At 42.8% G+C, this 284,962-nt stretch overlaps 4 protein-coding genes across 4 annotated transcripts; 2 read left to right on the top strand and 2 right to left on the bottom strand.

The window, feature by feature from the left end:
- Nucleotides 1–19,557: 19,557 nt before the first annotated feature.
- Nucleotides 19,558–79,314, bottom strand: LOC106639849 (uncharacterized). Its single transcript, XM_089596447.1, has 10 exons — nt 79,217–79,314; nt 58,979–60,001; nt 58,672–58,928; nt 57,787–58,221; nt 56,847–57,025; nt 55,996–56,385; nt 55,446–55,922; nt 27,049–27,246; nt 22,991–23,165; nt 19,558–19,823 (listed from the first exon to the last, which is right to left on the bottom strand). Exons 2-10 carry the CDS (start codon nt 59,967–59,969, stop codon nt 19,611–19,613), a joined length of 3,315 nt encoding a protein of 1,104 aa, XP_089452573.1. The 5' UTR covers nt 59,970–60,001; nt 79,217–79,314; the 3' UTR covers nt 19,558–19,610.
- Nucleotides 41,349–42,733, bottom strand: LOC106639869 (carbonic anhydrase 2-like). The gene is made up of 6 exons (XM_014353669.2): nt 42,635–42,733; nt 42,342–42,536; nt 42,111–42,252; nt 41,821–41,935; nt 41,531–41,722; nt 41,349–41,447 (listed from the first exon to the last, which is right to left on the bottom strand). The coding sequence occupies exons 1-6, from the start codon at nt 42,690–42,692 to the stop codon at nt 41,349–41,351; spliced, it is 801 nt and encodes a 266-aa protein (XP_014209155.2). The 5' UTR covers nt 42,693–42,733.
- Nucleotides 46,896–48,867, top strand: LOC149373470 (putative cytochrome P450 6a14). Its single transcript, XM_089596550.1, has 6 exons — nt 46,896–47,073; nt 47,188–47,557; nt 47,636–47,973; nt 48,009–48,287; nt 48,370–48,621; nt 48,698–48,867. The coding sequence occupies exons 1-6, from the start codon at nt 46,896–46,898 to the stop codon at nt 48,865–48,867; spliced, it is 1,587 nt and encodes a 528-aa protein (XP_089452676.1).
- Nucleotides 79,315–151,468: 72,154 nt separating the features above from the next.
- Nucleotides 151,469–258,756, top strand: tio (zinc finger domain-containing protein tiptop). The gene is made up of 4 exons (XM_014353749.3): nt 151,469–151,916; nt 198,568–198,722; nt 249,006–249,261; nt 252,137–258,756. The coding sequence occupies exons 2-4, from the start codon at nt 198,656–198,658 to the stop codon at nt 255,801–255,803; spliced, it is 3,990 nt and encodes a 1,329-aa protein (XP_014209235.2). The 5' UTR covers nt 151,469–151,916; nt 198,568–198,655; the 3' UTR covers nt 255,804–258,756.
- Nucleotides 258,757–284,962: the final 26,206 nt, after the last annotated feature.

Raw genomic sequence — 284,962 nt, 5'->3', positions numbered from 1 at the left:
CTCACCGCTCCCTTCCTCATTTTGTCTTCTAATAACGCTCGATTAATACCAATGATATGTATACAAGTAAAATTAAGCACCTGTACCCGAGACACGTGAAAACGTGTATACCTCGGGTTTCACGAAATGTTGAATCGTAAGAGTCCATCGATATTTCACATCTCGCGTGCTTTACCCGCGACCCGTTAATTTATTCGTTTCTTTTATTTCCCTCTCATCCCGGTTCGACCGAATCATCGATTATTTTGGATTCATGCCGACTCTGTGATCATATCCTATACCCTCGAACATTCATCACGACGCTCGACAAATCGGACAAGTATCTTTCCGAAGAAAAAAAGAATTCAACACACCCTCGTATTTATCAATCGCGCTCACACGCGTGGATATTAAAATTATCATCGTTTTGCGTATAAATCAAATCGTACCCACATAGGTGGAAAAGAAAAAAGTATAGGCATACCGAAATAAAAATCACTGGAATATTTCAAATTTTCATAAAAATACGAATGGACAGGAACACAAAGAGACCGAGGGGGAGATCGAGAGGTCCTGGCATCGAAAATGAAGCTAGTCTCCCTTTTCCCTTCCCACGTCCTAGTGGAGGAGGAACAGGTAGATAATGTACCCATACAGAGTTGTCTCGGCGGCGGACGGAGTGACCGCCGCCTCGATAAATACTTCTCGCATCCGATTTCGGCTGCCGGCGTGTGTATGGATCTGGTTCGCGCGCGACGGGCCTCTGATTTACGGCGATCCGAGGAATTTCCAGGACGTCTCGCGAGAGATGCGCTCGCTTGCGCGTGTGTGTGCCATGTATATACATGTGCGTACCTTTGAGCTGTCGGGGCAGGAAGAAAGCGTGCTCGTGGACCGCACGAAATAGATTTACTACGAATTCGAGGTATTTTAATGGAAGCCCGAGGACCAGGAGTCTCTGTTTTGTCATCGCGAGGCGGATCAAAAGTATTTGCGGAGGGAATTTTTTTTTTTTTTTTTTTTTTTTTTTTCGTACGCGCGGATAAGTGTGGAGACGTTTTAATTGTCGGCTTTCTTGCGGCCGAGTTATTTTTTTCCCCCCCTCTCTTTTAACACGTTCGGCCGACGGTTTGCTCGAAAATGCCGGGCGTCGTTGCGATGTTCGGCTAATTTGTTGTTGGGACGATATGCACTTTTGACCGGATAATTTTGGGGGGGCGGTTGAAAAGTAGCGTTACTCGAACGGTTTGAAATGAGATTTTTTTTTTTTCCTTTGAGCGTTAAGGACGTGCCAGTTGTTAACGGTACCCATTGAAAAAATATGTTTTTCAATGCGATCGAAATTTCTGATCGACTCGAGGAAAGAGAGTTTCGTAGTGAGAAGTTTGTATTTTGATGAACACTACATTCTTTAAAAAAGTTCTATTCTTATAAATTGAAGTTGCGTTGTGTCGTCTGCGAAAAAGTGATGATAGAATTGTCGCAATGAAAGTTTTCTGCTGAAATCTTTTATGGTACGAAGCTCTACTACCACCAGACACTATATAAAAAGTAATTTTTATATCCTATTATTGAAGAGTATAATTTATGGATGAAAAATTTTTTTTTTCAATACCTCCAACTTTTGTATGAATAAACACTGTAGCCCTAAAAATTATTCCACAACAGCCATATTTTAACCAAAACATTTCACAAAAATAATCCACAAAGTTGTGCTAATGATTTTACAATGGACGACAAGTATATCAGATCGAGTTATCGGTGCAATACGCAAAAGGTGCGCCGATCATACTCCAAGTACCAGCCAACAGATGGCGCGTAGTGGAGGTATACCACGGGACTTAATTTTTGGGGATTCCCGGGGCTCTCTTTCGACAACCATATATATATATATGAGCCCTTCGAGCCCCCGCAACCCCATGTCCAGTCCGGAGGGGGGGTAGTCCTCTTCTTTTTCGTAATCGCCGGGCACAGCGCGAGGGAAAGAAAAAGATCGGCGCCTAAATCACGGCGGGCGTCGCGAGAGCGCCACGCGATAAAGGCAGCCACGATTAAAGGCAGTCGCGGGTATAAATCTGCCGGCGGCCGGAGAAAAAGGAGGACGGAGGGAGGTGGGCCGCGACTAGAGAAAGCTCTCGAGGCTTATCGGCGCCCGAGCCGAGGACCGCCGGGACGATTCCTCGTCCTGCACGGTGTGTCCTACGGCCGATGGCATAAGTTGTGGAGGAGGCCGAAATTTTACGAGGTGACGCGTTCCACCCTCCCCTACGGGAAGGGTAAGAGGATGAGAGAGGGGGGGGTGGGGGGATCTGTAAGGTGAAGAAGACGCGAGGCTGGAGACCCGATTCGCGCGAGATATCGTCGGCTGGAGGGCGGCATTATCGGGTTCTCGCTGTGAGTTATGAAAAACAAGATAAGCACGCGTGCAGTAGGGGGCCGATGGTTATAGGCGGCCTTGGCACCGCTTGAAGGTTTTATTGAGCGTCTTGACGCATGTGGTGTTGGCGGCACTTTTACGAGATCAATTGCGGGTTATTTGGAGGATCGAAAAAATTGATTAAATAAGTAAACCCGACAAAGGATGTGTGAAACACGTTACTGAGATTACTTTTTTTTTTTTACCGAATATGACATTATTGGTCACTTCGCTGTCAACTCCCTGTATTGTTCTAAACTCACATTTTACGGTTTACGATTTTATCGATAAAGGATTCGAAATTTTTTTTCAAAATCACTTTCATATAGTCTTTCTGATGGCTTCAAGAGTGTGCAGTTCTTCTCTTAAATTATACATGGGCTGCCCGTTTACGTTTCCTTACTCTCACAACGTACAGTGATCACACTTTTACACCCTGTATTCATTTTTGTACTTAAATTCCTAATTATTTATCAAATTGATGATAAATTACAATGGCCTGTGGGACTGTTTAATACCACCGAAGTAAAAGTTTAATTAAATTTACCGAAAAAATTGTTATCCGTATTTTTCAATCCATACATGGCCACGTATACTACTTGGCTCCAACGGTTATACCAATGTACAAATCACCAATAGTTATCAATGACGATTTCATCGCAACTTTACAAAATCCCCACGAATCGTCATGCATATGCAAAATCAACGCCAATTCATGCAAAAAACACTTCCGCATTCACATCGCTCGAGAGGCATCCCTTTACCTCCTAAAACGGGCCCCAGCCAAATGAGTGCGCAAGAGAGAGGAAAACGCTACAATTTACAACACGCATATGGGTACTCTTTGCGAAAGAGAGAAGAAGGAGGAAGGAGACTTATTGTTTACCAAATGAAAAGAATTGTCCTCTCGTCGCTCGATTCTCCCGGTATGGAAAGCTCGGCCGATATACATATATATATATAAACGCTTACACGCACGCGCCCGAGACACATTTTATTTTCTTCTTAGTCGAACAAAAGTATCGACGCTCCGCTGAAAAGTTGGAAAAGAATGCGGCGCGCTGCTATAAGTACTATATAGCAAATGTAGGCGCAGTTCTTTGAGAGAGAGAGAGAGAGAGAGAGAAGACACACAGCGAGGCCGGGGGTGGAGAGGAGGAACACTCTTTGCTGCCGAGAGAACAATGGGGCCTTCTTTTCCCTCCCGTGTACCATTACACATATACATGCGCGCACACCTATCGAGAGGATATTTGTGCGAGGCATGCATGCATGGCAAGTGTAAAGGGTTAAGAGAAGCGAATCCACGGAACGCCGGGCGAGCAAAGTGCGTGAAACGGCTACAAAAAGGTGCGGACTCGCGGTTCGTGGTGTTGCGTGTACACACATATATATATATGGACGTATATACGTATGTACCTGCAGTGCAGTATTTGCACAAGAAATACAAAAAAAGAAAAGACTTACGGTAGCCAGGGAGTCTCAGATTTCTTTGAGGGACGAAGATGGGCAAAGGCACGGTAGCCATTGTTACTTTTGTATACCGAAGCATTCGGGGGGCCGGCTACTTGTATTGGCCGCGCTAATCCATGGTATATGAAGAATTTTACTCCATCCGCGTGTACTGTAATATGTTATTGTTGTTATTGGCAAATGGTATTGTTGTCATTATATTTTGATCGCACTGAAAGTTCAGCGTAAGTACACTTTGCGGGTGACAATCGCTGAACGGGCATCGAGTTGGTGCTTTTTTTTTTTAGAGATTCCGCGCAGTTCAATATAGTTCAAATTATTTTTACGTCGTCTCAGCGAAAAGGACCGACGATTCGTTAGCTACTTGGGGTGGAAAGGAATAATTATCGAAGACCATTGGCCCCTGCCGTGGGACATCTGGAGAACGACGAAAGCAAAAAGAGCGCATCTCTATATACTCGAGTGAGTTTGCTTCTTCCGTAGCCATTGGGAGAAATCGAAGAGAAAGAGAGAGAAAAAAAAAGACTCAAGAAGAGAAGAGAGAACGAAAGAGTGGGCGCTGGGAGAGAAGGAGCGATTTTTGTTGTCCAGTGACATTTATTTGGGGGTTGCGGACAGCTCTCACACCTCCTTAGCATAAGTTGCAGATGCACTATAAAAAAAAAAAAAAAAAAAAAAAGAGTGTACAAAAGAGAGGAGGTGAAGAGATGTGTAGGCTGCCTATACTCTTCGCTCCTTATATACCTGATGGTCTCGCGTGCGCGTCTCTGATCCTATGCTACTCGTGCCACTATCACAACTGCTGCTCGCTCTGCACCTATTCCTTATCCTCTACTCCTCCCTTTTTCGAGATCGCCTGCCTTTCGATGCTTTTGTTCGTATATGCGCGCGAGGGGGAAGGAAATGGGGGGGGGGTAAACTGGGCAGGCCCGTCTCTTTTTTTCCTTCCGGGGCGCGAGTGTGCACGTGCGCCATGGAGGACGAGGCATTATACCACGGAGGGCCTCCTGTTCTGCATATAATGCCTCCGCACTACCGTGCTTGGGAGAATTTCTCCGGTTTTCTTCCCTTAATTCTGCCACACATCGGCGTATCGCTCGTTGGGCCGTTCCCACCCCTTGGATGGATCTCGTCCCATCGCTTTTATCTTCTGTCTTTTTTTTTTCTGGGACCAAGAGTCCCATGCGCACGTTTTGTATGTCAAACCATTACTTCATCGAGCGCACAGTTACGATAATGGCATTTGATTTTGGAAAGATGAAAAAAAGGGATTAACTCCACGCAAGAATTTAATTGCAGGAAAAATAAAGGAAGAAAAAAGGGGGGTAGTCTACGAGTTACTCGGTCCTATTAATAGCCGATTTTTCTGTTATCTCGAGCGGGAATCATAGGAGCTCAATAAAGTACTCGACGGCAAAGCAACAAGACAGAAGAAGAAGGAGAAGAGATGCACACGGGGAGGGAGGGGGGTAGAGGGTATACACATTTATGCTACTCCCTGTTGTGGTGCTGGGAGTGAAAAATACCGCAAAAAGGCATCTAGCAAGAGGAGAAAAGTCTCTTTCTCGGGAGAGGGAATATGTACCTTTAATTAAAAGGAAGGAGCCATGCAGGCAGCGGGGAATAAAGTATACACGTATATATTTATAAGAGAGGCTGCGGGAGAGATGGAGGTGAGAGAGTGGAGAGGAGAGGGAAATCGAGAAATCCGAGTGTTGTCGGGGAGTCCTCTCAAAGATTCCTCCGTCGACGATCGAGCCGACCTTGAACCCACAGCCAAGTAGCCAACGGCTACCAGCCACGGCACCGGGCATATAATACGTACACCCGTGCATGATGTTGCTCTTACATGGGCGTTAATCTCCGACAAGGTCGCGTATATGTTCTCCCTTTCGTTTCGATCTTCTTGTTCTTTGCCTTTTTTTTTTTTTTTTTTTTTATCTTCGCTCATATCCCCGTGCTTTTTCTCAATTCTATTATTATTTTCGCTAAAACTCATCTGTCCGTGATGAAGATATTAATTCGGTTGAATTTGATGTTTAAAACTATTAGTTAACTGCTCACATACTTTAGGGGTTAACTCTTTTCTTTGGGTATAAATGAAATTTAAAACTCATAGTTTCATGAAATAAAATTTAAATAAAAAATCAGCTTGACTTGTAAGTACAAAGGAGGACAACGTAACTATTGAAAAGCAAGTATAATTTAGCTCTCGAACATAATAAATTGAGATGTTTCTCTTGCCCACGAATTGAGTGATTTCCCTTTCACTCAAAAAAGTGATATACTTACCTACCCTTTTTCCATCTACCGCAACGCGTTGGGCCCTTTTGCATTGCAAGTTGCTCCCCATTTTCACTACAAAGCCAAGTCTTATTCTCAAACAGTAACGTACTACATGTAGAAATAAGTACATTCTACTTATACCCACAGAGCCAAACCCTTGCGTGTAATCACACGCGTAAGATAACAGCAGGATTTCGATTAGCTCCAAGTCAGATGTTGCAGCGAAGAACAAAGTACAGAGCATAAGTATAGATTGTGTCCTGCTATTAATATCCTCGTTGACCAAGACCATTTATAGATATCGTACCGTCGTAGGATAACAGGACGCCCTTCTAGCTGTCCTCTTTCTCGCGAGTCATGGGAGGCTGGGCTCCTTATATATTCACACAGAAGTGCAAGTCAAATTCTTCGTTGCAGTTTACTGCATTTTTTTTTTTTCCAACCGAGCAAATTCTTTATTTTCTGCTACTTGATGCGAAAAAAAAAAGAAAAAAAGACTCCGTAAATGTCTATACCATATACACTGTCCTTTAATCGTATAGCTAAGTGGCTCACTTTTTCCCAGGCATAAACTTTTTGAAGGGTATGCGCGCGCGGTGTACCTCGGAGAGCGAGTCTCTCTCCCTTATATATATATAATCGGCTTGAAATGAAGTCAAAAATTCCACGCGGATAATTGAAACGATCTCACGGCCTCGCAAATGGTTCCACGATCATTTGCATTCCCTCTCCCCGGAGGGGGTTGGTGACGCGAGCCGGACAATTACTCCAATCGCCTACTGTTTACAGAAAAAAAAAAAAAAAAAAGATCCCTCTCCGCAGCCATCACCTGATGCGGTAAAGCGTGTCGTGAGCAAAAGCTCGAGGCGCAGACACACACACGTGGAAAATCGAGCCGCTGCAATATCTTGGCTCTCATCTCGCGTAATAAGTTTGCAAGACGAGAGCGGGAGGGAGGGAGGGAGAACACACGCGCAAGCTCGACTTGTGTTGTTCGCAAACGCGAGCCTAATGCCCGTAGGGGGGGGGGAGGGTCGAGGGGAGGCCTGCGACGACAAGAGACAAAGAGAGAACAGATGAGAGGAAGCGCGCCGGTAGCAGCGGCAGAGATCGTATCGAAGGGAGGCCCTTCGAGAGCGCAACAGCAGCGAGAGAGCGCAGCCCAGAGAGTTTTAGGTGTATATACACATATAGAAACCCGCGCTCTCTAACCTTCCCTTTTACCCTCCCGGTATCGCGCTGCGAATCGTCCCTATATGTAATATACCCTGATGCTGCTGCTGCACAACTATACTAATACTGGACGGGTCGTCGCATGCATTACCGCGGGCCATTGGGGGGGTTGGTGGGCACGAAGACGGGGCAGGGCTATAACCACCCGCGGTGGGTTCGCGTTTTCAAACGCCGCGCACAAAGCGCGGCACGACTTTATTGTCTTACCTTCGGTGTTTGCCCTTATCTTTTCTCTCTTTTCGCGACCTTTTCTCTCTCTCTCTGTCTGTATATATATCTATACTTGCGTCGTTGCTGGTGATTTCTATTGCTTCTGTTTGTAACTCGTGTGTGCGTTAATTATTAATCAGATCGCTAGAATCGTGACCTTTTTTTTTTTTTTTTGTTTTTTTTTTCATTTCCAGTTTTAATCGTGATCGTAGGTAAAGGGTGTACACGTGTCCCGAGATTCTCGGAAGGGATCTCTCTTCCATTGGCAATCGTGCTCTCTCTGTTTAATTGCTTTAATGGAGTTTTAAGCCTACGAATGTAACGAATAATGGTTGCTCCTTATCTGTTACGATAGCAGGATTTAAAAACTAAACGGGAACTAATTGGTTCGCAAGCGAGTTTAAATTACATAAGGAAACAGTCCACCAAAAGATTGGAGGATACAACCAATTTAAAAAAAAAAAACAAATTATAAAAATTTTAAAAAATTAAAAAAATTCCATAACCCTGGGGGTAGGTATCGCAGTAATTCAATGTACGTTAAAAAAAGGTTTACCTTCCAAGTGTGAAATATATATATATCTCACTTAATAATTATGGAATTGGATGGACGTTTTCAAATGGATTTCAGCAAAATTTATTTACATTTCATATGAAATCCTCCATGAATGAGCCCTGATTTCACGACGAAGCCCATGTCAAATCACTGAAAAATCTTTCAGGAATTAATATTGATTACACCTTGATTCTACGTATTAAAACTACATGGATATCGACAAAAGGATATAACATATTTACGTATAAAGCACGAAGCAAGGATGTATAATGTATGGTATCCAAAATCACTCGGATATTCCATAATAGGTACACTCTATATATACATCTCTAATAAAACTTATGTCGTTAACGCGTCAAAACCAATCAACCTGTAATAATTTTTCCACATAATTTTTCTTACTCAATAAGATAAACGACAAAATCCATGTCCACGAGTAAAAAGCCGTCCGACGGTGCGCGTTTTTTTATTTTTTTTAATTTTCTTACACCCATGCCAGGTGGAACGATATAATTACACGTATGTTTAATTGCATCATCGCCGGGGCCTTTGAGCGCCATTCCGTCGTTATCAGCGCCCGATGGAAAGGAAATTGCAACCACTGCCACTATATAATATGTATATACATGGACACACTAGAGAAGCACGTACAGGGGACGGGTTCACGTCGTTAGCGACGATCTTCGGGCATCAGATATACATTCGCGCGCCGAGTGAGAGAAACCGGCGGACTTGTATACCCATGCCAGCCGTGGCTGCGTGTACAACTTTGTCTCGATCCATGGGGGCTCCCGATCCTCCGCAGGTACGTATATATATAAGCAAACGACGACGACGACGCTTCTCTCGATCTTCCCGTACCACGATATATATGGGGCCCCATTGAGCGCCTTCGTGGAACTCTCTCGAGCAGAGGAGGAACGCTACCGCGTCCACACGGTCCTCCTCCTCGTTCGTTCGTTGTTGGCCACGATATATACGTCGCGCGCGCAGATGTATCGCGCCGGGGACTACAAATGTGTTTCGACCTGGTGCTCCCTTAGCCCTTCTTTCTTCGTTTGGCTGATACGTTTTAACAGCTTTTCGGAGGCTCCGGCAATTTATTGCTCGGCGATGCTCGCCTCCTCTGTATTGTTCTCTTTTCCTTGCCTCCCCCTCCCGCTGCTTTTTTGTTTTTTTTTTTTCTTCCCCTTTTCGTCCTCTCTCGAGTGTTGCGTATATTGTACGCGTTGTACGGCATTTTGGCTTCTAGTGTTGTTCGAGGCCAAGGAAGATTCAATTGAGCCTTTCCCGAAGCAAAACGAGGGGCTCTTTATTTCATCATCCATCCCTTGCAAGCGTTATTTAAAAAAAAAAAAAACAACGAAGCAAAGGGTACAATCAGAGTATAAGGCCCAAAGCCAACAGGCGTGAAACAAAATCTCGATCCTCCCGGTATGGGAGCCCTCAGCACCTGACGTTTATGGGCCCGATGAGCGCGCAGGTGTTTAGAGGAGCGAGGTTGGCTCGTAAAGTGACCGCAAATCGACTCAACTCCAGCCTAAATGGCACCTGTCGCTCGATTTGCTCAGAGGTTGATCTTTGGTACTTTGTATTTTCTATGGGTCCTGTCACTCTAAATGCATATTTCACCTCATGTATTCAACGATTTGTGTTGATGTACCTCAATCACATTCGATTAAGTTGTACCATAGTTATGCATGACCTCCCACAAAATGGTCCCTTTTACATTAAAGGCCTCGGCTGTTTCCCTTTTAAAAAATATCGACATTGATTATAACGCGTACAGTGAATTAAATCACGTGTTTTCGTACAGATAACACTCTACTGCGAGACCATGCGCACGTGCTTCGTGCAAATGTCAATCGACGACGATCTCAAATCCTCGATAGGCAAACCTCACCGATCGGCCGCCCGATATATCCCGCTCTCTTCCTCTTTCTATCTTCTCGTGTCCCTCAACCTGTGCCCCATACTCCGATGCATATATACCTCGTAGGACGGACGCCTCTAAATCACTCCGGGCCCAAAATTCCCTTTCTCTCCCTTTTCGTCGTCCTCCTCCACCTGTATACTATATACATGTATATTACATCCTCTCCTCGGCAGCGCTCGAACGCGAGGAGGACGGATTTATACTGTAAGACCCCGGCATTTCGGGGATTCCGATCGGCGATCTGCTCCTCCGCGCGAACGCGTAGTTCTCCCTCCCCGTGAGCCCGGCCGCTATTAGTCCGGCACAACCTCCTCCTCCTTTTTCTTTTTGGGCTGTGCACGTATTCGCGCCCGCACCGCCGCTGACGGTCCCCGCCTATAATTATCCCAGCGCCCCGCTCAATCCCATATGGCCGGTCTTTCTCCTCGTCCTCTCTTTTCTTCCCTTCGTATATGTATATACACGCAGAGACACACCGCAGCGATACATGTATATATGTATACACGTATGCCCAGATATCGAGAGGGAGAGAGAGGAGAAGAAATCCATCCGTCTTTTGCACACGTCTCGCGGAGCGCCCGCGCACACGCCGCGGGGAAACCAGAGCGATTTATTTCGCGCCCAACCTCTCCTTCTCCGCGCTCCCTTGTAATAGTATTGTTACGTCTGTCAGAATGCGTTTTTTCTCCCCCTCCCCCTATACCTCGTTCCTTCGCCGATTCCCCGCGTCTTCCGTACATATATACATATACATAACGGATGCACGCGCGGCCATACATCTTTTTACCTCTTTCAGCAGAGGGTCCAGCTCTTCTCTTGCTCTCCTTTCCCTCCCCCCCCCACCCATCTCATTTCTTCGCTTATCTCTTTCGCTTTTGTATACGGGAAGGCCTTGCGTTTTACGCGAGTGGACGCAAAAAAATTGCTCTCTCTTTCTTGCGCACACAAGCCACGGGAGAAGGGTATATATGTATACTATACTACACGTGTTTTGATGGCGGACACTTGACAGTCGGGCGAGCGTTGATAAATTGAGTGCGAAAAACGTTTCAAGGAGCCCCCAACCTGCTCTCTCGACTTAATAAATCGGCTCGCCACGCAGTTTCGTCGCGTGAGGTGTACGCGCGTCCGTTCCGAGGCTATACTGTTGCGTTTGCCCGTGGACATGTATCGTGATGCAAGCCGATTTTTCGCGATTTTATGCTTTTTCCATTTCTGGTGAATCGTCCATTGTCATTGATTAACAAACATTTAATCCCACTTTACTATAAACGTTAACTTTCATCTGTCAAGTATTATATTATTCTAAATAATGGCCTTATTTTGGGTGACGTAAAAACTTAAATGTTCATCAGATATGGCACAGCCCTCTCCCCGTCCCTCTCTTTCCTTCTATTTATTTACGATTTTTCATATCCTCTCACGCGCACGTAACTTCCCTTCCCCCCCCCCACCTTTATAAACGCGAAACAATAAGTCGAGCGTGTAAATATATATACATATAATATACAGTATACATACGCGCATCGTGCACTTGCCCTCGTGTATATATACGGGCGCGGCCTCGCATCACAAACAGGCCGAGAGAGAGTGTAATACTCACGCGTCAAGACTTACGCGCCCAGCACCCCCCGTATAGCACATCTCCGTGGAGGTATACATTGTGTATATATACACCGTCTCTTTCTTTCCCTCTCTCTGACCGAATGAACGTCGTCTTTGGCCGCAAGGGATGCCGAGGCTCGGATACCTCGGCGTCCCCTCCGTGTTCTTTATCGCGCTGCCGGAATGCTTGATAATGTTTGATTTGTTTCAATCGTAAATTTTCGGACCGGAACGACGCGCAATATGCCCCGTCATACGTGAGTATAAATGCGCGGGCGCGCGCGTGTGTATATATGTAACGTGTTGTGTGCCCGGGATCGCTAATACGATACCACCGAGGGGGTATACACACGTGTACGTGAGGGCACGCAGCACCACTTGTATACCCCCCGTGCATATACATATATTATATATACATATACCGTCTGTCTGTCTTTGCTGCCGTGTATGTATCATATGGGAGCATACCGAGTCCGTTATGACCGCGTGTGTAAGGTATATAATATGGGTATGTACTGTGTGCTTGCGGCGTCAGAGTTTTATCATTAAAAAGCATTCGTGTAGGATTTTCCCTGAGAAGAACACGCCTTCTTCGTTCCTTCGTGTGTGCGTCAAAATGTGTTATATCATACACGAATGGAAAAGTTAAGGGGATGTATTGTAATATGCCTGCCGGCACTTGGCCGATTGGAAGTTATGTTGAGCACATTGTGCGGGTTTAATGAAGACCGTATATTTGAGGTCTGTGTATATATAGGTACTCGTATAGATAACATTAGATAGGTGTTGGGGGGTGATTATTTTGCTTGGATATGGCGCACGTGATCGCCAGAGAGAGAGAGTGTTTTTGCTTTATTTGTCGTTTGATGGATTCGTCGGGTGTCCTTTACTCCGCGTATTCTTAATTGGAGAAAAATAAGCAGGAAGTGAAAAAATGTATCGGAAACTCGTTAAACAATTACTTGGCTTATGAATGATGGAAGTAACATTTATCAGAATATTTCTGTATACCTTTGGATATTTTCGAAAAAGTTAAATCGCTTATGAGCTCGACTGTGACGTTAGTAGGGGCGAGGTTCTTGCAATTAACTGAATACTTACAATATCATGGATTAAGATGAATATAGTGTATTTAATAAATACCCGAAAATAAAGAGTAACGACAAATGAATAGAATCATATACATTGACTTTGTTCTTATATGAAAATATTTTGTTTCCTTGCTTTTGTTCACTCACGCATTATCTCTGATGCTCTTTTCCTTTTTATTAAATAATACCATATACGATGCACGCTAAGCACGTGTAGTATATATGCACATGGATATTGTGGGCAGATAGTGTGATTAGTGATTTTATATAATAGACATGGACTCACGTAAAAATTATGCGTCTTTACAATTCTGTTGAAAAAATAAATAAATAAAAAAATCTAGCCGAGTAAATTTATTTTAATAGGCATTCATACATAAGATACATACTGTACATGCTGTTAAACGTGTAAAGTATTAATATTTTCTTAATTAGACATTGCAAACAACAAATAATGCCTTATTACTGATTATTTGTTTATTTTCCCATATAATTTTCTTGTATCCCGTTTGACTGACCAACGACGACTCGCGGTATGGAAAAAAAAAAAAAAAAAAAAAAATGTAAGCGCAATAAAAATAAAAATAGCCCAACAATGTCACTTAACCCAATTGCCTTACTTAAAAAAAAAATCCAGAAGGCCCCCTGGCGATGAGTGCCTCTTCTCGCATTCGAGGCATACTTGAGGGTAATTGAAATCTTTCTAAAGACTCGTTTAATGACCCCAGAAAAAAAAAGGAAGATGAAGAAAGAAAGAAAGAAAGAAAGGACAAAACCTCAGGGGGGATAAAACGACTTATCATGTCCCCCCCTCCCCGTATATAACTAGTCAACAAACATAAATGCTTAAATTACCATTAATTAAAACCACCCGACAATACGTGTTGTTGAGTTTTACCAAAAAGAGGAGAAAAAACGAAAGAAGAAACGAATGCTAATTGAAGGGACCTTTTTGCCCCACCCCCCTCTCTCTCACTCTCGCCAAACTAAAAAAAAAAAAAAAAAGAAAGAAAGAAAAGTTGGCGTACACAGGGTCGAGGAATATAGGTACAGTCGTCGAATAAGAGCGATAAAGAGCATCGTTCGTTCGGGAGCGAGTGAAAGAGATGATCACGAGCAGAGTTACCAATAGAGAGATGGTCGCGCTGGTGTAGGGTATGTGTACACCCCAGCATACGTAACAGTATATATGTATAGGTGAGTTGCGGCGGAAGCAATTGATGGGACAGGTTGGCGCGTTTGTTGAGCTAATTACCGAGTAAGGCGAGGCGCTTAAGCGCGCCGCTACATACAAACGGCATTAAAGCTCCTCACCATCAATCCTCCGCGACACGCTAGCCTGCGCCGCTCTGCTGTATATATGTTGTGTACACGTATACAATATCAGTGCTGTATACACGAGGAACGCGACCTTCGTGTACGTGTGCGCGCGAAGAGCCGATCCTTTCCCACACCGCGAAAGTCCTCCTCCTCGTCGTCTCTTGTACCGAAGGATATGTAATTGGCTGGATATTGGTGGGAGACAATTAATTGGCCAGGACAGTCGGTCCTCGTATCTGCGATACTTTTGCTCTGGAAGTTATTGGACGCGGAGTTTTTCTCCCTTTTTTTCATCGAGGTAATAAAAGCCGTGCGGTAATTTTGACGCGCGCGTCGCGTGACGAATTCCTCGAGCCCATGGCTAATTACACGTGGGAGCCTTTCATCTGCTGGATCCTGCAACTTATTGGATCTTATTATTATTATTATTATTATTTACCTGTAAACAATGCACTGTGGAGTCTCTTGCTACGTAACAACTGGGATGAAACATTGCAAAAATTTCGTCGAAATAACCGAATCAATTAAGCGCAAAGTATGTAATATACATCCACGCGATGCAATGCCAAGCGCGTAAAGCAACAAACCACGGAGAGGGCAGGCTCAGTCGGGGCATACTTCATCGCCTCTTTGGTTTCACCCTCTCCCACCCAAGTAACGCTACAGAGAGAGAGAGAGAGAGAGAGAGAGAGTGGAAAAGGGGGATGCGTGCGAAATCAACCCTCTCGCGGTCGAGTCCGCGTTGGTCTTGTATTTATGGTACCGCAGAGCTCGCGGGGGAGAGGTGGCTTAGCTCGTGTCTCTGTACAAGGCCTCCGCGCGCCCATCCCTTGTCTTCGGGGACAAATTTCACGATGTAATTGGGAGAACGAGATCCGCGGGATTTCGCTGTGTGGCGCAGAGAGGAGAATGGAGTATACGAGCATATTACTCCTACGGCTACCTTAGTTTTCATATAGATCTTTCTTTTTTTTTTTTTTTTTATTTTTTCCCGTTTTTTCACACTATGAGAATCTTATTTACGGTAAAAACAAAAACGAAAAGTTGTAAGCTTGAAAAATCATGAATGACAAATCAGCTAGGGAGTGAAAATCCAATCGTGCCAACTATTGCTTTATTTGACAAGCCATAGGGAAATAGAAATACATCGTGGAAGTCGCCGATCAATCGTTCGGTAAACTCGTTACAGATTCCTTTTTTTCTGGTATAAGAAAAGAAAAAAAAAAAAAAAAAAAAAAGGTATACATCCAACGATGCATAATAATACCGCTTCGTGCGCTTCATGCTACGTTTAGATGAGGTTCGGATGTATGTGAGGAAGTAAGAGGAGCGAGTTGGTTAACGAAGAGACGGGAAAGAGAATACCTACCCAAGACGAGGGTGTGTTGTATCTTCATTAGCTCCCATCTGTGCGTGAGTACGTGCCCAGAGAGAGTCGGTATGTATATGTATATATGGGTGACTTCTGTGGCACCCAATCATCCGTCTCTTTATCGTTTTGGCACCAGCGAGTCTTCCTCGTCGTCGTCGTCGGGGAGGTACGAGCGAGCCTTGTTTTTCGCGTCCCAACGCGTGCGGACGATTTATTTTGTGGTAGTCGAGCCGGTACTTGGCTGTGCACCAGTAATCTCGTGTATTACAAAGTTGCCGCTGCTTAACTGGTTTTCGCGACCGATTCTATTGATCAGTTTTACAGTTTTGTTTCCCCCCCCCCCGCGATTTTACTTTATTAAAATATTCACGAGGAGGTGAGAACTTTCTGAAAGTCCGGGGTAAAAAATACTTTGAGTACACGTGTTATTCGAAGCCATTTGGTGACTTCAAAGTTGGCAAAGGTTAAGAAAAATCATTTCGACTCATCAAAATTATCAACTAACACAAAATTAGTCAAATCAATACAGGTGTGTCTCTGATACTCTACATTAAGACACACAAAAGTGTACAAGTAGAATAACATCCGGAAATAAACAAAACCACGTGTTCCATAAATGGCCAAAAATGGCCCGAGACAACTTTGAGGATAAAAAAAAAAAAAATAAAAAAAAAATAAAAACCCACGGCAATATTCTCAATTCGACGTTAATAAAAAAAAAAGTTAAACTTTGATGTCTTTGTAACATTGTTACTTTGCAAGAATTGAAATTTGTGTACCCCAGGACCATGTCAGTGCGACGATACTGACTCTTCCACTGTTTTCTTTCCGTGTTGTCCACCTACACACGCGAAAAAGTCGACCCCAGTACCCCTCTTGTGCGACCTTTCGTCTCCCCTTTTCTCAAACTCATCGACGAACGCGACTTCCTTACTTAGAGATGCGCTCGCACAGGAGCCCAAAATAAAAGGACGAGCAAGCGAGGGGAAAAATAAGGAGTCCACCTTCGGGAAGGAAAAATTCCTGACCACTGTTCCGCTCGCCGCGAAATTGGGATGGATCATTACGGGAGCAGCACCAGCGAGTATATATATATGTACACAAGTACAAGCGTGGCGCTCTCCGGCTCGTAAATATTCGTACCTCCGTTTCTTCCCGGTGGGTATATGTATATACGGTGCACCGGAGATACTTGTACACGTATCGCCGACGACGAGGCCGGACTACTGGGAAGAAAGTAGCCGTAGCCCGCGTAATGAAGGGCATCCCCGTTAATTAGCCGATAAATTATCCTTCACACTCGACACCCTCCGAAAAAGCCCTCCGCGTCCATCTATCTTTGTTTATCCGTCTATCCGTGGACCCCTTGCCTCTCCTTTTACTGCTTGTTGTTCTTTTTTTTTTCCCCACGTCTAAGCGCCTGTCCGCGCCTGCCGATTTCCCATTCTCTTTCGGGTCGTTTCGCCCCTTTAACCTGCCGATCCCGGCCCCAAGATTTTTTAGCGCGGGCCCTCGTGCAAAGACACCACGCATAGTTTACGACACCCCGTGGCTGATGGCGAAAAAACGGGGAGGGAGAACGAATGGTATATAGGTCCGGTGTTTTTCGGGAATCGGTCGGCCTCGAGGTGACCGGAGAGGGGCTGGGGTACCCTCCGAGGAGTTATTGCTTCTGGCCCTCTCTTTCCTGCCGCTGGTGGACACGGGACGCAAGGGGGGTGTCGTGGGCGTGTGGGAGCTCGATGCCCGGGGAGACGATTTTATCACAGGAGCGGTCTTCTTCTTCTTCTCCTTCTTCTACAAACACACATCTTATACGTATATATAGTCTCTATCTCAAAAGTGGGTGTACATATGGACGCTCGATCGAAAATTTTCCTCGGCGAAAAAGGGCACGAGTCGTCCATACGGCGATCGGGAATAAACACACGGTACCCCAAAAGAAGTACCTCCTATTCTCTCTCAGCTATACTGAAATAAATGTAGAGACAGGGATAAAAGTAACACTTAGACATGGGCAATGACGGCCCAATCATCGCAAATCATCGAGGGCAACGAGCTCGCGGGGTATGTACAGCAGCCACGAGTATATACATGCATGGAGGGATCCCTCGTAAAATTCGTGCGTGTAACTACCTGTAATGCGTGTATGTACTACCTGTACGTGCCTTACAGATAGGAATCTTCAAAAGGGGACATACCCCATGAAAGGTGTATACACACGCACACGTGCTTAGGACCGCGAACGCGTATTCGTGCCGCGTGGTTGTGCATTATTATTATACGTATATGGGCTGATACGTATACACGTGTACACGTAATAGATGTGTAGGGAAGCGCGCGGAAACGGGGGTAATCGGAGAAACGCTTCGCAGTGCAATAAGTATCAGGTCTGTTTCTCATAAAAGAGGCCAAAAGACGGGGGCTGCGTGTGCACTAGGTTATTTACGGGGCGAGGATAGCTGATGGCTCCCTAAGAAGAGGAGGGAGGCTCGTGTGTATACTTAACGTCACGCCGGTCAAGCCGGACTATGTTGTTTAGGGAGAGGCATCGTAAGTTACGGCGACTCGAATTTCCGCGCCCCGAAATATATACATACATACCTATGTAAAGCGACGAGCTTGCGCGGTATTTACGATAATATGCGCACGCTCGAGCCTTCCTATACGTGTATATGCAAAGACGATGGGTGAGATCGTGATTTTCAGGATTTTTGCTTTTTAGGGGAAGATTATCTTTTTTTTTTGTTTGATATCGAAGCGAAAAGTCGAGAGGTCGCGGTACGGGGGTCGTGAATCATAGTGATTTGCGAGCGCGGAAAAATGGTCCGTTTTGAATGTTTAATCGAAGTCTTGTCTATTGGGTGAACTTCTCGAGAATCGTCCCTCCCACCCCTTGTTTTCGAGTAATCCAAGAGGGCTGGTGTTATCGGTTGTACGTATACGCGTATGCACGTGGCCAGAGATAAATGGTAATTTGTTTTTGAGCGAGTTGCCCGCGCGATACTTTGTCTCGAACACTTTTATACATGTGTATGCTCCCCGGAATGCTCCACATGTAATTTCAAAGTAATTTCGCTGCGTCTCGCTGATCGCGTTTATTTATGAAACCCCTGCCTAGTTTTTTTTTTTTTTGTTTCCATTTTCTTATCTCGCCGGAAGTATGCGTGTGCAGCGCAGTAATAAGGATTATATTATTTAAAATGAATATACCCTCGTGCAGTATACTCGCATGGCTCTTTGAGAATGCGGAGTGTTAGATGTATATACCATCGTGATTACGTTTCATTAATTTTTAAGCCCACAATGTTTTCGCAATTTTCCATTGCAGTGGTAATCGGCAATTAAAAGAAGAAGAAAAAAACTTTTAATTGTTCGGTAGCATCTGAAAGAAGAAGGGCATTTATGTTTCATTCGAGTTATTAAAAATATTATACATTTAGTGTACAAGTCTTTGGGTCTTTATTGTCCATAAAATTATATACATATGATGGAAGATTCGCTCAAACCACACGCATCATAGTTGCAAAAAACATGGAAAATAAAAAGTAATCGTTCCACGGTCCAATCGGCTTTTCAAATCACCGTAACAAATTCAAATGGCTCCCAAAGTATCTAGAAATATCCCATTGGAAGCTCTCGGATCACCCTGTAGTATGTTGCTCTGTTATATATACAGGAAGCAGCGAGTGCTTCGATTTTTAAATCTGTCCTCCGCGCCCGTAAGTGCTTCGGTAAAGGATTAGAAAAAGGCAACTGGTTTCGGGACGATTTTTACTCGAATCGCAACGTCAGAAATCAAATACTTCCATTTCGTCGCGCTTATCCGACGTGAATCACCGACCCTTGTGGATATACATACAAGGATCGCTACTTGCGTTACCTCACCTGTGGGTTGTTCTTTCTGCATCTCGAAGACTGGTCTTTTACCTTTTTTTTTTTTTTTTTTTTTTTTTTTTTTTTTTTTTTTTTTTTTTTTTTACCCAAAGGACATAAACATTCAACCGAGAACTTATCGAGCGCGGGAACGAGGCAAGTTGGAATTTTAACCAATGTTTAAACATGAAACTGTAGCCTCGTGCGCTTGTCATACTGATATCATAAAATCAAAGGAACGAGTATAACCTGGTGCATCACAGAGTTGCCGATTGTTGAAAAATATCGTCGACGTATCGTTTGGCCGCGTCAGGGGTTGGGTACTCGTCCGGATGCGACTCCAGCAAGTGGGCGCGCAGCTCCTTCGAGTAGTTGGTCCCGAAAGCCTCGCCGGCTCTACACGACTCGCACTGGTAGATCGTCTTGCCGACGTGGATCTTTGTCGACAGCACGTGCTTACGGAGGTTTTCCTGTGGAAGTAAATCGAAATAGATTAATCATCATCGCAGGATGAGGGGGACCATTTTAGTGTATACATCGAAGGGGATAATGGACCCAGACAAATCAAGTCCTTCCCGAAAGTCTCGTTTTTTATCCTCAAGCTTCTACAACCCCGGATCCCCTCACTCCTCTCAAATCCTTGTGGTCATTCGTGGGTCTAATCTGGCGCTAAATCCAGTCAAGTCCCCTCTGGCACTCTTCGATCCTCCCAGCAGTTTTTATGAGAGGTTGTTGGACCCTCGAAAAAAAAAGGCCCAAACAAAGAGTGCCAAGCGTAAGCCCGTCAATGTCGTGATTCTCCGCGTGCGTCTCGTGCGCAAACCACCGAGCTCTTTAGCACTCGACCCTCTTACCTCCGCCTTTCTCGACTGATTTAATCGTCAGGCGGCTCGTTCGTCTGGCACAAAGAGTCCGTACGAGTCTCTCGAAGAAGAGAATAAAAAAAAAAAAAAAAAAAGAAAAGCGTGGGTTATGAAGACGGTGTTAGGCACGATACGTACAGGAAAATAAAGTAAGTGCACGCGGAGTTGGCAAATCTTCGGCCAGAAGTGACTCGTACGTGGCGGCGGTATATACATCTAGCACGGGTGTATATCCTCACCTGAGGGAGTTCAAAGGGTGTATATAAATGGAGACTCTTGCATAAACAGTATACGCTACGTGGCTACATCTTTGCCGAAAGATACAGCCTTCCCGAGCAATGAAACGGAATAACGTACGCGTATAATCGCGTATAAGCGCGCGTTTAAACGTATGCATCTTGAGGATACTTTCCTCCGGCCGGATTGAGAAGTTTAATGGACCTTAAGTAGCACCGAGTTAGGGCCTCGGCGGAGGTAGTAACGATCGGGAGTTATTCGATTTTTCTCTTCGCCGACTCTTCCGTAGGTGCATCGACAAAATCATTCAATTAAATAGCAGCGATTATACACGGCCACTGACGAAATTTACGATCGAGCTATTAACTGCATGCGCGTCGATTACCCGTGTACACGGTACAGGGGAATAGTTGACAAAATCCTTGATGATGAAAAAAAAAAAAAATAAATAACAACGGAGGCATGCACAAAACACGTTTCCCACCTACAAGCGAATAAAGAGCCGCCGGAATAGCTCACTTATCAGAGCCGCCGAGCCGCGGTAATTAGCGCACCCGCTGATCGTCGCTCCGCATGGGGCTACCGTGTATGGCGCCGCAAACCCCCCCTTTTTTTTATATCCTCTTAACGTTCGAATACCACCCGCGCAACGCCCCGAGAGCCATTGGAAAAGGGCCTCGCGCTATCGGGGCAGCCCCGGGCATTAGCATACCCGTCCGCGCGGAGGAGTCTACGAAGACGCGAAAGCCGGGGTGTGTGTGGGCATCAGGAGCGATCGGTGAGCACAATTAACTCGTTATCTTATCGCGCGGGACCGGCGGCTCTGGTGTCTCTCCTCCGCCCCGAGAGTATCCGAAAAACATCGAGGCATGTGCTCGCGTATGGTGACTTGGTTTGTTCGCAATCGGAGCTCGTCCAACAGGAATCGAAAAACTCACGGGTGACCATTCACAAAAACTGTGCGAGTGCACGGAAATAAACTAGGATGAAAAAAAAAAAACAGAACCGGAGTCAAAGTCGCGTTTGAAGGAGGAAAAAAAAAAGAGAGCTCGTACACGCTAACCCATCGGTGGTCCCCATCCTTCTTATGGTTCTCCTTTCCGTATGTCCCTCTTGGTCGACTGTTTTTCTCTCTCATTCTCATCCTCGTCTCCACTTACGAAAGCGTATGCGTGTACCACGGCTGGGCGTGTAAGCGCGAGCTCGCCGACAGCTTTATGCTGATGAAAGAAACAGGTGTGCGCGGTGTGGACACGCGCGTTTCGGAGTCCCGAGAGCGCGGCTTGCGATAACGCGGCGATCCGCGGAATCCATAATTTCGAGCTTTTTATGTACCCGTCGGGATACTTACAGTACCTCACCCCGCGCTCTCTCTCTCTCTTTCTTCTGTGTAGCCTTGGTTTTTTTTTTTTTTTTTTTTTTTTTTGTCAGGAAAGATGCGAAGCTGGTATCCAAGGGGAGGGCTCGTGTGGTGTCGTTATCGGCCGATCGGATCGTTATACGGTCTTCCGATGCGGTTGACGCTCGTCACTTTGGTCCCTTAATGAATACGTTTGCGGCGGCTCTGGACCGTTTACCTTTTAAAGCTATTGAGATTTTTTTTTTTTTTTTTTTTTTTTGTAAGTCTGGATTTTGGATCGGTTTTTTCCTAAGTGGTATAGCAAATCTTATGTTTCTTGCGTTCGAACGGTACAATGAAAGCTGTACTACGACAACGATGCCCCCGTGTATTTTGACTTTTTTTTCGTTCCCTCAAACTAAGTGCACCCTCAAATTTTATGTCAATTTTTGAAGGTGGCATTGAGAAACCGCAGTTTGGCTTGGCATTTTTCGTATGCAACACAAGAAATTCCTTCAGAAGATACAAGTACAAGTGATTTTACCAAATGAGCGCACATCGCCACTCGATTTTTCTAAACAAAACGCGATCCTTTAATCCTCTTTTGGCCAACAACGCGCGTCTCGTCGTAACAATCAAAGGGAGGAATGAGAAAAAAGAGTAAAGACACTCGCGGGTGAGGTTCCCTCTCTCCTTCACTCGGGGGCTAATCGAGGCAGCCGTGCGGCTACCACTTCGCGGTGGGTCCGGCGACGATTGCTTTCCTTCCTCTGTTTTTCTTCTTCTCTCGAAATGAACGAGAGTAGCTCCGGGAGAGCGTTCCGATAAGGTTAATCAGCGCCCGGATTCGAGATTTATGGGAAGCCGGTCTCTCGCTTGTTTGCTGTACTCTTTTTTTCAAAGACGCGCGCGCATCGGCTCTCTCGAGGTTCCCGGTGTTTTTTTCTTTCTTTCTTTTTTTTTTTTTCTTTTGCGTGAAACGTGTAAGCAGACAACGTCCACAGTCTGGCTGATGTGATTTGGTCTTACATACCTACGCTGGCCCTTTTTCGGTGGGGACCCGACTTTTCCTATATAACTAGACGACTGGGGGAATTGTATTTGGGTAAAATTTTCATCAGGTGGAAAATAGGATGTAAAAACCAACAGTTGGTTTTTTGTTTGATATTCGATTGAAAAGCAAAATTTTCCGCATTACCACGTTGTTGCTCGCGTAGGTGCAGTACCGGCACTTGTAAGGCTTTGTTCCGCTGTGCAGCCGAAAGTGCCGCTTCATGTGCGAGCCGTTGTTAGTTTTGAAGTTGCAGCCTTCGAACGAGCACACGTGACTGTCGGGATTGTCCTCGTTTGGCGTGTCATGGATTTGCCTGTGCCTGTGAAACAAAAAACAAATTTTCTTTTTTTTTTTTTTTAATCTTACTGTTTTCTCGCATGATTAAATGCCAATAACTATATTTTTTTTTCTTTTTCAGTTTGAACTAGATAATATTAAACTCCATTGAGGTGTTGCTGTTACATTTTTGCCACCCGTGCGCACGTACTTTGACTGATTATGGTTTATTACCTGTTATTATAAAAAACATTGACAAAAAAGGAATTAGTTGAAACAAACTTGTATGATCAATTAAAGAAAAAAAAAAAAAAAAAAAAGATCAATCAGGAAAATAGCTTTCGCTACAATACAATGTACTTATGTATGTATAGAAACAGGTAGACAAACAAAGGTGTTAATCATTTTCGATCGCGCGGTACACCATATCCCGATGGTACTCAGGACGCATACAACAGCATTGCTTATACAGAGAAAAGGGAGTTGGGAGGGGGGTGGTGAGGCGATTATCGCCGTGTATGTGCACGGGGGGGGGGAGAAGAGAGGCCAAGTGTCCCCTCCTCCACCCGTGCAAGTTTATGGTAGTCTATGGACCGAAAGCGCAGGCGATTACTGATTATGACTGATGCGATATGCGTGCGCGATATTACCGAGCTTGGGAGCGATCTCTGCGTGGCATGCGCGGCAAAAGAGAGAGGGAAAGCCATTGGGGCGTAAGCGCGGGCCTACACAGATAAACCCGAGGGTGTATCTACATGTAGGTCTTCGAAATGCGCGACACGTTTAATTAAAATCCCCGCGTGATTTACTCCCGCCTGCGAGAGAGAGAGAGAGAGTAGCGCGTATACAGTGATGGTTGTACGCGCTTTGTCCTTTCTGTTTCTGGGCTTTGTTGTCTCGTCGCTGTTATGGGGGCTTGGGGTGATGTGCATTGGATGAACTTTTGAGGAAAGATCCGAAAAACTGCGGAGGGAGCCGTACATTTTGTCACTGTTGAAGGTTGCAAGCAATTCTTTGGGTCAAAGAAAATTTCTTCATCCTCGTTCCCTTCAACTGTTTTCTTTTGATTGACAAACAATTAGTCGATCCAAAAAAATCACTTCGTACAAGCAAATAAGAAATTCGTAATTAAAAATAAAGAATTTTTTAATTAAAAGAAAATATCTAACAGAACGAGGGTCAAGAAATTTTCTGTCATCCAAAGAATTGGGTTGCTCACTGCAGTGATTTTTTACGGTTATTAATTATCACCCCGAGATTTTTATTTCACTAAGTGTGTTTTCATGTATTTATAATCATCAACGATGATAAAGTAATAATATTCACATATGATAAGCTAGAAGCGCGCGACAAGCAATGGCAAGATTATCAGTAAAGAAACTATTTATAAGTAGTGGTACAACCATTGATGGATAAATGATTGATAGTGAGAAATACCCAAATGTGAGTAACGAAATTCCAGGTAATCACAAGTTCATTAAACGATAATTTGTAACGCGTTAACTTGTAACGGATGATAATGAGCGATAGTAAATAATCATTAGAGCCAAGTAGTGATGAGTCATAATGTTGGTATTTAAAGAAGAAAGCGATTATTCGACGACAATCGGTCACGAGTCGATTTATAATGAGAAGTGATAAATAAACACGTAACAAGCAATAACATGCATCGATAAAAAAAAATCAAGCACCGATAAGTCGTAATGGGCACAATAGCTATAATGGAAACAATGATAAGTATAAACTTGTGATAAGCAACTACATTAAGTCAATGATGCGTAAACAGGTCAAAAATTATACGATTAGCAATGATATGTATACAGTTATTAACTCAAAAAAAAAAAGAAAAAGTATTTACATGGGCAACGATAAGCGATGATGAGCAATTACGTAAGCATATGATAACCAATCGTGGAAAACGATAAGGAAAGTTGTGATGAACGATAACGCCCAACATCGAAAGCAATGATATACTTGAGTCATGGACTGGGCACGCGTCACAGCGAAAATATACATTTCAGCATAATTATAAGCTAAACATGACCCACGTTGGCTAAACGATTAGCAATAAAAAACAGTAAACTCGACGATTGCTGATTACTCACTATTCTTAAGTTTAAGCTTGCAACTTGCAAAGTATTCTTATGTTGTTATTATGACAAATGTATAGCGACAATAACGAAACAATGAACTTTAATGGCGATTCGTGTACGTACTTAAAGGCTCTATTAGCAATGAAACATCGGGATCGCTGTCGGCAAACAAGCGTAGCGGTTTGTCAATACACCCACCGAGTGTTTAGCGCGCCATCGCCCATCGTCCCCCTCGGAAACGAACACCCGAGTGTTGCACTACACACATTTCACTGCAGCTTACGGTTGTCCATTTTCTTTTTACTTTTTCACCCTTCCCCTCTCACGCGTCACTTTAACATTCGCGCGTCTTTTTTTTTTTTTTTTTTTTTTTTTTTCTTCGTTATCTCTCTCTGTCTCTTTGTTCGTTCGACCGTGGCCGTATCAGCTCTCTGAGAGGGTGATGGCCACGCAGCGAACAAGAGAGTGGAAAAGTACACAGAGAGCGTAGGGTCACTTAATTGCCGGAAAATTGAAAACGAGGACGCGCGAGAAAAGTTTAAATGTACCTACCCCCGAGCCCGCGGGAGATGAATCTCTTTCGCCCTCCGCTGCTGCACCGCGTGTGTTTTTAGGACCCTTTCCCGATGCGTTATCCACGGCAAAGTGTGAACCTTTTTTTTTTTCTCCCTCCCTCGTACGTTCCTCTCTGCACTGTGTTTCGCGTCTATACGTCCTGGCAGGGCGTTTAGTGGAAATTCAAGTTGGCGACAGTACGACTTTGCGCTTTATTTACTCCGGTCCAAGGGTATAAATTGCGGTGCAGAAATATTTTTCTCTGGGGTGCCATTTTTTAAATACTTATTCACCTAGTTGTTTCAGTACACGTCTAGGTTGATTATGGGTCACTAAACAAATCAGCTGACATTCTTAATGAAAGTGAAAAAAAAGTCCTTTCACTCGCGTAAAAAAAGGACCAGGGGGAGGTAACTATATAGCTGGAGATGAAGCCATCGGGGTTCCGATAGCCAACGCACGCAGCTCGTAACACATCTCGGCTCGTTCGCCGAGGTAATAAATAAGCCCCTCATTTACCCGTCCATTACGCCGAACCGAAAAATGCATATGCATCCCCGGCGATTGTTTTCTCCCCGTCTTTTTCTTTTTTCCCCGACGCGCCCGCGTTCACTCCATGAATTATGAAACGAGTGCCCCGCAAAATCGTGTGTGTGTGTGTGCACGCGCCCGCACATACACGCGCGTGATAAATTAACGGTGGGTGTGTGTGTATAGGGTAGCCGTGTACATACGATGCGTATACCGTATATGCACGCGGTGTACAGTGTAAGAGGACAGGTGCACGTGTCGCCGTTTGTTAGCCAAGAGAAAAAAAAAAAAAAAAAAAAAAAAAAATGTCGCACACGGCCGACAATTATTATCATAATGACGTTGATGAGCAGCTCGAGGTGCGTGACGAGCTCGTGAATTTGAATCGTCATCACTACAGCAATTGTTGCACCTTGAAATTTTACTACTATTAGTTGGCACCACTGCCATCGCTTAGTATCGTAATGAATCCTAACGTTATACTATCGATGACTTACAATGTTTTATCATTATTGATAATATAATCAGTGAGAGATAAAAAAAATCACAAAGATGCTGTTACTTTGGGTTATCGAATTTCATCGGGAAATGGTCCCAGATGTGGAGAGATAACCAAGGTGACTTTTGTTCAATTTTTGTTGGAGTTACGTGTAGATTCGGCGTTTACCAAGCTGGCAACGTCAATGCACCTCGAGGTTTATTAGTCATTTAGTAACATATACGTTAGAAAAACAAAGCAAGACTCACCTGGCAAGCTGGACGTTTGTTTTCGCAGCGTAGGTGCAATCGTTGCATTTAAATGGCCTGATTTCTTTGGTACTCTCGTGCACGAGTTCCCTGTGTCTCCTCAACTCGTTGGCGGTGCGGAGGATGATCGGGCAACCTGGTAACCCACATTTGTACTGTTTACCAGCGTGACGCAGTATGTGCTGCCTGAGTGTGTGCCTGTTTCGTGGGTTAATTTGTCTCTCGTTAGTTAAGGTTTTGCATGTCTCACACATTGTAATCTTTGTGCGCTATACTTTAGTATAGTAAATATTTATGATTAACAGTCACAACATATTATAATATACATGTGAATGTATTAATTTGAGTTATACGTTCAAGGCATTATTTCATTTGGTTTGAAAAAAGTAAACGAAAAAGAAATTTCCAAAAAGCCGAATCGAAACAAAGCCGCGAGATCCACCTGTTAGTACCCCAAGGGTGAGTACTCGAGGGCGCTCCTCGACGCAACCGCGGTTAATAGTAGCCCCCAACGGTAGCGCGCAAATACACCCAGGCAGTGACCGCGTATATACGCGAGAAAGAGTGTATAAGATACGCGCACACACAAAAGGCGAGGGGGCGCACGAAATCGTTATCTTTTTTTTTTTTTTTTTGCCTTCCCCCTGCCCCGGCAACGCGCGGAACCAAAACAGTATATAAGGCAGAAGAAGAAGAAGGAGGAGGAGAAGCTGCGGAGAGGCGAGCGACGATTTATAGTGCACAGCGAAGAATGTTGCGAACAAAAGGGCATCCGATTTTTTTTTTCGATAGCTCCTGCTGGCTACCGAGAAATTCTTGCGCTCGCGCGCGCGGGCCCACATATACACGTATGTATGGCGGAAGCAGCGAGAGAACGAGGAGGTGGGTCGGCTGATACGGTGTAGCCCTTCGCCGCGCTGGAGAAAGAAAGGAGCAGAGGTGGACAGGCGCAGGGAGACACACAGCCTATACACATACACACGAACGCGAGATAAAGAGCATCAGAGCGCGAAGCGAGGAGAAGGAAGAGAGGCCAACGGCGTATGTATATATACATATATACGTCAAAGGGGTGGGGGGGGGTGGAAAACGCGTGTGTGCGAGCAAGCGATATATATGTCCGGGGCCGTCCTCTCGAGCGGGGCTTGGGCCGCAATTGGCCGCGCAAGTGTAACGCCGCGCTTTTACATTGTGTAAAGGACGCCCCCGCCCATGAGAAATCACGACTGTACGGGAAGACGACGACGAGCCCGATATGCCAGGAGCTGCTTCTTCCTTCTGCTGCATGTGCATCCACCCACCCTCCGCTCTGGCTCTTATCTCTTTTGCGTGGTCTTTGGGACGCGTCTGTCTTTGCTCTATGAGCGTTTATGCTTTATGCATCGGCTATTGTACTTATGCATAAGTACCTACGTATACACAATGACGCAGGTGGGAGATCCGCTATTGGTCGACGATGAAATTTTCATTCGCGTGCTCGGGCGTTCGTCATCTCGATAGGGTTGTCGCATTAGTTATCTATTGTGTGGATGCTTTTCGGGCTGTCGCTGGAATCGTTTTTATACTTTACAAAACTCGATTGTTTTGCTACAAGGATTGATTACACGTACCATTTGACAAGTATACTTTCCGAGCACGATTATTTGTCTCGCGTTTACTCATCTAGATTACACGTACCCGACAACGGAGTTCATTAAACAAAAAAAGCCGTGTGATTGGTCAAATGATTGATTTCCATTGTTGTGATGTGAAATAGGTTTTCATACACTTCCAATGTATTGCGTAAGCGAGCTACCGATACTCTGATAACATAATTTCCTCGCGAAGATCGGTAAGGATAATGAGGTAAAAAGAAGCTATATATATATTTATGTGAAGGGCGATTGAGGCCCAATATGCAATATGCTATAGCATATCTATAAGAAATCGGCATTTGGTCACCAACAATTGATATACATAGGTATGAATTAGAGTCAAATTAGACGTAACTTATCGAGGTCACATATCCATGCCCTTGTCTATGGGACTCATGCAAACGATCGTTATTACTAGATCTTATTCATCCAACAAAAAACCAATCAATCGATTACGATTCCCGTGAGAGTGAAAAGTAATATTAAAAAAAAAAAATCAAATCGTAAACAAGAGCTCACGTATATTACGAAGGCAGTTCGACAGGAGAGCCGAAAGTAACGAGCCGCGCGTGTATTCCTTAAATACATTGAGAAGCCGGAGCAAAAAGCGGCATCGCATATAGGGCAGTGCCATCACAGTGCACACGTATACATACATTTATACACAACATAGAATAAAGTGCCCATACATCGTGCGATTTCTGACGTCTCTTGCATCACGTGCGATCGCACATAAAAGTCAGAGCACAGGGGAGATCGCGAAGAACCAGTTCCTTCGTAGCGCCTCTTGTACATATAAATATACCCACGCACTCACACACCCCGAGATGGCGGCTCTTTCTGTGGGTATCCATCTCCATCTCTCTTTTTCTCCATTAACAAAACGCGCCATTATACGCGGGATCAGAAGAGACACAGCCTATATAATGTATATGTATACCGATGCTAAACACGATCGGTGTGATTCATTCGATGCGAGCGAGCATTCGTTCGCATCAGCCAAAGGGGAACGAGCGCACACCTCCTTCGGCGCCGTTTTCTGATGCACCGCTCCGTCTTGTCTCCCTCCCCCCCCCCCACACTCGATTTCTTGGCCTTCCTCCACTGGCTGAATTAGATAAATGGACGATATCAAGGCTGAGAGTGGACCGGAGGGAAAGAGAGATCGGCTGAATTTCGCCTGCCATACAGGATGGATTTTTGACCCGTGTCATTGTGGTACACCAGCAATGTTAATTACGAATCGTTGAGCAAGGACATTTTAGAAAAGTGGCAAAGTTCATACCGTTGCTAGCGAGACAGACATCTCGATTGAAAATGAAAAAAAAAAAAATAAGATGGACATATGAGAAACAATGAGGACAGAAAAATCCTTCAAAGGTACAACAGATGTACACCTACGTACGGATAATAGACGCAAAAGGTATATATCCTGTGAGGGTGAAAAAATGCGCGAAAAGACTCGTAAACTTGACCTACACACTATTTTGTGGGAATTTGTATTTGCTTTTGCCGTCGTTCCGTATTTTTTGTATTCGTCAAAGATGAACAAATGCAGTCTTGGGAAACACGATGATGGAGTGAAAAAAGGGGGGCCACTCATCGGATTAATGAACCGATTCGAAAGCCAATTAAAAGGCGCGGTTAACGCGCACACAAGCCATTAATCACCGACACTCGAACGATCGATTTCGGAACGAGCGCATAAATCTCGTATACACAGCATGGCTATTATACCCGTCGATGCTTTGACTGAAAATAACGTATTCCCAACCTTGGACCCCCCCACCCCTCCAGTCGTTTCATCGCCGGCCGAAACATTGTAATCTCAATAAAACACGTGCACACGTATGGATCCCATATAGACGCGGAGAAGCCATAACTTGGATTAATGTCCGTCAGCCGAGTATTTACAAAAAAAAAAAAAAAAAAATTATAAAAAATCCCGAGTTTCTCGTGACTTGAGGCACTTGCCTCCTTTGCCCCTTCTATCGCTTGGAGCCATTCGTCCTCCACCTCGGAGGTCCACCCGATGTCAACATCAGTGCCGGTCAATAAATATAAATCTTCTTCCTCTCTTGCCGCTCTTACGCGCCACACACGCATCAGATCCATCCGAAAGCTGCAGATAAGGAAGGGGGGGGGAGGCCTAATCAAGGGGAAAGGGGAGCTCGTAAATCCAAGTGACGATTCGTGTAATTAAAATCAAGCCGCGCGCGTGTTTGTTTGGAAAAAAAAAAAAAAAAAAAATAGATGACCCACACGGTGTCCGTCTCTTCTCTCCTGTATCAAGGGAATACAGCCGAGTTGTCTTGCATAAATACATGGTATGACGTTTATAGAAGCTTCGATTTTACAAGTATTAGCTTATAATATTACATATGTGTCTGTATACACGTACGATGGGTGAGCTGCGCGGGCATAGTAATCAACAGCCGGGTGCTTTCACTCTCTGAAACGCTGGACTTGTTTGCGCGTCCACCTCTTTCTTCTTCTTTTTTTTTTTTTTTTTTTTTGTTTCTTTTTTCGGTCCTTCGTCGCTTTTCGATTCAAATTCGCACCAGGTTCGATCGAAGGAGCGACCGGCTGCATGCACGTCCCTCTTCTTTTTTCTATCCTGGCTTGCGGAGCCGTGAACTTTTTTTCTCCAAGGAGGGATGTTCTCGTGAATTTATGGCTTTTGATTTTCGATCGGAGGATTCTAATTGAATGCCGATGCTGCAGGTACGGGCCTCGGGACTAGCGTCAGGTGCACGGGATTGCTTTGATAATACGCGTGCACGTGTAGGTATATATACATATAATACATGTGTGCGCTTTACAGATATGATGTTACCCGGTTGCCGAATTAATGAGGCCCGATGGCCATTATTTGCGCGAATTTTTACTCGTTGGGGAATCAAAGGGGCCCGTGTGGGACGTTGCAGTAACTTTGGGAGTTTATGCCGGGCCGCCCCGGTATTTGGAATAAGTGAGCGAAATTTATTTTTCCTCTTCCTATTTGTCATTCGAGCGAATGATATTTTTAAGCCGGAGATATGTAAAAGGACCTTTTTTTCTTGTTTGTCGTTGATACGGTTGAGGAGTTTGGGGGGAGGGGAGGAATCGATATATTATCGTCGTAGAGATTGGAGATTTCGTCTTAAAATGGCATCGGAGGAGCAGTTGTGCCCCCAAAAAATATCCTTTTTCCCAATTGTCAAAGGACCACGTTGGAAAACAGAGACTTTCAGGATTTGGTTTTATGATGATTAGAGATGGGTACTTGATTTGGTTTGGGAGAGAAAAAGCCGTCTCCCTGCGATTCGATCACAAAACGAAATAGCTCTCCAGATGGAAATTCATTAAAAATTTTCCAAAATTTTTACCGAAGGGATGGAACAATCAATAAAAATAATGTCGATAAGTACGTGGAACTTCCTAGGAATGAGCTGATACCAGCCAGGTTCTTTCAACCCTTGAGGCATCCTTGCACGAAAGTCTCAGTTTAACGTAACAGCGCAGTTATTTCTGAGTGATTTAAACAAATGGTCTCAAAAATGTGATTGTTGCACCCAAATTGAAAGTTCATGAACACCTCGATTATCTACGGTGTACGCGCTTCATTTTAATGACATTCAAATGCAATGACCCTTCGATAACGAACGTAGATTAACATTTTGCTGATTCTGAAACACTTTGAAAGGTCCCCAACCCCTCGATTAACCAGCTAAAGCTCGAAAAAGCCGCATCAGACTCGAACAAATACCACGTGCCTGCAAAGTGTAGGGGTACACTCTCTTTTGAAATAAAAAAAAAAAAAATAGCCGTATGGACATATATACACTGCACAGGTAGGAAAAAAAAGGCCGTCCTGCGCAGCTTCTGCCGGGGCGACGCGCGGCAGTACATAATGTTAAACTCGCTGTTCATAATTTTCCTCCCTCCCATTCGTCCCGCAACACCAGCCTGTATATACATAGTAATTTTTAAGTCCCCACGCTACTCCTGCACTTACACACTTGTACAGGCATACACGCTGCACACAAACGCGATTTTAACGAGTAGCATGGGTCGTGCAGGTTCTAAGCTATACGGAAAGGAGAGAAAATCGTGTGTATACATACGTATAAGCAATGTACACGTCGTGCGTGCGAATGTAACACGCAGAGGGATTACATTACGCTGTTGGTGCTTCTGGTGCCATGGCGATCGGGAATAGCGATGAGACGAATGTATACTTATACACGCGGGACCTGCGTTTTATCGCAGAGCGACGTGTACGCGTATGTATAAGCACACCAATAATAATAATAATAATAATAACAACAACATGCATATATATATATATATATGGGTACGCGGTCGCGGGCACGAGTAAGTAAGTCCCAGGGATGCGCGCGAGTGACTTATGTGCTCGCAGCAGCTCGTGTGTCCCAATACGTGCATCTTATATATACTTGCGCATATATGGGTAGGTATACATAGACGGGGTATAAAGGGGTGAGAGAGGGAAGCAAACGATGATGGAGATGCCGAGATCGTATCGGGCCGGGCTTACGCGGTGTATATGCGCTCGAGCTGCACGCGTAGCTTTTTTCCTCCCTCCCTGCCCCTCTTTCTTTCTGTTTCCACCTCTTGCGAGCGAGGCTGGTTTTTGTGCGAGGGTATATATATATAATATGTTCGGCCCCGTGTAGCGTGTGAATGAATGCGCGGGGAAACGATGAAAAGTGCGCTCGATTTGTCGCGCGTAAGTGGAACGATAAGCGAGATCGGCAAGTGGTTTAGATCGGGGCAGTTAATTCAGCTCGGGGATTGAAAAAGTTATTGGTGACGATCCGCGTGTGCGCTCGTGTGTTTTTGCTCCTTTTCGCTCGTTCCATTTTTTTTTTTTTTTTTTTTTCCCCCAGCAGGTTACACACGTCTTTTGTTCGACGCGACTGTACGCGCAAGTTTGTCACTAAGCCGTGGGTTTTCATATACGTGTACACGTGTACGCTCATCTGTTGCGATTAAATTTTTTTTTCTATAGAATTATCAAATGGCTGCGCCACGCTGGCAACAAGCACGCGTAACTTGGCTCGTGACAAATTGCGGCTTGCGATGATTAAGGCTTTTTGCGCGTTGTCCGACCATTTTTAGTGATTGATGATTTTATATATTTTTTTCTGCTTTTACTTTTATTTTTGTACGGACTTGAACAATTCCGGTTACTAATGTTACAACATTTTGAGAAACATTTTCATTCAAGTTAAAATATCGCATCAGAGGGGACAATCTTTCCTACAGTGCTTTCAATCAGTGAACTGTTGTTGTAGACTTTGAAAACCCTCTTAATTTTAGTGTAGGAAAATTAAACTCACAAAGAAGGGTTGCGAATACTTAAAAATTAATCAATCATAACCTTTTTAATAATTTTGAACCCTCTTAATATAGGAAAATTAAACTCACAAAGAAGGGTTGCGAATACTTAAAAATTAATCAATCATAACCTTTTTAATAATTTTGAACCCTCTTAATATAGGAAAATTAAACTCACAAAGAAGGGTTGCGAATACTTAAAAATTAATCAATCATAACCTTTTTAATAATTTTGAACCCTCTTAATATAGGAAAATTAAACTCATAAAGAAGGGTTGCGAATACTTAAGAATTAATCAATCATAACCTTTTTAATAATTTTGATTGGTAATTTGTCAAATAAATATTTTCACAGGTCACCCTATTATGGATCTCCATAATTGTCTTTTACACTTAGATGATCAGATATTGAATGTCAGTACTTCTTGTACAACTATTGAATAAATGAGGTCTGTTACCAGATAATCTCCATACTTTCAATCTTCGTAGATCGTTTGAAAAGGAACTAAAGTATACTTAATCCATAAAATTTTTTTTTCCGTAAATGTTAAAAAAAGTAACTGATTAACACTTGTATTAACCCAAAGTACATTGATTAATGCAAGGAGTACAAGTAAATATTCGTACGGACCAAAAATAGATGGTACATTTTTTTACCCTACAGATGGAAACCTTGTGGTTCGGAGGAAATAATCTCAAGTCCAGATTTAGATTCTTTGGAAAAAAAATATATATTATAGAGGTAGGGTTATCCGACTCTGTCTTCATAACCAACTTGGAGTTCTCCATATTATTTTGTCCACGTGCATGTGTATATACTATATAAGGCATACTCTGCAAGGTATATACAGGGAAACCTAATTATTGTACGCGATGAATCAAAATTCTATTTGAGAGCACATCATAAAAATGAAGCATGTCCGTGTCATTCATTAAAAACTAAATTAAAAATTAAAATCAGAAACAGCGGTCATTTATATGAATCAAGCAAAAAAAAGAAAAAAGACTAGGGCATAGAGTAGTTAGACGGTAGGCACATATCACGCGAGTGCATTATATCCGTACATACTCGCAAAAGGAGGAGCAAAGACGGGAGTCGAGAGAGAGAGAGAGAGAGAGCAGCGAGTACGAGTGCACCGGGGCATTAATTAAAAAGGTTGCGCATTAAAATGATTTGTTTTAATTGGCTGAAAGCGCTGAGGTATTTACGAGCGGACGCGCGCTTATAATACACACACATATATATATGTACGATCCTCTCTTAATTCTTCCTCTCCCGGCTCGCCTTTCCCTCTCTCCTCTGCGATACACAGCACGGACAGCCGATTCATCGCGACGATCGCGAAAAATCTTCCCTCTGTCTCCTCCCGACCCCCTACGCGTCTCATCAGCATCCCATATATATATATATATATATACCTTTCATGCACACACACACACACACACGCACGCGCGAGCTCACCCTCTTTATTATTAAGAGATCACCTCCCGATCGCGAGGAAATTTTTTGGTACTTTCAACAAACAAGCGTGACTCGTCGATGCTTCATGCATCGTGTAGGTGTCGAAGTCGCGCGTGAGAAAGTTATACCCGCTGACACCGCGAGTACACATATAGGTATACATGTATAACAAGAAACGGTCGAAAGTATATAGGCGCGGGGATGCATTTCTTTTCTCGCCGAACCGGCTCGATGAATTATGGATCGCGCAAAGATTAATAATAACCGGGGCCCCCTCGGTGTATGAGTTACAGATTTAACGGGTCTTATATTTACGAAGCGTATATTTATATATACATAATGTACAGTGTACACGTTGGTACATGCACTCGTATGACAGGGCACTCACGCCGTCGTCTCCTAGCCGATCTTCGTGCATTATTCCGTGGGCTAGTTCGAGATCAAAGCCGTATATGACCTTTTTTTTTTTTTTTTTTTTTTTTTTTTTTTCGCGAAGAGAACGGTATATCAGGTTTACCCCGTGGCTTGTGTATACGATTCGGGGGTGATTAATCGCGTCTTGGTTGGTTATTCATGGGCAATAACCCCCTTCCTCATACCGTGTGGATAGATCGAAAAAAACAAGAGCTTCGTTGTATACATCCAGTCCTCAAATTGCACGCGATTGAGGGTGCCCGTACTCGGAAAATCAAGCCGATTCCGCAAAACTCACCGAATAAGCATCTCTCGGATTGTGCACTCTCCACTCTGCTCCGAAACGAAGGGCAAAAAACGAAGCCGATCTCGGCGCGAGATGCTTATCAAAGAAAAGGGCGATCCCCGTCCCCTAAAACCCGAGAGTTGCCCCCATTGGCTCCTACATATACGTATATGTATGTATGTACATACACCACGAGAAGAGCAGATCACGTATGTATATATATCCATAGCCGAAGGTCAAGGCCTCTCATGTACGCGGCCGGCGCGACTGTCAACCCGACCGCGAGCAATTAACCGAGGAGGCTTGTCCGGATTATTTATCTTTTCGAGGGCGGCGGGGAGATCGGGGAAAAAAAAAGAGAAAAGGGCAGCCGATACTCGCGTAAAACGTATACATATATATATATATATACACACGCGTGCGGCTCCTCCCGCAAGAGAGAGAGAGAGGAAATCAAGCCGGGCTCTAAATGCTCAAAACCCCAGCCGGAGAGAGGGAGGCTGTACGTGCAGGTATCGTTTCAGTGGGTGGAAACCGAGGTGGAAACGAGAGAAGCATAGAGGGAGAAAAGCCGGCGCGATGAGAAAAAAAAAAAAAAAAAAAAAAAAAAGAGGGCGCGTGGTATGTATATCATGTATACCCGTTGGCTCGCGAAACAGAAGAAGGACGAGGAGGACGGACGATGAGCGAGCGAGAGGGAAAAATTAAAAGGAGAGACGCGCGAGACGTATATCTTGAAGGAGGCTCGAGAGAAAAAAATCCTGTGTATATGCGTGTGTACGTATATATATATATATATACACGAATCGGGATCGTTGAATCGGCGAGCCTTGCCTATATACATATACCTGCGATGCATCTCTGGACAATATAGCGATGGCGTTGATGATGCTCGGCGAGAGCGAGCATTTTGGTGTGTACGTTCATTTGTACGTATGTACGTGCACGGGTGTATGGTTGATGGCGGCTCAGAGAGGGAAGAGAGGATAAAAAGAAGTAGAGACGAGAGGGCAGGCCGGGAATGAGCCGAAGGTGATGTATGGCCGACGTCGGACCTTCTTCGCCGGGACAGAGACAGATACGGGGAGAAGAAAAAAAAAAAAAAAAAAGAAAAAAACAATATAGATATATTTATAAGCACGTACACGCGTGTATTGGTACGGAGAATGAGAGAAAAATGTATCCACTGCGCGAGCCATACGTGTATATATAGCTGGGACGGAGAAAGGCGGGAGACGGCCATAGAGGAGGTGGAGAGGATGGCTCTTCTTGGCCCCCCCGGAGCAACTCTGTCATAACTCAATCCCACCTTCTCTCTCTCCGCGTGTCCATTCCCAGATGTTATACGCAAGGGACTCTGCTTGCACCTGCGAGATTCATCTCCCTCTCTCTCTTTCGTTCCCTCCGTTCCACAAAGGGCGTCTCCGCGCTCTAATCACAACTCTCCATTTCCTATACGCGTCACATTATTTTCTCCCTCTCTGATTGTAAAGGGCCCTCTTATACGCTGTACTTTTGTTTGTTACTCCTCTTTTTTTCTTTTTCTTTTTTCAATCTGAAATGTGTACATAGCAGCAGTAGTCACACTTTTGTTACTCTTGGTCCCGCGGTCGGTCGTTCGGGCCTTAATTCACGTGTGTCGCGACGAAAGGGTCGATCGATAGATCGCAAAGATTTTTCGAGCTCGCGTGTGTCCCGAAAGTGCTTGGGAATACATAATACGCAGCGAACAGGTACAGGGAGCAGTGACTTATTTGTTTTGGGCCTCCCCGGCAGAGATATTTATGAAATAGGGGAATCCCCCGGCCGGCTTCGTGTTCCTCGTTCCACTCGCCCCTTTCGTTCCTTCCCTGCCTCTCCTCCCGCTACGGCTTCTTTTTCGACGTGTCCTTCTTTATTGGGGCCTCGCTGGCTGATTGAAAGGATTATTTCGTACAATTTACGAGGCATTGTTATTTCCCGTGTGACTCGGCGTATAGTCATGCACGAGCTTGATTTTTTTTTTTTTTTTTTTTATTCGTCTATTTGAAAGCGCCGATATTTTAAAATACCCTTCGCGTGATTTTTCTTTGGTTCTCGACAAAATAAAGAAGAAGTAACATAAAAAGGGCCTCTGCGATGCTGCTGAGGGCATTAATCACCGGAACACTGAATTTATCGCACGTTCCTTGTCGAGTGGATACGTTTGTAACTGCGAATACAATACAAATGTCAAGGGGAAGGGCTGCAAGATATTTTGGCATCCTAAGAATTTTAATCCCACTCCCGCTCCCTCTTTTTTTTCTCTCTCTCTCTCTCGTCATTATTTGCTTCGCGTCACTAAATTAGCTCGCAAAAATCGAAACTGGACCGTATACGGTGAATCGAGTCCCATTAATTACGTAAGTATATGATCAGGGTGAAGCCACGCAGAATTTTTGCACGGCTATTAAATCATAGCATCCTTTGTCAGCCAATTTTCAACAAAGATAGGCAATGGTTTTTGGATAAAAAAGGTTGTTTTTTTTTTTTTGTTTTCATGACAAAAGATGACGTTAACGATGTATCTGATGTATAAAATAGAAAAAAAAAAAAAAATTATTGTATCTGTGGCGTGGACAAATAAAACAAAAGAATTTTTATGAAGGAAATAGCTTAAAAGAGGAGTCATTTTGGAGTAACCGATGCTGTTCAATAAATGTAATTTCAGGCTAATACGTACAAGCAACCCCTTTTAAAACATTTGCGAGTAAAAACACGATACAATGAAAGTACAAAAAATAACAATGATATTGAACAATATAATACCGTAGCATGGCATTGCTCCTAATCATTTAGTCATGCCGTTCACACAATTCACGTGGCAATGTATACGTAAGCACATTGTTTATATACACATGCACGCACGTTAAATGTTAGGATATAAGAATAAGAGTAAGCCGTACAAAGAATACATACAGAGGCAATTTGAGCACAGCAGGTACACTCGTATATCCTACTATCACACGCGCATTTTAGGCTTCACGTGTCCTTCCTTTCTCCAGACGCTTTTGGGTCACTCCTGATTATTCCCCTCGAGCACGAAAATCATCGGATTGCCATGGCGGGTGACGCTCTTAATCGGTGAGGCAGCAGGCCGGCCCCCCTATATTACATTGCCCCCACACGTACGGGGCTCGCACACGGAGCGACGTATAACTACGTGACCAGCGTCGAACGTTGGGATAAGTTTGCATTAAGCGCTCCCTAATCAAACCTGGCTTTCGTAGCCTCCGAGTTTGAGGACGAGGTGAATGCCGGCTGTATATACGTATACACTCCTCGTATGGTTCGTAGGGGCAGGCCTCACGCGTGAACAATATTACACGTTTTGATGTGGCGTTCTATAGCGTGTGCCGTACATTCGGGCAGTATACCTCTATATGTGTGCTTGGACTTTGCTGAAGCTTGCGCTCTTACGCCATTAGGGCTGTGGTTGTTATTTTGTCAAATGCCACCTCCTGGATTTATAAAACATTCCCCTACATTTAAAAGTATGCATCGTGTCCCAGCGTACGAAGGACTCATAATTTTCAACAAAGGATGCCACGGAAGAAGAACCAAATCAAAAATTAAGTACGTTGTACGCGAAGCTTTGTTGCATCAGAGCACATTGGTGCGCAGGGAAGAAGTGGTGCTTTCGCAAAGTCGTTAACGCCTCGGGAGGAGCTACGTTCGAGGAAACAAGGGTCAAGGGAGGTGGAGGTGAAATCAACAGAGAGAGGGTTCGCATAAACCGGAGCTTGCGAGTCTTGGCGCAACGATCTTTCGACCGCGTCCCTTGTCCCCTTCGGAACCCCGTATCGCCGCTCACGTTGGTCTATGTATCTACATCTATAATATTTTTTTGTCCCCTGGTGCAGTGTCTTCGATGATGCTCGACCTAGCAGATACATCTTGCGGTGTGATCGACATGCAAGATAAACACGCGGTAAAATATAACCAACGTTTCATGATTTTATGCCATAGTATTGGGAAGGTGAAAAAAGGTTTTAAAAAACGCAAAAGTAGGGAAAGTTGTTTTTTTTTGTTTGTTTTTTTTCATTTTTAAGGTGACATTTCTTGGATAATTCAGCTACACGTGCAAGCTCCTAACTCAATTGTGAACCGTTAACAAAATATCGAGCGATAATTGTCGTTGGGGCCAATAATACTACCCGTAGTATAGGCACCGCTATTCCCTTTGTTCGCACGCGCCGAGCTCTCATAATTCCGTCCGTCTCAATTTCCCTCAGAAAACATCGTTAATTCTCCAGTTTCGTTTAATCCCTCCTTCGAGTCCGCGTGCCAGTGTGCACCCCTATACATCTATGCACGCACATACAGCTCGCTCTCGGTTTTCAGACGAGCTTTCACCCCTTCGTTTCTCTCCCTCCCGTTTGGCCGCGTACACCCAACACCACCCTATGAACGCTGTACTAGCGCAGGCTGTTGCTGGGGATTCGTTTGCAATAAACATGTCGCTCGCTAATTTTGTACGGCATAGGAAAAAAAAAAAAAAAAAACAAAACGGAGACGTCTCTTGCATGCGCGGCAGTACCTATATGGTGTCATTGTGGCACGAAAGCTCGTTGCTCATCTGGGAAATTAGGTGGATTCAACGAGGAAGAAAGGGTAGAGAATGAGGTTCCGCGGCTTTCATACGGCTTTCGCAATTGTAAGCTTTTTCTCAGAGTTTCGTCATACTTGCTCCTCTGCTGTTGTGGTTCAGTTTCACTTTTTCACCAATTCACCGAATAAATATTTATTACTCATTTCGTTGAACACTCGATTGTCAGTTAATTTTTGATGATTCGTTAATCCATTGGTAGAATACGTGGTATAAGATTCAAAGCCAGTGCGAATATAATTTTGGTGTTTTAACAAAGTATTGACGTGTGACATTTTTTTCATTGATTACTTCATCATATCGACACTTTTTTTTTTTAAGCTTATCTATGAGCGGCAATGCTTTAAATGTTTCAAAAAAATTAAAAAGTAGTTTATTACATAAGCATAAAATTTATTTAATCAAAGGCATACACAGTCGGAGAAAATTTTTACGAGAACAATCAAGCTGTATTTATGACGTATAGTGATTTTTTAAATATTTTAGCTATGTACATTCTTATTAATTCTAGTTTTTAAAGGAAGTTTATTCATCTTAAATTGTAAAAAGGTAAACTTCACGACCGTTAAGTTTCTGCAAAGGTCGAACATTCGATGAATTACTGTCCTTGGATAGACGCCTCAGAGCTTTAATCTATAAAGTAAAAAATTTAAATAAATAAGGCCATTTTTTAGAATTAAAATTGTAGCAGTTAAAATAGATCACGCAAAACTTACAGTGAGTGGGCTTACTGCAAAGGGGTGACGTGGTACAACCCATAAGACATTTTCGGTGCAAGGAGGTGTGGTTAGTGATCCGCTATAGCTGAATACTGCACTAATTTCGTTAAATTTATTAAAATTAATATTAAATACTCCATAATCGTCTTCAGATGCAGATATGCTGATGAGATGGTTACCTCGATGTTTCTTTAATTATTTAACAATCACAAGTTACAAATGTATGCTTGTCGCATTATTAAAAATTTATAAAATGAACAAATGTGTAGTATGTATGAAATACTTACAGGAATTGTTTTAAGAAGTGCACCTAAAACTAAAAAACCATCCTCGTATTGCAACGCTTCCTCAAAGTCTTTGTAAGCACTATTTATGTGCACTAAATGTAGTTCCGCATCATATCTAAGAAGGAAAAATGGTGCTTTACAGAAAAACGTTACGTAAAAAATTGTTTGACATTAATTATCTCACCTAAGGCTAAATTTGCGAAATTAAATTGTTTTTAGTCGATAAAAAACTAGATGGTATACGGGTAAGTTAATTTTTATCCATCAATGGTAAAATGGCAAAAACAAACCGTCGTCCGTAAAATGCATGTTCAGTACCAGGTTCATGTGATCTTGCCCAATGCAGATGTAAATCAAGAAACTTATAACGTGGTATTGTCTCGGATGCAGAAACAGCTAGGTCTTCGTTTTCCCATTTACTGGTTGAATTAACTGACAACATCATAATGAGTTATTACGAATCTTTTTAGGGAAAATAACGTTTGACACCTAAAATAACTGTCTAATAAAAATTATATTACCTGTGTGGCCATCTTTTCCTATTATAACAGATACTGATGTCAATCGATCATAATTCTCGAATTCGAATGGTAAATAATAAGTGTGTAATATTTGAGCTTCGTTATTCAAATCGATTGGAGATTGTCTTAATCCCGTTCGACAAATGGGGAAATCATCTTTAATTAAATTAGTAACTTTATACAGCTTCATGTATCCTATAGTGATTAAAAAAAAATATTAGACATTACGAAAAATTATAAGGGGATATAAACGACAAAAATTATTTTCTCATATAAATGTTGTTTACACTTACCGTGGCATGGCGAGACCAATGCTACGATGGCTATTGAAAATACTACGTGGCTATACATTAAAAAAAATAATGCGGAGTTTAAAAACGAACAATTACCGAAACAACACTTGATGGCACTATTAACTAAAAAAAACAGCCATTTTACTTCCTTTTATACCTATTTTTTGCAATTTAATGCTATTGATATTGCAGTTATCTAACCGACTCTTATTAAGTAGTAAGATAATACGACTGCGCTTTTTAAGTTTACTGCTTTTAAAAGCATGGATTTCAAAAGAGCAATATTGTTCTTTGTTTTCGTATGATTTTAATTCAGTTGATACCTTAGAAAACGTGGCCTTATACATCTTATCTTATTTTATTTTATTAGATAAGATGTGTTTGCTTCCAGACTTAGGTCAACTGATAACTGATAAGTGTCATTATTAACACACATAATATGAAGATCATGGTAAATATTAGAGTTATTTTTACTTTTATTTCATGATAAGGTAGTTGATCAAGTAGTGACTTGACCCAAAAAAAATTGCGATGTCAATATTGAAATTTATGAAAAATAGTAAATTTTTATTCAATATCTCACCTACATGAGTTTTAAGTAATACAGGTATTAAAATGATGGCAGGGAGCAGGATGAGCTAGTGAAAAAAATTAAACTTTGATTGCAAAAATATACGGTAACACAAACTATAATATAATGATAATAATAATAATAATAATAATAATAATAATAATAATAAAAATGATAATAATAATAATAACAATATAATTTTCTGAGAATAAGCTACTACTTGTTGGTAATGGCTACTGGGTCAACTACTTTCAAGGCTTTTAAAAAAATGATAAAATACCAAATGACCTTGAAGTAATTATTAATCAGCTACGATAATTTTGTGTACATGTCTAGACATATTACGTATATACATGAAGTATTAAGATTATACAAAATTTAATTTCTTGATAAAATACTTACGGAAATTTACTGATAGTGTTCCAGAGTAAATATTACACATTTTTCGTGGAAAGCATTAGCTTTGTGTGAAAATCCATACAAAATGTTTTTATTAAAGAAATCAATACAGCACGAGTAAGTAGTAGAATATCATATAATTTATATTTTACAAAAATTAAAAAAATACAGGAATCTGTGGATAAAAAAAAATTTATTTGAAAAAAGAACTACCTAAATTTCATTGTTGTTCACGAATTTGATTTTTATAAATTTCTAAATAAATAATTTATACCAAATAAAAGTGATTGGTGGAAATGAAAGCGAAACAAATTTTGTAACAGTGAAACTTTTTCAGTAAAATTAAATCTCTTTTTTTTTCAAATTGAATGAAAAATTATTCATCTGATCACCGATATGCATCAATCTCCTACTATAAGTGCACGTAATGTATTCAACTTTTAAGCGCAGTACAAATTTTAAATTGCATTCTTTCTGTTTGAAAAATACCTTTGATTTTTGGTAATCGTTAAAATTGCTCTGTCCAATGAACTGAATAAAAATCCACATTAAAGTACCCATGGCCAGAATTTAATTTACTTTTCGGGCAAAACTTTATTACAACAATAGTTTGTCCACGTGGGGAGGGGGGGGGGCATTAAAAATGTTCATCTAGTTCCTTTGCAGTGAGCAGCTACCCACCTTACAAGCGACAAAGTAGGGCTCTTATTTTGCGGTCACTTCTGCGTGTCCGTGTCCACGCAATAAAAGCTCAAGAACGCCGCGAAAGGCGCGAAAATTCAAACCTTAAATTACGTTTAAAAGGCCAGAGTGGGAAAGGGGTGGGGCGCAATATAAAGCGACGAAGCTCAAGGCTGTCAGGGCTCGTTAAATAACAGCGCAGTAGTCACGGAAAAAGAAGCAGCGGCGGGGCTTTTGTTCGCGTGCGCGAAAAAGACCGAAACCTAGGGGCGCTGGGAATGTATATGCATATGTATACTTTCACGTGCCAAAGGGTAGGGATAACATCCAAAAGTCGGCGGGAGACGTCGACAGCGGCCGCTGCTGTTGCGGTTTGGCGACGTTTTAGGGCCGTACCGGGGTTGACTTCGTTTATCTTTTTCCCCGGCACAGACCCACGAAACTCACCGATGTCCACGTAAGGCGAGAGGCGACAAAGAGACGCGCCTGCGATAGGCCTCGACGACAGGAATTTTTATTGTACGCAGTAAATTTCCCGGCGGATTGTTTTCGAGCAATGATTAAAGTCGGATGAGATTATTTTTTTCCCTCTCTTTTTCTCGTTACTTTATTCTACAGGGCGGGTCCTGTTTCGAAATATTTCCATCCAAAAAAGCAAGACCATTAGAATTTCCCCCGTAAATTACAGATCAAATTATACTCGTTGGTCATATAAATTTTCAACTTCATGGAAACTTCCTTAACCGGAGTAAAAGAAACGGTATATTAAAACACACGATAACGAGAATGCAAAAAAAAAAAAAAAAAAAAAAAAAAATTGATTTAGATTAAACCGAAAGAATTTCCCTCGATTGTTGTACCGAGGTATAATTGAATTTTTCAATTAATGGCTTTTTCAATTTAAATTTAAGATTTTAATTGCAGGAGCAGCTTTAAATGGGAAATAAGTAATTATAACGAACAGAGAGAATTAGAGTACGAGGAAGCTCGAGCGCGAGCGAGAAAAAGGACGTAAAAGGACGAAAATTCGAGAAAGCAGCGTGTATGTGCAGTCGAAAACAGCGGACCGTAAAAAACAAAGGCAAAGACGGGGCGGCGAGAGAAAAAGCCGGCGCGAGAAGCACATGGGGTCAAAGAGAAAGGGTCGAAAAAGCCAGAGGGAGAAAGGGGGCGGGAAAAGAAGAAACATCGAGCTGTGGGCAGTCGAGCCCATGCATATCCGTACCGCATATATGTATGTATGTATGTGAGCGCGTCGCCAACCACAAGCCCGTTTTATTTTATGAATGGCGATAATTCACGCGACAGGGGCTATGTATATACATATATATATGTGGCTGGTGGTGTACGCGTGTACTCCCTGGCTCGCCGCTAAACTGCCCGCGAGTTTTCGCGGCAATTCCGCGCGGTCCTCCAGTCGAGTTGAGCTCAAGGAGGTGAAGGGAAATTAGAGAAAGGGGACTTTTTCCTGTGCCCAGCTCCTGTTTTTATGCTTTCCAATTTCACGTGCGGCGTGTAATGAACGTTTATCTTTTCGCGCGCGACAGAGCGAGCGGTCGGTGCTTAAAGACTGTTGTTATTGCCGTGTGCCTTTTGTTGCTCTCGTATTATGAAAATGAGAAACTTGGGAGGATCGATTGGTTATACAGTAGTTGTTATTTTTCTTGTGAAAAAACTTTTATGACCTTTCAGTTTTTCTACGGTACTAGTTATGTTAGTCGCGTTTCGTGCGATCTACGTGATTGACACTAGTTTTATAATCGAGTAAAAAATTTTGCTTACATTTTTTTTGTTCACTTATTCATTCCTGCGAACGATAGTACTACATTTTACTAAAACATTTTTTATATTGCCATCGACCGTGTAATTTTTCTTAATGAAAATGTATACGGTGTATATTAGGAATTACAGTTAGCACATGAAATTACAGCTACGTATAAGACGGATAATGTAATTCCACATTAGCTTGAAAAGAATTAAGTTTATTTGTTTGTTTCTTTTAAAATTATCATTAAATAACACCAAATAGAATTGTACTAATTGTATAGATGCGTATAGTTATCCAGTGCTTAGGTATAAACATTTCATGCAGGCATAAATAGTTGTAGCACTTGTTGTAAGCGATTACAAAGTGACAGTAGAAAAGCGAGTCTTAAGTTGAGATGAAAAATACATGCTTTGCAAAAAAATAATATATCCACAATGTGTACTTATACGTAATCGGTAGCGCGAAAAAAAGTATTTTCATCATTCATAAAAAAAAAAAAAAAAAAAAAAAAAAATAAATGACACACTGCGATGAACTTTCTGCAATTATAATAAGTGATAACAGTTTGGGTGCGCGTAGAATGTTTGCCAAATACGCTTCGACTTACATTGTGTGTAGTTTTAATTTCGCTATCGAGTCACACACAAATTAACATACTACTATAAGTGGAGATAACGCATTATGTGTCGGTAACACGTTATCCACCGCCTTCGCACACAAACTCCAACAAATCTCGAGATATCAGTTTATTCCAGAACTGCAGCTAGTACATTCGAAAACAGCAAGCGACTAATACTTGAGTTTATAATATTCTTGTCGTGGGTGAAAACACATAATCAGCTATGTTTGAGTTTCTAGATGCAAAATTTTTGCTTTTAAGTGCATTTTTAGGAGCAATTTACTGGTATTTGAAGTTTCGCATTTACTACTTTTGGAAAAAACATAATATCCCTCACGAGAGTCCATCCATACCTTTGGGCAACATTCCAGTTTCATACTTCTTTGCATCGATACCCTTAGGTAAGGTAAGTAAATAATATGTTCAAATATTTTTAATGTATTACATAATTAACAGTTATTCTCTTAAATATTTATACTTATTGAGAAATCTAATCTTTAATTTTGATCTTATAGGAACTCTCCTTGCAAAATCTTATGAAAAATTTTGCCACTATCCATTCCATGGCATATATGTGTTTCATAGACCAGTTGTGGTGATAAACGATCCAGAACTTATTCGAACAGTATTGGTCAAAGAATTCCATAAATTTACTGATCGAGGCTTTCTTATGGACGAACAAGTTGATCGCATGTCTGGAAACTTATTTTTACAACCCTTTCAAAAGTGGAAGATATCGAGGGCCAAATTTACTCCTACCTTCACCCCAGGAAAACTAAAACAAATTCACCATTTGATGGTGGAAGTGAGTAACGTTATGATTAAAATTTGTGATGCTGAGTTGGAAAAATCTGACGTTTTGGAATTAAAGGATATAATGGCAAGGTAGTAGATCAAAATACATGATGTGCAAATTTTTTTTTTTTCTCAATAATAATATTTTAACTTTTACTATGCGGACAGATACATGACGGATATTATATCGTCTACAGTTTATGGTTTCAATTGCAATAGTTTAGAAAATCCAAATTGTGAATTTCGTCGTTTTGGATTAAGAGCATTTGAATTTGGCAGAATAGTTCTAGTATTTTCAATTTTTTTCCCCGAATTGCTACAATTAATCACTGTGCCATTTTACCGATCAGAAGCTACTCAATTTTTCGAAAAAATTTTCAAGGAAATAGTGGAGTACCGTCGCAACAACAAAGTTGTAAGAAAAGATTTTTTAAACCTCTTGATACAGCTGATGGACAATGGTATGGTGGAAGACGATGACAGCTCTTCTAATGAACCAATTAAAGGTATTACATGGAGCAGGATGTTTATTAGAGTTTAGTTTTTAAGAAAAATGAGTGTGGCAACAACGTAAAAAAATTTTTTTCAGATGACGAACACGTTAGCATGAAAGAGGCATCTGCACAAGCTTTTTTATTTTTCCTGGCAGGATTTGAGACGTCATCGTCGACTGCCACTTACTGCTTACTGGAATTGGCCAAGAATCCAGAAGTTCAACAACAGTTACAGCAAGAAATCGATACGATAGTGACAGAAAATCCAGCTGGCTTGACTTACGAATGTATTTCACAAATGAATTATTTAGACATGGTGTTTAAAGGTTAAAATTGTCTCGTAACACTTTAATTTAAAGTTAAAATCCAAACACAAAACGCATAGTTCAATGATTATAATGATCCTAGAAACGTTAAGGAAATATCCATCATTGCCTTATTTGAATCGCATTTGTGGCGAGGATTACAAAATCCCAGGCTCAGGGTTTACTATTCCCAAAGGAATGCGAGTAATTATTTCAGCATTAGGAATACACCACAATCCAGAATATTTTCCGAATCCGAGCAAATTCGATCCAACTCGTTTTACGAAGGAAAATCTGGTTTTGAGAAATCCATATGTTCATTTGGGATTTGGGGAAGGTCCTCGCAACTGCATAGGTAAAATTTTGAAAAAAAAAAAATAGGAAAAGATAAGATAAGAATCGTTGAATTGAAATTTCGTCATTATTTTCAGGAAAGCGATTCGGCATACTACAAGCAAAGCAGGCATTGACAGCACTCTTACATAATTATACTTTTCGCATTTGTGATAAGACTAAACTTCCGATAAAAATTGATACCGAAAATATCGTTCAGACAACTGTAGACGGTATACACTTGTCTGTCGAGAAAAGGCGTAAATAAAGCTTCAAAAGTTTTTTGTCTCAAATCATTGATTCAGTAGAAAATATATGAAGATGGTTTTAAAGTTTGGAGCTGATGTATCTGAATGTATTGTGTATAAACGTCATATTTATTTATGCAATGTTGAAGAAATCACCCAACGATCAAATGCAAAGCATTTAGAATTAATTGATAAACTATTTTGTAACACACTTGTCTGTCGAGAAAAGGCGTACGCAAAGCTTTATTTTCCATCAGTGATGCAGTAGAAAGTATATGAAGATTATTCAAAAGGTCAACGGCATACAAACTTGATAATATCTATTTAGCTAGTAGGTAAGAAATGATTCATTAAAATATATCTAAAAGGTTTAAAATTAATTCGTGTAATATTTTTTTTACTCCCCTATTTTTCGTAAAAAATTAACAAGTTTGATAAAATCGGCGAAAAAGTCAACAACCAATTTCCACGATACTCGGTGCCCATCGCGAGCTTTTATAAGGGCCAGTTTGCCATTATTTTGCGTCCTGCATACAGATAAACGGCTACACGCACACACCCCGTGTAAGTTACTCCTCTTGTGCAGATGTCAGTACGCCATCGCGCACGTGAGTGCAGCCAAGATGGAGTTCATAGTTGCTGAGAAAATTAAGAGAACGAAGGAGGGAGAAGGATAAGAACCAAGGGGCACGACAGGAGGAGAAGGAGAAGATATACCCGTGCAATTCACTTTTGTGGACTAAAAGTATAAAAATAATGCGGGAAAGAGAGGAAAATACAAGAGATAAAAGGGCTGCTTATGGCAGGGTGGTGTGGCTTTCAGCTCGGCCAGTAGTAGCTCTTCCTTCTCTTAGGCTTGTATGTAACGTGTACTATCATGAATATATATGTGCATACATCGCGGCGGGCTCCTGTTCACTTTTGCGGTGTGCCATTCTGTTCGCTCCGTACATGTGAGTATACTTGCTCTTTGGCAATACCAAAGCTCCGTGGTATAGTGAGAAGCGATTCTCTTTGACATCGGTTTGTGGTGGAATCCACGGAATAGAAAGAAATAATAATTGGCATCGATTCAAAAACTCCTAGCATCGTTGAATCAGCATTTTGATTGTTGCTTATCTAGGCTTGCACACAATATACTTGAACCTTTTTTTTTTTTAATTACTCGACGGTGTATCTACTATTCTAGTGCATGTTAGAGAGTAAACTGCTATTTGTTTGGTTTTACAATCACGCATTTCTCGTAAAAGTGAAATTACGGCATCGTTATGCCACCAATGCTACGTATAGTGAGTGGAATAATCAACTTAAGCGGGCGTTAGAACACCCCTTAGCTGAACAAAAATTGTCATTCCTACAACAATAACTTTGACCCTACACCTTCACCCGTACCAGTAGTCATTGGTATACCATAAGTGAAGTCATATGAAATTTTTTTTTCCCTGATGATAAATTTTTAATACTTTTGTAATATATTAGATGAGACTTGGGGGTTGAGAAACTACAAGTTTATCATCCATGAGTTTTTATCATTGCAAAATATTCCATTTATACGTTGTTGTTTGACAATGACTTTAATATTCTAGTTAAAATTTCGTAAATCTAAAATGTAGTCTTGAAATTCAGGAATTTGGAAAGTAGCAAACTAAAAAGTGTTTAATACAGAGATATACATATCCACTCTTATTAAAACAGCCCACACAGATCTTTGTATCATTTAATTAACGGTTAATTGTTGACATTCCTTTACGAAGCTATCGGGAAGAGAAGATTTGATGATTTCGCAATTTTTGGCCCCCAATTTGAAAGTCAGTGTCGAAATAGATACAAGAATTATATGTGAGGTCCCCACCGTGTTCTTGGAATCGCGTGCAGAGAGAGAAAGAATAGCAGTGCGCTCATATACAGAGACCGTGTGCGGGAGCTGCTCCATCCTGTAATTACCTTCCCTCTTTCGTTTCCTCCATGCCGGAGCAACAGTAGTGCAAGTAAACTCGCGAGAGCCAGTCCTCTTTTTTTTTATGTTTCTCTACTTCTCCCTCCGGATGAGAGGACCGATGCTCCAGCCGAGATCCTTTGCATGCATAAGCACTGAACGCAGGTCACCTCCCTTTTTTCTCTCGTTCCCCTGCTAGCTCTCTCTCTCTCTCTCTCTTCTCGTTCTCATTGCTCGTTTCGCATTGATTTTCTTTTTCTCGTCCTCAGTTATTTTTTTTAAATCTTAATTGATGTACTTTTTGCAGCTTTTCTCCCAAGAGAATGTGTTTTTTCCTCGTTCGTTTGTCCTAGTATTTATGTGGCTTGTGTACGCGGTGTCAGTGATACACGCGTGACTTGTGCGGAGAGATAATCAAATGAATTAACAAAAGTCGTGTCTCTTTCTTGTCACCACAGATTTTACTTCTCTAATGGTAGAAAATAATCTGCCGATATAATTTTCCATAGATCCACGTTGGAAATCACGCGATGGGCAAACGAGTCATGCGTCGGATGCTCGGCCATAACGATAATAAGATAAATTGTACTGGTTAGGCTTGGGCGCGCGTAATCTTTTTCGGTGGGAAAATGAGTCCATAACCCGTGATCGTGACGGACTTACCAAACGATATATTTTCGCAAGAAAAAAAAAAAAAAAAAAAAAAAAAAAAAAAAAAAAAAAGAAACCGTGGCGTCCGAGAAAAACACACGAAAGCCAATGCATTCGAAGAGCCTCGCGATCGTTAAAGCTAAGACGGCCTACATTGTAATCGCCAAGAAAATACAACACCACCGCGCCGTGCGAAACAATCCGACGTATCGTAATCCAGCGTACGTGTCCCTATGGTTGTTGAAACAAACGCTTGAGGGGCGCACGGGGTCCAGATTTTCCCGTATTCATTTTGTCCCCAACGAAAAAATGGCCCCTCGCTCCCACCCCAAAAGCTCTCAGTCCGAACGACTTGCCGACCGGGAGATCCACTCCGCTAACGGAATTCCGTGTACGCTGACGCACGTGGCAATCGTGGAGTGCCGAGGACGAGACGAAAATCCAACCAAAAGCGACAATCGAATTTTACGATCCCACCATCGTCACGTCTATACCGCGTGTGCGGACGGCAATATCATATTCGAAAGCCAATGTTGGCTGGTTTTCACGCAACGGAGGAAGATATAGACACGTACAAACGGATCGTGCGGTGGAAAAAGTACTCGGCACCAATGCCCCTGGATAAGACCGCTGCAAGCTCCACTCGCGTCCTGTAATGGCTCATGTGTGTACGCACACTGGTCAGTTCAGCCTATACGTTGGTACAAAGCTCGAGAGATGCCTTCCCTCGTGTTAGTTACAAGCACACGTTACAAGGCCAGTAAAAAAGGACGAAGCTGGGGGGGGGGGTGTCTCTTCCATGGTAGTACAAGGAAGAATCGGCTCAAGATGGGATGGAGAAGTGAAATGGAGGAAGGGGAGTGAATGAGTCCGTGTGCGGCACAAGAGGTGCTCGGTAATGCGATACGAGCTCGTTGAATACGAATCGTTCCAGGCTGGGAAGGAAAGCGGGGTCAGGGGCTAAAAAGCCGCCACTGTGGATCGCGCTATTGTCCGAGAGCCCATGTGAGAGGCGGATGGGCTGGATCGTCCAAGCTTTCAGGAGAGCTGGAGAAATTATGCGATCGTAGGGGAGACGAGGTGGCCTGATCTAAGGTATTTGGCAAAAGGAGTTGCAACGTATGTGTATACAGTTTAACTTGTGTAAAGGTGATAGCAAGGGTGGTGGATACAAGTCAATGATAATAATGTGGGATCACTTTGCAGCTGGGTATTGCTAAAGTGTCAATTCAATCAATACCTCAGTAAGTGAGATATTCTTATGGTACGTTATTGGAGTACGGTAGGTTTGATGATGGTCCGCCTACATGTAACCTAAGCTGATGCATGAAATACACAAAATTTCGCTCCAGCATTTTAGTTGCCGCTATGTATCGGACACGCTAACCAGAGTTGAATTGACTTTATTTTAATCGTAATTATATATTTCTGGAAACTCCATATGATCATTTACTTTTCTGATATAGTAGTAAGTTAATCAGGTGAGAGTACTTTTATGAATACTCACGTGAAGAACCATCATCGCTGTTATCTATCTTGAAACAACCGAACCGCAATTGAGACATCAATTCCAGCGCGAGTGAAAATAGATAATGTATCCATGAAAACATTATCGATCGGTGATGCTCCATACCTAAAATCCAAAAACGATAGAGATACTCACGCCAGAGGAGCAAACGATGATGATGAGAGCCCACGTGCGTAAGCTTGCACGATCGCGTGCATATTCGAAACGGTCGGGGCACAGGGGAAAATAAAAGATAGTGAATCAGCATGAAGCGCCAACCGTCGAGCCAAAGGGCCGAAACATGTATACGTTCACGTGTAAACTACGCCGGCGAAGGTATTAACGCTTGGTTTACAGCCGAGGACCGGCATCGGCGTATAAGACCGGCTCGATGCTTTAATACTTATATGTCGCGCGCTCGGCGTCGCACACGCTATATAATACATCCGAGCTTTACTGGTACACGTATCGCGTGGGTGCACCGCGAAGATCACGTACGTCGCATGGGCGTAAAACGTCACAAATAGGGCTACCTTGGTATTTTCGGCGAGAGGTCCAATAAACCAAGTCCGCACATGGCGAGGCGAGCGTTAAATACTGCAACTGCACTCGGACACGTCGGATGGGAGGTGTTGATACGAGGGCGAGAGCTGTGGTTCTTCCGTGCTTTTGTCAACTTTTCCACTGGATTATTAAACGAGGAATTTTTCTTTTCCGCTGAAGAGACGTTGTTGCCATTCGTTCTCGTCCCTGCACCTTTTGGGATGAAAGGTTTTTTTGTACATACGTCCAGTGGGGGCATGGAATCGATAACAACGAGTCACGTCGAGACCCTCTTAATTATGAAAGGCAACTGTAATCGTTAAATTCTCACCAGAGCGACTCTAGTTGTTGCAGTGGGAAAACAAAGAAAGTTCGAAGCAGTTGTACAACAAAGCCCGACTTTTTCACAATTCATCGCGTTCTACCCGCACTCTTATATATACCCTACTCGAGTCACTTACAATTTTCATCGAGTTTGTTCTTCCTCCCAGCCAAGGCCTGGGTCTTCTTTTCGTTTTATTACTGAAAAATTCGTAGGTACACACAAAACAACTTTCGCCAAGCGCGCCCCATCAAATCCCGCTCTTGCATTTTTTACGCGAAGGCACTTAATTAAAATTGCAACTCGAACAAAAACGCACCCTCCCCAACCCCACCACCACACCTTCCAAGTCGCTAAACTTTCATAAATCGCTTCATTTATGCAAACTGCAAAGTTCCATGCATAACTTGCCAATTTCTCTCTCGGGTGTGGGAGGGCATCGCGCGAAAATTAACAAACACGCCGACTTTTCCTTGTCCGTTTGGATTTTCATGCCCACCTCCACCCCTTGCCAGCGCGCCATCCAAGTTTTTAACCCAACCCGGCTGTATGCATATAGTGTACAGCCGCGCGTCTTGTGTATCTTCGTATTAAAGTGTAACTTCGCTTCCTACCAATTATATTTTCCTCTTTCCCGAAGAGAACGAAAAAAGAAAACAGGTGGTGCGAACAAAAATTTTTTTTTTTTTTTCTTTTTTTTCTATCATCCGCAGGGAGAAAAGCAACGAGTGGGTTTGCCGTTCTTTTTGCGCATATGTATATATTTACTACTCGGGCGTTACGGTGCTTCATTTTATAGTTGTACGCAGAGAGGACACTTTTACTATACGTGGCTGCCGTTGGAGCATATAGGAAGAGGAGAGCGAGGCCAGTAGTTCGCGACCCGCGGACGTTTATTGTCTTTTATACTCCTCCACCTCTACTCCTCTTCTCATTCCCTCCGCGTGTGTGTGAGCGTAGCCCTCCGAGAGAGCTCGTTTGTTTATTTATACGTACGTACACGCGGCGACGCTTGTAATGCCAAGTGCGAACGTGCGAAACAAATTTCCTCTGTTTTATTGCCATTAGTTGTTCCCGCTCGTGCCCACGCGATGCCGGATATAGGGAGTCGCATTAAAATTTGCCGGCCGATTATTTCCCCGCCCCCCTCCCTGCCTGGCTCAGCTTGGCTCGATTGAGCACGTGTATGTGTACACGCGTCTCTCGGCTCTTGCCTCGTATTTTTATTTTTAATTATTCACGAGCTGCTCTCACACTGCTCTTTCTCCTGTTTATGGTATTTTTTGTAAGATGTTACTACATCCAACGTGCCTTTCAACATTTATTTTTCACTCTGGCTTACAAATAAATATATTTCGTGCTTTAAAAAATACAACTTCAATATCTAGGCCATGGCCGTCCGCACGTGTAAATTATGTATTTTGCACGCTAAATTTTTACGCAAATTTAGAGAATCAGGCCTTCAAATTTTGTAAATTCTATGTACTTTTTTTTTTTTTTTTTTTTTTTAAATTTTTTGGTGATAAACTATTAAAATGACGTTTCAAAAGAAGGGGGCTTACACTAGATTAGCCCAAAATACATATATACGTGACTCTAAAAACTATTTTGCGTAATGATTGAGAGGAGTACAACTTACTTGGTGTAGAATCCATCTCCACATTCGTGACATACGTATTTCCGTTCCCTCGCGTCCTTGGTAGCTTCTACACCAGCAGAATCGGAGCACTTGTTGCAATGGCCAGCCATGTCACACCTGCGCACGAAAGTGGCTCTGCAATGGGCACAGGAATAAGGCCGTTCCCCGGTATGCACTCTCAAGTGTTCCCTCAAGTTGAACTTGGAAAATAACTTTTGGCACAACGGACAAGGGTACTTTGGTCTGTCGCGCGTCTTCCTCCCGGCTCCGGGTGCAGAGTCAATCTCAACGGGATTCCCGTGCAACACTTGGTGGAACATAAATTCAGACTCCGACTCCGTATTGAAACAACATTTATCGCACGCGTACGCAGCTGCGGCATCAGCGGTGGTAACGTTGCTTCGTGAGCAGCGATTGTCTCGCGTGTGAGTCGTGACGTCTTGCGGGATGGCAAACTTTTCCCCGCACTTGCCACATCTGTACACAACACGCGGGTAAAGCACACGATTTTCAACCCTATTTTTTCTTCATCAAAATCGTTCAGTCTTACCTGTGACACAGCTCCAAGTGCGCGTCGAACATGTGCCGTTTGAATTCAGCCAAATTGCTTAGCGTCTCCTTGCAGTGTGCACAAACGCGCTGGCAAGACTCCTTTTTCGAACTTTTGACCTTTTCCTTGTGACTGGAAGTGCGCCTGTGGCCGACGGCTTTTCTCTTGGTTTTGAAATTCGTCGAGCAAAACGAGCAAAAGTACGGATTGAGGTCATTGGGGAGGGTCTCGGTCTTGTGCTGGTTGAGCTGGTGTCGTTGCAGCGCGAGCTTGGAACGGGCCACGTGCTCGCAATGGCTGCACTTCATGATGCATTGGTACTCGTCGGAGGCGCTCTCGTCGACCTCGTGACCGGTTTCCCTAGCGTGTACGCGAAGCTGAACGTTGTACCTTTTTGGGGACAAATTATACGCTTTTTCTTTTCAATTATCATTAACTGGTAGTTTTTTTTTTTTTTTTTATCACGATTAATTTTGGCTTGATTACTAGATAATGAAAAATTTGCTCAGGTAAAAAATGCACAATGATGTACCGAATGTCGTTAAAATCAAGAGGTTGTCTCGATTGAGCTGTTACGTTCGTATGTAGGTGCTCGACCGAGGTTGAATTAATAATAACACTCGTTTGGATACACGGCAAGAGCCGCGTGCCTTTTTAACTCGATCGCGGACAAGAGGAGAGATGAAGAGAAGGGCAGAAGAAAAAAAAAAAAAAAAAAAAAAACCAAGGAAAATAAGAATTCAAAAGGGGTACGAGTATACGTGTACGCGATACGGACGCGCTGCACAAGCAAACAATGGGGTAAGGATTTATATATATATATATATATATATATATATACGCGCACTCACCTGAATGGCTTGCAACAGGCGGAGCACGCGAGTATCCGCTGGCGACGAATGACCATCGGCACGGAGCCATTAATCATTGAAACGGCATCCCGATGACCTTGTTCCATTATGTGCACCTCCACGCTCTCGTTATCTTTGCACCAGAAATCGCAAAGGGCGCACACGAAGCTCCCGCCGATCTGTGTGACAAACCATACAACGTTTCCCGATATGAACAACAACAAAAATAGTACATGCCACGGATTATAGTGCCGGCCGATAGATTGGGGCACTCGCGTATACATTTCATCAATATGTCGGGTATAAATAATAAGCAGCGAGCTTCAATGGATTATCGGGAATTCGTTCCGAGAAGCGATACGTTTCAGGCGACGAGATAAATTAAGAGCCAGTGACATTTAACGGGTGTCACTTTGCAGTGGGTCCGTGTATGGCATTGTCAATTGGAAAAATTAATAATATTATGACTTATTGTCACATTGTCGGGTTTACATGGAAATCCATGTCCGCGATGCATATATTATGGTAAAGCCAATAGGTAAGTATATTATGTACCATCAACACTTACAGTTATTATTTAAAGATTCATTGTATTATATTAAGAAAAATAGTAGTGCCATCGTCCGTAATACCAAATTAATGGCCCTTGTATACTCGAACCGAAAATTTACAACTTTAACAACTCTATTGTACCTTAATCACGTAGATTCGATTCTTAAAAATGGAAAACAAAGAGAGTATGAAAAAAAAAAAAAAAAAAAAACCCCTCATGCATTGATCATTGTTATCGTAATTAAAAATTACGTCTACGAACGGGACGTTATCAATCTTGCAGCACCTGTTGCACCAAACAACAAAAGAAGACTCCACACACACCCACACACACGATAAATACATGACACAGGAAGAAGATCAACAGAGAAGGAGAGAGCTCTTATACCTTGGAAACCACGTGCCTGTGGTCTTGGGAGCGCCAGTGCCTAAGGAACGTGTCCTCGGTGTTGCAATAAAAGCGACAAGGGGCACACTGGAAGGGACACTGGCGCACGATGTTGGCCATGTTCTCGAGCAGGAAGCGCTGGTGCTGTTGTTGCTCGCGTTGCGTGTCATTGTCGTCCACCTCGTGGCTCCGTGTAGTAGTTGTTGTGGCGGCGGCAATGGCACCTGCTACGCGACAGTGATAGTGCGAGAGTAGATGCTTGCCCAGTTGGGCGCGGCGCACGCGAGCACGGCACATCTCGCACGTGAGTACCTCCTTCTCGCGCCTACGGCGCCGGGGATTTTGCGACGAATGCCTTTGCTCTTCTGATACTGTACTCGATGAGGATGGCGCGGATACTGAATCCGCCAATGACGACGTCGTGCTCGTTTTCTTCTGGTGGCATATCGTCGTAACTTTGACATTTTTTTTCATCCTCTCAATACACCCGTAAGATTTCCGAGAAACTTCCAACTTGGAGGCCTCGATCATGACAATTGCCACAATTTTAAAGATCTCCAATTCATGACTCGAGAAAAGTCCAAAGTCTCGTATTCTTTTAATGATTTTCAAACCATCGAGTCATTAAAAAAATTAACCAATAACTCTCTCAATTACCAAATATCTTTCTTTTAACGATTTAGGAATCCATGGATAAGTTGAAATGGTTGAGTTCAAAAATTTTACAAGACTTTCGCGATCGTTATAGACTTTTACAAAATTGTGGGCCTCTCGGGAATTTCATTGAATAATTATCGTAAAAAAACCACTGCAATTAATCGAGATGATCGTGTACCTATTGTCGCGTAGGGAACAAAATAAACCGGGGAGGAAAGAAGGACTTACGGAAGCCAATAGCCTCTGCCGGCGGCTGAGAGCCCTGGGCGGCACGAGACCGTCGATTTCCTGGATGCTCCTGCGGGCGTGCAACTCGGAGGCGAGGTGTCGCTTGTAAACCAGCTGTGAGGCCAACTTTCGACCGCAAGGACTGCACCAATATCCCGTGGCCACGTCGGCCCGCGCACCCGGAACCCACTTGCCGCGGGTGTGGTCGGGCGGTGGTTGCTGCAACTGACGCCTCGTTTGACTGCACTCCGAGTTATCTTGCTTCTATCATCATTAAGTTGTAAGATTAATATAACCACTGTACAACGACAAGTCAACTCGACCCCTTCAAACTTTACCGTGAACACCCGAACAGCGGTCGAGTCGGCTGGATTCCACTTGCCACCGGTGTAGCTGGGATGCGGATGATTGTCGTGGTGATGCTCGGCCACGTCCGTGTCGAGCTCGTCGTCGTGCATGTCCTCATGAACCATGCCAGGGGGTCGCCACTTACCCCCCGTATGAGTCCCAGGTGGATACCTGTAATCCACGTGGTCCTGGTCGTCCGAATCTGTGTACGAGTCGTCGTCGAGCGTGACATCCTGATCGGTGCTGTCCTCCATGTCGTCCTCCTGCTCGTAATCTGACTCGGCGGCGTACCTGTCCAGGTGGTGCATCTCCTCGCTATATACAGACTCCTCGAGCCAGCCCGAGTGTGGATACTCGCCCCTCCTGCCCTGGCTGCTGTCATCGTGCTTGGCCTCCTGTTTGTGGGGCACGTTGGTCTTGGAGCTGCCAGTCCTGCCGTCGTCGACGGCCTTGTCCATAGACACAGCGGTGGAAGGAACGGGGCTCATGGTTTGGGTGGGATTGGCGGAAGTGGTGGCCTCGGCGGGACCGAGCTCGGGGAATACCAGGGAAGCCAGGTCGTCGATGTCGTCGACGGCCGGCAGGAGGTGCGGTATTTTGTCCTTGGGCTCGTTTTTCATGCCATCCGGGCTCTTGATATCCCTGCGCGGTCTCTTTCGCCGCTCCTCGGGACGGCACGGTTGCTTCGGACGCACGTCCAGCAAGTCGGCCGCTCGAGGTGGTTGTGGCTTGGTGCTGCTCTGCAGCTCCAGAGAACTGAAGAAGTCGTCCGCGTTCAGGCATTCGGGGTAGGAGACGCTGCTCGGCGGTGGGCAGTCGTACACGCTCTTGTTTTCCGTGGTTGTGCGGCATCCGGACTGCCGATGCCTGACGTAGTTGTCCAGCCCAGTGACGGTCAAGTGGCACTTGTTGCAGTAGTGCGTGTCGTCGTCTTCCTCGTAGCCTTCCATTTAGGCAAATGCTGGAAGGAAACGCGTGGTCTCTGAAAAAGTGTTTACAGTTTTTGGTTTCTTCCAACAACCATTTTCTCTCGTTAATAATTCGAGATTGCTTGGTTCTACTCGATCATAAAAATTCCTAAAGAACGCGACGATGTCATTTATTATTAATATAAATGCTTTTTACCTGGTCAAGTTGTGATATTATCAAATGTTTCTTTTTTTTCAACGATTTGTTTCAAACTTGGAAATTAAAATTTAATACAAATAATTGTTGTTTTCGACAAAATTTATACCAAGAATTATGATGTTCTTGTACACTTTTAAATGGGAAAGGTGAGTGAAAAGTAATGAAAAATGAGTTTGCAATAAATCGAAACGACCACACAACGGTCATTGCGTCGATTTTGAGTTAGGAGTAAAAATTCAAGTACAGAATGAAGCGGCTTGCAGTGCACAGGAACCCCGTAAAGTGCGACCGGCCGTTACCGATAAGTAACTGCCGATTCGACAAGCAAATTGAATTCGCAAAGACACAAAAATTCGTTCCTTATTATTTTCGGCCCATAAGTTCCCGACCCAATCGACGAAACATCTTATCACCGAAACACTATTCCTCTTTCCCCCCCAAAAACTTATTCCTACAAAAAAAAAGAAGGCCACCCGATTGACCAAGCGAAATTAAGATTACTCGAATCGTTCGATGACTCACGTATCAAAGGAAAAGGGGAAAAAAAAAAAAAAAAATCCCGACACCAGATCCCGCGACGCGACTTATCTCGATCTTACACACGTACGGCAGCATCTCGAGTTTCTCCGGTGTCGCGTGATAAAAGTAAAAACGAAGCGTCCGAAAGATGGAAAATAAATCGACTCGTACCCATACACACACACACGGACAAAGGCACGCCGGCCCGAGATGCAAGGACGAGGCGAGCGGGGCGAAATTATACAAGAATCGGGCGCGCGCATTCGGCGTGGGCAGCTAATTGCGTACAAAACTGTCCTTCGTGCGGGCGCGTAAAAATAAATTTGTCGGCGAGTAGATAAGGGGCCTCCGTCTTCGTCCGCGGCACCGGGGCTCACGGGGAACACGCGAATTCAATTAGAGAGACGGAGACTCGTATTTCCATTCGGTTGCAGGCGCGGAGAGTTTTTGGGGCGAAAACGAGGCAATATGGGTACACGTACGCGTGCGTGTGGCGCGGGTACCGCAGTCTTTGGGAATAAATAATTAATCGAAGAAAACGGGGAGGCTGACGAGGAGTGGGGCGGCAAAAAACACGGGTACTTACTAATGATGCAGAATTTTAAATTGAATAACGCGTTGGCACGCGAGGATGCACGGGAGACTGGCTGACTTTACTGCCGAGGCGTGGGGTAGGATGATGCTGATGCTCGTTTTCGTCAAGTTCGTCTTATTTTCTATTAAAATACATCAATGGTCTTATTTTGCGTTACATTACTTACATTTAACCGTAATTTATCGTGATTTTATGCGTGACAGAATTAGGTGTAACAGTAAGGAGGGGTACAATAGAATGTACGATTTCGCTCTATTTCGTCTGTCTTTATTTGACAGGCCAATGGGAGCCAATGAACATACAAGCTGATAAACACATACACCTTTGACGAGCAAAAAGGGTGTACCTATTAAATTATCTATTGAAAAAAAAAAAGAGTTGAATTTTATTAAAAGAATCACCTTCCGAGACAAGACTTATGTCTAATTAAATATTTGAATCAATACAGACACGTCTGCTACATTCAGAATAAATGGAAAAATTTACGAAAATAATTTTTTATGAAACGACAGAGCATATTCGTGGAATCACTACTTTTTGGAATATTGTAAGTGGTAAATGTCATTAAAACGCGACGGTCCAGATGTTTAAATTTTAAAAGGCAGACGTTTTGCACGGTTCTTTTGTAACGGTGTTGGGTCTCGGGTGTAAGCTCATTCCTACCCGAGCATTGGACATTGTTGACGATTGGTCGCTTTGTCTCAACAAATAAAGTATACTTGAGCAAACTCCGTTATCGGTTAACCTTTTGCTAAACTTATCCACCCCAACATCAAAGAAGTTTGACTAATCGTTGTCCAAACTTTCGAGATTCCAGACACATTCCATCGAAGTTTAAGTTGCACCCCCTTTATAATTCGCCATTAATTGTTTTAGTACGAGACTGGCAACGCAAGCTGCATGCGATGTGGCTGGGTTCGTACTCATGACTCCATCATGTACGAACACAATCGATGGTTAAAAAATGAAAAAAAATCCCAATGGAGAGAGACGGAAGTCATAGTTGAGAAAGCTCGATCCCCAGACGCTAAAACTCTCAAACGCACAGCCGGCACGAGCGAAGAAAGGGCGCAGAGTACACCCTGTATGGAAGAGGGAGAGAGAGAGAGAGTCGTATTTTAACAATAATCTCGGGGATTGTTCGTTTGGCTGGTACGTGTACATATACATATCTCCGTGTGATATTCAAACGATACACCCAAGGATGGCAGAAGTGCAGGTGTAGCGTGCAGCGATCCCCTTATCTCGCGAAATTAAAGGCAGGCTCTATCTCGTCTCGGTTTTAAGTACCCCGCGCTAAAGTGACTTCTGCTCTGCTCGTCCTAGCTCTCTACACTCTTCCCTCACGTCACGTCTGGTGTTCCCGGAAAACCGGCGCGTGTACATGTATATATAGATTACACCACCACGACAAAGATACCGCGCGATACAGATACACAGGTTGCAGAGGTAATACGGACAAGGGGGATGAAGTGGGGGGTGGGGTGGGGTGGCTCGACAACACACCAGCCGAATCGCGGAAATGTACGGTATATAGGTGAATACATACGGACGAGGAGAAAGACACGCGTTGGGACGATTCGCTGGGGGACCATTGCCTTTGGGCTGTAGACGCACGAATGGTTGGCTGGCTGATTATCGGCGAGTTCGAGCTTTTGACGTCGAGCTTCCCAAAGAACCATACCACCCCCCCACACGTAGCTCGGCGGAGTTGGCAAATTGAACTCGATATATATTCGCGAGTACACCTATATACATATTTGTGGATGCGCGAGGGACGAGCTTTGGGTTTCACGTGCGCGTATGGAACACGGACGGGAGGGTGGCCGGCTCGGTAGATCGGTCGATGCCGCTCGGCCGTTATTCGGACGACGACACTTTGCCTCTCTTCTTCTCCTTCTTCTGCCTCCATGTATACATATATATGTATATACTCCCACCGAATGTCTCTCTGTGTGTGTGTACGTGCACCGCTGCGCGTGTGCGCGTGTTTAGCATCACCTTCCCCTTCGGACCGTGTCTTTTCCTTCCACCCCCGCGTCAACCCCTAGACGGTATATACCCACGCGTACTTGCTCCCTCTCGCGCTTTCTCTTTGCGCTTAGTCTTCGTCTCTCGCCTCTATCGTTCCCCTTTCGCTCCGACGGGGGATTGTATCGCAGCGTGGTGAGAAGAGGGAGGATAGTGGGAGTTTTACCCCCCCCCCTTTTACCTACATGGTACAAGGGAGTACCACTGGAAATTATTGGGTGATACTCTTTCATTGGAGAAAAAATAATTGTTCATGCAAATTATCATCAGATTGTTCTTGACATCAATGTACACCTTGATCGTGACATTTATAGTTTTCATTTCGCACTGCATAAATAAATAAGATTATCAATCGTGTACATAAGAATTATCAATGTGTATTTTGGTGCATTAAAATTACTTAACGATTCCAAAAGGTGTGTGCCTTACCTTTACCTACTCTGGTCGAAGACACAGTACATCGACAACTCAAACAAGGCCATTAAGGGCAAAATCGCGGGTCACCATCATAGTACATCATCTCTTCTATTTAACATCAATGACCCACGAGGCCTTTCTGTTACATGAATATCACGTTTCGCTTTTTAGAAGAATAGTTGTACCATAAAAACCAAACAATGACTTTATCTACCCATTGTCCCGTGGAAATAACGGAATTAGTTTTCGATTCTATCAATCACTCGCATGACAGATAAAAAAAACCTTCGAAATTGCACCTCGTACTAAGATCGATCGGGTTATTGGAGATTAGAAACAATTAATCCCTCACCAATGAGAACACGATTCAGGAAATGCTGCTCGTCACGATCAATACGCACTGATTTTCTTCTCTCGTCCCTCTGATGTAACTCGTTTTGAATTCTGTTACAATAGATATTACCGTGTCACCTCTTTTACGAAACGTATCGATATTTTATTTGACCATTACTGTTGCCTTTTTTAATTAAGACCGTATATTTACAAAGGAAAGGAAAAAAATAGAACATACTACCGATTCACACAAACGTCCTCCTCGTATCAGGTAGTCCATCTCCTTTAATCAAAAATCTTGAGCAATTGTCAACACATCGATACCGTCGCAAATGAATCGAGTATAGAAATTTATGGATAGAAATGATATAGAGGCACACTGATGACAAAATAGAAAGGTCAATCTCGTCGTTTGTCCTTTAACATAGATTTTGTAAACAGTACAGGTATGCAGACAACGTACCTGCTCTGTTGAAAAAAATCACCTGATGTTTCAAATACCCCCTGGTAATTTTCAAAATATCTACAAACCTAGTATTAAAAAAAATTTGTCACCGAATGGTTGAAGAGCACGTGTGTAAAGACATGATCCTTCGTGTTAGGGAATAAGACTCCCGTGAAAGTGAGAAATCCAGGATGTAGGGGGGGGGGGATATTAGGACAAAAATTGTCGTTTAGTACGGAAAAATCACCGCTCGTCAGGACGTATTTCTACCTTCTTGGAGAGGAAAAAAAAGGCTCATTCGACAAAAGTCCCAAGCTATCGTTGTGGTGGATCTTCGTTGTCCTGCAAGATAGCTGCTGCCTATCCATCATTTTGCACCGCGGCTGATCGGGACTTGAAAAGATTAGCAGATCTTGGATCCCGGATAACCGATCGGATTCCACATTAGGGTGGTTCGTTAACCGATCGGTACTATTGAACTTCACGCATCCAGACAACAAATGATTTGTTAAAACTTTGAAGTGTATCATTACACGATTCACATCACAAGTTACACTCGGATCGTGTACAGCGAGTGAGTGGTCGTACAAAAAGACAAAGCTTCATAAATATTCTGCGACCACGTACGTACTAGTACAGCATCGATATTGGACATGACCGTGCGTTAGTTCAGATTCGGTCAACCTGTTCTAACAACCCCCTCTGTCCTCCTCTCTCCACCTTCATCTGGTCCTCGAACTATTGCATCGCTCTTCTCAAGAGAAGGGGCTACAGAGCTCCAAAGTTATGGACGAAAAGTGGGGGGCGGGGGCAGGATAAAGAGAGGACGTGGTCAGTGTATACCATATACGTGCCGTGCACGTAGAGAAAGCAACAGCAGAGGGTTAGCGTGGAGGGTCGCACGCGAGAGAGAGAGAGAGAGAAAGGCAATGTCCAGACTAGCGGTAAGGAGGAGGAGGAGAACCGAAGGTCCGGGGAATATTGAGCCGGTCCGTTAATGTTTATAACGACGTTAGACGAGCAGGGGCAAGCACCCTTGGGTGGTGGCGGGTAGGGTTCCCGTCCCGGCCAGTATTAAGGTACATCCGCATTGTATTATACACACGTATATATACGTACGAAGGGTGAAAACTCGTAGCTGGCCACTATGGCCTCAGGACAGAAACTGACATAAGCTCGTACCAACGTGCATGTAGAGCACGTCCCTCCCTCCCTCACGTGCATCTTCGACTGTATGGATGCGTGGGTGGGAGTGATTGTTCTGTATGTATAAACACAGAAGCTGCACGGAGGCTGAGAAAGGAGGCAAAGCGACAGCAGGAAGAAAAGGGTAGCCGCTGTCGTGGGGGTGTTGGTGGGCAGATAGGTATATGTATACATGTATACGCATTCTCTGGCGAGCAAGCATCTAGCTGTGCACGTATACATGTGTAGGGGGACCCAAGGAAGGAAGGAAGGGGTGGAAGGAGAGCAGTAGCGCCGGCTCTGTGTCTAATCGATGCCGTGGCGGTGTGCGCTCCCGAGCCGCTGGCTATTACGCACCTTAATGTCCTTCTCTCCTCCCCCCCCCATCGGCCACCTCTTATCGACTCTCGCGCTCGCTCCGGCTGCCGCTATGGCCCGGCAAGCTCTCCCGCCGAGGAGGTGCCAGAGAGAGAGAGAAGGAGACTCGTCGGCCATGACACGTGTCAATCTACCGCAGACGCCCGCGATCGATACGCGAGACGGACCCCCTCGGTACAACAAGCAGCCCCTGCTCCACCCCTCTCCCTCGCGAGTATCGCTCCTTTCTTCTTCCTCCTCCTCCCCGCTTCCTCCCTCCCTCTCTCTCTCTGGACATTACTTTTTATGGGTCTAGCAAAGTCTGGCTCGCTTTCCCGCTCGCTGTACACCAGCCACCTCCTTTTTCCCTGCAGACGTGCGTATATACCCTGTACATGTACGTATACCCGTTTCGTCACCCTTCAGCCCTTCGCTATTTTCTCTTCTCTGCTGGGCACTGAATACGTTTTGCGAGTCCCTCTTTGTCCCAACAAGAAACAAACATAATTATAATCGAGCGGCTTTTTTTTTTCATTTATTTCATACTTGGTTGCGTCACTCAAAAGTTGTGTAGAAAACCTGAGATCGTTAACAACGTGCATGGTTTATTTAATAAATACAAAAAGGCCTTTTTACTTTTATTGGGACTGAACAAGCAAGCTTGCATCATCTGGCTGTACCGAGAATCTGAGTGTATATTATAAGCTCAAGCTCGAAATTCGGTGTTCTACACAAGCAGTACCTTATAGTATAGCTCAAGTTTAAGTAACAAGAACAACCCCTATATACAAGCGATTTACGAGTATAGGTCACTGAGGCTCGAGAGAGTCCAAAGCTTGTGATCATCGCCCGAGCAAGAGTCGCGCTGCCCCTTTGAAAGCTCAAGTCGGGCGCGACCGGATGGCTGTGGCTGCGAGAGTCGCGCAACGCACTGCGGAGATACTTTTCTCCCGGAGAATAGACCGCACTGCGGCATTTCGACCTACCGAGGTAGTGAGCGTTTGTCTTTTCCCCCTCCCCCCTCTTTTTCGCGATGCAAACGTTCACGTGTCGTCTCTATCATTCGATTTTTAGGCGGTGCCGAGCTGATGGATAGCTCGACTTTTTCCTGGACGGCCCTTTGGTACGTAAAATATGAGCCGAGAGCGCGTTGCATCGCGGTAAATCAGGAATTTTTTTTCGCTGAGAAAGCACCGACTTATCACCCGCCCAATGAGTATTTATGGCCCAATGAGATCTGCGTCGCTTGATCGATCGGAGCTGGTGTTGGTGGAGGACTTTACGAGAGCTGGACCGACCAATACTGAAAAAAAAAAATGTTGTATTGATCTCCTGAAATATTGAAAAAATAAACCTTGGCTTAGTCTTGACACAAAAATTTCTTGTGGTGTTTCGTATCGTCTTGGTTTTGTCTCGTTACTTGGGCAAAATTTTTTATTGAAACAATGATCTTTAGGTATACATTTTGATGAAGCTTGTGGATTTGTCCTTTCTATTTTAAAAAATAAAACAGTATATGAAAGAAAAAGAAAGAAAAAAACGTTGGGTCCAGATTACTAAAGTCATGTATAAGATAAAAATAATTGAATTGAATTGTAAAAAAGAAAAATGGATCAAACTTGTGGTTTGCATCTGACAAGTTGAGGACAAGTTTCGTCAGTCCTCGTTATTACCTTAAACAGCACTAACAATGGCAAGTACAAGAACATCATTGAAAAATAAAACTATGAAAGCTTTGGATTGTGTAAGTTAAGGATCAGATACAGAAAATCAAGAATTATTGTATAAATGATGAAAATAACAACCTGTACATTGTTTAAGACACATGTCAAAATTACTCTTGACTCTTCTGAACCCCTATGTGTTGGTACTTAAGAAAAAAATTTTTTGTCTGATGTACGAGCGATTTGTTTAAGCGACTGTACATGCAAATTATTCTTAAACCATCACAAAATAATGCAACGCGAAAAAAAGGGTGCTAGTCGAGCATATTCACTGACACGTATTCAACAAAAATGATGTTCGTCCAGTATCCACGTATAGGTAGCGTATCGGTCCAAAAGTCTACGAAAAAAAAAAGAAAAAAAAAAAAAAAAAAAAAAAAGAAACAACGCTTCCTCGCATCCCTCTAGCTCCAGCTGGACTCGTTCCTTTTTCCATTTCCCCCGGCCTGTATTTATTCCGCTCCCTTTCCCACTATTGTCCTTTCTTGTTTTCCCCTTCCGCCCTATTCTCATCCTTGCTGCTGTTCCTTGTTTACCTTCCTCTCTCTCTCACCGCCGCCAATCGGCCCGTAAAACTTTTATTCGACCTAACGAGCGCATTACGTTTAATTTATACGGGCAGAAACAAGAGAAAGGGAAGATCGGGGGTTTTCGCGTTTCCTCCGTGCTCTGCATGTACACTATGTACAGTATCCAGAGGATGGAATAGGAGAGCGCGCGTATGCAAGTATACGGCGTGCAAAGACGACGGGGACGATTATACGTGTATGTATATATATATATATATATATATATATATGTATGTAAATGGATGCGGGACACTACTGTAGCCCCGATGTAGCAAGCAGAGTAGCTCGGTCGAGGTCAAGGCACGGGTCCCTCCCTGTGGAGGAGAGGAGGGAGCTCCCATTGCCCGGGAATGCAAAAGTGCTACTCATTACGGACATTGAATATTTATTGCGAAAAGTTTTCTTCTTCGAGAACTCCAGGACCCGCTGCGCTACCGCTTGTTTGATGTAACGCGATAAGATGATGCACGATTATGCGCTGGCGATAAAACACGTTGTAACGAATATTCGTTACTCTACGCTCCTTACCCTATACTCTACCCCTCTGCCCACACCTTTTTTGTTGTTTTTGTTTTACATACTTTTATTTGTTACCTCGTTCTCTTTCTCCTCGGGTTTGTGGTTCTATACCTATGTGCGTGACTTGTTATTGTTGGGTGACTGGCTACTGCGTGAGTCATCGGTCAACCGATGTCCCCGGTCAGTGCGTATGCGTGTAATATTTAAGGTACTTACTTTCGTAATTGGAGAATTTTTTAAATCCAATTCGTCTTAACTCGATATGGAGGGCTTTTAATTTTTGAGAAAATCTGGGATTAGGAAGCTTTGCTAAATTTGTCAAATCGGGGCTTCAAAAGAGACAATTCGTCGAATTGGGGCTCATTCGTTTCAGATCATCGATAAGCGTTATTTGCTTGTCAATGTGTCGATGGATTGGTGGTGGTTGTCTACTATTTCTTTCATATGAACACATGGTTTTGCTTATCCACGTATATAATTCTATTTGTACACTTGTATGTGTCTTGATGTAGAGCTTATCAACAAATAGTATATATACAAATAGTTTATTTTAGACGTTTGTCTTTTTTATTACAACGTCCATTCGAACAACTTGCACGATGATGCGTAAGTGCATTTATTTTGATGTATTTATTACTTTGTAACAAAACAGCACAAGCTTCTTAATCACATAATATGTATATTTTGTTGCACAATTTCGTTGAATGTTATTTTTTCTGATAAGAAATTAATTTAAAAAATTCAATGGGGCATGGCGTTTTAATGACTCGGGAGTTATTTACTTATATTTTTTTTACTTAATTTGGAAGCACTCAATTGACTCAAAAATAATAATTACATTCAATCGGAGCAAGTGATTTTTATTTTGCAAATAAAATATTAGACACAACATTATAAGGGCTCTCTTGTCTCACATTTGTAGAAATTAAGCTTAAGCAATTTGCGGTAAGTATTTCATTGAATTAAAAAACAAAAATAAATAAATAAATAAGCAACAATGGTAGAGTGTCAATAAATCCCTTAATCAGATACAAGCCACCAACTGTACTGCTAACGAAATACCTGCAGAGATATTTCCGTACTCCTATACCGAAACACGTCAGCGATAAATCAATTACACCGAAATTAAAACACAGCAACGATCTCACATCGCCCGTAAGACGGAATACAGATGGGGGTTCGAGTATTTTTTCGCAAAAAGTGATATGGCATACATTTTTTCAACCAAAAAATCCTCGTTCACTCGAACAGGAGTTGGTCCGGACGAAGGGCTACGAAGAAGGGGACATGTCGGCCATAAGGGGAAAATTATTTTCTCGAGGATTGGAAAAGCTCAAGCGCAACATGTATGCCACATGCATGTACACACGTTCACGAGTATTGAACGCGGGCGAGAGTGTATATACACATATATATATATACATGTATAGGTACAAGTCCCCTCGAGCAGGCAAGTGAGCCTTGTATCAGCGGTATCGATCTCGGGGCGAGTTCGAGGAGCGCATGTAAGTCTCGAGTTAAACGAATTAATCCGGCATTGATTTGTTTAAGTTTCAGCGTCATAATTTACAGGTTCGCGGTGCACGTACGCAAAGGTATACGGTCGAGCAGTGCGCTCGTGCACGTATGGTACACATGTACAGGTGCACGTGATGTGGGAACCCGCGAGAGTTTCTCTCGATATCCATTATATGGCTTCAGAAACATTGTGTGTGTGTGTGTATATATACCGAGAAAGCGCGGGAGAGGGCAAGGAATATATATTGCAGGCGCGACTCGCTCGAAGGGGGAGAATATTTAGCGCGATAAATTTACAGATTGACGCGATATAACGCATTCTGCCATAATAAAATTATGTACTTCGCTCATATATATTATATTCCTCCCCTTCTTTGGTGCGAGCATATATTTTATCGACCCCCCCCCACCCTCAACAGTTCTCGTTGTGTAGCTCGTGCTCTCCGTCTCTTTGCGCGACTGTTTGTACATACGTTTGCCTACAAGCATCTTTACATTCCGTTCCTTTTTCTGATTTATAAGTAGGTATGTGCGCGGGGACTTTGGCAAGGGTTTTTTTTAAAACAAATTTCCGATTCATCGGGCGAAGAAGCTTATTAAATAATTCTCTTTGTGAATCGTGATGACGTTAACTGGTGCATCGTCAACAAGTTTTTTATCACAAGATATATTTGTGCAATATCTATCTTGTGTTATATCAGCTCCTGTTTCAAAACTCAGTTTGTTGAAATTCAGTAATTTTGTCATAGTGAAGAGGCTTGACGATTTTTAAATAGAATTTTATAAGGGTGTTTTTATGTTTGTCTGTAATACTAAAAATTTTTTGATCAAATAAAAATTATAAAAAATTGGTGTTATAACAAACTGCTGTTTTTTTCTAAATTTCATACTAAAACAATCCATACAATTAAAATATTCAATAATGTGTTGATTTGATACAAGACTTATACTCAAGCCATGGCTTATTTTCTTTGGGTGTCAAAAATTTGACAACTAATCTTATTTTAAAGCAATGTCTTAACATTTTAAAAATACGGTAAAAAAACATATTCCCGTGTATCCGTAATTATGTTATCAGTAATATATAAAAACCCTGATCTTGCATACTGGAAATGAAAATTTTATTTTTGATATTTTAAAGACGTAGAATTCCGTATTATTTTGTGATTTATAAGGTCACAATATTTCATAAAAAAAAAGAAATAAAAAAATAAATTAAAAAATTAAAACACATCGAACATAGCTCGCTATATGCACGCTTGTAAAAATGAGTATTTTACCTACGTATATAGGCCGAGCAATCGCAAACGTTCTTTCAACAATTTCTATTACTACGCGCATCTATTTTAGTGCTCTGTACTATACACAGTTTTTTTTAAGAGAGTATAAGTAGGTATAACTGCACCCAGAATGGCATATCAACGCATCATGCCAACTAATCCGTGTACTATTTGAAGCAACAACATGCCAAACAACTGCGTATACACGATCGCTCTAAACCTTGGATCCTGCAGCGCATCAACACCCTTTTACACATAAGGTCCATTGAAGCAACGCTACACCTCCACTATTAGCTTTTACAGCCCAGAGTAGAGCTCGACCGGCGTTTTCCTCTTTCTTTGCCTTATCTCGCAACATCTTTGGCGCGCATTTCTTATACCCACACTCGCGCGCTCATACATATACGCGACGTACAAAAATAAGCTGTACAGAAATCGCAAGCCGGCATATACAGAACGCAAAGTCTCATACGGGCCCGTTCGCGCATATATCGTGTCGCGTCAATCTCGCGTAATTTATCGGGCCCGGCAACGAGATGCCGCGCTATACCCACGTATATACACGTACACGTGATAGTTGCTGCTGCCACTGAACAAAACCCCACGTGTACAAGACACACGCGTAGTCGGGCGATTTATGCGATTCACCCAATTACAAAGTACTGACGTCCACACACGCACGCCTCCTCCTTAAACTCCTTACGGCTCCCTATATAAATATATACGTGTATATATGTACATAATATATACACGCACTGCGTACATAAGTACATGATACTGTACGCGCGCGGCTCCCGCATGAGCTCATGCGCGGACCGCATGCCGATGCGGACGACGATCGTGCAATTTGTTTCCAAACGCCCTTCTTGCACACAACACATAGAGGCTGCTTGTACCTATATACTTACGTCTTTTCTTTTTATTATTTTTCATCGTCGTCTTGGTCTCTCTCTCTCTCTCTGCTGAGCCGATTTTTAACACTTTTTTTTATCCACTTGCAGGTACATACGCGTCGCCGGACGACGAGTCGCGATCGGATAATATTCCGAGAATGCGAGGGAGAACGCGATCGCTTGACGACCCCGCGAGCCCACTTCCCGCCGAGAGATAAGTCGCCGTGTCTATACACGTATACGTACGTATATGTATATATATAGCACGGGAGAGGAGTCGCGTGCGCGTGTGGGTAGAAAAATAATCTCGCGCTTCCACCTATACCGGCACGGGATGCGCGTGTGCGGGGAGATTAGTTGTAAGGATCTGTGGGTGCAAGTATACGGAAGGTGAGTCGGATTGCCGAGTGTTTGGGACGAGGAGCTGGTAATTGTACATCTGCGATCTGATGGATGGGAGCTTGTAATCGATGTTCTTCCTCGGCTTTGCATCTTCGGTGTAGCAGAGGTAGCGCGTAGAGATGCGGATTTCATCGGTGCTTCTATAAATACGCTATTGCTTGTTGGAAAAATGTAACGTTACGCTGTAGCCCCAGTGTAGCTGTGTGAGTATTTCAGTGAGGGTAAAAAGAAAGAAAGAAAGAAAGGTAAGAAGGCGGACCGGCGGAGAAAGTCTCTTTGTCGTTGGGTGACCTTGTCGCGACTCGCCCCGTCAGACATCCATCTTTTTTCACGCTGTTCGTTCCTCGTACATATAGCAGAGCCGGGGTGACTTGTACTTTGGAAAAATGCAACGAACATTTTTGGGTCGTCGTAAATGCGGGAGGTACGAGGATGAGAGATGTGGAGGGAAAAAAAATGTTCTGGCTATATAGGGTAGCGCGTGGTATGGTTGCGTAACGGGATCCTTGGACCTTTGCTCTTGAGATATTCATCTAAATTTGACTGTCTCCACTGTACGTCCTTTGTCGCCCTGAGCACAGCTTCTTTGTTTCGTTTTTTTTTTTTTTTTTTTTTTTTTTAACGGAAGAGAGTCTCTCGATTTATAGTTTAGGTGTCCAGGATAAAAGGGACGGCGTGTTGTCGGTACGGTCAAACGATTTTTTTTGTTCATTCACTTTTTTACAAATAAAAAAAAAAAAAAAGCGGTGGTATAAAGAGGAAAGACTGTCTTTCCAATTTGTATGAAAATTTTGTTAAATCTACTTTGGATCATTACAACTGTAAGAGAATGTACGGGACTATAATTTTATACGAAGGTAGTGGAGGTTATCTCCAAAAGCCCTTAACTGATAAATGTGAAAAAAATTAATTCAAATAAAAAAAAAAAAAAGTGATAAAAGTTACTCAATATTTCCAACATAAAAATGTTTTATTATTGAACATCAGTTAAATTAACAAGAAAAAGTAGTTGGTTTAATGAATAAATATGTCACAAAGATACCTAGAGATCAGGAGTCGAAGTAATTAATTTGGACTTATAATATTTAACTTACTCCTACAAAAAACTTACTCAAATATATTAATTAAGTGTAAATTTTACCATATTGATGGTACCTATTTTGTTCATCAATTTTTTTGCCCAGTGATAATAAGGAAGCTAGAACAACTCAAATCACTAGACTATATAGTTCACTGTCTACATTGAAATTTCAGTCTATATAATACGAAGGTATAATCTTACGTTCAAATTTGTACTAACATGTAGATGCCATTTGAAAGTAAAAACCACAAAACCTAACGAAAAAAAAATTTCTAAAGAAACAAACTATCATTGCCTAAAATTGACCCCATGATGTCATTTAACAAAAAAAAAGGCACCTATCTTGACGTAAAATTTTTCTCTCTTTCTGAAATCAGGGTCAAAGTCAAGTGTCCCTATTTAAGAAATCTAACGTGGCCTTGAATTTACATCAAGGGTAAAGTTAATGGTCGAATTAATCGTTACCATCAGATAACCCCCTCCAAGCTCTCAATAATGTTCGTTGAAGTTTCTTTTTTTCTGAAGAGCTTTCTTGGTAAGATTTTTAGGTGAATAGATTAAAACGGCCCCACCATTGAAGTAGATAATTTTTTTTTCTTTCATCGCATTGTCATTCCGTAAACACATTTCCAGCCCCAAACCAACAACCACGCAGCCACCACAAGCAAACACACGCGTGCAGCAACAACAGCAGTCATTCTCCTATTTTCTCGGCGCTTGGCTTTATTCCTCCTAAACTATTTTCTCCTCCTCATTCCAAGAGATAACAAGAGCAGTGGCGTTGCCAATGCCCGGGTCGCCCGCTTCCTTCGGACTGTACGTCGCGACGACGGAAACTATGACGACGTCGTCGCCGACGATCCTCGTAAAGGATCTCTCTCTTTTTCCCCCCCCACCCCCTTTCTTCTGCCTGCACTCATTCTGAAGTACGAATCTGTCGTTCGTTGGGACGACGACGCGAAAACTCCCAGGCTACACTATCCACGGGGAAAAAAGAGAGAACGCTGCTGACGACGAAAACATCCCGGCCGAGCAGTAGCGTCTCTCGCAAATCAGCGGCTTTTTTTCTCCCGCTCGGCGATCTACGCTTCCTCCCTTCCCCCCTACCCCCAATCCCTTCCCAACGCTTCTCTGTACTGCTGAACGTGACTTTCTTTTATATTTGCTACTGCTGCTGCGCTGCGGAATACGCTGCGGCCAATGGCTTATGTTGGCTGTGTGTGTATATATATATCTATGGGTACACACGCAGGGTGGTTGCGTCGAAAGTGTACCGAGCGCTTGTTCTGAGCTGTTTATGTAAATTGCGCGTATATACGCCCTGCGATAAGAGTCGCCTGGATTTTTCTCTCTGCGATGCTCTTCACTTTTTTTTTCTTTCTTTCCCTCTATATGACTCTACCCACTGCTCCCTTGTTGTTTTGGCTGCGTTTTTGTGTTTCGGGGATAAATTGGGATCTCTATGCGTTTATGAATTTTTGAACTTTTTCAAGCTTTTTTTTTTTTTTGTATACCTACTCGGATAAAATGTTTTGAGCGCAGGGATATACTTTGCGGATACATTTTTTTGTTGTTGTTGTATTTTTAGGTGTCAATACTTTAAAGGGATGGTGATTATCAAGTATCAATTATAATATATCTTAAAAGGGGTTGTTGAGACAGGTTGAAACCAATGGTGAAATCTAGCAGTAATTCGACACTATGCCTAGTCAACAAAGGCTTATAACACTTGAGCCTTCGTACTATTAAATCAAAAATTTGTTTTCAAGTTCACCACTGGAAAAAAAAAAAAAAAAAAAAAAAACAAGCACATCATACAAATTTTCCAAAATTCGTTGCTACATTAATAAAAAAAAAATACTATTCAATTCACGTACGGTCAACATATTGGTGGAATTTGGAAGGCACAGCTTATACATCGGCAACGTGGTTCCTTTATGCTTTCAATGTTTGGCGAATTTTCGATATTCACCCTACACGCATCAAAAAGAAGCATAACTCGCTTATGGACAAAAAAAATCCGAGTCTCGGTCACATTCCCACTAATATGTCCCCCTTTTGCTCTTCTTCATTCATATGGTACACCATTCATGGGTATATACACAACGTAGCAGCCGGGGATCCAAAAGTGCGCAGCATCTATATATACACCCAGTAATACATGGGTATGTTATTACGTATATAGTATAGAAGCGGGAGGATGAGAGGGTGGCAGGAGAGATTCTCACGCCCGCAGGCTCGGGTGCAGATAATTGAGAGCGGGTGTCAACAGAGAGAGAGCCAGTCGATGCTCATACATACGTCCATATATATATATACCTGCGAGCTGTACATTAAACGCCCCGTATATATAGGTGTGTGAGTGTGCGATCGGTAAGAGGCTCAGGTGGAACGGGCACAGGGTATACGTGTGCGTCGGTCTCTCCTCGTTCTTTTTCGCTTCATTTTTTTGCCTCTCGTCGGCCCCCGAACCCCGAACCCGTACATACATGCACACGAAGGAAGGATGGTCACTCGGCTGTTGAGGGGGTGGGCCGGTGCGAGCACGCGCATGCACTTTTAATTGACAGGAATGTTTAGCGGTAATGAACGCCCCGACATGAGAAGAAGACACGAGGCTGCCTCGTAGGGAAAAGGAGAGCTCGGGGAAGGAAAAAAAATAGGGGAGAGGGGGATGAGAAAAATCGTCGTCGTCGTTGAGTGCACGGGAGTTGGCGTACGAAAAAAAGGGGGGGAGACGAGAGAACGAAAGAGGTAAGTATATGGGAGGCGAATTAAGTGGGCCTTGGAACTGTGGTGTACACAATGCTATGTGGGAAAGATGAAAATTGTTGGGCTTCGATGCCTCTTTTTTTCTGGTCTTTGCCTTTTTTTTTTTTTTTTTTTTGTTTGCTTTTTTATTTCATTTCTAGTTGCCTTTGAAAGACAAAGGGTATCTGCATAATAATGTTCGATCCTCGTCCTGAGTTATGCGGTGTTCTCATGTATACAACTGATGACTATAACGCGGTGTTTATCATTGGGTTACCCAATTAATTTATCGAGTGCTGCAGAGATATTTAGATAACTAATAGGAAGGTACGTGTTTAATACATGATAATTAGTGACTCGTATGTGATATGAATATGAATAAGCTTTTTTAATTAAAAAAAAGTTTTTTTACAAACTATAAATAAGAACTTTTTAAATTATGACTGCAATTTAAATAAAGTTTATTTATTGCAAATCTTTATTTTAAACCTTTACGTTAATATTTTGAAGCTGTTTATACAACCCATACAAACTTGAATACATGATTTATGATGAAAATCATTAAAAAAGGAAGTTTGGAAATTGAGTTTACAGCATACCATACCTTCTTATGCACAAATGGTACAAATGGTACGTTTTTCATGTTCTTTGTAAAAAAAGATGTAAAAATGCTCTTATGAAGAATGTTAAAATCAAATCTAAGAAGCCTTAAATGATTCTGAACAAAGTCGCATTTCGTAAAATGTAGGTAAATAAACTTATTAAATTATGATTATGAAATATAGAAGCAAATTAATAACATCAGCACACTGCCTTATTCCTAATGCGTGGCAAAAACTATTTATAAGAGACTTTTTTTCGATGAAAGTAATCTCTTTTTTGTAGGACACAATTTTTTCTGTATCAACACAAATGACATTAGGAAGCAACCACACAAGGAAACAACCCAAATCCACCATTTTCAAAAATCTGTTGGTATTACGTTGTGGACACAAAAAAAAGAGATAAGTAAACCTTTGAGGGGTGAAAATCACCCTTAAAGTTTATTTAACTTTTTTTTTATCTCGAGTTCCTATAGATACATGTTTTGAAATAAAACAAACATGAAAATATTTTTAATTTTAAGAACAATGAATTTTATCTAGGATTATCCATCAAGGGTTGCAACCCTTAAACTTGAGAAGGTAAAATTTAAAAAAAATTTATAAAAACTATGAATATAGACAACTTTATATCACTAACATTTCCACGTTTGTTTCGGTTAAAAGTATGTGGTGGAATTCGAAATACAAGAAAAGGTTTTCAGGGGTAAACTTCAGGTGTAGTTATCACCCCTTAAAAGTACATGTCAACACTAAAAAAAAAAAAAAAAATACTTACCTCTTATTTTTGGGGGGTACTACAAAATACCAAAAATCTTGGAAATTGGTGAGTTGGGGTTGGGATGGTTAGTGCAAATATTGTTGTTACAATAATAAAATACAATGCAAGTGTTATTTCCAAGAAATGGAATAAGTAATTGATGATTATCTCAAGTTCTGCTAAAAACAAAGGATGATTATTATTATTTATACAAGTGCGAAAGATGGAAATAAAAAATAGTATTGAACTACCGCGGTATCGATAAAGCAGCCCGCAAGACACTCGAGTGGACGAACGTAAAACCCATATCAACCCCCGTATAGGTATAGGTATATAAGCAGCATCAGCAACAGAAGTGGCGAGTGAGAAAACGCAAGAACGACAACCAACGACACGGGAATGAGAGGAGGCGATGATGCAAGCAAAGCATGACGCTGCAGTCAAATATATACATGCTTTCTCGATAGCCGGCACCGGTATACATGTACACATGAAAGCGGGCGTGGTCTGACGGGGCAGTCGCGCGATCTCAGAGGCTCGACTACTGGGGTAGGGATAGTCTACGACGCTATAGATCACCGGGAGCTCCACCTACCAGCACCAGGTGGGGCGGGGCTTGATCGACGAGCTCGGCTTGTAGCGCCCCGCTGCGGACGCTTGTTGCGGCGTGGCCAAAGCACGGCTACCGTACTATAGTAATATTCTGGCCACTGGTACTGCTGCGTCATAAATTGGCGATGGCTTTTCCGTGGTTTTCCACGTTCGTGCGTATACATTTGGGGGTTGGGGTTATTGGGTTATTGGTGCAGAGTTCGCACGTTCGCAGTAGAGCACGAGCAGTATGGGGATTTAAATGTTTTTGCATGCTTTGTCGCGTAAGGTTTATTTTCGTTTATTTTACGATTATGGCAGGGACGATAAGGGCACACCTGAGCTAGTAAAAATGACCCAAAATCGTCCTGCATTGATTTTAAGCCAAACCTGAGTCAAACAACGATACAAACAAGAAAAATAGCCCTCCCCAGTCCCCCACGTGTTAAAATACAATTTTGAGGTTATATTTTAAATTCACTCGTATCTTGACTTACCTCGGGTTTCTCCAGTGCTGCCTCCACTCGTACCAAGTGACCTACTTTCCTTTTCCTAGGATCCACATCTGTTGACAGCACGGGTGACCTCTGAATACGTAAATCCAAGGATCCAAGGGAGAGACTCACAGACCGAAAAAGCGTGCGACCGTAAACTCTACACATATAGCGTCGTCGTCGTCACGCGTGGTGTATAGAGGGGCTGCTGCAGCGCAGCCAGCGGAGCACGCGGTGTACTTTGACGCGGGGCGGGCAATAAAGCATATGCCCAGCCAAAAGAGAGAGACAGAGAGAGGGAAGAGGACAGACTGCTCTGCCCCCAGAAGTAAGCACGTAACTATAGGCTGCATGGGTATACATATATGGGTAGCCAAGAGAGAGAGCAGATCCCCCTCAGGTTGTTCCGTGCGCGCGTTCTGGGCCCCGCCTTCCGCCGTGGACGATATGCTTCGGCGCGCCATGTGGACGTTTGGGGCCTGAGCGATTTTTATGGGTATTTCAAGGTCGTGTTTTCCAAGATACAACTTCACTGTTTTCAAAATTTTGTTGACCTATTTCTTTCAACATTATAGAATACATTGGTAAATTGATATTTTTTACAATAAGGTGGTAAAAGCGAGGGCTACAGAGTAAATTATTAGAGGTATTTAGTATTCATAAAATTATCAAAAAAAAAAATTTGATAATCTTTATCCAAAAACATTAATGTTTGTTTAATGCAACTAGATATTAGTTGGACTCTTAAATAATTAAAAAAAAAAAAAAATATGTTTCAAAACAAAATAATTAAAAAATATAGCGGAATTATATTATAATCTCCACTCCAGCCAATGATTACACACGGTGTCGTTATATTGTTACGTCATAGCCAAATAACTGATTTTATTGATGAGCAATACTTTTTATTCCAACTTGAATGATGAAAATAAAACAATCTGCGACAAGGCTGTCCAAGTAGGTATACATATGACTAGCCTACCTGCATGCTACTGACGAACCCTCATCGCCGCACCTTACAAGTAAAGAACGGCCTTCGTACTGAAAAACTCGACCCTCCTTGACCTTCATTTTTCTCGACAACGTGCTCGTCTCTTGTTGCAAACTCTCCCGACCTCTCTTGTTTATCTCGCATGCAACCGAAGAATGCACGTGCAGCGATCTTACATCCCAGAGGGGGTTCGGTTGGGGCAAATTGTTTGCTACTATCTGTAAAAAATCAACAGAGGGAGGGGGATGGGGTGAACTAACTACATGTACAATGTACAGAAGCAGAAAATAAGCCGAGGCATGCTAGAAAGAGCACGAGGATGGGGGGTGGGGGCAAGACGCGCAAGGCGGTGGTGGCGGCCCTCCTCTTCTCCTCGTGGCATGTGCAGCATATATAGCAGTACACACTGAAAGTAGAGGGAGGGAGGCGCGATATCCGCGCCACCGTCGCGACGGCACTCTTGCCGCCGTAGCCACCACCGCTAAGCAGTAGTCAGTCAGCGCTGGACCGCCGCCCGCTCTGTATCAACGCATCTCTGATACGGTGTCGCGTTGTCGTTGACGCGTGTCACGGTGACTACTTCCGGGTATTGTGGTTTTTCTCTCTCGTCTCTACCTTCCCCCACTCCCTTTATATCGCTACCCCCACCACCATCGGCCAAATTTGGTGGATCCTCCTCTTCTCACGTTCACTCGGGGAACTGTCAAGAGTTTTTAATTTTCGACTATACCCTGCTGTCTCGTTTTATTCGTGAGACGTGTGCTTATTATCTATTGTTGAGAAAAAGTGAAAGAACAGGAAATACTAGTGCCAACGTGGGGTACGAGTTAAGAGAATGCAAGCCCTCATCAAGTGCATACAATTGTTTTTGATTCTGCATAGCTGTCATCGTTACATCAACAGTGTGTCACAACAAAAATCATTTCCAGTGTGAATCCATTTAAGTAGTGCGACGGACGAATGTTGTCAGCATTTCTTTTTTTTTTTTCAAAGCAAAACTCGAGAAGTGCGGTTTAACGCTCGTGCACCCGATGTAATATACAATACCTTGGCTGTGATATAAGTAGAATTCATAGTTCTGAGAACGGAGCAAGCTGTTGATTCGTTGAATGGAAACCTAACTGTGCACGTGTCGTAGTCGTGGAGTGTGCGCGCATCAATTTTACCGCAAACGACTCGCTGATTACAGTGGCAACCCGCGTTAAATGTGACCTTTGTGCTCTCTGTGCAACTTTGCACGAATGTACCAGTAGTAAAGTGTCGAGTGATCGAAGAACCGAGTGTGAAAAGAAGAAGAAAAAAGAGCGAGATGTGGACGATCGTATCCAGGTAGTTAATTCCGTCAACGCTTGTGCAAGCTCCGACAAGTAGCGAGAAGTTTCAAGGAACCAGCTGTACGTTCGAGGAAGCTGCCGCAGAAAGAGCAGCTCTAAGAGATAAATTATTGTAGTGCTCGCAGGACGCAGATGACCCGTAGGAAACAGCAAGCACCGCAACGCATGAAATGTGAGTGGGGCTCTTTACTATTGGTGTGAGCTTTATTTTCGTGTGTATTATTTTTATTTTGTTTCAAAGTTTTGTGTGGTGCTTGAATGGAAAATCAGAGTTCTTAAGTTTATCAAGAAAATCCAAAATCACGTGTAGCCTGCGTTGGGGTTGGAAAATCACACTGCAGGTCTATGGTGGTGATGGCGCCTTTGAGAAAGATTCCTCGATGATAATACATATACTTGAAACACATTATATTCTGAACAAAGTGATTATCGTACGCATACAATACATTTCAATAAGAAAATTAAGTTTTTGACGTATCAAACCTCTCAATTACTAAAAAATCACCTGAAATCATGAAACCATTATTGCAACTCGAAAAACATCTTTGATGTTTCCGTAACTATTTGATCGCACAATATTAAAGGAAAAAAAAAAAAAAAAAAAAATTGCTGGAAAAGAAAGCATACATAATACACGCCACTAAAGTGACAGTTAAGACCGTTAACACATCTACATTGGTAGGCACCGAAAATATCTTATCCGCAATTTTACGAGGGGCCATCAATTACATAAATCAAGCAATAAAAGTTCGTTACCGATTCTCAAAGAGCATCAGTAAGCCATAAAACACGAGAGCCTCTCCGTGCTCACCGCTCGCATCCATCTCTCTTCGTTTTCACGAATATATACGTGCGTACACCGACGTACCAACTATAAAACTGTTGGCAGACATAAAAATCACCCGATAGGGAAAAAAATGGCTCAGCAGCGGCGTCCATCGTTTGATGCGTGTACGCACGTGTACATACACGCGCAAAACACAAAACGCAATTCATCATGAATGTGATTTGTGCTGCCGGAGCGGAAGCTGTGATCGCCATGCGCGGCTTTCCCCACGTGGGATGCCACTCGCTTCGTTCTTCTCACTTGTGTACACAGATGTACGTATATATATATATAGCTTAGAACCGTGCCATAAACAGGCTCCCTCTATTTTTTACTCTGTTTCTTTCTTCTTTGGGAAACAACGTCTTTTTAGAATTCAAGTTTTTCCTCTCGTCGTTCAAGGGTAGGCGAGCGAAAGTTAAAGAAGAACTTGGTTGGAAGTGTGAAAGCAGTTACGATTCACTGTACTATTACGTGTCGAGTACATATGTGTGGATGCCACATTGTTACGCGAGTTGTGCCGTTGGTTATAAGTAGTCATTCCATTCCGAAAAAGTCCGAGGCCGTCGGTAAATCAGGCCGAAGCGAGCGCGAATAAATCCGTCCGTTTACCCATCCCCTCATGCTGCACGCCACCCCTTCCGACTTCCTCCCACGCTTCCTCCGTTCTACTCGCCGCTGACTTTTTCTTTTCTCGCGTATTACTTTTGCCCCAGATGGATTTCCCTGTTTTTTATGCTCATAACTTCCCCGTGTGCTTTATAGTTACACACTTTGCGTGTTTTGTTGTAATACAGATGCTTAAAGTGAAACACGATTAGGGTGATTTAATACATTAGATTGTTTGCTTCAATTATTAACTGTAGGTTACGGTTTTTTGTTTTTTTTCTCTTTATTTTTTTGGAGGGAGTACTGTTGGTTATGCTTATTTTCACGATTTTATCCTTTTCTTAGGGACCAAATGAAGCTTTACTAGTTTCAGTATGCAAAAAATTACGTCCTTGAACAAGAATAAACATCCAGTTGATGCGTAAAAATTGTCATTAGCCTGATGATAAGGAAAATCTTCAAAATCGTTAATAATTATTTTGTTGACGGTTCAAATAATTATTACTACTCTTCTGTGTCTTTTTCATTTTTGTTTCAACAAATTTATTTTCACGGTACTGAATAACTCGAGTTATTACAAATATCCTTTTTATTGCATATATCTTAAAAAAAAATACTTTTGCAAGATCATTGTGACTACACCATAACGCCAGAGGTAGCAGAGAACCTGGTGGAACCTACTTGGGGAACTTGGACGTAAAAAGGACATTTTCGTAAAACTTTTTTACATCTTTTGACAACTATGTTTTCAAGTCGTTTATTAATTTATTCAAAATATTACCTAAACCTAACAATACACTGACTGTTCATTTATCGTCTTTCATAACAATCGCTCGGTTCATTTAACAATTTCAGTAGTAGAGTGTAAATTGAAATAAGATTATCATTTTAGGGTCACGGTAGCTCAGTAGTTCTGGCTGCGGTTCTTGTAGCTCGAGGGTTTGATAACACATATGGCTTGCACCTTTGGAAAACTAATGTGTGTACCTATTTCCAACCGTAGTTCGATCGTTCGTCTGAACCTGTTCTATTGTCTCTGTGTAATGCTCCATCATAATCCTGGTTTTCAAAAGAGATAAAAAATAGGCACCGCCATCGAAACCGTATATTTTTGGTAACATTAAATAAATGTTTCAATCAATTTGTTCAAACGAGATTCGAGCAGCATTAAAAAAAAAAAAAAAAAAAATTCAGAAAGAAAAAAAGAGCACCACAGAAATTTTCATCCAAAAATAACTCGACAAATGTGTTTCCAACCTCTTTCCCTTTTCATTGAAAATAAAACAAATAAATCCTGAAAAGAAGGGGGGAGGGGGAAAGAATCGTTCGTTAAGTACTTCTTTCGAAGCAAATAAATAAAACTGTCGAATAAACATTGCAAAACGAAAGTAAGCCTCTCGCGCGCGCGTATTTCTTTTTCGTGCGCCGTACTAACGAGAGCGAACCTATTGTTCTCCACGAGCGTTTCGCGTATATCGTCGATCTCCCCCGTACTCTCCCTCCCCCATGGCGTCCAGGTCGAGCTCCTCTCATCCCACTATATTTATTTATCCCTCCCCCCACCCTACACTTTTTCCTCGCGTCTTATTATGCGCGCGACATGTATAGCCCTGCTCTCCCCGCGTGTATGTACCATACGTGGCACTCTTTAAAGACGAGATTTCACGTCCGAAGGACATTCGTCGCTTGCATGCGTACTCTGTGCATACATCGGACGTTTATTCAAAATTGGCGCTGCCAATGTCATTGAGACTCGGAGGGGGGAACTAAAAAATGCGAAAAAAGAGCGAGTCGAAAAAAAAAAAAAAAAAAAAAAAGGCGCAAGAACCGCGTGTGCGCGTACATTATATGCTCGAGCGCGCCGATCGAGTTTTGTAAGTAATACGCGGACGCGTACGTGTGCACACGTATACGACACACGCGAGGCCGAGAAAACGATCGCGTCACGATCCGAAAGAGGAAATTCGACGTGCCCGCGGTATAATATAACGATATATACGCTCCGACATGCATTCCTCCCTCCTTCTTTCTTTCTGACGACGATGTCGTTGCAGCAGAGACTTTTTATTTATTTTTTTTTTTTTTTCGCTGCAACTCTTCCCTCTTACGCAGCCCCGCGCCCGTCATTACTCGAAATTCCTCCGTATACCACTTTCCATTATATTATTCGCATATTATTTCTCTTTATGTGTTTTCACGTGCGCGCAGTGTACGTACCACCACCACGTCTATCGACTCGATACGCGGCGATAAATCAAGCGCTCCGCAGGAATTCGAATGGAATTAACGTCCGCGCGCGTTGTTCGATTTTAATTTTGTTTCCCTTCATCGAGCCCCTTGAAAATTTATGCCTTCTACGGAAGATAACCCGCGAGTGTAGTCATAATAATAACAATGATAATAATAATAATAATAATAACAACGATAATAATGATACACAAAAGTACGAAGCTCGGCCTGATGGTGGAGGAATTTCAATTTTCTGCCGGATTTTCGTGAATAAGTGCCGTGCCATTGTACTCTGCTTTGGCCTCTGTGTCTGCAGTGTGTCGAATGTGTGTACCTTTGCCTTTCTCATCAACTTTATCATTTCGCTGGTGGATTTTTTCAACTATGGTTGCTTCTACTTGGAAAATCCATTTAGCCTTTTCTTCCTTATGTATGGCAGATAAATTAACACCCCTTCACGAAAAAAAAAAAAAAAAACGTTTTCATCATTCCCGTAAAGTAACAGAATACTCAATGACTTGGAGTGACTTATGAAACTATTTAAATTACTTCATTCAATGACTTTACCGAAAAGTCTTTGACTTTATACAAGTTTTGTAAACAAAGTTTAAACTTTTTTAACTGTAGTTTGCTTGTGAGGATAAAAATCAAACGTATTGAAAATGATTCGAAAAAGTTTTAGTCGTAAAAATGACAGTGAATGTAGCTTAGAGGTCGAGGCATCGGACTCTTTGATATTCTTGGTGGGTTTGTTTACTAAGACGTACCAAATTCAATTTCTAGCCGGTGACTTTAGGATTACCACCTCATTTTAATCTTTTTTACATGTGCTTAATTCAATCGTAGTCCGATGGCTCAGAAGATATGTAAAATATATCGGAAAGTGATTGATTCGCAATAAATCTCAGGCTGTTTTTTTATTTAGTCAATGACGACAGCATATAATTGCATACTAATTGTAGAGCTTGGTATACAGACAAGAATCTCGAAACGGCTGTAAAAAAAACACTGTAAAGATAAAAAAAAATTATTCAAAGATTTTACAGTCGATAGTTCGGTGATGATAAAGGTGTAGAAAATATGGTAAAGCTTCATTCAAATCTCCATCACCGATAAAATTACGAAACTATACGAGAATACTTGCTTCTCTCGATTATCAATAGTTATAATTGGAATATAATCAAAGTTGCAAAAAAGTAAGTAAGAAAAAATAAAGCTTTTTCAAAGACAGATTTACTTTTGATGTCTCTATAAATGGCTTCAATTAGTCGGCAAACAAGCACATCCCATATCATATTTACGAGTATACTCTTTACCAATTAAGCGTCCCAAAAAAAAATGTATCGTTTTATCGGTTCGACAGCAAAGAAAAATTCCGCACCCAAATGAAAGCGCCTCAAAAACGAGCGAAATCCGTTACAACTTCGAAAATACAGACGTCAAACGTTATTATTTCTTCACCATCGCATAAAAAAAAGGGGGCATCTACCAAATTTTACTGCAGTGCGTCAACCGTTTCGGTGTTTTGTACACTTATATCTCCGAAAGACATTCACTTGACTCTGACGCAAGCCGCCATTTACTCGCTGGTAAAGCGGGAGACCGGTCCTTCACTTGGAACCGGTACTTGGGAATTCGGCGTGCCGGGTAATAACAATTGGGATAAGTACACATCAACCGAAAAATATGGGAGAGGGTCTCTTTACTTCCTCCTATACTTATGTTTGGTTGGGGCTGTAAATGCAAATAATTGTTGCGGTACGTAAAAAATAAACAGTTTGAAAAAGTCATCACGGGCAAGAAACGTTTAAATGCATATGCTTTTGAAAGACGTGAAGGTGAAACCCGATCAAACTTTCTTTCTCGGGTGAGACGATTTTTTTTTTTTTTTGTCCAGTATTGCATATATAGCTATAGGTACATGACGTGCACAGATGGCATCTTGTATGGTGGTTCTTACTCGAGAGTCAACGAGACGTGAAACTTGCTTGCTTCTGTTACGGCCAAAGTGGATGACTCGTGGAGAAGTGTTGAAAAAAAATGATAAAACAAGTACGAATTTCTTGGACATTTGTACAAATTTGCACTGAGCAAGTTGTAAGTTTAAATATAATTGCGATTATTTTCATACCATGCCAAATAGGTACACTATACACAACAAGTATAAAATCAAATGGTGTGGTATTTTAATACTTACAACGGGGCAACAGCAACCGGTTCGAGTGTATATACATATATGAATGCTTGCAAAGTCGAGTGTTTAAACTCGCAATGAAATGTGTACGCGTGTACGTGTAAATAATTATTATTTCCTCCGTTTTACAATCCGAGATAAATCTCGACCGGCGCGTGTAGTGCGCAACGCGTGATGTATTGCTGATTGAAAATTTTCGTTTCGGAACCACAGTTACCAAATGAAAAGAATTACAATAACAATGATATAATCGAAAGCGAAAGAATTTTCTCGCAACGTCGTAAATCAGGCGCACCGTTTTTCCAACTTGTCGATAAATACACGCGACGTCACCTATTTGTCATTGACACACTAATTACTTTGTGCTCTTTTCGTAAATCTGAATAATTGTCTTTTCGTGGGGTGTATTGTGAAAGTGTGTGTTGTATTGAAATTCAGGTGTCACCCGTAAATCGCACGAAATTAGTTCACGTCCGTAAGTAGATCGGAAACGACCGCTACACTTGCATCATTGCCGATCTTAAACTTCGAAATCGGTATTGCCGTAGGCGAAGACACACCGATCCCTCCCAACTTATAGCTGTATAATATCGGACAGATCGACTCATCGGTATTGTTCACGATAAAAAACAGTAACGCACGAGGCAACGGTGACCTTGAACCATAGATAACGATCAACCCAAACTGTTGGATAAGCGCGAGAGCGACGATGGGTCCCCCGAAGCACCTATAAACCGATAGCAAAGAAATGCGTCTAATTAGCTTTTTCAAACCAACCCGAGAACTCGATAGTCGCGTTGAAAAAAGGAAAAATAAGATAGATATCCTCCATTTATGGCGCCATTACGATCGCTCCTCCCACTCTGGTTTTTCTCTTCGCACGCACGTGCTTTGCAGCGCAGGTATACACATATACACGTGTAGGTATACCGCCTTGTGCGTCGCGTGGAGAGTGAGTGCACTGCCGCGGGAACGCGTCGACCTAGAATGTGACTGTGTTGCCGCCGCTGCTGTCACGGTCACACTGTAGGTACTCCCATTGTCAAACTGTTCTGTTTGTTGATTCCGTGTATTCTCTCGAGGGATTTATCGCCGAGTCGACGTGGGCAGATGATGAATTTCGTTTTGATCCGTGTTTTATTTGGTGTACCTTGATTCGGTGAGGGACGAATTTCGGGAAATACAAAGACACGGATGCATCGTTTGTTTACGAGAAAGACATTAAACGATTGGAATCTGCGACCTCCTTGGCGATAAGGGCTTCGTGACTGCCCAATTTCAATGAGATGGTTACTTTCTTTCTTTTTCTTTGGATTTCAACTTCCAAATGTTAAAAAAAATTTTTACATTGGATGGTTTCTCGCGCTATGGGCCAGAAGAGCGAATAGTCTCTCGGTTTAGCCTACGGTAAACAGGGTAGAGGAGAGCTACGGGTTATTTTCAGATGGATTTCCAAGTGCCGATGGAAGAGCCCGTGCACACAAAAGAAGGGAAAGACAATCGAGGTGCAACAAAACAATACAAAGGAGAGGCCCTGAAATATTGGTCGCGTGAGCAACGACGAGCAGCGGGCCTGTATGATTGATTCGTCGAAAGATGCGCCTAATTTGCGCGATTGCCGTGGAGAACTGCTGCTGATGCTCTTGGTTATATTTATAAAGTTGGATTCTTCTTTGGCGCCCAATCTATCACTCTCGTCGCGCTCGAGTTGCGTTATGTGTTTGCGGCTCTTCTTGGGGGCAGCTGTCAGTCTTTTTATGTCCCCCCTCAGGTGTATCTGAAAAGGAGTTTATCAACTATACTGCGTTTTGCGATTTTTTTTCAACAAAGTGTGCATTTGTAAGTGAAAAAATTTTATTTATCAGTAGGCAGGGTAATAGGCCCATCTCAAACCAGTTTGGATCTTCATTGGATTGAAATAAATGACAGATTTGGCCTGGGTGAAATTCTGAAAATCGAACGCTTCAAGAACCTTCAGCTCATACATCAATGTTAATGAATAATCAAAACAAACAATGAGTTTTTGCAGTGTACCTCCCACTGGCTGTACTTTCGAGCTTCGGGAAAAAAAAAATTTCATTACCAGCAACATGAACAGTAGTCCTTCCCTTTGTTGAGGATGAAAATCGAGACACGTATCCCAATATGTCACCCCTAATCGACTGCCCAAAGCTGGGCTAAAAAATCCCTTGGAAAACAACTCGGCTGTCCCACACCTATCGTGCACCAAAACATGCGCTCCGAAACGCACGAATCTCGCTTGATTTATTCTCGTCTCCGTATCTTTGGAAAATCGGGTCTCGCGCGGGGATCGCGAACGAGGGAGAAACACGCCGAGGGAAAGTGGAAATTCCGTGTGGGACCAGTTGCAGAGTGTGCGTTATACACGGGACGGTATGTAGTATGGTCGCGGGGAGAAAAGCGTCCGTTGCGTCGTCGACGGGGCTGTTGCAGGGACGAGGGAGAGGAGAAGCACGTCAGTTTTTGCCCTCCGCTTGAAGGATTTATAGGCGGACGCTCGGCGTATGAGTCGTCTAGGGCCGCTCCTCTCCCGGACTGGCAGTTACTCAAATACCGGGAAGAAGATCTCTTTCTCTCTTCCCACAAAAGCTTTTCTCGTCTCTCACTTCTGTGCAGCGGCTTCTAAAGCTCATCTGTGCGCGTGTGTGCATAAAAAGTGCCGGGTACATCTCCACGGGCTACGGCGCGGTGAAAGTTTTGCGCAATGGGCGCCGGGTGGCACGTGTTTTCACGGATGGATTTCCCCCTTTCCGCTTCTTTTTTTCTTCCCTCCTCCTCGGCGTTTACGTTTATACACACACTGTCGGGAGCGCCCTTGTTTTTCATATTCCGTTTCTCTTTCTTTGCGGGGCTTGATTTTTTTGGGGGAGGGGGAGAATTTTTCGGAGCAGGTATTCTCTCGGGGCGCTCGAAAGTTCGGGCTGTACGTGCAGGGGTTGTGCGGGCTATTATTGCGTCGTGTCATTGTTATACATTTTGAGGAAGGAGAGAGTTTTTTTTTTTTTTTTTTTTTTTTTTGACGTAATATGGACAGAGGACCTTTGGACGAGCACATAAATTACAAGCGAGAAGGTAGGTATGCCGAAATGAGGGACAAACAACGTTTTTCTTTTTCCCTTTTTTGGGGCAACTTTTTCCGTGGCATGCAAAGGTTCCAGTTGTATAATTTTTCGTGCTTTCTTATACCTTGCACTGATGCGTACACTCCACGATTTTCCACTCGGAGAAACTACTCTGAATCGACAGAGTAAAATATCAAACTCAATATTTGGTAAAAGCATCACTTATCCATACCATACCCAACTAATTGAGCATTTATCCGAAAATATGAAAATAATATCCGTCACTTGGCATGAATTCAGATCAATCCAAACTGATATAAACAAAAAAAGTTCACCCCTACAAATTCTGTCATCCACGAAAGAAAAAGATAGTCAAACGTCCAGAGAAAAAAAAAAAAAAAAAAAAAGAAGTTCACCTTTGTTGTTGGTGGTGGTGCAGAGAAGAGTATGTATATAAGGTGCACAACTACCATTTCATTCATTCACACGTCGCGATTCGCAAGCGGACACGCATGCCTGCCGTGCCTCAAAGCGCCCTCCCGTTACCATTGCCCCACATTTTCCGAAAGCTCGGCAACAAATCCTCGAAACTCGCGCGTTGTTCGTCAACGCTCGTACACAGAAGAAGAAGAAGAAGAAGAAGCCGCGAGTGCACCGAGCAGACATAACGAGGAGTAACGAACCAACGACAGCAGAGAAAGAGAGAATCGCGGATACGTGATAACTGCCCGTCTCCCTAAGTCTTTTCCACGTATACGTATATGAAATACACGCGAGCTATGATAAATTTGCCGAGGCGAAAAAGACGGCCGATTCCCGTGTACTTGCGGAGGCGCACATCAAAGACCCCAACCCGAACCCATCCCTCCTTTCCCCCCCCCTCATCCTATATTGTTGCGCTGCTCTCCTTTTTGGCTGTTTTTTAATTGATGCATCCCCCTTTTTTCCTTGGCTTTGGGAAGCTACGCTTCATTGGCTGCCTCTATTTTGGCATAATATAGCACTCTTTCGAGCAGAGAGAGGAGGGAACCCGTGTGTCTGATGTTTGCATCTGTCGGGCGGCTTTCCATTTGACTATATATACATACTCGGTTGCCGTACTGTGTAGGTATACATATGTATACTGTCGAAGACGCGACAAAAAGCAGCATTGCAGAGGAGAGCGAGAGGGAGAGCCTCTGACGGATTACTTCCGATGACGGGGAAGTCGGCCGGTCGACTCGGCGTTGTGGCCTTTATTTTCAGAGACGGTCGAGAATTTATTATATGCGCCTCGTGGTGGCACACAGCGCGCCCGACCATCAGACGATCCGAGAGGACGAGTACACTGTACGCGTGATGGTGATGATGAGAGGACAGTGCGGCAGAATGTATTTTTGTGTCACCCGCTCGAGTAATATCCCGCTTGATTGTTTTATTGGTGGACAGAGTGCGTTTGATGTTTTGGTGCCATATAGGGGGGGGGTCTTTTTTAGGCCTATATTAGAGTGCGTGTAATGTATTCGTATGTTGTGCAGCCTAGCAAAAAATATTAACAATGGACATATTTTGCTATCGTTAATTTTTTCAAATATCTTGTCAGCTCCGTACTAAAAGTTACCTAAGGAAAATACGCAAACTCGTCAATTTTTTTTTTTTTTCTTCTTTTTAATGTGAAAATACAAATAATTAAAATCCAAGACAACAACTGAGCTACTTTGTACGACGAGTAAAGTCAAACAAATTAAAAACTCTAGTAAAAACGATTACGGTAGAGTTCGAAAAAAAGTACTAAATTTAAAATGAAAACGTCACGATGACATTGAATTACTGAAAATTTATTGCACTGAACAAAAAAAAATTACTTGTCTGTTAGTTTTTTTGTGCACACAAATTCTTATTTTAGATAAAAAAAAAAAAAAAAATTGCAAAAATTATCTAAAAATATTTGTAAAACGAAAAAATAAAAAAAAAATTGTGTTCACGTCACGTCCAATATGTAACAGGGGCGTTATAGTTCACAAGTAAAGAGGAAATAGAGATACGCGTATGCCCACACAGACCAAGATACACATATGTATACCGTGTAAGGCGGATTGTTGTGTAGGCTGGATGGAATGTGAGTCTCGTGTAAGTGGGCGAGAGAAAGAGATATTAATAAATTCGTAAAATAATATTTTCTTACATCAACGCGTAGGCAACCCAAAGGAAGAGAGAGAGGGTCATTCAGGGTCAGGGACTCAGGGCGCAGGTAGAGGTGTGGAAATAACGCTATGGTGATTTAGTGATTTGCGAAGTAATTATTTCATAAACAATTGTAAAATCGTAATTAGCTGTTGTCAAAAAAAGAGAATTTTTTTATCGTCACGCATCATTATTTTTTAATAAAAAAAAAAATTTGTTGGATAAAAAAAATGTCGATTAGACCAAGTTTGGACACAGTTGCAGCCAATAAGATGCACCAAGTGCAGAAAGTCTTGAGAAACGGAATAAAAATCAATGTCCATTATTGATCGGAGCATCGATCACTAAAGCACACGCTGTTGCTGCTGCTCGGGACGACCATCACTTTAAACAACCGAGCGAGGTCGAGCAATAAAAAAATAATCTATCAAGCATTCCCGAGCTCTCTCCGGCTCGGAGAATTTATCGTGACGCCGCGGACACACGCGCGGCGAGAGCAGGATCCCCCCCCACCCCCTCTCTTTTTCTTTTCTCGCCGTGCACTGCATAAACCATTAAAGGAACAAGCTCGCGCGCCAGCATCTCACATGGGTATGTATATAGGTACACACAAGCTCACAAGAGCCCCTACGAGCTGCAAGCGGGAGGAAAAGAGAGAGAGAGAGAGACTGACTTTGCGGCCTCGTGACTATTCTCTAATGCAGCGCCGATTTTTCGATCGACGTCTCGCGCTCGCGCAACCCGAGAAGAACAAACGAAGGGAAACATACGTACGGGGAAGTGAGTGTACCTACACTTCTGCTCGACCGTTCTAAATCACGTGGCTATATACGTGCATTTGTGTACCTATATGCGCACGTGATCGGAAAAAGCTCGATCGATAATCCGATATACACACACACGCACGCGCTGGACCCACGCTCCATTTCGCTTAATATATGCCGAGGCGCCTATTAGGCGATGGGTCCATGCTCTTCGGTGCCTAGTTTTTCTTTTTCTCCCCGCAGAGGGGTGCCAAATGGGGACTCAAGCATGGTTGTAGAGACGTGGCGCGCTGCTGAGGTCTTAAGTGACTTTTGGTGTTTGGATGGCCAAGTGTGCAGATGCAAGCACTGGCTGGACAGTTTTGCCTTGCTTTTACTCCAGTGAGACTGTTAAGTACGAGGTGGGTTGTTAGGGGTTGTTGCTGTGCCTTTGGTGCTCGGTGCTTGCGTGTTGTGGATACAAAAGGAATCCCTGGGCTGTCCATCACAAATGGTGAATGTGAAAAAAATTTTCGATCTGTTCGACATGCATCGCACATCTTTCTTTTGACATTTTAAGCATCATTTTGTCCAATTTGTCTTCAATTCCGCTTCAATCACCAACAATGAACTTCACCTCCTGTGTGGTGAGAAAGTCTTATAGGTCTACTTCGTGTTGCTATCAATTTTGAGATGTACCGCAACATTACACTATGGAATCGATAGAAAATCACAATAAATTTCGTGGGTAGATACTCAATGAGAACGTAAACTGCATGCGAATGTTTTTTTGTGCGTGGTGGGACACGTAAAATAAAGAGAGTAAATTGTATTTCACAATGTGAGGTGCATTTCCTTATTTAAACTTCTCTCCTTTTTTTTTTTTTTTTTCATTTGGAAATAAGCTTAAGAACATAGAAATAAAACAAAATGATGATCCCTCGATACAAGCTGCCACATGTGTATGCGAGCAACGATGGAACATCCAAGCGTGTAATCGATCCAAGTCACGAAAGTAAGAATAAAAATAAATCGCCAGCCACGAGGAATCGGGTCAACAAAGTAACTCACCCGAAAATCCGTCAAAAAACAAACATCCCGTGGGCTATAAAACAAAATTTATTCAAACTCGGGGAAGGAGAAAACGTAAGCGCGTGTAGTATATACATGTATACGCTATTATGCCGCGCTCTCGGACATAAAAATGTCAGTCCGAGTGATATGTGTAGCTTGAGCACATAGCGGCGGGAGCCACGGCCGGCGAGCCGACCCCGTCGAATCTTTCCGAGTTCGTCAAAAGGAGGAAGGGAGAGAGCCCTTTTAACTGGGGGCAGGGGGGGGGAGGCGTAGGCTCGCTGTGGTGCAATAAAAATAGATTATCTCGGATGCTGGAAAATTCTGGCTGTATGGTCGGCGATCGGGCGATGGGCGACTCCTTGGGCAGGAAAAATCGGTACGCGTTGCTTGTGAAAGAAAAGGAGGAGGAGGAGAGAGGGCTGCGAGCCAGATGTTTTATTGGACGTTGTTGCCGCGGTGCTGTTTGTTGAGGAAAAAACGGCTCGTTTGTCGGCCAGTGGTTTTTTCGTACCTGTATTGATGCTTCGTTTTTTTTTTTTTTTTTTTTTTTTTTTTAACTAATGTTTTCATCAACTGTACCTACGAAAGTGAGATCGGTACTTGGCAAGTATTGGTTTTTTTAGGTTCTCCTCGCACGTCTTTGGTGTATTATCATTGTTGTTATTATTTGTTTTATAGATTTTTTAACTTTGGATGGATACGTCACAAAACTTTGTTCAAATATTTATTCCTAATACTCCGCGTGGAAAATATTTGTGTATTCTAAATGTATACAGATCAATATGATTTTTTTTAATTTTTACTTACCTGATTTTTTTGCGAGAGGACAGACTCAATTGCGTTGCATCATTGTAATGATCGTATCCATGTTTAGAAAATCTTGTTTTTCCCACCACAAGCAAAGTCTGCGATCAATGAAAAGCTTGACACCCAATCTTCAAATGAACGGATCTGGACAAATATATAAATATTTACATTTGATGAAAGTCCAATTTATTTGAGTCAAAAAAATTATTCCATACCAATGAATTAAAAAAAAAAAAAATACCAATGATTCAACAACCATATGATGCACTCAATCACTTGTACGATTTACAAATCGATTCGCTCTCTTGTTCGCCCTAGTTTTGGCGGTACTTCAGCCACAATATTAAACACGATCTCTTTCTCTTTCTCGCAAACATAAATTACCATTCGGCGCAACAAATCGCTCAAAACTTTGAAAAATCGAGCCCGATTTCTCGTACCTTCGCCTATACTGCCAAAGTATGAGCTGAAAGAAAACTCGAGGGTAAGAAAAATAAGAAAAAAAAAAAAAAAAAAAAAAAAAAAAAAAAAAAAAAAAGAAGTCATACACAAAGCCAGTTTACAGACAATGTAGCCCCCAAAATCGAGTAAGATGCATAAAAGTCGAGGGGCATCAGCCAAAGCGAACGAGATACGGATCATAGCAGTTCGAAGAATAGGTGTACAGGCCCAACAGTAGTATAGATACACCTCCTCCCCGTCCAGACGTACATCCGCGATTTCCTCGCTCGCCTCCCCCATTACCCTCGTGCGTACACAGGTTACACCGATAAGGGAGAGAAAAGGTGGACCGGTATGGGTGAACAAGGGGAGGCAAAGTACTTTCTTCCAACGTCCTCCCGCGCGTACCCTTTACAATTCAACCCAGAGCAGCAGATCTCACTCTCTCTCTCTCTCTCTCCCACCCTATACTTTTTTCCTCTCTCGCTACAAAAGCAGCAGAGGTAGTTTCACCCGGTATACCAGCGCGCAACCCCCTCCTCCTCCTGTGCCCGTTTTCTCCTTCCGTCCGTCCGGCGCGTCCGTCTCGACTCGTCTTGCGTGACGGCCTCGTCAGCCGTCAAGAGAAAACGCTCCGCTGTATCCCTCCCTCCCCCCCCCTCGGCCCCTTCTACACGTTCTTGGATCGATAACCTGCTGCCACTGGCATCACCCTCCTTTCAAAGCCACCCACCCATCGAACCGAGTATACGTACGGCCGTTTTCTCTCCCTCCTTCCGATGACCACCCTCACCTCCTCGTCCTCTTTCCACCCCCTCCTCGCTCTCTAGTGCTTCACTGTTGAAAAGTAATGCACCTACATACCGCACCCCTTCCCTTGTCCCTCGAAAATGACTGCTCCTCGTCCTTGCCGGTCTTTCGTTCCTCCTCCTCCCTGTGCCCCCAGTGTTATCGTCCCCCTTTGCCACCCCCTACTACTACTACTACTTCTCTACCAGTACTATGTTGCTTTACCGGTGAAAGGGGTATACGTGTGTGTATCCGGCAACAGCGGTGGTGGCGGCCGGGTCAGAAGACGTCTGCTGCTGCTGCCTCTCCGATGCCCGGGCGAGCGACAGCTACCCCCCACCCCTTTATTTTCACGCGTCTCTTTCTCTCTCTCTCTCCGTTCGACGCTAGCCAGCCGGTTCACCCCTTTACCACCTCCTCCTCCTCCCCTCGGTTCTCCTCCTTTGCCTCCTTCTATGGTCAGTCGTCCACACGCTAAGTACTCCCGCCACCACCGCCTACGTTGCTGCTGCTGCTTTGCTAGTTTTCCTTGTGTATGTACCTACCCCCGTGCAGGTCTCTACTCTTTTTCCTCCCTCTGATGCTTTTTTTTTTCATCCACGGTTCAGCGGTATTTTTGTTCTTGCGGCCTTCCACCTTTTTTTTTTTTTTTTTTTTTTTTTTTCGTGCTCTTGTTGCAAGCCTCGTGGATTTGTTTCTCGGTCTTTTCCTCTTTAGTTTCCCTCATTTCACCATGTTCTCGAGGCAGGGTTGCGTAACTTTATTTGGGTTAACCATCGGGGTTTCAAAAAAAAAAAAAAAAAAAAATCGTGTTTATTTTACTTTGGCGCGCATGTTTCTCTACTCTCTTTAGAGTAAAGGGTTACCAGATTCCTCCTCTCAAGCGGTCCGTTAAAGCGTAGAGAAGAAAAAGAGAGAGAGAGAGAGGTAAGCTTGTCAACATGCGCCTCGTTGGTAGAGCGCTGGCGGGCGTCACAGTGTCACACCGTTCTATCGAAGGGAGGAGCAGGCGGTGAAACGATGATTCGGTACGCTTTCAAGCGTAAGGTGCTCTCTCTCTCTCTCTATTTCTGAGTTTCACTTATTGTCCACCTTATTTTGCGAGTAATTGAGTTGTGTTTGAAACAAGAGTTTCCTTAATAATGTTGGCCCAAGTGCTGAATTAAAGACAAAAAAGTAGGCATTGAACATTTCGCAACATCTCATCGATAATCTATTTCAGAGCATAGGTTTGGAAAAGGGGGAAAATAACCAAGTCTATTCCATTAGTAATGAATCGAGACTGACAAGGGTCGTCATAATAATAAGTTACTTTTCCCCTTTTTGAAGGCTTACGAATTTCAGGTGAATAGGTAGACTACACGAATAAAGTGATAGCTCACCTTTAATAGTTGCTAAATTAAGTCACAGAATTTTTACTCTTATAGTTTGGGGGTTGTATGATTATTTTGATTCCAAGAGACAATGAGACGTTTCCAGCTAGCCAAGGACCACATTTAATTTAAGCACCCGTAACACAAGTGGAAAGAGATGTGAAGTCCTTGTTCTACTTGCAAGCTCGTCGAAGTAGAAATAACAAGTGGTTCCGGATGATGGGATAATTTATAGGGTTAATCGACACTAATGCAATTGATAATAATAATAATAATAATATAAACTTTGTCAAACAAACAATATAAATTATCCGTTACCAAATCGAAAATGGAGTTAATTAAAAGAAAGAAGCTCACAGTGAGTACGAGATGAAAGTTGCAAGGTTGATTAAAAATGTGACTTTCGCAAGGTTGTACAGTAATCACTTTTTGATTGATGCGGGAAACGCTAAGCAGGACAATGAAATTTAAACACGCGAATAAGACCAACAAAGGGCCACCAGCAATTCCTTAAAAAAGCGCAACATCAGCAAAGGCAGCAGCATAGCAGCAGCGAACCCAGCCTCGCGAGTAATTACCCCGTTTAATCCTTTGACCCTCGACGCTCTCTTCGGCGCTGATAGAGTCCGAAACACAGCTCCCAGCAGTCTCTGCCTTTCTCCTCCCGCTCCCATCCTCGAGCTGTCTATCCTCGGCGCGCTTAATTAGGCGTTCTCTTGATTGCTCAACGCTCTCGTGTTAACAGTTCTCCCTCTCTCCCTTTTTCTTGCCTCCCTGTACTGGATTTACGTTTTTTCTCTCCTTTCTTTTTCGCGAGCTAGCATTGCTTTTTCCCTCGTCAAACGAATCTCTACGCTCGCAAGCGCCTATTTGATTTTTTTTTTCCTTCCCAAACGAAACGTGAGTAAAGCAGTAACAGCAGCTTGAAGGACCTCTGGATTCATCCTCCGTTTAATTGAGCGGCTCCGAGAGCAAACAAATCCAACGTACGACTGGGCGAGTCTCGGGGTGTCGTTAGCTTTTTTTTTCCCTTCTGCATGTACACTGGGGTAAGAGAGAATGATAATCAAGTGGATACTTCGACCCAGAGGTGTAATGAAAGAGCATCAACGCGTAGGAACAATTCTATTTGATTATTGGACCGTAAGTATATTAAGATAATCAATGACGGTTGAAATCGTCTCGTTATCCTTGTTTTTTTTTTTTTCGTCATTGGCAAGCTTATTTGTCCTTTGCAGTGCGACTTTTAAAATGTCACGTTCGTTTGTTCTTCAGCACAATGTAATTAAAGTCCCGCGTGCAGTACTCAATACTTGGTTCTTCTACGTATAGAGATGAGCGTAATAACAACCCAAGTAATTTATATTTTAAACGCATCACGTACCACCCCGAGAAATTAAGTTTCAAGCCCACAATATTGACCCACACCAACGCTGATTAAATCGCACTTAATGGAATTTAATTTTGCAGCGACCGGTGCTGCTTTATTTTCGCAAACACCGCCCGACCACTGAATTCTTAAAGAACCCGCGGGATGATCGATTCGTCTGTTCTCCTTCGACGAGAATCGCCTCGAGTTTAGCCCAAACACCCGATCAACTGAAAAAAAAAAAATAATAATAATAAATAAAAATAAAGAACCTGATGTGCCCACCTATATTACTCGTATCGCTCCTCTTATATTCTAAAAAAAAGGCTGAAGGGGTGCGACGCTCGACCAATACGTCTTTCCCTCTCGCGCATCAATATTCATTGATTTCGTCGGCCCTTCGCACACACATCCAGCCACATCCAAAAGGAGCTCTCAATCAATCCTGCAAGGCATCAAGTCGCAACTTTCCCACGAGATCGACGGCTAGTCCATGTAAAGCAACCCACGTCCTTACACATACGTGTACACGTATATCACCACTGGTGGTGTGCTGGTAGGGTACTTTCTCTCTTGCCCATCGCGCGTTGGCTGTGTATACACACGGCAGACCAACCGCGCAAAGTGACCCATTGGTGACGAGCGGCCAATCGATATACTCTTATACCTTCCCTTCCCTCCCTGCATGTATACACCTTATACCCGGCCGTCGACCGCCTTTTGCCGATGTCGTCGTCACACTGACAAGTGCATACACACCAGCACCTTGCGACCCGCGTCAGCGTTGGAAGGGGGTAGTTCTGCTGAGAAATTGCGCGTCGTGCGGCCGGTGAAACGTATTTCAGCCGCCCCACGGGAGAGTTGGACCCGGGAGTTGTGCAGGGCGGGGGGCAATGGACTGATTACGCTGACGCGTGTGTACGGCCACGCCGATGAAACGTTTCAATTTTGAAGGATCGGTAATTGAAATGTGCTTCAAAGTTCCCTTGCTTTGGCGAGCAACTTTTCGTGAAACATACAGTGCTGGGCAAAATTGTTGCAGTACACGTTTCTCGATGGCAAAAATCAAGTGGGGGGGCGTTATTTTTTTAATCGATACCTGAATTTTGTACCTGTAGAAAGTGTGGGCTTTGTGTATATACACGAGGTATACATTTATCATTGGAAGGTGCTGAGAAACGTCGACACCTGGAAAACTGTCTTAATTTATGTTGTAATGGTATAACTCGCTGCTTATTATACGTGGACACAAACTTGTTTTTTCCCCAACTGGTATTATTCCGTGCAACGCTCAAAAAACGTGTTTAACGATTTAGACTCGAAAGTACTTTTAAGGAGAAAAATAATCGATTTCTGTAAAAAAGCACAACGAGTGGACGAAACATTTGAATCCACGTAACGGGGTCATCCTTGGCTCCTCTGTTTGTCCGAAAACCAGCAAGTTCATTTGTCAAAAGCTCCACTTTGGTGGAAGTTTCACTCGGTAGGTAAGTGGACCATCAATTGAAAGATAATCAGAGTCCATTAGTACTACTTACTTTTTTTCTCCAAACGAAAATCCCTAGAAAAAAATTGATCCGACAGAGGAGACGAAAAACAAAAAAAAAAAAGACAGGGTACATAGGGTCCATTAATTGTCGATGTAATGGTAAATTGGTGGCTAGTAGTATCAGATTGATAGTGACGAAAAGGGACGTCTTGTGGCTTTTTCACTTGGACGTCACACTTTTTCCACGTGCCAGTGACGACGAACGTCTCTTTCTTGCTTCCAATCAATCAGCTCGTTACACAAGCCGGCTCTCACCGAGCGTCTATATATATATACATATAATACGTACGTAGACGGGCTTTTCTTCACGTTCTCTGTGATTAGTCATCGGCTTGTTACCTGATTTTAACAAATCGGTTTGCCCTCTCCCCCGATTTTTCTTCCATTTTCATACAGTAACGAGTAGTATTTATTATGCGGTTGGATGTGGTCTGTTTTTAGAAATACCGTGGTTTCGTGCAACCCCCTAAATGTACGTTATATACGCTCTGAACCACTTGTGATTTTTTTTTTTTTTTTTTTCCAACTGGTAAAATCAGTAGATCCATCCGGATGTTCATACAAACCGGTCAGTGAATAGATTTTCTCTCCAGTACGGTGCACTTTGAAAAAATGGTGGGTTTTTTCCACAATACTGAGCAATAAATAATTACCAGAGGGTGAAATTGATCTTCAACTTATCGGCTTCAGCTATCTAGCTTCAAAGTAAAATTAGAAACAACGAACAGTAAAACGAGGCCTTTGGCTTTTGGTTTATTATACACACAGACGCGTGTGCGTGCACGTACGTATGCTGTATCTCGTCAACTCGTAAATTTTAACTTCAACAAAATGGTGTAATAATAGTCCCTCCGCGTTTCGGCTCGGTAGCGCGCGACACCAATGCTACGCGAGTGGGTACACACGCGAGAGGATATCTTTGACAGTGCGAAATCAATAACATGACGGAACAGCCGTGTTTCGGCCTTCGTTTGCTGAAACGGTGATGTATATACAAGGGACCGAGGATGTATATACGCGCTCATGGTCGTAAAATTTCAACGATGCCGTGTCTTGTGTTGCGTTAATATCTTTTCGGGGTGGCGGAGGGGGAGCGAAAAGGACAGACGCGAAGATTTGTTGCACAAGACACTATACGCGTATGCACGGATGGAGGATGGTTAATGCGTGTTGGGTGTGGTTGTAAAAAGCGAATTGTGCAGATGAACGAGTAAATGGATTAAAAAATATTGAATTGGTTGAGCAAACATAAATGTATACTTGTGTGGACATGATGCTTGTCATTGGCGAATTCCGTGTAAGGAGATGACCGGTTTTTTGGTCAATTTTTAACAAAAGATTATGACTCGCATCACGTTTCAATGGAGGCATTCACGTGGTACCGTTGATTTAGCGATGCCGAAGGGCTCGGACGAAAACAAAATGGAAATCTGAATCGATAAGAATTTACCGTAACGATTACTCCGCTATTCAAAATAAACCGATGACTCGTGCTCCTCACTTTGTCCCTCTGTTTTACTCGGCTTGATCACGATCACGAGCCCACCTCGAGGCTTTCACTCTATACCACCAAAAGCGTCTCGCAGTGGATACAACGTCAGTCCGGTGAAACGGCAATCAAGCCAGTCTCGCTCATAAAGCGCATAAATTGATCCAAACACCGTAGCCGTCACCGGATGATTTACAAATGCGAAGTAAATGGCGTCAAAGGCGCGGAACGTACACTGCAAAAGGGGGAGAAAATTCGAGAAAGAGAGCGACGCGATAAAGCAGCAGCAGAGGGGCGCGGAAAGAATTCGAGAGGCGCCACAAATCACGCGCGAGGGGGTGGTTTGAAGTCATACAGGGAGGAGGCGCGGGGGGTAGAGAGAGAGAGAGAGAGAGAGCAGTCGTAGGAAAAAGGAGGGTTGCGCGCAGCAAAGTCAGACGACGACGCTCGTGTGTATAGCGGAGGTGAAGGAGAGGAGGCTCGCTAGTTCGCCCGCGATAACAGGGGCGAAGGGGGGGGGGGTGTACCCGGGGCACGTGGGAGAGAAGGGAGTATAAGGTACGGCAGCCAGAGCGCGACATGGTTTATGACGTCTGTTCATCACGTCGCCCCAACCTCATAAATTAGAAATCACCCCCTTAGATAGGCCCACGAGAACGGCGGCGGCCTTCTCTCTTCCACGATATGATATCTATATACATCTACAGGGATGCGCGCGTGTGTGTATACCATGTGTATATAATACACGGGCGCGAGTAAAGGGTGCTGGGAAATATGTTTGGAGGAAAAATGTTGGCGCGCAGTCCGAGATTCCGAGGTGGAAAAAAGTGTGCATATATACGGTGTCTGGTATCCCCTTAGCATACAAGTGTGTAGTATATTATACGTCTCGAGAGATCTCGGGGCGCTTAACGAATCCGAGCTTAAGGGAAGAAAAAAATTACGCAACTACCACGTGGCAATTGATTCGTATACACCTACTCAAGATACGCTCATCCTAATTTAATAAATTTCCAAACTTTGTTTACGCGACGACATTTTCCCGATCGAAAAATTGCCGCTCTGTCGCACACGAGGGGGGGGGGGTGGGTAAGGGATCATCCGAGCGTCTGCGCGACGTTTTTATGCGTGGCGCGGTGGTACACAGCCCGGGTCCCCGCGACCCCAGCCATCAAATGATTTATCCCGTCATTCGGAGCCGAGACTGACTTTGGCCCATAAATCAGCGCGCGTTGCCATACCGCTGCGGCTCGATTTTATTTATAAGTCCCACTCCCGCGCTGGCTGATGGGGCTTGATTGACGAATCGCGTTTACGTAAGACTTTTGCGAAACTCTTGCGCCCCCATCCCCTCCCCTTTTTTTCCTCTCTCTCTCTTTCGAGCTGTGTACTCTTTCTCTTTGGCTCTCTTTTCTTTCTTTTTTTTTGCGCTTTCGACGCTCCACAGATGTGGTGGGGCAGGATTTATCGGTACTCGCGGAACTTGATTTTTCGAGGGAAGCAGCGTTTTGAAATCATACATTTTTTCAACCCTATGGATGGCAAACACATTGTAGTCTGTTACTACTACACGGTGCAAAAAAAAAAAAAAAAGAATTTCCTCCGTATATGTGTACCCACACGATTGAGCAATCGATCCATTACATATACTTTTTTTTTTTTTTTCGTTGTTGGTTTCTCTAGAAAAAATCCGCCTCTTGGCTAACTGGTCGCGATGCACTCACCAAATTCCGAAACCGCGAATTAGCGTAAAAATGCGTGTACGAGGAAGGAATGGTTCCGCGACTCGGAAGAAAATTACACACGGGCGCGTGCACCCCTCGATTAAACGAAATAATATCCCAAAAAGCTGGGGGAGGGAGAGAGAGATCGATCAGCCCCTTCGCGGAACCAATTTGCATTCCCCCGAAAGTACAAAACGGAGAAGACGTGGTCTAGGACTCGGGGGGTAAATTTTCATGAGGCAATTTCGGTGGTAATTGCCGAGAGCGATCTCCGGGGATTCTCCGGAAAAAACACGAGTCCCGCTGAAAAAAGGCGGCGCCGGTCTTGGGTCCCGGCGAGCAGAGGACACTCATTACGCACCAGCCGGGCAGAGGAGGATATAATATCATGGTGCGGCGAGCCGCTTCGGCGAACAAGTCGGGCTGATAGGCCGAAAAGAAGGCACCATAGGTAGTACAGATATATACGTATGCGTGGACCGGCAGCAGCAAAAGTGGTTGTATCTTGGGTCTTGGTAACGATCATAGCGAGTACCGGCCGGGCATCGTCTCATCGAGGAGACAGATCGGAAGGAGTCGACGAGGAGGGTGGAAGGTATAGCCGGTAATGCGCTCCGAGAGTCTAGTGTCCGTCTCTGTCTATATCTTTGGGGCTTTGTGAAAAATCGCGTTACAACCCTAATTTAATTTTACGACCGGCATTACGGGACCAAAGGAGGCGATCGCGCACGTGTGTGGACGCGTAGGATAATAATGGAGTGTACATCGAAAAGAAACGGGGGCATGGTGCTGGTCGAGGATAGAGAGAGAGAGAGAGGAGGGGTAGGAGGAGGCGACGCTGCAGAGAAGATAAGGGAAAGGCCGGGTGGAATTTAGGACGTGGTTGGAGGAAGGGGGTGGGTGAGTGCAGCGTGACGAGGGGTCGAGAAAGGGAAAATTATGTGAGCCGGGGAGATGATGCGAGGTACATGGAGAGGAAACGATTTCTAATCGACTCTGGCTTGACGGTCTACAGTTTTAATGCCTGGTTCGTGTGGGGTAGTCCCTGGCGCGAGTGTGCGTTCGTTGTGCCTCGTTGACGGTACTTTTTTTTTCCTTTGGATCGTAAAGATACCCGCGCATTTTTGGACATCAAAAAATACCGATTTTTAGCTCTACAGTGGATTTTCTCTTTCAGGATTTGGATGAGATTTCTTTTATTTTCTTTTGTATCAACTTTTTTTACTATAGATAACATCCTGTTGATATGAGACATAGTAATGTGAAAGTGAAAAGCTGCTTGAAAGGCAATCAAAATCAAACAAAGGCTCGAAAAAGCCATTAGCTCGTAAGTGAGCCCCGCCGGAAGGTACGTAATAAGCCAATAAAACCGAGAGGGCTGAGGGAAAAAAATGGCGCAAGAAATTCGTCAAAAAAAATAAGGTAAACTCCCCGAAAGTACATACGCACGAGCGAGAGAAAGGGTCCCTAGCAATCAGCCGCGTAGGCTCGTAAAACCCAAAAACAAAGAGCGAAATCAAGCCTCGCGCTGAAAAGACGGAACGCTGCAAAAAATCGGGCCGCTTCGGAGACCCGGGAGAGATAGTGGTATTATTATCCTCCAAAAGATGCTGAGAGGAGCGCCGAAAAAAAAAGAAAAAAAAAGAAAGAGCCAAGTTCTCCGGGTATTGCCATCGCGATGCTCACCCGTGCACTGGCAGCAGCGACGAAGGCGATCATTTGGCGGGCGCCGATCGTAAAAGTCGGTCGCCGATAGACCGATGACACACATATCCTCCCAGCCCCTCTCTTGTCCTCTCGAAGCTCCGTGTGTGTCTCTTTACTTCGTTCTCTCTCTCTCTCTTTCTCTCTCATTACCGATCGCGGTGTATAGGCACAGCTGCGCCGATGATGACCCTTGCGAAACGAAGCTCGCTTTGAAATATCGAGATTCCCCTCCTCCTCGGATTGAAATATTCTTGGAAACTGTCGATGATTGTAAATCATTTGCAAGAGAGGGGGAGAGGGGAGCAGCACTGCGTGGCACATATTTATATACGTTTGAAAGGTTTTCCATCTCGCGTAACGACGAATAAATTACCTGCCCTCTCTCTGCCCCGGCTTCTTTTTCTTTCGATTCTATCTTTTTTTTTTTTTTTTTTTTTTTTTTTTGTCTCTGATGCGAGCTGGTGATGGTGGAAACTTGTTTTTTAACGGAGACGATGTGGCTTTGATTTGCGAATGCCGATTTATTGTTTGTTCCATTGGATACGTGACTTGGGTGTGATTTAAGATCTTTTTTTTCTTCTATTTTTATGAGATGAAAATTATGTGTTTTTCGTTGTTGGAAATGATGCAAACTTTTTGAGGTATGGTTCATATGGTCGTGATATTTGTAGCGGGGCTATTTAAATGTTGACACAGTTGACGAAGATTTGAAATACCAGTTACTGTTTCATTTGAGTTTAACTCCTTGCATAATTAAACAAGATGAATTCCTTTCATTGAAGAAAACGTGTCCAGAAATTAAAAAAAAAAAAATTTAGTTACATCGAGACTGTTTGTACATGAAAATTGCGAGAGGCTGCGTATCTAAACGTCTTGATATATAGTTCAAGTCTTTTCAAGACTTTTGCAGTCTTTTAAATACTTGAAAGACTCTAAAGTTATCAATAGTTTTAGCTAACTTTAAAATATTTTGAAGAAAATTCAAATTTTTCGTAAACTTGTACAGACCTTCAAAATCTTGATGTGACTTCAAATAACTTGAAACTTTTGTTTATGTTTTATAAGATACTGAATCAGTGTCCAACGTAAGTATAAAAAGTCTCAGTGAAGCAGTGTTCCCCATCTTTAAGTCTTATCATATTCACTCTCCATCTCAATAACCCACCAAAGTCGAGGCTCGAGTCCAGGTAAACTAGAATCTTTAACGAATATTTTACTCGCCTATTTAAAGGTATATCAAACCAGTCGAAAAGTGAAAAAAAAAAAATAAATAAAATTGAATACAAAGAGATAAAGGCTGCCTTGATCACTCATAAAGTATACACACGAACCGGGTAACAGAGAGACAAAAGTGGAGAGAGGACGAGGAGCAAAGGATAAGAAAAAAAAAATCAACCAACCATCACCAAGCAAACTACGACCGACCTGAAATTGCCTCGCTCAACTCTCCTCGGCAGCGTGCGAATGAATAACAAGCAGCGATGATAAAAAACACCGCGGCGAAATCGAAAAAAGACAGCAGCACGCCCGCCTTTGGCCGTCGACGAGTGCGGGACCCTCGACGGAAATTACTGTAATAACGATCCACCCTCGCGTGTGCACGGAGCTATACGCGCAAGTACACCAGGTGCAGTGAGTACTTACGCTGGGCTGCGTGTATATGTATATAGGTACAACAGCAACTTTGCGTCGCACGTGCGCGCGTCCCCACGTCGTGTTATTACCGATCGCTCGGGCGAGTCCGAAAAAAAGGAAAAAGGGCGGCCAACGTAGGGCGAAATTATCGATAATCGCGGGCGCATCTATAGACGATAGATAGAGAGCCAACAATAGCCCTTCCATAAAGCACGCGCGGTGTGTGTATATATACATAATCATCGGTATTTCTTTCCCGTGAGATCGGCGCCGACGCGTCCTTCCGCCGAGTCTGCTTTTTCCTACGAAAAGTGGGGTACGGGCGATGCTTTTTTTTTCTTTGCCTTCATCCTCCCCCCCCCGCCCCCCTAGCCACCCTTTCCTGGAAGCTGCTGCTGCTGCTGGCTCGCGTCTTTTTTGATGAGAGAGACGGACGGGTCTGATTTTCGTGCCCTCCGGAGAGGAGGGGACTCCCATGGCGGCCGCCATAATTGCGCGGACGAGCGGGAGAAGGAGGGGCGACCTTGAGCCGCGTCGCGCCGATCGCGATCGGAAGATGGACGTCTCTTGGATAGCGCGCGAGGAAGGGGAAGGGGTGTATTTACGATGAGGTTAGGAGCTCTGGACTCTGCGATTTTTTTTTTTTTCTTTCTTTTTATTATTTTGGATGTATCTCGCGCTGGATGTGGTTGTAAAGCGCGCGGGAGATAAAAACGCTCGGGTGACGCTTTTTACGATTCGCCGTGTGTGTGCGCGCACGGGATAATCTGATTTAATTTGGGGAGGAGATTTGAGCTTGCGTTTTTTTTTCCCCGGCTTTTTATAATTTCGAGCCTGGAGGAGTAGTCGGACGGATTTCATTAATTAAGATAGCGCATCTTTTTATTGGGCTAGTCGTTTACGAAAGATTTCGTTTTTTTTTTTTTTCATGTTGATTTGTTTGTTAAGACAATGATTCTTTTTTTTTTCCATGTCTATTGAAAAACGTAGGCGAGTTGCAACTCCCAAAGAGACTGTTTGACTTTTTGGAAAATGGATATTGATAATTGGACTTAACTCACTGTATTGGGTATCAAAGTTACGGAATCTAGATAACAATTGATGCCTTAGGTATACTGAAATTACTGAAGTCATTGTCAGAGATTCGTTTGTCATTTTCATACCTTTTATATCATTGATAGGGAGCACAAGATTCCTAGAGTTATCATTATCTTTCATAAAAATACAACACACAATTATGTTGTTACTTTGTGAAACCCCTCAACATTGATATGCAATAAATAAGTAAGTACCCATATTATTCACGGACTCAAGTGGTAAACTTCGTTCCATTGAAATGAGAAGTTCTACGAGGGCCAGTGATGTCGATGAGTAAAATTTGCCAATAGTCTCAAACTCTTTATCCATCAACAAGTACCACAGAAGCTTGAATTAAAATAAAATGTTCAAAAAAATTCATTCTCGTACTGTCCAATCAAATAATAAGAAAATTAACAGAGAGAAATCAACAGCACTGTTTTAGTAAGCACGACATGGTCAGTTGTCCGTCAATCGTCCAGCTCGACCTGGTGTATGGCGATCGTTTCATTTGAGCTTGGAGCGCTAAACTCGGCCCCTTCACGCGTAACCAACTGCGTATATACAAGCGAAGCGAGAGAGAAACGCATGTATACCCACGAGGGGTCAGCATCAACGGTGCTGTGGCGGCGTCGGTTTCTCTCTCTCTCTCTCTCACGATGTGATGCGGGAAAGAGTGTGTGTTCGGCTGCCGAGCGCCGTAAAAACGTCAATTAAAGTGTTTTATTTGATCCTTCGTTAAAACGTTGAAATGGAATTTTGATTTATGACGGAGCGAAAGAGAGATAGCGAGCGAGTGGGCCCCCTTTTTCTTCCTCCTCCTCCTCCTGATTCTCCTCTTTTGCCTCAATCTCCTTCCTCCTCCTCCTCCTCCTCCTTCAGCTTCTCTCATTCCCACTTCTTCGCGCGTACGTGTACGTGCCTATAATTAGCGGGGCCGCGCCACGGATTTCATACGCGCGTATTATACACACGCCGAACTCTGGCCTTAGACTATCTCTCTTGTGTGTTCTACCCTTCTTCTGAGGAACTTGGAGTCCCCGACAAATTTCTGACTGATGTGCAGCCCTGAGGGGTGGATTTCTCTGCATCTCGTTTTGGTGAATTTTCACGCCAGAGACTGGAAAAGGCGATTTTAATTAATTTGGTATACAATTACACCTCCAGATGCTGTAGTGTTTTGAAATCGTATTGAATATGCGTGACGAATGAAAGATTCCAAATGTGAAAAAGTATATGTGTACAACGACCGAATAGATGAGATTTATTTAAATGAAATTGAAACCTACAATGGTTGATGTGTACTTCGAGATCAGCCATTTATCACCTTTATTAATGTTTGGCTAAATTATCACATTAGTTATGTAATAGTAATTAAATGATTGATAATACAGTTTATATGTATACAAAATCATTACATGAAAACAATTTTTCTGTTTCAGGTAAGTGTCGCACGACGCAGTAACTTTGACAACTTTACTCATATAGATCTGATCCACGTAAGTCTTGAATTCGCTAACTGTGAAATTTGAAATACTACTAGATGTTGAATGAATGGGCTATGATCAAGCTTTGAGATTCGATTTTTAGTAGCTCAATATAAGTAAAAGAAGGTGTCTTTAAAAAGTCGAACAATCTTATTAGTCCTTATACTCGAAAAAATTACCCAACTTCTTCATTTTTAAAGTACACTTGTCTTATGGTTTATGCTTTGAACTTCATAAAAGACGATAATCAAGTGCTTTGGTTTATTTAGGGTATTAACGACTTACTGCAGGACATCAGGATTCAATTGAAATTTATTAAGTATCGATGTAAAATAACTTTTTTTTTAATGTATTTTGGAACACCCGAGAGTTTCAACACAGAATCTCAAATGGGACAAAATTTTTCTTCAATAAAAGCATGTAGCATCAAGTTAAACCAAGGCACTCACTTGACGCATCAAAGCTGTAAGCATAAGCATACCTTCCATGAGGTAGTATCAAAGGTAAAGAGGTACCAAACACACTTGTCATAAATTTCAGCTCTTAATTTTCATAAAGACAATGCACGTAAAAAACACTATACCCTTTAAACATTGGTATTGATGATTTCTGTTTGATGGACGAAGGAAGCACATGCAAAAATACCGAGTCCCACTATATTCGAGTATAAGTATATATATCCCACACAACATCTACTATGTGACGTGTTCAAGTATATCCAACAACCCAAGGCCCATCCGGTGCGTGGGCGCGCGAGGATGAATGAGATCTCGTCAAGCGGACGGGACCTCCCGACGACTCTTAGCTATCTCCTCGTTTCAATAGGACAATGCGTGGACTTGGGAGCGTCAACGCGTATATATACATATATTAAATACACCTATGCACACGTGCCTCGCTGGCCGATATATTGATGAAGCGCGCGGTTACTTTGTACACCGGCTTCCAGTGGGTATAGGTATAGCCCGACAGCGACAAGCTACTTTGCCGTGCGTTGAAACTCGTACGCGTACAGCCGTGCCAGTTGCTACCGTGGGCTCTTGCCTGTTACGGCTTTGGCCGGGGAGTGCAGGAGCTGCCGGATAATGGCCTGCAGGGATCGTATACACGAGAAAGCCGAGCTCGCGTCTGATATGCGCGCGTGTGTGTGCGGCTCGAGTGATTTGTAGGTTGATGCCAAACTGCTCGTGATTGGTGTGCGAAAAGGCGGCAAGTAGCTGCAGTTGGGAGTTAGAATAAAAAGTGGGAACAATGATCGCAAACGAGATCGCAAAGGTATATATAGCGCGTTTCATTGCAGTGCTCGCGGATGGTAGCGCGGACGGGCCAATCGTGTGGAGGAAGTAATCAAATTTCCCAAAGTCCGCGCCCTCCTCCTGGAGAAAAGGGAGAGAGCCAAAGTAATTACGAGGCTAATCTTAATTAAATCGATCTATCATTGCCGATCAGCGCGCCCAGCGCCGAACCTCTATATCTACCTGCATGCCTCTCTGTATCATAAATTTCTAATCGAGTGGCTCGGGAAAAATTTGTGCATACACCCAATATATCCAAGCGAACGAGCTTTCACTCTGTTACGTGGGCCACAACAGAGGCTCAGTGCACACTGTCATCGGCTTTGGAAAGACTGGGCTCACGAGAGTCAGGTACTTATCGCTTATGGTCACTGGTCCAAAGGAAGAAAACCGAAATAATGCCTGCAGGGTGTCGAAAATCATTCGAAATGGCATCCTTTGCTCTTCTCATTATACATGCACCACTGAGAAATCGATCACCCAAAAGTTAGTTAACAGTTAATTACCTTTTGTTGTACGGTGTATTTGTATAGGTACTCGACTCAATGGTATATTTCCCAGCTATCAGATATACAATAGTACAAACATAATAGTACACGGAATACATGTACGTCGAGTCTATATTATTTTACCGGGAGCTGTTGTACATGGCAAATGGTATATTTATATACACATAGTATTTGCCGATTGTATACATTGTACGCGTAACACACGGCGCACCTGCACTTTGGACAGCTGTTATCCGCACTCCATAGCGCCTGTCTTACGTATACACGCTACAGCAATCGGCCCAACCTACCGCCCTATCAATCTCGTTTTTGTTTTACTTTCTAGGAAATTGCTAGTTTCAGCTGGTAACTACATAAATATATACTTGGATAAGGTGATTATTCAAAAAGTCACGGCATTGCAATTTACATTGTATAAGTGTACAATGAGTACGATTGTTGTTATAAATGAACTTTTTAGAGATTAACCTCGCCAAACGAAGATAGGATCACTCGGAAAGCGCGTAATTATGTCGCACTCAATGTTTCCATGGGCCGTCGTTTCCAACTGCTCGTTACTGCTTTTTTCTTTTATTGTTTTTTTACACATGTATACGAACAGACTAGTTCTCAACTTTGCCATTTTGTGTTTCATACCAGAACCGTTTGGTTTTGTACAACTTTTCCCGTGAAATCCTTGCGTCATACTTGATTCCATCAGCGACAGTACCGAGACTCGATATAAACAATATCAATGCACACCAAAATTCAAGCACAATGAACAATAATCAAGTCGAGTGGTGTTTTTTCTTCCTCCGACAGACTAACGTCCCAATATAGCGATACTCGATCAGAGACATCCAAATGGCCAGTCGACAGTGGGTATACGGGAGTATAATACGTGTAGTGAGACGTCCGTGGTCCCGTTAATTTTCTCACCCCCATCGTTTCAATGCAGCGTCTTGCCTCGTCGAGAAGGACAATGGACGCACGTACAAACACATACGTAAAGGCACGCGCAGCCCAAGAGATACAGAGAGAGACGCATACGGACATCGGGCCGTATAATAGCCCAAGTGTCGCGCGGGATGACCACCACACACATATAGGTATATGGCCCGCGGATACGCGTATACACACAGTGCTCGCGGCAACGAGCTGCCAACGTTTCGCGCATTAGCCCGACAGTTAGCTCTGGTTAATCGGGTCCCGTAAATTACCAAATTAATATCCAGCTCGCGCTCCGCCCGGGCCATCCGTCAACTGTCACAAGGTCCGCCGGGTGCTCCCTCCACTTCCTTCAGCCACTTCACATCTCTGCCTGTATGTATGGTGTATTGGAACCTTTGACCTCGCTGTACACTGTCCAGCGCGTTTGTACCGCGTGAGCATACGTATATACGTATATGGCATGCAGGGTTGTTACGACGAAGTGACGGATGTGGAAAGGAAGCGTCTTGTGCCCTGTGCCGTGGCAGTGCCACGCTCGGGGGCCCGTGTAGTTGCACCAACACAGCACCTACATAAGGCTCCAGCCCTAATGGATGGGTTACGCAGGTGGCGCAGGGTTTTGGTTAACACTGTGTACGTGTTCGAGAGGGGGGTTAGAGGGAGCACCTCGTTGTGTATACCTCTTTCGCTTGACGGAGGATTGACAGCTGGTCCCAAGTTTGCATTCATCACTCGGTCACCACGACGGTGATGGCGTAGAAGAAAAAGGATATATACATAGGAGCGAGAGTGGGGGGGAGGGGGGGCTAATTTGTCAGCGTTGGAGACTTTGTTTGACGGGGCTTCGGTCGGGAGAGCGTCGACGGAGGTGCCGGTCTGTATTGGCTTGTTATTAGTTGGCGTGGTGGCTTTGGAGCGTAACGAGCCATCGGTTTGGCAAGTGGGAAGGTTTTACCTCCCGGGAGCTTCTTCTCGGTGTCTTGGGGGAACGAGTTTGAAATATGGGCTTTCAGTGCAGGATTGTGGTTTTACTGATTTGCCATCTGCGGTAGCATGGGGCAACTTGTGAAACTCGTCGGTAGGTCGGCTTAGATTTTTCACCACCGAGCCTACAATGGACCGCTTTGTTCTTACGATTTTACAAGGTTACTTTCATTTTCCAAGAGAAACTCTATATGCATCAGAGGAAAGTCTGGAATTGTTTTCTAAATTTGAGATTTGGAAATAATGCTGGTTCCTAAGTTCTAAAAGTAAGGGAGATGCTGTTGTAAACCAGCCCAATACAGGTACAAAAATCTGAGTTTTTGTCATGTCCTTTCACGAATTATCAATAATAAATTGAATACTTCAAGCCCTCGTTGATTAATAAAATTACAAACGATCATAAAACTAGACTCAGTACTTAATCATTTGTTAACACTGCTGATAGTTTTCCTTCGATCAGGTTTGCCTGAGGAAAAGAAAAACCCTAACACGTTTACTGTACCGCACTCCGTGGAAGAAAAAACATTTTTTCGAGCAGAAAAATCAATCGCAGGTCGGATCGATCCATTATCCCACTCGAGCGAGTGCATCAAGCAGATTGGTGACAAATTCGCGACCACCCGGCCAACAGCGACCAAGGACCATTATTTCTCTTGGCTCCCGAGTATGCGCCTCAAGACTGACTGTACAGACAGCCGCGAATTCGAAGAGCACCGCTGTTTGCTCTTTTTCCTGCAGCTTCTGCGTATGCGCTTCCATCGTCTTGGTACCTGCAGGATAACGCCCAAGGACGAAGAAATTAAAAGAAGGATGTACGTGGTACGGGCACATTTATAAACTCGCACGTATAAGGGTGACGTTAATTAAGAGTCCCGCGGCATACACCAATTGTTCCTACTATTGGTACACCATCCCAACGTAATAAGCATTTCGTCGTATACGTCCCGTATATTTTTTGGCCGTTTCCATCATAAATCATTAGATCCTGCAAAAGGTGTCCAAGAGACACAACATATCCGCGGGTAAACGAGCCCACCACCTTTGTTCAATATCGCAAAGTGACGGTTCACCGGCCGGTGTTAATGCGCGTGAGGAAGACGAACACAAGTCACGCCGGACGACGTGGGAGTATATTACACCCAGAGAGCGAGAAAAGAGGGTAAAAAGAGAAAAAAAAAAGGCACGAGTGGGAGAGTACACATACACACCCGTACGCGCGGTCCTCTCATCCGCTTACGAATTACGCGCCGAGTCGCACGAGTGTATAGGGGTGTGCATATACCCATTCACTCTTTCTCATCTCTTTCAGTATATACATAAGTACACACGGAGGCTATTATACCGTTCGCAACGACACGGCTGCCAATTAGCGAGCTGACATCGAGCTGACTGACCACCGCCAGCAGTCTCTCTCGCTTCTCTTGTCCTCTCCCTCGCTTGTCACTCCACCGTCTTCTTCGCACTGCCCGTGCCCTTTTTTCCTCTCGGGCATCGCTCTCGTTCTGCTCGCACACCTTTTTTGTCTCCTGTCGATGCTTTGCTGTCACATTTACAATTGGCTATCGGGTGATGAGAGCCGATTTTACTCTTTTTTTGGCGAACTCTTCATTCCTCAAATATGGGAAAGAGCGTATCAATTCACTTAAAGATCCGAGCAGGCAGCAAGTGTATTTTGTTATCTTTGACAACGGGATCAGATAAGTAGGGTTCGTGTCCAAACTGATAATCCTGATTGTCTAGCAAACCGATGATAAATTTACGAGCTGCCACTTTTCTTGCCATTACCATTTCTCACGTGACATTTGTGTACTCTACTCCTCACATCCGCAGGATGAGTAGGCGGTTACTTCTTCTCCTTGTCAGGGGGGCAAAGAAACGCAAAGAAGATCCGAGAGCGCGGACCCCCCTCACCCTTTCCTCGCGCGCTGACCTCCCCCATATAACAGTGGGCTTGTGTTTCTCCGCAAGACGGTAGTTAAGTGGGAATGCACGTAACTTATATATCCATACGGACACCGAGGCGGTCCTTAATTTGAAAACGAGCTCACGGCGTCTTCTCCTCCCTTTCGTCCTTAGACCTCGTTCGGCGCTCTTTTGCTCTCCCATGTCGGGGTTTTAATTGTTTTCTGCTTCTTATCTGCGCCTAATTAGGCGCGCAGGCTCCCTCGTCATTGTCCTCTTTCTACGTACTCCTTTTTCCACTGCGTTTGAGTATTGGCCGAGTTTCATGGTCTTTTGATTTGAGGTAACAGGCCATTTTGATTTTTCAAGATCTGTTGACGATGTTAGGAATATTGTTTTAGATGTAAATGTTTTAAATGATATTGATGTAACTATGCCTTCGTAGTATTTATTAACTTCATAAAAGTCCCGGATTATAGTTGCGTAAGGATATTTGTGAATGTTTTGGTTTAAAATTAACAAATATTTTCGATATATATATATTGGAAAACGCGCATTACCAAGGTATTTCCAATACAGTGTAGTCATTCATACATTATCAATATAATGGCGACGTTTCTTCATGGGTAATGTTAAAATTGTTTTTTTTATCCCATTTTTTAAGTTTTCAAGTGATGCACACTGGATAGCAGAGAAAAATAAATCCGAGTAAAACCATACTATTTCAGACTTTTAAAATAGAGTAAGTACATCAGCCGTACTAATAAAGTCCGTACAAACCGATATCTCAATCAAACACACAGCACTTGCGTGGTTTATATGCGTGTACACCCATAAACACGTTATATCGCGTTTCAATGAGATCAAATGACACGTCGACTCAATGCCACACGCTGTTCCGCGCGCGTAAACAAAAAGAAAAAAAAGAAAGAAAAAAAAAAAAACTAACACCCGCGAGCCGACGCGATAAAAACGCGCATCCGTTTTTACAAAAGTGGTTATAAAAGTCCATGGAAGAACGTACACGTGGACGACGACTGATGTTTAATTAAATATTGAGCCGATCATAAATCGACGCACCGCAGAGTGATGCTGCAGAGGCATTGGCAGCTTATAATACGAGGGCACGTTAACGGGCCTCCTCTCCTCGCCTCTCCTCGCGTAACCACACAGCCGCGCGGGCATAATATGCTCTTTCGCCTCCTATGAATATTGATGCCCCACCTTCTTTTTTTTTTTTTTTTCTGCACCACACTCTTCTTCCCTCGCATCCGCTCGCGCACGCATCCATCTATCTCCTTGCATCCTTCGCGTGTGTAAATTTTCTTTTTTTTTTCTCTTCTTTTCCTTGTTTCATTCTACATTCGGCGGAGCTGAAAATGATAATAATAATTGGCTTGGCGTGTCTGTGTACAGCAGTTGTATGCATAATAATATATCCACGCGCGTTCGTGTATTATATACCTATACTGTACGAGCGAGCGTCTCTTACGTGATTGAGGCAAACTTGTCACGAGATACGAGTACATCATGTTTGTACCCACATGTACAACACGATTGTAATTTATGGGCCTTCGCGCGCCGGCGCGTAACGACGCTCGTTCGCGCGACTGCACATGCACGCATGTATACGCATACGTATGCATACATGTATATTCGATGCGTAAAATACATGTACACACGATCGCTGGCTTGGCCTGTCTATAATTAACTTTATATTTGAATCTCGCACAGCTCCTGCCCCCCCTCTCTCTCTCTCCGTTATAGGCTAATCCGTTTGTAACTTATGTGATGTTTCTCGTTACGTGCGTGTGCGAATCCGCGTGCGTTCAGTGAGCTTGTGCGTGTGCGTTGGTTACAAGTGACGTTTCATGGGAACCGTCGTCGTGGACATAATAGGTATATCTTATCACTATATTTATGCGTACGAGAGCGATGGGAAGGCCGATGCAAATCCAGATCTTCTCTACCTTGCTTTGAGATCTGATGAATCATATCCGCGGATGCAATTAGGATTTTTTTTTTTCAAGTTATAGCGATCGCATACCGAAGTAATGAAAAATGGGTGCATTAGCAGAACAGTTGTTTTTTATGTGCATGGTGTTGAATAAGTCGATCTTTATGTGGGGATGTCGCAATCAAGGATCGAATATGAGGTTCGTAACTAATAACGGATCGTTCAAATTTGAAATAAACAAATTTATGATTTCAATCTGCGAGTCGACGAATCAATTTTTTTTTTTTTTTCACTGCAATATCTTGTGTAACGATGAATTCTGTGCCTCAAGTGATAAACCATTGGTAATCGCGAAATTTTATCTTGTTAATTTATTGTATATATATATACGTGCTCGTGTAATTTATGTTACGTTAATGATAATAAATTAGATTACATTCTGATGATTGCGCGTTTGAGTTGTGCAATTCGTCACAGGACAGGTTTCGCTTAAATAAATGTGGGAGTGTGATTGGTAATTCCAGTACTTCGTTATTTATAATTATTTTAAAAAATGCTAGTAACAACTGGAAGAAAAATATTCAAGATCGTTAATATTTTTATTTGTTTGAATCTCAAACTAATTAGAATTGAATCTGAACCACCGTCCCTAAAAAAGTGGTGGATTATTATTATTATTTTTTTTTTTTAAGTTGTGATACATTTTAATTTACTACTATTTTTTTTTACAATTACAATGCGTTTTTTTTTCAAAATGGTAATCAAAAAAAGGAAAAAAAAATAACTAAAGCTACTTGAAATTTTTTATTTCATTAAAAATAAAAAATCAATAGAAATTGTATTCTTAATTTAAAACACATTTATTGATCTTTTATATACTTGTTATCTGTTAGGATTTTTTTAAAAACATCAACTATTATTATTATTACTATTATTATTATTATTATTATTATTATTATTATTATTATTATTATTATTATTATTATTATTACAAAATATTGAATACATGTAAATGAAGCTCGTAAACTTGCTCAGTCAGAGTTTTAAGGAATGGTAATGTGTCAGCCTACGTAAAATTTATTGATGCCAAAAAATTTATTTAACGATAAAAAAAAAAAAAAAAAAAAAAAATTCATCAATCTGCTCAACGTCAAAATATAAAACAGAAAAAATAGAATCTTTATACATGTGCTTGACGTCAGAATAAAAAAATAAAATTTATCGGCCGGTACTGCGAGAAAAATAGAAATCAAAGAATGTTATTTAATGGCTTTAGCATTATTAAGTATGCGATGCTTTTGATAGTATTTGGATTTTCAATCAGTAGGTAAAAGTCTTGGAGTATCTCCTTTGTGCCAAAAAAAGTTAATAGAGCCAAACGAGAATTAGTTATTTCTATCTTCAACTTGTATACGTACTTTATTTTGTATTATTTAATTTGTTTTTTTACTTATTTCACCGGTCGACGTGACGCTTACTCGTGAGTTGCAGAAGCCAATTGACACGAGGATTCTACTCGAAACGGGAACAACACCGCTCGAAATAACGGGAGAATAAAAAGGGGTGGGTACAGTAGTAGTTGTCGCAGTGTTAAGGTAGTGCAGTACAGAACAGAGGGGAGGAACGAGAAGAAAAGAAAAGAACGACAAAGGGCAGGAGGGAAGGGGAGGGGGGTGAGTACGTCACGTTGCATTACGGAATGATATTCGCTAATTGAGCTCGAAGATAAAAACGACGGCTAATAACCGCTGCGTCCGTCCGGAAGTCCCGGGAGGATGGATAATCATACGTTGCTCTTGTACACCTACATGCGTGCACTACAACGCCAGCCAACAACAACAGCAGTGTGTATCGCTCAGGGGATCCTCTTTTCCCAACTCGACGACCAACAACCACTCCCCCCCCCCAGCTGGCCTGTCCTCTAACTATCCGTTGCTTTATCAGTCCGCGTGCCCATCCTCCCCTCCTCCTTTATGAAGCTGACTTCTTCTCCTTCCTCTCTCTCTCTCTCTCTCTCTCTCTCTCTCTCTGTGTTTTTCTACTTTTTTTTGCATGTCGTTGTCGCTTTATTTATATTTCTCCTTTCTGCTTCGTCTATTTTTTTTCTTTTTTTTTCAAGAGAAAAAGAGAGACTTTTCCATTTATTTTCTTCTGCCTGATGGAAGCCCGAAAAAATTCTGCACTCCTCTTGTATTTTGCACACTACACGTGCGCGTAAAAGAGGGTGAGCTAGTCGGGCTTGACCATTATTTGACGTTTACCTTTATTAACTCGTTTGCAGATAAGATTTTTCCGCTGCAACTCGCGGGGGGCATTAGGGGGTGGGGGGAGGACCGAGCGGAGAGACAGGGGAATTTAAATTCATCGCTGCTGTACTGTAAAAATGCTCGGGCTACCGAATCTTTTTTGCCCTAAGAACATGATTTATTGTACCCTTTGTTGACTTTTTTTTTTTTTTTTTTTTTGTTTTTCGTTCTTGCGACAAACGTGTTATTGAGCGTATGATTTATTTTCTTGGTACTTGCACTGCGGACTTGGTGGTTTTTGTCGAATAATGTTGAGAAGAAACCGTTTTGGAACTTTACATTGTCATGAACTTTCGATGAAATTAATTCACTGTATGATACTGAATAATGTCGAGTTAAAACAATATTAGTAGACCTTTACGTTGACTTAAGCTTTCAAATAATTTGTGATACTGTGTCAGGATATCATCAAATCATTAAATATATTTCAAAAATCATCCCCAATCAGATTTATTTATTCTAAGGAGACTACAGATTCTTCAAGTCATTGAAAAACATTGCAAAAGCAAGTCTTTCAAAAATTGCGAAAATTCGAAAATATTTCGAATCTTTAATGGAGACTCTTCAGTGCCAAGTCCCTCTATTAACAATGAGTGAGTTACTAAGAATCAATTGAACAATTAAAAAAGGCTTTTAAGTAGTTTTTTTACATTCTACTGTAGTGTCTCTATTTTGGAAGGTATACATAAAATAAAATAAAAGGAAACATCCTCAATAAAAAAAAAAAAAAAAAAAAAAAAAAAAAAAAAAAAATAGGTTCGAGTAAACAATGCCTAGAGGAGAAGACAAAAAATTTATCGTCGCAAACAAAAGTCGGCACCGTATTGTGTGTGTACAGCGCAAACGTCAGGACGAGAGAGGAAGAGAGAGAGAGAGAGAGAAAAAGACGAGTAGGAAAGTTGACGAAGAGCGAGTAGTAGTCGTCGTCACCGCAATCAAACGCAAGAGCGAGCGAACTCGAGCAACTTGATGGACGAAGCCGGCGCGAGTCTGACGTGCAATAAAAGTGAAAAGTAAGGAAAGGGGCAGGAAGGGGAGGGGTGGGGTACGTACGGCTGGCTCTCGATCTGATGAGCTTGATGGAGACGTCGGCGTCGCAGCTCCAGACAGACGTGCCTCGGACGCCCCGACGTTTGATCGACACCATTTCTCTCTGCCCTCCCCCCCCTTGCTTTCCGTCCTTTCCTTCCCTTTTTTGCATCTCTCTCTCTATATATATATATGTATGCCGTTGCTGCGTTTGCTCCCGCATATCAAAGAGCTTTGAACTTTTCTGCGCTCCCTTCGTCCCACGTCTTGCAATATAACAACTTCTTCTTTTGCCTCTTCATTATGGCTTGTACTCTGTTAGGGCTTCATGTAATTTCGTACTTTTTTACTGTCACTGTGCCTTATTTTTCTTCCCACCGACATAAAAGTACCACGTTACTTTTCAGTATACTATTGCTATTTTTTAAGAATAAAGAATCAGTTTTTTTTAGATAACTAAATAGAGTTTTTTGTGAGTACTCAAACGTTCCATTTTTCTTCATGTACAACATCGCGAGCTAACCCAATTTTTTATAATTCATTGAAGAAAATTAAATGTTTGAATTTACACTAAAATTAGATTTGAGTAAAAAATGGTCTAGCGGTGTGACAGACTTTTCCTTATCTCTCACTACTGTCAAGTCTTAATTTAAGTTTCCAGATTACCATACATTTAGGAAATTTTGGCACGAGTAAACAAGCCATTTACATTAGCTAAGGTTAGTAATAGTTTTCAGAGAGTGGTGGTAGAGGATTTATGGACTTTATTTATAAATTTATCGCACAATGTAGACCTTCATGATGTGGCACTTTAGATGTATCCAATAACATTAACATCCCAGTGGGAAGTTGATACACGACATCTACCAATTGTTAAAGTAAATTGTCAACAAAGTCATTATTATTGACAAATTAACCGTTGATTTTAGTAAAAAACTCACAGATTGTAAACGTATTGTAAAATAGTCTACTCGTCCTTTTTCTCTGAGTCCTTGAAACTCCGAGTTTCATCGAATTGAGGAAAACGAGGATGTCTATATAGATTGCAAAAACAAAAAACAGAGCTCGTTCGTCATAAACACATCAGAAAAGATGACCAATAAGCCACCAAAAAACGGCTTGATCGACCGCCCAATCACATTAAAACAGCGGAGGCGTCGACTCGTCCGATAAATTGTCAGCTTTGGTCGAATAATGACGAAAAAAACGCGCTTTTACATGCCACTACTACTGCCGCAGCAGTAGCAGCGTAGAACCTAGAAATTTTCCTCTCGAGACTCGACATGCACCAAAGAGACTTTATACGCCTGCAAATTCCCAATCACAGATGACAGACGCGATCAATCGCTAACTAATACACACACACCCAAATGGCGGTCGAATGCAGAGCCTGAAAAAAAAAAAAATAAATAAAAAAAAAAAAAAATAAGGCACGCCAAAGAGAGCCTATACGGTTCGTCGTCGTGGTCGTCTGCGCGTTGACGCCGCCTCGACGGAGCCTTTATGGCGGACATAACTTGCCTGATTTCACCGGAGATTATCTCGTTATTTATTGGAAAGCCGCGCCGAGGTATATATATCTGCCTCTGCTCCCGTCGCCCGAAAAACTCTCCCTGTGTCTTCTTCTTTTCATCCTCTCTCTCTTCTTCGTGCAACATAACTTAAAAGCCGTACATATGTATGCTGCCTTTACCTCTCGGATATCTTCCCCCTTATGCGCATCTCTCTCTCTTTCTGCGTCGTCGTAATGGTATGACATTGCTCATATGTAGACACATGCATTACACGCATGTACGAAACGCAGCCACGGGAATTAAGTATCGGCCGAAGAAGAGGAACGTTATGATTTCGCTCGTGTACATATACATGACGGACGAGAGACGCGTTTCGATTTTCAATAAATAACCACTTGGCTCCTTTGTACGTCTTGCGTTTCGCTCCTCTTCTTTTTTTGAGGAGGAGGAGGAGGAGGGGCGACTCGCGGTTGATCGAATTATTTACGATCCCGGTGTCCTCTTTCTCATTCGACTTTTTCTATATTTAGCGATTTGGTCACCTCGCGTGATCCGTCACGTCGCTTCTTTTTCGCGATCGAGAGGTATGTTAATGCGGAAAAAAAAGATACAACTAAATTTATCGCTCGTTAATGTTAATCATGTCGGTTGACCTTTTTTTTTTTTTTCTCAAACTTATTTTTAATGGCTCGTTTTGTTGTTTTCGTTAAAATGTTTTATCTCTGCTGCTTCGATTGGTTACGCTCGTGTTCAATAGTTGAATCATTCGATGATCAAAATAAACGGGCTTGTGAACCTATTGATGCAATAAAAAAACTGGGTGTGATGAAAGTATTATCAATCAAACTCTGCAAGTGTCCCAAAAAAAGTTGTTTAATAAAATTACTGGTGGTAAGTATAAATGTAAATTCTCACTTTCCTCAAAAACATAGTGACAAATGTTGCAAGGCACTTCTCAGACGCTCATCGAATAAAAAAAAAAAAGAAAAATGAAAAAAAAGGTACGCAAGAAGGATAAATATCCTGAAAAATCAATAAAGACAAAGTATACTTTGCACAAAATCTACGAGGTTGAAGGAGAAAGCCAAAGAGATAAAGAGCGGAGAACAGAATCATCAACTGCAGGCGTACAAGTCGCGAGCGAATAAACGTAAAGTATCGGTAAAGGAGGCCGGAGGGGTGGAGAGAGACCGGACGACAATCGATGCAGTTCTCGGAACAGCGTGCAGGACACCAAGAGGAGGAGGAGGAAGACGGACGGACGTTTTCGGGTTATTCCTCTGCATCGACAACCAGCCGCCCACGCGCTCCTCGATCAGTCGCTCGCTCATTCTCTCGTTCTCGCACACGTGTCCATGGGTACGATATATAAATGGCAAACCGAGGGAGAGAGAGAGAGAGCTAAGGCCGGGAGATTGATTGCGCGCTCGGCGCACGGCGAAAGGTTAATTCGAGGGAGGGAAAAACAAACGCACAGGTGGTACTTGAGCGCGCGTTACGCTCTGCGTGTATTGTTTTTTGGACGCGCAAAGGAGCGAATTAGCTCGGGATCGGTGACTTTTTTCGTTTGTGTTTCCGATCGGTGTTCCGTGATGTCTCTTTTCGTGGGAGAAGGATTTTCGTGGATGTCCGAAGTTGAAGGACGCGGGGAGAATAACATTTTTTTTCGTATTTTTGAACGCTGTCTGTCATTTGTTTGTCGTTTTAAGAATTTCAGTGGATAAACCATGGAATCTTACTGAAATTAAACAAAATTATTTTTTCTCAAATACCAGTTACATGTTGGACGCGCTTCTTGCAATTTCAACCATCATAACTCGGTATTTCAGTATAACAGAAGATGATCATTATTACAAGTGATACTCACTACAGATACTTCCCAGATGTTACTATACCTAATTGGCAAGATAATCATACACCTATTTCATGTTTCCTCTGATGGTGTTGATCGGTGTTGATAATTTTAATTTATATTCATGAAACGTGAATCATTTTTCCTTTGAATCGTTAAATGGCAACTAAAACGATATATTTTTCTTAATTTTTTGTTTGAATGAAACTTCATCGATGCAAACTAGGGTAAAACAAATCAACGATGATACAGACCAGAGACGGACCGATCTAATGGCTCATTTTCTTATTACGGAAAAGCAGACTCGCTCGACTCGTCAGCCATCGACTTTGATACCCTCTCCCCCTTGTATATACCTGTCACTCGTACGGCAACAGTGAAAGGCAATTACGGCCAATTTAATGCGACGCGCTCTAGGTATGTTATTCCGCTCTTTTTATTGCCATTGTCGCTGCCCAAGTATATTATCCCGTACCATGTATGGTCTAGATTGCGGAGCAATACGCGCTTTAAAATACATACTGGCGCACCTGTACGTACATACACACATATATTTCACGCTACAAGCTCGCGTGTACACCTTCACTACACGGGGAGTGCTTTATGTCCGTGCAGCGTTGATTGACCAGTCGTGTGTACGTGTCGAACGAGTAACTCTCTTTTTTTTTTTTTTTTTTTTGTTTTTTCGTACCGACAACAGATTTATCGGTACAGTATTTATACGTCCAAGTGCTCCCTTCTGATAAATTAACTGTTGAAGGTATGTAACGTTACAATCCGAGTCTATGGTTGTTAATATTCCGTTAGTTATTTGGTCTCGTATATAGATCCACCAGGGAAGACAGCACAGCGACAAAGCATCGATGCTTTATGCCCGTCGAACAGTAAAACCGATCTTTGGTCATAAATTACAGTATAGCTGAATAAAGCCTCGATGGGCTTTTTACCATAAAAAATAAGCTAACTTATCGCTCTTGGAACTTTCTGTTTCGCTCGTGCGATGTAACATGGGTCGTTGTCACGAAACCGGTGGAGCAATCGAGAGCAATGGTAAAACTTACGTATATCGGTTATGAAGCCAGTACGAAATTAATTTCTTTGGAACTTGCGTGGGAGGAGGAAGAAGGGGGGATCTGAGAAACCATAACACTCAAAAGGGACAGCCCTGAGCACGCGTATGATCCGTATCCAGTCAAAAGTGTGTGGGGTGTTTGTATTTACCGACCCAGAAAGTGAATATTTGAGTGAGCGTTTCGTGTCTGGGCGTCGTTAAAGCAAATTCAAGTGGACGCGGGCTCTTTGTGTGATATTACATCCTATTAGGGATGCGGGACATATAACTGTCGGGTGAAACGCGAGGGATGGCAATCGTCGGTGATTCCCCTTCTTGTTTTAATTTTCCTTTTTGTTTTTTCCAATGACGATCAACGCAAGCTGCTTCTCGATTTTTAGGGTATCGGTGTATTATTACATTAGACACAGCTGCGTTTTTATGTTTGGGAGAATCAATTACATCGTTCGTGAATTTGGTACAGCAATAACTTACAAATTTTAACTTTATTTTGTTACATCCATCTATAAAAGTAATTGTAAATATAAATATTTGTTTTATTCAGTTGTTAGTTTTAGTGATTATTATGACAAAAGTACGATCAAAGCAACTGAATGGATTATTAAAATCACAATTTACTCCCGACAAAAAACGCTTGGATCATAAAAAAAATTATTCTTCTTGCTATACGTACTACGATCGTAAAAGATGGTACTTAAAATAAAATTTTATTTTTTCAATCTTCAATTTCGCAGTCTCCAAACAATCTAAAATTACCGTAAGGCAGAGTGCAAACAAAATTCGATCTCGGAAAACCGAGTTGAAAAAAAAAAAAACAAGCATCTCGAGAGCAGCGCTGAAAAGAAAGGTGTAATTTCTAATACCTTGCGCCAGCGAACGAGCAACAACCGCGGCAGGTAGTGCTTATTTCCACCGTACATTAAGAGTCGGTGCACTCGAGGCGTCGAATCAATCGGCGAACCGTCGATCGTACCCTGATAATCTCGTCCGCCGATGCCCAGCGCACGCATTACTCGTATACATGTACTATATACTCGGCTCCTGCAAAAAGTCGGAATAACACTCGGCTGGAAACCACTAGGCTTCCTCTATTTTCCATCGGTTCTGTAATTCAAAACGTTTTCACTTCAATACGCTCGTACAGCCATCGTACACACGGCCATCAAAACGGGGAAGGGGGATAACAGGTTTCGCAATCGCCATGCGGCAAAAAGTCACCCAGCCACGGCCGATCTCTTAATCGTTGCGTAGGCATATACACAATTTTATTAATCATTTCCGCGCTGGGAGTCCGTTGGCCGATGGGCGCGTTAGTTTTCCGTTTTGTTTAAAATGTAAGGCTCCACGCACGCGCATACCGTATTTCCCGATATTAATGCACTTACTCGGTGCATAATGTCGCTGAGCTTAGCAGTTAACTCCGGTAATTCAATTAGATTTGCGGCTGGAATGATAAATATTTCACAATTAAAACCGTCGACTCGCGTCTCGTTGGTTCAACTTTGCGCTGTTTCTTGTGTAATGGTTGGCGTTTATCACGAGAGCCGATGAGGATTTTTCATCGATACTTCGGGAAGTTCACAGCTGTAATCAGCGAAAAAACTTATCACTGCGAGATGTTGTTTTAAAAACGTGTCTTTTCTCATGATGTTGAAAAGTTCGGCTCAGAAGAATTTTAAAAACCATATCGTCCTAAAGTTTTAAAGTATTGGAAAATATCTCACAAACGGGCAAAAATGTTTACAAGGCTAGCAAAAGTGTAGAAATATTTTTTAAAAATACCAAAATCAATTGATTTAAGTAAAAATGTGGCTCATGTGGTAAAGGATATGTCTAAACGAAATTTGGATGTACCAAGTTGAAAGCATGCAATGATCAATAAATAGTTGCAAGTTTAATAAAAAATTGAAAATTCAAAGGTTTTATAATACAGGCAAAATGTGAGGTGTTTGAGAATTTTTAAACAAATCATAAAAACAAAAGGTCTAGTACATTATCGTTGCAGTTCGATCATCCAGAGTAGATATATAATCGTATGTTAATAACTGCTTTTACGTTTGAACTCAGACATTCAACTTTTCGAGCACAACTGTTTTTTATCTTTTACTGGGCGAGAAAAAAGTGCACCTGAAATTATCAGTATACAAAGTCGCAAAACAACGCAGTTATACATCCAGAAAGTGGGAAACGCGTGGCTCATGAGTTTTCGCGCAATGAGAAGAACGAAACGAAGGCGAAGAAGGTATACCTACAAACACGTTTCATAAGGCGCGCTCTTGTTGTGTATACCATAGACGTACTATCGTCAGGAATATAAGGGAGGGAAAAAAGCGTGTGTATGCGTGAGTATCGCGGGACGAGGGGCCCGAGAGAGAAAGATATCGCAGGTGTACAGCGCAGGAAGAGAAAATTTCGACTATAAATAGCAGTGTATTCCAAACGAGGTACAGAGCGAGAGAGAGCGCCATTGGATCTAAATTATGAATTTCATCAGCGCCAGTCTGCCGTTTCATTCCGCGTTTTTAGCCCCCCACTCCCCGCGTTCTCTCACCTTTTCCGCCCTTGGTCGACGTCCCTCCTTAGTTTTCGCGTGCGGGGGCGGGGGGAGGAGGGGTTACGGTTAACGCGTGGAGAAAAAGCTAGAAGAGATGAAAAGTTCTGGCGAAGACATAAAAACGCGGCGCGCTCTTTCAGCCACCCCCTCCACCCCCAGGCCCGGCACTTCCCCCTTTTAAAATAACGCCTCTTGCTCCTTTTTCAGTTTATTATTATCAAGTTGTGCATAGCAGCTCGGCGACCCTCCTCTGCGCGCCTCTTTTTTTCCCTCCTTCCTCCCTCATTTTCCACCGTGGCTCCATTCGAGGATCCCTCGCGTTATTCCTTACACCTTTTCGTGTCTTTATTCCCCCCCCCCTCCCCGCCTCGTGTCTTTATTTTCCTCGCCTCTTCGCTCTTATCTCTTTAACTTATTCCCTGTGTGTGTGTGTGTTTTTCCCCACATCTGCCCGTCTTATTCTTCGCCTCGTTGCGAGGGAATTCTTTTCTTTCCTCCCCTGGTTGCGTTTGATTTTTCCCGCGGAAATCCGTCGTTTAACCGGTCGGGGATCCTTTGACCTCGGGTTTTCCCTCCCATCACCAGAGTTGGCCATTTCATTTCGGTTTTCTCATGTTTCGTGCACAACCGATGCATGTAAAAATCTTGAGTCGTGTACGTTTTGCAATTGGCTCGTTTTGTTACGAAACGCGTCTCAGTTGGCTCCTGATTCCGTTAAAATCTCGATGATAAATTCACCCGAGGTGACGTCGATACGTATACGTTTCTAATGAACGCCGCTTACGGCGCATTAAAATCATCATACGCCGGTAATTAAAGTGATGACGGAAATAGACTCGCAGCGGTCCATGAAAATTAACGCGCCCCGCGTTAATCCGTGTCTGTTTAATATCAACTCCCAACTCTGCGTATAATATACACTCGTGTGTCGAGCACTCCCAGCTTCCGTCTTTGTCCCGTATGGGCACGTGGTACATGCAAGTGCAGTAAGAGGACATTTACGAATGCTCGCGTTAACTTTGCGAAGTTTCGGTTATGAGAATTAACGCCCCGGTATTTACCGGCTGACCCGTGCCGTTACCGCCCCGGTGTGTCTTCGTTAAGGCCGCCGCAGCCGAAGTGCTTTTAACGCCGACTTCCTCGAGTGTCCAAGAGCGCGTCTCTTTCTGCAGGCAAATGGATGGATACTGATTGCCATCCGAGAGCAGCTCTGAGTTAATCGCCGGGAAAATACTGTCGGTTGTAGCAGATTTCCTGGCTAGAGATTTTCTTTTCGCGACATCTCGAAAAGTGTCTCCGTTTGCAGTTCGTGAAATTGATGATGAGTGGGTTGGTTCGTGGATTTTTCAAGTGCAAACTCACGTAAATACAACACTAATTTTTAAAATTAAATTAAAATCAGAAGGATAATTTATGAGGGTAGCAGGTTGTTTTCTGTTTCTTCGATGTGAATCTTTATTGACCCAATAGAGGGGCCTCTACTCCTGAGTCTCCAATCTTTAACCATATGACCCATTTGATTTTTTTACTCTTGCAGGCGAGAAAATTTGTTGCTCAAACCATGTGCCGTTTCGATAATTTGACATCAGTATAGCCATAACAATTTTAATACAGCTGATAGCTCATTAAATAGCAACAACTGATGGTAGATTTTCTTATCCTGCTCTTAAAATTGCGGTGACGCCAAGTCAGCGATTGTTTTGTTTGAATAAAATAAATGCGTAGTGGAACGGAGTCACAGAGAAAAACAAAGAAAACGATTCGAGCTGGGCTGCAATTTTGAAAGTTTCAAAAATTATCCTACCATAAAATAAAGAATGGTTTTCAGCAGACAGGTACCACCGCAAACATAGCGAATATACTTGAGAAAAGAAATAAGTAGGGGTTCGTTGCACCCCTTGTCCTTGGCATCATCACTCGTTTACGCATCCCTCGCTCCTTTCACTTGTCCGACGAAAGACAGCACATCGCGTACGTCACGTGGAAAACGAAGCGTAAGTGAATCTTGTGTCATCGAAAAGTCGCGATGAAAGAAGATGGAAAAAAAAAGGGGTTGAAGTAGCTGCGGTGCAGGAGAAAGGCTAGAGAAGAGCGGCGAAAGCTTGCCCTGGATACAGCAAAAGAAAGAGATCGGCCGAGCGGATAAGGATCGCGTGTATAATGAAAGTCGTGCAGCGAAAGAGACTTGGTTGAAGGAAGCTTGAGTGACGCGTGTGAGTGTGGAGTAATATGCGCGTCGTCGTAGCAGCTGCGGCCGAAAAGAAAAGACAAAAAAACCTGACCAGCTCTCCGTCCTCTTTCGCGCGCCTGTGCGATATCGCGTAACTTGCCAAACCAGAAGCCTCGAGCGAGATGCGCTGCTACTGCCGTTATACACCTCATTGTTACTGCCGATTTCTTGAGAAAATGACTCGCACCGCGGATAGAAGGCCCATTGTGCATGTATACTCACTCGAAAGTTGCTTCTGTGACCTTTAAACGTGCCGATTCAACGTAAAACATAAATGTTTTACTTGCTAGTCTCATTGTGTTTAAATTATTAATTGGGACAATATATTGTATTACGATTAGGTAATGTGTGTTCAATTATATTGGGCCAAAAGTCAAATTTTATTTGACAATACAAAAAAAACAATTAGGTGGGAAAGTAAAGTTTAAAGTCGATCAATATTCACAAACGATTTATTAACGCAATGTTTTGTCAACCAGTTAAAAATACTTCATCGACTTGTTGCATCAACAATTTATCCAAATTTTGAAAAAGTATTAATCCAAAAGATTACTTACTTGCTGAATCGGCAACATCATCCATCTCGCGAGTGAACAAGAAGACCCCGTTTTTAAAGCTAAACCAAATGACGGGGCGCGCCATGTGTATCTACATGAATATATTATATACGTACACAGTCGGCGATGTAAAAAGTCCAAAGCGTGAGTCGTAAAGGCAGGCCTATTGCGTATGTATTGAAAGATATTCAAGGGGCTTGCTGAATGTATGTATATACATACAAAATATAAAGTGCGAGTAGCAGTGGCAGCGGTAGTAAAAACTTCATTCGAATCAGGTTAGTAATGAGACTGAGAGTGGCTTTAAAAGCATCAAGGTCAGGGTACAACCTTTGTGTGCTCACACAGAGGCACACAAACACTCAGAGGAAGAGTCACGTGCTTGCAAAAGGATATAGGGAATGGGTTACTCAAGGGTGTAAGCGGCGAAGCGCTCTATACCTGCGACTGGTGCTCTCTTCCCTCGCGTACACCGTAGAGATGATGCCAGGATGTGTGTGTGGGGTACAAGCGGTTCTGGCAAGGTATATATATAGAAGAACGCCGAACGGAAGGAAGGTGAGGAAGAGAGAGGGAATGCTCGCTATATCCCGGTTGTAAAATGCTTTACGATATTTTTACGCGCGGTATATTATTTTCTCTACCAACAACCGCGACACTTTCACCCTCACCGCGGCTCACGGCTTACCTTTGGCTAGTTTTTTTTTTTTTTTTTTTTTTTTTTCACGCGTACGTTTCTTGGCTTTGCGGTCGAGGAAGTGTCGATGTGGTGTTGAAAGTATACAGCATGCGAGGAGTCAGCCATGCAAATCGAGTTTATCACTCGTGAGATTTATTCTAGACCTTCTTCAAAATTAATTATCAAATTCTGTATCATTGAATTTTTACGATTGTTTCGTAACTATTGCGGTTAACCTTGACTAATTTTTGTCACAATTTAGTGATTTCTGTGTATATTTTGGACCTCGAAACTGTAACCCTGAACTTTTGAAGCCCTTGAACTATATGCTCTTTGCCGATTTTCTCTGTACCCTACATCCAAGCCACATTTTTTATTAGCATGACACCAATGTTTGTACGTCTCACTACAGCAGACGAATCAACAAGACCCTTCAAGATCACAAATTCCTGAACAACACGAAAAAAACAAAAAACAAAAAAAAAACAGAGAAAGAAACAATCGAAGAAAGGAATCAATTCCGTGGCACCCGGTCTCGGGGTAAAAGCGTCACATCGGCACTTCCATATCATCGGCGCACATGGTGTAGAGTCCCCATACCGTATTCTGCGAGCCATTCTAGATCCAGGACGCAGTAAGAGGGAGCTCCACCCATACCTCCGCTATTAAAAGAGAAAAGCGATAAATCTCTCTCGTTTTCTTGGACCTCCTTGAAGCACACCGTGGCCAGTCCACATGTATATACGCACACTATCCGTGCCATCGGTCTTTCTATGAGCCTCATCCTCTCCCAGTTTGACTGAAACCAAACAAACTTCTCTCACATGCGCTACGAGCAAGTGTGTCACTGCAGCGAGGGAACTGGCTTTTTTTTTTTGTTTTTGTCCTCTTTCGAGGGTCCGCGGTGTTCTTTCAATCGAAAGCTCACTTGTGTAAATAAGGAAAAAAAAAAAAAAAATCAGGACTACTCATTCCCTAATGCCATCCTCTACTACTCTGCACCCCAAGCTCCATTATTTCGGAGTGTTTCCAATACCTTCTCTTTCACTGACATACCTCTTCTCTATACAGACCCTCGTGTGTCCCCAACCGTACATGTATTCGTGCTCTCTGACGACATTACATGCTGCAAACAACTTCTCCAAGAGGCCATCTCACTTGCGGTGTTTGTTTCGATTTCTTACATATGGCGCAGGTTTCACACGCAACGGCACATCGAGCTCCCAGCGTTTTGCCGACTCGGTTGCGCGGACTTGCTTTTAATTTTCTCGAATCCCTCTCTCGTGTTTCGCGTGGGGCGCTCTCACCGCCCACCCATGTTTATAAATAACTATACTGTTCCCTCAGGAGCACCTGTTACGTATATTTCGTCATGCTCGGATGTAAGTCCTTGTTCCTCAAATGGCGTACGTGCCTTGCTGTCTTCCATACTTTCCTGACTCGCCATTTTTCATTCTTATACCTTTTCGTCACGCTTTACATGTCGTTCGTACACGCTATGGGTGCACAAGTACGAAAATGGTTCGACAATCTTTGAGGGGAATGAAGCATTCTTTTGTATCCGATTGATTGTGTAAAATACCCAGTGTACAATATGCAACAGCTACACCATTTTCGTGATCATCAAACAGAAGATAGTTGTTTTCCATCGAAACTATTCACTCCGTAATTTAGATAAAGACGTGATACCTCCTCAAGAGTACCAAAGATTCTTTTGTCCACAACGGGGATGATATGCTACTGAAAATAATCTACATAATCGTCATTGCAACCAATCACCCAGACATTGGATTAATCATGCAGGTACCATTTCCATCGCCGAATGGAGGAAAAGAAAAAACAATCCAGTTTTGCTTTGCACCAAAAAAACAAGTCGAGAGATCATCCACAGCAATAAATTACCAAATTGGGAAAAACTCGCTCCTGAAAAAAGGCACCTTTTCCCCCCTCCCGGTCTTTTCTTCATCCTCCGAGTCCTCGATCGCCAACAGCATCGGTGTATTTAGCATGGAAAATCTTATTTACGAGCGTCGACATAACGGTTAATCGAACGAGCTACGGCGTGGCGCACAAAACGAAAGTCTCGCGCCAATACACGGGGCGCAGTGCCTTAAATCACACCTATATATACATACATATCTGCAGATCTGATGCATTTCATAAGTAAGCGCGCGGCCAAAGATCGAAAACGCCCCCTCCAGTGTATTTATACACGCGGAGTACAGCGTTGCGCGGAGGGGGGCGCGTTTAGACGCGGCAACTATGATAATTCTTTTTCGGGCGGCGCGCGGAGGGTATGCCGGAACTCCGCAATCAACGGGAGCGCAAGTGAATTATACTCCCTGTTCGTAGGTATACGTAGGCACCGAAAAAGTGGAGGGAGGGAGGCGTACACCGCGGCTGGAAAAGGAAAAGTGAGAGATGAAGAGGTTCGGGAGTAGAGGGTATATAATCGCGGCCGCGCATCGGCCAGTGGCCGCGTGATTTATTTTGTTTAATTTCGTATATACTTTTGTTCGCCGATTTATTCCCCCCCTTCCCCTCTCGCTCTCTCTCTCCGTGCGGCTGCAGTTGAATGTACGGTGTATGAATCAAATGTTTATCAATTATTAATTGGCGCCAGTCGGGCAGCTTTGAGAATTGATGAGTACACGTGTACCCGAGGCTGGTCTTGGGTGAAAAAAATCACTAGTTTGCTCGCACACATATACATAATCGTACATATTCACGCGTGTGCGCGATTCTTTAGGAATTTTTATTGTACGCCGATGTCGTAAATCCTAATGTCAATATATAATACACATGGTCGCGCGCGCATCTATTTTCAAAGGAGCTTGAGAAATTCCTCGCCCATAATCTCGTAAAATTAATCTCTGCGGACATCCACAGAGACGGCGATTAAAACACTCGCGTGTAATACGATTAGTGATTGTCACTCGCCTATATACTTGATGTTTTTCACCAAAGAAATACTTCTCGCGCGCAAAAACAGTCCAAAATCGGTTCCTACAACGACAGACGTCCAATAACCCAAAAGTACATGTACCATAAATACTAATCGACAAATAAGGCCACCAGGCGGGGATCGAGTGATTGTGCCCGTTTCACCGCACGGGAGAGCTCACAAACACACGAAGAGTAAACTTTCCCTGCGAAGCTTAGGATTGATTCATCGCCGAGGAATCATCGATCCGCTCGCGCAGTATGTATACGTAGAAGAGAAAGTCGAGTGCCTCCCTCGCGCGCGTCAATCATCGTCCTGTCGCGGCATCAGGTATACATACCCTACTCTGTAATTTGCGAGGTAAATTGACAATAAATCAGAGTCCATGTTTTACTTTTTCGTAACTTTACTTTTTTTTTGTTTTTTGTTTAATCAATCTAAAACACGGTTTTTCATAGAATGTATATAGTATAGAGTCCGTGCAGCGAAAAGCCGCTTCTTCCTCATCACTTATACGTAACTAATAAGAAGCATTGCAAGGCATCTCTGAATTGACCTCGGGAACTTTGGCATTGAATGGACGAGTTGAGTGCCAGAATGTATATCTCACCTTGAAGACGAAGAAGAATAAAAAGTTCTGGCGGTTTTGGTAGCGCATACGAATAATCCTCGCTGTTTCACTCGCACACTAGTTTGATTTATCGTGCGTTTTGTGAAACGCGTCGGCGAACTCATTGTACAGGTTGTCCTCGGGAACGCGAAAACGGAAACGATCGAGCTCGGAGGATCATTAGCGGAAAATGTTTTTCTATCCATCTCGCGAACCTAAACGCGTGTGTAAAATCGTGAGATAAGAATAACCCACGGGTCGTGTAGTAGGGAGAACGGGGTACATGCAACAGCAGTACATTCTCATTAAATCCAGTGGTATTGCGTAAACATTTCCTTCTGAGCTGGTTACACGTACATTACGTATACACGAGAGAGCTGTATCTGCTACCATTCCAACGTGGAAATGGACAACAACCTTGACCGTATAGGGGCATAAGTCAGGGGTCGCTCTTGTACTCACTTGTACCCTCTCCATCTCTCGGAAATGTCTTTTCGGGGACGCTCCTCTCGGCCTTCTTCTTTTTTACCCCGCCGATTTTATCTCCTCTGCGACTTCTCGACGAGAGAGTCCCTACGGCCGCTGCGTACGACGGGTCGCCGTCATTATTAGAGCCCAGGTTGGAACATGACGCGGGGGGGACCGGAGTTACGGCGCTCCGGCTTTTGTTGCGCGCAACTATATACCTTCGCTAGCTTTTACAACTATACTTAGCCAAAGAGATCCTCATCTCCCCTCCTCCCCTACTTACGTGTTCTTCTTCGGTTTCTTCCTTTGTGCCGTTTTTTTTTTCCGCGCGCGTGTGTTACGCACTGGTCCTTCCGTTGTTTGGAAAATTTTTTATTGGGCCATTATGGCACGGCCGTGAAATAACTTGTATTCGCCGCGACGCGTAAGGGTGTGAGCGCGTCGGTGCTATGAGGAATTGAATAATCTGTGACGAAAGGTGGCATGAATGGGCTGTACTCTGTTTGGTTCATTGGTGCCAAACGAGTTCCTCGATATTATTGGTATTCAAGCTCGTCGTAAATACCAGCGAGGGCGATGCTCGAGAATAGAAGATGCGGCAAAAAACAACGGCGTCGTAAAACAGTAAAAATGGGAGAACGGGAGGAGTAGAAAAAAAGTAGTTTTCAAAGAACAGGTTCGTCAAAAAAAAAAAAAAAAATAGTCCATGGCAGCGTTTTCCAGACTCCACGTGTAGCCCCGTTTCTTTCTTTGGCCTTTTTTTCTCACCCCCCCCCCCTCTGGGAAGCTGCAGCAAAGTGAAACATTCGAAGCAACAAAGTATCAATCAACGAAAGACTCGAGTTAGTTGTGTGGAGGGGATGTAGATACATATATAGTGAAGTTTGTTAATTCGGTAAAGGGAGTTTCTTCCTTCCATCGCGCAACCATGGAACGTCTCAGTTGGACCAAGCGGGTGGGCGAGCACGTATATATGTATATGAACGGAGGGACCTGCCACAACTCGAGTCTCGATCACCCCTCACATGCAGACGTCTCTATTCCACATTAAACGCTTGCGTCTCTCGTTTCTCCTCGTGCACCCCGAGTACAGATATACAGAGACACACGCTGCTTAAACACAAAAATTCAAAAAATGAACCGGTCGTATGGTGCGTGCAGTATCTGTTAAGGGTATACGTGCAGCATACCGATCGCATACAACGAGCCGATACGCAGGAGAGGGAGGGGCTCAAAGGAGAGAGAACGCATGCAGAAGAAGAAGACAGACCGGGAGTAGAGAGAGAAGAGCGAGTGATTTATGCCGGAGCCGGTGGATATATGTGCCCCGAAGAGACGGTATATATACATACAGTGGGGCCCACGTGTGGCGGCGGGAGAGCTCGTCGGCCATCTTGCCGAGTGTATACACGGCCTGTGGGCCCGCTGTGCATGAGGTTGTACATACGAACGTGCCCCTCCTCACCCCGTGTATTATATATATATCTACGTGCGGCGTATCGAACGAGTTTTGGTGGTGGGTTGCATATATACACGTGCAAGCGGTGAAGGTGTGTATCGGCTCGGCGATTGGGTGTTTGATTTTCGCGCGACGCGCCGGAATTTCGCGCTACTTTGGAAGCCGATCGCGCCGAGCCGATAATTTCGCCGTGACGCTGTAATTTAGCGACTCTCTCGGGTGCGAGACTCACGGGTATAAATACATACATATACATATACATATATACACGTGCAGCAACAGCAACAACAGCCCATACGGGGTGAAAGTTGTATATATAAGAGATCCGAGAGATTGTACGCGAGCGTGATCCATATGTAATTCGCGGTGGCATTTTTTAACTCAATGATTTATAATTTCATTGATCATTGTAGGATATATGTTGCTACCGGGACCGAAAAAAAAAAAAAACATTAAATATGCCGATATCGCTTTCGAACGCGATAATTATGGTACTTTTCTTGCTCTGTCTTTGGCATGTGCGTTATCGTTCTCGTACTTTCACACTGACAGGTACTGTCAGTGCATGCGTTACGCATGTATATATGTGTGTACATTTATTATTGACTGTGGCCCATCATCGGGTATCCCGATAAATCTTTGGTATGAAAAATGGCACGTCGAAACCTGCGGTTGTCACAATTTCTTTTTTTTTTTTTTTCTGCCTCACCCCTTGAGGCACATCACTCAACCCCCGATGCGTGACTTTCCCGCAATTTGTCACGCAGCCGCGGTACGAAACGTACATGTATTGCTCGATGTACCTGCTTGCCTTGAGTGTACATGGTTTTCACAAATTTATCCTCTACTCGTGCGATCCACGAAATAAAGAAAGGCCAGAAACAAAGCGTGGAAATGAAACGTAACATCTTACCCTTCTCGGGGAGTAAGTCTATACGCAGTCGAGAGAAAGAGCGCGACCAATCTGTCGCCGCGTATATACGCGCAAGCGTCGTGAAAAGAAGAGAGACGAAGGCGGCCGATTTTAAGGAAGGACAAACGCAAAGGAAGAAAAAAAAAAAAAAAACGAGGAGGGCGACGAGGTTCTCGCGTCAGAGGAGAGGAAACAATGTTGACCGGCGCATCCATCGGCAGATTTACGATCGTGAGGGGCCTAGCTGCTCCTCGTCCGGCTGTGTGTGTGTGTGTGTGTGTATACATTGCGAGGGGCCCGGAGGCGAATAGGGAGTGGGGAGAAAGCAACAATGAAAGCGACGCCATTTGTCAAGAAGGCGCTTCTTACTCCTAATAACGCTCTCGCGTCGCGGAATCGTGAGGCGCACCGGCAGAGGAGAGAGAGACGTGCAACCGGCATCCCTCGATCCTGAGAATCGTGATCGAATCGAGCCAGAGAATGGGGGGTGCCCCCGGTCCATCTCTCGCTCTCCGTGTTTCTCGGATTTATTAGCCCGGTGGGTGTACATACGCGCACTTGGCTCCGAAGCTGCGGCGAGCGAAATAAAAAAAAAAAAAAAAAAAAAGAGTCTCTCGTGCACGAGCCGGTGGAGGGAGGGTCAGAGGTCACGAAGAGGTCCAAGGCACGAGCGCCCGCGTATACACCTTATAATATTACCTTTCCGCGATGGGTCTCCTCTGCCCACCCCCCTTTGAGAATATTGTCGTACAAATTGTGTCCTCATTCATCCACGGAGCAGCCGGTGCATGAACACACATTTCTATGTGTATACATATATATATATGTGGTACACGAGCGGTGGCTCCGGCGTGCCTCGCCAATTGAATGTAATGAGGCAGATATTGCCTACTATTCGATGGTGCACCGTATGTGTGTGTGTGTGTATGAAAGGGTGCGCGGTAGATCGTGATGATGCGCCGCTGAACGTACGGAGCCAACAGCTCGGTCGAAGGGGTTATTCGGGCTTTTATTTTGACTGAGAGGGGAGATTAGCATTTTATCTTTGGTGGCGATCGTTTGCTTCTCAAAAGTCGTTCGTCCTCGTATTATACGTCGGGTGTACGGGGTAACAGAGGGTTGGACTCTCTCTACCCATGGTACCGGGGTCATTGGGGTCTCATTGGCCCTATACGTGGCGTGGAATAAATTAATAAGTAAACACAGTTTGGATGCTCTTGGTTGTTTATTTCTGTTCCAGTGGGGGTATACCACTTTCATACTATAAATGTGATATCAAATGATATATAATGTATCAAGTAGTTAGAAAAAAAACTAGAAATACGAAGGTGTAAACGGAAACAAAAGTAGAAAACAAAGAGCCGGACAGGGAAGAAGATTAAAACGCTAGTAGGAGCGACTAGAAGTGGGCTCGACCGAAGCTGGAAGGATTTCCTCTACCTCGACAGCAGCTTTCTCTCTCGGTTCCTTTGAATATCGACGCGTGATAATAAACTTGGACGTGGCGGATTACAAGGGACGCGCGCACAAAGTCTAAACCATAATAGGACGCGCGTAAGCTCATTACTTGCATGGGGGGGTTGGGTCCTCCCTTGGCCGTCCTTTAATAGGATATCCTTCTTTGCTTCTTTGACGAGCGACTGACGGTGACTATTCTGGGTCTGCATAAACGAACCAGTTTTACAAAACCTTCAGATTTTTCCTTAAAACTTTCCGACTGCTTTGATCGATAAATGTACGATTTAAGGGCTATACTGTACTGTAGACACTTTACATTCAATAATCGTTTAAACATGAGCTCTTTAAACTCATGAAACAACTCGTCACTTGTACTCTTTGACTATGGTTTACCTCTCGGGATACTTGGACACTATAGGTGACTCTGTGACCAAATTGGCCTTTAAGGGGTAAAAATAAGTGGCTCACGAATAGTGTGGAGAAACATACAACCCCTTTCAGTTGTGTGCTTTAGGATCCACGTGGCTCGACCCATATTTCACCATTAACAATTTCAGCGATGTTCAATCTTATACTTAACTGTAAAAAAAAAGTAAAAGTAAACGTATAGAGACTTTTCACGAATAAACGTTCCCAATGCAACTTCCCCGAAACACATGTAGAACGAACACGTACGACAAATATATAAATAATGCCAATGTAACAGGGCACGAACAGGATCAAGTCAATAGCGAACGGGACGGCATAAATCTCGTTCGCCCGCATGCGAGCGTCCAATAAAAATTTTCCTTTAACAAATCCATCAGAAGTTCGAGAGGCTCGCTCGCGGTGTTCACGCAACATTTGCAAGCATAAATCAACGGGGGCCTTTTAAAAACGCGCCCGTGCGACCATTCGTCCCCCTCCACGAAAGAGGAACAGTCACGCGTGTGTGTCCCTATATGTATACCTCGGATGTGCATGCACATATCAGGCGCACGTATAGTATAGCGTACAGCAAGGACTCGATGGCCATAACACTTAAAAATAACACGGCTCATAAAGATAAAAAATAAAGAGAGGGAAGAAAAAAAATGTTTTTCGACAACACGTATATGCATATTATGTATATGCGCACACGCGCGTCAATGTATATATGCGCCATCGAAGTCAAAGTGTATACATATATGCAATGTAGCGAGGGCGGGTGCGGGAGAATAGGACAGCAGTCCAGGGGCCATTCGAGCATCAAATGATGCATGTATATGTATACACGTCCATCGTGCTGTACATGTATACGTACTTATGTCAGTGTGGACTGACTCTCTCGGTTGCCGGTGCAGGTATATATAATATTATGGTCGTGGTGGAGGAAAAAAAGAGAGAGAGAGAGAGACGTGGCAGCAGTGGTGGCAGGTTTGGCCTGAAGGAAATTTTGAGTCGTGGGAAGGGGGCGGCAAAGCGCAAAGGGGAGGTCGGCTTGGCCGTTCTCTCTCTTCTTTTACCCCCGCCTTCTTTTTCTCTTTCTCTCTCTCTCTCTCTCTCTCTCTCTGTTGGATCGTTCTCTGATGCAGTGTCTTGACGTATGACCGAGAGAGACGGGAGGAACGAGCACACACACACACACACACGTAAGAACGAAACGGACGGGTCGCTTATTTATGGCGACCATACTTCAGATATATGAACTGCTTCGCGTCGAAAGTTCGAGAGATGCGTCTTATGCCAGTTTGAAATGTATAGAGAGGAAGAGAAGAAGAGGAGGTGTCTGTCCTCTTTCTTCTTTTTCTACTCCTCCTCCTCCTTCTTCTTCTTCTTCTCCTGTTGGATCGTAGCGGAGCGCAGAAAGATTTGCAAGGGTCACTGATGCTGTGCGCCTGCCTCTCTCTCTCTCTCTCTCAGTGATGTTAAATGAGCTTCATTTTTTTTCGCGGCTTCAGGCTCGAGCTGTCCAACTCTCTTTTTCTGTTTCTCTATGGAGTGCCGCGCGCCTTTATATCGGCGAATGGCGATGGATGTGTACACGTTGGTGGGTATGTGTCTTTTTTTTTTTTTTTTTTTTTTTTCATTTCGAGTGCGGGGATACGGGTGGGAGGTGTGGGTTATTTTTTGATAAAGGGACATGCATGGAGGGCGCACGTGACCCGATGCAAGGGACTTTATTATTTTGAGCAAGTGTGCGGTAAAACTTCATCCTTTGTTGCGCGTTTGTTTCGAGGGGTTGTGAAATATGGGGGGAAAAAACGTTTTGGCAAGTGATTTAAATTACTTTTTTTATAGGTGTACTAAATTTAACTTACAAATCTAATAATATCATTGATACGCACAAAGTGTTGTATGCCAGCTTATGATTATTACAAGGGTTTTATAAATTACAACCCAACATCTTAATTATGAAATTAACTGTGCTTTGTTTGACTTTCAATTATTTATCGTTATTATAACAATATTGTCAAGTTTGCGAGTTTCATCAAGTATAACAAATAGGGCAGAAAAAATCTAGAGATTCAACATATACCGGGCGTACAAAAAAAACAAACAAGTGTGAAGGACGGCATTCCCACAAATGAGGGTAGAGTTTTTTTGGATGTTTTGAAACAACTTTAAATGAATGAAAGTGTACAGCCTTTAAAAATACAGACCGATTACCATAATGTTATAAGGAACCATCGCTTAGATGTGATGCTGCAACGCTGTTTTGATAGAGACAGAAACTGTTACAAAAAGATGCACCTTTAAAGAACAGTTGTCCATTGGAATCTCTCAAACCATCGGACAGGAAAAAATGTGCACCTGATATTACCAAAAAGTGACGTAATTCCAAGGAAAGTTTATAATTTTTCTTTTAAAAAAATATCAATCTCGTGAACGAGTCCTGTTTTGACGAAGGCACAAGTTGTTCCAAAAAGATGAATGTTTACAAGAATGGCTATGCTTGGTAATTGTGTCCATTGATTAAAGTCACCCAAACCAACAAAAAAAAAAAAAAGAAATACCATGTCCCTCAAATATCACAGGAGAAGGTGCGATTGAAAACCTTTTTTTACGAGAGTAGCAGTACAGTGTTTCACAGAAGTGACGAAAATCACGTTTCAAAGAACGGCCAGTGAAGACGCCGAGAGCCAATTAAAGAAGGAGTCCACAAAATGGGGGGGGGGGGGGCAAAAAAAAAGAAAAGAAAGGTTTTCGGGAAGAAAGAAGAAATCTCCACAGGAAGTCGTAAAAACGTCCATCCAGCGGTGATCCCTCTCCCGAAAAAGGTCACCGGCGTCGTTGGCTCCTCTCAATGATCCTAATTACGGTAGTTCGATAATCATCACCCACATCCGCGCTCACTCGGAAATACCTTTAAGCTAATAACTACCGTTTTCGTCCGACCAATACCAAACGCCACGTCGTATAGTCCAGCCCCGCATTAGATACGCGCGCAAATAGTGCTCGACCTCTCTCTCTCTCTCTCTCTCTCTCTCTCTCTCTCTCTCTCTCTCTCTCTCTCTCTCTCGTGTACCAAAGACTTGACATCCCACAAAAGGATCCGATGCTGCTGCTGCTGCTGCGATGAGGCTTAATTTATACTTATCCTGCCGACTTTCGCTTATAATTCGGCCGTAAAAGGGCGGACGACGACGAGGAACGTAGGGAAGAAGAGAGAGAGAGAGAGCCTCGACGAGTTTGGACTGTTTCTCTCTTCTCACATAGGGCGAAGAAGGAAGGAAGAAAGGAGCAGCACACGCGCTCGAAAGAATAAAAGAGAGGCGGGCATGGAGGAGAGTGTGTGGCGCGGGAAGGTGGCGCGAGTGAGAGAGAGAGAGAGAGAGAAAGGGGGAGGGGGAAGAGCGATGGAGTAGATAAATAGATGGATGGGCAATATTATAACTCACTGGCTGTCATCCTGTACGGCCGAGTCAGGCTGCTAATCAGACCCTGCTCGCCTCGTCCCCCCTCCCCATATATACCCTGCCCTCCCTTAACACCCCCCTCCATTACCCTCTCCTCTTGCTCCTTCCTCGGCTATACACGCTGCTGTTGGCTTGGCTGACTGGCTTCGACCCTTCACGAAAAATGGATTTATTGCCGTACGCCTTGACTTCGGCACGCTATCGAGCTCCCTGATCCGTAGAATGTAACCAGCCCCGTTTCCCTCCTCCCCCCCCCTCTCTCTCTAACACTCAAAGCTATTCGCGCCAGTTTCTCTCTCTCGTCTTCAGCGAGTCTTCAGCCCTTCGTCTCTCTTTCACTACATACTTTTCTTTTTTTTCTTCCTTTCTCGCTAAGAGTTTTTTTTTTCCCTCCCCAACATTACGGCCACTATGCACTTTGCTTCCCTTTTTTCCCTTTGTCTTTTTCCGTGTCTCCTTTACAGCTGGCTCGGTTTTTTTCCTTCCTTCCTCCCGTAATCGCGCACACATCGACCTAGTGCGTGACCGTGCATCCCCTACCTCGGAGGGACAGGACACTCGGGTTTACCATGAAAATGCGAGGACGTGTCCATTCCGACGATACCCTTTGGACGTCCAACGGTGCCCATGGTTGGAAATATCACTTGCGTCTTATGGATCTCGGCGTAGTAAACACCGCGAACTGTATCGACTAGAACTGCCCGCTAAATCGTACCTCTGGCGGGTTGTGTAATATATTTGGTGAAACTCCTTCGGCGTATCCTGTGTTCACGGTCCTTTTTTTTTTTCGTCCTTGTGAACCAATCAACATATATGTTGTATGCTCGACAGCTGTTGTTGTAAAAGCTGAATTTCCCTCAAAAATGGAATAAAATACGGCCAAGTGTATTTCTGACTCGCGGGACATCGCGTATCAGCGTCGCCCTGTACATTATGCTTCTCGGGTACATAAATTTCCCGAATTCGTTAATCCAGCGGCGGCGCCGGAGAAGCCAGCTGCCACGCTCCTCCGGTTGTATATAAAACACCGAGGGCCGGCCGATCGCTTTTTTTTTTTTTTTTTTTTTTTTCGTACAAGCACAAAAATAAATTGGTAAAGCCTACGCTACGCGCCGGAGACGTATAACTCAGCGTTTCTTCATTTCTCTCTCTTCCCGTGTATATATATATATGTATACATTAGCCGGAAAAAAAAATCGTCCCAATGGCCAGGCGCGTATCCCACGGGAGTAGTGATTTACGGTCCAAGAGAGGGTCTCTTTCGAAATGATCGTCGATCGGCACGTACATCCACGACGACACACATCCCCGCCACTTGCGCAATTAGCTTTTTCCACCGAGCCAAAAGTAAAAGGACGAATCGAAAAATCAAATTGCGAAAGGCGCACATGCGGTGGAAAATTCATATGCACCTTCCAGCCGTTTGTTCGTTGTACCGATGTATGTACGGGGCCTCCCTGTTTGCGCAAAAAATTAGCATTCCTCGCTCGGGCGGTGCAACGCAACGGCGATTTGCATGTAATAACCGGCTAAGCAGAAAAAGAGAGATAGAGAGAGACAGTGTTACGCAGCTCGTAATATGCATCTTTATCGGGCATCAGATCTCGGCGCCATTCATCTTCGTCTCTTCACAGCGATGCGAATACCCTGCCAGTGGTAACTCTTCGGGTGGAGGATCAACGAAAATTGAAATTCATAAGGGAGGGAAAATAAAGAGCCGGCACAACTTATACCCGCGTGCTATACAACTGTCATAACAGGCCAGGCTGCGGGAACGGCAAAGTGTACAGGTGTTGACTTTCTTCTGCGCGCAATATATATATATATATACCTAGACCTGTACTGCAACATCGTAGGTGTATATACCGGAAGCAGCGACTCTGCTCCTAAATTTCGCTTTCGGTCGATCTGTCCCGCGAGTACGTGGAATCGCTCCGCCTATTTAGCCGCGATAAATCAGCTCGCAACGTTATTACGCGCGTTGGGCATCAGGGGGGCTCTTTGGGATGTTAAAATAGACCTCGAAATAGACGAGTTTGAGGATCTGACGGTAAAAAAAAAAAAAAGCAAGAAAATAAAGAGTACTGGCAACGAGGACGAGACGCCAGGGAGAAGGAGTGATTTGCTTCTCCGAAGCGCTGCCCAGCGTATGGTATTAATTTATCGATATTATTTTTGGTTGGGGACCCACTCTCTCTCTCTCGGATTATTAAATTGCGTCAGAGTGATATTTAACGCCAGACGACGACAAAATTTTTGGCCCCTGCGCTGCTATCGGAGATAGGGGTAATAGCGGCGTTGGTATATTTTGGGCGTCACCAATAGCGCGAGAGCGCATCGGGAGAGGTCGCGATTTATGCCTATCATGATGATTATGCCCCGATGCTATACCCGCGAGCTTCGAATCGGATCCTTATGGTTTATGAAGCGAATCACTATAAACATGTCAATCCGCGCAGGGGAGAGGGTTCGTATTAGGTGTTTTCGCGCGAGGGCTTTGGTCGTACGGGCAAATTATAAATGATTAATCAGAGTACGACGTCCGGTAATTTGGGCAGGCCTCGCCTTTGAGCTGCAACCTGCTGTTGAATTTAGAAAAGTACACAGTTTGTTAATACTAAAGTAAGATAATGTTATGTATCTCGAGCCAGTTGCAACAACTGTAAAATTGCACAAATTGCACTTTAAGTCTGTATCCTCCAGATTTAGTCCTCGTTTGTTTTATTAATATAATTATTACGCGTTGGTTAATCTCGAAAAGAATCACGCAAGGAAGAGATACTTACAGCTCCAATGAAGAGGTGATTGTTGAAACTACAGTGTATTCTGAAGAGTTATTGTTGGGAATCATTGCCATAAAAATAATCTTGAAAGAGATCCTTCATAAATAACGCCAAGTTTCACCTAAAAACTTTTTTTCTCTTTATGAGCGATCCTACAAATATATCAAGTCGAGTATCAAGTGAATGTGTCAATAATATTGTAACGTCACACTTGCAGTACTACTTAATAAAGAATTAATTGACATTACTTTTAGACTATCGGCCTATTTGAGTCTCACTAATTGACAATGCATCGATTGTATCTTGTTCATCACAGCAATTCGTAAATCTGCATTTAATATTTTACACCCTTCGAGCCGTAATTTTATACGTTTAACTCGGAGTTTCAGTTATAGACACGCGTGGCAAAGATCTCTTCTGTTCTCTAATTATAAAACAATAGGGACACTTTCGAGTGATTTCAAGATTAATCCAGAATAAACGGCAATACAAATAATATACTTCCAAAATTAGAAGTGTGACATTTAGCACTCTGATCTCAATTAATTTATGAAAATTTATCGATTATATTAGAGTTGAACGGTATTCAATTGATTCTGAGTTTTAAATAATCTATGAAGTTCCATCACAATACCCTACGGATACCAACAAGTCATAAAACTATACTTTACAAAAATGATGTCCTAGTCAAAATAAAAGCGAATCAAAGTTGTGGGAAAAACCAACCAATCCGTTGATATTCCTCGAAATAATAAACGAAAAAAAAAAAAAAAAAAAAAAAAAAGAACTGGTCATCCAAATGAAATATTAATGTCGTATCCAAATAAGGAGCCATCTTTTTCGGCGTTTAATCACTCGGGCCGTCTTTGATGCTCGGAGATAACATCGGATTCGAGACGTCGACGCGAACGGACGAATTAACCACAGCTAATAAAGCTGACAAGAGCAGTTGAGCAGTCAGTCGCGTCAGAGGGAATAAGAGAGAGGGAGAATACGTATATATGTATATATGTATCCATACATACACGAGGAGGCGAGCAAGAGAAGATCAGGTGAGTACATACGTATACCAATGCATCAAGCAATCCGTGACACGCTCGGCGCATCTCTCGCGCGAGGCATAGATCACGTCGACCTCGTTCGCGATCCCTATACGTGTATGTATGCACTGCTCCGCGAAGGGGCCAGAGAGTGTCCGCGTACCAAAAGACGAAGACAGGGTAACCCGATACATACACGCATGCACCTATACGTATAGAGAACTGCTGAGGGAACCGAGAGGCGGCCCAGCGTAGACACACACGCGAGGATGAGGGATTGGCACGACTAGAGCTGAATAAGAGGTCCACGCCGGGATATTAATCGACCCCCACCCCCCGGAGCTACCTGAAAATATATATATTATCACAGAAGCAGCAGTGGGCATCCCCTGGCTATCCTGATTGCATACTCGATTTTTCTGTGGATCTCTGACAACGAGCTCATCACTTATTTGCAACTATAGTTCATTGTTAATCAAAATTTTGCGTGTTTTGCCATCCAGGACAAATTTAATCATCCTCGCGTGAAGACTCCGGAACACCATAGGAGAGCCGGCTCGTCGAAATAAATTAATCAGCCGCAATGTTCTCCCGCGGTCTCGTTTGTAGCTTCTACTTCTACGCGTATATGTATGTATATATATACGTAAAATATAAACAGACGCCCCCGCAGCTGCGCCGAAAAGTCGGAAATTCTTCGAGAGCGGCTCGACTAATCGGAGTATAAATGTATATAAATATACGCGAGAGGCGAAGCAAAGAGTGTAAGTGTAATTCGTGCACGAGACGTCCGAGAGGAGGAGAGGGTGTAAGAAAGGAAGGAGGCGCACGCGATGGACGCGCATATGTAGCGAGGAGGAGAGCTCCGTGAGACGTGTGCGAGTCGAACAAGACAGACGTAAGAGAGCGAGCTGGGCGCACTCGCTTGAAGGGTACAGGAACGAGAGGGAGAGAGGAAAGGAAAGAAGTCTCGCATGTGTGTTTTTTCACCGAGATTTATTACCAAACTCCTAAGGCTCCGAGCGGTGCAGGGGAGGAGGAGGAGGAGGAGGGCTCCTTTTGCTCTCCCTTTACGTGTATATAATACATACGTATACGCAGCCGTGCAGTTTCTCGCATTGAAGAGACGAGTGTGCTGCTGTTCTCCTTCTCTCTCTCTCTCTCTTGCGCTGAGGGCTCACGTCGTCGTCGGACTTGCCTGCCTCCTCGTCGTCCTGCACGGCGCAGGCCGCACTATATCAGGTGCAGGAACTCGCCTTCCTACGCCATTTCATTTCGACCTTCTCCTCGCGCGCGCCAGATTCGCGTGACAGAGCGCTGAATGAGTTACTGCTCGACTTTATCAACAATACACCTCTCTCTCTCTCTCTCTCTTTGCCTTTTTATTCTGATTCTTCTTCTTCTTCTTCACCTAACGCGCAATAAATCCTTAAACAAATTTACTCTACGCACATATCCCTGGAAATAACTTCATCCGGACAGATCGGACTGTTTATGTGTGTGTGCGAGTATAAATATGGGCGTGCGGTGAATGGCAGAGAACACTCGCGTATACAAACAATATTCTTAATGTGATGTATACGGACAAGCTCTTAATTGCTCTATAAATATCGTTTATCCGATTTTCTGTTTCTGAGCTACTTTTATCTCCCCCTGCGAGGTGGCCTGTCTGTTTTGCGTTTTTCCATTCCATACATTATAGGGACATCGGAGCTCATAGTGTCCGATTTATAATTAACGCAAAATAAAAAGTTTCATGCGTAAAAATAATTTCTTGTGACGGCAACATCGCTTTAACATGGTCGAATCAGGCAAGCGTATAACAAGCGAGAAATTATTAAATTTCGTGCCAACGGGTGCCAATTTCACTAAATGGCACTTTCCAAAATATTAATTATATATCCTGGTTGGTTGTAATATGATCCAGTTTAGCAATTGTCAAACATTAGTTCAAGTAATACCACAGAAAAACGCCTTTGGTAATACAATCGACATTTAATATTTATGTTTATCAGTCTTCGCTTTTTGAACTGGATTTAAAATTATTAAATAGATGCGCAATAGTGGTATATGACACGTTACATAAGGAATGGATAAATAATGAACATATTGAATGAGCAAATAAATAAACAACTACACAAATATCAAAGAAAATCCACATACAGTGCCATCTCGACTCACCATCCCACTAATTAATTCAAACAAGCAAGGTGTTAGGTAGAGCGTTCTAACTCGGGTCGTAACTGCGGATCCGTGTGGGAGAAACTATTCATAACCAGCTTTTTGGAATAATCTTATGCAAAATGGTTTCTTAATAACTAATCTATATGTTGTTAGGTCTTAATTTTTGGCTGAATATTTTACTAGTGTCAAAACGTAAATAAAATGTTAATAAGTCTTGAATGAATAATATTGTTTGACAGCGAAGCAGCTGTTTTGATTAATCCCACACTAAAATTCCACGGTATCTCATGTACTATCTCGAGCATCCAATCTAATGATAAAAAAGCCAAATAGACACACGTAGTCTTACAAATATTTGTACTCTTATTTTAATATATGATCTCAGTGAGGCTGTAGAAATCATTCCTGGTACATGTGACATATACCCGTCAAGAGTTTATGAAGCCATGGTTAAAAAATCTTGATTTGGATGTCGTCTTCTACTTCTAGGATTTCATTTGAGCTTTTCTCAACACTTTTTATAATTGCCTCGATAATTGTATCAGCTGAAGTGAAGTCCAGTATTGGGTCTTCCTTCATGTTGCATTATAAAAAAATATACTTAAGTTTTATTTGAATCTGTGACTTACATGTCTAATAAATCATACGTTTTTATCTATAAAATACTAGTTTTCTATATGATACATAATTTATGAATTTTTTTTTCGTTCAATACACTTATACTTGCGATTTAGATGAAAATATGAATAAATAAAAAAACACCACTCAGTAATCTGTCTGTTTTTTTTGTTTCAGGTAAGTTACAGAGATGTCATCACAGTAATCCGTACAGTATAGGTATGAAATATGAAAAAGCTCAACACTTTCAGTTTTCATTGTAATAATTGATGTCAAATTTAACTCTGTGCACGTAACTTTTTCTCAGCATGATTATAAGTGTGTTATGTCCCGTGAGAAAAGCTTACAATTTAAAAAAAAGCTGTAAGCCTCGTATCGATCGAAAAAACAACAGAGAACCCCTTCTTCCTTCTCAAAATAATCCAATCATCCCATACGCCCACAGACGCGCTATTATACTCGGTGCATGTATGTACACGAGACTCGATTGAAGACTTGCTCGCCTCGACGAAGACGGACAGGAGTACGCGAAAGCCACGACAGGTAGGGGAGGGGCGACGCGGAGGAGGGGATCTAGAAACCAGAGGAAGGACAGGCGGGAGGAAGAAGAGACAGGTCAGACAGACGAGACTGCAGAAAGAAGCGAAATAGCCCCACAGAAATCCTCCCGGGGGTGCAGAAGGAACGAAAGAGACACAGCGTGACTCTTGGACATGCATGCAAGTATATAGAGACAGAGAGCGAGAGAGAGGGAGAGAGTGGGGGGAGGGAGGGGGAATGAGGGAGAAAGAGAGATAATCAGGGCGCACTGGGCAATCAGCTGCGAGCGAGAGAACATTTGCAGGGGGCGGGGGGAGGAGGAGAGAAGACGGGGGACTTGAAAACTCGTAAAGTGGGATAGAGGGGCGTGGGTGGAATGGGCGCCTCTCTCCGTTGCTCCCGTCCAGCAGCTTCATGGTGCGTCGAGAAAGGAGAGCGACTGGAGGGGCAGTACACAGCCGGCATCGGCAATAGAGCAAGAGAGACAGATAAAGCACTCCACCCCGGTAGTGGGGAGAGCGACAGGTCCAAGGGAGGGGTGCACTTCCCCTCTCTGTCTCTCTTTCTGTCTATTGGGAAGGTGTGTATAGCAAGCCAGTGGAAGAGAAAGACAGAAGTAGTCAGAGCAGGGGAAGGGGCAGTGTGAGGGGAAGAGAGAACGTGCGGGCACTGCTGTGTTGATGCCGGACGAGCGGTCTGTCGTCGTCGGGGAAGGGCGCCTCTTAGCGAGTAAGGGAGACAGACGGAGGGGAGGGGGCGGTACGCTGGAGGGGGGTGCGACAAGAGCCGCCGAGCCGTCAGTGCGCCACGTGCTGCCGTCGCGGAAGGGTGTATCGAACGCTCGTTCGCTCCGCATAGGCTCGTAAATAAACCGCGACTTTGTTTTTTCGCGCACCGTTGATTGATCTTTATTGAAATTAATTTTTGCTACCCTAGTTTGTTAAATTAACATTATTGTCTACTTAATAACAAACCAATAAGAAAAAAAAAACACTGGCTAAAAAAATCTATTATCAGTGTAGTTACAGAGAGCGAGTGTGCTCGATGTCTGTGAACGGCTCTTCTTATCTCTCCAGCAATAGTGGCGTTATCGCCACACATGTGCGACCCCAAAACGACGAAACAACACACCTGGTGTGTCGTCGTCGTCGCTGCTGTGTACACATGATTCATCCGCTAGTTTATACACACGAGGGAGCGTGTAAATATATGTGGAGGCGCGCTTGTATCCGGTTAATGTGACTCGCACGTTATGTGCGCGCTTTTTATATTTGCCGTGTCTTCGTGTCGACGAGTGGCCGGTACTCTTGTACCGATGACGCCGAGTGCGCGTCTCGACAGCGAGTGACGAATGATATCCGGTCAGCTCGGCTGGGGCCTCAAGCGAGGGCCCATCCTCCTACTTTACGTCGAGTTTCAGTGAGCCCAGCCGACATGAGACCAAAGTGATCGGCGACTAGTGAGCAGACGCACTGGGTTTTCTCGTTCAGTGCTCCGATTGTTTTTGATCCATTTATTGTGTAATCAACTCTGTTGTTACCGATCGTTTTGAAAGCTTGATTAAAAAGAAAAGTGAGTGGAAGGATAATGAGAAGAAAAATAAGTACAGCAGTGCGGTGATATGGTGAGACATGCAGCGAGAGCGTACCGAGTGCCGGAGAGCCGATGCTGCCGGCGTCCGCGATCGCTCGGCAGCCTCGACGATTTAGTCGCCATCCTCGCCAGGAACCACTACTTGCACGGTGTGTATCCACGTTATTATTTCCATCTCCGTATACGAGATGTGTTGTGAAGTTTGCTAATCGGCAATTGTTGCCATTGCCGTCTCGACAAGCGTGTTGCGTGCTATTGGTTGTTGCTTATTCTCTAACTCAGAGTTATTCGGGCGATCGGTATGGTTGACGATCGTTTAGTGCCTTTCTTTTATTCCGTTGTTAGGCTGAGACTCGTGACGAACGTGACGTTTGCTCGAAGGTCCCTTTATTGTCTGTGAGTTTTAATGCGACATTCTTAGATTTGCTTGAATAGGCCTTTTGTCGAGGTAGAATATTCGTGCAGGATACGAGGGTGGCGATGCTGGACTTTTTTTTTGGTCAGTGATCGGTATTGCGTTGTAAAAAGTGCCTGTTCGAGTCTAATGGGCTTATTTACGGAACACGTGGACGGATGCGCGCTTTTCCAAATTGTATTTGCTCGAGTTATCAGTAAGAGTAAGCGGCTAAAGTTGTGAGCCTGTTTGGCTAAGCGTTTTTTTTTTGCACCAACTTTGAACGCGCCTTTGTTCTCCGTCAAGCATTTCCTGCTTTGTTGCGAAATTAAAATTACCACTAAACGGTCAATTTCGGGTGTTTGCTCGGAGTGATCCGTCAAACCGCGAGCGATGACAGTATATATCGTTTTGCTCGAAAAAGAATTAGCTCTCTTGTCAAAGGAGAAGTGTCAAAACAGTGCGACGACCTCGAGACGACAAAACGCCCATTGACGAGCGAAGCGTCCCGCACTGATGTGTCATCCGCGAGAAATTTTATCCCACCGCGACTCACGGCTGAATGAAAAGATGTACCAGTGCGATAAGCTCGAGTATGAGAGTCTTGTTTACACACTACTTACAAAGTTCGCATTTTATACTTTTTTTTTTGTAATGTGTCTTTTTCACCTTTTTGCGTTAAATTTTTTTTCTGCTCGTACAAATTTTTATTACCATGTTGGTTAACGACTGCCGTACACAAATCAAAATTAAAGACACTTGAGATCGTTGTCAATGTACTCGAAATATAAATGAATCATACGTTTGACTTGTACGTACAACTAGAGAAGATTTTTATCGCATCTCCAAAGAAACGATGGTCTCACGAGCATTTGTAAAGAAAACCAGATAAAAATTCATCGTCTCTCGAGAATTTCTGGAAGGTATGTAATATACATCCAATGATATTTTCTAACTGCAATGGTCGTTGTGCCATTGCGATAAAACTGATGTACGTACTCGTAATTACGAAACAGCGCTCTTTATGGACTAACTTTACAGAAAATCCTCTAGAGACACTTGCGCCCGATTTCCATTACGAATGGGTGTACCAGCACTTACGAAGTATAGCGTAGCTCGTACTGTATCCGGAACAATTTAAAATCGAAGGGAAAATCGCTAAAATTTATTTCACCGTATACGGCTCCCGTAGAAAGTCTCCGCCGAAGCAATAATCAGCAATCAAGGGGGTACATAAGGCGCGTTGCGTGGTCTCTCTCTGTACTCTCTAATTCCTTGAAAAAAAAAAAAAAAACGATACACTCTATCGTGGCGAATATTTTACACCAGGAGAGGGACTTCCCGTGTACGTGCTACCGCTATCTCGCTGTTTCGCAGATGTTATCCGATCGCAGTGAAAAGTGACCGCGGTTGCCTGCCTGAAATATCGGTCTGATAATATTTTTAATGTACGCACTGGCGGTCGATAGTAATCTTCTTCTTCGCGAAAAAAAAGGTTGGCACGAGCGATAAACGCCAAAGTATACAACAGTTGCCTTTTGTAAATCGCCGGCGTTTGGAAATTATTCCTCGATACTTGCCGGTCGGGGCAGAATCGTTACATCAGTTTGAGGACAATCACTCGAGAAGTAACCGTCTCTCAATGACAGGCCATTTTTATGTGTCAAGTGGGCCAGAGAAGCCAAAAATCTATATTAAAAAAATGAAGTTTTTTTTACCACTTCAAATAACCCATCCACTCGAGCTCGACGATTCCAAACACGCGACGACTTTTGATTCCCCGGCAACTCGAAAAAATCTTCACCCTTTGCGTGTAAGTAGCAGCAGAAAGAAACCAATAAAAATCGCTTGCTTTCGCCCCGCAGCTTACATTACACTATACAACTCGGCTACACCGGCTTATCTCCCTCGTGCGATCGGCTCTCTATACGTATATAGGAGCGCGAAACAGCCTATGTATACAACACCGCGTAAGTGCGAGCGCGAGAGAGGAATGTATATATATATATATATGTGTGTGTGTACACGTACAACTAAGTAGCTACCGACTCGCGCGCGCATGGGCCGAGTAAACAAAAGTCGACACAGCAGGTGTCTCTAAATCATGTGCAGTGTGCGCCCCGGATACAGTTGCGCGTGTACCCGCCCCTACATGCATATGTATACCCATATACACACACGCGTTAGGAATGAAATGAAAAATTAAGAGAATAAAGAGGAGAGGCAGACAACTGGGGGTTTTTTGCGGAGAAGGGTGGTAAGAATGGGGGGGAGGACGCATGCGTAGCTTGCCAATTAGAGCACGTGTGTCGCCTGGCCGATCAGAGCTCGCGATTTTTTGAGCCAATTTTTACCCCCTCCCCTTCCTCGTACATTTTTTTTCGCGTATAATGACGCGAACGAACGCGTGTCAATCATCTGAAAAATTTCGCTCTCGCGTCCGGACTTTGATTGATTCTCGCTCGAGTGTAGTGTTTCCGCGTGTTCATCGGTGTTAAATGCAAAATCGCTAGCTCTTGAAAAAAAAAGAGGGGCATATTTCGTCCTGAAACTCTGACAGTTTTGCTTTTTTTTTTTTTTAATTTATTTCCTCGTGAAATACGTTCGTCCTTCAGTTTGGTGTGTAACTTGCCATTCGCTTTTTTGACTGCAAATAAATTCCCGGTCGACGCTCGTCGCGATAAGAGGGACTCTCGGGCTTGATAATGGCTTTTTAATGATTGATGTGTCTCATGATTAAAGGCTGTCCATCAGTCGAAGAGTCACACGGTCTCCTCTTTTTTTTCTTTTATCTCGGAAATAACGAGCGATCTTGCGACTCTGGGGAATAAAATTTTTGTTCATATTGCAGTAACAGGTATAATAAAATGTTGTACCTGAGCACCTAGAAAATTGATGCCTCGTTTTTTAATAGTAACGCAGGATATAATTATATTCATGATACCATGAAGGTGTTGACACACACACACACATCCAAAGATGAAACAAACTTTCTTAACGTTGGCTAAATTTTGATTAATCTCTCAAGACTAAAATGTGGTAACAGACTATGAAAGTAGACTAACAATATACATTTACCACATCATCGCCACATGCCGCGGGATTTTATTATTTTTTTAATGATTAAACAGCAACTCACACTTGGTGGTGGTGCACCGGCTCTCGCATCGAATTCCTGATAAATTTATCGAAAGCTTATCTCGCTCTCAGCACCGGTCGATCGTTTGTTTATTTACAATCGTCGTATCTTATCCACGTAATAATAAAAACACACGCTCTATATGTCCGTACTCTGTACACTATACATATACATAGGTGTGTTAGCATGAAACATGTCACCTTACTCATATACATCTATATGCATTACTATATGCATCATTTAATTGAGGCGGCGCTTCCTCTTATTGACAATCGCTCGTTTCGTGTTGAAATTTCACTTCCTGCACAAAGAGTCCGACCAATCGATCACTGACGACGACTTGCAAGCGTGCCCATATCGACTGCTCATTTAACGTATCACGGGCACAGCCATCTCGGCTGGTTTCGTTCGATTAATCATCGTAAAGTTAAAAATAAAAAGCTCTTGCTCTATGTAACGTAGAATCCTTCGCTGTTTTTTTTTTTTTTTTTTTTTTTTTTTTTTTTTTTTTTTTTTTTTCATGGATAAAAGCTATAGTTATAGGATACGTAAGCGCGTCAACGTCATTGTATAGGGAAAGTCGTCCTCAAGCATAAGGATGCGCGATCAGGGTAAGAAAGAAAAAAAAAACCTTATGTCGCGATTACTCGCGTAACATGGGCTTTGCATTGCAAAGTTGGACACGCAAGCACAGATGCAGGAAAGTGTAGGTATGACAGTGGGTGAGCGCGGGTATATTGTAAAAAAAGAGGAGTGAGTCGAGAGTGACACGCGATGAGGATAAAAGGCGCTTTCATTCGCTTGACGCGTATACGTATACATGTGCCACAGCGGCACGGAAGAGGCTGGAGCAACAGCCATACAACGTGTGTACGCCTCTGCATGTGTCTCATCATTGACATCGCTCGATGAATAAACGTTTGACGCAGATCCATCAATTTCCACTGAGCTCTCTTTACGCCCCCCCCCCTCCCTATCTCTCCCTCTGGTGTCTCTTTTTTCTCCTTCGTGTCTTTTGCTCCGCTCGTTGTCCGACTTTGTTTGTGTGTGTTTTTTTTTTTTTTTTTTTTCCTCACTGCGAATGGTAAATCGACCAAGTGCATCGCTGGTGAACGTCATCTTGAACAGCACATCGTTCCCGTTGCATGCTCGCCCTCTGATTTTGTTACATTGAGTTTTAAATCCAAAGTATTGCGTTCATCAGAATTTCGTCTATTGTCAGTTGAATGATGAAAATTGATTGGATTAAATTTCATTGAAACTTATACATCCATCCATATACATCTCGAATTAATTACAACAAAAAATTTTACACGAAGGAGAAACAGCCTGTCACCGTAAGAAATACACAGAGTATCAATTACGGTTGCAACGGTGCTTGGGTCCTCTGGATTGATTGTATCCCAAGAAACAAATAATCACGCATCCAACAATTTCCGCGCTCGGGTGTAAGGACGATTAGCGTGTAAGGTCTCGTCGCGTCCTACGTAACACATGCACACGAGTAAAGAGTCGCTCACCGCACGGAGTCACGAATATAGAAGAGCGACGCGGAGAGTATATAGATGTATAATACCTCATACCCACGCTTGCACGACGGCACACAAGGGTAAAGCCCGTTGTCGCACGATTCTACTCACACACGGTTCTATATATGTGTATACACAGCTAAGCGTGCGGTTCGCAGTTTATCGCGTTATCCGAATGTCACGCTCTCTCGCGTGTAGGTACAATATATGTACATGTGTATGAGATCCACCAGTGCATATATATGTACCTACATACAAATAAACCGCAATCGATCATTTCCCATAGCGTATCCGCGACACCGCTTTGTGTGCAACCCTCGCCTCCTCCTCCTCCTCCTCCTCCTCTTCCCTTTTCTCGCGTGTTTATGTATATTATACACATGCGTACACGTTATAAACGGTGGGTCGAGGAAAAGAAGGACAGTGCCGAGCCGCGCGAGTGTTAATTTATGAACAGATATCTCTCAGCTGAGCTGGATTATCTTGATGGATTTTCTAAGTACTTTTAATTGGCTCTTGCGCAATCGGTGGCCTTTTGCCGGTGGCACAGAGAGTGACTAGTGACTTTTTTTTAAACGAATTTTTCCTTTTTTTTTTCTTCTCCTCAAACTGTCTCGGTATTGATTATCCGGGTCACTTGAGCTCTTTCAAATTGGTTCGGTATTTTTTTTAACTGCTATTGTCTCTTTTTTTGTTTACTCGCGAATAACCGATCGATCGGCACCTGTTGGCTCCACTCGCGTTCAACCGGAATCACGACAATTTGTGGCAATGAATAAGTACAGTATACCTATAGCTGATTGCGCCAACGAGTGATTAAGCACCGCGACTTGTTGACAAATGCCGATTTTTAAGAACAAAAACCATCACAAAACTGCGACATTTCGAGTGGGTGACTGATGAACGTCAATACAACCTCCACCCCCTACCTTACACTACATCCCTGTACAAGTGTGAGTGCAACCTCGAGTTTTGTCAAGCTGTTTCGGGCTCAAAACCACGCCACACGCCGTGTCGTCGTAATCGTGTATCTCGAAGGATATGTGGTTTTGCCTGCAGAGCGAAAAAATAACTGTCTCACTGATACTCGCTTGATTTGCTCCGACGTGTACTTGAAACTTTTTTTTCTCCTCCTTCTTCCTTCTCGCAGTGTTGTCAATCAAATAAATGGAGACGCGATCATTCTCAGACCGTGTCGTTCTCATCGATCGACGGTAAAAAAAAACGGGGGAGGGGGATCGGCATAGTCGTTGTTTCACATCAGCACTGCACGCAACGACGCACACGTTTACGTAATAATGTAATACACACGCACGCAGGCGACCTTAGAGATCGACGCGTCGCGCGGATTATGCGGGGCTACGGCTTATACTCGACATAGAATCGAGAGTTCTATACAGGTGCAGCGCGCGGACCGTACTTGGAAATCGGCCGATCTGCAATCTGCTCCCGCGTGATTGATGGCTCCGTTTAGAGTGGAAAGAAAAAAAAAAGTTACATATGGCATTACAAGTGAGTTATCGCGTGCAAATTTTACCTACAAGTACTGTATATTTCGCAGTTACTGCAGCTTGGAAAAAATTAGCGGAAGATCGGTTTGAGCTTCGCGAAAAATCGGTAGTGGGTTCATAAAAAAAAAAAAAATATATATATTTAATCTCTAAACAGTACGGTTTATCGTACGGTGAGTGTTGAAATCTTAAACGGTCGCGATATAGACAGCTTGTTCCTCAAAATGGACAACTTATGGCCAAACATATTAATGTTTAAAAAGATATTCCAACCGAGTTAAAAGTAGAGGCAACATTGCCATATCGTACACATGCGTCTCTGTAAAGACACATAAGCAAAGGGGGTACGAAATAGCGTTGTAAAAGAGCAAAGACAAGTACATAAGGGCTCTTTGGAACACGGGAGAAAAAAAGGGGTGTTGTGTGTACGCCATGGGGTGACGATGAACAAACAGTCCGGATGACACGTACAATAGAGCGACTCAAAAATCACACAGCTTCCTTCTGTCTATCTGTCTGCGCTCCGATCGATTTGTACTCTCTCTCTATCTCTCTTTCAGAGCCCATTATTGGGTACACACGATTGTGTGTGTACGTGCAGGGAGACAAAGAAATGACGAGCCACGACGTTTTCATCAAGTATACGGCACCTATACAGAACCGAGGACGAGGCAAAAGAGGCATCATCGCCGTCGTCATCAAAGTGGCGTCACCAATCCCGCTGTCGGTGTCATACCTCGTGCATAGACACACGGGCCCTCCAGCGCTCTCGTCACCTCTCCTTTCTCCAGCCAATACTCCGTGTGTTTTTGTCCTCCCCGCATCCACTATGTACCCGATCACCTGCACGCGCGCACACAAAGCCAGCCAATTCCATATTCCAGCTATAGCTGCAGCATGTACACACCACTATACCGCCTGTCTTTTCTCTCTTTGGTCTTGCGCAACCGGCGTGTGGTGCGGAATTTTATTCACTACCCGTGTGTGCGAGGGAGAAAAAGAGCACAGGTGCGTGCACGCGGTCGCGCGAAAATTGCGTAAGCCGTGCGTGTTTTTTTTTTTTTTTTGGCACGAGTGATCAAAGGAACTAGATTTCTCCGGTGATCGGTAATAACGCGCCGGTGTGTAAGTTGGACAGTACCCACCGCGAGTAATGGGCGGTACTTCGTTTCCCCGACTGCAGCGATTGCTCACAAGATTTTTCGTACGTAAGTACACCGAGCTTTTGTCGCCGTTGTTGCTGTACTACTACAACTGTCGAGGAGGATAATGCAACAACCGGGGCGTGATTGCGAGATCACGCGAGGCACACCGATCGATTGTACCGGGGAGAGCTTGTAACTCGTCCGCAACGTCGCGGACGGTAGAAAGCCAGCAGGACTATAATACATACGGAACAGGTGAATTTTCCCGACATGAAATCGGTAGAGAGCAACGAGGAGGGTATCTTTTTGCAAATTAACAATCCACAGGCGCGTAGGTGTATACAGAGAGAGGAAGAGAAGATTCATCTCTCAGCCTGTTACCATATGCGACTGCGACTTGAGGAGCGAGCTGAAAATCAAAAAGGGGGTGGGAAAGACAGAAAAAGCCCGCCCGACCTGAGAGAACGTGTGCATAAACACGCCACGACAAAGGGGAAGAGCGACAGATAGATGTATCAAGAGGGGAGCTATCGAAGCGGCTGATGACGGGATATCTGTCCGTCCGTCATAGCTGATCAAAGAGCCGTAGTTGTAGTTCTCTTTGTGTGCATCGGGACTGGTATTTAATTATGCAAGGAAGGGGGGGGTATAGATATTAGGACCTTCGGGCCAGACCTTGTATGGGTGATTGTACATGTGCAACGGTATATACATACGGTAGTTTGTGTCTGGCTTAATTCGTACTTAGCGATCTTTGGGTTATTCGAGGAGATTTTGAATTTGCGTCCGAAATGTCCGTTTGGTCGATGTCGGGACGAAAAAATGACGTTAAATTATTACCGGCTGATCTGATTTTCATGGATGAATTACGAATTGATGGGGACGTCTGCGAGTAAAAGTATCGTTAATAAGCACTCGATGCTCCCTCGTAAAAATAAACGATCCCTGGCCAAACGATGGACTCGGATACAATAAGTATATTCCTAGCTGTATAAAACTTCCATTTGGAGCGTATTCGGATCCAGCTCGAGTCGTTAAAATTTTATCACCTTTATAAACAAGAAAATATACGCTATACTTGATCAGCTGAAAATATCCTTCGAGATCGATCCAACTTTTTCGCGAGCGAGAATTCATTTTTTATGATTAGTCCTTTGCGAGACAACTGACACCAGTGCGAAACTCCACAAGAATAAAATATACCATTATTTATTGGAGTATCGAAGATAATAGTTTTCCATCGGATAAAAATAATACTCGAATCACCGATTTCTGATGGTAAAAATTACGCTTATAGTGCATAATTGTGGTGCCAAAGAAAAAAAAATTCAGCAGCTCGCACGTTATCTCCTGGTCGCGGGCTACGACATCGCGTGCGTCATCGCGTGAATGATTTTTGAAAGAGACCGAGAGAAATTGGGGGCTCCGAAAAGCTCGAGACGCTAATCAGCGAGGCGCTCCTTCTCATTTAGCGGGAAGTCACGCGGAAAACGTTTGGATGGCACACGATGCGTGCAGTGACGAACTCGCGTGGGAGGAGGTGGAGGAGAGAGGGGACCGGGTGTCAGGTCTCTCTTTCTCTTTGGGTATTGGATTTTGTATTTTTAGTCGGTGGGTCTGTTTTTATCAACAAATTCGTTTTTACACTCGGATCAACAGTGTTTTGATGACATCGGAAACTTGATACGGGGATGGAATTAGTTTTTTTTCTTTTTTTTTTTTTTTTATCATTATTATTGGCTTGCGTCGTTGACATTTTTATTGGTAGAGCGAGAGGATTATTAAACCGTGTCGTCTATCTGAATGAACGCGAACAAGGTCGATGTGAAGACGAATGTCGAAAAAATCGCGTCATGGATGTATTTTTTTTTTTTTTTTTTATAGTTTGTGACAGCTCGTGACATAAATAATTAGCTATTTATATGTTTTGGGATGTTTGGACTGCCACATCGTGAGCTGTTTCAATTATTTTTAAATATATCTGATGACGAGCGAGTTATGGTGTAAGAGTACAAATTTTTGTACTGTGTGAGTACAGTGAAATTTTGTTTTAGAGGATACGGTTTGTATCGAAAATTTCGACTAGATCTTTGTTTGCAAAATAAAATATCAGTACATGTGTAAGCGTTTTTTAAATTAACTAAGTATTTTCAGCTAATTGACAAACGTTTTGAAAGGTCAACAAAACGGATCAACTGATGGAAACCAGAAAACAAGTGAAACAATCCGACCTTGTAACGTGATAGTTACATGTTTTATGGAACTGTCTCTCTGTTTAACTTGTAGATGAGCTTGGATTCTAATCTTAATATACATTAAAACCTGATTTCAAAGAATCGTCAAGAGCAAATGTTGTCATTGAATTCAACACTCTCTCATCATAAAGACATAAAATTTGTGAGAAAAACAGGCAATAAAATGTGATTTTCTTAAAGTTGTAATGAACCAGTTTGCATGTATTAAGTTTTTTCTATGTCTATAAGAATGTACGCTCGTGTCTCTCTATAGACATCTCATTCCATTAGCCGATGTTCTCCTTAGATCGACTGTCCACGTAAGTGATTACCTTACTCCGGTTCATCGATCTGTCGAAACTGACTACAATCTGACGCCTCCGACCAATTACTCTTTCACCCGTTGATTGACACATGAATATGGAGTTAGACATTAAAACACCGGCGGAATCGAGATTAGTCCCTGAAGCTCGTATGTTTATAAATGAAGAGTCAGTTTACTAGCTTGTGAAAATAACTCCAAGCTTTATTCTCAAGATTGAAATATCAGTCGGTCTATCGAATGAAACGATGGTATTAAAATTACAACGGATCATTAAGAGCACTTTGTGTCACGAAATTTTGACTCTTTAATGAATGTAGCACGCCGTCGGCATACAGTTGTCTGGTGAAAAATGAATTAGCCGTGATTGTAACCGCTTGTTTAGTACCGAGGGGGGAATGGGCGCTTATTTGGTAGAATCGTGGCTTTCCCTTCTTCTACGAGGGGTATGCATGGCAAACTCTATGCAAAGAAAGAAACAGGGGCGCATGAAAGGAGACCAGGGCCCCCAAGAGGGGGGAAATTAATTTCGCTCGATTTCCACTTTACGCACCATCGACGAAGTCCGGAGATTTTTCTTTCTTTTTTTTTTTTTTATAGAATACGTGGAGGCTCGCTGGAAAAATTACATCCCCCGTTTGCCATCATCGATGCGGTACGTTGCTGGATTTAATTTTTATGTGCGATTGGCTTTAAAAATCGTTTGTTATCGACTGTTACTTTTGAAGTGTACGCAATTGTTGCGTTAACTTTGTGGATTTTCGACGTGTTTTTGTTGCTTACGAGTAAAAGATACGCGCTACTTTGAGTTTTCCCGCTATCCCATGGTTACATCTGTTTTTCCGGCATTTAACCAATAGAGATACCTCCATGCGCGGCCGAAATTAGCTTGTCCGTATTGAAATTCCTCCAAAAAAGTGCACAGGAAAATATTAATTGAGAATCATGCAACAGCAGAGGGCACACCTCGTTAAAACCCTTTTTGCAGAATCGTGCTCAATTTGTAAGGAACTTTTGACGGGGACAAAGAACTTCCGAGAAAGCAAACAGAGAGGCCATGTTTAATATCAAACGCTCCCTAGTTTTGAGATTTAGTTTTCACGCCTCGGCTATGCACGCATATGTATACGTGTATACGTATACTACTAGATGCAGTAGACTGAGCTTTTGTCACTGTCAGCGTTTGCCGGAACTTGTCGTCAACCATATTACATTTCACATAATTAATGAGACGCAACAACGAATTAAGGTTGAAAATGACGAGTCAAACAAAAATGCACGGGGTAACACAACAAAACGGAGAATTTCAGTGTCGCATCAACGTCCAAAGTTCCCAATGGAAGCTCCTGCTTTTACAACGAGAAGCAGTAAAGCAGTTAAAATCACAATTGGATGATAATGCAGTTTGTTTTTGAAGATTTTTAAAGCGCTTCTTTCGCAACTTCGAGTTTAATTGAATTAATTTTGGAGCCACCACAGCAACCAGTCCTCAAGTATCGAATATTCCGCTATTTCCCAGCTCATCCCTTTTTTTTTATTTTTTTTTTTTTCAACCCACCCCGCACTTGCAACGCGCGAATTTTTATCGATCGCATGTTCATTACAATCGAACAAACAAGTGTGGGACGAGAGGGCGGCAAAAGCGATCCTCAAAATATAATGAAATCAAATGAACCGAGGGCACGTGCCTACCTATACCAAATGACGTCAAAAGCGCGTACGAAAATCGTAGCGATGCGCACTCGCAGATGGACTGACAATCGACAGAAGCGCAATGTGCTTTGCTCTCCCCCACACGCAATGCAAAATGGCCAGAAGTCGGAGGTAACGGGGTTTTGATCGCTCGGTCGGAAAATCGCGTTTTCGAAATCAATTATCATTCAACCGAGTAACAATCATTGGGCTATCCAAAATTGATCGTGAATGGCCCGAAAAATACAAGCGAAGCTTCCGTTCCCCCTTGCTCATTACCCCACGGCTCTTCCGCTCGGATTCGCGCTTGAAGTGCGTTTGACAATTTTTAATTACCGGCGGTTCACCCCTTCCGGTACCCTGTCGAAACAAACAAGTGCACGCGCTCATTTTGCAATTCACTTTGTTCTCACGCATTTATGTGTACCATCCCTATATGATACATATTTTTCTGTGTGCTCGGATTCGTGGATTTTACTCAGTTTATTTGTTCAACGTCATTTGATTCATGCGGCAAAACCACGGTGGTATCGCTTTTATGGCTCTCTGGCAGGCTTTGTCCTGTACCCTTAACGTTAGGGAAAAAAAGGGGCATTTTCACGGTGCTTTCCTGAAAAAAAGAATGCGCTCGAAAGGGAGACTCGATTGTAACAAGATTTGTTTTTATCGCTGCCATTGTTGCTGTAATGGAGCAAGGGTATGGGGTTGAGTAGTGATGGGAAACATAATTGGCAAAGTTGATCCATCCGATCGTTCGATATTAATCTGAAATATGATTCAATTCGATTTGGATGACTTCAGCCGTATATTATACAGAGCTCCTCATGGATTGTATATAAAAGAAACTTTCAAATTGGAGGAAAAATCTTATTTGTTAATACGATGCTAATGTTTTACACAAACATTGACATACTTTATCGTATCATGGATCTCTTGGTACCTTTAGTTACCTTTAGTTTTTATTGATGGTGTCCAAATTATTCGAACTATCAGACATTCATAGAAAATTTTTTACAAGTTTTTTTTTTTTTTTTAATCACAACGTACACAGACCTTATTTCGACGAAATGTTTGAGTGACTCCACTCGATAGCCGAGATTTATAAATATGACGAGTGGCCGTGCAGACATCCTCATTCACGGGTGGGTCTCTAAAATCGGATCGCGAGAAGGAGAACATGATTCGGACGCTTTACGAGACAACGTTGACGATCGTCGGGGAAAATAATAAAAGGCCACGCGAGTGGGGGAGGCACGAAAGACGTCCGTCTCGGAGTATATAGGAGGAACAAACGAAATTCTGTTTCGTTAGCGCAAATACGTTGGTCGCGCGCGAGCGTATAAAAGACTTGTTATACTCCTACCCCCCCCCCCCCCCACTCTGCGTTATGAAGCCCGTGACAGTGTACGAAAATAGAATAACGTTGAGTCACTTGACTAATGCGCTTTATTTGCAAAGACTCGCGAAATTCGTCCATCACCAACTTACGAGCGAGCACCTTATTTTTCTGATCGCCTTCTCTCAACTTTTTCCGTGCATCACGCTCTGTTCGCTCTACTTGTTTGCAGCGTTGAAATTGATGCTGGATGATGGATCAGCATCGTCCAAGTGATGTGTGCAGCGAAAAATATATACAAGTTTCAGTGACTGAGGGGACAAAGTATTTTGCCTCTGGGCCAAATATGTTGCCAATGACGTAAACGAACTTGAGAGAAATATATACGTACTTTGCAATTAAATGCAAAGTGCCAATCTTTTTTGTCAGTGGTATTTGTCACTCTGTATGTACGTGAGCGATTCTACGAAAAATCATCTTTTGCATATGGTTTTGCAAAAAAAATTAAAAATAATATTGTACAGGCATTCACTTTTGACAAGTCGTTGATGGAAAAAAAAAATTGTCTTTACGATTTTATAATGATTTAATATAAATATACGGCACATCTGCTTTACAAGAACGACAATTTATAAGATTTTTCATGAATAGTAGTGTAGGATAAATGAAAAAAAAAAAAAAAATTCGTTTCAGAGACATGCAGAGTGGGTGGTTCATACGATTCATTAATAACTGTGGAGTAAATTGGGCATAACTTAGTCAATGACCAAAAAAATCGAATAAAAAATGAATCTTGCATCGCAATTAATTTTTGCCAGTTAATGAAAGTTGCTAATAATAGTACAGCGTAGTGTCGAGCCCGCGACTTCCATGTAATTTTCCCACAAACCGGCATCGCAACGCTCGCGCAATCAATACCAAAAATACTTAAATAAAGCAGTCGTCGCGGTGGGCTCTCCATAACTCTCTCACCTAAGCTCGCGCGAGCACTCGGACGCGTGTAATCAATCCGTCAAGAGAGCTGGCGGGCGTGGGGCATCGCTCACACGGCACACTGCGGGCGAGCCCGCGAAATAAAGTCGTTTACCGTATGACCTTAATGCGCCGTACGCGCACCAGTTTTTCCGTCGCATATACGTGTATACCCCGTGCATGCGTCCGTCTGTCTTTCGGCGAGCCATGTATCTGCCACCGCGCGCATGCCTCTCTCACTTGCACTGTATATATACGCGCACCAAGTACCCTATTCCTCCTTCTCTCGTTCGTGTAACTATACTGTTACTCTTCAACCTCCATGGATTTTATGACTGATGCGTGCGAGAGAGTCTGATCTCAATGAAGCTGAAACCAACAGGCACACACCGCAGTGTGACCGTCGACATGTCTATTACTCATCAGATGAGCCGGGCACAGTTTTTGCTGCCGCATTTTATCGAAAGAATAATTAAAATGTTAACTGAAGAGAGTGCCCTGTTCCCACATTTCCATACCGATTGAGGAAATGTGGAAATAGCTAGAGACATTCATGGATGTTCAGGAAAAGAAAAAAAAAAACTATTTCACTTGTCATACTATAATCCTAAGGACTTTTTGGAGGTTTTATCATATTATTGAATCTTATGAGCATTGTACCCTAGATTTACATGAAAAACAATATCTTGTAAACTGTCGTATCCAAACTTTTTCTTTGTTTTGCTGTGAAAATAAATAAATAACAAACAAATTGATAAAGGACCTTGTTCTTCCTTAATTATGCTGATTATTAAAGTTGTTAGAGATACGTATACATAAGTTAATCTTGCTCTGCATCGTAAGATCAGAGTCCCATCAGTAGTTATTTTGACGTTTGAATATAGTATGTATAACCCTCTTTAGTGGATACAAGATGATTTTAGAGAGCTGTGCGTCCTTATTTTTAGATGTCGTCCTTATTAAGTATATTCCGATCTCATTCTTTCAAACGTGTACGTACGTGCGTGGTACGAGTAGGGTGTACCACGAGGACTAACAACGCAATCCGAGTACTTACAACACGTCTAATATACGCATCGGCAAAGCTGCGACTGCCAACTTGACTTTCTCTCATGTGACTTGTACAGAGTTTTAATATACTTGGGAGTCCATCCTTCCGCCAGAGTCGCAGCGACGTGCGCGCAGTTATAATATTCAGGGACAGAAATAGAGGAAAGAGCACACGGGCGAGCTGCCGAGGACACAGAAGCCTTATGACTCTCCGCGTTCCCGATGAATTATGCCGGTCACCTTTTGAAAAATCAGCCAGTGACTATTACCGGACGCACGATTTTTTTTTTTTTTTTTTTTCTTTTTTTCCTCTTCGGTGGCGCACATAATATGACTTATGCTCCTGCACTGTAAGCCGACTCGGCGAGTGAGAGCAGCTCTGTACGCGGCCAAGGGGCGTGAGGCGGCTCGCGGTTTTGATCGATTAGCCGGCTCGGGCTGAGGAATGGGCTTTACGAAAACGCGTCTTGATAGGAATGGACGATTACCTCGTAATGCTGCTGATATTTTTAACAGAAATCATTTATGCCTTTTGTCCCATTGAAAACTCGATTTTCTTGCCCTTTGCACGCGTGTATCTCGTGCTCGCCGATCACGATAAGAGAGTTTAAAGATTTCCGCGATACCCTATAGCCTATGGAAGTCTTCGACGAATAATTTCTCATCCATCCCCATCAGGGCAAAAATAAATACACACGAGCTAAAGACGCGCTAATATCCCTCCCCCTCTGATGTGTACAGTGCTCCCCCCGCACTTGAACGGGTGGCGTTGTCCAAGCTTGCTTACACACATAAATTGAGCAGAGAGAGAGAGAGCTCAAGTGTGTTACGAAACGCACATGCATATGTGTATACTTGCAAGAGAATATGCTAAATGAAAGGCAGGTGGTGCTAATCGGCGTTGGCAGGCTGTTCCTATATCGGATTTGCGCTTAGGTGCGTGTGTGTGTTTGTGTGTGTGTACTTACTGTTTGGGAGTAAGTATTTCGGAATTTCGGGCAAGAGCAAATAGTTGGGACGGCGTTTCTTACGCATCGGCAAAGGAAGGGAGAGACCCTCATATAATTAATTAATGATGAATTACGAGCTGCTCCGCTTTGAGCGCTTTGCGACGCCATCTGGTCATTTTCTACGCTATATAGCCCTTGCGTGCGTATGTGTGTGTGCGTGTGTTGTGTATCTCTATGCTAAGCATGTGGGGCATCATTAGAGCCTGTTGAACGCGCGAAATTGAACTTGATCGCTTTCGCGCTCCGCTCTCGTCTTGGAGCTTATACACCATATATACACTCCGCGTGATTCATCGCTGCTCTGATCTACTTTGAGAATATGCTATTGTATACGCGCAAGACGTGCTTTATTATTATTTTATGAATGAAATGCACGCTCGCACTCATTAGTTTCCGAGCATGCCGTTTGTAACGCGTTTTCATTTTTTTTTTTTTTTTTTTTTTTTTTTTTTTTTTTTTTTTTTTTTTTTTTTTTTCCAATTGCAATCAACTAATTACCGTCGTCTCTTTTTCTCTGTTGCAGGTGAGTACTCGTGAGCAGCCAATTACAATGCGGTTATGGGAAAATTCTACTGGCGCAGGTCTAGTTGGTACAGTACAAGATTCCCCAGTAAATCATCCTTATTGTTTGTTGTTGTTTGTTTATTATACACACTCTGTACCTATACACTCGCATAGAGAGGAAGTGGGTTTCAATGTCAAAAAAAAAAAAAAAAAAAAAAAACCGAGAGAACTAGGTTTTATCTCGATGATCTTGCAAGTAGTAAAACTACACTAACACTCTAACGAAAGAGAGAAACAGGGGGGGGGGTAAAGATAATAGCCTCCGTACTTTGTTTCCAATGTAGCCGAGCTTAAATATAAATCAATCCACGGTGATTATTCATCGTCTATTCTCGAGTGACACGTCCTTGTTGAATCTCAATAATATGTACGCAATGACGCCCCGGAGCGGGTGCAAAAACTTCGCGCGCATTCTTCGCGAGCTTTGCGTAACGCTTGAAATGCGTAACAATTAACTCGGAGTGACTGGATTTTTTTTTTTTTTTTTTTTTTTTTTTCACGCACTCGTATCCAGAGCGTTTACGAGTTCGAAGTCGCGCTGAGCGAGTGGGGGCAACAGGTGCAGCGAGCGCCGTAATATCTGTAATCTCGTCGAGCTGATTACATTTTAATAACTCGTTTGCTCGCGTTGCGTACGTTTTACGCGCGGAGGAAACGGTTTTGGGGAGCGATATTGCGGTTCGTTGGCCTTTCGTTTCTTCGATTGATACGACGATTGCGAACTGATGTAGAGAATAATTATACGAGGAGGAAATTTCGCTGTTTGATTTTACGCCTGATCTCGCGGTCGAACGAGATATTTTGTCGTTTGATTCATTGTTTGCCACTCACTACTTTACTGCAAAATAACTAACAAGCAAGCACATATGCACAGATTCCGTCAATCTTTAATTAAGATCGCAAAGAATGGGTTCAAAAAAATACATCCAGTATTTCAAGCACAGGTGTCCCAGGTACACGAATTGATTATTGCAGGCCATTTGCAATTTGTGTACCTCGGAGCAGTCAGTCACCGACATACCTAGACACACGTATTCAAAGGACTTTGTGCATTAATCATTAACCAACCGAGATCCCTTTTATAGCACCAATCAATTTTATGCAGCCAAACGTAGAAATTCCGTAAGTCTTTTCCTGTGCGCAAGCGAGAGGTTTTGAGACACATACACGAGCACAGGTAGTGCCGAAAACCCTCCCTCCCCTGATCACCACTTAGCAAGCCTATATATTGAGCAAACACTCGAGTTGTAAATATAAGCGCGAGAGAGTACAGGGGAAAATGCAAATCGAGCGCTTACGGCTATTTAAAGCCAGTCTCGGTTGTATCTTGATTCAATCTCTCGTCGGACTCTGGCCGCGGGCTTTGTTTACCAGCTCGCGCGCACTTGTTATCCAACGGCGATGAGGGAGCCTGGATTATGTACGTTGGGCCGCGCTGTGTATTGTGGTTTCTGGATTCTCGAAGCAAACCGAGTGGAAAATGTGTTTTGACGAAGCAAAACGGAGGAGGAGGCCGATCGAGTGGCTTGGGGGAGAAAAAAATGTTGATGCCGATGCGAGGAGGAGGAGGATCGACTTGCAGCAAAAAACTTGGTACGAGTCTCCAGACTCTGGCAAACTTAAGTAAGCCAGCTGAATAGAAACTTTTCGCTCGATTATCGCTAGGTTTTCATCTTAGAAAAGTAAAATATTGTCAAGGCATTGATCAACCTTGCCAACTGAGTAAATTTAAATTAACACTGTTGTACTCGTCATTCTGTAAATGAATTTTTCCAGCGAAAAAAGATCTTACATCTGTAAACTGTACACGTGAAAAAGGTGTTTAAAGACATCAGGTAGCTATGGGTAGACATTGAGAGAAGAGGATGCCAACACCTTTACCTTCTTGCCGACTATCACGCGTGTACGAGTACATAAGTATACCTACATATGTATACATGTAAAGGAACGGTATAAGTATATTACGTGTAAGCCGGTGATTCACGAGCTACTCGGAGGGCCGTGACTGCAGTTGCACGCGCGAAGGCGAACCCCGACCCCACCTTCGCAAGTACGCACATAAGCATGTATACATCGAGCTTACGCAGGTCTGAAATCACCCACGCAACACCTTTGCTCTTGACACCCCGAAGCTGAAGATGCTCTGATGTCTTCTTTATTTTGCAGCGTTGATTGACGTTGACGTTGTATCACGTCATTTGTGAGGTATGTTTTTGTATTCTCTTATACCTGTTACACTGCAATATTGAGAAAAAAAGGAAAATCCACAAAAACAGCACACCTCATACCTTTATCAGCTCCAAAATGAAGCATACCTGTTTGGGTCTTTTTACTCGCTTGATGTACCATTACAATGGTCATAACAAAATGTCAACTTTCCAAAGAGATACCATTGTTTTAATTAGCTCTCGATATGTTTATAACGTTAGAGTTGTCAATCATTACCCTGAATCGCACGATCTTATTCTTCCTCGGATTTGATTTCGAAGCAACTCGTAACGTCACTCGAAAAAATAAAGACACACGCAGAGTCCTCCAACACCCGATGACAATTCTGGTCCATTAACTTGGAGCGTTCCATTTTTTTTCGTGTCGAGCATTGTACTCTTCATTTTAAATTGCCAGCCATTGTGTGCATAATGGCGCCACGATGATAAAATATAAGGTCACTGACACGCCACACGTGCCTTTGCTCCCCGTACACGTGTGCCTTTAACGGTACATGTATACGTACACATCTGGTCTATATGAGCTTGCTACTGCGCAAGCCTGTTAAGTCCGATGAATCAGCCCATGTAATATGTGTGCTCGCATACACATGAATCACACATCAGTACGGACACCACGTACGGACCATACGAGATCGACACTTTCCCTTTCTTCCAGAGGAAGCCCGACGTGTTACCTTTGGTGTGGCTCAATGTCAGCTTCACAATGGGTGCATGATATTTTACTAATTTTTTTAAATCCCACGGGTAAAAATTAATTTTATTAGAACAAATTTGATTATCATAAGTTGATTGGTACTCTGAATCGATTGGTTAAGAGTATGAGTGTTAAGATGTGTTAAATTTTCGAGGACTAATTTGCTCCACCACATTATGTTTACCTTACGTTTGAAAAATTTAAAAAAAAATACATATTTAAGACAACAAACTACGAAAACCTCGTTACTTAATATCTCTATGATCCAGTGAGATGAAAATATTACGAGGATATAAAATTGTAATAATCAAGTAGGGTTTTGAGTTGAATTTGTTGTCTTACCATTTTTTTCCCCCCTATTTTTTCAGGTTTTGAGAAAAATCCGAATTAACGGAGCTAATGGATCTCTGCTAATTACTATTCGGCACCTGTTTGGCTGATATGAGTTAGTGCGCTATTGTTAATCCTTTCATGGAGCCATGTATCTTGAACTCGGAAACTGCAGTATTTTCAAAGAAAAGCAGTGTGAGAAAATAACATCTCGATCCCAAAAGCAGAACTTTACGCTCCATACAATTGAAAGATCTCACGAGGTGGTCTCGTGATCTAAAAAATCAGTGTAGTAATATCCAAGAGACATCCAGGGTCTATAGATACATAAATACAGTACTTTTTTTACACAAGGATAATGTTTCGTGTCTCGCTCCCACTTTGAATCCCATCAGTGACCACCAACTCTTTCGCTGCACCCGTGAAATCAATCTCTTGAAGTGTAACACGATCTTCCACAAAATAACCATACACCAGACATCGCGTACGCATAAATGCAAATTACGACCAGCCTAATAATGATGACGACCATCCATAAAAAGCTCGCGAGCCCGTCATGTAAAAAAGCGTCAACACGCTCAATCAATCAGTGAGTCGAAAAATCGAGCCTCTGCCGTCGCCCATGAAAAAAAAAAAAAATAAAAAAATCAGCCCATCCACACTCATTTTTCCGTACAGAGAAAGAGAGAAGAGGGTATATACGCGCGCGCGTTACGCAACATTCGCGTGACCGGTTGACGCTCCAACTGCATGATCGATCGGTCACTTTGCAGTGGCGTTCGCTCTGGTTCGACGTTGCCAAATGACGACTACGACGACGACGACTCAACTCGAGTTGTCACGTTCATCGATTATTTTCCAAAGCGATTGATTGATGGTCCGGAGATCGATCGATTGACGCGGCAGGGCTGGCGATATCGGGCTCTGCATTCCTGTCGTGTAACGATGATAATTCATAATAAAGTAATTGCGAACGAGTCGGAGTGACGCGTGGCTTAACGTGTTTTTCATGTTGTGGAAAAAAACAAAAATTGCTATTTTTTTTCGCTTTTTTGGGGGACCGGACGGTGACGAGTCTAGATCTCATACAGCGGACGCGTTAACATCGTTGAAATGCATCTCGGATCAAGGGCGATGATTACACTGGAACGTATCAAAGTAGATTATTTAAGTTTGGACAAAATTATCTTACAAATTTTTTAGGACTTTAAAACAGAAACTTTTCCAAAACTATATATCTTTGTTTTAATTGTGACTCACAAACTTGGTATGTAAAAGTAAAATAATTTTTTCTGACGAAGATGGCACGAAACATTTTTTAATCATTTGTTCTCGTTTGCCACGTTTTGTTCGGCCATAAGCAAAAATTTTGGTCTAGTAACATTTTCAAATTAATTATGGAAGAATAGTAGACTATGTCTCCTAAAGTCATGTAATGAAAGTTGATGTTGTGCGCTCCGATGAGTCCCGTACCTTACAGTGACGCAATGATAAAAAACTATTTTCGCAAACATCAAATCGATCTCACCGTGCATTTTTCAAAAACCTCACAACTGTGAAAGAAAAAAATACAATACGCGGGGGTACGTATACACACACACAATCACTCTAAATTGAAAAACGTCCCACTCGCGTCTTTTTTTTCTCTTCACGTCCGCCAAGAGAGAGAGAGAGAGAGAGAGAGGACGAGAGTTATGACGCTTTTATCAGCAACCTTGGCGACTCGATTGACTTCATTGTTTTGTCGTCGTTCATCTGACCCGATTCGAGACGACCCATTGCGGACGAAACGACGATCTTTCATAACTGTCTCGCGGCGAACAAAAAAAAAAAAATAAAATAAAACAACCTACTACTCTCGACGTTTCGTCGGTTTGTGAAATCCGTTCTATTATTATTACCGCGCAATGAAGAAATATCATAATTCTCCCGGCAATCCGCTCGATCTCGCGCCCGAGACGTATTTATCGAGGTGGCTGCAGCTCTCTTGGAACGGCCGTTCGTGCAAAAAGAGAAAGAAAAAAAAAAGGATTAATTCATATTTTTCAGCACAACGGTTGTACGGTTGTTCGAGTGATAAAAATAGACAGCCACTAGCTCAAAAATACACTGCACGTACTTATACAAACAACGTGTACCACAGCACACCCGAGACGTCTTTATCTCCATTGTCCCGGGGCAGCTAATCAATTAGACCCGGCCGATCGGCTCGAGAAGTAGAAGGGGGGAAATCCACTCGTCAAAATCGCCGAGCATCATTAACTGCACTTTCAAATCCAACTCGGCGCGCACTGCACCGGCAACTAAAAAGTCACGTCGTGCCAATAAACCTCCTCCTACTCCTCCTCCTCGCGGTGGAAGAAGAAAACGAGGGGCCTAGAACGCTGTGCTCGCCATGCCCCGCAAAAACCTGCCAACGTCACTTAAAAATGAAAACGCGCCGCGATGACGGGCAAAGATCGTTATGCGTCTCCTCCTCGCCCCGGCGGCCCAACAAGGGAAAAACACACCGCTCTCTCTCTCTCTCTCTCTCTCTCTCTCTCTCTCTCCCTTGTACCCAAGATTATGCCATTATATTATACGCGCGCCGTGTAATATATACACACAAACTAAATCGAGAGAGAGAGAGACGTATACGCGATCCAATCGATTTCCTGTCAGTCCGTTCATTTATAACAACCAGCTGGAGAAGCCGCCCGGGAGGAGCGTCCAATCGGCCAGGAATCCGAGTCCCAGCGCTATGCACGGCGCACGCAGCTGCAGAGAGTCTCGTTCCGCGAGGCATGACAATCGACCGCGTCCTTCACAACTTGGCAAAACAATGCCTGATCGACGTCGTCGTCGCAGTTTTGTGTGTGTATCTGCGTGCTTATTCTGTCTGTCTGTCTCGCCCGAGACCAACTCGTTGCTCGTTTCGAGGCCTTAACGATCCTCTCCCTCGATTCGTCAAACCAAACAGTCAATGTGTCGGTAGTAACTGATTGCACGTGATGCTCCCTTTTTTTTTTTTTTTTTCTTTTTTTTCTACAGTGCGCTTTCGTACAGCTTTCCGGTGTGTGTTGGTCTATTGTTGCGTTTGCTGGGCGAGTGTTTTAATGGTACATCTACGGTGTCTGATGTGTGCTGATTATATTGGTTCGGATGAACCTTCACATGATAATCGGTACGATGATTTCAAGAGCTTTTAGATGAGCTTTCAAGGATTGAGAGATGTTACACTGGTAGTTATAGATAACAAGGTTGTTCGATGTGAATTTCCCTGAAAAATCATTTCACGTTTGCGATCTACAGGTATCATGAAAAAATTAAAATTATCCGTACAGTAACAAAACCACCTTCAACCTGTCGAAGTGCTTGCAAGAGAGCAATGATAAATTAATCAGCATCACCAGCCTTTCATCGTCAGCCCAAAACAAACTCATTAAACTTTAGCAAAGGCAAAGGCAAAAAAGGAGATCTCGCGAGTCCAAGGTATACAGCTGCACAGTGTATAGACAAGTACACCTACGGACATATACTACCCTGCATGTAGACACAATGCGGCTATACTTATGTGAGTACTCACGACAAGAGCGTGCATTTGAAAGTGCCCCGTAATATATTATATATACACCAAGAAGCGATGATAGATTAGCGCTAAGGTAATATAATGAAAGCAAGCACGTCGACGACGATGATGATATAACAATAGGCCGTTCGCTCGCATATATGTTTATATGTACACCCATAGTATATATATACCAACAGTAGTTGCACGAAGTTGACTGTGTATATGTATAGCAGCATCAGCAATCGGCAGAGCGATCGACAATCGCCTATATTTATATACACGCGCCCTTATGTACACACACGGAGGTATATATATGTACCGGCGGCAGAAGCCTGTCTTCTTTGTATGTACCTCATACATATATATATAGTACACACGAGCTTGGGCTTTCTCATTAATATAAACGTCATCGTATATTACGCCGATTTTTTACTCCTACGCTCTCTCCCTCTCTTCAGCAGTTATGTTTTATATTATGTGCCTCCTTTTCGTGTTAGGCTGCCCTCGTTTTTCCACGAGCACACGATGCTAATCTCAGATCGGAAGGCTCATTGACTTTTTTTTTTTTTTTTTTTACGATCGCGAGCATGTGTGTGGCAGGTAAATAGGTACAGCGCACTGGAGCTTATTATTACACACAGTGGGAGCTTAGATGCTGTATGTACGGAGTCATCGTTGTCCCTGCGGGTAATACCCAATCGAAAAGTCAATTAATATTTTTATGGTGAGTAATTATGTTATCCCTACAACCTAATTCAAATTGTTGGGACACGTCGAGGCTGGCAGTTTTTTTTATTCAACATAAAGAAGAAAAAGTTACATTGCTGCTGTGGAGCAGTATTGTTATTAATATAATGAAGTAAATAAGTTATTCCACGATGGACTTGCGAAACCTATCGATATGCATTTCGTTGGAACCAATGACTTAAGTGATTAACATTTTAAAAAGTACCATCAAGTAGACAACCACTGCGAAATGTGCACTTCTTTGAGCAACGAAAGTTTGTATCCCCGGCAGAGCGAAGAAAGGAAGGTGTAAGGAGGAGCAAGCCAGCGAAACGCTATAAAAAGAGCCTCGGCCGTGTTTAACGCGCGCTTACCTCCTCTCTTACGCAACACTCGCACAGCTGAACGACCGCGAGTGTGGATACACGTGCTCTCGACGTGGGGTGGTGTATACCATACGCATCAGGAGGGGGAGCTAGTCCACCATGAATGGAACAGCACCAGCGGCGTGCGTAAGTGACACACATGTTGTTACGGGGATCTTGCTCGTTCACTACCACCTATACTCCCTGTGCACTCGGGTCATTTGCACTAGCCGTACAATCTTATTTTCTGATCGGATTTCACTACTTAATTTTGATTTTTTTCTTTTTTTTTTCCTGCTCGTATCAAAACTCTACTCGATCGTCCGAGGGAATCATCTTTCGTTCCCTCTCGAGGCATTTCACGCTCGGGGAGCTGCACAAGTGCGGGTATATATACCGGATCGGGGGGAGAGCCGAAACTTGGCTGGAGCAGGACGAGGAACCCGTTTGGGATTCCGGAGGCGCCTTCGGCTTCGAAAATTGTCGCTTCGGATTCGCAGCCGCGCTGTCGATTGTCTCGACGGCTTATGCTTATTAAGCGTGCCTTGGTTTTGCATAATTTTGCAGTTAGCTCGATTGTTTTTGGGTTTTCGTCCTCTGAACTGTATGACGATGCTGGGACAGGATTTATGTTTGCGTACTGGGTTTGTTGCGAAATTTGGGTTTATTGTTTTGACGAGTTTCCCTTGTACTTGTTTCATTGGATAAAAAATTAATTTCTCAACTAATTTTCTAGCAAGGGTGTTTTCACACGTAAAGTAAAACCACGTTCCAATTCTTCAAACCGATCAAAATGGTATATTTCAGCAGTGCCGATAACTCGAGTCTGTGTGAACGTTGGACCATCCTAATGGTTGTACAAAAAACGTCGCAGACAACACTGAGCAACGCGAGTTTAGCTTCTTAAGATGGCCTATGGGAGGGAAGGAAAAAAAAAAAAAAAAAAAAAAGGTGAATTTTTAAGGAGCTAAGACGGGACTGCTCGTGTACAGGTATCCCGTATTGCTGCTGGCTGCCGACACCGCGCGTCCGGCTTGAGAGAGATCGAGTTGCCCGGTGTCTTCTCGAATGCCCGCGTGTATATATATGCTCCGAAGAAACTCGAAACGCCTAAATCGCCGACTTTTCCGCCCTTATTGCTCCGCACACCGGACACTTTCGCTCCGCGACGCGAGCTCTTGGTATTTTTGTCTGCTTTTCTCTCTCTTTCTCTCTTTCGTGCTTCGCTTCGCGGAGTGTTCATTCATCGTTATGATTTGCTGGTGTGTATAGTTATGTAAATTTATTCATTGAGCGTTCGATTTTTATAATGGGATGATGTATAAATATTTTTTACTTGGAAATTTGCTTTTAAGTGGGAAGATATACGTGATATAGGTTTATTATCCTTGGATTTCGTTTTACTTAATTGAAAATTGGATAGTATTCGTTCAAAGTTTTTTCGAGTGCTGTGACTCTTACTCAATGGATTGTGATCGAATTACGTTGATGAGGCTTTATTGATATAATACTATCACTATAGTTAATTGGAGCAGAGAAGACTTGTATCTTAGTATGAAATCACTTGTCAGTGTTTTTTCAATCTCGCATCCACACAATAAAATTTTTTTACCTGCGAGTCAGATCATGTTTACTATACGTTTCTGTCGGGCTTTTGCCTACTCTCTACTCAAATCTCAAATTCCTTATCGAGTGTAAAAAGCTGTATATTTAACATTTATTAGATAAGGACATAGAACTATTTAAGTGTTAAGGTATTTCAGCCCAGATAAATAATGGCATAGAAATAAATTGTCTCAATGACTGGATTCACTTGATTGTTGCGAGATAAAGTAGATTCGTCTTTAGCTTATATACTGCTGTATTCAAGAAGGTATGAGATTATTATAGTTTCATTTTTGCTAACATATATCCATGCACAATTAAGTGAAGTAAAAGTAAAAACTAGAACTGCTTTAATGCCACGAACACAGTTTGCTTCGCACCAAAGTTAATGATTATAACTAAATGTTGCTCCCTTTTCTCTGGTGAAAATAAAACGTATATGACTGTAGGAAAAAAAAAAAAAAAAAAAAAATAGTAAAAAAACGCATGCAATCCTCGGATTCACTTGTTATTTCCCTGGAAACATCTTTTGTCCTGAATCATCGCCATCGTCATTAAAAAAATCAATCTCGAGTCTGTCCAAGCCACCCCAGCCTCTTCGCGGTGCATCAACAAACGATCAATCGCGATGTACAGTCCCCACGAAAAATCCACTTGAAAACAAATAACGGAGAGAGGGAGGGAAAAGAAAAAAAAAAAAAAAAAAAAAAAGTGAAAAAGACCCGAAATAAGTAAAGAAAGGCGAAAGCAATGGAGAACTACTCGATACACACGTCGGCTTCCTTCTCCATCAGCGGAGCGGACCGTATTATACCCGTATACATGTAAATGGAAAGAGCCGAGCCCTGGGATTGACATCTGCCGCTGCCGCGGAAGAGTCATCATCATCATCATCGTCCCGAGCACCACCACCGGCTCGGGCTTGTCTCGTCATCGTTCGTCGATCATTTTCGGGCACTCGCGCGGATCATTCCACACACCGCACGGCTCACGACGTGAGCCCTCGCTCGAGGCCGGGATCTCGATTGGCGACGCGAGAGTAGGTACGCACGCACGCATTTGTTTCGTGACGCAGCAAGCGTCGTACGTGTGCACATGCCCGCGTATACAATAGGAAGGGCCGGACTTTGCGAACGTAGCATTGTGAGCCTCGGTTATTGTGGGATGGAGGAGAAACGAGCTTTTACGGAGAAAGCGACGTGCGGAGACTTGGGCCTCGACCCCCAGAAGGTGAGGAGAAACGTCAAGAGACCCCGAGTGATTAGTGGATTTTTTTCTTCTTTCTTCCTCGCAGAAAACCAGGCTCTTTTTGGTTTCCAAGAATACCGCTGTTTATCAATTTTCTCTCTCTCTCTCTTTTTTTTTTTTTTAATTTTATTTATGTAATGCTCTTTGAGTTCAGAAAATCGTGGATGTTTGCAAAAGGCGTGCTTTGACAAGCCACGAGCAATTAGCACTGGCTCCTCGACGAATATCGACGTACAGCGTCTGAACCACCGCTATTGTGTCTCGTCACGTTTGGCAAGTGTCGGAAAAAATATTCGGAAATTCAACCGTTGAAAAAAAACTATCCATCGAGTCAGGTCCAACAGAATCTGTATGTGCAGGAGCGAAGCTGGAAAAATCCAGCTGAAGAAAAAGGCAAAGTTAGGGAGAGAAAACGATGCCGGTGCTTGAATATATAACGCATACCTATGCACCTATACGTTTTTGCAGCAGCCCGTCTATCGGTGCTTCGATCGGTGCCGATCACAGAGTGAAGGGTAGCCCTGCAGGGGTACCGATTTTAGCACGCCACCGGCAACCACCCTGACGAGAATAATAAATATTGCGCATCTCTGGGTGTGCACGCCAGACCGTATAGCTGCTGTATAGCACTCGGTCAGCCTGTCAAAGCTATCGTGTGATATCCGTGCGCTATCAATCGGAGTCTGCAATCTGTGCATGTATGGTTGCGAGTGTTTTTAATTTTTCTTTCGCACAACATGCAGTATTACGCACAATTTGCACGTTTACCATGCCTATACAAGAAGATTATCAGACGTTCAAGCCTATAGGGTCTAAATGAAACTTGGGGACATGTTTCCTTTGGATGGAACATGGAAGAAGCTAACCGGTTCATGTTTTCGAGTTATTGGCCTTTTAGTGGATGCTCGTCTAAAATATGGTAGCTAATAAATTGGTCAGGGTTTTGAGCGTTGACTTATTCAAGACGATCAAAACAGGATTGCCATTGAAGAAAACATATCCCTTGAAAGATATTCCTTCACAGATAATGTATATTAGCATTAGTTTTTGTAGATGAAATACGACAAATATGTGATCCTGGATGGTCAGATGGAAATTTCGAAAAGGAAGATAGGACTCGATTTTGGGGATCGCTTGGATAAGCTTTTACAACATTGATTTTTCTCATTCAAAATTATTAATAGCGCTGTCAACATCGCGTCAGTGTCTCGATGAATGATGGACAGAAGGGCTTCGATGGTATTTTGCATGAAATTTAAAATCAAGCTACGATGTAATAAATTACGTAAGACAAAAATGAAAAAAAAAAAAAAAAGAGACAGCTCACAAAATACCTTAAAAGGTATAAATGCATAAGGTATGTTTGCAGAGAGAGAAAGAGAGATGAGTTAATGCCCCATATTGCTGCTGTCGTGATGCGCGCGTACACGTGGAAAGTTTCCGTCTGGGAGTTGTGGTGGTAGTATCCATCCACACAGACCAGCATCGATATATCGGCTGCCCAGAAAGAAAGAAAGAACGAGCAAGCGAAATGGCTGGAGATTGATGGCAGTTCCATGACTGACATTCCATCAATCAACTTCAGAATTCGCTTCTCGCGCGCACGATGCTTTCTCGTTGACCTGCCGTCTGTTCTCCCCCCCCCCTTTACCCTCCCTCTGCCGAGCTTTTCTTCGATCTTCCTTCGTTCCCCTACCCTCGCAGCTCTTTTTCGCACAGCTATACAATAACGCCAGGCCCACCCTGTCCTATCTTGACTTTGTTTGTCATTGTTGCTCTTACACATTCACACGCACACGCTCTGCGACCATTATCGGACGCTTTCTCTTTCGCTTGTTATTATTATTATTATTATTATTATTATTATTACAACCATTATCCTTCTCCTTTTCCAATATACGTATACGCACACAGCTCGCAGCGCAACTCTCTCGTGTATACACCGGCTTCATCTTTCACGAGTTTCTGTCATTCCTCGTCTCCGCAGCTTCGGCCAGCTTTCTTCGCTCCAGTAAGTACAACCCGAGAGGTGACTAAGCTCTAATACACACCGTAGCCTCTTTTCACCTGTTCCGCGCCCGCTGTCTCCTCCGGTGCTCGTCCTTTGAAGAAACCAGACTACTCATCGTCCCTCCTGCGTTTTTCTTTGACCACCGCGGAGCTGCTGCTGCTGCCACACACTGCCCTTTTATTCCATTTCTGATGATGGCTCGTGTATCCCTTGCCTTCGTCCTACGCCCGACGCGTTTATATCCATGCCTTTCCTTGCGATCTTCCAAGGATTCATTTTCCAATGCGACTTTGAATAAAGTATATTGATGCTACTACATCTTACGATAACACTTTTTGATGTTACTACAAGAAGCAGAGTATACGAGGTCAGGGAAACAGATTTTTATAATGTCTCTGGAGATAGTGGTTTTAGTATTTCGTATTTAAAAAAAACACCTTGAGAACGATCTTACGATATTTTTTAAGTGTGTGGTTGTTATGGTCAGCAACTCAAAGAAAAAAATGTATGCTAAACTTGGCGCTATTTTTACGTAAAACCCATCAAGGAGCTTTGCCATTTTCTGCAAAGAATATATTATCACTGATGAAGTTAAAGAGCCATTAAAATTGTGTAATATATCTCGAGTATGAGGATCAATGGGATCATTCTATAAGAGTTTGTTCTTCCATTGTAATGTACCAATAACCATCTTTCCAAGTACAACCAAACTTTTTCTTTGGGAATTTGAACGTTTCCTTTGCAAGTCATACACAATGTATTGTGGTCGGCAAGCCGTCTAGGTTTGATTGACTTTCAGTAATTTGTTTTTTGTCTAGAGAATAAAAGAAAACGTACCTAAAGAAAGAAAGGAAAATAAAGCAGAGATTGTATTTCACGTTTCTTTTAACGTTTCGTGACTCATCAGGTTCGTCCCGATGTTTGAACTCTATCGTTGTATTGGCATGGTTCGGAAATCGAAAAACACACGCCAGCTTGGTGTAACGAATGCCCCCCAATGTTCGGTCGATCGGCTCACTTCAATGGGATTTTCGGAACGAATTAAAGGTATCTCTAATGGGTTACCGGCAAACACTCGATTTATTCAGGTACACGTTTAACGCGTATGACGGACGTGACATGTCCACTATCCAAACATTATCAGACGACTTGGAGAGCATTCTTGGCAAAAAAAAAATCAATCAAAGTGTCCAATCGATTTCTGTTTATTTAAATACCATTACACAATTGTATCAATGTATTGATGGCTCTATGTTTTTTGATATGCTTTAAATTGACGTGCCAACGAGTCTTGAGTTGTGTCAGCATTATCTCAGAAATTTCTTTCCATTACTTTGAAAAAGCATGTCGATCAAGCTAAAATACGATGATTCACCAACAAAAAAAAATTCCACAACCCAATTATCCTCGAAAGTACCTACGTTTCTGAACATAAAACTTTGTACAAACCATATTTTTTGTCCTACAGAACACAAGAAAATTGCACATGGAAGAAAGGGGTGGAAAAAAATGATACGTATGATGCACCAGTAGTACCGTAACAGTATAGAGTGAGTTGTTCCCTCGGTCGCAGCAATCGCGAGTGTCCGGGACGGATCAATCGGAAGGCAGGTATAAGTTTCCGTTGTTGTCGTCGTCAGAAAAGCAGGACGGAGAGGAAGGCCGAAGCCCAACAAGCAAGGCAAGGCTTAGCCTGTCGCGGTCAGTTTCGTATTGCCACGGCATGTAGTACAGTATAACGGCGGTAGTGGCCGTGTCAGTGACAGCTGCTGCTGGTGCACCGTCGCGTATTCAACTCATGTCCAGTCGTGTCCAGTCACCAGGACTGCTGTTACTGCCCCCGGATCTCTCTTTTGCTCTCCTTCGTACACACATATACCCACGATTCCTTATATACTTTTCTACTCCTATTATACTGTAGGCTGTACGTAATACACACTTTGTCCTTGCTCGTCTCTTGGCTTTCCAATTTTTACGCTCTCGTTGTGTCGTGTGGTAAATTTTTTTTTTTTTTTTTTTTTTTCGAAGTAAATAAGAGTCCTGGTGTCCGTGTAAGGATCTCGATACGTTTTCAGTTGTTATCGTCTTTTCCCAAAGTCTTTCACGCGAGCACGCCAAACTGTAATTGCGGTTGTAATACTCGTCGATACACTTGTAGTGCAAGTTTTCTTTCGCAAAATATCACATCTCAGTGATGTATTTAACGTTGCAGCCATTGTTTTTCACGAAATCTGCCAGTGTGTGTTTCTTTGAATGCATTTGCGTGGTGTGTATCCACGTCAGTACAGCTACGACATTAATTGAATTAATCATCGCATCGAGGTATTCGAAATGAACATTAACGTACATATATATATGTAAATCGAATCAGCGAAAGTGAGGCATTAACTTTTGATAAGATTCGCCAATGGAAATCCATCTATTTTCAAGTAAAAGCCCACCCTTGCACGATTAAATTCAAGTTTCTGTAGTAGAAAGTCCACACATGCACGGAAGCCTTTTATTTCACTCTCCGAGTTCCGGAGCGACTATTTGCTCGGCTCAACTTCTCTGGAACGTGGAACAAACATCGGTCCGACGCAATATTTAACCGAGCAATAAGAAAAACTTGGGAAAAGCATTGGAGCCGACGACGTGCGCCTCTGGAACTTTTTCCCTCCCTTTCTTTTATTATTCTTCCTTCCTCATCTCCAACGTGAAAGATAAAAAAAAAAAAAATTACAATAAAAAAGTACGAAGATAAAAAGAATTCGTGGATGTAACAAAAGAAAGGAGGAAAAGGGAAGAGAAGGTGGCTTATCTTCTCGGGGCGCGTTTGATCTGGCTATACGCAGAGTTTCGAGAGATGCGCTCTGGGATGAGATCTGCTCATCGAGGAGTACAGGGCGAAAAAGTGGGTGTATGTGCGCGTATACATGTGTACAACGCGAAGCTCCCCAGAAAGGGTACAGCCGAGATGAGGAAGTTTAGTCCGATAGTTACATTAGCGCTGGATGGCTCTTATGGGTGCGCTGCGAGGACCGAGTTTGGTTTATTTTGGCGAATTCAAGACAAGAGAGCCGTATAATATATATGCGAGATTCTCGTTTTAAGGGCATCAGGTGTAGCGGAGAGGGGCAAGAGATAAGGCTTTGCTGCTGATACTGTTGAGGTGTCCCTTGGCGCCTGTACACCTCCTTTCATCCCCTTCCGCGTTACCTTTTCCCTTTTATTCTCTGGGCTAAGGATATTCGTGGGTGCGATCGTTACGAGACTTTTTTTTTCGTTTGGTTTTTTCAAAAGATGCACGAGATGCAGTATTTTATGATGTTTCCACAAGCCCCACTGCACATTTCGCTGGAACAGAAGCAATGGTGTACTTATTTTTGCCAATGTGGATAAACTTGTGATTCTTTTTGAGCCAGAAAAAGTTGCATAATTTTATAGTATATCAACGGAAACAACCTTTTCTTTTTGTCCTCAAACCTCTACATCCTTTTTTTTCTATTTAATAACTAAATCATGAAAGTTCAGCTCGATCGTGAATAAAATTATTTTTTTATTTCTTACGTTCAAATGATTCATGAAAAATTTCCAATGATTCATGGTCTCTTAATGTCAGTACAATACTAAATTTCCTATTAAGATTTCAAGTTTTGAAGTATATTTCGACTTGGTTTTGGTTGAAGAAAACATTCTGCTGAAGTTTTGAAACTATAAAAATGAAAATTGGTTCATGAATATTTGAAAAAAATGAAATAAAATTTCGACATAATTTTTTACGATTTCGATGAAAATCGATCGGCTGCATTGAAAATATGCAGACATCGATCACATTCACAAAGCTTGATCGGGGTATGCATAGTCGACAGCTAACCCATCTATCAGTCAGTGATAGATTTGCCGCATTATAGATGGAAACAAAGTTTTTGACAAAATACTAGTGATGACCTACATATTAATAAAATATTTGATCATACTTGGTACTCGAATGTTAGTTTTAACACTCTTAAACAAGATGACGTTGATTTTATCCACCCTTGAATGACTTGTATTATACTCACAGAAACTAGTACTCAGAAGTAAATAAATATCGATGACTTTAACGAGATGATAAAACCTTACAAATATAAGCTAATTACCATCACAAAGGAGCCCAACAAATCCGAGAGTAACCAAGTCAACTTTGTCAGAGCGTATGTATCAGTTGGAAGAAACTCCATTGGTGTGAGCCACTACCTGATGTATAGCACTCTCCTTACTGAGCTGACGAAGACACACAGGGACGGACAGATATATAGGGTCTGCAGTGGCAGTAAGTAACTCGATAGCAGCGTTAGCTCGTAAAACCTCGCGATTTAGGGCCCTGTCCGAAAAAAAGCGCGTCTCCGTGAGTGGTGCTCGGAAGACACAATACAGCGAACCTCTCCACCGAAGAGTTAAAGTATAGGCACAGCCGTAGCAGTGGAAGGGCAGGAAGGAGAAGAAGAGGAAGATCCCAGTGTCTTTCTCTCGGAGCTCGCGCGCGATGGACGAGTGAGAGAGCGCGAGAAAGAGATACACGCAGAGCCAGGGGGGGGGGGGTAGAAGAAGTACCGTGGCTCGGAGATGCGTGGCAGGCGGCCGATTGATTCATTGGACGCGCGTGCCCGGCTTCAAATCACCAGGAATAGATTTCCCCGGCTGCTCTGCCATGCCACGCGGAATGCCAAGCCCGTGGCTAATCCGTCCCGTGTCTCTATCGGCCCCGGGGCGTATTTATAAAAGACAAGATCAATTTTTCCCCCCTCGCGTCCCTCTTTGATCACAAAAGCTTGAAAATGTATCCTCTATACCGTTGGCTCGCCAAAACGATACATCACGCGGTGCACTGTGGCTCATACCGGTGATGGAGACAAACATTTTTTGGGACAGGTGAGTCACGTACTTCGCCTCCGTGTCATTCAAATTTGGCGAGCGTGTGTCATCTGTACGAGTCACAGGTGTCTTTCGACGTCTCCGGCCGGCATTTTCATTGTCCGATTAATTTCGTATCACAATCCCGACGTCACCCCGCGGTTATATTTAGCCGTTTGTTTTTCCGTTTGCAAAAACTTTTAGCTCACGCGCACGCGTAAATCAATACGGTTTATTATAGCAACGCGCCGGTTATTTTTGAAGCCCCGAGTTTTTCAAGCCGGACGCAAATGAGGGAGATTCATTAGCCGGTGGCTCGTAAAAATAAGAGAGCGATCCATCAGAATGCACGGCCAATCCCCAACCGAGTCTTTCGCATACCGTCTGCATTTTTCTCCTCCATAATTCGATAAATGCCACCGAGTATAATAAAAGACTGCGAAGCTTTTTTCGCCCTTGGAGGTGTATAAAAATAAACTTGTCATCGATGCACCTTTTGTGTATATATATATACACGCAGGCAGGCACTTGGTCATCGTCCACCCAAATAGCTTGTTTGCGAAAGCGGCCGACTCGTCTCGGGGTAATTTAATAAAACCCGCGTCAAAAATACACACGCTCGACAGTTTTCACTCAAGAATCATGACGGGTGACCGCTCGCGGAGCTTCACGCTAAAATAACGCCCGGGTGCGTTTGTTCGATACAACGACACACATTCCGTTATTAATACGATCTGCTCTTGCCTTCGTCAACAAACTTTCGTCGGACGAGAATCCTCGTCAACCGCGTCCTAAATCCATCGGAAAACCCTCCCGTGAATTTCTCAAAGCGGACAGTAAAACGTTGGCTCAGCCATTATGGACGGAAGAGTCCATCCCTATTCATATGAGAGGGATGGGGGAATAACCGAGAAAGGCGGATTTACGAGGTCCCGATGACACAAAGTGTATTGCAACAAATTGTCGTCCTCTTGTCTCCGGGGCGTCGCGCACTAATTTTAGGACGCGGCTGAGAGAGTACAGACCTCGGCGTCTGCCTTTCGCCGCTCCCTTCCGCCACTTTTGACTTTTGACCAAGTTTAACTTTGGTGCGCCGGTAAGTATATATACCCCCCCCCGCTCGTCTTTCACACGGATGCGCGTGTGCGTGGCTCGAATGAGTTATCGCGCACTTGGGATGAATATTCGAGCGGCGCGACTGACGCATGGGCTGCATTAGGGTGCCCCTCCAAAGACAGCTGGATTTAGACCCACCTGCTTTGCGACTCACTTTGATTGTGCTTCTTGTTGTGTATACTGCAGGGCCTCTATCCCGGTAAACAATACGTCACGAAAATTCTGTTTTGGATAATTTTTAGTACATGGCGGTGAGATGTGCTGGAAAGGATGAGCATATCCCACCTTACAGGACGACCCACGGATAGACCACATGGTACGGGCTGCTATTTCGATGTCTATAACCATGTTAAGTTGCGGGTGAAGATATACATCCAGTGTCCAGCCCTCCATCCAGTTAGCTATTGTAGATGACGCGTGCCATATCTTCGTCCAGATCTCAAACTCTGATGAGCCAACTAACTAAATCTGAATGTATACGTGTCAGGGGGGATGAGGAAAAAAAAATGTTACACGTCCCAATGGTGCATACATATATGGTATCGTGTAAAAAAAGTGTATGAATTTTCGAGTACCCATTCGGTAGCGCGTTTCGATGTACAGCAAGTGTCGCGAGTCCATTCGGTCTCATCCCTCTGCATAGCAGAAACGCGGGAACTCTCACCCGAAGCCACGTACAGTGACGGAAGGCCTGTGTATCCTTCATGGGCCTGGCCGATACGGCGAATCTTTCCTCTCCCTGGGAAGGAGACGCAGTTGTCGCCAGTGGCAGCGCCCCCCCCCCCTGGTCGGAGGAATTCACGTACGCGTCATAAATTTTACTCTCGTCCCACCCCCTAGCGCGGCGAGCCTCGCACACATGCGTCCGACTCGCCTTCCGATATTCCAAACTGCACTGATTCTCCGAGGGATGAAGGGTGATTCTTTTCTACCCTACTACGCTCGTTCTTACAATCGTACTTCTTGGTCGTTTTTTTTCGTATGCACGTGCACACGAGTCTCTTTCGTCTTCAACGAGTGCACGTCCAAACTTTCAGAGAAGTTAGTTTACAGTATTTCGAACAAAAGTCCTTGCTAGCACTAAGTTGAAAAAAAAAAAAAAAAAAAAAAAAAAAAAAAAAAAAAAAAAAACGAGTCAACATTTTCATTAATCTGCCCTTTTCAGGGCCAAACGGCGTTAAAAATCCAATCGACCATCTCTACTTGCTGCATACAGCTACTTTCACCCTTTCTATTATCTTACAGTCTAATACAGGGTGATGCCATCGTATATGACATTGAGTTCCCTCTCCACTGCCTCTTTCCTTTCTCACGTTTGCATTGTTCTTGTAAATCAACTAATCAATACGACAACTTTATTCATCCAGAACACCTATACTCCATACGAATGTTGGTCTTTTAATTACAACGTATATTTTCGCCCGTAGTTTCAATAAACATCATCCAAAGGATCAGAGTTACACGCTCGATAATTCTTTATGGAACAAAAGTTCTTTGAGCAGTAGAAACAGCTAGTCATCCGATGAAACTGCAAAAAACGATAAATTATACAAAGAAGAAAAAAAAAAGGGGGGGAAGGCGCAGTAAGGTCGCAGCCAGGTGACGAGAGCAGAAAAACGCACGAGATATAAATCTCCCCAGTCCCCCTCCCACGCGAGCACGGAGCGAAGCTCGCTCGCGTCCGTCCAATTACCATAATCAACGCACCCTCCTGGTGATAATCAGCCTAATGCAGCAGCCCGAAAGTCGCCCTTGCTAATTGAGCCCCTAAATTTTTAGTAGCCAGCATCACCGGCGGCGCTAACGAAAACTCAGATCTGACGCACCGCGGACACTTACACTCGGAGAGGACGGAAGAGAGAGCAAAACAGTATGTATATGATATCCTCCCCCCGCGTGAAACGCCGTAAAGTATACGTATGAACGAGCTCCACGGAATTGGCGCCAACTCGCGACTACTTTACGAGCATGCGCCGGCTTCTGTGTGTATGTGCATATGCACCACGAGGCTCCGTTTTCTGTGGCGCGCGCGCCTTCATTGCACGTATAGCCACACACACACACACACTGTACCTGCGCGGATAGGGAGGGAGGGCCGCGTGTTTGTTGCGCGCCGACCTTTACCTAACGACCCTCTCCCGAGCGGCTAGGTCGTGCACCCCGCTCGCTACCCCTACACGGCGCGCCAACCCTGACCTGATTTATGGGATTCTGGAGGCAGCGTCTACTCCCCGCTTCTTCTTCTTCTTTGCTCGGTGCCTTTTCCATCAGGAATTTTCTCTCGCGCGCCAGCCGATACCTTCGTGTGTGCGCAGACTGCTCCTACATCGCGTTTGCAAAGACAGCTGGCCGGTGTTGTTGCCGCTGCTGCCACCCGCGCTAGTTGGCTAAGGCTCGGAGTTTACTTTCTCGTGGGGTTGCATGCTGCATAATGCAGGGGGTGGGGGTAGGTGTACTAGCAATACACTATGCGTGTGCTCTTTGTTTCCGAATGAAGTAGGGGCCGAGTTTAGATCGGGCCATGTGGATTGTAGAAGTCTGTGATGGTTGTAAATGCAGTGCGTTCGCGATTCGCATTTTTTTTTTTTTTTTTTTTTTTATGTTATTCGTAGGGGGATGATAGGTAACTTTCTTTTTAAGATATTGTTTGATTTATAAATTTAAGGATGTTACGTAATGGAATGACTCGAGTTTTCAGGAAAAAAAAGAGAATGAAGCATAACTTTTCTTTTCATCCCTTAAAGTCAACGTATCTCTTTTTACCTCTACTTCCAATGTTGTGTGTTTGTATTTTGATTTCATCCCTTGTGAAACTGCAAAAATAAAATTTCAATGTACATGCCATTGATGATTTCTGAATATTTCAAATGCGACCTCGTATTTATAGCAACTCTTGTCAACTATTAACACAATTTAGAAAAATGCAATGGTAAAATTAAAAACTGCGTGGGGCATGACACAGCAGCAGTACCAAATAGATCACCGGATAAACTCCAACACGAAAGTTCTCCAACCCCAATCCAAAATGCAGCCCATAACTTTTGTTCACAAAGTAGTGCAGCGCGCGATTTCGTTTTTTCGGGTGTAAATATATATATATATTCCGTAGTCAGTTTATGTATACATTAGCAGTCAAGCGCAAGGGATCCATCAGTATAGCGGCAGCAGTCACGGTCCATCCGAAAACACAGGGTTTATACGTGCTACGTGAGTGTAGCGGGGTGAATTCGATCCTTCCACCCTGTTAATTACGCCGAGGGTTGGGAGGGGGATGGAAAAGTGTTTTATTAGCTCCTTTGTGAATGAAATTACGCCACCGGATCGGGGGTGAGCTGCTGTAAATAATAGTGATTTACCTCGGCCGAAATCATTTCGACTCGTCCGTTTTGGCGTGTGTATGTATGCGTACCCATCCCTTTGAGCAGAAATTTGTTGCCCAATATACATTAAATTTCCTTATTCCTCTATCTCGATTGTATTGATTTTTCTAAAAATCGTAGGATATCCCTCAAATGTTAATATCTACTCGATCGTCATTGCAACGCGTCAAAAGAGTCAGTTTTGGGACATACGTACAACTCGAGGAGCTTAATCTCTATTTTTAATCGTGATTTATGCTGTTTTCGAAAAAAAAAAAAAAAAAAAAAAAAAAAAAAAAAAAAAAAAAAACAGCCCAACCAACACCGAGGGAAGGGGAGGCTCTCTTCCGTCGGAAAAATCACAAAAACCATATCGTCTTACTCGCGCTGGATTCCCGAAACCCGGAGGAAAAAAAAAGGAAGGAGGCTCCCGGGGCGTCGCGTCATCAATTATAATTACTAATAATAAAAAGTAATCTCGCCTCGAAATAAATCTCGGGAGCCGGGAGAAAAGCTCTTCAAGCGTCAAATCGTAAAGCTGTCGCTAATAAATCTCGTTGAAAAAAGTCTCTCTCTCTCTCTTACTCCCAAAAAAAAAAAGAAAAAGAAAACGGAGAAAGAGGGGGGGGGAGACGGATGCGCATATACACGCAGCAACGTCAACGACGACGGTCCCGTTGAGGAAAGTTATATACGCGCACCTATACGTGGGCACGTAAGCGGTGGGCACACGTATACGTAATACACAACACAGTCGAGGGGTTGGTTGTACATATAGATACATACGGTGAAAAGGGCCAGTAAATCAACGTCGCGTCAGGCGACTTTCTCACTCATTGCGATTTACATACGTAAGCTCGCGCGCAGCGCACCTCGAGAGGATCAATTTGTTGTTTTCCCTTCACGGCTGCCCAATCCCTTTGTTTTTCCGCGTGTACAGTGACACACCTCGCGTTTTCACGACTGTACACCGATGAAAATCCTTGCGCCACGGCGGCTAAAAATTTCCCTTTTTTCTCTCTCTCGGAAAAAATCAAACGAGACAGAAAAGAAGAAGAAGAGAAGAAGGAAGCAGAGAGAGAGAGAGAGAGAGAAGACACCGCACAAAAGACCGAGTGATTTGTGTCGCTCGCCGTTCTTTTGACCGCGCTCTCTCTTTTTTTTTCTTTTTTTCTCCTTCCCCCGGGCTCCCGTGCTCTCTGCTCCTATGATACGCCCGAGAGGTAATATACGAGTCCTGCATCTGTTCCCCGAGTGACGCAACGTCCCGCCATAGATCACACCCCGGCTTTTAGAGACTGAAGGCTGTTAAGAGCAGCTCCGGCGCGCGGAGGAGCAAGAAAGAAGACGGAGAAGAGAGCTGGGCTGGCTGCTCCCGAGGAAGAGAAGAGACAGACGGGGTGACGTACTGTTACTGTTAAACTCGCTAGCCTTCCCTTCCTCATCCCTTCTTCTTCTTCTTCTCTCTCTCTCTCTGATGTACTTATACTCTTGCCGTTGCAGAAGCGAGGAAAACGGCCTTGTCCGTGTGCGTGTGCGCGTGAGAGGGTGAAACGACCACCAGCTAGGATGAAGAGTGCGGGAGGCTTCTTTATCGCCGGGAGAGACGGGGGAGCGTAAAAAAAACCTTTTGCTTAAAATGAAGAGAAAAATGTTGCCGGTCCGGAGGAACGGATAGCTCGCTGGGAGGGACGTTTATGCTCGGGTTAAGATAAGGAGGTCCGCGGATTAGATAATTTCTTGTTGGAGCCTCAATCGGATTGTTGAAACTCTCGTTGTGCCCCACAATGGTACTCGATTACGTTAAATATTCAATTCCACGTATTCAAGTATCAAAGCTTATTCACAAACGCACCCCCTGAAGAAGTAAAGTTGCTCTTGTAAGGCAGAAAAGAAAGATGTGTGTACATCAGTAGTGAAGGAACAGAGGGGGAGAGTCTGCCGGTCGAACAAGAAAGCCGAGGCGAATTTATTGGCCCACCTTGCCGCCTGACCAACCTCGATTGGAATGTACATCGGAACACTCCCTGACTCGGAGGGCTCTCCCTCTCCCTCTTTGGTTGGATCTCTCTCATCTGCAGTGACAAATCGATGTTAAAAGTTACAATGGCATCATTGATTTTTGCCACTGTGACTACCGATGCATCGATTTCCGATTTAGTTCCAAGTTCCGTTGATGAAATTTTCGTACTTGTCGCTTGTTTGATCAAAACAAAGCTTGGCCTTGGTTGATCGTCTCCGTAGCATCTACTGATTATGACGAACATGTCTTTCTTGCATATTATTTATTTTTTTTATCAAAAAAATTTAATTTATAATTGACCGATATTGTTGTGGATCCAAATTGTTCATAGGTTTCTCTCACACAAGATGGCACAGTCTTAGTATACCACCTTCGCCGATAGAAATGATTAATCATGTTCAAAGCGTCTCAATTAACTCTTAATGTATGTGGATTGAAATACGAGCAAGCGTTCAATCATTAACGGCTAATAAATGAAGTGTTTGCTTCCAAGTGTCAAATGGTTGAAAAAAAAGATAGTGACGTAACCAAAAACCTATGCTCATCAACTACTACCAATGACTTCAGACAAGTATTTCAAGATAATAGTTTTGCACCGTAGAAATGAGAGAACCGATAAACTAAGCTGTTAGCAAATCTATTTAACTATAAAATAAACTTCACTCCGGCAGTAATAGATGCTAAGTAACAATCTATTGAGCTCCGTATAACTTACAACAAACAAACAAAAAAAATCAAACGAAAAACGCTTAACCATCAAGGAAAAGGCTCGCAAGCCCGGGCGATTTATTTTTATCATACGATTCGCTTTTTACATCTTCCAATTTTTTCCCCCAAATAATGTCCGTAATAAAAAACGCGAGAGAGGGAGAGACGATAAAACGGATCACAAAGAAAATTTAATACCATAAATCTCCCCAACAGCGACGTCAGTAGCGGAGTAGCAGCGCAAAGTGTGTGTACTATAAAGATCCGCCAAAGAAGAGAGAAACAACGAAAAAAAAGAAAAAAAAAAAAAGAAAAAAAAAGGCACAACAGAAAATTTCATCCGGAGAAAACGAGCATCACTAAGAGCAGGCAGGCAGGAGGGTGGTAGGGCTGGTGGTGGTACATACAGTTGCAGCCCCCATCGCTAATATAAAGTAAAGTACGGCACTGACGCACCGAGCGAAGCCCATCGAGACGAGATATATGTGTATTGCCGAGCACACCCCCCTTCCTCCCCGAACGGTATCCGAGACCAAGGCAAGATCACTTGCGCGAGACAAACTCGTGTATTATTTGTACCCTGTGTTCTCCTCTGGGTTCCCTGTACCAACATGTGCGCGCCTGTGTATAGATGTAATAATATCTCGTAAGAATAATGTTTGCACTGAACGACCTAGCGTCATCGGTATTGACTGTCAGTCTCCTGCCTGAAAAACTCGCGAGTATCTGCTGCTTACAAATAAAAATTTAAGACAAGGCGATTACAGGGTACATGCGCCCGAAATATTTGACAGTGAGAGAAAAATAAAGGGCGAATGATTCGGACGGTGTGACATTTTACCAGGACACACCTACACCTACGCAGCTCCTTCTTCGGTACTATTCCCTTACGTGTACCATATCCCATGTACAGTAGGAATAGAGAAAGAAGAAGCGAGAGAGAGAGAGAGAGAGGAAGCAAGCGCGCAAATTAAAACGCCTCATAAATATCAGAAACAAAGGCGGCCTGCTTTCGAGGGCGTACGCTACTGTACGCGCTCCTTCTCTCTCTCTCTAGCTATACGGACAAGATATACGGCCCACGAGGAAAAGTGCTGCGCCACCGGCGTTACCTAACCGTGGCCCCCTTCCCCTGCACACACACATCCCCATCGCTTCTCCGCAAACCGTACCTCGTGCGCGCGTCTCGTTCTTTATTTCTTCTCTGGTATTTTTTTTTTTTTTTTGGCCCATCGAGGGGGTGTGGGTGGGTGCACGGCCTAGAGGGTCAAGACCTGCTGGATTATGGCTCGGTGGATGCTAGTGCTGCACAGTTTTTGGAACAACTGGACAGTGTCGCGTCGAGGAGGATAAAAAACAGAGGGAGATTTTCTTGTCTGGGGTCAGTTGGTAGTGACCCATACCGTAGTGAAGTGTTTTTTTTTGGATTGGCTGTGTTTTTTTACATCTAAATTTTCAAATTCTAACGAGTAAACTCTAAATCTCTACTATATAATTAAAATATCAATACTTATTGAAATATCAAAGGAAATTTAAATACTCACAAACAATATGGTCTGACGAAGTCACTACAGAATGTCTTGATGTAGTACACGAAAGCCTGCACTGTGAAACTGTTGAGTGATCCACTGAAGGCGATCGACAGTACATAAACTACCTGTAAGACAAAATGCTACACATTACACAATGTAAAGATATGAAATCATTTTTATTTGCCGCACAATTTTAATTCGCATTTAAGTTTGGATTCAGAAGCTCAGAGCTTAGAAAAAAAAATTAAGAGAAATGAAGGAAATAAAAGACAGTTTTATGTCCCATACTAGTAACTGGACTTAATAATATAGAAATTTATTGATCTTTTTTACAGATTGAAAAACTGTTTACTTAGCATACGATTACATAATTTCTTACTTTGCATACTCATTGAGTTACTCTACATAAAGAATTTTTTGTACAAAATATTTTTTAACTTTCTGATAATCAAAGATATCACTAACATATAATTGAAGATGAAAAAAAAATATTATCAAAAAAGTTCAGCGGATCACGACGTAAACGACGTCACAAATATTAATCTCAAACCGAATCAATAATATCATTTATCCTAATGTTGTAATTTTCATCGTACCTTTCGTGGATTATTCTTACAGAGGTGACGTAGAGTGACATTAGGCAATGGCTTCCAAAAGTATACTTTATTTGATAATTTGAGACAGTCTTGTCACTCAAGTCAAGTGACACTGCAGTAAAGTTTAGTTTAAGCTACGACATAATTTAAATTGAAAAGTATCGGAAAATGAGGGCAACACAAAAGTTGCATCCAGCGAATTATTTGCCTGAGTCTGCTCATGCGTTGTAGGGTGTGATTTTCCAGCAAAACTCTTTGGACACTGTTTGCTGCCGGAGGTGTTATCATTTGTGCGATTTTGTTCGTGCCTTGTAAGGCTGAATTTCTGAGTAAAACGTTTTAAGCACAGTTTGCACTCGTAGGGTTTATCACCTGTATGGATCTTCTCGTGCCGTGTAAAGTTTGATTTTTTAAGAAAATTTTTTAAACACATTTTGCACCTGTAAGGCTTGTAGCCTGGGTGAGTCCGCTCGTGCCTTAAAAGGTCCGACTTTAGAAGAAAACTGTCTGAACACAGTTTGCACTCGAGGAGTTTATCACCCGTATGATTTTTCTCATGCTTTGAAAGGTTGATTTTACGAGTGAAATTATTTGAACACAGTTTGCAGCTGTAAACCTTGTCAGCAGCGTGAACGCGTTTGTGCTTTCTAAGATCCATTTTTTTAGCAAAACTGTTGGAACACAATTCACAGTGGTAGGACTTCTCGCCAATGTGAGTACGCTCATGTACTGTAAGATTCCATGTATTAGAGAAACTTTTTGAACAAAGTTTGCAGCCGTAGGGTTTGTCACCTGTATGAAACCGCTTGTGCCTCGTAAGATCCGAATTTTTGATAAAACTTTTTGAACACATTTGGCAGCAGTAGGGCTTATTGCCACCCATATGAGTTTTTTCGTGCCTTGCAAGGTCCGATTTTCGAGAAATATTTTTTGAACACAGTTTGCAGCTGTATGGTTTATCCCCCGTATGAGTTTGCTTGTGCCTTAAAAAGCTAGATTTCTTAGTAAAACTATTTGAACACAGTTTGCAGGTGTAAGGCCTGTCACCAGTATGAATTTTTATATGATTAGTAAGATCCAATTTTTTAGTGAAACTGTTGCAACACAATTCACAGCGATAGAGCTTATCATCTGTATGAATCTGCTCGTGCGCGACAAGGTGGCACCTTTCAGTAAAGGTTTTGTAACACACCATACAAACATAGGATTTAGTACCTTTGTGGATAAGTTCACGCCTTTTAAGAGCGTCATTTGTCCTGCAATTTTGACCACATACCTCGCAAGAATGATAACTGCTGCTTTCAGCCATTTTTGTGTAAAATATATTACAGACGTTCACGATAGCTTATGATACTTAATTGACCATGTTCTAGCTTTTTCCGTATTTTTTTTATGATTGCTTGTCTAGTAATATTCTTGCCTTGGCTTGATAACGAGGGTCGTTTGGTTAATAAGTTGATCCCCTGTCAAATATAGATAATAAGCCATTTTTATTCTCATTTTTTTGAGTAATCGACTTTAATTTTTTAAAATGAGTATTATTGATATCGATCGCTATCAAAGCTGACTCATTTGAATATCGATAAAATAAAATTGAACTATTCAATCAATTAGTTAAAAATATGTTTTACTTGGTCATTCACTTTTTACTTTTTACTTGGTGTGATTGAAATAAAAATTTATCTTTAGTTTGCAGATTTCTAATCGTAAGATTAAATGATCGTTGTGTTGTTGTCCAAGCATTTGTTGTGGTTAATTTTTCCGTAAAATTAATTACAGCTCCTACTCTTAGTGGAGTGATGGGTACTTTATCGTGTATTCACTGTATTCAAAAATTCACTTAGAATGCTTTTTCTATACTATTGCAATTAAATAAATATATACATGTATAATATAAGTAATTTATATCTGCCAAATATTATCACAATGTTTTTGCCAAAGTAAGTAAAAAATTATTTTCTCGTTGACAGATGAAGAACAGCGGTGTGTTTGGTTCAATAGTTGTATTAGATATGAGATGTGGAAACAATTTATTCTAAAATATCGTATTTTAAAAATGAGGCTGGTATAATTAATGATATATTGATAGATTTTCACTGGTTTCGTAAAGTTGAGCCGATAGGGACTGTTTCTTGGTAACTGTTTTTGAAATCCAATGTGTTAATACATTATTAGAACTATTCGTTTTTAATTTTTTTCGCCGCGACAATAATCGCCAAGTTGATGATGAAAGATGCAGATAGTTTTTTTATTTTTAGTTTTTTTTTTTTAATTGTTTTATCAAAACCTAATGAAAATAGATATAATTAAATTGTCTATAAAAGCAAAATTTTTACACAACAAAAAATTTTCTACAACTTCGGAGGTGGAACCTTACATCTTGAGTATTCAATAATAACTGTCCAAATTTTGTATTGCGTATACAACCCCTAGTTTGTTTTAACGGGACTGCTATTACGACCTTAAACTTTAAAAATATATAAAACAGTTAGTTCAACAAAACTTTTCTCAACAGCATTAACATTTGATAATTAACAAAAAGTCTTTAAACGTTGGTAAATTTTGCTACATTTGAAGAAACATGTAGCAGTTGATCTTCAAACTTTCGTCCTAACTTTGTTCCTAATGTCAGATTTCTAATGCCTATCCAAAAGAAATCTTGCAGATTTTTCCAGATCCCTAATATATCTGCAAGATTTTTTTCAGATGGACATTAGACGTATGTGTCTCCTGGGTAATTTTAAACAGAATCGCATGACACGAGCTATTATCCATATATTGATCAAAATGCCAATAAAAAAGATAATATCAAAATTGATGCAAGTTAATAATCTTTATTAATTTCTACTCTGCGCAATGTGCCTCTGTATCCTTACAATGCATTGTTTCATATATACGTTTGTCATGTAATGTTTTGTTTGTCACTGTTGCAGGTAAGTAGTGGTGTCCGATTGGTAGCGAAAAAGCGAAGACCGTGCCCCCGGAGCCGCACGGGGCCCGCCGGCGAGCCGGACGGGAGATATGCGAAGCAAGCAGCAGCCGAGGCCTTCCTTCCGGTGGCCGCAGCAGCGCGGCGATAACATTCCCGGTAAATACTTACGCACTACACTTATACATGCATACTCTTGCAAACGTCAAATGCACGCTCATCTGCCCCTATATTACCATGTTTGCAACTACACGTATGCTTGCACTACTCTATACATGCACCTGTCTATGTCATACAACTAAACCTATACTATCGATATAAGTACACTAACTTTTTTCATTGTGACTGTTTTGCATTTTGTCAATGTACCGGGGGAGGTTTCGCTTCTTTTTGCACTAAAATTTTATTTTCAACCCTGCATGCGTTGTTGCATGTGTGAATCTAGACAATCTTGGGACTTGACTCACTTGACTGTACCCAAGCACGTATACTTATACAGGTGCATATAGGCTACGCACAGCGGGCTCCATGTGAATTATCTCACGCGAGTTCTGGTACAAAGGTACACTTCGTTGTTGCAAGTTTATTGAGCTCCGGCATTGTAAGGAGAATCAAAGTTTTCTATACCTAGAGAGATTTTGCTTACACAGCATTTTGAGCCATTTTTTTTTCAGTTTTCAGTAACGTAATCATGTTCATAAAACGTTCAAAACATTAGTAATCTGATAAATTGGATAAATTAAATGTGGGATACATTAATGCAAAAGAGGACACAGATTTTGGAAAATACTACAAGGGATTTTAATGATGATCATAAATAAAAGCTTGAGCAAATCAACGTTCGACCATAATATAAAGTATAGTCCCGGTTACACACCGTTCAAACGCAATTCCTCCGTTCCACACGCAATGCACCCAGACGCAGTTATGTACTCCAGTTTCGTTAATGATTTTTTCATAGAGATATGGGCTTTAGCCACCCCCTTCACACACAAATTCGCCATTAATCATTTTAATTGGGACCCGCGGATACGCGATTGTTCCGCGACGATTAGGGCGATTTCTATCTTTAATTTTGCGGGAGATGGGGGGTACATGCAGGAAGGGAACGGTGCTCTTGAAACCGCACCTTCCAACCTGTCGCACGCGCGTCTTGCTAATCGTGTACCTGAGCACTTTGTTCCGGAGGGTATATTTCACCATGTCCCGGTGGCTGTTATTATCATCTTTTTCTCGTTGAATTATGCACGCAACGATGTTATTATAGCGTTTTATTAAATTCTCCAGCTACTAATCAGCCTCGGTAATTAGGCTCTCCGGTTCAATGGGAGAGGTCTAGCCGAGTTCATATGCTTTTCTTTTCCAGGTCGATGTAGCTTTGCTACGGATGGAAAAATAAATGTTGTAATAATGTGACATAAATGTGATTTAATTTACCTTAGAATGTAAGGACATCGCTATCATGTAAACATGGTTTACTCTTGGTAAAGTACTCGAAATACCAAAAACTCACTTATCCGATTTTTCAAACGAATAGTAGATTTTTTCTGATCGTGTCTAGGCCTTCAAGGGCCTACTACAAAAAAAATCAAAGTAAGGTCTCTAATTGTAATATCGGTACGGAAAGATAGATGATCTGTTGGAGCGATTCTTTCATTAGGAGTATGTGAGTTGTCTAGAGACACTTGCACGAAAGACTTGCATATACCTAGTTAGGAAAAAGGATTTATGTGGGTAAAAACTCAGGTATGGGTGGAAAAACAAAGTACTAGTACAATTTTATCTTGTAACTCCACCAATCGATTTCAATCTTACTGGGACAAATTTTTTTCTAAAAAACCATATTCCATCCGGGTGTTTGGTTTTTTAAATTTTTATTCATTGTAGTTTTCAAAAACTACTTTTTTTCATTTTTCTCCGTGAGAAAAATAAAAAGTAACTGAAAAAATTTTTGGTAACTAAAAACGATTAAAAGAGAAAACAGATGACCCATCTCTGATAAATTTTGACCGAAAATTTGTATAATATGCCCACGGGGGACTTTTGGTTCAACATAAATAGTTATGATTAACAATTGCCGGATGTACAATAATAAAAGGCACGAGATGGGCCATTGAAGTAACCCTACTGATACGGTAATTATTGACACGTGGACCGCACATCCGATAAGGCTCAGCTGTAATTGACGTCGGGACGATCATACACGAGTAGTTTATCTGATGTGCGGCTACACGTTTGATAGCCCGTTGTATGATTGTCGAGTATCGCACGACAGACATTGTTTTATCGTTAATTAACGTTCATTCACTTTTGGCTTTCGTATTGTTCTTTGAAAATATTAAAAAATTAAAAAAAAAATTGAAATTCAAACAACTTTTTGTTTCTGAATCAGTTTATTATCTGGTATGACGCCAATGTCAAAGCAATAATTATTGAAGGGATAATCTTGAATGTATTTTTATTTACATTAATGAAAACATTACTGACTTTGGCAGTATCTAAACTAAAGTACTATTGAAATGAAAAAAAAAAAAAAAAAAGTTGACCCATGTATTGTTTGGGCTTTTTGTTAAAAATCTCATCAAAATGGAAAATTCAGAAAAACTGTTTGCTTTATTTGTAGAAATAAAAAATAAAAAATGACAACAATGCATAAATGACGAAAAAAATGCACTACTCTTTCAGGCCCACACTTTGCTACTGAGCGCTAAAAGATTCCCTCCCTCCTAACTTTATGCAGCAACCATCTGCTTGAAACGAACACAACAGGCAGGTCACAGCCAGCACAGCGAGCTCATTTGCTCATTACCCAATTACTCGCGAGCGCGCCGAACGAGTTTTCAAGTAAGTTGTAAATCCGCAATTTAAAAGCGACGAGGCAATGACTTTGGCCTGCACCATCGGCCGCGCGTACAGTACAGTCGCGGTCGAACGAACAGTACGGGGGGCAATAAAACGCGACGCTCTCGGGTATTTTATTCTCTCGGTGAAATAACTTTGGCGCGTTCATTAAACGCCCGGTCGATGCGATCCCCCCCCCCTATACGTTGCATTAAACAGGAAAGGGTGGGGGAATACTCGTCGAATCATCGACAACAATCGTCCGTGGAAACATCTTTAAATTCGTTAAAAGTCCTGCGCGTATAGTTTTATTTTTCACTTTCCAAAAGCAAAAAAAAAAAAAAACCCGCCTCACGGCCTCGATATCACCACAACGACTCAAACCGGAGTCAAGAAAACGATAAATTTCGTCAGTCCGATACTCGGAGAAATGATATGGCGCCCGATTTTCGCAGGTATACCACCTCAGGACGACTGACGCGTGAATCACCTTTCACTGACTCATTTTTTGTTTTTTCCTCCCGACGAGCGCGAGTATAATGTAGGATTCGTGTAATGCAAGTCCGTAAATCGCTTATTTACTGCTCTTGTCCAACTCGGATGCGCAGCGACGTGAAGGCGAAAATATCGTGTCTGATATATTTGTGCGTATAATCGTTTTTTTTTTTTTTTTCCTTCCTTCCTTGACTCTTTTGCGAGAAAGTGCTAATAACAATAACGTGTCCGTCAAGTCACACGTTCCATGCATAATGAGCTAGAAGTGCAGGCAAGGACTTTTAGATTTATAGGTGGGTGGAGGTAGCTGATATTTATTTGTTTACGTGACTCGGGACGATTATTATTTCTGTATTTTTCGATGACGCGGGTTATACCACGATACGATGACGGTGCGAGTGACGAAAAAAAAACGACATAGTAATCTCGTTCTGCTTGTCGTAAATTTGGTGCTCACAACGCTGTGGTGAGAAATTAGTTGCCGAGTATGCATCGTAGCTAGTTTTTATCGTAGAGAGAAAATATTCTCGAAAGACAGCCATGATGGTAATTAAGAACAAGGGAGATCACGTACCGACAGGTTGAATTATATATCTGTGTCTTGCTGTAAATAGCAGTAAAACAAAGAGCGAGAGACACGTAGTACGTGACCTGTATTTCTACGGCTCTATCACAGAATCACCACACATAGATTGGGTGCAATCGTTGGTAACTTTCGAAAAACAATCACTCGAAGAGTCAAAAGCGAAAGGACTGATACCAGCCCTCTGCGAGAGCAAATAGTCACAGCGAACCGGTAAATTGCATATTATTTGTGCATGAAAGGTAATGTAAAACTGCGCGTGCTTTTTCGCATGTCTGTGATCGACGGCCGATCTCCGAGAGACATTTTTCGATGCCAACCGAGCGGCTCCTTTCATCTTCTGCAAGTGTTTTATTTACGACACGAGAGTCACACCTGCATTGCGAGGGTTGAGTGTACTTTCGCGTTCAATTGACGGAGGTTTCGTCATTTGTTTCAAGAAATCACAAGGCTTGGGCATTTTTGTAGAAATTACAGAGTTCTCTGCTCTGCTCTCTCGGGCTGTCGAATTTTTTTTAAGTACCTAATCGTACGATTTTATTATTGTATCTACGTTTTTTTTTGATAAACTTTTATTTATTTTTTTTATTTTCCCAACAAAGAAAGTCTGCTTTACACCACAGACCTTCGTCAGTCAAAAAAAAAAAAAAAAATAATAAATGTAAAAAAAAAAACCGTGACAGACATTACTGAAAAATTATTCTTGAGTTGAAGCAATTTGAAGCGAGTACTTATTTTTCAAGTACACGATCCCATGTCCACGTGTTTTCTGACATACTCAACTAATAACTCGATTATTTTCGTTGTTTTTTTTCCCACATTATAGCAAAGCAATTCGGCGTCGGTGCGAATCCCGTAGCCGAGAGCTGCCTCTTTACTTGCTCCAATTCTCTTGCAACTTACTGTGCTTCTTTTGCACAATAGCTCGGGGCGAACGGAGCACCAAGCCAGACCTTCATGGGAATGAACGAAAAGTATGTGCGCCGGATAACAATTACCGCTTGTAAATCATAAGAGCGATACAGGAGATAATGATTCCTTGGGATTTTTCACTCTGGCTTGTTCCGGCGTTTGGTGCTCTATTTTTTCTCCTCACGCCTGATGCGTGCATACATGGATTTATCGATTGAATTTGTATGAACATTTTGCGAGGGGATCTCTTTTTTTCACTTTCTGCTACCGATGTATTTTGTATAAAAATAAACTAAAAAAAAAAATCCCAACAAATTAAGCGTGTTAAACACAAACACACGTTTAAAGTAAGTTGCAGGTGCGCGTATAATAACGCATACGACGCACCTCTCGCGGTGATTTGTGCCGTTTTAAATTAACAGACTAGACGCCATAAAGTCTATTAATAGCCGTGATGTTGCCGACCGATGAAAACGATACGACTCGTCTCCGTACGGGCTCGGAGCTGACCTCCCACGCTCTTCGTCTTGCACAATAGTACTGTACATGGGGACCTCACAAGAGAGTCAATTAGCAAAATTACACTTTCGAGCGTGAGTCGAATTGATGGATGCAATTTGTCAAATAATGCAGTTTTTCATGGATGCATGCACACTGGGCCTGGTGTAAATAAACGCAATAGACTCGATTATCTCACTTTGTCTTTACATTCGACCAGTTTTGTGTACAATTGATGTTTTGTATCTCGTGTACCAGCCATTTCGACAACAGAATAACTAAACCAAGTTCTCACCAAATTCCCTCCAACATTGTACTCCTACCCGAAGCTACATGGCATAAAGATATACCTTGAAAACTTCGATAAACTATACACACACATTCCCAATAATTCTTGCTTCTCCTCCGCAAGCCACCGATGCCCCGTCGAACGCCCGAACGAAATAACTCACCGCGACAAATTAATTACGCGCTCGCGGGGAGCATAATGAATAATAATCGATGCCCATGCATCATCATGGACTACGATCGTAGTCTTGTTTGCGCGGGAGCATTGGTTGTTCATCAAAAAACCTTGGACTCGCGTTGCACGCGATGCGTCCTTACATTGTAATAGGATATTAATTATCATTCGCGAGCTGTTTTCAGCGAAAAAGTCAGTGGCAGCGGGGCAGGCTCGGCCAAAAGAGCAAAACGTCCGTGATACGCGAAGACGAGGCCCAATGGGAAATACAAGAAAATAATAAAGATCATCCGAGTTGCGGTGCGTAGTCGATTGAGCGGTCATTATGGGGTATCCCGCTGCGTCAACAAGGTCGCCGAGACTCTCTGTACCAGCTTCTGTCCTCTACACGTACGAGAAAACGCGCGCGCGATGCAGGTGCTTTTGCGAGAGCGGAGCTCGAAAAAAGATGCAGGGGAAACCGGTAGAGCCCGGCGTCGTCGTGACGGTGACGCGTGACACGTGAAATCCCGTGTTGCCTGCATGCAAGCATGTCCGCACGGGTCCAGGGAGCACGCGCGCTTGTGAACGAGCCGTGTCTCGGGCTCTGGTTCCAGAAAAAAAGAGAAAGGGACGAAGGAATATTCATTTAAACATTTGTCAATATACTTACGAGCTGGAAACCCTTTTCCTCGCTCATGAACAACAGAGGAGTACGCAGCACATGGTGTGTCAGGGGTACGGACTTACCTATAGTGTACAGCTGGGGCGTGGCCACTGCACGTGTCACGTATCTTCCTTTTCCTTGTACCCCCGTGCTGTTGTTGTTCTGCGTACTTATATTTTTTTTGCTTGAATTGAATACCCTATATACGTGGCTCTATGACTGTTGCAAATCGTGAAAAGCTATGAGAAAAACCGTGTTTTCCGTGTAAGCTTAAGTGACACTCATCCATTAACCAGAAAAATTTGTATGGTAAACCACTTACAACTGCTCGTTCGAAGGTCCATACTTGATTTTACATCGCTGACCTAGAGTTATTATCCTTGTGCCAATAGACAAAAGTACAACACGTGATTGAATTTCAATGGTCTTATTGTCAACGATAAAAAAGAGCACAGGCAACCTGGTTTGACAAATTGAAAGCAACTAACTCATTACCTGACACGGTATTCAACAGGGTGATTATTAAACCTACTGAAACTATTAACTTGCTTGGGGTTGTGCGCTCGATAGCTCATCAACATGGAGACCATACTGTACAATAGTTGCTAAAAATGTATGACCTTTACTAGGATTGTGTACATCTTGTTTTAATTAATTCACCTGTGACATGGTTTTGTACTGATAATATGGAATCTTGCGTGTTTCTAAATTTGTGTAAACTGCAAATCTAAGGACTTGTACATCGAAGCTAAGACCTCAAATGGACCTTTGGTACTTAGCTGCTCGACGTCTATTCGTTGTGTACAACAGAAGTAGAAAAAAAAAAAAAAAAAGAAAAAGTCAAGGATCGACGAGTGGAGCAATGAAACGAGGAGTAAACTCGAAAAAATAGAGGCTACGAGAGTGAAAAATTAAGAGAGTAAGCAGCAAGAGGAGGGATGCAGTAGCTGGTGCGTGGGCTGCAATAAAAGCAAAGAAGAGAAAACGGGCTGACGTGCCTTCCGACCATTTTCCCAGTGCACGCGGGCGTTTTAATCCACCACCAGCCAGCGACGGGGACCGTGTCACTCTCTCTCTCTCGAGCGGATATATGTGTGTGTGTGTGTGTGCCGAATAATCAGCCCGAAATTTGTTGCACGAGCCAACAAAAGAAGAGGTCGTGTGTGTGGCTTGATTTTGCACGACGAAAGAAAAAAAGGAGGGTGGAACGCACGAATTTTTCGAGGGACGAGCCAGATGACAGCGTGTCGACGTATGCACTTGATATTCGCCGTTGTTTGGTGTACCTACCAAGTTCTCATTTTTTTCCCCTTTTTTTCGACGTCGTCGCTGTTATGACTCTTTCGGCGCACTTTATTACGCGCGCGTATGTGTAGGTACGCACATGGGTAATTAGGCCGTTGAGGGCACGCGTGGCTCGGTTATTACGTGAAAAACAACAGAAGAGGGAGCAGAAGGGAGGAACCGCTACTGCGATTACTTTTTCCCTCTTTTCTTTGTTTTTTTTTTTTTTACTCTCTTCCGTACTTCTTTTTGGGCGCTCTTTTTCATCGTTGTAGCCGTTGGTGCTATTACTACTGCTGTTTGTTGTGAGAAAGATTTGCATGTAAGCCCAGTTGACCTCGGTTCTAAACATGCGTGCACAACGATTCAGCAGAACCGAATTTTTTTTGTTTTCAATTTCAGCGAGCGTAGGACTTCTGCTGGATGAATATCACAGCACACTCGCGATAAAAAGGGTACTTATTTTCAGCTGAACAACATGGCTCGCAAGACCAAGTAACAGGTTGTTAGCAGAACCATCAAAATGGTATTGTGATAATCAACACGAACAAAAAACTGTCTTGCTTTGTTGCTTGTCGTCTTCAAAAAATTCACGCAGTTTTACATTTGAGTAGCACTGCCATTCTTTTATGTACAAGGTTGGCCACATGTGCGCGGCTTACGATCATACAACATGCCCAATAATGATATTGTACAAGGTATGCTCGAGTGTTATATCCAACTTTTTCAAGAATTTGTTAAAAATAGACGAAGACGCTACTCAACCTCACGGAAGCATCAGCTCACCGGCGAGTTATACAATGTGCACAAAATACGCGAAAAAAAATCACAATTGGCCGATGCAGAGGAGAAAAAAGGTGTGCGAGACGAAGAAGCGACAGGAGGCGAAAAGGAAGAGCGAGGTACGACGTAGGCCCGAAGAGGAGGGAGACGTCGTGGCTCAACGTCTGCAACTCGTTCCGGACTCGACAGCTGCTCCTCTTTACTCCCTCGTTTCTTTCAAGTAGATGGACTGGCTAACTGATGGTCCCGAAGATTTTCTTTGCAGTTGCAGTATAGTTTGTTCGTTGGCTGTGGTTCGTGAAAGTTTCTTAGTTCTTTTGCAAAAGTACCACTGCTCTCGTATCATCGCGTAGGTCTGGGATACGCGTCGAGCCACCTTGTTTGCAAACTTTTTTTTGCCACTGGTCACTCGTTTGCGTATACTTGCTTTATGTCGTGCTTCTGTTGGGAGTTGTCCACGAACGATGATTTTATCAACATTTTTGTCCAAGGAAACATCGAGGTGTGGGGAAAAAAAATCATCAATGGATTAAAGAAGAGCCATTTGTATCTAGAAGAAACGAGACATCCTTTGAAAAGATGGTGATTACGATCGATCAATGATTGAGTTGGAGGTGAAAATCATTCGTGTGATGCAGTCCTTATTCAAAACCTAGCTGCTTACAAAGTGTAAAACCGATGTAAAACCCAACGCATCGTCCTTTGGAAATTAATCAAAAACACATACACACGATTTCATCAAAAAGCCCCACGCATGCCAGTTTCATCAGTCGCTCAAGCGTCAGGTGGAAACTCACACTGCAATATCCTGCCGAGACTGTTGTATATCCTCGTGGTCTGCGCTCTCCGCGCAACATATACATCATCCAGCTAACGAGGCGTCCCTCTCTTAACAATCTCTCGTCGCGCGCGGGCACTTTGGTACGTCCTCTTGCTCCTCTTGATGCCCCTCTCAGGACTCGCTATATTAATTACAGAGTGCGTGTGTGTACCTTTTTTCATACACCAATGGAGGAAGCGTTCAAACTTACGTGCGATGATATCAACGATAAATTGCGAGGGGGGGGGAGGCACAAAGTACACCCTTTTAACTCTTGGATTAGATTGTTAGATATAATGGTCGTGCAGGATCAAGGAAAGGAAGATGCAACGTAAGACCGACAATTATTATGTTTTTTTTTTTTGTCAAGTTGCAAAGATTTTTCATGCACGTGCAAATTGATTTTTAGGACGTGATCGGTGGAAAAGGATGTTTCACGAATGGTATCATCCGCTGTTGACTGACGCTCAATCACTCACGTTATTTTTTCTGCGGGTAGATGCATATTTATGCAAATTTGTAAGTGACGTGTATCTGCTTCGCTTCGCTAATGGGATGTGGATGAGTTATACTTTGGAATTCCTCGCTTATTTATTTATGTGCTTTAAAACAGTTCAACTCGTAGGTGCAGTGATAAATTTTTTCCAAATCTAACCGTGATCACGTATTTATTTTGACCCAAGTGCAGTAATCATCACATTATATGTAAATATACTCCATTACACTCAAAGTTTAATCGAAATCAACATTATTCGTTTCAAAATAAATCTAGTGACATAGTTTGAAAAAAAAAAAAAAAATCATAAAGACAAAAGATGCAAGGAAGTACTCCAGGGTAAAAAGAATCGCACGTAGTCGGAGCCGGGGCAGGTGGAGAAGGGTTCCTTATCACTCGTTCTCGCATGAATCTCCTTATAACCACGCGTGAATGCAGCTCGTTTTGCTCGTTCGCAGTTTTTTTTCCTTTTTCACGGTAGCTCATTTCTCTTGTTTTTCAAAGACGCTTCTCTCGATGCTCATTCTATCTCTTCTTCGCCACGTCGCAATTAATATCCTTCTCCAAAACACTCGTAGACAGACTTCTGTCCTTTCCTCCTCCATATGCTCGCCGCTGGCTGCCGCTGACTACTCGTCGAGTCACCGGGACGTCGGATCGGACGCGACACCCGCGTGGATTCGGAAATTCGAAGCGACGCGTACCTCCCCACGTGTATACACTCCGTCCCGGCTTGTTCACCTCCTTTATCCCTCCCCACCTGATCTTTGTCCCATTATTACTCATTTTTTTTTTTTTTTTTTTTTTTCACTCTCCTCCACACTGCACATCCATTATCATATTATCTGTGCAAGCAGGCATCGCTCCAGACACAATGTTTCCCCGTGTTGTGCAACTATCTTTCAAGCAAATACGTTAGCCTATACAGTGGTACACATCACAAATTTAATACTGCATGGTCAGAAGCCGAGGGTCAATATCATTGCACACATCATCACTTGTTTGAGTGGAACTCAATTATTTTTTTTACAAGATTCACAACACATTTTGCTACACACGTGTAGCCAATGTCGTGCAACCGAATGCCCATGCATAAGTAAAATATCCTATGAACTGCTTTTTCCTCCGCGTATAATTCGATGACGCGGGGTAACTTTGAGCTTGAGGGTGTAAGTAATGAAAAAAAAGTACAGAGACACACGTGACCGATATAGAAAAGTAATATTTGCAAAGGGGGCGACTCGGCCTTGGGTATATCGGCTCGATGTTCACGGCGTCGCGGACGCGACGTCGAACGTGTCCATCGACGAGAGGGACAGGAGCGAGAGAATCGGGGCACGAGGATGGGACGTAAGAATGACGGACGGGCGTGCGAGGAGGAGAGCCTTCCTTACACATGAAACAGCGCGACGAGTTGGAAAGGAGCGGGCAAAAACTCCTGAGATCCATACACATACATCCATGCATGTATGTGTGTGTGTATAACCGCGCACCTGTGTGTATATTACGTTTCAGAAAAGAAAAGAGAGGGGGTGGGAGATGGAGGTTGATTGAAAGTAAGAAGAAAAAGAGGATACACAAACGGGGTGGAAGGAGACAGACGGGCGAGCAGAGTGGACTGTCTGTTCCGTCCGTCACGTCGCCGGCGTCGGATTATCGTTCTGACACTTTTCGAGTTATATTTCGCCCTCTTCCCTCCCTGGCCATCTCTCTCTCTCTCTCACTCTCTTTTGACTTCATCGTCTTTCCTTCGCCTCAATCAAGCCCGTCTCGGCTCTTTTTTTCCTTCTCGCGTGTGTTATACCCGCGTTTGCATTTTTACAAACGCGTGCAATCATTGAAACTCGCTGCCCGTTTCTCTCTGTACACGCAGTGGACCCTCAAGGATGACAGCGAACTTCACCTGGACTCGTAAAATGAATATGGATACCCTGTTTGTCGCGAGTGACTAGAATGTAATTATTGTTCTATAAGACCATACAGATGCCATATCTATACGTGAATAGTACATGTGTAAGCCATGTTACCGTGTGAATGTGAAATAACCTGTTGACGAGTTTGGTAAGATTCAATCCACGTATACCATAAACGTCAGGATTGCTAACTGCTATTTTTTCGCTGACCCTCTTATCTCCCTTTCCTTTCTAACACCCAAGAACAACCTCAATATTCAACTATTTCGTCAAAAAAGTGTTTTCCACAGACTCATCCTTGTGTCGTTCTATCGCGACATTTTTTTTGTTCCCGCGTATACGTGTACAGCGTTCGACGCAAACTTGTTTAACAACTCCGTTCTGTCGGATGATTTATTGCGAGCAAACGTTCGCCACCGATTCGTGAAGGGCGCAAATGTGACGCGTGACTTCCCCTCACCCCAACCCTCTCCCCTTTGCCCCCTTTTACCTCCACTTCTTTTTTTTTTTCATGTGCCCCGTCGTTAAAGTGAAATATGTATTGTAGGCCGTGCACGCTTACCGCGTGACTGCGTAACACAGCTGTATATGTATACCATATACGCACGGGCAATCGATTGAACCCGTAAACAAATGAATATTCCGAAATTATTGTTACTCCTTGCTGGCAATTTACGAGGCTGGTGTTTACTTTTTCTCTATTTGTTCTGTTGTGCAATAATTGCAGATAATTATCGAATTTACATCAGCTATGAAACACAAGTGCCGTACGGTGTTTGGGTCGTTGGGTGAAATCATTGTTGATTTGTAGAAAAATTCAGCCATGCACGTACTAGCCATACCTCCGTACTTTGCCCTCGACAATTGGCACAGTCGCATGTACGCAGGTTCCAACTGTAAGACACCCAGCACGTCACATCGAGCAGTGCAAATCAATCTTCAGAATTCATTTCGCTCCACGTCAGCCCCGAAAAAAACGTCAATCGTCTCGACCAAAACTACCTCTACGAGCAACAGCTGAAAACCAACTCTAGACAATACTTGCTTGGACAACGAAAGAAATCTCTTCGCTCGATGAATATACAAAGCGGTAATGATATTCCAAACTAAAAAAACAAAAAAAAAAAAAAATTACAAAAAATCAACTGAACTAGACCTCCGGTCGAAAGTTGGATAAATACACGTGGGCAATCGTCATTCAATTAATAATTCAACCATCGAATTCAATTGAGTTGTCGTCCCACCAAACGAGCAAAAAATGGATAAAAACGACACAATTGCACCCCTGCGGTACAGCGTCACCGGATCACGTTCTCGGGGAGAGCGAAAACACGTAGCGGCCCATCATTATGCAATACACCACCCTCTCTTCGATATTGTTCCCGCTGTGTGCATTCTTTTTATACACACACGCACGTGCAGCGATGATTGCGCCACGAAGGGAAACAGTGCCGGTGCTTTAATGCATCGAATTATCATCATTTTATAAAATGCGCGCGCCAGAGCCTTTTGACGCCGCTCGAAACGACGATCGTCATCGCTCGGGCATTTTGTATGCAGCTGGTGGATACCGCGCGAGAGTTAATTATCATCGGCCAAATGACTTGGCCCCCGTGTTCTCCCTCTTCCCCCTCTTTTCATTGTTTGTTATTCTTCCTTCGTTTCCGGGCTATACGGTCGAAATTTGCTTTGCCATTTTTGTGTACGCTGCCGGCGATGGAAAATATTATGTTAATTAGTTTGACGCCGCGGCGAGTCGTTGATTTTTGTATGGCTCAAGGGGGCATTGGTGCGCTCACTTTTTCGGGGCTCGATTGGATTTTATTGTTGTTTGGTTGCTCATATGATTGCATGATTTTTTTGTGAGTCGTATGGTAATGAAATCACATTGTTTTTGGAGAGGGACAACAAAGTGCCGTTTATTTTTACTTTTCATTTCATATTGCATGTTCAATTGATGACTGTTATTTGTTTTGGAAAAATGGTGATTAAGTATTGCATGGCTCCAAAAATTTTGTCTCCTATTTTCTACAAAAAGTATCAAAGTATTGGCACTAAGTCATGCCAAAACCGTTAACAAACACACCACCTGTATCATAAATTTATTTGCACTAATTAATAACCACTGTCCTTCTTTCTTGTGTAATCAGCCAATCTAACAAAAAACTGTTTCTCTTCTGTTTCAGGTAAGCATCGAAAATCAAGTGTTCAACTACCATAGGTCACATAATACAGCAGTAGCAGAGCTACCATGGCTAATTAAGTCTCTGCGTGTTACGACAAGCCGCTTCAACGACGCGTGAGTTGATAAAAAGCAGAAAAAAAAGTCACGAGAGCCACGTTTATTTACGTCATGAGCTAGAGCATCACTTTTTGGTGCATTATCGCATACGTGTATACTCACCAAAGGCGAAATGGCCTCGTGCGTGGCGTAAATATACATATACACCAGAGCGAGCTTGACAAGTGCTCATTATGTCTTCCACCCTGAAATGATCATTAAGCTCAATTTTTTTTTTTTTTTTCCCTCCTGCTTTGGATGAAATTCCACGTCCCCCGTTTGGCGAAGAGGAGAGAGGGAGTAAAAAAAGTAGTACCAGAGGTAACAGAGTTTCCGCGGAAAATGTGCACGTAGGAGAAAAGAGGAAGAGCCGTGCTAGCAGAGGGAGAGAGAGAGAGAGTGTGTGTATTAAAATGCAAACATTTCAGCGGGCCGGGCTTGGTAATTAAATCGAATGAAATTACGAACGATTAAATGGGCTCCGCGATTCGGGTGGAAATCTGTTTGAGCAGAGCCAGAGAGCGCGGGCGAAAAACGAGTGTATATATATATATGTACCTATGTATCCGCGAGCCCGCGCTCGGCATCGAAAAATCGAGCCCGGAGAGGAATTAATTTTCCGGCTGATTTATTTAAGCGCGGTGATTTTGCCCCCCTCCCCCTTTTGCTCGTTTTTTGCGCCAGGTATATTCATTTGCCCGATATTATCGGCGCGCCCGGATCGCGAGAACACGTTTCCGCGTGTTCGGAACTTTTTTTTTGCCTCCCTCTCGCTCTTGAACTTTTTCATTTTTTGTTTTAACGCGGTGGGTATTTTTTCGGTTCTGATTTATCGATATACGGGATGCGCGGCGTTTGTGGGCTCTTTCGCATATTTTACGCGCGTTTATCTGGTAGCTTCGATGGGAAATCTATGGGTCGTCGCGCGGTGGAATTTTTGGCGCCGAGCGAGTTAATTTTACCGATTCGCCGATTGGATTATTCAGTTTGCCCGACGCCATGAATGAATCATTTTAACAAATTGTGCCTTGTTCGGTGTTGGATTCGATTCATGCCAGAAATATTTGTATTTCAAAATCGCACCAAAAAAAAAAAAAAAAAAAAAAAAAACAGTAAAATAGGTAAAGTACCTATTTCTAGGACACACCCCAAATTGGGATCAAGGCTTACCTCGTTCATTAAGAAACATGTTCAACTACTGGGATATGATGAATAAATTTTGAAAATTATGTATATAGTTACTTCATTTTTGACTTAAATAATAATTTTTTTGTAATCAGCAGAAAATTTTTTTTGTTTTTTTTTTTTTGTTTGTTGAAAAGAAAAGGGTTGTTCATTGAAAATTGAAAAGTAAATTTCAATCTAACTCAAAGTGTTCTAGAATCAGGTATACTTGACATCGATTGCCCTGTCTGACAGCTACACAAGTACAATAAACACAAACAACGCATGCGAATGCCCCATTCAGGAACAGGTAGCACACCACCCACTTATAAACTCCAGACAATATGTCTGGAGTCCAAGAAGAGATGGAAAAAAGTGGCAGTAGCCACTCAGGGGTGAAGGGTTGCCCACTGCTGCTCATGTTAATGCCTCGTCCACACGTACTCCCCTTACCCCCTGCTCTGATGAAGTTGAGTCGCGCTGTGCGTAATGAGGGTCAGAGTATACACGACGATGACGCTGGGTGGACACAGTAAGGGGAGGGCAGGGAGGACAGAGGTCGAGACGAAGACAGAGAGGGAAAGAGATGGAACGGAAAAGCTGAGGGAGGAAAGGTTGACAAGCAGTGACGGAGGGTAGGAGGTGGTAGCGTGGACCCGCCGACTCCAAGGCAGAAAGGGGGGAGGGTAAGGTCGAGCTAGTGTACGCAGGGGTGGGGGTCCGTGAGGTGGACGTGACACGGGCGTCTTGTGACCCGTTCCTCCCTCCCTCCCTCCTACAGCTTTCTGTGACTCCCTCAACTTCACATGCCACGACAACAACGACGGACCGAGCTAGCCAGAGCTCCCATTGTTGTTATTATCAAAGTGGCGGGGGAGACGGTAGCCGAGTCCAGGGCAGAGGGGGAGAGGGACGATGACGGAAAGGAAGGCGACGTCTGCAGGTGACAGATGAAACGCCGTCCTTCTCCGCTCTCCCCCTCTTTCCATTTCTAGCGCGCGCTTTAGACTTTTCTTCCTCCCCCCCTCCTCTTCTTCTTCTTCTCCTCCACTCCTCACGTCTCGCAAGCTCTATACTCTCTAGCTTCCGCAGCTTTCCACTACTGTACACAAGCGCATATATCGTGCGTGTGTACACTCGTGTACTACGGTGACTTGCTACGCACACCCCTTTTTTTCTCACGTATACTGTGTTATGTACATACATATCTCGTCTTTCCTTTCTCTCGGGGGCAGTAGCTGTGCTCAATACTGTATCCTACGCAATTCTTGGCCGACCCGTGGCCGTTCGACCTTTCGAGACTTCTGTTCATTGGACATCACTCGTTCTTTGCTTGCCTGATGCCGTCCAAAAACCATATTTTGTACGTTTGGAGTCTGCACGGTCTCGCCTTTGATGTGACGATTTGACATATTAGATTTAAAAAAAATTTTTTAATTCAAAGAAAAGTATGATCCAAAAAAGTTTCGTATAACTTGGACATTAAAGCAAATCCAGACGATAAATCTATTGATTACGGGACCTAAAATAATACGAATTAAATGGAAACCTTGGAAAATACAACAGCCCAATGATGAACCAAGCAAGCGTTCGAAGCGTGAGCGAGGTCTAAAAACCGATGGAATTTCCCTAATCGTGAATAACTCCAAGGATGGCCCATCCCTCGAACACCTACGTTAGCTTGCAGGGTAAAGGACAGCTTTAGTTTCGCAGGGTGTCAGAAAACCACGTGGAAACCAATAAACCTTCTCTCTGGGCGATGCCAGAAAAGGCGCCCAGCTTGCGAGAGATGGAAATGTGGATGCATGGAGTTGGGAGTGAGCGACACTCCAGTGGATACATTTTCTAATTCACGCCCACGATCGTGGTTTTAATCGTCCCAAAGTTCTGGCCCAGTGATTTTCCCGTGTCGCCAAACTTCGTCCCTCGGAATATTGTATCTACCGCCCTTCGTTTGAGCCATTGCAAATTCCAGATAAAGGCCCATGATTAAAAGTTTTTTTCTTCTCATCAAACTGTTAATTGTACACGGACCCATTGAATCCTCACAAACACCCCACATCGATGTAAAAGCTCTGAAATGAAATACAGTAAACACGCAGATATATCTCAGCGAACGGAGAACACGCGAAAATTCACTTCAAAGCGCTTATATACGTATATATACACGTAGTAAGCTGTAGAACAACTCCGCAAAAGAGAATCCTCCGCTGAATATGCAATGAAGGACGCCGAGAAACACCTACACCCACCAAGTGGGGCCAAGACAGTTCCGGTTCATTTCGGCGTGGTGTCGTCCGTCCCGGTGGGGCTCTCTTCTCGAGCATTATTGGTCTGCCCTGTCGATCAGCTCTCACCCCCATGCCAACTTTTTTTTTTCCTCCATCTTCTAATTCGCTCCTGTTTGGTCCAGGACTCGCGGGAATATTCTCGCGCGCGGTGTCCCTTCGTCGGTGGAATCTCGATACGAATACACCCGCCTGGCTGACTGAGGAACAACGTGCATCGAATTCCTTTGGGGCAAACACCCTTTGCGGGTGTGAAAGCGCAGCTCTGCTTTTACATTCGCGAGCGGGCGACTGGGGGAGGGGCAGAGTTGGGTGGAAGCTTACTTATACATCAAAGGGTGAATGGGAGGTCCATTCGGTCTCTTCTATATTTTTCATGCCGGAGATGCCGACCGAAATATTCATGTGAACTTTGAAAATTCTTTGCCGGGCTTACTAAGCCAAATGGGCTGTCTGAGTGTACTGTTGGTGAGGATCAGAGATTTTTCTGCAATGTATAAAGCCAAATGTATTTATCATCGGAGTATTGGTAAATTCAAAAACAAGAGCTGGTATTCGGGACTGTTATTTCCAAAAAATGTTTGGTCCATAGTAGTCTTCTGTTAAAATCTCGAAAGTTTTCATACACCAATTTAAACCGACCAGAGTCAAGATTTCATTATCTGCAGGGGAAAAAGGAGCACCTCTACAACACAAGTATCCACCGTCTTAAAAGAGATTTCAAAGAAAAAAAAAAGTAAAATCTTGCACGCAATTACTTAGCGTCGAGTTGAAACAACAGGAGCAAAAACCTGGTAGGATATAATGCAGTCGAGTGGTAAAGTGAAGGAGCCAGGATACCCAAATTTTGTTTTAATAAGAGTCTTCCCCTCGTCCCGCCTCCCGTTCCCACGTCTCGTCCTAACCTCGTCTCCAGGACACTAATCAAGCCGAAATTCGTCGTCGGCTTCATATTCCTCGGACGGATTGCTGACGGGCGTCGCGTTGCGGGGAGATAAAGGGGCCTCGCTAATGATAGGCTCCTACAGACTTTATGACCGTGGACGGACTTCCACGAAGAGGTGTGCTCGTCGTGGATGCTGCGAGCCCCTGAAATTAGAAGGCCCTTCGCATGCGTTTTTCTCTCTTTTCATCTACTCGAAATGATCTCGAGGCCCTCCCTCCTTTTTGACAACAATCGGTGGCTTAGAAGTCCTCCGAGATAATTTAGCCGAAAATTAATCCGAAAATTTCCATCTCATCAAAAACACTATAGCTCGGACGAAGCGAGCTCCGTAATAGCTGACAAAATATTCCTATCCAATTAGGAGATACTAATGCTCCCCCTAAATCGTGTCCAACTTCTGTCTCATACACATCCTTCTAGCTTCGTTGATGCACAGTAAAATCGCTACAACATCTGGGTATCTTGGAAAAAAATTGGGGAAGGAAGCGTTTGAGTAAAAAAAAAGTGCGTCCAACCCGCGGGCAGAAAGCTTCGATCTCGTCTTCAAAGCCCCCCTGTGAGAAGGGCGCAAGCTCTCTCTATCAGTCCATCCCTCCTGTCAAAGTAGAGATCCTTCGGATCGCTCGATTAAATTAACCCTCGGGATTGCTGGCTCTCTCAAGCCTCCCTTTTTATCCTCCTCTCGCTCGGGAAAAATTATTAATTATCTTGCCCCTCTTTTCAAGGAGCGTTTACTTCTCACGCGCATCGGTGGTACGATTAGTTCTTACAGCTCCTTTCCCTTCGATTGCTTCCAGAACTTGAAAGTGCTCGGTGACAATTGCAATTTTACAATTTAATGACCCCACACTACACGCATCATCAAAGGAGGGATTCCCATTCAATTTGAAAAAAATTCTTGTCGACGTAGAAAAATTGAGCCCGACAATCCACGTCGTAGTCTAGCAGGAAGTCCGTGCGAGAGAGCGCAAGGAGAGATGTCGAGAGAAAAAGGGGTGGCAGCGGCGCCGCCGTCGTCGGACCCGAGGTTAGGTTGGTCGGTTGACCCGCTTGACAATCGATTGACGGCTGTCGCCAAGACTCCCCTACTCCCCCGCCACTGGCGTTTCTCTCTCTCTTGCGGAGAATAACCCTCCCCTCTCGTTGTCGTCCCGAGGGATGCCGAGCAACCCCCTGCCTCTGCTAACACGAGTCGAATAATTCTCCCTAATTATCGGCCGTCTGTCCGCTTCCGCCCCTTCCTTCCCACCGGCTATTACTACCTCTATGTCCCCCCTCTCCTGGCTCACCCCAAGCGTCGTAAAGTTACAGGTTGGCGCGCGAGACGAATTCCGGAATATCAGCGCTCCTTGGACTCGTTTCGATGCTTATCTTGATTTTTTGCGCGTCCCCCCCCCCCCACCCCTCCGTCGCGCTTGGTCTGCCCCTGATGCTGCAGCTGCCACTGCAGTGGCGCGTCTGATATATATTTACACGCGGGAAGCTTCGCCGCTCTCTATTTGTCAGCCACGGGTGTTGCACTACCGGCAAGGATTTGGACTAATTGGCCGAGGCTTTGTTTTTGCGGATTCCCCTTTTTGACGTTTCTTTTCATTGATTCTGGATGAATTTAGATCGAGATTTTGCTACCTTTCGATATATTGTTGCTGATAAATTGGAGTTTACAAGAGTGTAGTAATACCAAGGGTGTTGTTATTTTTCTCAGTTTTTTTTTTTTTCTTAATTAAATTGAAAACGAGAAAACCAACTAGCTGGTGGGTAATCACTCACAAGCCAAGTAAACAGTAATCACGAGCGAAGCTTATCCAATTTTCCCGTCAGAGGCAAACAGCGCGCGTGACAGACGCGTGTAATGACAGTGAATTTTCGCAAAATATCCGAGGCATTCGACAGATCGCTAGAAAGTCAACTCGTGCAAAGTCACGTCCAGCCAATGTGGCCTTTTCACACGTACGTCTCACGGGTCAGGGGCCAACGCGAAAATACCCGTTAACCCGCGAGTTGTGATAACACACTTCGCGTTGTTATTTGCCAGAGGGATATCTGATTACCAATGACGAAAATGACTGACTGATTGATTTATATTTTAATAGAACTTTTCGATGTTATAAACACGGCGAGCGCGCCAAAGAGGGTCACGGCTGATTTGTTTCAACGTTTTACCCATCTGTTTCACGTCCGAACGAGGATACACCACGTCCTGTTTGAAGGACGCGCGTCCAATCGAAATTTAATAAACGGAATTGAAATTTCGACGCTGCGAAAGTTCCGAAAATCTCCACACCCCCGCGTCCATATACCCACGCAGAAATCAATGAAAATGAACATGTCGACCAGTGCCCTGGGCTCTCGAATAGATGAAGGATTGAGGAAAAAAAAAAGGACACGATGAGTTTGTACACCATCGCGGAGGAACGCAAAAAGAAGCTCGTGAACCGGAAAGCCCGCATACGGGTATCTCGTAGAGGGGAGAAGGCGATCGACGCCAGAGTAAGCAAGCGAGCGAAGGATGGAACGAGGTCGAGCGGGAGGGAGATGGAAAATCGTGCTGGATATTATTTGCCGCGGGACAGTGACAAACGCCCGTCAACGTCACCCGTCAGCAGCCTGCACCAGCCATCACCTTCCCCCTTGCCCTCCCTCTCCCACCGTCTACACCTCGCTATATACACGGATGCATGTGTATATGAGTCTTCGAGCGGGCGCGACCCGGCGAGCTTGTGTAGCTGCTTCTCCCTCCTTTTCGCGGGTCGCGACGTTGTCGTCCGGACTCTATAGACCTCCCCTTCCTTCCACCCCCTTGCTTCTGGAAGGCGAACGCGGGACGAGAGAGAGAGAGAGAGAGAGAGACGTGACAAGCATATCTGGATCTCTGGACGCTACTACTGTACTCGTCATCTCTGCCTGCCACCAGCGGCATATCGGGAGGAGGAGGAGGAGGAGGAGGACTGCAGCACAGCGAGAAGGACAACCACGACGACGAAAGGGGAGCTGCCGCCTGACATATTGCGGCCTCGCCTCGCTCCCTCTTTCTCTCGTGGCCTCGCGTATTATATATATATACACGTATACCGTCTTGTATAGTATATATACTGTGCCTCACAGCGTACAGCCGTCCGTCAAGCGTCGCCCGCTTGTCCGTCACGCTGCAGCAGGAAGCTTTCGTGCGCTCCTTCTCCCTCCAACTCATCTTGGTTGGCTTTTTTCGATTTTTGCGCAAACTACCGCGAGCTTTCATCTCCGATGGCTCTTTTTTTTTTTTTTTTTTGTTCTTTTTTCCACTGTCCACTTTGTAGTGCGGTCTCCGCGTGGCGAAAGAGAGTCGAGATGGAGTTTGCAAATGTATGCACTTGTTTGTACGTACATATAGTACACGTTCAGCGTCTCTTGAAATAGCTGAGATTCCAATCAGGTCGATATTGGGTAGTCCAACTCTTGCTTCTATACGTGGAATTCGCCTTGCACTGCCTTTTTTTCCTTCTTGTATTTGTTTTGTTGGTAATAGGTACTGTCGAGTTACTTGATTGACTGCTGAATCGATTTTTTTTCTACATTTGCACGTTAGTCTCTTCATAGTCCTTTCTTCGTTTGGATGTATGGATTATTGGAAATCGGATGAAGGTACGGATAAGGTGAGAGGATTGGTTGGCTAATAAATAAGCAGGTGGATATAAATATCATATCTGTTGTTCATTTTCAGGCTAAACTTTCGACAAATTGATATAAATATTGATTCGTCGTTCAATATACAAGCATTTGTCGAAATTTTCTTTTGAGTCTTGGTTCTGGTCCCATAATTTCATTGATTAATGACTATTCAAAAATTACAAAATTTTCGTAGAGACACACCTCAGAAATTTTTCTCCTTTCATTTTACATAATCTAAAACACTGAGGTGCACGTATAAAATTATCAATTATACTCACCAAAGATGGATAAAATAAAATATTCCATAGGTAACACGTGTAAGAGACAAAATTACTGTGGAAAGTAAACGTTAAAGTCTTTCGAAATTACATGAAGTCTCTAAAAGTTGAAAGTCTATTGAAATATTTTAAAGTAATCAAAGACTGTTGTTTTTTTTTTACTTGAAAGACTGTCAAGTCTTCTGTCCCTGACACCCACTGATTCCTAATTTCACCCAACAATAATCGATCGACAGGCCACCGAAGAAACATCAGCAGTGCTAGGAATTATTGACTGATGTGCGAGCCACGTATATCAGCTGGTCATGTATACGCATCCCGAGAAGAAAAGAAAAACGAAACCCTCGTATCCCCGAGGCTGGGTACAACATTATAATCCCCCTTGCAGCCCTTACCAAATAAATTTACAGATAATCCATCGCATTGTCACGTGTGGTGGCCGACCTCGAGCCTTTACCGCATGTGCACGCACTTTGTCCCCGAAAATCGCGACCTCGTGTGCACTCAAATCCCAAGAATCGATGGATAGGTAGAAGGGAGGGGGGGGAGCATTGGCGTCGATAATCATGTATATCGAAAAAAGGGAAATAAATCCACAAACGCTCGGGGACAGGGTGAGGGGAAGGGGGTGGCGGCCCTCGACACCAGCAATCGGAGCCAACACACGCACGATCGGAAGTGCGTCGTCTTTCCCCTGGTGACGTGAAACTGCCGTCGTCGTCCTTTTCGTGTCGATGTACACCGCACCGCTGCAGGACGAAAGGAGGGAAGGGAAGGGAAGGAAAAAAAAAAAAAAAAAAAAGATTGGAAACTTCGCGTCTGTACGCCATAATTCCTGTAGCCAGGACGCTCTCGAAAAGTAAGCTTCTTTCTTTCTCTCTCCCCTATCTGTCCGCAGTTATTTATCGATTTCAAAGCCCATCGCGTCTTACGGATCACGAAGCATGTAACGGTGAAACTGTGTGCGCTCGGTGCGAAAAGAGAGAGAGAGAGAGAGATGGAAGAAGAAAATAAAGGTGGTGGTGGGAGAGATAGAGGGGTGGAGTAGAGCAAACGTGGGGGGGAGGGGGGGTCAGAGAGACGTAGGTAGTCATTATGTGGAGGGAGGTGACGTCACTGACGGTGACGGATGGCTACGCGTCAGGCGAAGTATAAACCCCATGGTACCCAATAAATTATTGCAACTATAAATTACTTCTGTGCGCTCCAACGATATAATGCCCCGCTCTCTCGTTCGCTCGCGAATGATGGCTACTGCTGCGGGTGGGATGCCTCTTTTCTCCGGCCTCATCGCACGTGCAGTGTATTCTGGCCGCGGACGAGTCAACGGGTGGAAAAACGAGCATAGAGCAAAGTTATACACGCGCGCGCGCGTGTGTGCGTGTGTGTAAATGTATACACGACTTTGTGGAAGCAATGGCCTTTGCAGCCGTATTCTTTGCGAGTGTGGATCGCACGACTATGGCATCGACGTGGATTATGGTACTTATATGCGCAGGGTGATGGCCCGAGCAAACAAAGATGTCTCATTGTACCTAATATCTGTACCTATACACGAGAAGCCTACAAAAGTTACTTTCGTGAGAAAAATGGGATGTTTCTTCTTTCAAACGTACACTAGATACATATTACAGTCAATTTTCGATGGCGGTCGATTTGCGCGACTTTTTGGCTCGGATCCGCAACGATGGTACACCATGACCCTTGGCAGCTGATTTCGAAGCAATTTTCGGGACACGTGCCTGTATGTAAATTTTCGTTGAACATCACGACCTAACGAGCGCGTCTACTTTTAGATGCTACACGACGTCGGCGGAAGATACCGCACCGCGGAAAATCGGGAGATTGATGGCCGCGGACGATGGTGTTTTGGATTTAATTGAGATCAACCAGCCGGGGAGTTAATAAGCGGCAGCTTATGGCCAGGAATGATACAGACGGTGGGGATTTAATGATCGCGAGATTACTGCACGACGCTAACTAGAACGAGACAAAAGAGCTGGAGAAAGTGACGGGCTGGGAGGGGAGATGCGTTAATGGACTTTTACCGTGTACACTATAATTGGGAGGTACACGTTTTTTTATATTTTTTTTTTTATTAGGATAATAGGATCGTTGTACATTGTCTAAATGCGATAAAAAAAATCAAGCATGTTTTACGATCGATACACTCGTCAGGATAATTGGAAGAAAGTGCGAGATTGCCATATTTTCGTGTAAAAATCCAAGAGAACGATTATTAAAAAACATATACAATAACCAGCGAGATCGGATCTCTGCAGCAGATCCCGTACACACAAATGTACAAAGTATAGCACTAGTAATAATAATAAGTGTTACTTTATGCTTTGTTAATGCATATGCCTCTGAGCTCAATCTCGCACCTTCATCTGGTCATTTTCATAATTATGTTGTTCTTAATATCCTCCATGAGTTACCCGTGACTTCCTGCGATCCAGGGACCAAAGGTGTATGATGTTTTTTTCTTGCTCCGTTATCGTTGCAATTAATTTGAGCTGGTATGCCTTTACAATTCAAATGATGACTCTTTGATCGCGAGATACCTCGCGCGATGCGCACCGCGAACTAGATCGGAATCGAATAAAGTGCTCTCTCTTGACGGGAGAGTACCGTAACGAGGATTCTCTTCCTATAGCGGATTACGGCACTGTACGGATACAAAATTGAAGCTGTTCATATCGAGAAAGAAATAAAAAGGGTGAAGGAAGGAAGAAAGTTGTCTTTACAAATCACCACCAGCAGCGGCGTGTGGTTCGTCCTCCCAACGTATACATATAAAAGACGAGTGATAGACGCTCCTATCGAATGAATCAAAAGGTGTATAGTCGAGCCCAGCGGGGCTGGCGGTTTTTTTTTTTTTTTTTTTTTACGTTTCGCATCGGAGATCGTAATTTCGATCAACAACGCGCCTGCGAGGAGGTTGCGATATACGCGTGTACGCCAAAGCGCACACGCGATTAATTCCCGGCTAATGTGCAATTAGTTACGCGGTATCGCTCCACAAGGTGTGTATTAGTGCGCGCGGCTGTCTTGTCCGTGTATATGCGTGGCTGTATAGCGACACGCCTATTGTACGCATCCTATATGCACCCACGGCGTGGGCGTGCACGCGAAGATGCCGATAAATCATGGGCTTCGTATCGATGAAAATCTGAGGTTTTCGCTTGCGACTTTGTACGCACCGTTGACTGTAACGTTTGCTTTGTTGGATAATTTTTTTTTTTTTTTTTTTCTTGGTTTCTCAAACCGAATGGAGTTGTTGCGTTAAACGCACGCACTTGAGGTGTCTCTCTCTCTCTCAAATCGCTCTTTCGAAGAGGTTGATTTTTGTTTACTTTTAATATTTGTAGCGCGGAAAATTACACACAAGCGTAATCGGCTAATCAATTTAAGTACCCCAGCGTGGATTGACAACAAAATAATATCCCTCAGCAATGCCACTGGCATACCTACCAATAGGTTGACGGAGATAGCGCTGTTTATTTCGTGTAAGCAACAAATCAACGAAAACGCGTATAGTTTTAAACTTTACAAGAAGAAAAAAAAGGCATCAGCTAACACGCGACATGAGCCGAAAGATCCACTCGCTGTGCCCGAAAAAATTCGATCCGTGGGAAACCTCCGCCGCAAGCACGCTCGCAACATATGTAATTCCAATACGCAATAAATATCGCTCGCTCTCGGCTGGCCCGTGCACCCAATAGTAGGACACCCATATATAAATGTACCTACAAATGCGGAGCGAGCACGCACACTAGGAGGGAGATATAGCCTCGCACGGCCATCCGCGCAGTGGACCGTCCGTCTCCCTCCATCGTCGTTCAGCTTCTTCGTCTCTTCCCGAGGAGACAGGCCAAGTCCGCCGGCATAAATCGTGTATAGAGATACACACGTAAGTGGGTATCCTTCCCTCGATCAGTCGAAAGTAAAAGAGAGAGAGAGAGAGAGGGGGGGTAGGGAAGTCGTAGGCGAGGGGAGGATATTACGGGCGAGTTATACGGGCTCGGCGCATGTGTGTCGCATAAATCTGTTCCCGTCCGAAGTTGTAGCGGCGCAGCGAAGGGAGGCAGGGGGGAGAGAAAGGGAAAAAAAAAAGAGCCGCTACTACTCGGCAGACCCGTGACGACTCTCCTGGCAAAACACCCTGTATACACACCAAAGAAATCGCTGGACCTTTGGCTGACTGACGACTGCCCCCTTACCTTGCTTCTCGGTGCGCTTTGACGGGTCTCTTATTTGTCCCTTCCTCCTCGTCCCGTTCCACTATCATCTTCCCTGGCATCTTCGATCGTTCACCTTTTTTGTTGCATGACTTCTTATAATCCTTTGAATTGTTTTTCTTATCGTCTTTTGAATGTTCGCTACAACCCCACCCCTTGAATCAGGCCTCATGCTCTATCTCAACAGAATCTACGAACGATACATTATTTCACACGCAAGGTATATTACAACACGCGTACGCTCGCACGCCCACGAAGCTCGGTCCATTTATTTTTAAACGTATGTATGTGTACCTAGAGAGAGAGAGAGAGTGTCAGAGGTTCCGCTTGTCGCGCGCAACCACCGAGCGCTTGCCGGTGAAAACTACTGTAACCCAAACCAGAGCTGCGTGCACTCTCTCTTTTACTCTTTTTTTTGTTTTTTTTGTTTTTTTCTCGCTCGACCACTACGCGCGGTAGCGGCGAATCGAGCGGGTGGTAACGAGACTTGTGGAAACTGATGGAACGTGAAAAGTCGGCGTTGTGCGGATTGTCGTTGTCACCCCTCCGCGCACTTTCATCATTCTCTCCCCCTTTCTTCTCCGACAAACCGCCGTTTGTACATGCTCCGCGGTTGCAGTTGTACACTTTTACCGCGCTGGGTATCGTTTGATTGCGTAAAATGTCGCGTGTCTTATTACAAAAGTGAAATCATTGGGACGCCATTGCAGAGACGCTCGTCCAAGCGTAGCAAACAAATTGAGAAACCAATGAAATTTAAACCTCACCGTACACTTACACTTACTTAGTTCTCATTAAGCGTATAGGTAGTAATCAATCAAAGATTCGCCAGTACTGTTGGACAAAGACCCATCACCCACTCTACTGTACGGCAGAGAGCCATTAAAAATTCCCAGCCACCTTTCTAACTTTGTGTAGCTCACAGGAGTCAAAGGGCCTCGCGCGTACTTTACAGGTGGCAGTTAGCCGCAAATTTTACGAGACAGCGCGGAGGGCTCTCCCTCTCTCTGTCCTGCACCTACTTACCACGTCCCGTTGTCGCTCACTCTTAAAACGCAGCTTGCATTATTAATCGGCTCTTGCAATCGCTCTCGAGTCGCTTACTCTGTGGGCCCTTTAAGAAATTCACGACAGGCAAGCCAGGGTGGTGTTAGTTTAAGGGTAAAAGTGATGGCAAAGGGCTGCGGGTGCTCTCGCGACGTCCGAAATCCGTTGTAGGAGCAGGATAGAGCCACGAGAAGTATATGAAGGCCCAGCCAAGTGGCTCAAGTCCCTTGATGTTCTCTCGTCACCATCGTCATCGTAGATCGAGAATTTCGTGGTTGGGAGGAGCGCTGGTGTGATGGGGTGATCGGGCTAAGTGGATGTGCGGCTTTTGGCCCTGCAACGAGTAATATGCCTTGTTAATGTTTTACGTGACTCTTTGGACTTTGGGAGGGTGGCAGTGCCATAGTTATATCGGGGAAGGAGGGGCTTATGACTTTTTAATGCAAACACTGCGAAAATTCTCTTATAATACTCAAATCTCTTGTTTGTGGGTAAACAAACAATCAACAATAACATAAACAGTGTACTAAGATACTTTGATTTTTATGTATATAAAAGAAAAACTTTTCGTTACTTTTACACTTACAATTAAGTTTAAATAGCTCACATTACTTGATCTGGTCAATTTAGTCGTTTGTCTAAACTATCAGTTTATTTCCGTGCTAAGTTATAAAGTAATGCACGATGGTTTTTGTTTATTAATAGTTGTCAACACTTCCATGTTTATGCCAAAGGAATTTTTTAAGGTCTCACAAGCTCAATACTTTTTAAATCATCGGGATGTTGTATGGACACGGGGAAGTTATCTGCAACATTGTTGTTAACTGAACACTGATAAACATAATTTTTTATACACACTAGTTATAATCTGAAAAAAGTGAAAGTAAGCACTTCAATACGTATGCAAACATCAACGCGACTTTGATAAATGCGTATCCAGTAATTGTCTGCCCAAAATCTGGCTGTTTCTACTAGCTGCCGTCCCAAAATTTCGTTTTTCCCTTCAAATTTAGCTGCAGTTTGTTATAAATACCCCAAGTCATAAGTATCGGCCGAAAAAATAAAAGCAATGCGAGCTTTATTAGCAAGAGCCACGGCATCCCGAGACACGCGTAGAGTCGTTTACGAAAATAACTCGTCTTTTGCGCATAAACCTTCAAAAATGCGAGTAAATCAGCGCTACCCCGGGAGCCTAAAATGTAATGTCAGGCGGCGTTGATTAAAAAATAAATCCGCTTAAAATAAGTCATCGGAGCTCGAAGGAGAGAAAGCAAGGGAAAAAAAAAAAAAAAAAAAAAGAAAGAGCGAGAGAGAGGTACGAAAAGCGTGAAACGGAGCGAAGAGCAAAAGGCCCGGCGCGTAGCGCATCTATCCTCTAACGAGACAGAAAAGTCGAAGGAAGAAGAGAGGAGGAGGAAGAGATGAGACGCGTCGTGTCGTGCGCACCTGTCCTTCTGTACATCAAGCGTCCATCATCCGGACGACGCGCTAAGCGAGCCTCTATATGCCGCACCACACTCACACGACACTTGCCTCCTTGGAGCGCGCGCTCGGATCACTGCATCGCGGCACGATCGGCAAGCGCGAGAAAGAGAAGCCGCGCACCAACACACGCGAGAGAGGCACAACTTATTGCGCCGCTTATTTATGCTGACACAATATTTATTAGAACGGATCGGTCTGTCGGCTCGTTCGCATGGAGCGAGCAGCTTCTATTTCGAGCTACCGACGAAGACGAAGCGCCACCCCGCTCTCGTCATTATACGCGCGCTCTCTCGGCTTTCCCTCTCCATCTGTCCATCCACGCCTCTATCCGTCGCTCCTCGGATACACACGTATACGAGCCGAAATGCTTTTCTGGCACTCGGTTTCTCCCTCTCTTTCGGGATTAAGACGTGCTCTCCAGTCAGCGCGCTTGCTTTCGATTCCTCAACGCCGATGAGGCTCGCGCTACCGATTTTTCACAGGCAACGTTTCATTTACACCCAACTATATATATTGTACTTACTATACTCGCTACCTCAGAATTTGCAAAGCTTTCCTCCCTATTACCTCCATTTCGAACTTTCGTCTGTTGGTCTAATACGCACAAGCGCCAAAATCCACAATGACGTTGCCTCTTATTAGCCGCTCGTGAGTGCAAGCGCGCGTATTATGCAAAAAGAGCAAGAGGACGCAGGATTGCCGCGAGAGCTTTTCGCACTCAAAGTTTACTTTGGCTCTCGCCCTAATACTTGCTCTACCCGCTGCCGTGCGGTTTTAAGTGGAGGTGAGGGGAGATACGGAGGCGCGAGAGCATCAGGCGTCAGAAGCGTTTAAGATGCAATTTATCGTGGGCCAGGTCTGAATAATGGAGAAATTTTCGTGAGCTCGCGATCAGCCTGACACGTTGAGTTACGCGACCTTTTTTTTTTTTTCTTTTTGCGGCAACAACAGAACGACGCGGGGGTAACTCTGGCATATAGGTATAACCTTAAGGTTTGCACTTGTCCTCGCAGTTTTCCCTGTCTTTTCTCTTTATCCCTGATGTGGCCGAACGAACTGGACGACGCAGCTGTTGTTGCTAATTGTACGATCGCGTTTGACGTTTCTGGTGACTAGCCCTGGATTAATGGGTTTGGTTATCGTCGTGCGGAACGATTTTTCGCCAAATCTGTGCAAGTCATACGTATCTAGTCTCAAATCGGTATTCTACTCCCATTGTCCTGTTTGACGAAATTTGTGTACATTGTTAACACCCACTATTCCATCGGACACGCGGTCAATTACGCTGTGCAAAAAAAAAAAAGGGCCGTCACCCGAGCGAAAATATGAGATGTCGACCGGAGACGTCAGTCATTCGGAAGGCGTTAAGAGACAGGCTGCTCAGCGCGCGTACAGTATAACAACGCAAGGAGAACGGCACAAAAACACGACGACGATGACAAAGATGACGTTGACGCGAAAACAGGGAGGGACAGATGAAACTGCGAGTACGTCGCGCGTATCGCAGCCGCCTCCGAGTAAACGATAAGGCGTTAAGAGGAGAAACAAGGGGGGAGTGAATGTACACGCATCCCCTCACACACCACCGAGAGGGAGAGATCGACACCAGCTGGCGCCTCGTAAATAGCCCGGTATCTTCCTCTTATGCTATACACTTTATACTCTTACGCGCGCCGTGTGTGTAAATACAGTGAAAAGGTATTGTACAAGACTCGAATCGACTATGACAGCTCTTCTTGCGCTGAACGACTATTATTGTCGCCACAGCGACTCGTTGACGTGTGTATTGATAGGAGAAAGAGAGTGTACGTTCATAGACATACCTTTAGTCAATCCGAAAGCTGACGATCATTGGTACGACTGATTACGACTGTAAGGAGGAATTGTTTTTATATTCTTTACGCATTCCAAATTCAGTCAAATTTGGTTGAATGTCTTATGGGTGCAAGATAAAGAGACCGAGACTCTCTTGGTCGTATCTCGTAGTCGTACGTTCGACAATTTGCAACAAACAGTCGGGTACCAGCTGAAACAGGATCGAGAGCTAGTATCATGCGAATCGAGCAAATGAATGAGCAGCCAACTTACGCACGAGCAAAGGGTTGGGGGGGGGGGGGAGAGCGAGTCTAAAGATAGAGCGCGACGGATCGGGGAGAAGGAATCCAGATAGGAGAGGGGAATCATCATCGGTCCGAGAAAAAAAAGATGGGCAGAGACGGGCGAAATGAAGAAGCGCGATAACACTCGGGCAGGTAAGGAAAAAAAAAAGTGATTGACGGAGATGAAAAAAAAAGGGGGAGGAGGATAGGTCCGAGCGGACGAGATGAAGGCATCGTGTCCTGTCATCTCTCGGGGCCGCACTTTCAGGGCTTCTCTTATTCTTCTTTCCATCTATCTGTCTTTTGCTCACTTGTAGAGCACACATGCAATACATACATGCATGAGCTAGTCGTGTATGAAATCCCGTCGTGGTACATTGTCAGTCTGACGCTTGGCTCTTCTTCTGTCAGATGTGTACGTCCGCCGTGTACGAAAGAAACGAATCGAGTCAGCAGTGCAGAGAAGAAGAGTATAGCAGGGGGGGGGGCTAAGGAGTGACGGAAAGAGCGAGTCGGAGGTGGAGTACAGGCGAGCCACTGTCCGCTGCAATCAGCTTGAATTGAGCTTGATAGCATTGTTAGCGGAGGTGTCGGCTCTCATGATGTAGGTCGCTCTCTTTTTCGCCCTCTATACCACTCGGCTGCGGTTATTAGATTCTTAGATTGCCCCTCCGTCTGGAATTACATTTACGCTCCCCAGTCCTTTTTTTTTTTTTTGACCTTTTTAAAACTTTTTTTGCCGATAGTTAGTTTCTTTCCTCTTTTTTTTCCTTCTCGTGTGGTCCTATGCAAATTTTGCAAAGGGAATTTTGAAAAACACAAAGCTCATAAGAAGGATAACTGCGAGTCATTTGTGTTGAGATGCTCTACCTGACAGTCTTTTGTCATATAAAAGAATAAAACTGATTGTATGTGCGAAAAGAGAAATTTTCAATCACAGTATAGAAAAATTTGGTTTCAAATGTAAACAGAAGACGAGATTTCAATGAGAAATGAAGACTCAAGAAATGTTAAAGCCACGAGTCCAAGTTAGAATCAATTGGAAGCTAAAATTAAATCGTCCCAAAGCTTACGTATACCTCATTTTGGGGAAAGGAGATCCGAGAGCAGGGGCAGGGGCGAAGGAATGTAACAAAGCGCTATTCTCTCCGCACGATAAATCTCCCACGTGTCCACCGCCGGACTGAATCAATTTGCATGAAATAAAATCAAAAGTCGCGCGGTTCACTCGCGCCCTCGACCTTAAATCACTAATTACGTTATTAATCACTTTGACGCGCCTGTGTTTCCCTTGTACGATTAATCTCCTCCTCTCCACCTCTCTCCTTCTTCTTCTTCTTCTCTCTCTCTCTCTCTCTCTCTCTCTCTCTCTCTCGTGCCCCGAAGCAAATTTCACGAAGCGTACACCTTTGCGTAGTGAATTTCGTTCTCGTTTTTTACCCCTCGCCCCTTCTCGATCCAGATTACCGAAGGAGTTGCTGTTGAGAAAACAGGATGCGAGAGTTGGAAAAAAAAAAAAAAATTACTAATCACTTGCCAGGAGTTTAGCTGAGTATACACTCGCGTTGGTTACTCGTTCAACATCTATTTGTTAATGCACATTAGAGTAATGTTCCTCATCAAAAAGTACAATAAACATCACCTCGACGGTCACATTGTAATATTAGATTTTTTTCCAACACAGTAGCCCAAAACGCGATTCAGCCGATCCTTAAGCAGCGACCGTGCTTGAGCTACTCGAGTCCAACAAGTACACGAGAGGAAAAAAAAAAAAGTGAGCCCACAGATTTCGCGATCCATCGACGAAGCAAGAGCGCAAGGGTGATCAGATCGTCTCGCATCGATCATCACTGTCGCCTGTTGCTTCTGCATCTCTCGGGCGTCGGACGAGCTCGCACGTCCATCCATCATCCGACTCGTCCGTTCTCTTGCTCGCTCGTTCCATCTAAACTGCACCACTTCTATTACGGTACTCTATGTGATCCATACACGCACGAGCCCCGCGAGTTGCACTCACATATGTTGCGAAGCACGCCGGAAGAGGCACAGCGATTGCTACGTGCTACTCGGCTTGCCCGCGATAACGAGATCGTTCGTGTTTTGGTGATAAGCTTATATTTATTGGTTGAACATCCGATGTAATGAAAAACTCTGCTTGACGCAGCGTCAACTGAACCACTTGTACTGACGTGTCTCTAAACCACTGTACCTTTGTGATTGGGTCCTATTGTAGTGTTTAATGTTTCTGGTACATCGAAAAATCAACCTCAGCTACATCGTTTATGCATAGAAAAATATAACATGGAAAATATAATAATCTCTCGATGAAAAGGCAAGATAATAAAACAAACGATTTGAAAAACTGACTCTCGGCCAATCGTCTGCTGTAAGGCCCTTCTGATTGTCTCGGATTGTCTGTTCTGTAGCTTCTTTCTGTGATTCAAACACTAAGGTATTCGATGAAAGAAAAATCTGTTTTTTATCACAAAGAAGCTTTTTTTCAGCATAAAAATATGAATAAATAAAAAGTAGGTTTACACTGCAGTTTTGCAATTCCTACAACAATTTCTAATACTGGCTCATGTGGAGCTTATGCCCCATCGACGAATAGACACACCCTACGGCAATTATTACTAACAGTTAGAACGAACCGTAAAAAAGGCTACCGAATACTTATGCATAATCAATATTCTGTGTGCTCTTTACAGATTAAAAAAAAAAAAAATTTGAAAATAATAATAATGATAATAAAGCCAAACCAGAAAAATCATCCCGAGTTCAGGCATCTCTGTTTCGAAGACACTAAGCACTGTGGAGCGTCATGCGGCCTTGTTTCTCTTCTTCGTATGCATTATCACGCGTCTGCAAAATTCTCTCTCATCTCATCGCGACGCCCATAATTTTGAATTATCATCAAGTGACGTGGGCCGTGCCAGAAGTACGGGCTGCTTCTGCGAACCGAGTCCGCCTAAATCATCTCATCTTTTCTCTTCTCCTCTCCATCACGTTTATATGATGTAAATATACGTGTTTGCCTGCCAGTGTGTGCGCGCGTAGGTATATAAAATATCCCCTTGGCGAGGGTCAAAAACCCGTGGATCGAATGCAGACGAGACGAGCAACACACACTCGCTCTCGCTCTAACCTTGCCTGTTTTAATTCTTTTCACCCTTTTTCACTCTCCGTCTACCACTACGTGCCGCTGCAACTACTCGTTTCGAGATGTTTCCGTCCATCACTCAGCGTCACTCCGGCGTCTTCTCTGCCACTCTTCGCTCCGAGCCCAACTGACTGACTGACTGACTACACTCTCGACCTTCCTTTGCTGCAAACTACCAGCGCACGAGCCATTCTTTCATTCATTTGTGCCTTTTTTTTACGTACCACTACTCTCTTCCTCCTCCTACTTGTTTTACTGTTTGAACGGAAAATGTCATGATGGTCAGCCCTTGGTGGTATGGCAATGCTCAACTTATTGAATTCTATAGCAATGATTAAGGATCACTCGAGGAATCACTTGTTTTTCGTTGATTATTCCTTTTGATTTCAATACGAGTACATCGTTCCACTGGTTTATGTTGACATTTCAGATATAGTAGTCTTTACCTTGGAAATTCCATCAGCAAGTTGATAAATTCGATGAATCATGGGGTACAAGTTTTGGTCCCCGAAAATTGCTCGTCCTCGTTTCACAACACCTTGCGTTTCTTGCTCGATGGGAACAATTTATTTTCCATTGGATCTTATTAACATCATTTCCCAGAAGCTTCCATGTCTCGAGGATGCATCAGTTAACGATATGACGCAGGCAATCCGTGCGCGTTGGCGCTCTCACGCACGACGTCTACCTCGGCTTTTCCGAAATCCGCTCTACAGCTCCACGATTTTCATTAAATCGGACAGTTACGATGCAGTGTCGCGGGATGAAATCTCTCGTGCTTGGCGTATAAACTTACGGTGTTGGAGAGCACTTGATTGCGGAGGGATTGGGAAGCTTTTGTGTCTGCGCTTAGCATAAAAAGTTCTTCTGGGCGATTTTGCAAAGCTGAGTCAATGTACGCGAGCGCGCTACTCTGACAATTTTGCCCCAAAATTCACTGGATTCGGCCTAAAGGGATAGGGGAGCCAAGTAGAAAGTTTAAGGAGAAATTTTATTGTATGCGAATTGTTGCACGGGAATCCGATAGATAAGGTATGAAAATTCGAGCCAGAAAACTTGAATCGAGTTTCCTTTTTCTCTCTCCTTCCTTCGATTGTCTTGTAATACGAGGAACTGTCTCGTGGTACCAAACTTTTTTCTATGGAAGGTGAAAAGAATCAAACGGTTTTATTCGAATAGTTTATTTACTATGAGCATTGTGTGATTAAATATAAGCCTTGATACGTCAATTTTTTTGTTATACTTTTTTTACAACTTCTGCAAGAAAAATTATTTTTCTTCTAATACAAAAGATTTTCAAGATTATAATTTTCTGAATACGTTGATTTTTTAGTAATACATTGAGTTGAAGACAAACATTTTTTTTAAACTTTAATAATGTAGGCGCATTGCAAGTTTTGCTAGTTTTTACTGATAGTTTCTCTAATCCAGTTGGCGTAAAGTGATACTTGAGTAAAACTATTTTTGTTTTTGGTAGGAAGTCCAACAAGTACTGTCCTGTTGCCATATTTTTTAACCAAAGGATTGGCATACTTGCATACAAAAAACAAACAAAAAATTATTGATTAACATGAACAATAAAAGGTTTGCAGTACAAGTACAAACTATAAAATATTTACCCATTTATTTTCTGAACGTTTACGGGCCTCGATACAAAATTTTGAATTATTATGCAACCACAAATGGTCCAAGCAGAACGACTCGTGGATGACAACAGTCTCAAAAATTTTCTGTATATTAGATGGTTTTCCACTGTCATAGTTGTAAGGTTCGTAACCAATGACCGTTAGGCTTTCGTAAACTGTCTGATTGATTTCCGGTAGATCCACAACATTCACGGTCTCCGTGAGCTCAACATCTTTTTCGAGCTGCACAACAGCTATGTCATGCTCCTCAAACTCTACATTACTACAAATATACAACAACTTTGAGTTTAATTTACATTGAGTATACTGCCAAGTTACATATTCCATTGGAAACAAGTCCTTACTTTAGCATTTCTTTGTTGAAAAAAATAATTTCTTTTATTGCAACAGTCGTTGGAAATTCATAGAAATCATAACCCAGAAAATTAAACACAACATAGAGTGTAGACGAGTTATTAGATACACAACTGGCACTCGTAACAACATAGTTTTTGTTCACAAGTGCACCACTACAAAGATAAATTCCTGAATTGGTCATAATATCTACATGGTATGGAAATTTCTTTTTGGTAGCTGTTTGTCGTTCAGCTTCACCTAATTCTTTTGTAAGAAAATTTAAAATAATAATATTTTTAGTACAAGAGACACCAAAATGCTAGTCATTTGTTAGATTGTTTACTGATAAATCATACGATTGAAAACCATTTGCGCTTACCTTGAATTGTGACGTTGTTAATTGTATCCTTTATCCAATCAACGTACCAGGACACTTTAGTGTAAATATTCTTTTTATTTGTTGGAAGTCCAATAAGAACCGTACTGTAACTACATTTTGTAACCAAATGAAAAATTTTTTTATCCTGCAAAACGTAGTTAATTATTATAAACATTCTTAAGAAAAACTTTGACGAAAGGAGTGAAAGTGAGTAGAGCTAGTTGGCAAGTGAATAAGTCCACGAAAATCTGAGCACGAGAAGCAAGTATTGAAATTTGGCTTTAATGGGCTAATGTAAAATGTGATATTACTTATTTACAGGTACACCGATAAATTACAAAATATTAGAAAAATTTAACGCAATAAAAGAATATTTTTTTATATAATTATTTCTTTTCAAAAGTAATGCGTGTACATTATTTATGTAGAAGAACGAGTCCTTTGCAAGAACATTTTAAAGTATTGATTACAAAGTGATACTGTTTATTTGAAAAATTTTTATCCAATTAGCATGATATGGCTCAAAGACCAAGCAAATCCTAAAATCAGCAAACGTAAAAAAAACGCCGTGAAATATTATAACGTAACGAAAACGTTTTTTTGTTATTCTTGAATTACTTTTAATGTTTCACAATGATGGAGAAGTGATATTGCATAGAGCATATTTTTCTCTAGTGCGAAGATATTCTCAACTTGCCAACTTTACCCGATATCAATATGTTTTTTATATTTACCAATGCTTTTTGATCACAGTTGGGGCAGCTTACACAAAACTTTGACTTATGAAAAGTGTTATTTTTACAATTTTTATTGAACTCACGAGATTCGTATTCGATTATCTGAACCGTAGAAAAAAAGAGTCTTCGACCCTCTTGAGTTCTTGTATGGGGCAGCATAATTTTGCAGGTTTTATTGATATTTTGATAAGGTCTTGGAAGATTTATGGTCTTAACGTATTCGTTGAGATTTAATCTTGGTTTTATTTGTATGATAGCTATGTCATGCTTGGTTCTGGATGAATTACCGAAAAAGAATGTGTGTTTTCTAAACATAGTTTAATATTTATACATCTTTAATCACAAATTGTATTCGATGAAAAAGAAATGTTTTACCGCAATTGGTATCGCTCGTGAATCAAAATTTTGCTGACAACAAAAAATTTAACGATCTTTCTTTTTAGAAAATCATCTTTGACAGTACAAGCCACGAAATAGTTTACCCATTCGTTGCTAACGCAGCTAGCTTTTGTAACAGCATAGTTTTCTTTGATCAGTACACCTTCACATAAGAATTTGATAATTCCCCAAGCGCTCTGATAAATGTCGATCAAGTACGGAAATTGCGATTCCCTGGATACTACTTCTTGAGCATTAGAAACTTAAAGAAAAAAAAAATTTTTTTTTTTTGGGTAATTGTTTCAAATAGTTGCTTATTAAAAAATTGTGTCGATTATTTGAAGATTTCTAAATAAGAAGTTTTATTCATAATGTGAAATCCTAGAGAACTAGCCTTGACGATACAACAAAAAGTTACCATATGATTTATAATACTGTAAAAAATTGTATTTCTAATTTTTATTGCAGAGATCATGCAAAGTTTTCTCGTGCCTCAGGCAAAAAGTGATTTATCTTCTGCACAATTATATTGTTTTCATATCTTATCGAATATTGTAATAGGCGTATTAGCGTCAGTATCTCAGTAACAATGTGCATTTACATATCAGAATTGATTAGAGACACAAGAGAAAAAAAAGAGAAAGTATTATACCAATAGACGAGCAATACGAATATATGATAGATAAAATGTTTGAGGATTGTCTGCACAAAACTCGACTGCGGTTGCACTGATTGTACTTAAGCCAAGGCCCCAAATTACATGAAGCTCTAACTACAATTAGTATGCTCATAATTTTTCGCTCCCTGAAAATTAGAAGAAAATTATATACTTATCTTTTTCCTTACAGTGGATTGGGAGAATTATTTTTAGTGCTATCTTGGTGAAAGTAAAATCAGCACCATTACAGTCTAGTTTTTTTTCGGCAATCTTTGTATGAGTTAAAAAATGTAAGGATATTTGTTTAATAATTTTGCAGCAAGAGTTATGTAGCTGCGACAAGGTAGTTCTACATTAATGGATATCTTTATTTTTACATGGTATAAACGAGGTCATATGTATAGACATGATAATTAGTACATACCCACCTTATTAACGCATTGATCTCTTGCTCGAAAAATTTCAAGCAAACGTCTGAAGGACAATATATGTAATTTAAAGATTCATGCAAAGAGAAGAAAGTGTACCGTCTTAGGGTGATGGACGATGAAAAAAAAATCTTTGATTCAAAAACTTATTACGTTCTTTGTATTATTAGATCGAATCGTAAATTTTACGTTTCTTGACGTTAATATTTTTCTGTACAAACAGAAAGCTTTCAAAACTTTGAATGAAACGTGTAAACCAACAGACATTCAAGAAATAGTATGATTTTTGTAAAATCGTTGAAGTGTTGAGTTTTCAAATACTGCCGATTTGAATGGATCCTGGTATTTCAATTTTTTACTATATTCAACCGTGTGAAGAAAAATTATGTTATGTAGACAATGATTCTTTACCGTTCAAAGTAAAACTTAATATGAGCTCGGCAATAAAAATCGCGATGATAAGTTGACTATAGGTTACAGGTTATATTTTTCTTACTTTTGTAACAAACTGTTTTAGTTAAAACAAGTTCCACAATTTTATTGATGGAAGGTAATAATCAAGAAAAAAGATACTTACATTGAATCATTAATAGTACAAAAAATAACTCCATTGCAACCATGTTGACTAAAGAATCAGAAATGTCGTTTTCGATAATTCGTTATTAGAGTTTTAAAATTCAGATAATGACTTTAGAGAGCATTTGTTCGAAAGTTGACTTCATCACCGGATTTTTCGATACTTCGGGGCATAAGATAGAACAATCGTAACTATCGATGTACCACTCGACGTAGGGTGGGGGACACACGTACTGTAGTTTAAGTGAGTGGCACGCCTAATTTTTTCGCAGTGTATGATAGTGCTATCGTAGTTCATCAAAATTCCACTATTAAAGATAAATGGACATAATAGGTCGTTTAGTATACAGCTATTTACTGAGAAGGGTAGAAAATTCGCTGCTTTCTGTTAAAGTACATGATAAGAATTTAATTTTCGAAGATGTGGTGTACGAAAACGAGGGAAAAAAAAATCTCAAAAACTTACGTGTTATCGTGGTATTCTAAAACATTGTATTTTCCTAAGTTTGTAATATTCTTTAATAATTTGCATTCCAATGTAATTATCTCGAAAAGTTTTAAAAGCAACGTCACTCCTCAGACTTTTTCTCTACAATGTCACAAATTGTAAACATTTATGCATATGCGATTACGCACGCGAGCTCGTAAGCCCCAACAAAAATGAGAGGAGGAAAGATACACGAGCAAGCAAAAGCTAGTGAGAGGAATTCGGAGCTCTGATGGAGTGAGTGTTGACTTAGGATAACAGTCAGCTCATCAGTCAATCAGTCAGGTAGGGCCGCTACTGCTCTGCAAAGGTGCTCCGTCTTTTCCCCTCTCTCTTCTCCGGCCCATCGTCTTATTCTCCTCCCGTAGAATCGAAAGGAGAGAAGGGCACCAGGAGAGATGGATAGGTCGCTAAGTGAGTCACGAGGCTCGACTGACGTTTGAAGGCCTTTGGGAGGACAAAGAGAGAGAGAGACAAAAGAGGCGTGGGAGGGAACACGATGAAATCCGTCTCGATACTTCAAACTCTCTGCCCTGTCTTATATATATATATGTATAAGGTTCTGGATGGACACTGCCGCTGCATCGCCACTGAATTATCGATCTCGCCGCTCACGACTTTGCCTCCTTCTTATCCTTCTTATTTTACAACTGTAGCCTCGTGTATATATACTCGTACCTTACACCGACTGCACCCTCGTCCACACGACTTCTACTTGATTCTTCTTTCTTGATTCCACCATTTCCTGTCATTCCTTATTTATTTCTTCAAAATACCAACTCCTCTTTTTATGATCTCAAACAATGATCCGAGCCATCTACTTAGTTTGTCTCAGAGGAGTTTGTGATAATACTCCTATTTAGGGAGACCATTGGTAATTTTGCTTACCGGTCATTTTTTTTTCGATAAAAACCAGTACATTGTAATTAAAAAAAATTAAAGATTTATAGGAAAAGTTTTAATGTTATCTTCCAAGATTTGGAAGTCGTATCGTTGGTCGAAAGTATAGATTATTCGGCAAAAAGCTCACGTTAATTTTATTCAAGAATCCAATACCTAATGATCTACGGTAAAGGTAAGCGTCCTCAGAACTATCCCGAATGCCACTAATCATCGTTCGCTTGGTTTTTTTTCTCACGTATTCCGATGCGGAATATCATCATGGCAAACAATTTTTTATCCTCAGTTGTTTTTATCCACAGTAAAATCGGCATTCCAATCATCAAGCGAGAAAAAAGAAAACCTCACGACAAAACGCGTTTTATCGCTCAGCGTTTTTTCCTGCTAATGGCCCAAAGGAAGGTGGTTTACGATCGAGACCACGCATATCCAATTTTTCGGGAGCATCATCCGATTTGCTTGCACATGCGTGCGCGCTCGTATGCAATATCATGTTTACTCTGCGACGTTTGTCCATCCGTCTCCTCCTCCGTATGCATATACATATCCACACATCTGCCGCTAGTGTGTGTGTCCCGAATGACGTATCTAGAAAAACACTTCCATTAGCGACGACGAGCCGTTCAAACAGGTCGCCGGTCCAGGTGCGCAGTCCAGCCGGTCGCGGACACGATATTTTTCAAATTGACAGCTCCGCGCTGGGCGTGTATGTGTCCGTGTGCGCAGAAATCGACAGGAGGCTTTCGAGGATCGCTCGGCGGAGAATATCATCTGTCCATGACGGTTTCTCGACTTTGGGAACCGGAGCTCTGAATACACCAAAACGACAAGATTAATTATTCGCGTGCTTGTGGCCGATGCGAAATTGTAACATTCAATCTGTCCCAAAATGTTGGGGACATTGTAGTGATGAACCGTCAGATTCGAGGGATTGTCACACCGTGCCCCACCTCGGATACTCTGAAAAGTTTTACGCGTAACAGATACGTCCATCAAACTTTCATCTTCAGATGGGAAGATGCATCTTTCAATTTACATTGTCGTCGAAACTACGATAGATAGATAATTATTTGACATTTCATCAGTCAAAGCTGTCCCTATTCAAAGTTTTATCAAAATCATAAGAAAAACGTAAATAATACTCAAACCACTTCAATACATGTCTTTCTATTGTATTATAATAAAAAAAACCATGTGTATACTTACAACGTTGAAAGTGCGTTACATGCGATTAACTAACTTCAAACGTTTATACTACAATAAAAAGTAGTGATAGTAATGCGTCAAAATTTATGTGATTATTTCATGCTAATATTGCTTTGTGATTTATTATTACCATGAAAAAGGATCTGCTGGAATCTTAATGCGACAGTAAAGATCAAGTAATCAAAACATGATTAAGAAATGTTAAGGCTAGTGTATATCTACTGCATACGGAACGTAAAGGATGTCCAGATTAGATTTTTTGTAATTATTAACTCTCATAAAAAATGATAACTTGTACATCTGTAATTTATACACTTATGTGGGATGAAATTCGTATTTATTGCGACTAATATGCTTTGTCAAACAGAAAATCCATTATTCTCGATTTTATTAACTTTGATCCTTAACCTCGAATATCTGTCTAACATGATATAAAATTGAAAAAATTCTACATCAGAATCATGTCAGTAAACACTGGCACCTTTCGATTAATGAAAATTTAAATTAATAATCAAACTGTACAAAAACGTTTTAAAAACAACGCACCCAAAGTTACATTGTCAAATCAGCCTTACAGGACCCTCCGAGTAAATAGAAGGAAAAAAAACTGTCCCACTCCTTCACGAAAAAAAAAGAGTCCCAGCTACTGTCAAAACACATTACGTCTTCATCTCCGCAAGAAGATTCCACCTGCTACGTAAGCAAGCCTCTCCCTGAGAACTTTTGTCCTCGAGCGTCCCTATCCTCCTCCCTCCTGCTCTTCGAGCTCACATATTTTTTCACGATCGTTCGGCCATCGCGTCCTCTCTCCTCCCTCGTAACAATCCGCTGTCCCAATTTGCAGAGGAAGAAGACTATTCTCCAGGAGAAGGCATCAGCAATCCTATCTCTCTCTCTCACTCCACAGCCTATCTCTTTCTTTCTCTCTCTCGAAGATACATCTCCGTGGGGAGAGATGTAGCTGCTGCTGGACGAAGAAAGAGGAAGAGGAGGAGGCGAGTGGATTCAGCCGTCAGTCTCCGGCTGGCAGCAGCAGGCCGCGAGAGAAGGAGCAAGCCCACAATGCCCTGGCACAATTCGCTCCTTTCCTCCTCCTGCCCGTCCTTCTTCTGCACGTCCATCCCGACTACGCGTCTGTCCATCCATCCGTCCGTCCGCTTTCGTTCGTCCGTCTGTCTGCCCGTCCATCCCCGTCCATCCCCGTCCGTCTCGTCTTTCGCTCTGCTCCTCCAAGTCCTCTACCCTTCCCCTACCCCCCTCTCAGCGTCACTCCACCAAACATTAGAAATTCATCTCTTGCCTCCTCATTTCGCCCACCTCTGAATAATGTACCCTACACGTGCATGGGTGGGATCGATGTGGATGCAGGTTTGTTTTCAGCGCCCAACTTTTTTCCTCTTCCTTTTTCGCATACCTACCCATGATTGCCAGTATACTTGTTTTGCATGTTTATTGAAGCTTGCGAGATTAATTTCCCACGCGAACACAATCTTTCGAAGAATATTTTGCAATCACGATCGGGAATTTGCGGTCTCACGTGCTCGAGGATCGAAATTAAAGTACTTACGTGATTTGGGACTCATCGCGAGCCACAAAATGTACAATTTTTTTCATACTCGTCGATCAATGAGACAGGAAATGAGCATCCCACACTCCCTCTTTTTTTGCTACTCTATATATAGCCTGTTGCATTTTGGAGATGCAATAATGAAATTACCCTTCATCGCACCCCTTCATCAACTCCATATTACAAGACTATTACCACCGAGCGTTGAAAATGCTTTTTTGTCTTTAAAATATACAGCCCGATCCTCGACTTTTTTTTTAATCAGCAGAGCACAAGCTGCAGCGCGAAATGCACACATTTTTCGCGCTGTTGTCACACGTCGTATCCTGCTAACACTTGCCGTTGCACTCGCGACTCTCAACGCAAACACAGATGCGGTCTCGACACTTGGCTACACACCGGATGCATGTATAGTACGTGAGCAAACACGTCTAATTGTTATTAAAGTGAATTTTTTTTTTTGCTCGCTGATAAGATAGCTTGGACGGAGGAGTTGTTTAGGGATGGTTAATTAGGGTGGTGTAATTCAAGTGGTGAACTAATTTGTTTTTTGAGATGGTGCAAGGATTTATGGTTTGGTTGCAGGCAAAAGCACTTTAATTCATTTGCAGCAAACATTTGTAAATCAATGCTTAAATGACTTTTTAGATTGTCACTAGTATGTTGATTAAGTGTATCTTTGTTTGTACTTGAAGATTAATGTGGTTAGGTATAGTACTATTTGAGAGTTTTACAGACAAATTTTTCAGGAATGGTTTCTTGTTCGTCGCTGAAGCACTTATCTTTAGAACGATCCTAAGGAACCTTGGAATATAATTCTTCTTTGGCTAATTTCAAAATAAACATGAAACTTTCAATCAAACTTTTATAGGAGGTACTAAATGTAGACTAATTTTTTTTTTTTTTTTTTTTTTTTTTTTTCATCAGAGTGCTCATTTTGAATGGTACTCAAATACGAATCATAGCTCACTGTGATTCAACGAAATCAAATTAGAAGCATGAATAATGGCCATTATATACCTCCAAAATCTTATCTTAAGAATGAGGGCCTCACTGTACTGCGAAAAATTAAATGTATCATCTCCCGAAGCGTTATCAAACCTTAAAAATCAAATAAAAAAAAAACCTTTCGTTTAACCGTAACAAAAACCACGTGAGACCAAAGTAGGCACGTTTGAAGCGTCTCTTGCTTTGATCGTAAATCATGGCCACACAACCAGCACAATTTAAACGAGCAAAATGTTATTTATCAACATATCAGAGGGACGACAAACAACTTGGGCCCATTAATAATACACCCTTCTCCCTCGGAGTCGGGGCTGTGCACGCGATCCACGGAAAATACGCGTTTACGCTGAAAAGACACGCGCGTGAAATATATCAAAAACGCGCGCACATCTGTCCCAACCGAGTTTCCAGAGTTTCCTTTCGCGTGAGCAAAAGTCGCGCGCGTACATACATATATATATAAATGTACGCCATGCATCTCTTCACGAGTATATATGGAAAAGGGACTGTAACGAGCGAGGGGATGAGGCGGAGAGAAAAGACGGAGGAGAAGGAGAGAGGGTAGATCTCTCCTGCAGCGGGGCCTAATATATATCCCGAGGGCAACAGCAGGACGTTCCGCGCGCGTTCCGGGAGGACAGGAGGCGAGCGAGCCAGCGGATATCGCGCCCCAGCGATCTTCTCCCGCTCGGATGTCAGGCTGGCTCTCTTTCTTTCTCGCTCTCCTTCTGCGGTAGCTCGCTCGCTCGCGCGTTTCGTACGGCCTCATCCGCGGCACATACTCGCCTGCATCTGTGCACATGCAGGGACGAGAAGAAGAAGAAGCTTCCGTGGCTGCGGAGGGGAGAGGGAGGCCTTGTTAGCGGCCTGCCAATATAGGGGCCACGATCGCGTCGGGTCGTGCGAACGGTATTTGCATGTGTGCCCGGGGACTCTTTTTCTTCTCCCGGGGTCCCGGGACCTAAGAGCTCGCACGAGAGCAGATCCCTGCCTTCCCCTCTCCCGTTTTTTTGCTGTTTCTTCGGGTCTCTCTACGCGCGTTCGAGCGGTGGGGGATTCTTTTTTTTTTCTCGTTTCCGAGAAAGTACTCGTGTTGCTCGCACGAAGAAGGAGGATCGGATTGGGGGTGTCTTTTTGCTCATACGCGGCTCAGGTGGAATCGGCTACTGCGTGTTGCTCGCTCGCGAGATGCCGATTGCCGATGCCTCTTCTTCTTCTTCTTCTTCTTCTTCTTTTCTGGCTACCGAGAACTTCTCCGCAGTTTCGTTGCATTGGGAGACATCGAGTGTGTCTCGCTGCGTCTCCGTCGTTTGTCTCGCGAGGAAAGGGCAATCCCGTATGAAATGTTTCCACTCTTACAACTCCGGAGTCGTCCGATACTTTCAGGCTCTCAGTCGCAAGTACTTTTTTTTTAACAAATTTCCATTCTGCTGGTGTGTATCTTTGAACGATGCTGATAGCTATTTACCCATAGTTGCGTCAACCTTGTGGCTAATGAGACCGAGCCGTTTCCACAGGATCGCAAACAAAACATGGGTCACCCTTTCCCATTAAAATACCCAAAGAGCGAAAATTCAGGCTCAGTATGGAATTTCAACGCCACTTAATCGAAACATTCACTTTGCGAGCAGTGTACAAAACCAACGTCGTTCAGTCTAATGATATGCCGGCGCAGCAGTACAAAACAGAGTGAAAAAAAAAAAAAAGAGAACGCGAGTAAAGGAGAAAAGCACGCAGTGCGCGAGCAGGCGGGGCTATCCGCGTATCGGTGATCCGCCCTCTTTTCCGTGTCCTTGCACGAGAAGGCGCATACACACGTGCGTTAATACGACGCTCTCGATCCCACTTTGGTCGTCTTACTTACGAATTCCGCGTTCTTTATGTAAAAACAAAAACGAAGGTGGGAGGGAGGGTGAACAAAAAGACGAGGGAGAATCGAAACAAGTAGGCTGCTACCCGTCGAGCAGCACACATCGGCCGTCTTCTTCCCTCGTAAGCTGCGTGAGGAGAGAGAAAGAGAGTTCCTGCTATCCACCTCCTCCTCGTCGTCGTCGTTGTCCTCGTCGCCGCAGCTCTCCGCTCTTCTCCTCCCCATCTCTTTGGCTATGGGTTCTGCCTCCCCTTCTATCTCTCTCTCTCTCTCTTTGCTACCCGTGGCTCGAACTCTCCGTGCAGGGGCTCTCCAGAGACAATGGACAATGGGGACATAAATCTGCGTAATTAGTTGCCGATGCTCCCGCGGATCAATGTGCGATCTCTTTTCTCTCCCCCTCTTTGAGGCCCGAGGGAGAGGAGGGCAGAGAAGGATAGGTCTCTCGCGAGCGAGCGAGAGCTTTAAAAGCCCGAGGAGAACAAACGATCGTTTGGTTGGTCAGTCGGTAAAGGTAGGACGACGCCGGGCAACTCTTCTCCACCCAGTCTCTCTCGTCCTTTCCTAGTCCTCTCGTCGTCATCGCGTTGCGGCTCTCCCCCTTCGGCCCCACGATCCGCGCGTGCATGCATTTGAAACAACGACACTCCCTTGGCCGTTCCTCGGATGAGAGAGAGAGAGAGAGAGAGAGAGAGAGAGAGAGGCCAAGGAAGGGTGGACGCACCCGCGCACCTTTGATGCAAGATGGCGGCACGTGTCCGGGATCCGAGGATCTTCTTCACCTTGCTTCTTCCACGTTATCTCCTCCCCCTCCCAGCTGCATGGACTATTCTCCTCCTCCTCCAGTTTCTCTCGTTTTATCTTCTCCTCACCTACGTTTGCTCTACTCGCTTATTTGCATCGAGCACCTGTCTCTCTGCTTATATATCCCCTTTCCTTCTTCCTCTACTCCCTGCTTCTTGTACTTTCCTTTCTTTTCTTTTTTTTTTTTTTTTTTTCTTCTTCTTCTTCTCCTGGTACTCTACTGCTGGTGTGCGGAGTAAATCACCGAGAGTAAAAAGATTTAGGGATCGCGGGGAGGATCGAGGGGGAGGAGAGAAGAGAGATCACGATGACGCGAGCGCGAGAAAGAAGAAGGGACGTGTAACGCGCGAGTCCAAGCGCGAACTCGACTCCATAAATCTGGTGAGGGTCGCTGACCAAGCTCTCCTTCTTTCTCTTGCTCTGCTCTCTTTCCTTCCTTCTCGTGTAAGCTGCTGTTGCACCCAGAGAGCATCTTTGCTTCTCTCCCCCCCCCCTCTCTCTCTTTCATTCGTCCTCTGGCGTGGGAGGATTCGCTCGAGAGGTGGTGTATCGGCGTTTTAGGAAGTGGGACCTCGATATCACACGTAGTTGGCCATCCATCGGACCGTTTTCTGGAATAATGAATACAGTGTCCCTGTTGTATTGAGTCGTTACAAGTAACGAGTTCTCTCGGATATTCTTCCATGCCGTTGTAGAATACGCCCTCAATGAAAAGATTTTCAAGACAGGTTGGTCAGTTTGACATAATGACCCACGATGGCCACAAATTACACTTTAATTCATAAGTATACCATCTGTCCTTTTGCCCACAAACACTTTACAAACACCAGTTTTTGACGCCTCAATGACTTGGAAGAATACACTTAACACTTAACATTGAGACTTGTACAAGAAGGTTTATTTGTAGTCAGAAATCCTGCAGTAGATATGACATAACAAAAAATGAAATCAATAGGAAGCAAATTTTCGACTGTCAATGCTATTTTTGTAATAAAAATTACTCAGCATTATGTTCATGGGTTACGTTAAATTTAACTTTCTTTTTATTCATTATATTTATATTGTTCCGTTTTACATATAACATCGTCAATCACATTAGAGTAAAATGGTCAAAACGAGCTTTCTTCTGAATGATCCTGTATGCGAATCCCATACCGCCCCATACTGTATACAAGACCTTCATATTTTTAAGAATTAGTTTTTTGATAAAAGATCTAAAGCTTTGAGTTGCTGAGTGACTAAGCTTTGTAGAATTTATACCATAGTGTCATGACCACGTAAATTACAGACCTGACCATTACCTTATCGACGACCCTAACGAAACATACGACGCTTTGAATTTGTTATACATGTATTCACAAAGTTGGCAAATAAAACGGAAATCTAAAAAAAAAAAAAAAAAAAATGTATTGTAGTCCAGTAGAATGCAGTACCAACGCACACATTTTTCAAGATAAAATGTACATTGTTATACTTTGCTGTATCTACTTAGAGAAAACACTCGTGTTTTAGCAAGTAGAAAACCCCCGATAAGTTCCTTTTCAAAGTCTTTTGTTTTCCAACGCTCGTGCAATGCGTTCACCCGATTTCACCCACCAGCAATAATCCAATAATCCATAAAAGTCGTACACGAATCTCAAAAAGTAGTAGCCCTGACAATGTCCTATGGAATTACTCCACGTGCCGCAAAACACGGAGAAACGAAACGAAAGCAAGGAAATCCGGACCGTTTAAAATGATAAAAAAGACACGCTTTCCGTTCTCTGGGGGTATTCAAATTAATTCCCTGCGAACAGATAAAATTGTAAAACAATCGTTGGCCAACCCCCCTCCCCATCTCTACCTGGAAAATCACTCGTTGCGACACAAAAGGATGCGGAACTCTCCCGTGGCAGGAGACTCCCTGTAGCTGGCTATCGCTCCGTAAATGATAAACAGGCTCCCCTTCCCCTTGGGCATCACATCTGAAAGCAGCCCACCACCGCATACATTATTTCGGATCGGAAAAAGTCGGGAGCGAAGAAGAAACGCGAGGCAAACGAAAAAAATCCCGGGAACAGAGCACAGACGGTCCGGCTTGCATTTCCCGTCGTCGCGGTCCCGAATGGAGAGTATATAGCAGCAGCACCGGCAGCACTAGTAGCTGCAGCTTGGGCGATAAGCCATCGTAGCTAGTGTAAGACAACCATAAAACACTTATGTTAACGAGCCTCTCCTCGAGCATAACGCTCGCTCTTTCATTCCTCCTCTCTTCCCTCCGTTCCTCCATAGCTACTCGCAGTACAAAACAAACACTTAGCAGCCTGCATACATACATACTTACACGGCCAAGCCAAGACCGATCTACGATCTCTAAGTCTCTTTGCCTGCATCTCTTGTTGTTTCTCTATGTGTCGGGAGGAGGGGGGGATAGAAGAAGAGCGAGAGAGGAGGAAAAGGCGATAGGATCGAGAGCGGACACGAAAGTCCGAATCTCACAGATGGAATCGCGCGAGAAAGAAGCGTGACAAAACGCGGGAACGTTTCTCCAAACCGCGTTACAACGAGAATGGGTATTCTCTCTGTCAATCGAGCCTAGCGAATGGAGAAACGAGTGTCTATCGATGCGCGAGCGGTAAATGACTTTGATTAAAAGTGGTCCAGGCACACGGACTCTCGACAATGGTGGTGCATGCCCAACAATGAGACTCGAATCTTCGCGAAGCGTTGACGGGAATCGTCAGGAGAAGGCTTGATTAATGAAGCGATAGTCGAGCATTGTTTCGTTTGCCACCTGCTGCACTTTTACGCAGCTCTCGGAAAATGGTCTATGAATGCTCTTCATCGTGTACATTTGGTCGACGTGTCTTCTTCGCGTCGATTGATTTACGTGATTTTCAATACTCCTGAATATAGCCAAAGGATCGTTGTGAGAATTTTATGTGATAATGAACTGTTTTGACCATTAAAAAAGTTTTTATATGCACGAAATGCATAGACAATGTAGCATAATTGTATTTTCGACACTGTTTTAACTTGATAAAAAAAAAATTCATTAACTGCATTTTAAATGTATGGATTAACATGTATCCTGTATATTGCATTGTTTCAGGGGAGGGCGGCGCAGAGAGTACAGGACCCGGCACAGACCTCCAGGGTGAGGAAGGTGACTGCGTGGATGAGGATGGTCCAGTCAGCCCGAGCGAGAGGGCTTGCAGCGGTGGTGGCCCAGCGTTTAAAGAGGACGAGGATTGCGAGGCGAGTGACGAAGACGACGAGGAAGACGCCAATCCACCAAATTCGACGCCACCGGCAGTAAACGCGAGACTAAACCCCGTTGTTCTCAGAGATTCCGGACCTCCTGACAGGTGAGTCCCTTTCTTCGACCAACAGAATTGTAGGTACAATTATTTGCAACAAAATATCGCATTGATATTTAGGGCTCCTTTTCTTTGTAAATTGCCAATTCTTCTTTTTGCTCTATCCGTGCTTATCAAAATTTACCATAAGCAATCGTTCTCATTTACTTTATTAGGGTCAAAAACTATTCTCATGTAATTGCCGCTCAATATGCCCAATAAAGATACAATAGAAACTCGTATTCCGAGAAGATGAAAAACATACCAATTTCTGTCAAGTTGTTATGCTGTCATAACTCAAAAATTAAAGGACCAACAATTCAAAGGATTAACATCCAGAGCAGAGCCCATAAAAACTAAAAACCCACTTCCTGCTCTCGTCACACCTGCCTCTTTCCATCTGCACACCCATTGACTCATCAAACGCACACCCTTGCCAATTGCATGAGTGCCCGTGTGTGGAGTCGGCCCACCATAAAAAAAGCGCGGTCGCAAATAAGAGCGATCGAGGGGACCCGAGTGTCTTTGAAGTCGCCGCAGCGCAAAGAGGCTCGCGCGTTGTTCGAAGCTGTTGCGAAACAAACACAACAAATCTTTGGCCATTCTCTCATTTGTCAACCGATTCACGCCCACTCGCGTGAAAGGCAAACAAACCGCGAAGCTGGAAGCCAATCGCTGTTTGTACTGATACCACAGCTGGATGTGCGTGCGTATTCTCGATGTCTCTTTCAGCTGATGCAGAGATATACGAACGGCCTCTGTAGAAATTGTGATATCACTTGCATAATTCATTTCTAGAAAGACTTTATCTTACGTTTACATAAAGGTAATAGCAACGATAGCAAAAAATAATTATTTACTTAGATTAGTTGGGATCAAACGCAAGGGCATCAAGTTTTGCGATCACAAAAAAAAAAAAAAAATGCCAAACATCAATGCAAGCTGTATCAAAAATATAAATGCAGCACCAAAAATTTTCTCCTCATACAACTGCAGCATTTTAAATTGGCCAATAAAATCCAGCACCGGATCACCCCTGCAAGTGCTCTCCTCTTAGACTTGGCTCTCGTTTTATCCCCTAGCCTCCTATGCGCACCTATATCATAATTTGCTTTGCACATGCAAACATCTGCATCCCCTCCGTTGTCCACTTTACGCTGCATACAGACACGTGTGACGATGCAGCGTGCGCGCGCTAACATTACCCTTGGCCATCCTCCCTGCCTCTCTTCAGTTACCCAAAAACTTCCCTCGTGCACACGCACGCGTACGCGTTAGATGTTCGGAGAGAGTAGGTGGTTGTTCCCCCCTTTCATCTCTCGGCGCACGCATTCGCCTATATATGTGCTGCTCCGCTGTTGCTACTGCCACTTGGCTCATTCAGTCACGGACGCAGTCAGTTACGAACGAGCAGTCGACAGGCCCGGCAGCAACGAACTCGGGTGAAACGACAACCACGACGAGAGAGCGCTCCACGCGCCCTTTAACAGTTGCGCCTTCGAGGATAGGGAGGGATGGCAAGCTCTGTTGTCTAACTCTATCTCTCTCGTTTGCATTGCCGATCCTCGTCTGTATAAGCTTTTAGGACCATGAGCACCTACCACGTGGTCTCTCCCTTTCGCTGACGTCGTGTGTTGCCTCACAGGTATACCTTGTTTCTTCTTACCAGCACAATATGCTGTGGTAATTTTTTTTTATTTCTTTATTTTTTATTGCATTTATAACTTGTATTAAATTAAATTCATGTAGAAGGACTTTTTATTTAATTTTATTGAGAGTCAATTACATTGAAACAGGTTGCCTTAATCTACTTTTACTTTGTGAAACGGTTTATTATATTTTATTAGTTAAATATTTTTTGTAAAGTCTTGTTTTATCGCCAAAACTCCATTGATTTAGTCATTAATATTCCATTATTATTTTTTTTTAGTATACATTTTCAAGATAACACACTGGATCTTAACAATCGTACTATAAATGTGCCAAAAAGACTGTTTTCATAGATTTCCATTTCACTTCATAGTCGAGAGTAGACTGCTTTAACACGATTTTCCCCGCCATTTTCTCTGTACCAGACTGTCTTATCGTTACCTTTGCCTCCTTTTTTTCAGAGTTCTTCACTTCTGTTAGCCCTTTGTTTCTCGTATTGCGGGTCTCAAGAGCACTCTCTCCCTGTTTGCCGCTCATTTTTCACAGTACAATGTGTAGACTCACACCAGCGCCGCGTGCACCTTTCTAACCTCCAATTACCTATATTACTTTGAGCGACACTTTTTGCAGATCCTTGGACCCTTCTCGCCTCCTTTCTACAAATTACACTTCGCCGGTCTCCCTTTTATAGTCTCCAACTCAGTAAGTTATCTTTTAGTTTCAGCAACCACAAAAACCCTGGCCCTTAGCACGGACACTGTAGACGTGACGTCCGTACGCTAAGGCGGTCCACACGCGAGTCCCATTTCACTTCATAGTCATTTTATATTGTTTCTGATTTAAGGTTCTAATTAATTTATTTAGAAAGTAACAACACTCTTGGGAAACTTAGAAATTATGTTTGCATCACAGATGTAACTTAATAATACGATTTATGAATAGTGATCAATCGCAAGACTTGACAGAGATAACTCATCACGATACATGTATATAGAAAATAACTGATTGTATACATTTTTTTTAATTCATTCAATTAGGTCATTACGTTGTACAATGTTGTTTACTATTATATCAAACTGATGCGTTTTAGAAATAATTTTTTACAGTATTCTGACACTTGCGATTTTACATTTTATCTTTAATAAAAATCACTTAAGCTTCTTTGACTAAAATGATATAAGTGGTTTCTTAAAAAAAAAAATAATAACACTTAAAAATTTTCCATCTGTTTTAGGGAGCCAATGAGCCCACGGTGTCCATCAAGAGACTCGCGGGAATCATCCGGCCCAGCGACTGGAAGCCCTCCTCCGGCAGCGACTCGAAATAGCTCGAGTCCAGTTAGCCCATCTGGCAATATCGTACCTTTGCCATTGGGTGTTCACCCCCTTTTACCTCCACAGTCAGCAGCCATGATGGCAGCCTACCTTCAGCAGACGCATCAGCGTCTCTTACTTGGACATTCACCCCTGTCGCGAAGTTCGGTCTCTCCACTAGTGTCATCCTCGTGTTCACCTCCCGCTGCGACTCCAGGGCTCCACGTATCCCCAACGAGTGGTGATACATCTCCCAGTGCAACTCCCCTACCCGCTGTGCTTGACTTTAGCACACGTAAGGCCTCATCGACGGAGGAGGAGGAAGAGGAACAGATTTTAAATTTGAGTAAGCCCCCTACGCCATCTTCGTCGACGGAAACTAACAATGGACCCTTGGATCTCTCCGTGCCAAGCCGGAAGCGACCCGTCCCTGAGGACTCGCCCCCACCCCCGCGGAAGTCATCGAGACTATCCACGAGCACGCCCGTGCCAGCGCACCAAGATGCACCTTCGAGTGCCTCGCCCTACTCACGTCAGGTTCTCTCACCATGGACGTCACCCGTAGCTTCGCACTTCCCTTACTTTGCCGCAGCAGTCGCGGCGGCTGCAACTAGTCAACAGCAATTATCGCCAAAGGGCGGTGTCGGTGTGGTCGATCATCAACTTTGGAATGGTAAAATGAAGCCACCAGCCCTTGATAAGTCTTATCAGCCAAGTGAAGCCACTAAGGCCTTGGAAAAGATGAGCGAGTTAAGTAAGTTGGGTGGCGAAGACCTATTTAGATCGTCCTCAGCATCGAGCGGAAACACATCAGGTGGACCATCAGGCACTTCTGGTAGCAGACAGAGTGCTTGGCAGTCACATTGGCTGAATAAAGGAGCCGATCAAGCAAAAGATGTGCTTAAATGCGTTTGGTGTAAGACGAGTTTCCCAACCTTGGCAGCAATGACGACGCACATGAAGGAAGCGAAGCATTGTGGTGTAAATATGCCAGTTCCACCCCCTACTACTGGAATGCATTCTCAACCACCTCATCAACCCTCGATACCTCCAACGCCCCCTCAACCCCATCCAACACAAACATCTTCGAGTGCAAGTGGGAATAATAATGCCACATCAAACAGTAAGCAAAGTCCTTCGGAACTTAATCTTCTGATAAAAGAAACAATGCCTCTACCAAGAAAGTTAGTGCGTGGTCAGGATGTTTGGTTGGGTAAAGGTGCGGAACAGACGCGACAGATTCTGAAATGCATGTGGTGTGGACAGAGCTTCCGATCGTTGGCTGAAATGACATCGCATATGCAACAGACTCAGCACTACACGAACATTATCTCGCAAGAACAAATTATATCTTGGAAGTCTTCAGATGATAACAAAGGCAGTAGTGGTGGCGCTGGAGGAGGATCGAGTGGCAACAGTGGAAGTGGTGGTGGAAGTGGAAGTGGTAGCGGTAGTGGTGCTCCACCTAGTGTTGGTGGTTCCGGTCCTCATGGTACGAGTGGAGGTCCTGGCGCTGGTGCAACTAGCAGTCATGTAAGTGCTGTACTTACATGTAAAGTCTGTGATCAGGCCTTTAGTTCTTTGAAGGAGCTTAGTAATCATATGGTTAAGAACAGTCATTATAAAGAACACATTATGCGCTCTATAACTGAAAGTGGTGGACGAAGGCGACAAACACGTGAAAAGCGAAAAAAGTCACTACCAGTTAGAAAGCTCTTGGAACTTGAACGTGCGCAAAATGAATTCAAAAATGGTGACACTGGGATTGCTGCTCTCGCGCATGGTCTCGGTAAACATGCTGGTAGAATTACTTGTGAAAAGTGTGGTGAAAAAATTGAGACAAATATATTCGTAGAGCACATACGACAGTGCATCGGTGCTGGTGCTCTGGGTATCAATCAACGGAACTTCTTGAAAAACGCCTTAATGTCGAATCATTTAACTGGTACCTTACCCCCAACGGAATCAGGACGGAAAAGCGTAAGCGAGGAGATCTCGTCTCTTTCTTCCCGACACCACAGGTCACCATCTTCAGCAAGTGATGCAACAACACCTGGTAAAGAAACTCCCAACTTAACGCCAAATGAATCCAGTGGTGGAACCTCTTCTCCTTCCGTTCTTAATGCTATTGAAAAGTTGATAGAAAAAAGCTTTGACTCACGTGTACGTCATGGTGCTTCAGGCATGCATCATGCACAGGCTGGTGCGCCTATTGGTTCGAGTATTCTTAAGCGACTGGGAATCGATGAAAGCGTTGACTACACAAAACCACTGGTAGATCCTCAAACTATGAATCTCCTACGATCATATCAACAGCAGCATTTCAATGCAGCGGCAGCGAGACGAGAACGAAGTGGAAGTGAATCAAGTTCTATATCGGAAAGAGGAAGTGGACGAACGGACACAATGACTCCAGAAAGAAGGATAGATCTTTCCATTTCGGCGCATGACAGACTTTCTGCCGCTTCTACGCACTCACATCATCAACGTTCAACTCCAGACAAACAGATGACAACGTTGCCTACTCGCCTTCCTCCAACACATGATGAGTCCGAGGAAGATGAATCTGTGGTCGTTAAGAAAGAACCAAAAGACGATGAGCCAGAAAATCTAACATCGAATAACGATAACGAACGACAATCCGAAAGTCCGCGAGAAGTCATGGTAAAAAAGGAGATGGTTGATGACGGACGTGAAGAAGAAGAGCCTGAATCCTTCAATAATCATAGACGAAGTAGTAGCAGTATAAGAGAACCGTCAGAGGAAAGAAAGGATGTATTATCTCCACCAATGAACCCTCCAACACCAAGAACTTTGAGTCAAGTTGAACAATTAGGTCGCAGTCCTTGTAGGAACAGTACGAGCAGTCCAACGAGTAGTGACAGATCGGTAACACCCCGAGGAACCCCGGATACTAAAACGTCTAGCAGTCTAGGTGCGTTGTCTTCGATGTTCGATAGTCTATCGGGTGGTGGTGGTACATCAAACGCTAACGTAACGGATGGACAAGGTCGAAAAACCAGCAGCCATCCGCTGGCTGCTTTGCAAAAACTGTGTGATAAAACCGAGACTCGGGGATCGGGTGGAAGTGGTAGTAACAGATCGGGGTCTAGTTCCACCACTACGCTTGGACCAAGCAGTGGTTCTGGCCCAGGAGCCTCAAGCAGTGGCTCAGGTCCTACACCGGGTGCAATTCTCGCCTTTAGCTGGGCTTGCAGTGATGCAGTTGTGACGTCTGACTCCCTCATGAAGTGCGCATTCTGTGATACTCCGTTTATCTCGAAAGGCGCATATAGGCATCATTTGTCCAAAATGCATTTCGTCAAGGATGGCGTGATCCCCGATCCCGTGACTATCGGTCGGTCAGCCACAGCAGCGGCATCGGTCGGTTCGCAGCCAGCTTCTGTTGGGCCAAGCGCTCACAGCTCTTCATCGCCACCCTCGTCCCAGAGAAACAAATCACCACCTATCCTTCAGGCAAACGGAAGCCCTTCTCAGCCAACAAGCTCACCGCTCGAGGAGAGTCCTCACTCAAAGTTTCTCAAGTATACGGAGTTGGCCAAGCAACTGTCCAGCAAATACGTATAGTCCGAGCCCCGTAAGTAGCGGTGCCACTTGTACATAAGTGTATCTATATTGTAACGAAATCTCTCGAGAAGTGTGGTTCAGATTTTTTGGGGTGTAGTCCGCGTATCATTGAGCCAATTGTTAACAATGGACTTGTTTACTTATTTGATTGGAAGAGAAATTATCTAATGGTTCTGTGAATTTAAACTGGTTAAAGTATTGTGAGGTTTTTTCATTGTTCAAAATTTGATATTTTAACGTAACGTCAACAAATTATGTATTCTACTGTAATTCAATAGATAAAAATGTTTATGTGAACTCATCCAATCATAGACCATCATTACCAGCCAATAACCTTGACTCACATGGTCAAACTATCAAAAATGTCTTTTGCTAAAGTTTTTTTGAAAAATTATGGCTGATTTTTTTTTATTTTTAAGCAATATGTTGCATCTTAACGTCAATACATTTATTTTTTAAAAACGCTCTATACAATGAAAAATATAAGTTGCAAAGCGAAACTTGATGATTGAAATAAAAATAAGAAGAAAAAAGCGTAAGCGTGATACATTGGTTCAATGATGCCGTGGCAGCACTAACGAACAAAACGAACAAATAGCGAGCACATGCAGGTGCACGCGCACGTTTCTTATGGAGCGTGAATTTTAACAAATAGTTAGGAGAGATGAGATTGAATTTCATTGTGATGCCACCATATCTCGCAGCACCGCTGAGTCACGGGGGCTCGGCGCGCGGCCAAGTATGTGATTTTATAATTAATATAAAAACAAATACTTAAGAATTATTAATTTTGCGTTGAAAGCGTTGATGCTGCAAAATGCGAGAGACTGCTGCAGGTGATTTTTAGGATTAACACGTTTTAAGAACTAAACTTTAATCGAAACGTCGTCGTTGTCATCGTGATCGTTGTTCTTCGGATCTTGTAAAACTGACTCGAGATCGCCTTTTTGTACTTTAGAATAGTTGAAAATGATAAATCTTTCTGTGACGTTGGTCTGTCCAAACATTTATTTTCTCGAATGACACTAAAAATCTACAGTCACGCCAAAACTACGCGCAATTAAAACCACCTTGAACTCATGTAACGTAGTGGAATTTAAATTTCGCGTTTTCTGTATCTCTTCAGTTTTACAAGACTCGCAGGCTTAACACACGCACACGAATGCATACGACCGTGAGCATGTATACCTTTAGACACTTAAGGCTGTAGCTGATTAGGTAAAAATCTAGCGTAGGAATCGCCATTGTATAGGAATCTCTTTGTTGATAATTAAAAGAAAGACGTAAAGACCAACGTGGTACTGGTCACCCACGCTGGTCTGCCCGTGTTATTTTTTTTTCTCCTTAACGCGGCCGACACATTATTATAGTTTAAACAGAAAATAATAAACAAATAAACAAACAAAATTAACGAGAGCGAGACTGCGCGGCAAGGAGAAAAAGCGAGCGTGAAAAGTGCGCGCACGACACATAGTGCAATATCGGATTTCCTTACTATCGTAATTGTAACTGATGAATTCGTAACTCGCACTTGTGTAATGCGTGTCTGATGCAATTTGGACGCGAATCTTGCGTTCTTAAAGACATAGAAAAATGAGCGCGAATGCGTGCGAGTCAGTATTAAAAAGGCAGCTCAAATAGAAAAAAAAAAAAAAAAAAAAAAAAAGTATCCTAAAGGAAATGACGAAAAGAGAAAAAGATGTGTCGTGTTGCAAGCGAAAGACCACTGTAAATTTTCTTTGTTTTAAAATAAGGAATGAAACAAAAAATAAGATAAAATAATATTTATTATTGCGCCCGAGTGAGCCAAGCGTCGCATTTCAAACGTGTAAAATACTAATCATTGATTATCATTTACATTATCGCGATATATATTGTGTATATTGATCATAATTGATTTAGTACGTTGAATAAAAAAAAAAGGTATATTATAATAAAAGCGAAGAACTTGAAAGAGAGAGAGAGAGAGAGAGAGAGAGAAATAAAGAGAGAGCGTGTTCGAAAGACAAAAGCAAGTACGAGCGATTATGTTAGAGATACAGTGATAAAATCTCTGTGCGAGAATGAGTGCGAGAATGAGGGATGCGTGAGGAAGCTGAGCTGTGGAACAAAAAATAAAGGTATAATAATAATAATAATAATTAAAGGAAAGTGATATGGGCAGCTCGTGTGGCCGACGGTAAGGTCGTTTTTGTAGCCGAGGTGTAAGGGCCTCAAACTGAGGTATGAGAGGAGCGACAGGTGAAGAGCATACCGACTTATACGCGCAGACACACACTTGTATACGTATTTCTTGTAAACTCTAATTCTTCCATCGCGGACTTTAAATAAAACAAAGTATTTATCGACATAATAATAATAATAATAATAATGATTAATATTATTATTGTAATTATATACAATTGGTGAGTGATGAGCGAGAGAGTGTGAATGGTGACGAGCGTTTTGAAAAACAAAAACACTGAAGCGTCAACAGTGTGGGTGCGCGTAGCGAACGAGTATACGAGAGTAAGTGAGCGAGTGCAAGAGTTATTGGAACAAATACGAAAATAGAGAGAAAAAAAGCGAGCGTCGTCGACTTTGTCATGAGGAAATAAATAAATAAATAAAAAAAAAATAAAAAAAAATAAAAAAACAGTTGCGTTCGAATGTATAACGCACGTGCACACAAACACACACCTGTATACATTTATACATACGGACACAGTAACAGCGACAAAAGGTAAAAAAATTAAACAAAATAAGAAAAACGAACAAAAAACACGACGAAAGGCCACAAGCGTACCTATATGAACACACTACTCTCATGACACGTTACAAAATCACAAAGATATGCATCATGTATACGCGACTCTTGAAAAAACCATTTTACCAGATTTGTCATTATTTAATTATTTCGGTTGTATTTTAAAATGCAATTAAAGCTCAAATAAATATATATGTTATAAACTAATGACAATCAATTTTCTCATTATGCGCAACTATCTATACCCATCCAAGGATCCTCTAAAAATACTTTTGTTTCATTGGTACTTAAATTTTCAGAGTCGAAACTTTTGCTCGTTTTTATGTTACGTTTATTGTTGATGTATTTTTGTTTTTTTTGTTGTTTTTTTTAACAAATGTAAATTCTTGATTGCTTTCGTTTTCTAACTTCTTTATTTTCTCGGATGAAAGTAATTGTATAAAAATCACAAAATTATCGTGCATTTACATCCTTACTGCAAGTTAAAACAATCACATCCAAGACTGTGGTGAGTAGAAGCAACCGGGCAGCGGCGTTTACACGGGCTACATGAACAAAGCCGGCACAGCAGCATCATTTAGCAGCAGGACAAAGAAAGCACGCCCAGCAAAGAGGTAAGCACATAATACAAGAAAAGGAACGGCCGATCGGTCCGAACTCGCCATGCAGAGAGCCGAAGGTGTCACCGATCGCTGCTGCTGCACATAACGGTGAAGGTCGTCTCGAAGGAGAAGGAGAGGAGAGGGAGGGCAGGGCGATGGGCAGACTAGACGGGTCGATCGGAGAGTCGCGTCGTCAGCGAGAGCAGCAGTCGAGAGAACGAAGGTAAGGAGGAGGACAGAAAAGCCGCGAGGAGAGGAGGTAACTTCCGAGAAACCGGTTGCCCGGAGTCTCTTGTCTGCTCCTCATACGAATACACATGGGCACAGCTGATGGAGAATAAAGAACTATATAACTTCATTCTAATTGTAATCCACTAATGAATTGATACGTAAGTAGGTATACTCCGCGCACGCACGATCGTTTCTTCTTGTCCATCTTGTCGGCCGCTCGCCTATCCTTTTGTTTCCAAGATTTTTACCCACCGTCTCGGCGTGGTCTACCCTTTTTTTGTTTTCTCGATTTTCCTTGGGTACCCCCCTACGGGCGCTGTATTCGTGTCCCTGCCCAGATTTTCTTGCTGGTTTTCGATCACCATCGCCGGTACCGGTCTTTGTTTTATCCACTTGAGCCAATAGCGAGAGCCTCTCTTCCCTCCGTGCACTGCACCGGCGCCACGATGCTGCAAGTGAAGGGGGAGTAAGAGCAGGAGCTGGACATTTTTCGAGCACGGGCGCGCCCGTATCGGCCGATCGTAAATTTCGTCCCGGGGCCGAGAATGTGTACAGCCGAATTTTCAGGAGAGAGGAGCAGCACGAGAAGAACAGACTGCATCGACGCCACACGGGCAAGGGAGAGATTGAGGAACTGCGATACTACGGAGGAAAGACTCGAGATAACGAGCTACGAGCACGGTGTCGGCTCGGCTTGTCGATTGCACGGAAACGTTGAAGCTGTAAATTATTACGCAACGAGGAAAAATTAATGTAATTGGATTTATGAAGAAGCGCGTGGGTGTGATGCTTGGCAGGAAAGTTGTTGGGAAAATTGGTCGCTTCTTTTGCCACACCAAATTTTTCATTATTGCGAGCGTGAGTGGTACCTAAATCACATCTTGTGATTGCCGATTACCGAGTTCCAGTGATTAGATGGCATTTTCGATTGCTCAGCTCCATAACTTCTTATACTGGGGTTTGTACAGCTATTGATTTGTAATTTTGGATTAAAAAGTCTTGTTACTTACAAATATAATTTTTAGAGAATTTCGGAAAGTGAGTTTCAGCACCTCGAAATGAAAGATTAAATCTTGATGTTGAATTCTGTAAATAGTTTGTCTTTCATGGGACTTAATGGAATAAGTGTGGATGAAAAAAAGTTTAGCATTTCATGCCAAAAGTTGTAGTGGTTCAATGAAATGGGGCTTTAAATAAAACATGCTAAATATCGTTTGATATCAAAGTTTTGGAGTTTATGCATTCAGTATTCGATAAGTAGCCTGAAATCAGGCTACTTTATGTTAAAAATACTCGTTTCTAGTCAACAATAATTCAAAGCCAAATCATCCTAGTTGTGTTAGGTAATACAAGCTGTTCTTTCTATAAAAAGATCAAATTTCCTTCATGAATACCATGTAATTAAATTGTTCCCTTCATTATCAAGAATGACGATATACTTGAAAAATAAAAAAAAATAAATGCAATATCTCTAGTCCTTTATTGGCTAAGTCGCACCAGAAACCGTATCCGAGTTATCCATCACAACAAATTTCCAAATCCTGTGTGAACTACTCGCCTCTTACTCGATATAATTTACATAGAGTGCAGACAAAAACAAAGCCATCCAACTTTTTTTCCTTGACTCACTCTATCATTCATTTTGTTAACCAATTCAAGTACCTACAGCCATTTCAATCGACCACCAATAACAGCATAATAGAGTTGCGTAACGCACCCGCAGGTCAGTGTACACAATGTGTATCAAGCACTGAAAATAGAAAAAAACCTCATTGGTTTTCTTCAAAAATCCAACAACGCACAACCGTAATGTCGACATCAGCTAGCAGAAAACGCACACAACAATGATACCGCGATCGCCATAAATCCACGCGCAAATAGAAATCAGATTGGATTGCCAAATGGAGAATAAAGACTCGCGTCCCCGCGTTTTTTCATCCACGAGCCGAGGTAACGGTACACCGCGTATACGCACTCGCGATCGCTTGAAATTCCAGCTGCATTGGGGCTGGTGACAATCGCGAATCAAAGCGCGCCGCGAGATATCGTAGATAGCGGCTAGAGCAGCGACTTGGGCTATTCTTTATTCATCGCTCGCGCTACAGATAGACCGGCAATTAATCTCCCTATCACGAAAGTGGTGGCAGCTGTGGCCTACGGACGAGTACAATGAACGTGTTCCGTTGTACATGCTATTGCCATTCCTTGCTCTGAAATATCGTTTTTTTTTTTTAAATCTCATGGATATTTTACACCCACGTGGAGGACAGTCACTTGGTGATGGTCCGGGGAAGTTTAAAAGTTAGGTCTGCGTTCCACGTTAACTGCGATCTTTTCTGGCGAATTACCGATAGTGGCAACAACTTTCGTCTTACTTCAGAGCTCAGACAGCCATTCCAAGCATTTTGATCCAGAACTTCCTTTCATCCTTTTTTTGCACCTGTCCACTATGCGTTAACTTTCCTGATACTTTCACCGCGATACCACGCTCTACGTACGTACAATGTTTTAAAACTATTACGCGTTGAGCGTTGATTTCCTGTCTCCTTTTCTTCACTTTTATTTGTAGTCCGAACACGTACGGAGTGGCCGACTATGAGCAATTATAGAAATTCAAATTTTCGATTTCCTCCGATAGTGCAGTTTAAGCGTTTCCGAGTGCGGAGAGATACGTGCGGTTTGGTATATGTATAATGGTATGGTTGTATGTAGATTGAAAAAGCAAGCAAAGAAGTGAACGATGTGCACGTACGCGCGAAATTGCAGGTGTTGGGTCGTGAGCACGAGGCGTTAATTCCATGTGTCTCGGACTGAGGATTTGATGCGGGAATTGATGCGAGACTTGGTACGGTAATTCGGTTTTTCTTTTTTTTTTTTTTTTTTTTTTTTTTTTTTTTTTTTTTTCCATAGCTGAAGAAAAATTTGATAAATAATGCGCGAAGGAGGTACGGGACATCTTTAAAACTTAAAAATCAATTTCAAGCTGATCAAGTAATTAATTGAACGAGAGTTGCTGCTTGGCTGGACGTTAGCTTTTCACAAGTCAATCAATGTCGGAAACAAAGTATTGCAATTTCGCTAACGTCAATTTGTCAAAAAATAGAGTTTGATACACTGTCACTTGCACACTAAATGTTTCATGAACACTTGATTGGATGGGAATAATTTTTGAGAACGACGTACGTATAATGCTTTTAAATATTGATTTCTGATAATTTGATTTTTTTCAATCCTTGAATATCATTTTTCTTCATATGCTATTTACGGTACATACATAATTTATAAGGTAGTTTTATGATATCTTTTCATGGTGACTTAAATTATTATCTATTCCCTGACTCCCATCGACTATTCACTAACATGGGTTGACATACCAGTAAAAAACACAGTGCCCTTCAGGTGCTATTATTGCTATAATTGTAAAAAATTTATATATTCCCGTATAGAACAGTAATGGATTATTTAGACATTCAAAATACCTACATGCTATCCATTGTTAGATCAGACTTGTCAGTCTTTTTACAAACAAAATTTTTATTCTCGACTAACTAAAAAAAATTCGAAATATTTAGAAAACCGTAAAAATTTTTCTATTGAAGAATTTTGGAAAGAAGTTAAGTTTCTACTGGATTCAACTTTTTTTTACTTGAATAGCAACCATTATTAAATGACTTCAGTAGACTCTTAAACAATTTATGTGACATCAAAGGGCTTGAAAGTCTTTTCAAGACTCTGCAGTCTTTTTCAACGTCTTGGAGGGTTTGCAGCTCCTCGGTCGAATTACATCCTTACTCAAGATACTCAAGTTTCCAACATGAACTGATTTTTACAGCTGTGCTCTTCTATACTGTTAAAACATTATTCTTCTTGCTCAATTGTTCTTCTTTTGATAGGTTTTATTTTATTATTATTCATTTAATGCCAAGTTCTGGTATACTGCAATGTAAGCTACAATTATATAACATTTATAGTCAGGTAGCTCAAGCAGGGCATTACCACATAATTTAATTTAATTACATACATCGTTGCTAACGGATTTTATTAATTCAATCCAAACCTAACATTTTATGTACGATGTATAATCGGTTCATTCATGTTTCGTGGATGAAAACCAACAAAATGTTTTGAAAGTCCAAGATCACAATGAACGAATTTAACAACACTGACCATTAATTCTTTAAAAACATCAATCCCACGCGGATAAATCTCGCAGTTCTCTCTCCAAAAACAGTTGCTCGGCATTCTCTATCTCACGGCTAAATAATAGAAGCCGTGAAAAACGTCCGAATCCGTATCTCTCCCGGCACAGCTCGGCCGGGGCCCAACGTCACGTATTTCGTTAATCAAGATAAAAGAATAAATTCGCGATTCCAAGTCACTTAGAAGTATTTATTGGCCGTAGCATCAAGGCAAGTTTTACGGAGCCTTTCGGCAAGATTGATTGTAATGTAAGGAAAGTGCCCTCGGAAAGTGGAGGGAGGAGAGAGAGAGAGAGAGTACAGCAGAGGCAGAGGAGGAGAGACTGTATCTACGACGTGCGTTCAAATGAACAAATGAGAGGAGGAGGTGGACTGGAGGAACAGAAGGAGACGATTTGAAGGAGGAGGAGCGAAGAGTCGGAGGACGAGGGAAGGGAAAAAACGGCTTGGATTGAAGTGTGCGTGGTTGTACACTTGCGTACCTACACACCAGCGAGAAGAATGAGCAAAGAGAGAGAAAGAGAACTGTGTACGAAGCTCGGCTACGTGTATACATGTATACTGCAGCCACCGGCTTGGTAATGAATTCGTCTAATGGGTCGTAAAGAATGCGATCTTATGGAGCAGGGAGGATAAAATAAAACAGCGCTACTGCGAGCGTAAAGGAGAGAGTGTACGCGTTCTCTTAAACTAACCCCCTTGACGTTTACAGGGAGTGAGAAGGAGAAAAGCGAGGAGCAGCAGCTTCCGAGGAAACTCCGATTGGCGCACCTTCACCTCGGCTTCTTTATCTCCCACCCTTTCTTCCCTCACCTCATCCTCTATATATATATATATACCTGCCTATTCTACCTCGTCTGTCGTTACTCCCTTCTCGGCATCGAATCGGTGCCCTGTGTGTCTTCATTTTTGTAAAACCCGCAAAAAATTATGAGCAGCGTCTCAGTATATGCAGCTCCGTCCTCCTCTATATACCTGCTTTTTCAAAGTACCTCCGGACCTGACTCTTGCTCCCTACTTAATAAGTGTATCGGGCTCCGATGTCTCAATCATGCGTTTTTGCACCTCTCTTCTTTCACACCGCACATAATATGTGGTAAAACGTGGTCTGGTTGGAAAGGGTGGCTCTGGTATATTCTGTTGTTGTTGTTTTTAACCATCATTGTTATTTATCAAGATTTTAATGTCTAAGAAATACTCGTAAAGATTACTTTGAAAAACATGGAAAAAATTTATATCTGGTAATTGGTGAGAAAACAATTTTCATCTTCCAATCGTACAAGCGTATTGGGCCGATAAGTATCTCTATTGAAGGAACGACGTATCAGTCTTTAGAGTTTGATTGACTGATAGGTGTCCCTCAAACTATTTTTAAACGTATGCAAGTACTCAGAAAGTATAAGAGTAACAGGTTCTTAAGATTGATTTATTTTCTTCAGGCAGTAAGTTGAGTGTTTCTCGTGCTTAGTACGACAAAATTATCAATCTTAACTTTGCACTAAATAGGGTTTTTGATATTTTTTAGGTCAGAACAAAGAACAGATATTCTTGGAGGGACTCATCAGTGATTTAAATTTTAAAATAAATTTGTATACGTCCTTATTCATTCAACTGAATTTAAATTCTCTTAACACCACAAAACTAACATAATTATTTGCAAAACAATGAAGTACCAATAAGAAAATCAATACAACCCAAAAAATCAGAGAGAGATTCCTACACAACACATCGGATGACACTCTCAAGAACTGTTGATTTAATTGGAAATCGCAAGCGCGAAGCATTCGACACTGAAAACTCGACGAGTTGTGGTCCTTCATCGAAATCGGTAATTCTTCGGGACAGATCGGCCTCCCGATAAACCCGTGGCGCACACAAATCTCTCCAATGCACTCGCCGCCGGAGTTTGAAATCCCAGATCCCCCCCCTCCTCGCTGCCGCACCGTCTATTATTTCCATCCTTCTCTTGCCCACTCCTTCTTTATTTTTATTATTTTCCATTGCCATTTTTTTACCTTAGCTCATCCTCGATCGGCCAGCCCGTCGTTCTGCGCAGGAAACTCCTGTATAAAAAACTTTTGGTTACTCACTCGCTTCTTTCGTCTTTTTATTGTTTGTGCCGTCGACTTCTTTATCTTTCTCTCCGCTCTTGACTGGTTTCTCGAAGGCGTCAATCTTCGAGTTCGCTGATCTGCTGTCTCTTCCAATGCGTTCTTTTCGTTTTCTCGTAAAAATGAAGCTTGCATTAAATTTTATTAACCTTTATTGTTTTTTTTTTTTCAATCCATTAGGATACCTTTTTCAGTCGCTGATGGACGGAAGCAGCGATGATGCTATTTGAGTGTATCTTGCCCAAAATATTTTTTTATCCACCGAAACTCGTGGAATAAAAAATTTTTTTAGGCCAATAAATAAATATACTGTTGCCAATTAACAATAAAATTTATTGGGCAGCTTAAGTAAACAAAATAAGTGGTTTGTGAAACGATTCAACTACTGAACTACGTTTGTAAGTCAACCAAACTTATTTCGTTTCGACCACGTATAAGAATATTTTACGAAAACTCATAAGACATACGGCAATGTGTGAAATAATAAAATTGGCTCCTAATCCCAAAATAAATTTAACTTATGAGGTAGCAGTTTACCCACGAGGCTGCTTTTTCCGAGATGTCAAGGACGAAAGCTTCAGAGTCTTCAAAAGTCATTTGAAACAAATCTGTGATTTCAAAGTTATTGAAAGCCTTACTTTTGCATAACTAGTCAAGAAAAATTAATAAAAGTCACGAAATTAGTTTTAAAGTTCTTACATGTCTTGAACCGAGTTAAAAATTATTATCAAGTCTATAAAGCGCGAGGTTTCTGTGTTAAATCGATAAAAAAACACGTCACAAACGAAACATTTGGCAATCATGTTCTACCTAATACTCTTTTATGGAACACACAAATACTCTGAACAATGTTTATCAGCCCTTAAAAACCATAAATCCAAAAAAATTCCCGAACAAATCATAAATCACTGTAACGATGGGCAATGCAGTCTTCTGTTCCTTTTTTTCAACTACCACGTACCCACCAATCCCATTATCCCCCTCAACATTGTTACCAGTGCTCTATACCTCTTTCGATTTCTCGCAAGAAGTCTACAGCCAAAGTCAGCAACAGCAGCGTTAAAAGAAGGTGTCACTCTTTCCCCGGTCATCCTCCCACAATCAGCATCCACGAGCGCAGTACGTCTCGGACACGTCCGGGCCCTCGTTCCTGTTCTTTATGTGCTTCCTTCCGAAGTCCTCTGTAACGCGTACACACAGCCAAAGACACGAATTCCTCTCTCTCTCCTCTCTTCACGACCAGCGAGAGACGAAAACGAAGAGACTCCAAATGGATTTAAGGTTCATCGTAAATCCTCGACTCAGTTGCCATAGATATCCGCGAGAGACTCACCCTCTTTTTTGTCTCTTCCCCGTTTCTTTCCGAACGCCCTAAAGTATTTTATAATTTTCTTTAAAATGGAGGCTCATTAAACTGTCAACTCACTCCCCAATTTCAGGTGCAAGTATATTCCAACTCTAGTTATAAACAGGGAAGAAAAGACGTAGCTTGCAACTTGTAATCCCGTACACTTTGGTGAGCGTGCAATGGTTTCCTCATATGTGCGTGAAATCTTCATCGACGCGGCGCCACCTGACTTTGGAATGCGTTTAATAAAGATCATCACGAAATCGAGTCATCACCAGCGACGATGGAGACATTAGGCAAGCAGCTAGACCCCCTGCTCTGCAGCGATGGTCCCACAAACCGGTAACGCGCGCGCGTCGTATTAGGCTTGTCTTCGCTCTCGCACCACGTGAGGTGAGATCAAGAGGGCTACTGTATATACGGTGATTCCAACGCGCGCCACTTGGTTTTCGTAGAATCGGCTTTTGACGAGGATCCGAGGTGAATGTCAGTTGGGTGTGCGGAGACAGGTCGGTTGGAACTCTCTCTCTCTCTCTCTGCTCGATCGGTTGGAAAAGAAACGGTGGGATTCTGGCACGTCAGAATTTCTTTATTCTGTTGTTACGTTTATACTTGGCCCCAAGATTATTTTCAGTCTCTGAAAAATGGTGCCCACGAAAAAACAGGCTACGTGTGTCCAAACAATCAAAAGACCCCGATTGCGTCCGATCTCGAAGAAAGTGTTTGCGGACGATCAGCGAGCTTCTTCTTCTTCTTCGTCAGTTATTCGGGTTAAGAAAGCATCGTAAAGTTGCGATTGGTGTAAACATGAAGCCTAAAGTGAGACGAGCGTACAACTGCTCAGCTAAACTTGTTATGCGTACGAGCGGCGCCGATACCGCGTATGTTACCGATTGATCCGTTCTGGGAGGAAATTCAGTAGAGGCGATCGTAAATTATTTTCTTGGAGATTTCATTTTGTGTCTTTGGATTAAAAAAAAAAAAAAAAAACTACATAACAAGTAAAAAGGGAATGAAAAAATAGTCAGTTATAGTTTTTGTATAGTGTGTAAGTACGAAGAGGCATGGTTCACTCAACACATTGAGTTATAAACGTTACTTTTTAAATAAGTGTATTTGTTTGAAATCCACGCGTACAATTACTTGGCTTTGGCAATCCACATGGAGTTTAACAAAGTATCTTGATAGGTTTTCTCAAAGCATTGCAAATTAATAATTGTTTCCAAACTTGTGTCTTAATTGACAATTACAAAGGTTAAATCTCGAAAATAAGTATGTACCTTTGCTTGGCACATAAAATTTCTTTTATTACCGTAGATAGGAGCTGCTCATCCGAATTACCAAATAAAGTAAAACCAAACCGAAAGTAGTATCAATAGAGTCCATAAATATACCCCCCGATTAGGATCTACCCTGTGTATTGACTTGATGATATCGAAAGAGCTTTCAACCTAACGATTTTAGTGGTTCACGCTATAGGTACATACCACCACACTCGTACACACCAGTACGTATACCGTATTTCTAAAAAAGAACCTCTACAACGGATAAGCATTCACAGGTACAAAGTATGGCGCATCCACCTTTGAGCTAAAACGTTGTTTAATAACATCTTCGGTGGTGGTGGTGATGGTGAGGGAGAGGGGGAATTTATTGAAATAATCTTCACCTCGGGTAAAGATCACCCGCCAATTATCGTTTATCTTTCGGCCTAACGACGTCTATTTGACACCCCAAACGATTTCCAATTCCCGACCGAAAAATAAAACGCACTTTACGAAGATCAGCAGCGAAACAGCAGCAGTAGTAGCATCAGTAATGGTAATAATATCGACAAAGGAATGCAATAAACACTCGGAAGGATAAACGCGCGCGCGAATGCGCGAAAAAGCGGCGCGGATCTTCCCGAATATAAATTCGTGCGCTCGAGGGGCGCGAGTATACCAGTTTTTCCTTTTTAGTCGTCCTCGTCGTCGAGCGCGAGTTGTTCCTCGCTAATTTATTACGCGTTTTTTTCTCTTTCTCCCTCCACCACCTTCTTATCCTCGTGTGGCATCCTCGCGAAAAGAGCTACGGGCGAGCGGGGGATAGCTCGCGATCTGACAGAAAAGTCCGGTTTTGAGTCGAGTTGCACAGAGCTCGGGAAGAAGGGCTGGGGTAGGAGGGGGTCTGGTGTTCTCGCCGAGGCTGCAGATAAAGTGGCGATGTTTACGGGAACCGCGCGTTTCTCGCCACACGGTGGCGTCCGAGCGCATATAAGGATCGGCAAGTTATTGTGACACGCGTATCTGCGGATATGCCTTTAACGTCCCGGCCTTCCGACCGATGGCAACGCCCTCATTATCCAATTTTATTGCAAAAATTCGTTAAGGTCGCTATGCAGGGGAGAGAAACGAGCGGTGCCTGGATCTGAAATTAAATATGGAGAAAAGGGGGAGGGAGTGTTATTAATAACGTTAATATGTACAACGATCTTTTTCATTAAAAAAACTGTCTGTCAAGCAAAGTTATTGCAGCTCGTCGATTTTTCGCGGCTAAGCAGAAGTTAATGCGCTGGTGACTCGTTTGAAGATATTCCGCAGGTACGTGGGTAACGATGATTATTGCCGTCATTATCGAGATATTCGTGTGTGTACATGCAAATCGTGAGGAAGACAAATCAAAGGTTTGCGTGTGTAGGGAGGATAAAGGATGTCGATAAGCGAATCAAACTCATTACTTGACTTAATCTTTGTTTCATTACGAATGCACGATTTGCTTCTCAAGTGATCGTGATATTTCGTATCTTACAGAACATCCTTTTATAAGTGTGAGACTTTTAACACAGTGTATTTCTAAAAATAGCATCGAAGTTTTTTAAAAATTAAATCGGGAATGTTTTCGGTGTTAGGTGGGCTCTTATAGAGAGCTCATTGTGGATTGATGCCAAAAACACATTTTTACTTCAAATTGAGTTAATTTATCACAGAATTTCATGAAAAAATAAATATAGCAAAGATAAATATGGTTGTAATTATCAGTTTAAATATTTAGTGAGCCTAGCTTCATTGTTCACCTAAAAGATTCATTGAATCTTTGTTGCATAACGTTCTTTATTCATCTTGACAAAAGTCAATATCGATTGATAATTTCTCCAATAGTCATAATTTTTTATAGTCAACTAAAGACTTTTCCACACGTTTGAAAAAAAAAAATTTTTATGAAAAGTTTTAAAAACTTGACACTCATTTTTAAGGGTCACTTTACTACGATAACCCTCTCAAACAGCTGAAAGCTCTATATGTACAAAAAAGATCTTTACCTTTAGAAGATTTTCTTTGTGGCAATTATCAAACATAGATCACACACCTGTCTTATTCCACTATCTAAATGAAACACTTAAGATACTTATTGATATGCTTGTATATGTGCAAATTTTTTACGAATTTGTTTCAAATGCGATGACACACCTCTTTAAGTAATGAAGCTGATTTTAAGAAACAATACATTCCTAATGCACTTGAAATTTTCTCTATCAATTGCATGGTTTGGTAGTTGGTAGGAAACTTGACAAAATAAAGTACACAATATTGTGATATTCGTGATGTGTATGAACCACCTTCTGAGTCCCTTACCCCCCAAATATGCGTAAAAAAAGATTCGTAATTTTTATGACACTTTTGTTTTCATTGTAATGATAAATGCACTTAGTTCCATAATTTCAAATTACTCCACTAGTTTCTGCCACAGCATGTCTCTATCAGTGTCGATGTTATTTGCCAACGGCGACTATTCCAAAGGCACGCTTACCTTCGACAGTCTGCAGGTGCTTCTTTGATCGGTGCGCTCGCGGCTTAGGCTCGGTTTTAATTAGCCGACTTGTTTACGACGGGAGCAGGAATTAGCCGAGGGTGATGCGGCAAACGGCAATAAAGTTGAGTTGATAATCCACAAGCTGGACTCGAGGTGCTGGGTGCAATTCTGTCTGCGCTAATTGGAAATTTTTTTAGCGCCACTCTAATGGCGTTCGTTTGGGTGAGAGTGCGGTTTTTGATTATCCGTGTGGATCGGAGATTTATTTTGTAGCCACCGTTTGCGTTATCATAGTTGCTGGGTATAGCGGTAAAAGTTATACTTTCTATAGGATATACAGATTAGGTGATGAAACGTAACGCGATATTTCGATTTACGAGGAAATGGAACTTCATGAGATATGTTTGACTTGGCGAGTGCAGTTAAGATTGAATTTGTTGCACCAAGTGCAAGGCTTGATTCGTTTAATCTACATTTCACAAATATCAGACATGTACTACGTAAAGGAAGATAAACGGTATACGATTCTAGAACCATTTGGTTTTTCATTCGAAATAATTGATCTCCAAGATGTAATTTGTACATTGCAAGTCAATATTTTGGATGAAAAATACGTAGACTCCGATACGTGGTGTAAACAATAAGTTATTTTTTTCTTTTACACTTTTATTGACAATCCATTTGGTTGTATGCATGGTAAGCATTTCTGTTTTCCAAACTGACAGCTGTACTTAAAGGGTTCTCGGTAAGTTATCTCAAACAAAATCATGAAAATATCTGAGGGTTTCTAATTTTACAAAGTCTGAAGATAAAACTGCAAAATAACTTACCTAGTTAAGAAAAAATTTTTCAACTTGAACTGGAATGCCGAATGTACATTGTAAGGTGACAACTTTCAGTCATCTGTACGTATTAGTAAAAATGTGTTGCATTGTGTCACGTGTTTATAAAGTGTTTCATGACTAATTGTCAAAAAAAAAGCTGAGATATAAAAAATTTAGGTAGGCCTCATCAAAAAACATAGACGAATAATTTTCTTGATTGTTCGTTAAAATTATATATTGAAGCAAATCAACACATCATCAAACAAATAATTCGATAAAGATTGTTAATGACATTTTTTTTATGTTTGAGTGCAATGCACTTTATCAGATTTAATCCAACATCATAAGACTAAATTGTGGGAAAAAATTAACAACCATAAAATATTGTAAGCCATGAAGAAGTGAACTGACTGCATCCGATTCGATAGAGGCCATGGCAGCTTTAGCGGACAAAAAGAGCGCCTAATGACTGGCAAACCGATAAACCTCGCCAGTAGTACCTACTCGCAAGTGGCTTGTGCCAAGGCGTTTCGGCAGATAAGAGGGGCTCAAAAGTTTTCGCGGACAAGAAATAAAAGCGGTCACTATCGTAGCTATCCTGCCACACGCTACAGCGAACAGCAGGGGCGTGAATAGCATATAGGGTATCTCTCCCTTCCTAGCCCTCATTGTTGTCATGCTGAGGAGGTAACGGGGGAGAGGGTTACAGGTGCGCCCAACCGGTGTTTTATTGCAGCGTAATCGAGATGCGGAGAAGCCGGAAGTGACCCGCAGATAGAAGAAACCTCTATACTCGTTATGGAAGAGACAGTCTCGTGAGCCCCTTTGGACGTAGTAGCGTGAGACCTCACACGCCGTTCTTCTGCAGCTACTGGCGGTGTACCTCTTCTTTTGAGATATGCTATTGTAATTTTTCTGAACTGGATTATTTGTTTCTCAGCGTTTTGCATGACCAATCGCTCTAACATGTTACATTTGTAATTAATGTACTAATTTGTTTTTTTGCAATAATATTCCTTATTTGAAATATTACCCATCGGTCCGTTATAGTTAGAATTGGTATACAATGGGTTAAAACTTAGTTTAAAAAATTATAGAAAAAGAACTAAATTTTTCTCTTAAACATTATATTAAGGATATCCTTTAGAATGTACGAAAACCTCATTAATTTACCAAATGACACATGAAATATAGTCAGAAATTCATAAAAAAAACACTAATGCTCATAATATATTCTGTCAGTAAAAACATTCAATGACAGAAAAATTAAAGAAACGGTACTTTATATAAAGTTACATCTGTATTTCATGTTTTTTGCATGGATTTAACATTATTTAGCATTTTAATCACGAATACCATAAGTATAATTGGTTTTTTTAAAGAATTGAGTTTTATATAAAAAAAAAAAAAAACTAAAGAAAAATGATTTTCCAACTATGATTCAAGATTCTAAAAAGCAGCCATTTCTTAATATACATAAAAAGAGGATGGATGAATCGAATTAACATATGTTTATACCGAAAAAGATCGCGTGATCGTTAAAGAGATGCAAAAGCGCAGTTCGCAAATGTACGACACTGACTCTTCGGAGCTTACTTTGGCCAGCCATGTGCAGCCGATGAAATTTGGGTCATTAAGCATATCAGGCGTTAATTCGGTTTCTTTTTCTGGAGCATAATTAGCCAGAGGCCCCTGAGCTAATTTACCTTCCGTCGAATTCTTCGGGCGCGCCGATATCGAAGCGCCACCGGTAGCCGTGGATTTCAATAAGAGCCTCTGCAAGCAGGAAGAGAGAACGTGGAATTAATTAGAGAACGAGGGACCTCATCTCTCCCTCCCTCCGTCTTTCTCCTTTGGCCACCGCCTAATGAACAGCGTCTTATCAAGGGCCTATGATTTATGGTTGCTCAACTGGAGCCGAGCTACCGCCGACGACGACGACACGACCCTCATTGCCTCGACGATGGACACCGATGGTGGTGGCGTCAGTGGTAGCACTGCAGTCACGCAGACGCGGAGCATCACCCGATAAGACGCGAATTTCAACGGTTCCGAATGCCCTTTTTTTGGGGGACTTTCTTTTTATTTGATGCAAATTTTATGGATGAGGAGTAATGCTCTCCTTTGCGCAACCGACTACGAGTTTTTGGTAAACATTTTTTCATTTGGGATAAAATTATTTGCGTCTGTTGTGATGTCCACTTTTTGAACTTTGTTCGACAAATTTTTTTCGATTGAGTATTTCACTTTTGTTAGGGCAAAACGTGTAAATGCACGTAAGTTAGCTATAGTGTTTAGAGTATGCACGTGTATGAACGATCAGTTATCTCTGCCAGAAGTTTTTTAAATTCAGATCAAGACTTTCCCAATTCTTGGTGATACGGTACACTTTTCGAGAGTTTGGAATACGATGGATTTTAACTCTTAGGAATAGTCCATTTATTTACTTATTGCACGTTAAAAGCCGAAATTAACAATGTTAGGTACACAAATGATTCATGATAATGGCTAGACTAACCATATACAGGGTGGAAAAATACCTTTCTAGAAACAGTGATAATGATTTTTTTTATGTGAAAAATTAGGACCCGACGTATTATTCATATGTTACAAATATATAATAGGACAATATGACAAACAAGGACATATACTAACACGTAAGTAGAGATTTTCAATCAAGGTTTCTGGACTTTTTTAATACCTGGATTAAACTAGTCAATACTATTTCATGGTGGGAGTAATACAGCTTGTGCATTTAAGACGAAAACGAATCAAAGCCTACGTAGACGTAGGAGAAGAGTAAGAAGGAGAAGAAACGAAGAACGAAATGGAAGAAGCCGAGAAAAAGACACAAGGCAACACGGGAGGAGTCGGGGGAGGGGAAGGAAGAAGGACTACCTATTTCGCAGTTTCTTATAAATATTCATTCCCTCCGCACCGATGAATCAGAGAGAAAGAGAGCCCCGCTCGTTCGCCATAGCGCTCCAGGCGGTAAGTCGCGTTAAGAGCGCTAACGAGCGACCCTTCCGAAGCAGAGAGGAGAGACACTTCTCTCTCTCTCTCTTTCGAACCTCTGCACTTTTTACGCGCACCATTCGTCCCCGTCCTTCTTACCTCTTCCTCTCCATTGGTAAAGTACCGGGGTGCGCGCGACACTCGCCTATAGGTATACAAACGTACCTATAAACCCCCTTGAAGCTATCTTCTTCTCTGGATGCCAAAGAGAGGGCCGATTCGGCCGGTGAACCGCACTGAGTTGTGCGAATTTGTTTAATTAGAAGTTAGGTCGGCGATACATTAGCATTGTAAATACACCCCCCCCCCGCACTCGTTGAACCCTTTCGCTTCTACTCTTTTTTCTTCCTTTTCTTCGAAGCTGCCGATATAAATACACACTTTGCTCCTCGTCGGAGTGAAATCCTTTTCTGTGAGTCTTTTGCCACTATCGGCTATCGGTTGTGCCTTCCTTTTCTCTCGGATTGGAGTACCGATTCCTTTGACCAGTTGAAGCAAGTTTTACCGGTGACTTTCATCGTAAATGATTCAAGTGGGCCACGTACGTGCGCAATCTTTCGTAGTTTTTGGGACAAAGCGATTTCTGATACGGCTTTATAATCTACAGCTATTGTCTTTCTAAATTTTGTCGGTATGAAAAATTTTTGGTAAAATTGGCGTCTATTTCACGTATCGAGAATCAACTGATTACCAAATAAAGTTCGATCGTAACACTCGACATGGCATTCACTAGCGCAGTGGGAAACAAGTACTGCAACTCTGTTGGTTCCCTGAAAAACGAAGGGGCATTACTCAGGCCCATATTTCGCCAGACACTCAGGTCAAACTACAATGGCGGAAAGTTGGTCGCGCTCGTCCGTTTATTATAATAAATGATTTACGACGTTATATCGCCTCGGCGATATAAATTCAAAGTTTGCTGCCGCAGAACAAGAGTATATATGTATACAGCGAACGGGGGGTGGCGGGCGGAGAGTTCACCTCGTTGATTGTTGGCTTGGGTGCGCGTGCGCGCGTTATCACCACGTGGCATCGCGTGCGTGAGAATATACATTTTTTCCTTGTCTGGCTTGTGGTTTCGTGTTGGTATCGTTATGTACGTCTACTTGAAAAAAAGTACAAAAAGTAGTTTGATTTTTACGAAACTGACACTAAACTCAACACGCATTTTGATTAGAACAAGTTCACGAGAGAATGGGCCATTTATGAATTGTGCCGTTTTCGTTCATTGCATTTAACAACAGATTCTGTAACCAGCGATCCAACGATATCATTTTCAAACATCATGTCATGAACTAATTTATAAAATCACCATTATTTAGAGCTAATTTAAGTAGGTACAGAATTCCATACATCATTTTATTTTCATACTATAACGATGTGGTCAACATTCAAGGATGTTTCATCAAAGAGAAGACAATTCCCAGCCCCTGAAGGTTGAGTCCCAAAGGAGCATTTTTTTTGCTGCCATTACTTTTTAAATTCACATTTCACATAAATATTTTAAGGGCGGGAGTTGTGCATTTCATTGAAATAAGATAACTGTTGTATAATGGTGTTTTCCCCAGAGAGGCAAGTGAACACTATGGGTGAAAACAATCAGCTTTTACTTCAAAACAGAAACGTTTATAAGTGATTTCGTTGAGCTGCATATTTTTAAGTTTGAAAAAATAGTTTCCCATGATTTTAAATATTCTAAGAGTGTCAACCTTATAGTATTCGTTAGGATTGAAATTGCAGTCATCACGCTTCACATGAAAACACTTAGTTTTTCACATTCATGCAAGTCTTTTTTTTACGATTAAAACAAAAGTAGAATGGTACAAAGCAAAAAATCCAGAATAGAATCAGCATTCAGTACGCAGAGAACCATTGGAAAGTTTGGTGGTAAAAATCCGTATATGCAAGCATATACACACGGACACTCGAACAGTATAGAGCCAGCGCGCAATCGTAGGGATGGAAATTCCAGAAGACAGACGAAATGATCCCATTTCCCTTCTCTTTTCCCTTGGCATTCCATTGTAAGCCGGCATAAGCGATACATTGGTTTACACACGCGGACGATAGGAGGGGTACAATCGAACCCAGCCCTCGTCTAGCTTGCACTTGCCGCGAGAGATGTAACGCAGATATGTGTGTCGGCAGGCTGGAACAGCGCCAGCCATGCAGTTGTTCCAGAAAGGGAGTGCGCTCTCTTTGAAATTTGTGTGCACGTGGAGCTGCGGATTCTCGACTCGCAAGCTCCAGAGGGGCGCGATGGTCCCCCCTTTGCCCCTCTTTCTCCTGGTCCCTCTTATCTGACGTGTATATCGCTCGCTTTTGGCTACGCGGGCCAAGCGAGAGAGGAACAGGGGACACCTATTGTCGTAGGATCGTTCATTTGTCAGAATAGAAATGGAAGCTCGAGCTAGGTTGCGAGCCAGCGTGAACTGTACACCGTTGCTGCGTTACTGCGATGTGCTGCGTCGCACGTGCAGTAGAGATTGCCAATATGTGTATGGAGGGCAACGCGGATTCTCCCTCTTTCTCTCTGCTCTATATATTCTGTACTTTTCTTACTCGCGATTATCTCTCCCTTCTAAAGTGGTGTGCACCAATGTTGCGCTGCTGCCTCTGTCGAGAGTTGCAGTTTTGCAGAATGGGATACGCTGGTGCTTTTTTAAGCGCGGATGCGCTTCGATTCCTTTTTTTCTTGCGAACGATGCTAAATAGTGGAGCTTTTAAAGGATGATACTTTTATTGCTGCAGTGTAATAAATCATCACATTTGTTTTTTTAAACTAAGTGATGCACGTTTTTTTCGATCACATATATCTTTTCCTTATGAAAAAATTACAATTTTCAAACGAAGCTTCAAATTTGGTTGTTTTTCCGAGTGATTTTTTTTAGTTCAGGAATCTAAATATGAATTCCATGAACTTGACTTACATCCTTGAGTTAAGGTGTTTGGAAATAAAATAAATGAACCTTAGTATTGATTTCACTTATCAAAGGAGGCTATTTTCCACTTGCTTGGATCAACACAACAATTTAAAGATAAGCTTTTCTAAATGGCCTTGTCAATATCAAGATACTAAAAATACATGAAACTCTGAGTCGTCATATCTTTATTTATTGGAAGATTGAAAAAATTAATGAGTAACATATGTATAGTCACCTAATTAAAATACACGTAAAACTTCAAAAAGTAAAAAAAACTTATTATTATTACCACTTTATACGAAAGACAGAAGGGGTGGCGACAGGATACTTCTTTGCTCCTCTTTGATATACTTGAACGGCTGGTAAACGAGCACAGCGGAAATTTGGTTAGACTTAAGATGCACAAAGTGTAAAGTCCTCATGAGATTGGACAACGAGCCTGGCGTCACAGCATGCGTTTCTCGAGTTAATTATGAAAATTATATCGAGCGTCTTTAATCCTGGGTTGGCAAACTTCCCTTTTTGAGATGTTCCTGGCATACGAAATTTCCGTTCGGTCTGTTGCTTCTTGTGTCAAGAACTCGTTAAAGTGTATGAGTAATCGCAAAATGAATTTAATAGAGATTGTCGGTCCTGCGACTTTCATAAAAATTACTATGAATATTGTACACTATTAAAATTATAGATGGTGTAACGCATCTCAGCCAATTCTAATGTTTAATGTGAAACGAAATGAAAACCAATAGCTACTCTCAGCTTGATTGGTATCATAGTTGTTATCATTGACTTATCCTTGAAATTGCAATTTAATTATCCATTTTAAGATTCTTACCTGAAATTCTAAAAACTAATAATTGAAAACCAAGGAAGAGGTAGAGCTTAATCATTGATTCAGGATTACATCGATAAGTTAGATTATATTGATTGTAAAGCAAAACGGTACAAGGGTAAATGAAATACAAGATGAAAAATTAGCTGCAGGAAGATTTTGTCCTTACAGATCATACAATTGCAGTTGATAGAATTTCCAGGTGAAAAAATAATTTCAATTGCGAATAAATAAAGGATAAAAGGTGAAGTAAAAAAGAGAAAAATACGGAGGTTGAACGATTGAGTTTCATCACTCGCTTCATCGCCACAAAAACGAAAAAGAGGCGAGATAAAGTCGACGAAACGAGACGAATGAGTGAACAAACGGACGGTCGGATGGTCGAAAAGAGAACGCTATGAAATACCTGGAACAAAGCGAGAGACAGACGAGCTGGTCTCGAATGAAACGAAGAAGGAGAAGAAGCGGTGTACACGAGCACGCGCTTGCACAAGGTGGCGATTGGTTTTCCCGAGATTAACATCCATAACTCATTCAGGACACACGGCGGGCCCGCGTGCGTCACTCGTAGCTATGCTATAATTGCCGGCATAAATCAATCGCCTCGATGAGATCATAAACCCGAAGCAATGTGTATGTACGTGCGGTGCAGTTCGCGCGAATATGTGCATCTAGACCCACGGCATGAGAATTATAACTGGGTCTGCATGTTCAACGTCAATTGGCCTTCATCTTTTTGACTGCAATCACTCGTACCACTTTTTCTTCTTTTGCGTTTTTTGTTTGCTCCCGTGCTTGCCCATTTGTACGAGCGTTTCGTAAATATCTCGACTTCTGTTTGAGCTTTTTGAACGATACAAAAATGATTTTCTAGATTATGAATAATACAAGTAATTTACAGTGATTTCAACCGGAGACTTAAGCATTCTCTACTTGTAGGGAGTAAAGTTATTTTCTGTAAAACGTATTTCATTATATTAATTCAGAAATGAGGATACATTTTCGACATAAAGGATACATCCACTTTTTTTTCTCATTTAGCCGTTTTAACCACAACTCCTTTATAGGATTTTTTTATATTTTCACTGTAGCAAAAACTGTACATCACACAAATCTATGAACTCAATTTACCAAAGTCAGCAATAGTTCACTTTTTTTATGGGAACATTTTAAAAAAGGCTCAATTTTTATCCAGTTTTTTTTAATAAGTTGTGAAAAATGTGTTTTTTTCATTTTCCTACAACCTTTTTAGTATTTGCATAATGAAAAATATACTGATAAAATTTTGCTTTAAACTTTAAATTTTGCTTTAAAATAGAAAAAGGGAATGCAAATTTTTTTTCAAATTCAAAATCTGAACAAACTAACCGAATTATAGTTATTCAAAATTCAGTTTTCCTGAATTATTATCCTATAACTAAGTTGACCCCGAACCCACAATCAATTGATTAAAAAGAAGAGTGGACAGCACCTAACAGTTGGTAAGTATTAATGACTGGAATAATATTGTAATAACAACGTAAGACGAGTAGTGATTGATTAGGAAAAAATTGGTTCTATGTTATTGGCTCAGAGTTCTGGGTTGGGTATGATAATTTTTTAAATATTATTATATTTGCAATCATTACTCATGAATGACTTATCATAACCTCCAATGGACGCATTGTACAAAATTACAATGGAGCAACCGCGTAATCGACAAAAAGGATAACGTCATCATTGTCATTATGATCACAGTGGCTGCCTCATTTAAAATTTAGTTCTCTGCATCACCCTCTGCCTATTAAAATAACATAAGCAAGATTACACGAAGAAAAACAAAATGAGCCAAAGGAGTAACTTACATCCTCTACAATTTTTGTGTCTGCATCCAGCAAAGGTACACATGTATATATAAGCAATAGAGTACGCCAAGCAAAGCGCTGATATTGCGTTTAATGAAGTTTAGATCAGCAAACAGATAGTGCTTTAGCTTATCACTTTCCTACGTCTGCCTAGCTGCTTTGCTTATGTGTAATATATATTTATCGAGTAATCATCTAGCTCTTAAACGAATACAGATTCTCAGTGCGTGTGTGTGTGTGTACGTGCATGTGTATTTCATACTCATCAGATAAAAAGAGAACAGCTCGTTACCTGCGAGATCGTCATTATTCTTCGATCGGCATTTCTTTTTTTATCTCCTTTTCTTGTACCATACATCCTCATCCAGCTCTCATCACGCAGTACCTTTCATCTCTTCTGGCCAATGGACGATTAACGAAAAGAAGAAGAAGAAGATGAAGGTCTTAATACGCCTGGTGTCGATGCACGTCTACATCTCAGAAGAAAAGGGTACTCCCATGGGAGTAAAGTAGCCTAGCCAAAGAGCGAAGGGAGGAAGGGCCGTTCAATAAGAGATGATTGGTCCAATTACAGAGATGCAAGAAAGAAAACAAGGGCTTGCTTTGATGCACGCGCAAGGGAATGTAGCTCCTCACCTGCCCCCCCCCCCGTACACGAGCCGTGCGGTTTTGAATTATTGTTTTTCGGTGTACATGTATCGTTGAGAGACAAAAAAAGAAGGAAAGGAGGAACATTCACAGTAGAACAAGGCTGCCAGATATACTCTTTATTTGTACATGTGGCAAGGATACTCAAGTGATTTGTTACAAGCATTGATTGATATGTCATTGAAGAAATTTGTTTGTACAAGATTTTTGCTGGTATGTTTTGTTTTAAGATCCGTGACAAAGTTCATCCATCAACGAACCAAACCGATGTGTGAAATATTTTCAGGTTTTCGTGTTAAATTTGTACTTTATTAGTATGGCCTTTGTGATATCATTCTGAACAATATTGCTATTATGGAAAATTTATAAACAATTATTACAAATTGCATGTGCAATTGGAAGTACAATTCGTGCTTCAATATCTGAGTAAAGTTAGCATAGACAATGAATTGGAAACATCATATTTTTCAAATTTTAATGCAATTTAGACTGCTTAGAGTTGAATCTCTGATCTAAAGCTCAGCAAAATAATTTTATACATTAATTTATCTTGAAAAGACTATTATGTTATAATGTTCTCTAAATAACACAAGTATACTAGAAATTTGAGGTTTCAGGTAGACCTTTGTATTTTTTATACGTGAACAGATCTCTTAGTACAAGTAAGAATAATTTTTCTGCTCACTGCCATGGCTGGAGTGATTTAAGAACTGGAAAACGTAAATTAAATACTCTATGAGACTTGACCAGGGTAAATAAGCACCTTAAAATTCACCCATAAAGCCCCTCGGCTCTCCAAACACCATGCTTTTGAGATGATCTCAGCGAAACATGAAAAGGCAAACAACAACCAAGCAAAAAAAGCCTCGCATCACCACCAATCAACTCGCGCCCATCTCGGGTAACGTGATACCCCTTTGGCTTAAAAAAGAGGATTCGCGTAAGGTTCAGGAATCTGAAAATTACAGCAAGTGCAAGCCTGGAACTCTGACCTCGACAACGCCTTGCTCATCGAATCTCGCGTTAACGAGCTCCCATCATCTCTGAGTACACAATTCCTCAAAAACCCATAAGCCCGATACTCTCGTAAGTTGGATCGATTACGATCCATCTCCCGATTTCACCAGAAAAATAATCACCAAAATGCACATCAGCGTTCATCGGAAGTAATAGTAATAATCGCTCGATCGATCGGTTGTATTCCGATCGTAAACCAACTACTCTGCCGATCGCGATCTCTCGAGGCCCTGTTACCCTAGCCCGACTGGCTGATGATCTATCGTTATCGAGGCGCCCGCGGCTTTCGTCTGCCCCGCCTGCTGTATACACCGAGATCGAAAGGACGAGAGCGCTGCATTAACGCGCCCTCACGCGAACGACGGCTTTATGTGCAGTACCTATTTGTATCTATCGGGGGCGCAGCGCTCACAGTGCCAATGAGTAGCCGATGCCCGCGACGTGGATCTTATTGTATGTTGTTGTGGGATCGGTGGCTGCCGATTTTATCGCGCGATTTAGGAGGCCAGTGGCTGGGACGAGAAGAGCGAAAACTAGCCAATCATCCTCAGCGGGGGTCGAGAGTTACCGACTACGGGCTTCTTTTTGTTACGCCATAAGTTATCGGCAAGCAAGAGCCCTCGTGGACTTGATGTTTGGCTCATCTTTTCTTTTTCTTATCGGTTCTGCGTTTGGATTTTTCAGTTTCGGGTGTCCAGTACAAATTGAGCATCGTGTTAGTTTGCGGCAATTATCCTGTAGCAGTCTGAGTTGGTATTTTTACACAACACTGAAATTAGTTTTCATGTAATCCTACGTTAGATCAACAGTAGAATAGGCGAGGAGCAGACATGTTTTTTTTAGGAAATATTCCAACCCTGTCGGAAAGGATAACTCTTGCTTATTGGTCGCAAGGATACAAATGGCAACCATTTCTGTACAATTCGTCATAACTGCAGATGCACATGTGGTATTCTTGCAAGGATCGCAATGGATACATGTGCAACGTGCTACTTGAAAAAGATTGTAAATTAGATAACCACAAGTATACACACGCAAACCTACAGCGAGTAAAGTCAAGTAGAGTAGAACGCAACAACAGGAACAAGGATGAAAAAAAAAAAAAAAAAAAAAAAAAAAAAAAAGACGAAGACAGGGAGGGGGTGGACAAAACAGAAACAGAGCCGCGCGATTCGACGAAATGTCGAAGCCAAACGGACGCACGCAAAAAGAGAATGAGGGGCACGCGGGACGACAATCTGGCCGCTTATGGCTCTCGGTAGAGGGGCACTCGCGTATACATAAGTAGGACTCGTATTTTTGTTCGTAGATTATCTATGACACTCTGGACAGGACAGTATACAAAGAGGGACAGCTCTCGAGGACTCTCGCTCGTACATACAACGAAATCACGCAGTAAGCGAGCGAGCATACATACACGTATATTATATACAGCAGGCACGCAAGTCTACTTTGGAATTGTACCTGTATGGGTAGTACAGGCAGGAGCCATAAGCCACCCTCATCCTCCTCCCATCTTGCTGGTTCCTTTTTTAACCTTTCTCTTCTGACTCCTTTTTCTTCTTCTTCTTCTTCTTCTTCATTCGCTCGATTTTTATCGACATGGACGCACAGGTTGGCGCTACTCTTCTCTCCTCTCCTTTTTTTTTTTTTTTTTTCTTTTTTTTTCTTCGTCTTCTCCTTCATGCACTGTATGAAAGGTAGGCTGCTCGGCCGTATGGGCTCGCTGCCTGCTGAAGGGCCTGTCTAGGTGCATTCCCCCTCCACGAGTGAACGGCAGCGGCACGCTGGTGGCACACTCGCTCCGGCGAAGGTCTAAATATTGAAACGGCGTTTATTTAGCGGCCCCGCGGAGAGATATATGATATAACGCGGACAATATAATGCATTGTATTCAAATACGGGAGCTGAAAGTTGGGGTGGGGGGAGGGAGTAGCGCCCGCGAGAGTCGTGACCGGGAGGAGGATGGCTCCGGTGTCCTCTTCCTCCTTCTCCTCCCTACTCCCTATCTCGTTCTCCACCATCTTCCTCTTTGCTCGCTCGCCTCGTCTTTTCTTCACTTGTTGCCCCGATGTGCCACCCCCCCCCTGCTTCCTTCTTATTTTTCTTTGTGTTACCCTCGTTCTACTCTCTTCACCTTTTTTCTCTTCGCCACTGCTGCTCCCGTACTTTTCGCATGCGTTGGTCTATGCAACGCGTCCTCTGCGAGGACGTGACTCCTTTCAATGCGTTTGACTATGCATGTATGCGCGTGGCTTGTGTACGTGCATGAGATAATACGCATCTGGTATGTATAAATAATAACTTGGTATATACTCAGCCTGACAGGATGTAGCTGTTTGAATTGGATTCTTCTAAAAGCAGTCAAAGTTACAAGGTCTGTACTAACGAGATGATAATTGATGGCCCAGCTTCTGTGTGTGGATTTATTTGACGTACCCAAACATCGTTATCATTGTTATTCTTCTGCGAATTTGGATGTAAAGATATTATCTTTATCTCGATCTTTATCAATTAACGTGACGTCAACCGATGGCCTAGAATTTAGGTTTGACAGGACTGGGCTAGAGTAAAGAGTTTTATCTGATAAAAAAAAAAAAAAATAAAAATAAAAAAAAAGAGCTTATGTATCTACTTTTGCTTCATCTTTCCTTCTCGAAAGGAAATGCATTTGACCGCTGGTGGCAGCATCAGTCGGAAGGATCTTGTGAAACATTACGGCAAATCTCAGCAATGAAGACACGAGCATGTCGTACTGTACTTTTTACTAGATAAAAATATTTGGTCCAGATATTTTTTTGTCATCGAGAACCAAAAAAATAGGCAAAATTGTATCAACACCGTCAAATAGCACTTGAATACTCAGATTTCAAAAAGTTTTCAGCTAAATATATAGAAAAATTATTTCTTCGTCAATGTTTTATCAATGCTATTTGACATTCATAAATAGAACGATTGTTATCTAGTTCGTAGACTAAAATCAATTACCGAGGGCCGATCGCGACAAGAGCCACACTTCGTACAGCAGT

Source organism: Copidosoma floridanum, unplaced genomic scaffold (genome assembly GCF_036245765.1).
Source record: "Copidosoma floridanum isolate Cflo_tuat_1 unplaced genomic scaffold, Cflo_Japanese_pri ptg000030l, whole genome shotgun sequence".
Taxonomy (NCBI): Eukaryota; Metazoa; Arthropoda; class Insecta; order Hymenoptera; family Encyrtidae; genus Copidosoma; species Copidosoma floridanum.
The sequence above is the reverse complement of the archived record's forward strand: the minus strand, read 5'-3'. Positions and strand labels throughout refer to the sequence as shown.

Coding starts and splice junctions, on each gene's coding strand:
- LOC106639869 (XM_014353669.2), bottom strand. CDS start 42,692: ATGTATAGCCACGTAGTATTTTCAATAGCCATCGTAGCATTGGTCTCG. Junction 42,537..42,634: donor ATTGGTCTCGCCATGCCACG/GTAAGTGTAAAC, acceptor TAATCACTATAG/GATACATGAAGCTGTATAAA. Junction 41,723..41,820: donor CACTTCTTAAAACAATTCCT/GTAAGTATTTCA, acceptor AAATAATTAAAG/AAACATCGAGGTAACCATCT.
- tio (XM_014353749.3), top strand. CDS start 198,656: ATGCGAAGCAAGCAGCAGCCGAGGCCTTCCTTCCGGTGGCCGCAGCAG. Junction 198,723..249,005: donor GCGCGGCGATAACATTCCCG/GTAAATACTTAC, acceptor GCATTGTTTCAG/GGGAGGGCGGCGCAGAGAGT. Junction 249,262..252,136: donor GATTCCGGACCTCCTGACAG/GTGAGTCCCTTT, acceptor CATCTGTTTTAG/GGAGCCAATGAGCCCACGGT.
- LOC106639849 (XM_089596447.1), bottom strand. CDS start 59,969: ATGGAAGGCTACGAGGAAGACGACGACACGCACTACTGCAACAAGTGC. Junction 58,222..58,671: donor GGCAGAGGCTATTGGCTTCC/GTAAGTCCTTCT, acceptor ATATGCCACCAG/AAGAAAACGAGCACGACGTC. Junction 55,923..55,995: donor CACTTGGAGCTGTGTCACAG/GTAAGACTGAAC, acceptor TGTTGTGTACAG/ATGTGGCAAGTGCGGGGAAA.
- LOC149373470 (XM_089596550.1), top strand. CDS start 46,896: ATGTTTGAGTTTCTAGATGCAAAATTTTTGCTTTTAAGTGCATTTTTA. Junction 47,074..47,187: donor CTTTGCATCGATACCCTTAG/GTAAGGTAAGTA, acceptor TTGATCTTATAG/GAACTCTCCTTGCAAAATCT. Junction 48,288..48,369: donor TTTAGACATGGTGTTTAAAG/GTTAAAATTGTC, acceptor TAATGATCCTAG/AAACGTTAAGGAAATATCCA.